The following is a 288358-nucleotide window of genomic DNA, read 5'->3' as shown; positions in this document are numbered from 1 at the left end:
CCCCGGCTCAACCCCAACTCGTTCTGCTACAGCAAGCACACTTCCTCCCCTGAGACAAGCGGGAAATACCCCTGGTAGTCACAGCACAGTGTGTGTCTGCATGAACAGGCATCTGTCTGTACTGACACAATTATGAAAACATTTGGTGCCGTCTCTTGTGAAATCTTACTTGAAAAATTCGTTCAAATTATCTAGACAAAAAGGCATTGTCATGTGGACTGAAAACTGCCTACAAGGCAGTAAACAAAGGGCAGAGCTAACAGGCGAACAATTGAGCTGAGATGTCCTGTGGGGTACGGTAGATCTAATCTTCTCTACATTAATGATCAAGAAAAGAAAACGCACAGATAATGCTGAATTGAGAGGAGTTGTGAAGAGGGCAGAGCGGTAACACAAAAGAAACTGGGGAAATTAAATACCTAGGCAGGAAATAATGAAATGAGATTCGATGGGAGAAAAAGAATCTGAAACAGGGGAGGGGGAAACCTGAGAGGAGGAAACACTTTCAGTGTTGCTGAAAGTGACCTACGGCCAAGAATAAGCAGAGAAGCCGGCATCATTGTCAGTGGGCACCAAATTGTGGAACGCAACTACATACTAATAACAATGGGTTCCCATGCTACATACTGACTACAACTAACATTAGATAGGATAAAGAAAACAGAAGGGATATAAACATTCACACTTTGGGACATACGCCAAGCTGTGACTGATTGTGGACAGGAAGAAACTTCCCCTATGTGTTGGTTACCTCATAGCTGTCTATTTCAGGGTCTCTTGCCTTTTCCTCTGAGGCAGGTGATATTGTTTAGGGTGGGAGATAGGATATTGGACTAAACGAACCATTGGTCTGATCCAGTCTAATGATTTTTGTGATCCTGTATAACTCCAGAGCCACTGAATCTGGCAGATGGTGTTGAGTTTGAGCACTGTGTTATGAGAAACTGACTTCCCCAAACCTGAGTAAGTGCAGAAGGGATGGTGGAAGGGTATGGGGAGGAGGAAAAATCTGAACTCTTTGTGGAGAAGGCGGGTGGGTAGAATTTGGGGAAGACAGTACTGGAAGGATGCCATCCCTGCTAGGGCAGAGTTAAGGTTGTGGTGTGTTCTCTGTGCTGTATGGGGGTTATTCTACTGGTGAAGAGGGTGTCTCTGGGTGTGGGGGTAGAGGGTATGTACTCATGCTAGACTTACTTTTTTATTTCCTTGGGGTTTAGGGTTTTGTGTAGTACTGGGTAGGAAACACATTTGAGAATTCTTGAGACTTCAAAAAATATTCTTCTCCCAAATTGAGATAAAAAGTGAAAACCTTGAATTTTTCATGAACTGATAACCTCAAAAAGATTTCAGGTCAATCAAAACATTTTGGTTCAATCATGTTCGACAAAGCCCTGGCTGGGATGATTTAATTGGGGATTGGTCCTGCTTTGAGCAGGGGGTTGGACTAGATGACCTCCTGCAGTCCCTTCCAACCCTGATATTCTATGATTCTATGTCAAAATGTTTCATTTCAATCTTGACCTTTTTTGTTTTTTAACCTTTTTTAATATAAATTAACTCAAATGTTAGGCAAAAAGTCATTTCGAACTAAAAACCAAATCTTTTAATTTAAAAAATGTAGAAATGGGACATCTGACAACTTTGAAACTTTTTAAAAAATTTTTTCAAATCGGGAGATTTTCCTGTGATCAATTTTTATTTAGATGAATAGGCATTTGCTGACAAAAAAAATTTCATTGGAAAATTCCTGATCAGCTCTAGTTTTGTGTTAGATGTGTTCTATGCAGAGCAACATTAACTGACACACAATGCTGTGGTTTTTGTATTAATTAACAAAGTGGTGGCAGTTTGGAAACAAGGAGCAAAAATGATCTGGTAGCTGGATGGATTGCAGTATAAGAAAAGGTTAAAAACACTAAATATATGTAACCCTTCTGCCAGTCAGAGTTGGCAGAAACAAGGGCCGGGTTCAGTATCTAGGGGTTTCTTTTCAACAATACAACAGAAAACCGGCTCAAGCCCCCACCCGGAGACCTGGAACAATTACACACCACCCCCTGGGTGCCTCTAGGGGTCAATACTTCCCCTCTAGCAAGCACAGAGTCTGAGGGCATGTCTACACTTACCGAGGATCGACGCTGCGGAAATCGATGCACCGGGGGTCAATTTAATGGGTCTAGTGAAGACCCACTAAATCAACTGCAGAGCACTCTCCCGTCAACTCCGGTACTCCACCAGAAGAAGAAGCGTAAGGTAAGTTGACGGAAGAGCGTCTCCCATCGACCCAGCGCGGGGTAGACACCGCAGTAAGTCAACCTAAGCTACTTAACTTAGGTTGACTTACCCCCGTAGTGTAGTAGACAAGGCCTGAGTGTAGCAAAACCTTTAATATAAGGAGGAAAGTAACTCAGCATTAATTTGTGAAAACACCACAAATAGGGTTCATAAACATAAACCATGAGCAAAAGACCCACCCCCAAGTAAGTTGGGCAGTGTCCTTTTCCCCCCTCAGGGTCTTAAGTCCAGCAACCAAAAGTCCCTTTAATGTGCCTGACCCTTCTCAGCACCCCACTCACTGTTGTTGTCCTTATTCAGTGCAGACCCAGAGTTCAGAGATGCATCTGCAAAGTTCACCTCCCGCCTCCACCCAGAGTGGGGGTAAGAAGGCACCTTACTCATTCCACTGCCTGGGCACTCACTTACCACGCCTCTCTGCCAGCTGCCCTGCTGGCCAATCACCACGCCTCTCCACCAGCCACCTTGCTGCCTGATTGCTTCACCTCTTCACTGGCCACCCTACCATCTGATCACCGAGGTGTCTTCAGGTCCCACCACTTAACACAGCCCTCAGTGATTTCAGCTGTCAGTGGGGGAGCCTCACTACTGGCACACACTGGGCAGTCTCTTGCATCAGAAACACTATCCCAAAGCAGCTCTAATACTTAGACCTTGGCAACAGTGATTTCAGCTCTGCAGCATGTAATAAGAGTCTCTACTGAGTCTAAATTAGCTCTTTTATTACACAATGGAGAGAGAAGGGCTCAAATGGTACCTAAGCCCCTTAAACAGGGCCCACACACCAGACACAACTACCAACCCCCACCCTCCCTCCACTCACTGGGTTTTGGAACCGATGTCCCCTGCCTAGTGAGTGCCATTTAGTTGAAGGTGAGTTGCTCCATTGGGCTATGCCAAGTACAGTTCTGCTGCCCTTGATTCACACAAGGATAACAATCCTTTATATACTCCTGACCCAATAACAAGGAGACTGGGGATCCAACACCAGCCAAAGTGATCGTGTGAGCATGCAATCCCATCATGCTGAGCACCTAGGCAGGGTGGGTGTGCTTATGCAAACAAAATCAGTTCCTGAAGTCCTCTTCTACACCGCTCATCACTAGATGTCAGGAGAGAGCTCATTCATCCTCTGCTTACATATATATAACTTGGCTCAGCTGGGACAAAGTGTGTATGGAGGGGGAGCGGAGGCTGGAGATGCATTAGGCTGTGGATACTGCAGAGCGTGGGGATTTTCAAACTAAACTGGACTAGGAAATGTAGCATAGGGAACAATCCTGCACTGGCAAGGAGATGCATTGGTGATCAATGGATTAGGTCATTTTCATCTCTCGCTTCTATGTGACTGTCACCTATATTTACACCTGCATTAATCATCACAGCAATACATATTCTCTGATCACAGATGGTCCTGATTAACTGTAGTGTACAATTTAATGTATTTTACTCCAGGCCAACAGTCACATTTGTTTCATACTTGAGTTCCTGTTCAAGCCAGTAATTTTTAATATACAGATTTTTAACAAATGAATGCACTGCTCATTACGGATGCAAAGTATGTCGTATGAAATATACTGCAATGTGTGTATGTGCATGCATTCTCATTTTAGCTATAAACACAAATATAGAATGAATATATATATATATAGAGAGAGAGAGGCAGTTGTCCAACAGATAAGGCACAGGCCTGGGATCCCTGGCTTCTATTCCTGACTCTGCCACTGATCTGCTCCGTGATCTTGCAACGGTCATCTTACCTCTCTGTGCTTTTTTCCCCCCCATCTTGTCTATAGACTGGAAGCTTTGCAGGGAAGGGAGGACTGTCCCCCATTACGCGTGTGTACATAACATAGCACAAGGGGACCCCAAACTTGGCTGCGGGATCTAGGCACTGCTTTAGTATAATTAAATAATAATACCCTACATTCTGTATAGCTGTATCTACACAGGCACACACACTTAATCCAAAAGTATGTTAAGAGGAAGGTAAAGTTGTACAACGCAGCACTCCAAAGTCAGGAAATACCAAAGTTAAGCGTAACCCACACCCACTCAGTGTATTGCATTGTTCCCCATAGTGGCAGCAGGGCTAAATAGAAAGGTTAATGAGGCTGCTGAGAGGTAGGTCCTTTAGGTCAGGCAGTAGTAACCTGCTCTCTAACATCCCGAGGTTGCAGGTTCAATCCACATCTTGGGGTGTTGTGATACATAGGTTTGCATATGCAAGATTTAAAACAGTCCAAACTATGTAAAACTCTTAAGCTTTGTTGTGAAATCTCCACACATCTCTTGTAGGTTACAGTGATTAACTAATTAATTCTTATCACTTCCTTGTGAGGTAGGTGCATTAGCTCCATTGTACAGGTGGGATGACTGTGGCACAGTGGGGGTAAGTTTCAAATAGCACCGTCAGGATCAGAACACTGAGTTCTAAGATCACAGCTGGGACTTTCAACGAGGGAGGATTTGGAGATCCCCCAAACTGCTATAATTTTTCCAACAGTGAGGAGACGGAAGTGGGCACATGCCTGTGCTGGTCTCATGCTCAGTGCAGCTCATCGCCTGCAGCAGGCATCCTGTTGGAACAGCAGTTCGGAGGGCATGGTTCGGTGGCTAGTTTTATGCCAAGCACAGCGGCCAGTGCCACCACCACTTGAAACACATGCTGTGCCACGCTGAAGAGACCACCACACGTGGATGCCTGATTCCACCACCCCACTGAGGCCACAGCTGCTCATGTTCCAAGTGGTGGTGATGTTGGCTACTGTGCCTAGCATAAAACTGGCCACCGACTGAGTACCCCTCTCCCCCCCGCCAAGAGCTGCTCCAACAGGATACCTGCAATGTGATATGAGCTGTGCCAAGCAGATGCCCACCTGCCCACCATGACTATGCAAGATGCCCACCATGGACTATGCAGATGCCCACCATGACTATGCAAGCAGATGCCCACCTCTGCCTCCCTGCTGTGGGACAAATCTCAGTATTGGGCTAATTTCATGATTTTTGCACAGTCCGTGAACTCACACTTTTCCACAGGGCCCTACTGTTCCAAAAAAAGCTAACGTCATCCTGGGATGTATTAGCAGGAGTGTTGTACACAAGACACAAGAAGTAATTCTTACATTCTACACAATGCTGATAAGCCCTCAAGTGTAATATTGTGTCCAGTTCTGGGCACCATACTTCGGGAAAGATGTGAACAAATTGGAGAAAGTCCAGAGGAGAGCAACAAAAAAGATTAAAGGTCTAGAAAACATGACCTATGAGGGAAGATTGGAAAAAAAATGGGTTTGTTTAGTCTGGAGAAGAGAAGACTGAGTGGGGACATGATAACAGTTTTCAAGTATGTAAAAGATTGTTATAAAGAGGAGGAGGATAAATTGTTCTCCTTAACCACTGAGCAAAGGCAAGAAGTAATGGGCTTAAAGTGCAGCAAGGGAGATTTAGGTTAGACATTAAGAAAAACTTCCTACCTGTCAGGGTAGTTAAGCACTGGAACAAATTACCGAGGGAGGTTGTGGAATCTCCATCACTGGACGTTTTTAAGATCAGGTTAGTCAAACATCTGTCAGGTATGGTCTAGAGAATACTTAGTCCTGCTTCGGTGCAGGGGGCTGGACTAGACGTCCTACCTAGGTTCCCTCCAGTCCTACATTTCTATAATTCTGTTCATGAGGGGATCCAGATTCAGTCACAAAGGGTTTGAGTGATCTGCAAAAAGCCAAGGGATTTGGAATTCAGGATGAGCAGCAGGAATGACCTAAAGAAAGCAACAGAATGGTGTCACTGACATTTTTAAACCTTATCACGGATTTCCTGACTTCTGGGGGTTTAGTTCAAATCCTAATGCTACTTCCAAACATGCATTTCCTGTGGCTGAACTTCCTGTCAGTGTTGACATTAAAAACAAGAACTTTTTTTTTTTTTTAAAGACGGTTATAAATGCCATAAATCTTTCAGCAAGACGGCTGACTCCAGCAACAACTGAAGCGATACCCATTGGAACGGATAATTTTGCTACACGGGTCTCACCTTGATAACCATCAGACTGTTGTGCGGAGCGGTCGTGGCCGCAGACTGCTTTTGAACGGCTTTTCCTTGTTGTTCTAGTTGCATTTGGACAGTCGTTGCTGCACTAATTACACTGCAGGCACAAGTGATCTGACCCTGAGCTATAATAAACTTACATTTGTACAGTACCGTTATTTCTGAAGGATCCTGCAGGATTTGAAAGGCAATGGCTCGGATCCAATGACCATTGCAGCCAGTGGAAAGATTCCCTCAGCAGACTTTGGATCAGGCCTTGCAAACATGCTGTAGGAAGCCAAGTTTATTCCTTGCTGAATTCAGTGGCATTACACCGGGGATGAATTTGGTCCAAAAATAGCTAGCTTACCCAGAGCCGAAACAGAGCCACTTCTGGAGTGGAGGGTGGTAGTCCTTCTCTATACAGCATCCTACACAACAGTTTTAAAGAGGGAAATGGAAATTACATAAGGAAAATACGGTAGCTGGAACGTAATAGGGAAATGGAAACGGTAGGTAGAAAACAGCTGGCAAGGAATGTTAGAGACAACAGGAAGGGGTTCTTCAAACATGTCAGACAAAAAAGGAAAATCAAGGACGGGGTGGGTCCGTGGCTCAATGAACAAGGTGAGCTGGTAACAGAAGATGATAGGAGGGCACAACTGATCAATGCTTATTTTGCTTTAGTTTTCGCACAAAAAACAACATGTGACCGGACGAGTAGTGAAGTTACCATAGACAATAAAGGGGAAAGGTTGAGATAAGTATAGAACACATCAGAGACCTTATGACCGATCTGAATTAATTCAAATCGGCAGGGTCTGATGCTATTCCCCCAAGGGTACTGAAGGAATTAGCTAAAGGAATCTCGGAGCCACTGGCAATAATATTTGCAAACTCATGGATAACGGGAGAGGTCCTGGACGACTGGAAAAGGCCTAACGTAGTGCCCATCTTTAAAAAGGGGGGAAGGAGGAGCCAAAGAACTATAGACTAGTCAGGCTGACTTTGATATCTGGGAAGCTACTGGAGTAATGTATAAAACACTCAATTTGTGAATACCTGGAGGATGAAGGGGTAATCACTAGCAGCCAGAATGGATTTACCAAGAACAAATCATGACCGCATGCTTGATTTCCTTCTTTGACAGGGTAACTTCTTTGGTGGATGGGGGAATGCAGTGGACTTAATATCCCTGGACTTCAGCAAGGCTTTTGACACAGTCCCACATGACAAAGTGTACTCAGATTTTCAGAAAGCATTTGACAAGGTCCCTCACCAAAGACTCTTAAGCAAAGTAAGCAGTCATGGGATAAGAGGGAAGGTCCTCTCATGGATCAGTAACTGGTTAAAAGAAAGGAAACAAAGGGTAGGACTAAATGGCCAATTTTCAGAATGGAGAGAGGTAAATAGTGGTGTCCCCCAGAGGTCTGTACTGGGACCAGTACTGTTCAACATATTCATAAATTATCTGAAAAAAGGGGTAAACAGTATGGTGGCAAAATTTGCAAATGATACAAAATTACTCAAGATAGTTAAGACCAAAGCAGACTGCGAAGAGTTACAAAGGAATCTCACTAAACTGGGTGACTGGACAACAAAATGGCAGATGAAATTCAATGTTGATAAATGTAAAGTAATGCACATAGGAAAACATAATCCCAAGTATACATATAAAATGATGGGGTCTAAATTAGCTGTTATCAATCGAGAAAGAGATCTTGGAGTCATTGTGGATAGTTCTCTGAAAACATCTACTCAATGTTCAGCAGCAGTCAAAAAAAAACTAACAATGTTGGTAATCACTAAGAAAGGGATAGAAAACAAGACAGAAAATATCATATTGGCTCTATATAAATCCATGGTGCACCCACATCTTGAATACTGCATGTAGATGTGGTTGCCCCATCTCAAAAAAGATATATTGGAATTGGAAAAGGTTCAGAAAAGGGGAACAAAAATGGTTAGAGATATGGAACAGCTTCCATTTGAGGAGAGATTAGTAAGACTGGGACTTTTCATCTTGGAAAAGAGATGACTCATGGGGGATTTGATAGATGTCTATAAAACCATGACAGGTGTGGAGAATGGAAATAAGGAAGTGTTATTTATTCCTTCTCATAACACAAGAACTAGAGGTCACCAAATAAATGTAATATGCAGCGGGTTTAAAACAAACAAAAGGAAGTATTTCTTCACACAATGCATAGTCAACCTGTGGAACTCTTTGACAGAGGATGCTGTGAAGGCCAAGACTATAACAGGATTCAAAAAGAACTAGATAAATTCATGGAGAATAGTCCATCAATGGCTATTAGCCAAGATGGGCAGGGACAGTGTCCCTAGCCTCTGTTTGCCAGAAGCTGGGAATGGGCAACAGGGGATGGATCACTTGATGATTACCTGTTCTGTTCATTGCCGCTGGAGCACCTGGCATTGGCCACTGTCAGAAGACAGGATACTGGGCTTGCTGGACCTTTGGTCTGACTCAGTATGGCCGTTCTTATGCTCTTATTCTGATAAGTAAGCTGGAGAAATGCAAGCTTGGTGGAACTACCATTCAGTGGATACATAATTGGATAAACAACTGCGAACAAAGGGTAACTATTAATGGAATGATGTCAGATTGGAGGGAGGTCTCAAGTAAGGTTCCTTAGGGATCTGTTCTGGGTCCGGTGTTGTTTTACTACTTTATTAATGATCTGGATGTACGAACAGAGAGCATACTCATCAAATTTGCATATGACACAAAGGTGGGGGGTTTGCCAACACTTTGGAGGATAGACCTAAAATTCAAAGGGACCTTGATAAATTGGAGACCAGGGCTCTAGACAATCAAATGAAATTCAACTAAGACAAATGTAAGGTGCTACATTTAGGGAAGAAAAAGCAAATGAACAAATACAGAACAGGGGATAACTGGCTTGGCAGCAGTACTGCTGTGAAGGATCTGGGAGTTGTGGTGGATCACAACCTCAACATGAGTCAGCAATGCAAAGCTGTTGGGAAAAAAGCAAATGCAATTTTAGGTTGCATTAACAGACCCACAGCATGCAAATCATGGGAAGTGATAGTACCACTCTACTCAGCCCTGGTTAGGCCTCAGCTGGAGTACTGTGTCCAATTTTTGTCTCCAATGTATAGAAAGGATGTAGAGAAATGGGAACGGATCCAGAGGCAAGCAACAAAGATGACCAAAGGGATAGAATGCAAGCCATATAACAAAGGCTGAAGGAACTGGGTATGTTTAGTTTGGAAAATATGAGATTGAGGGGGGACAAGTAGGGCAAAAGCTGCCATAAAAAAGATGGAGAAAAGTTCTCTCTTGTCATAGAGGGCAGGAAAAGAGGCAATGGGTTCAAACTACAGCAGAGCAGATTTAGATTAAATCTCAGAAAAAACTTCCTAACAGTAAGAACAATAAGACAATGGAACAGACTGCCTAAGGAGGTTGTGGGAGCTTCTTCACTGGAGGTTTTCAAAAGGAGGCTGAATAACCATCTGTCTTGGATGGTTTAGACACAACAAATCCTGCATCTTGGCATGGGGCTAGGCTAGATGACCCTAGTGGTCCCTTCTAATTCTATTATTCTAATTAATTAGCATATTGAAATTAGGCCAGGCTCAGGTTATGGAGATCGCCCCACATACATATCCTATCGCAAAGTGTCCTGGGATCTTGCAATGACCACCAGCTGTAAGGTCCTTGGTTTTACATCTCATCAAAGCAGGGCACCTTTGCATCCCTTTGTACCATGCTGGCGCAATGGGTTCACTACCAGTTTAGCAGGGGACCCCTAATGAATTATCAACACTGCTTTCTGTATCACCCTGTGTTTTTCTTGGAGGTCCCTTTTCCAAGACCTGATCCAGCAAACCTGCTGATGGGAGTTGAGAAGCTCAGAACCAGATGTTGGTAAATTGGAGACAGTTCAGAGAAGAGTCACAGGAAAAATAAATTTTTTAGTCTCTAAGGTGCCACAAGTACTCCTTTTCTTTTTGCAAATACAGACTTACACGGCTGCTACTCTGAAAGAAAAATTGAAGGGTTTGAAAACATGCCATATAGTGGTAGACTCAAGGAGCAAAATTTATTCTGCTTAACAAAGAGAAGGTTAAGGGGTGACGTGATCACAGTCTACAGGTACCTACTTGGGAACAAATAATTGATAATGGGCTCTTCAGTCTAGCAGACAAAGATATAACACCATCCAATGGCTAGAAGTTTTAAAAAAGGGAAGGAGGAGGATCCTGGGAACTACAGGCCAGTCAGCCTCACCTCAGTCCCTTGAAAAATCATGGAGCAGGTCCTCAAGGAATCAATCCTGAAGCACTCAGAGGAGAGGAAAGTGATCAGGAACAGTCAGCATGGATTCACCAAGGGCAAGTCATGCCTGACTAATCTAATTGCCTTCTATGATGAGATAACTGGCTCTGTGGACGAGGGAAAAGCACTGGATGTGTTGTTCCTTGACTTTAGCAAAGCTTTTGACACAGTCTCTCACAGTATTCTTGCCAGCAAGTTAAAGAAGTATGGGCTGGATGAATGGACTATAAGGTGGATAGCTGGCTAGATCGTCACACTCAACGGGTAGTGATCAATGGCTCCATGTCTAGTTGGCAGCTGGTATCAAGCGGAGTGCCCCAAGGGTTGGTCCTGGGGCCGGTTTTGTTCAATATCTTCATTAATGATCCGGAGGATGGTGTGGATTGCACCCTCAGCAAGTTTGCAGATGACACTAAACTGGGAGGAGAGGTAGATACGCTGGAGGGTCGGGATAGGATACAGAGGGACCTAGACAAATTAGAGGATTGGGCCAAAAGAAATCTGATGAGGTTCAACAAGGACAAGTGCAGAGTCCTGCACTTAGGACGGAAGAATCCCATGCACTGCTACAGACTAGGGACTGAATGGCTAGGCAGCAGTTCTGCAGAAAAGGACCTAGGGGTTACAGTAGACAAGAAGCTGGATATGAGTTAACAGTGTGCCCTTGTTGCCAAGAAGGCCAATGGCATTTTGGGATGTATAAGTAGGGACATTGCCAGCAGATCGAGAGATGTGATCATTCCTCTCTATTCAGCATTGGTGAGGCCCCATCTGGGGTACTGTGTCCAGTTTTGGGCCCCACACTACAAGAAGGATGTGAAAAAATTGGAAAGTGTCCAGCGGAGGGCAACAAAAATCATTAGGGGACTGGAACACATGACTTATGAGGAGAGGCTGAGGGAACTGGGAATGTTTAGTCTGCGGAAGAGAAGAATGAGGGAGGATTTGACTGCTGCTTTCAACTACCTGGAAGGGGGTTCCAAAGAAGATGGATCTAGACTGTTCTCAGTGGTAGCAGATGACAGAACAAGGAGTAATGGTCTCAAGTTGCAGTGGGGGTGGTTTAGGTTGGATATTAGGAAAAACTTTTTCACTAGGAGGGTGATGAAACACTGGAATGCATTTCCTAGGGAGGTGGTGGACTCTCCTTCCTTCGAAGTTTTTATGGTCAGGCTTGACAAAGCCCTGGCTGGGATAATTTAGTTGGGGATTGGGGGTTGGACTAGATGACCTCCTGAGGTCCCTTCCAACCCTGATATTCTATGATTCTATGAAGCTGAAGCTAAACAAATTCAGATGGAAATGAGGCATATATTTTTGACAGTGAAGCTAATTAATCATCCGCGCAATTTACCCAGGGTCATGGTGGATTCTTCATCACCGGCAATATTTAAATCAAGAGTGGATGTTTTTCTAAAAGATTTGCTCTCTGAATTCTTTCGGAGAAATTCTCTGGCCGGTGTTCTACAGGAGGTCAGCCTAGATGATCACAAGGTCCCTTCTGGCCTTGGAATCTATGAATTCCTTACACTGCCATGGACTTCCTGTGTAATCTTGGGCAAGTCACTTAGTCTCTCTGTGCCTCAGTTCCCCACCAGTACATTGTGAGAATAAATACATTAAAGATTGTGAGGCACTGTGGTGACGGGGACCAAAAGTACCTTAGATAAATGGTTCTTATGGTGGGCTAGATCTTTAGCTGGTGCAAATTGGCATAGCTGCATTGTCTTCAGTTTACTTTTGGCCCATTATATTTATTTAGCTGAGTGATCGACTGATTTTCATTTTTAATGTTTGTTTTCCTTTCACAGGGAAATTGGCTGTTTGGAGAAAGAACGATTGATGCATCTAATATGTACAATCTGCAGACACTTCCGGGCAGTCTGTTATCTAATAACACACTGATTTGTTAGTAGATGTTCCTTTTCTATGTCCAACAAATTTAATTATAGTATATATATATATATATATATATATATATATATACACACACACACACACACACACACCGGTAATTAGTATTAACCAGCGTTGATAAATCAATGCACCTGTTTAGAATTTTAATAAACCGGAGCCTTAGTTATGAGACCATGCAGTAGAAATGATCAATCTATAATTTTTATGTCATTCGCACACATTCCTGAGAAATGGTTCCTAGCAGTGTCTGGCTCTTTTGAGTAAGAGAATTGATCACTCTCTTTTATGATTATCTATTATCAGTTCTCGGGGGTAACCATGTTAGTCTGTATCCACAAAAACAACAAGGAGTCTGGTGGCATCTCAAAGACTAAACAGTTTTATTTATAAACACCATTAATTTGGGCTTGAATAGGGACTGGGAGTGGCTGGCTCATTACAAAAGCAGTTTTGCCTCTTCTGGAATTGACACCTCCTCATCAATTATTGGGGGTGGACTACATCCACCCTGATTGAACTGGCCCTGTCAACACTGGTTCTCCACTCGTGAGGTAACTCCCTTCTCTTCATGTGTCACTATATAATGCCTGCATCTGTAATTTTCACTCCATGCATCTGAAGAAGTGGTTTTTTACCCATGAAAGCTTATGCCCAAATAAATCTGTTAGTCTTTAAGGTGCCACTGGACTCCTTGTTATTATCAGTTCTGTATCCCTCTGTCTCTTACTGTTGTCTTGACTTATCATTTGATCGGATTCATTTTGTCTTCTTTGAACCCTTTCCTCAAATCTAGCCTTAACTGCAAGGGGACCACGTGAAAAAAAAACCAAATCCCTTTTTTATATGCACTGAAATCTTGAGGAATTAAAAAAAGATGCCTTCCTCTTTATCGCATTGCTGCTCTGCCCCAGGGAGATGGGCCTGATTCCTTTCTCTGTAGTAGGTTGTGCTGTACTTTAAGACCAGCACCCTAGGTCCAGCACTACCTTGTTTCTAATTATGGCAGCACCAAGGGATGCTGGGACTTGTCGTCCAGAGGGTCAAGTGGGAAACAGAGTCTGTAGCTGCTAGGCATATTGGAAAAGGGACAGGATATACATAAAAGTTCTCTTTCTATGGGAGAGTGAGTGAGAGTTGGGGAAGGATGAAGAAACTACTATTCTGATGCCCAATGTTCTAGATGATTGAACATACAGCTGGGAGCCAGGAACTTGGGAGTTCTAAACAGGGTTCTGTCTTTGATTTATCGAGTGACCTTGGGATTATTCCTTCACTTCTCTGTGTCTTACTTTCCCTAGCTATGAAATGAGGATAAGATTATCTATAGGGTATGGGCTCTTATGAGGCACATGTGTCAATGTTTGTCCAGCCCTGTGAAAACGTGAATACTGTAAGAGTGCTAAGTACTGCACGTATCTTAGGAGAACAAAGGATGGGTTCCACTTCTCTGAAACCCCCTGCAACATTCAAGGGCTACTTGAAATTCCCAGCCAAGACACCATCTCACCTCAATGTGTCAGCAGTGCCTTTGTTCCTGGTGTGCTTTCTTAATCACAGCGCTGCAGAGAGTGTTGGCATATTTCATGACAGGTGATCATGTTACAATAAAGGATTAGGATAAAAACAAAATTCTAGTTTGAAGCGACATCCCCTTTCCCCAGGCATTTCAACTTTGTGTTCATTATCACCTCTTTAATTGGGTAATTATAATAGAGCTGACAATCATTACATGTCATGCAAAGGTGTGTTTGATCTCCTCCCTTTTTAAAAATAAGCAGCAACATAATTAAATTTCTCATCTGTCACACCCATTCCCTGTAACCCAGGGAGCACGGATTGGTGAGGGATATTTGTATACTCAGGGAACTGTGGTGTATTGAAAGCTCTGTTAAAATTGTGATCGAACACTTTACATTCTCGGACATTTTCCTGCTCCAGCTTGAGGGCGAGGGGGCTCTGTAGGGAAGCATGTGATCAGAGTCAGTCTATACAGACACAGCCTAGAAGAGTATGGTGGGGTGACTTGTGCCTCTTTGTTTCAGGAAGCAGCCTGCTTTGTCTCACTCTGTTTTAGATTCTTGTGCGTTAGAGTTCTAAATTCTAAGAATTAAAGTAGTGACATGTCACAACCTTCCAGCAAGAGTATTTTATGCTTTTATCTAACTTCTCTATGTGCATGTTGTGACCATAACAGGACCAGCCTAGTGCTGTGTACTAGCTGGCTACCATAGCACCTCAAACACAGATCTTAGAAGCTAAAAAGGTGCAGGCCGATAGACTGGGAGATCGGAGAGGAGTGGTCATTCTCCAAGCAAGACAAGCCCTTAAACCAACATGTTTAACACAGCTGTTGCTCAGGAAGTGGTTGTACTGCCTGCAGCATATCACTGCCTCCTAGGCAGAACCCTTCAAAGGGAAGGGAACTCATTCCACTAGTGTCCCTAGGCTTCAGGGTGGAGTGAGGAGGAAGATTAACAGCAAGGGGAAGGCACTGGAAAGATCATCTCTGCGTGCATGCTTCAGTATCCTGAGATGCACTCTATTAAAGGGCATGTAGGAAATCGGTTAGGAGAGGAAATGAAATCACGTCTTCAAGTGAAAGGAATGGAGGTTCTCTTAATAACATGCAAAGAAAAATACCATCTGCCCTTTTGAAACCTAATGAAAACAAACAAAGGAAGAGTGAATCCCCACAGCTAGGGATGGGAGCGGAATTAGACGATTGAAACGGCAAAACAGGCACTACAAAGAAATACCATTTCCTGCTGCACAGAACTGTACTAAAATCTCATCCCATTTCCTGTCAAGACAGTTTTAATTGTGTACCATCACTACTAGAGCCCCCCAGTAATCATATTTACAGAGCTCCTCTGCTGGGCCTTCATCCTGCTCCCCTGCACAAAATTCTTTTCGGTGTATGATCAGGCCCTGGGTTCTCCAGGACAAGACGGTCTCTTGCCCAGTGCAGAGAAAGAGGAGAGCGGGAGATGCCCCTTCTCTCCCCTGCACAGGTTGCTCCCATCACAGGGCACAGCACGTCCTCCACACTGCTGCTACTCACCCTCCTGTGTATGTGGGAGGGATGGGTAGAACCTCAACTCTCACCCTCCCTGTAATCACCAGCCAGCAGAGAAAACAGGCCCAAAAGAAGTAGTAATTTGCTCCAGGTGAAGAGGGGGGAACCATGGGCTGAATCAGATCTGGTCTACATGGGACATTAGGGTACAAGACGTTACGACATGGCAAGCTAGTGCTCTGTAGATTCACACCCTGGCTTGCCACACAGTGACGTCCCGTGTAGACACACACTCAGAGAGTCTCACTTCAGTTTCCAGTGTGCTCCCAGGCCAATGCAGCTATGTGCTGCCCCTTAATCAGGGCAGATTGTCTTGTTACAGTCTAGCCCTAAATCTATAACTTCCCCTGTCCACAACTGTCTAAGCTTCTGCAATGCCAATAAAAGTTAATCAGGGCTTTGGAATATGTTACCGTGCATGATCCACAGCCTCTCTCCTTATGGCTTTTTTATGTGTGATAATGCATCAGTGGAGACATCGGCTAGATTTGGCCATACGGCTAAATCCGCCTGAGCGTTTAATCACATACATCCCATGACTTTATACACAGTAATAAACTCCTTTAATGTAATATATTTTGCCAGAGTAGGGGGGAAAATGAAATTGAATTTTTTTCAGGTTATTAATTGAGCACAGTGACGGGCTTAAAAGGCAGAATGTATTGAACAAAGAGACTGCGATAGGTAGCCGATAAATCAGGTTGATCCCCCAGGGCCTCCCTAGCCATATCACTGTATACTAACAAGTGATACTAAAGGGGAAATGGCTTATATTGTTATGTAATATCAGATCATGTGTTAAATGCTGTAAGTGCCTTTTTGTGACACCATAGGTCTATGGGGAGTACAGAAGGGGGAGCAGAGAAGGAATACATTTTAATGCAACTTCCTCTTTGCTCAAGTTTTTTGAGCAAAGAGCAGATCAAGGCCCAGAGCTGGAAACTCTTACTCACATGAGTAGTGATTCAGAGGGACTATCCATGAGAGTAATGTGATGGTCACCCTCTTGGCTAACACAGCAGGGATTGAACCAGGCACCTCCAGAGCTAAAGGCACAAGCTGCCAACACATCAAGCTGCTCTAGGAGCACCCATAAGGATCAGCACACAGGGGGACCTGTAACACACCGGCACCAGTGGGTTACACAAACACAGAGTAAGAGGGACTCTTAGATTGGATCAGACCAGTGATCCATCTAAACCAGTGTGCTGTCTCTGACCGTGGCCAGTCCCAGCTGCTTCAGAGGAAGGAACAAGAAACTCTGCATGAGGCAGTGATGGGATAACCTGTTCTCAGGAAACATACCTCCTAGCCTCCCAATAGTTGTTCCTGGGAGCAGGAAGGTGTATGTCCCTCAGAGCTCTGGGTTTAGTTTTTAGATATTTCCTGTCAGAACTCTGGACGTTACCCATATAAACCTCTATCCCTTTTTAAAAAAATCCTCCTATATTCTTGGTGTCATTCTTATCTTGTGGCAGTGAGTTCCACAGGCCAACTGTGTGGGAAAGTATTTTGTTATATCAGTATCACCAGTAAGGGTTTGCAGAGTTTGGCTCTAGCTACAGATCCTGCTGTAAGAACTGGCCTATGATTGATTCATAGTCTAACATCTATTACAGCCCTTCTGTGGGAGAGTCACTTATTTCTTTAGCTGCCATGAGAATGACGACTCAAAGTAGCAAGAGGGATTTTCTGTGTACAGGGGGTTTAATGCCAAGATGTACTTTAAAGGTAGAGGGATAGCTGGCTAGTATGGGGTAGCAAGTTGATGAAACCAAGCCAGAAGTTTTGTCTAGACAGTCCCTCGGTGCAGATCACAGGGGTGCGAGTTGCCATGCACACTGAAGTGTTGCACCATGTAGAGCCTGCTCGTGCAAACTAAAAGGTTCCTAATTCACATGAAAGAAGTCCCATTTCGAACAAGACTATGTTGACACAAACTAGGTATCTTTTAAAAAAAGAAAAGGAGTACTTGTGGCACCTTAGGAATTAACCAATTTATTTGAGCATAAGCTTTCGTGAGCTACAGCTCACTTCATTGGTTGCATACTGTGGAAAGTGTAGAAGTTCTTATTATATACACACAAAGCATGAAAAAATACCTCCTCCCACCCCACTCTCCTGCTGGTAATAGCTTATCTAAAGTGATCACTCTCCTTACAATGTGTATGATAATCAAGGTGGACCATTTCCAGCACAAATCCAGGTTTTCTCACCCTTCCCTCCCCCCCACAAACTCACTCTCCTGCTGGTAATAGCTTATCCAAAGTGACCACTCTCCTTACATTGTGTATGATAATCAAGGTGGACCATTTCCAGCACAAATCCAGGGTTTAACAAGAATACAGACTAACACGGCTGTTACTCTGAAATAGGTATCTTTTAGTCCACACTAGCAGAGTCTCCATGGGGCAGCTACAGTGCAACATTTTAGGACATGTTGCAATTCACCTCCCGCATAGTCCCCATTGCGGGGGCCATGTAGACAAGCCCAGAGTAGACAGCAGAGGATCTAGAATATACCGAAATACATACAGGGAGGGGAATCCTGGCAATGGCAACGCTCGCTTTGAGTGCAGTGGAGCCAGAATTCCACCCAGGCCCTGTAGCCTCCTTCCTCCCCAAGGTCTGGGGAAGTACATATTATTTTAATTTGGTTCAGCAATGTCGTCTCTGATGGCCAGGTTGCGATACCCTTTACCCATATTGAGTCCCACGAATAGACGTAGGCATGGTTTACAGCGTGAGCAGTCCCCAGTGAGATGCTACCTAACAGGAGTAAATGTATCATTGTCTAGCCCTAAATGATTCCTGTCATAAATATTCACAGAGACTTGTGATCGGAAGAATGATATTTGGCTCTTTAATAGCACCCTTAACTCCAGGATCTCAATCCCCTTTACAGACATTAGCCTCTCACCAACTCCGAGTTAGGAAAGGGTTTTATTCCTACTTTATCATCAACTGGGTGCCTGTGTCAGAGTGAACAAAAAGTGGAGAGAGGGACTATTTTGCATGGTCCAAAGAGACATAATAGGATGGAATTAGGACAAGGAACTTCCTGACAGTGAGATGTCAAACTATGGAATAATCTCCCAGGGAAAATGGTAGAAGCTCCATAGCTTGAAACTTTTAGGACTGGGCTGGATAAAGTGAGAAATAACAGTAAGCCTTGCACAGGCCTTCCAGATGAATAGATTAAATGATTGCAAGCTGGTGAGCTTTTTATTATAGAAAACTACACACACACACCCAGCTTGAGTCCTGGCTTTGTCTGTCTTGTTTACCAGGGACCATACCTGCTGGAAAACTATACAGCACACAGACATCTAGTGACTGAACCGTAGAACTGAAAATAAAACATTATAGGCCCTTTCCCAAACTGCTCTAAACAAAGTCTACACACTGCATAGAGTCAAATACAACCTTTTCCTGGGGTATGGCTTTATTGAGAAGCAAATGAAAAACACTGCAAAATGTTCAGCTCAGGTCTTTTCCCTAGGGCTGGCTACTTCTAGGGTTCCTCACTCATGACTGCTCTGCCCAATCATTAGATCTTCTCTCCCCCTAGGGTCACTCCCACCTCCCTTATATCTGGGTGGGGTCATGAGTCATCTGACTCCCTGAGGCAGCAGAACCCAGTTAACCTTTCCCAGCAGGATCAAAACCTGCTAACTGGACAAGTGCTTTAGGGAAACAATGCCAGTCTGATAAAATGGTGCAATAGGTCTTTTGCATCACTATTTACTGTACTTTGATTCTACAGTACAAAAACGCTGTTGACTGTAGGCTTCTTGTAGCCCTACATCACACAAATGATAAATATATAGAGGTCTGATACTTGTGATGAATGAATGACCAGACAGATAAAGGGCAATAAGGGTATGAACTGAAGTGTTTCACACACAGATAATGTCTCTATTAGAAACAAAATGACGCTATTTGCAGCATTGTCATTAATTTAGGACAACAGCGAGTGATTGAACTATGCAATATGGTAAGTTAATGACTTGTAAGTGAAAGGAAATTGCTTAGAGTACTATCAGTTGACCCAAAGCTTGAATTGGCTCATTATGACACATTATAATGTAAAATAGGGAAGATGACCTGTCAAGACAGAAATGACTCAAGCTACATTTACTCTTCTAACAAACACTAGCGACTGGAGAGTGCATGACAAGGAATAAGAAAGACATGGAAAATACTGGGAAAAAAATAAAATACTACAATGAAATGGCTAATATGTATGGGTACCATTGCCATCTACTGGCTAGAAGCAGAACTATTAGACTGTGTGTCATAGGCTCTGTTAATAGCTAAAGGGGATTTTCCTTTAACTCAACATGTAAGTGCCTATGGTTTTGGAGCCAGAGGACCAGAGTTCTAGCCCTGAGCAGCCACGGTGACTGAGCAGACCGAGATGTAGACTCTAAGGTGCCACAAGTCCTCCTTTTCTTTTTTCAAGATGTAAAGGGCTTTTATTTTAGGTTATCCAATAGCACAGAGTGAACTTCCTAATTAAACCATTAAAACCAGAGCTGAGTGAAATTTGGAATTTCCATCCCATGGGAAATTCTGACGTTTCAACATGTGCTTTTGTCCCAAATCAGGGCAAAAAGTTGAAATTGTCTGTGGAACTGAAAGTCTGAAAGAGATGGATTCAGAAATGCCAGTAAGATGGACCTTTGCCACATTCAGTCGACATCCCCAACACTGAAATGGTTCAGTTTGGTTTGGTGAAAATGATCCAAAATGCTTTTCTCATCGAAAATGTTGATTTTGCAGAAAATGTATTTTTCATCAGAAAATCATTCCCAGCTAGCTCTAGTTAAAACCAACGAGCACCTCCTAGGAATTGCTGATAGGGTGACCAGACAGCAAGTGTGAAAAATCTTGGGACAGGGGCGAGGGGTAATAGGACCCTATACAAGAAAAAGCCCCAAATATTGGGACTGCCCTTATAAAATTGGGATGTCTGGTCACCCTAATTTCTGAGCACCCTAAACGCACATCAACTTGCAGACCAGTACCCTACATGTAGTGAGAAAACTGTACAGTGGGGAGAAAACTCCCACCCAACAACATGAGACAGCTGAATGCAGCCTGTGCAATAACAATAACTTACATTTACGGGTGTCTTTCACCCTGAAGAATTCCTAGGCACTTCATAGGCCGTACATGCAGAGATCACTCCACAGTTAGTGGGGTGGAATGCAACAGACAGACAATCTGCATCAGTGACAAAAAGAAAAGGAGTACTTGTGGCACCTTAGAGACCAACCAATTTATTTGAGCATGAGCTTTCGTGAGCTACAGCTCACTTCATCGGATGCATACCGTGGAAACTGCAGCAGACTTTATATACACACAGAGAACATAAAACAATACCTCCTCCCACCCCACTGTCCTGCTGGTAATAGCTTATCTAAAGTGATCATCAAGCTGGGCCATTTCCAGCACAAATCCAGGTTCTCTCACCCCCCCACCCCCATACACACACAAACTCACTCTCCTGCTGGTAATAGCTCATCCAAAGTGACCACTCTCCCTACAATGTGCATGGTAATCAAGGTGGGCCACATCCAGCACAAATCCAGGCTTCCCCCCCCCCCCCAAGGGACACACACACACAAACTCACTCTCCTGCTGGCAATAGCTCATCCAAACTGACCACTCTCCAAGTTTAAATCCAAGTTTAACCAGAACTTTTGGGGTGGGTGGGTAGGAAAAAACAAGGGGAAATAGGCTACCTTGCATAATGACTTAGCCACTCCCAGTCTCTATTTAAACCTAAATTAATAGTATCCAATTTGCAAATGAATTCCAATTCAGCAGTTTCTCGCTGGAGTCTGGATTTGAAGTTTTTTTGTTTTAAGATAGCGACCTTCATGTCTGTGATTGCATGACCAGAGAGATTGAAGTGTTCTCCGACTGGTTTATGAATGTTATAATTCTTGACATCTGATTTGTGTCCATTTATTCTTTTACGTAGAGACTGTCCAGTTTGACCAATGTAAATGGCAGAGGGGCATTGCTGGCACATGATGGCATATATCACATTGGTGGATGTGCAGGTGAACGAGCCTCTGATACTGTGGCTGATGTTATTAGGCCCTGTGATGGTGTCCCCTGAATAGATATGTGGGCACAGTTGGCAACGGGCTTTGTTGCAAGGATAAGTTCCTGGGTTAGTGGTTCTGTTGTGTGGTATGTGGTTGTTGGTGAGTATTTGCTTCAGGTTGCGGGGCTGTCTGTAGGCAAGGACTGGCCTGTCTCCCAAGATTTGTGAGAGTGTTGGGTCATCCTTTAGGATAGGTTGTACATCCTTAATAATGCGTTGGAGGGGTTTTAGTTGGGGGCTGAAGGTGACGGCTAGTGGTGTTCTGTTATTTTCTTTGTTAGGCCTGTCCTGTAGTAGGTAACTTCTGGGAACTCTTCTGGCTCTATCAATCTGTTTCTTCATTTCTGCAGGTGGGTATTGTAGTTGTAAGAAAGCTTGACAGAGATCTTGTAGGTGTTTGTCTCTGTCTGAGGGGTTGGAGCAAATGCGGTTGTATCGCAGAGCTTGGCTGTAGACGATGGATCGTGTGGTGTGGTCAGGGTGAAAGCTGGAGGCATGTAGGTAGGAATAGCGGTCAGTAGGTTCCGGTATAGGGTGGTGTTTATGTGACCATTGTTTATTAGCACTGTAGTGTCCAGGAAGTGGATCTCTTGTGTGGACTGGACCAGGCTGAGGTTGATGGTGGGATGGAAGTTGTTGAAATCATGGTGGAATTCCTCAAGGGCTTCTTTTCCATGGGTCCAGATGATGAAGATGTCATCAATATAGCGCAAGTAGTGTAGGGGCTTTAGGGGATGAGAGCTGAGGAAGCGTTGTTCTGGAAATGGCCCAACTTGATGATCACTTTAGATAAGCTATTACCAGCAGGACAGTGGGGTGGGAGGAGGTATTGTTTCATGGTCTCTGTGTGTATATAAAGTCTGCTGCAGTTTCCACGGTATGCATCCGATGAAGTGAGCTGTAGCTCACGAAAGCTCATGCTCAAATAAATTGGTTAGTCTCTAAGGTGCCACAAGTACTCCTTTTCTTTTTGCGAATACAGACTAACACGACTGTTACTCTGAAATCAGTGACAAAGCTCACCAGGTTTGTTTGGGGATAGATTCTCTTAAAAAAAAAAAAAAAAAAAAAAAAAAAGGAAAAAAAACCCCAGAGGATTTTTATTTGGAAATCCAGCTACAGTAGAGGTTACAAATCAGAAGCAGTATGGTACTGTGGAGAGAGCACTGGTGTAAGCATCAGGAGACCCCATTCAACTCCCAGATATGTTGTGTGGCTTCATGCAAAGTCACTTAACTTTTATCTTTTTGTCTGTTTAGATAATAAAAAATTCAAAGAAGGGACTGTCTCTTACTATGTGTTTGTACTGTGCCTAGTACAATGGACCAGCAACTCAATAGGTGCTGTGTGATATCATTAAAGTAGGGCTAAAAATAAGTCAAGTATAGTGAGGAAACAATGTGGGGGGAGGGGGAAGAGAGAGAGATTTGGGGAGTGACATTTATTACAGAGAGGCCCAGGGCTAGGTAGACAGGATAAACTTAGAGATGGAAGACAAGGTGATTAGTGAATAGGATTTAAATGATCTGGGTTCTAATTCCACCACTGCCCCCTAGGTAGCTATAGGCAAATCAAATAGCCTCTTTGCGCCTCAGTTTCCCCCGATAAATATGGAGATAAAATCCATGGCCCCATATGTTCATTAATCTGCCATAGCAGGAACAGACCTAGAGTGTCTTCAGCATGTGCCCCTACCACTTCAGCTGCAGGAGAATCACTATGAGCAATATGGGGCACATGACCTACAGATGAGCAGTACTGGTTCTGTCCAGCAGGTGGCAGTGGACCATATACCCACCCACCCAGCTCATGATAACATTTGCCTACCTCAGAGGTCAGCAACCTTCGGCACACGGCCCATCAGGGTAATCCGCTGGCGAGCCATGAGACATTTTGTTTACATTGACCATCAGCAGGCAAGGACCCCCGCAGCTTCCAATGGTGGCAGTTCCCCATTCCCAGCCAATGGGAGCTGCGGGAAACAGTGCGGGCCTGGAGTCTATCACTATAGGACATGTTTTCCAGTTTTTAAATCATTCTCATGGTTCTCTGAACTCTCTGCAATTTATCAGTTATATATTTTTAAAAAGTTAAGAAGTCAAGTAGTCAGTTAAGCAGACAGGCAGGGCTTCTACTCCAGAAGGAGAAGGCAATATGGGAGAAAGTTTATATCAAGCAGAGGGATTGTCATAGGGTAAAGCTAGCCCTTTGGGGAGCTCAAATCCCAGCGCCGACCTGTGTCTGGGTTATGCACCTGATCATGGGACTAAAAGCAGCTGACTGAAAACTAGGCATGCTGGGAAATATAAGAGGCAGGCTTTTCTCGGGAGAGAAGAGAGCCAGGAGCAGGAATACTGTGTGTGGGCCCTGGGAGTAGCAGTTCCTAGCTGAGGAAGGAGCCTGGGGAGGGCTGCATGGAAGTACTCAGGAAAGGGCCATCAGGGCAGCCTAGATATATGCTAGAAGGACCCTGGGGAAGGGTTTGGGTGTTGGAGAGCCAGAGGAGCAAGCCTGGCTAACAACAAGCACTGGAGGAACAGTGGGGCAGATCAGTTGAACTGCGAAAGACTAGGTTTTTAGTTCACTGGCAGTTCTGAGAAATAAACAAAATCATTTTGGGTACAGCCGAAATCATTTTTTTCCTATCTTTTTGCTGAACCAAAAATTTTAAAAAAAAGTATTCATTTTGGGGGGAAATGAAAAATTTTGATTTTGAGTGGGATTTTTTTTTTTAATAAAACTGCAAGAAATGTCAAAAGGAAGAGTCATTTGGAATCAAAGTTGTCACAACAAAATGCTTTCACCTTTTTGAAAAGTGGTTTTGCTTTTTTTCCTGCTGTGACTCATTCAGCCCAAGCGACACCAATTCACAAAACATTTTGGCATCACTTGATCTGCATTTTTCACGCCCCCCCCCCCCAAAAAAAAGTTTTGGCTGAAAATATTCTTCCAGCTTTACATGGCCATGTAGGGCTGAATGCTTCCCACAGGCTAGGGTCCCAGGGCAGGTCACTGTAGTAGAAGGCAGACACGGGGACCTCTACACTGCCATCTGGAGCAGTGGCTTGGAAACTCCTGCACTATGGAGGAAAGCCTCTGGGGGGCTGCTGAAAGACTACATCGATTTGTGCAGACGCTTCTGCTTTGCTCTGAAAGGCGAGGACTCTTGTTTGGCCAGAGGGCCAAATAATCCCCAGACTCCAGATTACCCTACCTGCCTGGGAAAGACTCTCTCCAGTGGGGAAACCGAGGCACAGGGGCACATCCAACCATCGAACAGGTAAGGCAAACCCTCACAGAGAATATAGTCAAGGACTCAACATGCGTAATTATTCAGAGCAACTAAGGACTGCATCGTCTCCAGGAGTGCCTGCATGGATGATTCAGTGTGGAGAGCAAAACATGAGGGAAATATAGCAGGCCTTATCTTTCACTGCTTGGTCATTTATGCTTCTGTGGAGTGGGCTGTAATTTTAAGACCCCTTTCCACAAGTATGAATGACTATATGACAAGCCAAGCAGTGGGAAATCAGCTCAAAGAGTTCCGTAGGAACAGCATGACTACAGCAACTGAAATGAAGAACGGTACTGGACTGGCAGGGATTTTCTTTAAGGGGATTGAGTCATTTATGTAGCACAGGGGAATAAACCACCATGAACAAAACAGTAACGTGTGGAATCAGTAAAAAGGGAAAGAGTATTGTGTTTCTGGGTGCGCGTACCTACAGACTCGCACATACGCTGAGGTTCAACTATTAAGTCATAAAGAGAACTTCCTGGCTGTCTTGTATCCTGTGATTGGCGGCGATCCAATCAATTACCCTTCTTAGCAAGAAAGAGGTTTGGCGAGAAACAGACAGATGACAGTGTCTGAAATGATAAATACAAATATGTGCCCTTTACTGCCCATGGAAGTGGCTTTTAGTTCACGCTGATGGGGCCTTTGATCATCTGCTGTTAAATGGGGGGCGGGGAGGGGAGAATGAGATGCTAGAAAATTGTGCTCCAATTACGAGGCTATTACAATGCTATCGCCAATGACTGAACAATGCGGCCAGTTTTATCGCTGGTTCCACGTACTTGTTTTGCAGAAGTAACCAGAAGACTGCTGAGACACCCAAGTCAGCTAGTGCTGAGAATCACTACTAAATAAGAGCCTGATTTGGGGAGATGCAGAGCCCATGTCAAAGTACGGCGTGTCCTCAAATACTATGGATGTCAAAAACCGTTGAGAGGGTTTAACGCAGTGCAGTATTGGGTCCCCCACTCCCTCTCTCTAGTCAGTGGAGCTTATCCAGCATGGAGAATAGTATACCTTAGTCTCTGCCATAACTTTTTTGCAGGTTACAATTAGGCCTGGGCATCCCTAAAACTCCCAGAGACTTGCACACTGGACCTGATTCTCTCCTGCCTTGCACCCTGTACCTATACTTGTGCACAGTAAAGGAATGTCTACACTGCATTTTAACTTGGGTCTTTGGGCCCTGGGCTTTATGGATTCAGTGTTTTCAAGCCCACACTTGCATGTCCACACTGCAATGGAAAGCTGGGTTAACAGCAGCTGGATCCGGGTCTCCCAGCCATGCTAACATGAACCATATTGCACTGCACACACCACCTGACTTGGGTCTGCGGCTTGACTTGCATCCACACTGCAAAATGACAGGGCTGGGACTGGAGTTCCAGCGAGACTTGGGCTCTCACCCACCCCACCTAGAAGGGTCCTAGAACCCAGGTCCTAAAGTCTTGCTGACCCAAGTCAGACTGATTCATGTGTGGACAGAAGTGGGGCTTGGGCTTAAACCTGAGTCAAAGCTCAGGCTTAGTGTGCAGAGTAGACATACCCAAAGTGTAAAATGCTACGCATTCAGAACTGGTAGAATTCTTACACCCACAGGTATATTGCTATACGAAGTACAAAGCAGTGAAGAATTAGTCCCAATGATTATTAACAAATAAAAAAACGAAATAATAATAAATAGCCTCTCCTCACCCCCTGTTGCCCCTACAATGCTAACCATGGCTTAAAGCCACACTTTTGCCTGCCATGGCTAGTTTTTATAAACCTATGATAACGGTGTCTCTGCAGTTGTGCTAAATTAAGCTTAGAACATTATAGACAAGTATTCTCAATGTAAAAACTATCAACCCTTGCTAAAGACACACACTACTTTCACGTCCCTGCACTTCTGAGAGTCAGTATTGCTATGAATATGAGCTGGAAAAAAATTCTCCAAATTTTAATCTGTTGACAACAGTTTCTCTTAATGTCAAATTTTGACACCCCCCCCTGCATAAAACACGACATGTTTGCAGAATTTTGTCACCATTTTTATTAGCTCTATTAACAAAGAATTAATTAAACACTTAGAAATTCTAGCAATGCCCTTCTTTGAGCTTCTTAGTGCATCATGTCTGTTGCATTCACTTCACTAGGCTTTGAATCAAGGCCGTGTCTCTTGGTTACGTTGCAAACTCTGCCTTGCACAGAACTGGGTACATTGTCTGCACTGACTAGAGAACAAATGATGGCTGCATACCAGAGGGATGGATCAATTAGAAACGATAGAGACACAGAGAACAACATGTTCACTGCTAACACGGTGGATCCTCACTGAGGGAGGGTGGGAATTCCATTGGAATGAACGGATCGGAACAAAACCCTCTGAAGGTATTCCAAAAATGGAATTGTCGAAATGTCCATTTTCAGAGCGACACCAGAGTGTACGTGCATGTAGGCTGATGGGTAGAGCGCTGTCCTGGTATGTGAGAGACTCAGCTCCGAGTCCCTGCTCTGCCTGATTTGGAGCAGGGTTTCCCATCCCAAATCACTCTGGGTTTGCTTAAATTACAGCAGCACTGCGACAGCTGTGCCATTGTAGTGTAGCCACATCCGACATCAGCGGAAGGGTTTTTTCCATTCGTGTAGGTAATTCACCTCTCCAAGGAGCAGTAGCTAGGTCTATGGAAGAATATTTCCATTGCTATTGCTAGACCAGGGATCAGTAACCTTTGGCACGTCAGGAAAATCCACTGGCGGGCCAGGACGGTTTGTTTACTGGCCACGTCTGCAGGTTCGGGCGATCACAACTCCCACTGGCCGCAGTTCACAGTCCCAGGCCAATGGGGGCTGCGGGAAGGGCAGCCAGCACAGCCCGCAGCTCCCATTGGCCTGGGACGGCGAACCGTGGCCAGTGGGAGCTGCGATCGGCCGAACTGGTGGACGCAGCAGGTAAACAAACCGTCCCAGCCCGCCAGCGGATTTTCCTGACGTGCCACAGGTTGCTGATCCCTGTGCTCGACCTACAGCAGGGGTTAGGCTGATCTAGTTACGTTGCACAGGGCATGAAATTTTTCACAGCCCTGAGCAATGTAGTGAGGTTGACCTAGTTTTCAGGTGTAGACCGGGCCTCTGAATCAGGTGGAGCAGGGAAGCTGTGAGTCTGTCTGAAGAAAACTTGATTGAAACCGAATGTCTCCATGAAACATTTCAGTTTAGATGAAACAGCGTACTAGAATGACATTTTATTTAGCTGAAAAACACTTCGCCCAGCTCTACTCATTTATTTAGCGCTAAACCATCTCCTAAGTGCCAGTTATATTATCTTTCATCAAAAAGACAAGGAGTGAAAAAAAATAATTGCATGGAGCTGTGACGCACAACAACTGACAGCCTCTCCCTGCTACAGGCCAACACAAATGTGTCAGCAGGCTGGAGGCAGTATCAGATGGCAGATGCTTGTGGTTAGCAGCCCTGATTGTAGGAACTGTGCCATTCCCAAGTGTCTTTGTGAACTAGGTGAACTTCATCCAGATCAAAACCAACCAATAATTACAGTATCTGAAGGTGTTTTCTAAGTGACGTGCTCAAGCAATAGCTCAGAAAAGGCTCAGAGTTCAATGGAGCTATGTTGATTTACACCAGCTGATGATCTGGCCTGGAAAGTTTGAATGCACTAGTTATCCCTTGTGCAGTTTACATTGGATGGATCGATCAAGAAGCACTTTTCTGAGCTCTTTGTATTAGGTGCATTTTAGCATGGCTTCAGACACCTCTCTTCACCCAGTTGTGATAAATGCCAGCACTTATTTTGTTTTAACTTGGAACAAAAGAAGTTGAATACCAACATTTAATATAGCCAAATAACCCTTTTTCTCCCTGTCGCGGGGCGACGACTCACCGGTGCGGCGCCTCCTGTCGGTCGTCCTGGGAATTAGCTCTTCTGGCCAGGAGCACCCTCTGCAGGCCGCTGTCTTGCCTGCCGCTGGCCCCCATGTCCCTCCCAGACCCCGGTGCCCTCCTCATCAGGGTTCCACCGCAGCGGTAACCCACAATCCGAGTCTCCCCACCCAGGGGATCCCCCACCCTGCCTCAGTGGCCACTGCCACTCACCACCTAGGGGCAGACTGCAGTCTATGAACTGCTCATCATTGGCAAGGGCGGGGGGGTTGGACCTGCTGCCTCTGCCTATCTCTGGGCTGCCCCTCTGCAGCCTCACTACCCTTCATAGGCCTTTCACTAGGCCTGCAGCCTGGGGCTTTGCTAGGCTGGAGCTCCCCAGCTCCCTCTGCCCTTCCCCAGCACTGCTGCACCCTAGGTACCCTTCTTAGCTTCCCAGGCAACCAGGTCCTTCTCTCTCTAAGAAGCTGGAGAAAGTGTCTGTCTTCACTTCTGGACCACAGCCCTCTTATAAGGGCCAGCTGGACCCTGATTAAGCTGGCCACAGCTGTGGCTACTTTCCTAATCAGCCTGCTTTTCCCATTCACAGCCCTCTCCCCTCCACAGCTTTAACCCGTTCAGGGCAGGAGCAGGGTAGTCACCCCGCTAAACTCCCTTTAATTCTCTCTGTGCAGTGCCTTTTACGGAAGCACCTCAAAAAGTAACAAATTAACAACAGCAACAACAAGAATTAAGCTAGTACGAAACCCAACTAGTGGTGGGAACTATATGAATCAACGTTGCCAGTCCTACTTGTACCAAGTTAGTAGTGACCTAAAGTTACCATTTAGGCCCAGTTTGGCCTTCGAATCACTAAAATTACAGATGGAAAAGACCTATTCGTTCATCCAGTTTTTCCTCTCTCCCAAGGCAGGATTGGTTCCCTGTAGCATATTTTCTAATATCTTGTTTAATTTTTAATATTCCAGTAATAGACTACCGTCCAACTGATCTACCTATTATACTAGTAGCTACTAATATCTCTCTAGATGCTGTCTATCTATATTGCCCCATCATCATAGTGCCTAGTAGATCTTGCTGTCAGGAAGTTTTCCCTGATATTTGCCCCCATTCTTAGTGTTTACATCTTTCAGATATTTGTAGACTGTTCTAATTACGGCTGCTATCCTCAGTTTTTAGGTGTCCGATGTAAGTGTCTCAAGATGGGCATCAGAAAATTGAGGCATCCGAAATCATTGGCCATTTTTCAAAGCTTGGGCCTTAACCTGTTAAGCTTCATTTGTGACATTAAGACTATTTATCTAAGGCTTTAATAAAGGTGCCTATCCATTTGGGGTGTGTGGTGAAGCAAGACTCGCTGGTGCAGCGCCTCCTGATAGTCATCTTGGGAATTAGCTCTTGTCCAACCCAGCACACCCTTTCACCTGCCTTAGGGCCCCCATGTCCTTCTCGGACCCCAGTGCCCCTTTACCTTGGGGTTCTGCCCCCAGCAGAACCCCCTTACTCTGGGTTTCCCCTCCCAGGGGAACCCTCAACCCTCTAAACCCACCTTGCCTCAGTGGCTACTGCCAGTCATCATCCAGCCCCCGTTCTCTGGGGAGACTGCAGTCTGTAATGGCCACTCATCACTGGCAAGGAGGTTGGACCAGCTGCCTCTGCCTATCCTCAGGCTGCACCTCAGCAGCCCCAGTATCTGTTTAGGCCTTGACCAAGGCCTCAGCCTGGGGAGTTGCCAGGCTGGAGCTTCCCAGCACTGCCTGCTTCAGGTACCATACATTTCCCAGCAGTTAGGCCCACTCCCTCCAGGGCTAAAAAGAGAGACTGCCCTGCTTTCTGGCCCTGCAGCTCTTTTATAGGGCCCAGCCTGGCCCTGATTGGCTGCCTCCCAGCCTTTTCCTATTGGCTCCCTGGGGCAGCCCTTTCCCAGGGCTGTTTATAACTCCTTCAGGGCCAGAGCTGGGTGACCACCTCGCTACAGGGTGAAATTCTGGTTCCATTGAAGTCAATGACAAAACTCCCAGTCATGTCAATGGTACCCAGATTTTACCCTTTGTATCTAAGAACTGAGGGATTGATTCCAGTGAAACCAATAGGAACGTTTCCATTTAGTTCAGTGGGCTTTGGATCAAGCTCTGATACTGGATTCATTGATATTAGAAGTTCTTTGGCACAGGGTCTTTGCGTCCATACGGAGTCTGGCATGCTGTTGTCGCTCTACAAATAATAGAGAATAATTAGAGCCGGTCAAAAAATTAAACTATTGTGAAAAATGTCAAAGTTGTCCTTGTCACATGCTCCTTCCAGTTAGTGCTTTGGCAAGATCAGTGCCATCAATGTGGTGACCAAACGCCAGTTGATGGCCCGACACGCCAAAAAGCAACTCAGGCGATGACCTCAAGTGAAGACATAGAGTGGGTGACAAACTTGGACGTCAACCTTTAATGTTGCTTTTCAAGTTGCATTATGAACGAAGTTTCAAAAGTTTGAAATTGAGCCATGAATGTCCTTTATTTTTGTATTTTCATAATGAAAAGATTATCTAAGATTATTGAAAAAAATCTGTGGTTTTAATTGGAAAAGAGGGGGATTTTTTTCCACAAAAAATGAAAACATTCAGCAATTCTTGGATGGAAAATGTTTGTTTTGCGGCAGGAGTGCAATTTTTTTTTTTATTGAGATTGACTTGACCTGCTCTAAGGAATAATTATTTGAAGCGCTCACACAAATACACCTTTGGCCAGAGAATGTCCAGCATGTACTCTAGATCTTCAATGGAGAAGATGCTCTTTAGACAATGCAGATCTTGCTGAACCCAAATACAGAAGCCTAAAAAGGGTTCCCTTAACACGAGATGTCTCTGCAGGCAAATAACCGTGTGTTTTAAAGGGTAATTGTGACCCAAAGACACTTTGGTGACAACTGACAGCAGGCACAGGGGGTTCACCAGATTTTACATGGATCCTCTGGGTCCAATATATACATATACATTCGCTAAAGGGTAGCAAGTAAGGTCTCTACCAAGAGCCAGTAGCCCACTGGTCATTATAATTATTGCAAAATGTCTGAGCAGATAATAGTTAAGAAGTTATGTATCTATACCGAAAAATTATGGTTTTAAGGATTAGGGATTAAGGCAGACCACCAGGGGGTGACATACCTCAAGAACGTTCCTTTCAGGCAGGTGGTAACAGACATTTATCACCTGGTCTGGTCATATGTGTATTGTCTGCCTCACAATGCATTTCTATTTGCACATCGGGCCTGTTGTTAATTAAGAGATTGCAAAATCGAGAAGAAAGGTTAGCCAAAGGAAGAAACAATCAGCAGGGGGTGTCCTGCTTATGAATCAAAATGAGAAATTATTCTGGATCCTTCACTGAGGAAGCAAGCTGATGGTGTGGTTTGTCTTATGAAAAGAGGGTCAGAGCCAGCCTAGCTGTAAAGCACTGGTGAGCAGAACCTTATTAGACTTGAGAGTATCTTGTAACTTAAGTCCAGCCTCTAGAATGTATGTTATTATTTTATTTTCTAGGTAACCCTTTGTTTCCAGTACTTCTACTTGCTATTACTTGAATTTCTGTGCTCGTTAAATAAACCTATTCTGGATTTCACTGTAAACATATCTCAGTCCTGCGTGTTAAGCGGTGCAGTGATCTGAGGTGGAAATGGTAAGCTGGATGTATTGTGTCTTTGAAAGCTGGTGGATCTGTGAATACTGCGAGTGTCCAGTGGAACAGAGGCTGGACACTGCTGGGGGATGCTCAGAGGGCTCAAGGGTGGAGTGCGCCTTTCATTAGCCTGTAGAGAGACAGCAGGCCCAGTGTAAGCCTAGAGAGGAGGGCTTGTGTTGCCTATGGCTGGTGGAGTTGGGGACCTGACCCCTGGCAGGCACAGAAATGACTTCCACATGCTACGGGCAGGTGCTAGCAAGGTGCCTCACAGCCCTGATTAGCCGGGGAAGCATCACAGTAGGCTATTTATAACCATGAGCAGACTGGAGGTAAAATACCTTTACCTCAAAGCCTTTAATTTATCCCAAGACATTTCAAGTGGCTCATTTCCGCTCTGAAACAGGAAGTCAGTTGCCTTGGGCTGTCATTTAGGATGTTGCGGTCCCATGGTCAACACCTTTCTTCTGTTAATTATTAAAGGCCTTTAACATACAGGTACTGTGCAATTTGCTGCAAAGAAATTCATCGCCCTGCTCCATTTGTTGTTTGTTTTGTTTCCCACGGGCGTTCGGAAGGAACCACTCGGAGGAAAAATAATCTCTTGATGAATCATTTTTTCTCTCCATCGTTCTGAAAAGGCCGACCCAAATGAACCGTTTCAACACACCTGTGATTAGTCCAGGGGGCAGAGGAGAGAGGGGCAAGCAGAACAGTCACTGGGTCATTCGAATACCAGTGATACCTACTGCTCTCCGGGAGGTGGTGGTGCTGTTGGTTAGTGCAAGAGTCAGGATTCAAGGATATGTTCTTGGCTCCTGTTGCTCAAATGAGAGTCGTGTTAATGCCGACAGCTGGAACAGGTTCCCGCCCTGCATTGGATCTAGGCCTCACCACTGGTTGGAACAGAGGCTGCAGACAGATGTCGAGAGCGTGGCAAGCTGGAAGTGGTTTACTAGAGAGCCGGCTAAGAGCACTTCTGCACAGGGGCCGGGGAAGGACACACATGTTCTCCCATAACAACACTACAAGAGTAGCACAACTCATGATAGCACTAAGAACTACAGGATGTGCCCTCAGATGTCGTATTGCCTCACCTGCGTGAGTGGACACGGCAATTCTGGCATGACATGGGTGGCTTTGCAGTGCGGACACTCACATCAGAGCTAGGCTAGCCCAGGTATCCAGACGCAGATGAATTCCGCAGTGAAGACCTACCCTTTGTGTGGACCCAGGAGGGTAATAAAACTTAACTCTCTAAGAGCAGGGGTTGTGTGAGTCTTAATCAATGTTATGAAGTGCTGCGAGATATGCAGATGAAAGGGGCGGGAGAAATGTGAACCATTAGCCGAAGCAGGGACACACCTTCAGCAGCAAACATTCTGGTGCCATTATTATCTTCTATAATGAAATGTTGTAACTAAAGCTGATGATAATAAGGTGCACATAACCCTAAGCAAGAATTATGTGACTAAATTATCCTGGTTACCGAAAATCCTGTTCTCCAGAGAAATTATTTTTAGAAATATGCACAACGTTTTAAAAAAATCAAGCTTATGAAATTATATGTTTAAAAGATCATTTATCCTGCAGAAAATACTCCATTAAGGTGAAATGTCAGGAAAAGCTCTTAACACATACCTAGTGCTTTTCATCTTCCCTGTGCTCTGAATTGTTCAGTGATCATTCCGTGCTTAAGTAGCTTGCAAGAGCTCTGATTTATTCTGTGTCCAGTTCCAGCTGGGTGTACTTCACAGTGCCCAGTCCAGACTCTCTGTCTGGGACGCTCAGCCCTTAAAGGCACAGGCCTCAGTACCACATGTTCTGTGAATCTAACACTTTGTCTTCACTGTCAAATAAAGGTGTTTTTACTGCAGGGTAATTAATGTGTGTTCGTTATCCTGCTGTAAAATCCTAGTAAAGACAAACTAAGTAAAACCAGGTGAGGTCAATCACAGGTGGGAATATAGTGTTGACATCACCTAGCTCCTCCATTAGGATTTGATAGATGGATAGCTCACACACTTTAGTTATCCTGCTGTAAAAACAGCCAAGTAGACGTAGCTTAATTCCTACAGACCCCCTGTGATGAAGTTAAGAGCTATGTCTATTTTACAGCTGGGGAAAATTGAGGGAGAGGATTAATTCACCAAGCTGAGCTTCCCTTCTGGAAAACCAAGCCAACCACATTTCCTTCTTCCATTCCACAACTCTGCCATATGTTAAGATCTACCCAGCTGCTTTTATACATCTTCCTTCTATCCCTAGCTAGTCCTTCTAGGGCTGGGGTATAGTTCCACAATATGCTACTTCTCGCCTTTCTTAGAGGTTTGAACCGCGAATGTTGCCACTTAAAGCCTCATCACTGGTATCTGAGTTTGCACCTGTAGCAATGAATGAGGCAGTTCCTTAGAGATCTTGTTTCAGGCTCTCTGCAAACTCAGGCAGATATTGCTGTATCATTTATACTCGGGTTATATTTTGGAGGTTTTCTTTGCAACCATAACATCTAGAAACTAACTTTTTTAAATGAAAGCTGAGACTCTAGAAAACAACTGAAGTTTATGTCTGCACCTCATCTCCAGGCTCCATCCTCATGCCATGCCAATGGAGGTGCCCCCAATGCTTTGGGAAATATTGGGTTAAATGACTCACCCAAGGCCAGAGGGAGTCGGTGTCAGAGTCTGGATTAGGAATGCCAGTGTATCCTGCCCTTAGTCCTATATTCAGATGATTACACCACGCCTCTTATTTCAACCAGCTCTCCTCCTTCTCACACAGCCACCTTTGTGATTATAGACAAAGAATTGTTTGGAGGTTTTAATAAAAATGTGCTTTGATGGAAAGCAGTGAAATGACTACAGGGGAAAAAACATCATCACAGGCCAGAGGAAGGCTGGTCCAGTGGCCAGGGAAACAGCCTAAGATTTGGGAACCCTAGGATCAAGTCCCTTCCTTGTGTGACCTTGGGCAAGTTACTTAGTCTTTCTAAGCCTCTGTTTCCCCATCTGTAAAATGGGGATAATAGCTCTTCCTTACCTCATAGGGGTGTTGTGAGGATCAATATGTTATAGACTGTGAGGTGTTTAGCTACTACAGTGATGGGAACCCTATAAGTATCTAAGATGGATTGATGGTAGCCAGGGCTAGTGTTTATAATAAGAAAATAAAATCACAAAGATCCTTATGCAAAGCCCCTTGGAGTCAATGGGCAAAACACTCAGTCTTCAATGGGCTTTGGATCCAGTACAAAGTACACAGAAAATCTGCCCTAGCTTGGGGTTCAACTCAGTTTTAGGCCCAAGGGAGGAACCTGACCTGCTCAAAGCCCCTCTCTCTCCTCCCACCCCCTCCCCATGTCACCTACCCTTGTTATCCCTTCCCCTGAGCACCTGCACAAGGCAAGGGGCAAGCTGGCATTAACCCTTTGTTCATCAGGGATGAGGTAGTGCCCCCCAACTTATCAGAACAAAATATTCCGCAGAACAAACTTGTATTGTGTCCTGTTTGTATCCTTCAAGGCCCTTCACCCATTCTTCTGTTCTCAGCAGTGCACTTAATAGGAATGCCTGGACCATGGCTGGCGCTGATAATGGCAGCCGTATCTTTTTGTCAGAAGAGGAGTCACTTGTGGAAGCAATACCGGAAGCCCCAGGATATTAGAGAGCAGACGCTGAAGGAATTATTTGGAAAGTGTTCACATTACCGGCGGTTTATTATGCTCATGACAACTCTGCTTCCCATGGGATACTGAGACCTCTGTACAGCACTCACGACAAGAAGGGGCACTACAGTGTGACACAGGGCTCACAAGATTAGTGCTAACTCCAGAGGTGGGTTGCTTTTCCCGTGCTGCCACCGCCAGCTGTGGGCACTGTGCTCCGAACAGCCATTCGAGGAGAAATATTTATTGTAAGACAACGTAACCATGTCATCTTCTAATGGCCAGAACACGAGGCGTGCTCGGGAGGGAGGTGGACGTGTTAAAACACTAAATGCTACAGAAATCAATCACCACTAATTGCTTCATATTTCTTCTCCAGGGCGACGTTCCATTTCCTAAGCAGCAAGGAATCCACAGTGCAGCTGATTTTTGCTTCTGCTATTCCAGATGAGTTAACGACCACGTCTCCGGCAGGAGCTATGCTAAAAGTCCCTAGTGTCGCCACACACCCCTCCCACTGTTTTGTTCACAGGGATCTTTTCCATCAATTTACAATCTGACAGAGGAGGTTGGGAGGGGGCATCCCGCAGCACAAAGGAGAACAGGACAATGTCACGGTTTTTATAGCCGATGGTGTATTTCAGCAGTTGGTGCTAGCTCTTCTGACATGTCACATCACAGGAGTGGACCCCATTTTTCTTCATTGGTTTGGTGCATGTTACCCTCCCCCACAGAGAATGTTACTTCTTCTGGTGTCACTGGTTCTGATGAACATGAATGGGGATGCAATGGGAGAATATTGCTACAAGTTCCTGAAGCTGTTCCAAGTTAGAAACACTTTGTGCTAATATGCGTGCCTTGAGATCCTTCAAGCACTGTGTAACCGTTATTTTAGACTGCCACCACCTCTGCCAGGTAGATAAGGGTTACTATAACTGTAGAGGGAGACTTTCAAAACCACCTTCAGGATGTAGGCCTGGTCTCCATGAGAAAGTTGCCATGGTGTGAATTTAGTTAATTTGGTGTCAAAGGCTGTGTGGCGCCATATATTAGTTCAAACCAGGCTTATTTCAGTTTATCTTAAATTGATTAATAGAATCATAGAATATCAGGGTTGGAAGGGACCTCAGGAGGTCATCTAGTCCAACCTGCTGCTCAAAGCAGGACCGATCCCTGACTAAATCATCCCAGCCAGGGCTTTGTCAAGCCTGACCTTAAAAACTTCTAGGGAAGGAGATTCACCCACCTCCCTAGGTAACACATTCCAGTGTTTCACCACCCTCCTAGTGAAAAAGTTTTTCCTAATATCCAACCTAAATCTCCCCCACTGCAACTTGAGACCATTACTCCTTGTTCTGTCATCTGCTACCACTGAGAACAGTCTAGATCCATCCTCTTTAGAACCCCCTTTCAGGTAGTTGAAAGCAGCTATCAAATCCCCCCTCATTCTTCTCTTCTGAAGACTAAACAATCCCAGTTCCCTCAGCCTCTCCTCGTAAGTCATGTGTTCCAGTCCCCTAATCATTTTTGTTGCCTTCCGCTGGACTCTTTCCAATTTTTCCACATCCTTCTTGTAGAGTGTAGGAATTGGTTTATAACAATCTGGAATAAATCACTCTTAAACTGAAATGAGAGTGTGCACACAGGAGTTCGCACCAGTTTAAAACCAGATTTAAGTCAAATCCGTGCAACTTTCTCATGTATCCCAAAGTTCATTTTCCATACTCAGTATCCCCTCACTCTTCGTCTTCTGTAGATGATTTTATCAGTTCCTCTAACTCTTCGTTAGTCAATGTTTCTCTATGGCTCTCAACTCATTCTTCAATTTCTTCCTCAAGGATGTCGATGAAGTCAGCACCACCCACTTGCCTGGCCACCTGAACAATGCATTTCACTTCTTTGTCAACGTTCGGGAAACCCTTAAGATCATTCACACATGCTTTCCATAGGTTTCGCCAACATGGATTGACTGTTTCAGGCTTGATTGCATCCATTGCCTGTTTAATATAAGTGATGCAATCGGCAATGTTGAAGGACTTCCAACACTCCATCACATTAAGATTGGGATCAGCATCCATAGCGCTACGTATCCATGAGAACGTAAGCCTCGTGTACGTGGCCTTGAAACAGCGGATCACACCTTGGTCGAGAGGTTGGAGGATGGAGGTGGTATTGGGGGGGAGAAAGGCGACTTCAGCTTCATTATGCACAAACCAGAGTGCCACAGGGTGGCCAAGAGCAGTGTCTACGTTGAGCGACACTTTAAAGTCAAGTCCTTTCTCTTCGAGGTACCGCTTGACCTCCGGAATGAAACACTTGTGGAACCAATCCAGAAATAATGCTGTCATCACCCAAGCCTTTTTATTTGGTTGCCAGAACACAGGCAGGAGATTTTTATTCTTGCCTTTTAGGGCATGGGGATTTGCAGCCCTGTAGAGCAAGCCCGGCTTTATTAAATGCCCAGCCGCATTGCCACCAAACAACACAGTCACATGGTCTTTAGCTGCTTTGAAGCCAGGGGCTTGTCTTTCTGATTTCAAAGTGTAAGTGAGGTTGGGCATTTTTTTCCAGAAGAGCCCAGGTTGTCAGCATTAAAAACTTGTTCCAGAAGATAGCCCTTTTCTTCTATGATTTTCTTTAATTGTTCGGGGTAGACTTTTCCTGCCTCTTCATTGGCAGATGCAGCTTCACCAGTAGTCTGCACGTTTTTGAGGTTGAAGCGGTTCCTAAAACTGTTAAGCCAACCGTGGCTGGCTTTGAATTCCTTCTCAGCAGGAGGCTGTCCCTCTTCGGCGGGAGGTTTGAACAGTGCATAGAGGCTAAGAGCCTTTTCTCGCAATGTGTTGCCATCAATAGGCACACGTTTACGGTTCATGTCTTCTAGCCATAAGTTTAATGCCTTTTCAGTCTTCACTAAAGTCTTATCACGCACCTGGCTCATCACCTTAGCAGTTATTGGAGCACTTGATGCCATGGCTTGACGAATTTCTCTCTCTCAAATCTTGATGGCACGGATGCTAGATTCGTTGTGACCATATTTACGTGCCACGTTGGAGACCAACATACATCTCTTGATAAGTCCAACACAGCCAGTTTTTCCTCCAGAGTTGGAAGAGAACGCTGTTCCTTTGGTTGAGCACCAGATGAAGTAGTTGGCTTGCGTTTAGGGGCCATGTTGTACGGAAAATACGTACAATATCTTTAAACACTAAACTCACACTCAGCGCAGCGAGATGCTCTCACTATGAGAGGCACGCGGGAACTGAGACTGACTGAGGGAACAGCAGATTCACATCTCCCATCTCACGCTCACGCCGGGTCATATGCTCATTGAGTGGAATGGTGGGCGGAATCGCCTGCACTATTTACAGGTAGCCCTGTACCTTGTTATTTTTCTTTTTTTTTTTTGCCGAGCGCGTATAGTTGAATTCACGTAAGTTAAATGCGCGTATGATGTGACTCATCGGTCACAGTCTTGCCAACCCCAAGTGCTTAAAAATCATATGTCAAACCATGAAAAAAATCAGGAAAGAGGCTTAGAAATCACAAGGTTTTAAAAAACAAGAAACCTTGGATTCTTCTTATTTGTTTGCTGGCGCCTTTAGAGTTCATTTTTTCAAGCTTTTCTCCATAGCCACAATGATTAGAAACTTTTCTTTTTAAAAAAATGAAAGCTAAGAGTCTCAGAAGAGAACTTGATTCCAGCAGCTGGGGATTTAAGAAAAAACACCAAATAGCACAATACTCGTGATAAAAATCATGAACGCTGGCACCACTGCCTCAGCACCTCACAGGATTGGTTCCTGGAAATGCTACAGTGTCCTCGGGTGACGAATGAGCTTTCGCCCCAAGGTGAAATTCACCCGTCTGCAGAGGGCCAACACACAGCTGTATGCAACACTTAAGGGCAATAAATGAGCCTGCTGTGGGACACAGCCCTTGAGCTGGTTATGCACAGGGTGAATTTCAACCCCTCGAGTGTTACCCAACAGGGGGTGAAATGGTGTGGAAGCAGACTGCCAAGCACTCTGCTCCCATTTACTGTACGCGCTGTTTCATCATTGTTTTGCCACCGAACGAAGAGACAACCCCTTTCCCCAAAGAGCTTACCATCTAAGTATGCATGCTTGCCTGAAGAAAACCACGCTGCCTTTGAGAAATTCCTTATATGGAACTCTCCTAATTTGGCAACCTTTCCACCCACAAGTCCAATAATTTATAAATTGTTTATCCCACAAGATGGGGAAGGTGTGGGGGCAGGGGGAGACATCCATGATTGTTTATTTGTTTGTTTTAAAGTTCTACAGCATTTATAATGCAATTTTCCTTGGGAAAAAAGATACTGTTTTTTTAAAAAAGGTGTTTATAACCTTTGAGGTTTATACAGCCGAGCTAGGTGCTTTAGAAAGGATGCTGGATAGGATAAATAGATGGACAGATTATTTTAGTCCTTGGCTTTTGACCATTTGACTAATCTCTGTCCTGCCATGGCTTTCTCTCCCCTTCAGACAATTCCTTCCTGTTTTGGTCCCCACTTCGGCAAAGCTCTTAAACACAGACTTTAAAAAGTTAAATGGGACTTAAGTGAGTGCCTTAATTTAAGTGCTTTGTGGAGCAGAGATGGCCTGCTGAATCAGGGCTCAAATGGGTGAATGCATGAAGTTTATTATTTGCAGTAATTATTTTTTTCTAGTCTACCCCAGTGGTTTTATCAAAAAAAGCTAGATGCTTATACAGATGAGGTACTGCTAATGATCCATGTGTGCAAGGATTTATTTTCTTGATGCTCCCTGTCAAAAGGTGAGTTGGCCCTTTAAGGGAGGCAGGGCTCAACTTTGCTGGTGCCAGGTTTAGCCCATCTCCCCAGGTAAAGGGAATGAGTCCATGGGTCATGTGAAATGAGCGTGAGACTAGAAAGCAGCCCTGCTGGGGAATACAAGGGCAGGCAAAGCTCAGCCTGAGAGAGTAATCACAGATTATGGGTGTCAAGCCTTTGTCCGGAGTCTGGATGGGAGTTTAAAAAGTTCAACTCAAGCTCACGAATCGCATGTGGTGCATTTCTTACGACATCGCTGGGGGTAACACCGAGAGCGACAGCAGAACTCCCTGTCAATTTAAGAATGAAAATGTCAGAGCTGACAATTTTAGGTCAGTCAAGGGAGACAGCGCAGATAAGAATACTGGGCAAATCTATAAGGAATGCTGGGAATTAAGCAGACGAAATGTAGCCTGACGCAATAAACCCTTGCATACTCTTAGGGCTAAAATGTAGGGGAAAGAGTCAAGTGAAAAGGGCAGGATTAAAAGACATTAAAATCTATAATTATGGGGCAATAAATTATACCTGGAAAATTGTCTCCCTGGATATGGATTTAGAGTTAGATAATGAAATAAAGGGAAAGAAAGAAAGAGTCATCCCATATGACAGATAAAGCTTATGAGTTTCTACATGGCAAATGGAGTCACCATTGCCAGATATACACTCATAGATCTAAAGATAAAGAAAACAGGTAGAGTGGGAAAAGCCCTGCACTTGGAGTTAAAAAATCTGAAAGAATATCTAATTTTGTAGCCATTATGACAGCTGAAATTGGTGGGAATCATGTTAGCATTAAACTGGATAAGGGACGTACGGCCTACCACAGCTGTTATCTTTTTGGTATACTGGCAATTAAAAGGGGTACCTCAGACAGCAGGGGTGAGCTAATAAGTGAAATATTGGTTTTGGCAACAGAGTTAGAATGCTTGGGTATGAATGTAAGTACTAGCCTGGATTCCAGCACATGGCAATGAAATGGTGGCTAACGAAGTGAAAAATGCTTTACAAAATGGAGACAATGACAAAGATTCCTTTGAGTAAGCAGGAATTTAAAAAATTACTTAAAAAAGAAATGGCAAGAACTGTGGACAAGGAGAAAGAGGAAGAAGGGGCTACAAAGTGTGCCCCAAAATAAAGAATAATGCTCGGGTTCAAAGTTTGGAAAGGATCGGTGAAGTACTCCTATTTACACTGTGAACTGGTCACTGTGGTCTGAATAATAATTTAGATTGAATGGATAGATACGAAGATGGTTTATGTAACACCTGGAAGGTTAAAGACCCAGTGGATCACTTGATATGGGCATACAGGGAGTGTACCTTCCAGTCCTATGATTCTAGGATTCGAAGAAGAAGAAGTCTGAGAGTCTGGGGAGGGAGCATGCTGGGAAGTGGGCAGGTACTAGTAACTGTGGGCTCCCAAGCTGAAAGCCTGGGAGAGAGACCTGAGGAGGGATACGCCTTCTTAGAGGGACCTGTATGGAGCAGACGCCTGCTGAGTGAGAAGCCCAAGACGGGAGGGCTGGCTATAAGGAAGGAGGAGCCCTGATCAAGTACTGGAAAAGGCTTCCATGCCCAGAGGGAAGACTATGTGGAAGCTGAATCCTATGATGAACTGAACGGGCTAACAGCCTGGGAAGGGGGGGCTGGAAGACTGAATGTTGTCTTGTCGTAAACAATGTGCAGAAGGAGAGCAGCACTGTGACAGTAGCCCAGGTGGTGGTTTTGTCTGATCCAAGATGGAAAATCAAGTGAGGGAGCAGATGGGTCCAAGAGCCAGGCTGGCTAAGGCCCTGCTATGCTCTCAGAGCATGTGTTTGTATTGGAATGTTCTCATTGCTTAGGAAAATCAGGGACTGAAACCAACCGAGGTCTGGAGACCCAAGCCACATTTTCCACTGCTGGACTTCAGCATAGCTACAGTGGAGACATACTGATTGACACCAGCTAAGGATGTGGCTGCAGGAGTTCCAGGGATGGGTCCCTCACAAAACAGTGCCAAGAAAGCACTGCTAGACCAGTGACCAGAAACAGGTTGAAGGTCTGAGACCTCACAGCTCACCAGAGCTAGAAAACAGACTTACGTAGCAGGTGAAAAAGTGGGCTTATCAATGCAAATCTTTAATAGGCAATCCTTGTAAAAATGTACCCATGTCTGATGGCTTATTTGCAACAAGTAAAGTGAACCAAGGGCACAAGCCAATATTCACTGACGTCACTAGAAAGATTATCATTGATTCCAAGTGTCCTTTTCATTGTGTTTGAAATAAAAACAATTGCAATGAGTCCGTAACTTGGTTTAGGGTCTCTCTGTTACAGCAGAGCAGATAAAGGATTCATGCTGCTTTTTCATACTTTAAAACATATTAAATATGCCCATTCTATAGTCCTTTTTGCTCTTCAGTTTGAAACAAAAGCAGAAAAGAAAGATTCCTGGCACAGAGGAACTAGCCAGCAGCATATTGAAAGGAGCTGGATTCTTGAAATTCAGTACTGAAATATTTTAGTCATGCTGGATTGTTAAGAGTCACTTAGTCTGCGAAATGTCAGCTGCTCAAAGATGGCAATATCCACACTCAGAGGTGATTTTAAAAGAAACTACCAAGATCGAGGGAAGGAGAATTACTCCATTTTGATAACAGAAGAAAACTTTTAGAAGTTATGTTTATATTTGGGCAAAATTCAGATATCTCTTTAAAATCATTTCCACCATATCAGCTACCAAGCTAATTTAATGTGGATGTATTGTATCTTGACTTTAGCAAAGCTTTTGACACGGTCTCCCACAGTATTCTTGTCAGCAAGTTAAAGAAGTATGGGCTGGATGAATGCACTATAAGGTGGGTAGAAAGTTGGCTAGATTGTCGGGCTCAACGGGTAGTGATCAATGGCTCCATGTCTAGTTGGCAGCCGGTGTCAAGTGGAGTGCCCCAGGGGTCGGTCCTGGGGCCGGTTTTGTTCAATATCTTCATAAATGATCTGGAGGATGGTGTGGATTGCACTCTCAGCAAATTTGCGGATGATACTAAACTGGGAGGAGTGGTAGATACGCTGGAGGGCAGGGATAGGATACAGAGGGACCTAGACAAATTGGAGGATTGGCCCAAAAGAAATCTGATGAGGTTCAATAAGGATAAGTGCAGGGTCCTGCACTTAGGACGGAAGAACCCAATGCACCGCTACAGACTAGGGACCGAATGGCTAGGCAGCAGTTCTGCGGAAAAGGACCTAGGGGTGACAGTGGACGAGAAGCTGGATATGAGCCAGCAGTGTGCCCTTGTTGCCAAGAAGGCCAATGGCATTTTGGGATGTATAAGTAGGGGCATAGCGAGCAGATCGAGGGACGTGATCGTCCCCCTCTATTCGACATTGGTGAGGCCTCATCTGGAGTACTGTGTCCAGTTTTGGGCCCCACACTACAAGAAGGATGTGGATAAATTGGAGAGAGTCCAGCGAAGGGCAACAAAATGATTAGGGGTCTGGAACATATGAGTTATGAGGAGAGGCTGAGGGAACTGGGATTGTTTAGTCTGCAGAAGAGAAGAATGAGGGGGGATTTGACAGCTGCTTTCAACTACCTGAGAGGTAGTTCCAGAGAGGATGGTTCTAGACTATTCTCAGTGGTGGAAGAGGACAGGACAAGGAGTAATGGTCTCAAGTTGCAGTGGGGGAGGTTTAGGTTGGATATTAGGAAAAACTTTTTCACTAGGAGGGTGGTGAAACACTGGAATGCGTTGCCTAGGGAGGTGGTGGAATCTCCTTCCTTAGAAGTTTTTAAGGTCAGGCTTGACAAAGCCCTGGCTGGGATGATTTAATTGGGTATGGGTCCTGCTTTTGAGCAGGGGGTTTGACTAGATGACCTCCTGAGGTCCCTTCCAACCCTGATATTCTATGATTCTATGATTCTAATATTCATCTTGTGTATTCGTGTCTGTGACTTCCTGAAGTCCATTAAGGACTTCACTATTGCTATTGCCTTTACCTGGAAGATCCTCAGATACGATAGTTACGGACTGCCATATAAAACCCTAAGATAGAAGGGCATGGGTATACATTTGTGCAGATAGTGTGAGTAGTACATTTTATACAGGATGTGCACAATGCTAAACGGAATAACTGCATGACCTTATTTTCACTGTTCCTCACACCTGTTTGTGAAGTTCTCCCCACCCGCATTGTTTCAAATCTAAAGTTTGTTTGTGAACTGTATTGGGTGGGCACATTGCCCTGTAAAGCTCCTAGGATACTGTGAAAAACAGCTTCAAGCACTAATAAGGGCAAAGAAATAATATAAAGCGTTCTGGAGAGGTTAGATATTTGGGCAGCAAGAACAAAACTGATATGATGTGGTTTCTTGGTGTCCGCATTTATCTGTTCTGCCTGGTTCCAAGGGTGACGTGCAGTTGAACTGGTCTAATTTTAGTGAGACTGCATGGAATCAGATCCTCAGCTGCTGCAAAATGGTGGCACTCCAATGGATTTCACCAGCTGAGCATCTGATCCCCTGCAGCCAGGGGCTCCTAGTGACAGAGGATGTGGAAAAAGCTGCATTTTTTGTGCATTTCAGTGCATTTTTTGCCTCTGTCTTCATGAACAAGGTGAGCTCCCAGACTACTGCACTGGGCAGCACTGCATGGGGAGGAGGTGATCAGCCCTCTGTGGAGGAAGAAGTGGTTCGGGACTATTTAGAAAAGCTGGATGAGCACAAGTCCATGGGGCCGGATGCGCTGCATCTGAGAGTGCTAAAGGAGTTGGCAGATGTGATTGCGGAGCCATTGGCCATTATCTTTGAAAACTCATCGCAATCGGGGGAGGTCCTGGACGACTTGGCTTACGGTGAAATCCTAGCGGATCTTAAACATAAAAAAGAAGCTTACAAGAAGTGGAAGTTTGGACGTATGACCAGGGAAGAGTATAAAAATATTGCTCGGGCATGTAGGAATGAAATCAGGAGGGCCAAATCACACCTGGAGCTGCAGCTAGCGAGAGATGTAACAAGAAGGGTTTCTTCAGGTATGTTGGCAACAAGAAGAAAGCCAAGGAAAGTGTGGGCCCCTTACTGAATGAGGGAGGCAACCTAGCGACAGAGAATGTGGAAAAAGCTAATGTACTCAATGCTTTTTTTGCCCCTATCTTCACTAACAAGGTCAGCTCCCAGACTGCTGCACTTGGCATCACAGCATGGGGAGTAGATGGCCAGCCCTCTGTGGAGAAAGAGGTGGTTAGGGACTATTTAGAAAAGCTGGACGTGCACAAGTCCATGGGGCCGGACGCGTTGCATCCGAGAGTGCTGAAGGAATTGGCGGCTGTGATTGCAGAGCCATTGGCCATTATCTTTGAAAACTCGTGGCGAATGGGGGAAGTCCCGGATGACTGGAAAAAGGCTAATGTAGTGCCAATCTTTAAAAAAGGGAAGAAGGAGGATCCTGGGAACTACAGGCCAGTCAGCCTCACCTCAGTCCCCGGAAAAATCATGGAGCAGGTCCTCAAGGAATCAATCCTGAAGCACTTACATGAGAGGAAAGTGATCAGGAACAGTCAGCATGGATTCACCAAGGGAAGGTCATGCCTGACTAATCTAATCACCTTCTATGATGAGATTACTGGTTCTGTGGATGAAGGGAAAGCAGTGGATGTATTGTTTCTTGACTTTAGCAAAGCTTTTGACACGGTCTCCCACAGTATTCTTGTCAGCAAGTTAAAGAAGTATGGGCTGGATGAATGCACTATAAGGTGGGTAGAAAGTTGGCTAGATTGTCGGGCTCAACGGGTAGTGATCAATGGCTCCATGTCTAGTTGGCAGCCAGTGTCAAGTGGAGTGTCCCAGGGGTCGGTCCTAGGGCCGGTTTTGTTCAATATCTTCATAAATGATCTTGAGGATGGTGTGGATTGCACCCTCAGCAAATTTGCGGATGATACTAAACTAGGAGGAGTGGTAGATACGCTGGAGGGCAGGGATAGGATACAGAGATACCTAGACAAATTGGAGGATTGGGCCAAAAGAAATCTGATGAGGTTCAATAAGGATAAGTGCAGGGTCCTGCACTTAGGACGGAAGAACCCAATGCACCGCTACAGACTAGGGACCGAATGGCTAGGCAGCAGTTCTGCGGAAAAGGACCTAGGGGTGACAGTGGACGAGAAGCTGGATATGAGTCAGCAGTGTGCCCTTGTTGCCAAGAAGGCCAATGGCATTTTGGGATGTATAAGTAGGGGCATAGCGAGCAGATCGAGGGACGTGATCGTCCCCCTCTATTCGACATTGGTGAGGCCTCATCTGGAGTACTGTGTCCAGTTTTGGGCCCCACACTACAAGAAGGATGTGGAGAAATTGGAGAGAGTCCAGCGAAGGGCAACAAAAATGATTAGGGGTGTGGAACACATGATTTATGAGGAGAGGCTGAGGGAACTGGGATTGTTTAGTCTGCAGAAGAGAAGAATGAGAGGGGATTTGATAGCTGCTTTCAGCTACCTGAGAGGTGGTTCCAGAGAGGATGGTTCTAGACTATTCTCAGAGGTAGAAGAGGACAGGACAAGGAGTAATGGTCTCAAGTTGCAGTGGGGGAGGTTTAGGTTGGATATTAGGAAAAACTTTTTCACTAGGAGGGTGGTGAAACACTGGAATGTGTTACCTAGGGAGGTGGTAGAATCTCCTTCCTTAGAAGTTTTTAAGGTCAGGCTTGACAAAGCCCTGGCTGGGATGATTTAATTGGGGATTGGTCCTGCTTTGAGCAGGGGGTTGGACTAGATGACCTCCTGAGGTCCTTTCCAACCCTGATATTCTATGATTCTATGATTCTATGACTGGAAAAAGGCTAATGTAGTGCCCATCTTTAAAAAAGGGAAGAAGGAGGATCCGGGGAACTACAGGCCAGTCAGCCTCAGCTCAGTCCTTGGAAAAATCATGGAGCAGGTCCTCAAGGAATCAATTCTGAAGCACTTAGAGGAGAGGAAAGTGATCAGGAACAGTCAGCATGGGCAAGTCATGCCTTACTAATCTAATTGCCTTCTATGACGAGATAACTGGCTCTGCGGATGAGGGGAAAGCAGTGGACATATTATTCGTTCACTTTAGCAAAGCTTTTGACACGGTCTCCCACAGTATTCTTGCCAGCAAGTTAAAGAAGTATCGGCTGGATGAATGGACTATAAGGTGGATAGAAAGCTGGCTAGATCGTTGGGCTCAATGGGTAGTGATCAATGGCTCCATGTCTAGTTGGCAGCTGGTATCAAGCGGAGTGCCCCAAGGGTCGGTCTTGGTTTTCTTGGTTTTCTTGGTTTTCACTCTTGGTTTTCTTCAATATCTGCATTAATGATCTGGAGGATAGCGTGGATTGCACCCTCAGCAAGTTTGCAGATGACACTAAACTGGGAGGAGAGGTAGATACGCTGGAGGGTCAGGATAGAATACAGAGGGACCTAGACAAATTAGAGGATTGGGCCAAAAGAAATCTGATGAGGTTCAACAAGGACAAATGCAGAGTCCTGCACTTAGGACGGAAGAATCCCATGCACCGCTACAGACTAGGGACTGAATGGATAGGCAGCAGTTCTGCAGAAAAGGACATAGGGGTTACAGTGGACGAGAAGCTGGATATGAGTTAACAGTATGCCCTTGTTGCCAAGAAGGCCAATGGCATTTTGGGATGTATAAGTAGGGGCATTGCCAGCAGATCGAGGGATGTGATCATTCCCCTCTATTCAGCATTGGTGAGGCCCCATCTGGAGTACTGTGTCCAGTTTTGGGCCCCACACTACAAGACGGGTGTGAAAAAATTGGAAAGCATCCAGCGGAGGGCAACAAAAATGATTAGGGGATTGGAACACATGACTTATGAGGAGAGGCTGAGGGAACTGGGATTGTTTAGTCTGCGGAAGAGAAGAATGAGGGGGGATTTGATTGCTGCTTTCAACTACCTGAAAGGGGGTTCCAAAGAGGATGGATCTAGACTGTTCTCAGTGGTAGCAGATGACAGAACAAGGAGTAATGGTCTCAAGTTGCAGTGGGGAGGTTTAGGTTGGATATTAGGAAAAAGTTTTTCACAAGGAGGGTGGTGAAGCACTGGAATGCGTTACCTAGGTGGAATCGCCTTCCTTTGAGGTTTTTAAGATCAGGCTTGACAAAGCCCTGGCTGGGATGATTTAGTTGGGGATTTGTCCTGCTTTGAGCAGGGGATTGGACTAGATGACCTCCTGAGGTCCCTTCCAACCCTGATATTCTATGATTCTATGATTCCCATGATGCACTGTGGTGGCTCAATAAGAGAGAAGACTGTGGTGCATCGTGGGAGATGTGGTCTGGCCAGGATGCCTGGCTCCTAGTGGAGAATGGGAGCATGAGGCACCCAAACTATACACCTCGTGAGATATGCTGCTGCAGCATTTCTGAATTGACACGTTTGATTTTCAGCCACCCAAAATGTTCAACTTACAGGGGGACATTGAGGAGGGGTAAGAAAAAAAAAGCTGCTCATTTGAAATTTTCTGTGGGAGAGGGAATCCCCATTTCCTGACCAGCTCTAATACAGAGGCATTTCCTGGAAAATCCTGGATATGGTTTGTGCTCTATGCTGAAGACCCAAAGAAGGCTGAATTGAGCATTTCTTTTCTTTTTTGCGTCTTCCAGTCAATATATATTTTCAATTGCTTCTGAGATGCCTCAGTCTAGTCAGCCATTGTGGCCCTTTCACAGAAATAAATACACTTTGCAGTGGCAGAAAGGCTTTCCTCTCAGACATGAATTGGCCACATTGTGCAGGATTTTCAATAAGCAATAAACGCTTGAGTTGTAAGTTTATATCCCAGCCAACTTTAGCCTTTTCCCCCTACACGGAGATGTAGATTAAGCGATGACTCCTGCCCAAAGCTTGTTGCATCACATCTGGCTTTGTAACATTAGTTATAATATCACCACGGCTTCGAAACCAAAGGCCCAGAGAGGTCATTATAACAATCATGCTACACTAAATTTCACAGGGTTTGCTCTTTAGCTGCACGCTACACAATTTGGACCTGGCCCACTACAGATGTGCCTCCACACCTGGGTTAAACGTCCTGCAGCAAGATCATAAAGCACATGTGATAACGTCTTGCTACCACAACCCTTTTTATGAAACAGCCCACATTTGCGTAGCTCCTTTCACCCTACAGGATCCCAAAGCACTTCACCAAAGTGTGTTGTAAATCAGATTTGTTTGCTGCAAGTGCTGGAAAGTAACTAAGAAACTTTACGAAGTCTGCAGCCACTACTTTCTACAAGTCCTTACTCACAAAGAGGTGTGCATCGCAGATGTACAGCAGCAACATTAGCTCCTGCCTTCTAGTTCATACGACACTGAGCGGTGGTGGCAATGGTGGGTCAGGCATGTGGGATGGGAGGAGGGGTTAGAGGTTTTGATTTACAAACTCTCACCATATTGCTTTTGATTTAATAGTTTAATAATTAATCAGAGAGGGAACAGAGACCGAGTTTATAAGAAGCCGATAGAAAATCAATGGCTGAGAGTACATTGCTGCTAGGGGGAAAATAAAGGCTGCAGCAGTCTGAGCCAAGAAAACTAATCTCATGGACGCTTTGCGAGGATGAATGGATTCAGGTTCATTTATAAAAGAACATCATCCTTTCACCTTTACCTAGCATGGAGCAGCCGAAAACATGGCAGGCATCACAGGGTGACAATACATTGATTAGCCGGGGGCTGATTCTTCATTGCCCCTTGACCCCTTTGCATGCACTATGCTCGCCTGAAGAAGTTGCAAAGCAGCTGGTATACCACCCCAGCCAGCCCCCATCCAGTGCTGGGCCCTATAGGTGTAGAATCAGTTCTCCCGGCTCTAAGCCCTGGCCTTACACGAGCCTCGGGTGCAGAGGGTCTCTTGGAGGAGTGAACTGGGGGAGGAAGGAGATGTGGCCAAGGCTACTCCCCAGCCACCTCACTGCCCAGAGGTGCTGGGGTACAAGCAATTGCAGTCCTCAACCAATGGGAATCTTCCCACTGCCTGCAATAGCTTTTGCTCAGGCCCTAAAGCTATTGTAGGTAAAAGCAGGGTGAGAGGGGAATCGGGCCCAACATTTGCGTCGGGAACAAGTCTAAAGCCCCAATCCACTAAGGTACTAAGGAGCCTAACCTTAGCCTAAGTCTTCGGTTTAGATGCATAAGTCCCAGTTTTAGGCTCCACTGCGAGCCGCGAAACTCCCACCAAATCCTGGAGGCTCCAAAACTCACTCAGTGCCATGGGCGATGCGGCGCATAGGCTGGGGAAGGCTGCGCCTCCCCAAACAGCCCCGCACACACTCCTCCCTGAAGCCACCTCCTGCTTGCCCTTCCCCCTTGGCCCCAGCCCAGGCAGGCTGCTCCTCTTCAGGATGGCTGAGGCTAGGGCCGCTGGGACTTGGGGTGATTGGGACCACCCAGCACTAAGGGGGTGGGGGCCTGGAGGTGCTGGGGCGGGCTGCCTGCCCTGCACTCGGGAGCTGCGGGGGGGCACACATTGCCTGCCCACTCAGCATTCCAGGGCTAGGGCGGGGAGGCTGGTGGCCGCTGGGGGGAGGCTCCAGGCGCTGGCAGGGGAAGGGGGGAGAGCCGGCCAGGGGCTAGCCTCCCCCAGCGGGCGGTTCACCCACTGCCCATGGTCAGTGCCTAAGATTTCAGGGCAAAAGCTCCCTCCATGCCTATGTTTCTGCCTCCGGGCATGCGTACTGCTATCTCCCTTTAGGGGTCAGGCACCCACCTCCCACCTAAGCCCTGGAGGTGGGGCAATGCCTAACTCGCTGGTGGGGCCCTATCTGCTCGGACCCAATCTGCTCGGCGTGCCTACCAGATTGGGTCCCCTTCAAAATCTGGCAGGAGGATGAGCTACTGCCCAGCTTATAACTTTCAGCCCAGTGGTTAGAGCTAGGATGGGGGAGACCCAGCTTCAATTTCCCCCTTTGCTTAGCGGGAGAGTGCTCTAACCACGGAGCTCTGGGATAGTGTGATGGCAGATGGCTCCTGCAAGCTCCCCTGCAGAAGCTGTCCCGCTGTGGATAAGTAACAAAAGATGAACTAGAGGAAGGAGACTGGACCCTGGGTCTCCCATAGCCCCGCTGGGTGCCCTGACCACTAGGCTACAGAGTCATTCTCTCTCTTTTCTCTGGCCCAGTGACTGTCCCACTGTGGATAAATACTTAAATAGCCATTGGGCCAGAGAGTGAGTGAGAAGGACTCTAGTCTGGTGGTTTGAGCACCCTGCGCAAATCCTCTCGCTCCTCGAGCAGAGAGAGAGGAATTGAACCTGGGTCTCCCACTTCCCAGGCGCGCATGCTAACCACTGTGCTAGAAGTTGGGTAGGAGACAGCAGCTGCAGCAGCAGCATCACTATCCCTTCTGTCTGTCATATGTGGCGGCCTGACTCATTCCCACAAGAAACTACTTAAGTGCCATAGCCACCTGACTCCTGGCAGCAAAGGCGTCCATTCAGGCAGCGCTAAACAGAGACAGGCACCTCTCTGCAGCCTGGCCTTAGCGCCTAGGGCTTAGCAAACCTCCCTAGCATCGGTGCATCCCACTGGCTAGCTTAGGTGGCTCCCCACCTACCATGCTGGCTTTTGTAGATCACATTCGGTGGCACCTCTCTCTCCCCAGTCTTTGATCCTGGGCACCTAATTCAGGCGTGTGGGTCACAGTGGGGTTCTTGCGATTTTCTAGGCTCCTAAAAGTGTATCAACGCCTAAGTCCCTTTATGGATCCAGGCCTAATGCCTTTTGTTTGTGCATAAGGCTTCACAACCCGACATACTGAGTGTCTCCCAGGACCCACCCCAATTCAGGGGGCAAGGCTATTGTTAACCACAATGAAAAGACCATCGAAAGTACCAAGAAATACAAAGGAAATTGTCTGCGATGTGCTCTGGCTTCCTCTCCAGTCTAAAAAAAAATCTCTGACTCGTCTCCACCTCTTCACCAGCCTCTCGGGGTGATAAACAACTGAGCAGAAGCAGCAGCTTGACTTTTTTAAAGTTATTTTGGATTGTTTGCTTTGGGTAAAACAGTGGCTAACTCACGAGAAGCGACTTCTAGAATCTGTTCTCATCTGAACAAGGCACTGTGGACCAAAATGCACCAAACTGTTAATTGATTTTTAAAGGAGAATTATGATGCTTTTAACAAGCCACTTAGGGTAGTAGCATGCATTCCACTGAAATGTGCTGTTTCCCGATGAGAGTCCCTAATTGCTTACAAACCACACTGTTTATTGAGCATTAGCGGTGGCATAGTTGTTTATTATGGGAGCATATTGCTTAATGCTTGTAAAAAGCCATATAACTTAAATACTCTCTGCCTTGTCTCTCCCCTCTGACGCTGTTCGCTCCATCACTAAGTTTATCGGTTGGGAGAAAGCAGTATTTGCAATGTTATGCAGAGATCCAGCTAAGGTTGCCTGGTAACCTCAAAGAAGGGGCTCTGTTGACTCAACTCCATATTTTCGTCTATTCATTAGCTATAATTACTAGGTCAGTGACCCAATGAAGCATTAGATTAAGTCAAACTATAAAAACATTCGTCCAGTTAAAAGTACTCTTGTACACGGGTTCCATATGATTACTACACATTATGTTCTGGCAAGGCAAGCATGAATCATTAATACACTCAGCTGAGCCTGCTGCTCTCTGCAATGAAACACCATAAGTCAGGCCTGAGTAATGCACTCTCTTATGTTTATAAGACATGAAGCCCTCAGTTGGCGTGATCTACAGGGCTGTTAGTTCGGAGCAGGGATGCATTCCCTTTTCTTTCTCGTGACGTTCATCATTCCTGTTCGGGCAATAGATAATATTTTTACTGTTGTGCACCGAGCTACGTGGACAGATATGCTGATACCTGTTTATACCATGGACTCTGGACTCGCATCTTCTCAAGATGACAGATGTTATCTCTCTGCTGTTGAACCCATGGGGGTGTTCCAATAGCCCCCCTGCTCCAACCACTCTTTCATTATGTAGCCACAATGGAATCATAGAATATTACGGTCGGAAGAGACCTCAGGAGGTCATCTAGTCCAATCTCCTGCTCAAAGCAGGACCAACCCCAACTAAATCAGCCTCAGGAGGAGACAGCCTCAACAGGAGAGGTAGCCCCACCTCAGAATATCCCAAAGCTCAGTGGTTAGAGCTGAGATAAAATAACATGAGTTGGGAACACAGCACATCAACATGACCATGCTTACCACTTTCAGTTGTAACATAAGAACATCTATGAGTCTATAACGAGGGCCGTCCTTACCCATACACAAAGTACGCATCTGCGTAGGGCACCAGGAAATTTGGGGCACCAAATTTCCTGGTGCCCTGCGCAGCTGCATGGTGCTCCAGCCCCTGCTCCTGCTCTTCTCCAGGGCCCCCGCCCCTGCTCCACCCCTGCCCAGCCTCTTCCTGCCCCGCCCCAACCCCACCTGCACTCCCCTGAGCTCCGCGAAAGGGCTGGCCCTGCACTCACCAGGGGCGGGAAGTGCAGCGACCCGGCCCCAGCCACGCCACCGATGAGTGCTGGGGGGTGGTTCCTCCGGACCCCCAAGCCAGCCTCCCCCCTCCCAGGAAGGCCTGCCACCCCCCGCAGAGGCCTGGCCCAGGGGCTGTGTAGGTCCCCAGAATAGCTAGGGATGGCCCTGTCTATAACATACACAGCATTCTCCTGTTCAGATCCTTTCTTCCTCTCTGCCCGAGAGGGCAGGGAATTGAACCTGGGTTTCCCACATCCCAGGCAAGTGCTCTAAGCACTGGGCTAGAAGTTAAGGGCAGTGGTACCTTCTATTCCAGCCATTTTGTGTGGAGCGAGGCAGGTGCCTAACTCATTCCTCCAAGAAGCACATTAAGCACCGACTCCTGTTCTTGAATCATAGGTGCCTCCCTGCAGCCCAGACTTAGGCACCTATCAATGAGAGGGGTGGGGCTTAGCACACACCTCTGTTATTGGCCTCTCCCATTGGCTAGCTTAGGCAGCGCCCCACCTGGCAGGCTGGCTTTTATGGATCTCCCTTTTAGGTGCCCCTCTCTCCCCATTATTGTAGCGGGAGCCTGGGCACCACACTCAGCTTTGCGGACCACACTGCCACTTGCGTGGGGGGTTTTAAGCACCGTGATGCTCAACATCGGAACACCTAGGTCCCTTCATGGAGCCCACCCTCCTGCCTTGCCCAAACTTTCATGGGAGATCTGGAGCCGAGTCAGGAGTTGAACCCAGCTCTGCTGAGGATCAGCCTAGTTCCTTAACTACAAGGACATTCTTCTGCTCTTAAAACTCGGCAGTTCATTGAGATGGGAGCTCCACAGCTCATACCAGAAGAGACTTGTGCCCCTTTACAATGGCATCGGGCAGAGACCACCACCCAGTTCTTCAGAGGAAGGTGCAATCCATCTGCAATTATCTCACGTTTACATAACACCCATCATCTCAGAGCACTCTGTAACTGGAAATACATTCAATTAAACAGGGATCCAACCTTACTTTGCCCTCAGCAGAAATACAGCTACCTCTGGGTAAAATGTGCCAACCGTTTATCAGCGTATAGCCACTTTTACAACAGGAAATGGAAGAATAAGAGATTCATGTCCCCAATCATCATAGTATATGATCAGCGCACACACACCCTGCAATATAGGAAAGTATTATCCTTAGTTTTAGGCACATAACTGAGACACAGATCACATCACTTGTCCAAGATCACATAGGAAGCCCCTGGACTAGCTGGGGCTTGAACTCATGTCTTCTCCCTATGCAGCCAGTGCCTTAATCACAAAACCGTATTTTCCACAGTGATTGCAAGAGAAGCTGCCACTGGGAACAAAAATCCAATAGTTCTGCCATCCAGTGACATCCCTATCTTTAATTGAATAAGGGGTCTATAATATGAGAGCTCGTTGGTGTATATGGACCTACTTCTGAAATATGGGAAGCAGGGTGCTGCAGCTGTTTCATATACACTCATAATAGCTGATAAGGTTGGGAAGTTCCTACTGGATGATCTAGTGCATCTGCCTTAGTGCGGGATTCTCCGCTACACTAAACCCCTTTTGTGTTTTATCTAGACGGAGAGAGAAATTAATGAATATCTGGGCCTTTCCCAGTAGCCTCTAGGGCTCTGTAAATCCTCTAAAAAACCTTGTAAAAATAGAAACTGCCAACAAATTTTGTACCTTCAAAGATCTATGTAGCAAATTTCCCAACAGCCTGAAATTAAACTCCACTGGCCCATTTAAAACTGTGAGCCGGACAAGATGGTTTCTAAGGGAGGTGCAAAGCTGCAGCAACTAATGTCCTAAGGGAAATTCGATCTAAGCTACGGAATTTGAGTTACTTGAATAGTGTAATGTAAATCGATGTAGCTTAGATCCACTTACCGCGGAGTCCACACTACACAATGTCACCGCAGGGTCCACACTACACAATGTCGATGGGAGACGCTCTCCCATTGACTTCCCCTACTCTTGTTGATCCAGTGGAGTACAGGAGTCAACGGGAGAGCGATCTGCAGTCAGTTTAGCGGGTCTTCACTAAACCCACTAAATCGACCTCCGATGCATCGATCGCCGCTCGTCAATCCCCCGATAAGTATAGACAAGCCCTTAGCTGATGTAGTCTTGATGGATACTGCTTCTGATTTCAAATTGCCTTACATAGAAAAATCCAAATCCTCAGGAAAATTGAACATGAACATCTCTGCAGCTAGTACGTTTCAATTAGTTTTATTAAATAAGTTTATTAGAAAAGCACCAACAAATAGAGCACTGAAAATCCACAGCGTATTTCTGACTGTCAAAATTCTAGACTCCAATGCACAGTATGAACACAAGAATGGCCATACTGGGTCAAGACCAGTGGTCCATCTAGTCTAGTATCCTGTCTTGTGACAGTGGACAGTGCCAGATGTTTCAGAGGGAATGAACAGAACAGCACAATTATTGAGTGATCCATTTCTGTTGTCCAGTTCTAGCATCTGGCGGTCAGAGGCTTAGAGACAATCAGAGCATGGGGCTGTGTCCCTGATCATCTTGCCTAATAGCCATTGATGGACCTATCATCCATGAACTTATCTAGTTCTTCTTTGAATTCAGTTCTACTTTTGGCCTGCATAACATCCCCTGGCAATGAGTTCCACAGGTTGATTGTGCATTATGTAATTAAGTACTTCCTTTTGTTTGTTTTAAATCAGCTGCCTCATAATTTCATTGGCTGACTCCAGTTCCTGTATTATGTGAAGGGGTAAATCGCACTTACCTGTTCACTTTCTCCATCCCAGTCATGATTTTGACCTCTATCATATCCCCCCGATAGTCATCTCTTTTCCAAACTGAACAGTCCCAGTCTTTTTAGTCTCTCCTCATATGGAAACTGGTCCATATCCCTAAACATTTTTGTTGTCCTTCACTGTACTGATTTCAGTTCTAATATATTTTTTTTACATGGGACAATTAGAACTATATGCAGTATTCAAGATGTAGGTGTACCATGGATTTATATAGTGGCATTAGGAGATTTACGGTCTTGTTATCTATCCCTTTCCTCATGGTTAGAATCATAGAATCATAGAATATCACGGTTGGAAGGGACCCCTGAAGGTCATCTAGTCCAACCCCCTGCTCGAAGCAGGACCAATTCCCAGTTAAATGATCCCAGCCAGGGCTTTGTCAAGCCTGACCTTAAAAACCTCTAAGGAAGGAGATTCTACCACCTCCCTAGGTAACGCATTCCAGTGTTTCACCACCCTCTTAGTGAAAAAGTTTTTCCTAATATCCAATCTAAACCTCCCCCACTGCAACTTGAGACCATTACTCCTCGTTCTGTCATCTGCTACCATTGAGAACAGTCTAGAGCCATCCTCTTTGGAACCCCCTTTCAGGTAGTTGAAAGCAGCTATCAAATCCCCCCTCATTCTTCTCTTCTGCAGGCTAAACAATCCCAGCTCCCTCAGCCTCTCCTCATAAGTCATGTGTTCTAGACCCCTAATCATTTTTGTTGCCCTTCGCTGGACTCTCTCCAATTTATCCACATCCTTCTTGTAGTGTGGGGCCCAAAACTGGACACAGTACTCCAGATGAGGCCTCACCAATGTCGAATAGAGGGAAACGATCACGTCCCTCGATCTGCTCGCTATGCCCCTACTTATACATCCCAAAATGCCATTGGCCTTCTTGGCAACAAGGGCACACTGCTGACTCATATCCAGCTTCTTGTCCACTGTCACCCCTAGGTCCTTTTCCGCAGAACTGCTGCCTAGCCATTCAGTCCCTAGTCTGTAGCGGTGCATTGGATTCTTCCGTCCTAAGTGCAGGACCCTGCACTTATCCTTATTGAACCTCATCAGATTTCTTTTGGCCCAATCCTCCAATTTGTCTAGGTCCTTCTGTATCCTATCCCTCCCCTCCAGCGTATCTACCACTCCTCCCAGTTTAGTATCATCCGCAAATTTGCTGAGAGTGCAATCCACACCATCCTCCAGATCATTTATGAAGATATTGAACAAAACTGGCCCCAGGACCGACCCTTGGGGCACTCCACTTGATACCGGCTGCCAACTAGACATGGAGCCATTGATCACTACCCGTTGAGCCCGACAACCTAGCCAGCTTTCTACCCACCTTATAGTGCATTCGTCCAGCCCATACTTCCTTAACTTGCTGACAAGAATACTGTGGGAGACCGTGTCAAAAGCTTTGCTAAAGTCAAGAAACATTCCTAACATTCTGATAGCTTTTTTGACTGCCACTGCACAGTGAGTGGATGTTTTCAGAGAACTATCCACAATGGCTCCAAGATCTCTTTCTTGAGTGGTAACGGCTAATTTGGACCCCATCATTTTTATGTATAGTTGGGATAATGTTTTCCAATGTGCGTTACTTTGCATTTATCAACATTGAATTTAATCTGCCATTTTGTCACCCAGTCTTGACAGATCCCTTTGTAACTCTTCACAGCCTGCTTTGGCAGTCACACTCCTGCATATTTAACAACTCCAGGTTAAGTACCAAGTTCCACACCATTCACTTGCCTGCTGTGAGAGAGTAACAAACTCCACTGTAGGAATCACTGGTTGAAAGTCTAGGGCATGTGTAGCCAAACCTTCTAAGATCACAAGGGACCATTTGATCATCTCTTCTGACCTCCCATATAACACAGGCCATACAGTTTCACCCAGTGACTTCTGTATTCATCCATATAACTTGTGTTTGACTAAAGCATATCTTCCAGAAAGGCAGCCGATCTGAAGACTTCAAGAGTTATGTATGTATATACACTGTAGAGCTTTTCAGGCTAATAAAATGATCAGTCATTGACCTGAGGAGGTTTACAATCTAAGGCCCTGATTCTGTAGTGAAATCTAAGGAAGTAGACTAAACTTCACTGAAATCCATGGAGCTCTGCATGGACAAAGGGGTCTCTGTGCCGATGCAATTGCAGAATCATGGCTCTGGGACCCAGTGTGGCAAGCTGCAGAGCACACTCAACTATTAGGAGTTGTGTGGTGTTTAGATGTTGCTTGTAATTATTAGGATTGGGAGCACTGGCTGTTGGGAGTCTGAAAGGACAGGAAACAGGAAGGAGGGGGAGGAGTTGAAGTAGCTGAGGGAGAGCTCCTGAGGGTGCGGCCGCAGCTTGGAAAAGAGGTTTCCACTTTAAAAAATAAAGTCCTGTTGAAGTTTGTTAGTACCTTGCCTGGCTACTACAACAAGTTGGAACTGGACCTGTTGGCACAATCTGCTTCCTACTGGACTAATGCCTTGGCCACAATGGCCCCCTCTTTGTTGGCAACATCACCAGAGAGGCCAAGGGCTGAATGGCCTTCAGAGACTGAACTACCGTATCATTGTTCAGAAATCCCACTGAGTCAAGGCTCAGGTTCAACTGTACGGAGAATCCTTGCAAAATCTGCATCTCTCCTGTGGATGGAGGACCCCAGAGCAGTCCCTCTAGCCCCTAATGTATAATAAAGGGGGAAAATATGGTTTGTGAAACAAGAGTAAGATGCTTATTGTGATGCTACCGCAGAAAACAAACAACTTCCATCTTGGCTGGCCCCAGGGCCTTCTGGAGTTAAATGCAGGAGTCTCCCCAGCTTGAGTTAAATAGCCAGGCTGTAGAGCTGGGGCCTATAACAGACTCACAGCCTCTATAGTGGTGGTGGTGGGACATGTGACATATGTGCCCAGTATGCTACTGAAACACCCATGATGTATTAAGCATTTTTCAGGCACACAAGAAGGGGTCGTTGTGGGCTTAGGGACCTCACAAGCTAAGGAGGGACAGACAGAGGTCAGGGAAGAGGACAAAAAAAAAAGGATTTTCTAAACCAGTCAATAGGACTCTAGGGGCAGAAGTGGGTTTTTTAGAGGGAAATGCAGGGAGCACAGGCCTTGCGGATGAGCTCAGTGGTCACACCACGCACAGGAAGCTCTGTTGAAGCAACTGCAATGGTGATGGTTTGAAAGACTGACAAAAGGGGCAGCCAAGTAAGGGGGTGGAGGAATCGTGAAGCTCAGCAAGGGAAGATGTGTGTACATGGGGATGGGGGCAGATTTCTAAACAGCCAGAGTCTGCTCTCCTGCTAGCGTTACACTATGGTGACTCCGCTGGCTTTGCTGGAGAAGTTTCCTGATTCTCACCAGCATAAGGTGAGAGCTGAGTCGGGTCGTTTCTCCATCGGATACTCTGGGTAACAGAGGTCACCCTCCAACGTCTGCCAGCAGGACCACTGCAAAAGGCTGTGGTGTCACCTGGGAAAAACTCCCTTTTGGGATGAAATCAGCACTTCCGTGCTTCGGTTGCAAATAGTTTCAAGGTGGGGACAGATGGTGACAGCATAGAGCTGTTGCTCTGTTCATTTGTTATTAGTAAGGATTTTCTGTAGTGAGATCCATTCCCTGGCCGGACAGATAGAAATAGTTAAAAAATACATGACTTTGCAAACGATTAGTTACATTTCCTGACAATATCGCAGCCCCTCATCTGCAGCCAGGCGTCTATTACCCAGGCAGTGCACACAGCTAAAAACCCAATACCACCAGTAAGAGTTACATGTGTGCATCAAGAGGCGTGTTCAGTGTGGTGTCTTTTCCCGCATGCTCTGAGCTGTAATGCTTAGCACACTAGCCAGTTCCCTGGCTTGTAACAGGTGCATTGGTTAGTTCCCAGGATTGGTGCAAGGCCAGCAGGGGGAGGAACACTGAAGAGGAGAGGACATTTCAGGATTGCTGCAGAGAGTCCTGCTTTACCCCCCTTCCCTTGCATGAGAACCATCTGCTTGAACCTGTGGCCATGGAAGTCAGTGGCAAAGGGAATGTCTACATTGCACTCAGAGGCGTGACTGCAGCGTGACACCACGCTGGGAGGGTTTGCTGGACAGGATTAGAATTCAAAAGGACCTTGACAAATTAGAGAATGAGTCTGAAATGGACAACATGAAATTCAGTAAAGACAAGTGCAAAGTACAGCACTTAGGGGAAAAAAAATCAAGTCCACACTACACAATGGGGAAAAGTTGAGCACGGCTACAGTTAAACGAGAGAGATTACAGCGGGGGAGCTGCAGCGATGCAGTTGTGTCACTGTACGTTCTCTGATGTAAGCTCTCTAAGCCAGTGGGAGAGTTCTCCCGTTGGCTTAACTACTCCAGCACTGCGAGCTGCGGTAGCTACGTCAGCAGGACAAGCTCTCCCACCGACCTAGCGCTGTCCACACCGGCACTTAGATCAGCGTCATTTACGGTGCTCAGTGGGGTGGCTTTTTCACAACCCTGATCAACGTAAGTTATCCTGCTGTAAGTGCTAGCATAGACAAAGCCTAGGTGATAGTGGTTCACAACTTGAATCTGAGTCACCAATGTGAAGCAACTGCAGAAAAGGCTAATGTCATTCTGGGGTGTATTATCAGGAGCGTTGTATGTGAGACATGAGAGGTGATTGTCCCGCTCTACTCAGCACTGGTGTAGGCTCAGCTGGGGAATGATGTCCAATTCTGGGCATCATACTTTAGAAAAGATGTGAACAAATTGGAGACAGTCCAGAGGAGAGCAACACAAGTGATTAAAGGTTTAGAAAACCTGAGCTATGAGCAAAGATTAAAAAAACGGGGCATGATTAGTCTTGAGAAAAGACCACCAAGGGTGGGGGTGAGGGGGATTTGATAACAGTCATCAAGTCTGTTAAGGGTGGTTATAAAGAGGACCGTGAGCAATTGTTCTCCCTGTGCACTGAAGGCAGGACAAGAAGTTCTGGGCTTTATCTGCAGCAAGGGAGATTTAGGTTCCATATTAGGAAAAATTTGCTAACTCTAAGGCTAGTTAAACTCTGGAATAGGCTTCCAAGGGAGGTTGTGGAATCCCCATCATTAGAGGCTTTTAACAACAACAGGTTAGACAAATGCTTGCCAAGGATGGTCTAGGTTTATTTGCTCCTGCCTCAGCACAAGGCACTGAACTTGATGATCTCTCAGGGTCCCTTCTAGCGCTACATTTGTATGATTCCATTAACCTATCTCAGGCTAAAGGAGGTTAGGAGGAAACTTTTCTCCATAACTACTTAACCCAGGGTTTGACACCTTCCTCCGAAACAGCCAGCAATTATCAGAGACAGGGAACTGGACTAGACAGACCGTGGTCTGCTCCAGTATGGCAATTCCCAGGTTCTTGGGCTAGAAACATAAAGAGAATAGTCTTTTCATGCCATCTCAGCACCTTCACTGCTGTGCCTGGCTGAAGCCAGAAAATTCAAGGGCCCATAAAAGCTAAAATAAGTGTTCAATCATTCCACAAACCCCTTTCAACCTTACAAAGTTTAGTTTGATTTCAGTGTGGGGCCTGGGTGAAAGTTCACTCCAATTTGAGCCGTCTCCAAACAAATATAACCCGTTCTGCTTCATCTTCTTGAGAGGTAATAGCAGTGCTGTTTTTATGCATGCCACATAGTTAAATTCAATGTGTTACACATTGTAAGGAGAGTGATCACTTTAGATAAACTATTACCAGCAGGAGAGTGGGGTGGGGGGAGAGAAAACCTTTTGTAGTGGTAAACACCCATTTTTTCATGGTTTGTGTGTATAAAAAGATCTTCTGTACTTTCCACAGTATGCATCCAATGAAGTGAGCTGTAGCTCACGAAAGCTTATGCTCAAATAAATTGGTTAGTCTCTAAGGTGCCACAAGTCCTCCTTTTCTTTTTGCGAATACAGACTAACATGGCTGTTACTCTGAAATCTTGCACTGGTGTAACTCCACTGAAGACGTATCTCAACCACTGGGTCTTGGTTTGCCCTTCTATGAAACGGGGATGATGGGCCTAATCTTGCTGCCACTGAAGTTCAATGGGAGCAGGACTGGGCTCTGTAATCCTTACCCCACTCCCAGGCGTGTTAGGAAGATTGATCAGTAAATGCTTTGAATTGCTGATGAGTGCTAAGCACGCTTATCTACATAGGCCACTTGTTCAGAATGAGAAGCAGGCGATAAGAGGAGAGGAGAGGCCAAAGGTGGTTTTGGAGCTATACTGTAATCACTGATGCAGCCATGGCACCTGGAAGCAGATCTCGCCTACAGGTATGCACATTTCTCTTTTAACTCTTAGCATTCTATTTGACATAGGTTCTTATCCTGGGGCTCTTAGATGCTAGCACAATACAATGATAATTCCTTTAGAAAAGGCATTTGTGCACATTCCAACACAGTGCTGTCTCCCTCTTCAAATGAGCCCCACCCCCAAACACCTTACTAGGGCCAGGTCTACACACAACTGTTGCCAGTATAGGGATTATTTATTAGGTTGTATTATTGTAGTGCCTACACACCCCAGTCACTGACTGTAATACTTACTATTGAGTTAGGCACCGTCCAACTGCTCCAAGGAGCCTACAATCTAAGTAACGTTGGTTAGGGGTGATTTTTTTATTATGTTTTCCTACTGACTAAAGCCCTAATGTAGACGCAGTTATAACTGGGGGACGGGGGAGCTTTTGCTGGTATAGTTTATTTCTGTTGGGGAACATGTATAAGCTATACCTTCAAAAGCACTCTTGTTGATGTGAGCTGCATCTGCACTAGGAGGGTCTGCCAGGCTAGCTATGCTAGCAAACGTTTTCTAGTGTAGACAAGGCCTTAGATGCCCCTCTTACCATCTGAAAAGCAGCTGTGGCCCTATAGCGGCCACCAGTCTCTCTCTCCTATCCCAGGGCTTCTCAGCAGCTGGCCTGCCCCTCAGAAGGATTCAAATGTCAACACCTAAGTGATTTCAAAATGTGAAATTTTTCCAAGAAAAAAAAAGTCCCCAAATTTCCCCCCACAATAATTACTTTACCCCACCGCCCCCCCCCCATCTTCCCCCTCCAATGTTTTCAACCAGTTACAGAGCAGGACAGAAATTTTAAAACATTTTGATAACAGTTTGGATATGGGCCAGGAAAAAATGAAAACAATGTGAATCCCACGCCCCACTTGTTAATCAGCTCTAAGTACAAGCCTCTCTCTGCCAGGAAGCCCCAGCAACACATCTCCAGGTTAATAGACGCACAGGAGTCAAGCTGGCTGGAGAGAAGGCACATTCCTTTAGAAAATCCATGAGCACACTGCTCAGTCTGAGTCTGCTCAGGCTCCTGGGAACACCTAGTTCACTCTGGGCATGCTCAGAAGCTCAGCATGGCCATCGGCAAAGTCACTCCCATGCCAGCATGACTTCCTAGCATTGCAGGGATCATCCAGCTACTTGGAATAGCCTCAAGTGCATGTCTGTGCTTCCCCCTGAGCTGAGAGGGGCCTTGACAAGGAGCAGGAAGTGGCAACTCTCCCTGCTGCGTAAGACTTAGGCCCAGCCTACGGAGACATATCCAAGCTTGCTTTGGTCTGACTAGCTCAAACAACAGTACCACAGCAGACTGAGCTGTCTACTCGGATACATATCCATGGTCCAGGCACACTTGTACAGCTGTTTCTGCTTCACTGCTGTTGTTACTTGGGTGAGCTAAATCAAAGCTAGCTCAGGTACCTCTATCCCTAGAACCGTACAAAGGCAGGGCTGGAAGGGATCTCGAGAAGTCATCAAGTCCAGCCCCCCGCACTGAGGCAGGACCCAGTAAACCTAGACCATCCCTGACTGGTGTTTGTCCAGCCTGTTCTTAGCCTCTTATGACGGGGATTCCACAACTTCCCTTGGAAGCCTAGTCCACAGCTTAACTACCCTTATAGTTGGGAAGTTTTTCCTATTGTCTAAACTAAATCTCCCTTGGTGCATATTAAGCCCATTATTTCTTGTCCTACCTTCAGTGGACATGGAGGACAATTGATCATAGTCCCTGTTATAGCAGCCCTGAACATATCTGAAGACTGATATCAGGTCCACCCTTGGCCTTCTTTTCTCAAAACTAAACATACCCAGTTTTTTAAACCTGTCCTCGTAAGTCAGGTTTTTTAAACCTGTTATCATTTGTGTTGCTCTCCTCTGGACTCTCTCCAACCTGTCCACTTCTTTCCAAAAGTGTGGCACCAAAAACTGGTCACGGTGCTCCAGCTGAGGCCTCACCAGTGCTGAGTAGAGAGGAACACTCACTTCCCACGTCTTACATAGGGCGCACCTGTTAATACACCTCAGAATGATATTCGTTTTTTTCTCCACAGAGTCACATTGGTGTCTCCTATTTAGGGCCCTACCAAATTCACGGCCATGAAAAATGTGTCACGGACCATGAAATCTGGTCTCCCCCACCCTTGAAATGTGGTCTTGTGTGTGCTTTTACCCTATACCATACAGATTTCACAGGGGAGGCCAATGTTTCTCAAATTGGGGGCTCTGACCCAAAAGGGAATGGGGGGGGTTGCAAGGTTATTTTGTGGGGGGGGGGGGTCACAGTGTTGCCACCCTTACTTCTGCACTGCCTTCAGATCTGGGCAGCTGGAGAGCGGCAGCTGTTGGCCGGGCGCCTGGCTCTGAAGGCAGCGCCCTGCCAGCAGCAGCGCAGAAGGAAGGGTGGCAATGCCGTACCCTGCCACCCTTACCTCTGCGCTGCTGCCTGCAGAGCTGGGCCCTCCGCCAGCTGTCGCCACTCTCCGGCCAACCAGCTCTGCAGCCAGTAGCTCAGAAGTAAGGGTGGCAATACCATCCCTGGCCATCCTTCCTTCTGCGCTGCTTCTGGCAGGGCTCTGCCTTCAGAGCTGGGCGCCCGGCCAGCAGCTGCTGCTCTCCAGCCGCCCAGCTCTGAAGGCAGCACTGTTGCCAGCAGCAGCGCAGAAGCAAGGGTAGCCGTACTGCAACCCCCTCCTACAAGAACTGTGCAACCGCCCCCCCCCCGCAACTCCTTTTTGGGTCAGGACCCCTACAATTACAACCCTGTAAAATTTCAGATTTTAACAGCTCAAATCATGAGACTGATGATTTTTTACAATCTTATGACTGTGAAATTGACCAAAATGGATTGTGAATTTGGTAGGGCCCTACTCATATTCCATCTGTGATCCACTATAACCCCCAGATCCTTTTCACCCGTGCTACTGCCTGGCCATTTATTCTCCATTTTGTAGCTGTACCTTTGATTTTTCCTTCCTCTGTGAAGTACCTCACGTTTGTCCTTATTGAATTTCATCTGGTTCATTTCAGACCAGTTCTCCATTTTGTCAGGGTTCTTTAGAATTCTAACCCGGTCCTCCAAAGTGCTTGCAACCCCTCCCAGCTTGGTATCATGCTGCAGTCACACCTCTGATTGCAATGTAGACATACCCTTTGCCACTGACTTCCAGGGCTACAGGATCAAGCAACTGGTTCTCTGTCATGAAGTATGAAATCATTCATGTTAATCTTGCAATTATATTGCTTTAACTCATTCTTTGCCCAAAAGGGGTAGCAGACCACATGTATTTGCACTTCTTACTAGAAGTCAGAACACTTCGCAAACATTTATTAAACCTCACAACAGGCCTGTGAGGTGGGTATTATCATCCCCATTTTACAGAGGGGGACACTGAGGCAAAGAGCGCTTAAAGGTGCTTTCAAACTTGCGTGCCTAAAAGGTAGGAAATATTAATTCATCTAATTAAGAGGCCTGATTTTCAGGGGCACTGAGTACCTGCAGCTCCTGGTGCTGCCAATGGGACAGGAGGGAACTGAACACCACCCAAAAGTCACTGCAGATTGGGCCTAGTGTTAGATACATTTGGAAACAAAATGGTGTTTAAGTGGAGTTCAGGAGTATGAATGCAGGCACTGGAATAGGAGCAGACAGCTAGTGGTTGGAAGGTACAAGCGAGAGAGTGAGGCTGCTTGGTGCTTTGGCAGAAGCATGGAATGAGGGGGAGGAGAGAAATGTTTGCGAAGGCCGAGGGGATGTGAAGGGGAGTAGTACAGTGAACAGCGTGAATTATGTGTCCACACTGCAGCTGGATGTGTAATTTGCTCAGCAAACTGGCTTTGATTCATCTAGCGTGCTAAAAATAGCAGCAAAGCCACAGAACTGCAAGCTAGCCTCTGAGCATGTACTTTAGGTACATCTACTGGGGGGTGGGGGGGAAGAGAACACCCCCTCCCCAAACCACACCACCTGCACCTGAGAGTCCCAGAGCCCAGCTCTACAGACTCGGACTCATGCTACAGCACTCAAAATAGCTGTGTAGACATTCTCGCTCAGACTCCAAGACCCACCCTTCTTGCTGGGTTTTGGAGTCTGAGCATGAATGCCTACATGGCTCTGTTTAGCACCGCCGCCCGAGCCCGGGCTCGGAGACTTGCTGAGGTGGCTTTGTTTTGGCGCTGTGTAAACGCACCCGCAGTCTCTCAGGAAGTGGGGTACACAGGCAGAGAGCCACCACAGCTACGCTCATTTTTAGTGCGCTGGCTCGCTCAGTGGAAGCCCGTGTACAGCTATTCAAGCTGGCAAGGGGCACCTCCCATTGCCGCGTGGATGTGCCTCAAACAGCAGACTGGCACAGGGCTCACATGCGAGAGAGGGGATGGGGATAGAGAGAGGTACTGCACTGCTCTAGGGCCAGGATTTCAGCCCACGAGATAGGAGAGAAGGTTAATAGGGGCCTCTGAGCCAGATCTTCAGCTGGTATAAATCGGCTGAAGCAGATTTACACCCATTGACGCTCTGGCCCTGTTTGTTCATTAGATGTAAAGCCCGGAGAAAAGTTCCCATGTAGGAGTAATAGTTTTTGTAAGCACACTTTCCTAGTGGCGGCTAGTTCATTGTCTGACTGCAGGGAACACAATGGTAAGTTTCCTGGAGGCTACAGTTTTATTTCACAGCCCAGATGTCACAGTAAAATTGTATAAGCAGAAAGGATACAAATAAGAGAAATAATCAACTCAGAGAAGGAAGGCAGGGAATGGGGGGGGGGGGAGAAATCCACATTCCACTCTAAGAAACAATAGTAAAGACTCATTCGTTTCCATTACAAAAATAGACACCATTCTTAACTGAACGCCCCCTCTGATGTACACCACAGTATTCTATTTTCCTGTAAATTCATTCTGTAAGGGAACTCCGTTATAAACATGAGCTTGCTAATACCATCTTCACTATACCCCAATAAATGCCTGGATCCTATTTGCAATGCGGTACATCTTTAATCATACTTTGTGCTATAAAGCAGAGCGCTTTCACTAGTTCATTCTCCACCACATCCTGCTGGGGCAGGTAGTTAACACTCATTGTGCCCATTTTACAGGAAGAAGGGGAACTGAGGCAGAAATAATTAATGTTTTACCAAAGACCCCAGAGGTCGTCGGTTCCAGAACCCAAGTCAGGCAAGGCCATGTTCCTGGTTCTCTGCCCAGTGCACAGACCACTGCTTCCTTATTGTGGGAACATTGTACCCTAGCATTAATACCTAGCTCTTCCACTAAGTAGATCCCAAAGTGTTTTGCAAAGGAGGTCAGTATCATTATGCCCATATTACAGATGGGGAAACGGAGACACAAAGCAGTGAAGTGACTTGTCCCTGATCACCCAGTAGGCGAGCCAGAAATGGAACTGAGATCTCCTGCAGCCCAGTCCAGTGCTCACTGCGCTAGGCCACAATAGCATCTGCTGCCCAGTTCGAGAGGTAATGGTCCCCATTGTGTGGGGCCTGGGTTCTACTTCTGGTTACGTTTTTCGGGGCTTTGGCTTTTTAGATGGTTTACAGCTCAGGTGTAAACTTTTGCTCAGGTTTAAACCTTCTAGGCCTGTTTTTCTGACTGAAATAGTGCCTCTGTTGTGGTTCTTCCTCGTTTCAGGCTTTGTGGCCCAGGTCATATGACTTCCTTTCTGCCGGTTCAGTTCCTCAGTTAGTGAGCATTTACAAACTGGACAGGAAAGGATGGGGGCATTGCCAAAACGGAGTCAAGACTAGCTGCGACTCACTGTAGGCAGAAACTCTCCTTGCCCCTACTACAGTGCCTCCCTTCCATTAACATCCTTCCCCTATTTCTCCCCTGCCCCCCAAAATTGGAGTGGGTTTGGCCCAAGGTTTAGGCAGAGTGCAAAGCCTTAATTTGCTATGCTCTGTGGGTGAAGAGCTGAGCACGTAGGGTGCTGAGCGTTAAGAGTTCCAGATGAAGCGTGGGGATCAAATCCTAATCTGACATGGTAAGAGCGGCTAATCATAACTTTATTGAACCTTTTCATTTAGGGACAAATGTACATACTCCTATGTGCCAGTAGATGGTGTGCTTTGTATTAAGTAACTATCCATCTATACCCCTTGACAGCTCTTGCATTTTCTAGCTAAATTACTCCAGGGCTCTGTGTTAGGTTTTCTTTGTTTTGGCTTGTGAAATTTGCTGCGCGGGAGGGAATGTCTATTCCTGTTTTTGTGTCTTCTTGTAACTTAAGGTTTTGCCTAGAGGGATTCTCTATGTTTTGAATCTGATTGCCTGTAAGATTATCTTCCATTCTGATCTTACAGAGTTGTTCTCTTATATTTTTGTTCTAATACAGTTCTGTTTAAGAATCTGATTGGGTTTTTTGGGTCTTAAAAATCCGAGGCTGGCCGGTGCTCATCTTGTTTATTCTGAAGCCTCCCCAAGAAAGGGGGTGTAAGGGCTTGGGGGGGATATTTTGGGGAAATAGAACTCCAAGTGGTCCTTTCCCTGATTGTTTGTTAAATCACTTGGTGGTGGTTTTACCTAATCCAAGGGCAAAGGCTTTGTGCCTTGGGGAAGTTTTAACCTAAGCTGGTGGAAATAAGCTTAGGGGGTCTTTTATGTGGATCCCCCCATCTGTACCCTAAAGTTCAGAGTGCAGAAGGAACCCTAACACCCCTAGACACCTCTTACAGAGCCCTGGCATAACACTGAGCTCTTTTGAAAATTTTGCCTAAGTGTCACAGTGCGAGTTTCTGGGTGCTTAAAAATCTGGCCCCTAAGGAACAACCATCATCTTGGTCATCGCTGGCACCTGAACTGGGGATCTTCACAACCACAATCAAGAGCGTGAGGGTCTACAGCTAAAAGGCTAAGACCCCAGAACCTCCAATGTATTTAGGTGCCTAACTCATATTGACCGATGGGAGTTAGGCACCTAATACCTTTGAGGATCTGGGCATAACTGCCCTAGCTGACACTTGTACCAGGCTCCTATCCTCTATAGCAGCAGTTTGGAAACTGTACATCAGGACCCCAAAGTGGGTTGTGACACAATTTTAATGGGGGTGCCAGGGCTGGCATTAGACTTGCAGGGCCAAAGCCCCATTGCCTGGGGCCAAATCCCAAGCCCCACTGCCCAGGGCTGAAGCTGAAGCCTAAGGGCTTCAGCCCTGTGTGGTAGGGCTCAGGTTACAGTCCCTGCCCCTACATACACCTGGGACTGAAGCCCTGGGGCTTTGGTATCCCCCCCATCCCCCAGGGTGATGGGGCTTGGGTTTTGGCAGGGATCAGGGAGTTATGCATACAAACCTATAGCAAAGGAGAGTGAGTGCATTCCACTCAGTAAAACCGTGACGTTTCAGGTAGGGAATAAATATTGAAATTAATTTTCCGCCCAGGAAATCTTTTTGAAGTATTTAATCTAGAGGGAAAAGAGGAGACAAAGAGGACCCGTTTCTCAGCCCCCGCACAAACCTGCCACCGATCTCAGCTCGTCTCGTTGGTCTGATGTCAGTATGATGAGAAGAGATTTTGACAGCAAGAGCGCTGCCCTGATGGCTCACATTCTAAATCAAGTCAAATCAAAATGTGGATCAGAAGAGTGTCGTGCAAACAAGGCATTATGGCCCCTTGGAGGTGTTTTAGCAAAAGAAACAAGCAGCCAACATGAGGTTTCCCCCTCATCGCTACAAGTAATTGCATCAGATATTACAGAACAAGGGGTTGCTCTGGCATTCAGTCAATGAATTAAAAATCTCTAATGGCACAGGCAAAGCTGGTAGATTGCTGGTGGTTTTGTAACTTAAAGACCTTTTGAGGTTAGACTGAGGGCTGTACCATACAAAGGAGAAGAGGCAGCAAAATAGCAGCAACCGCAACATACATAGAGGCTGCGGCATTGTAGTCTGGCAGTTAGAGTGAGAGAATAAGAGGCTTGCTGTCCAGGGAGGCAATGTTGCCTAGTGGTTAGAACACAGCACTAGGACTTAGGAGACCTGGCTTCTGTTCCTGGCTAAGAGCTTGGAGGTCTACTGACAAAATGTTATCTAAGAGCTAGTTATGATGATTTCTACCTTTGGCCTCGGTGTCACTGTACCTGAGGTGCAGGGTTGATCCCTAACTCTGCAAGCAAGCAAAAGGCTGAATCTAGTTACATGGAGCAGGAAGTTAGGCCCTCCTCCCAGCCATCCCCAGAGAGGTACATGACGCTGTACTGCATGCAGCAGGCCACATAACTGGTTCTTCAGGTTCAAATAGCATTTGCTAGTCAATATCAAGATCAGGCCATGCGTGACTATATCTCCTATCTGCCCCTCAGTCTTCTCCTCTCGCTCCTGACTTCTCACCTTTTTTTCATGCCACTATTCTACAAGTAGGACAGTCTCCCTTCCTCGGGGACATCACACCCTTCCTTAAAACCTGCTTGTTCCAGCTGCCCCAAATGGCATGCATTGAGTTTCCATAGACAGAGCAGAGCATGGTCCTTCCAGTCTAAAAGGACTTTATTTAAGCAGAGTCAGGATGAGCTCTACCCTGACATCTGGTGGTGAGTCATGGTGGGTTGTGGAAAAGAACTTCAGGGGCTGATCTCATTTGCATAGGCACACCCACCCCGCCTCGATGGTCACTTTGGCTGCTGCAGGAGCCCCAGTTTCTCTGTTATTGGGGCAGGAATAAACTGTTATTATCCTGATTGTGTGAATCAAGGACAGTGGAACTGTACTTGGTCTTTTGTTATGATGGAGGGACTCACCATCAACTAAGCAACACTCGCTAGGCAAGGATCATGGGTTCCAAAACCCAGTGAATGGAGAGAGGCTGGGGACAGGTATTAATACTTGGTGGCTTGGGCCCCCTGGTGAGGCCATTATGTGCTAATTGCACTTTCTCCTCCTCTCTCCACTGTAGAATATCAGAGCTAATTTTGATTCTCTTTGGAGTCTAGTTACAGGCTGCTGAGCTGACTTCACTTTGGGCCAATGGTGCACCAGCACTGAGGCTCCCCTACTACAAGCTGAAATCACAAAAGAGCTAAACTTACTAAGAGCTGAAATCACTGAGTGTTGTGTTAAGTAGTGGGGGAGCGTGAAGATATATGGGGGAGCAGGTTGCAGGATGGCGAGCAGAGCGGCTTGTCGGCTGCCTGGAGCAGCTCATGGGAGTGGCTGGCAGAGCGGAGCCCCATGGAGAGGTGGGGAAATCAGCTTTGGATCAATTAAGGTGCCCCTTAAGCCCTCCCCCCAATCTCCACCCAGCTTGGGAGTAAAACTCTGCAGATAAACTTTTGAACTCTGGGGACAGAGATTTTTGGGTCATGGGACTTTGGGTGATTTTGGGTTGCTGGACTCAAGAACCAAAGGGAAAGGACACGCCCCAATTTGCTTGGGGTGGGTTTTTGCTCATGGGTTGTGTTATGAATCCTGTTGGTGGTGTTTCCCCAACATAATGCCGCATTGTTTCTCTCTGTTATTAAAAGGCTTTTTGCTACACTCAGACTATGTGCTTGCGAGAGGGGAAGTATTGCCTCTTGGAGGCACCCCGGGGGGGGGGGGTGGTATATATTTGTCCCAGGTCACTGGGTGGGGGCTCAAGCCAGTTTTGCATTGTGTATTGGAATGGAACCCCTAGATACTGAACCCAGCCCTTGTTGCTGCCAACTCTGACGGGCAGAAGGGTTACATTTATAGAATCAGGAAGACAGCAACAAGAAGGTACAAGGTAAAGTCTCCAGGAGAGAAAGAGCACGCGAGCGTGTGTGAGATCCTGCACTAACATGCTGCAGCAGCTTGGAGGATAAGATGGCAGCTGTCTCTACAGACTTCTTAGAACCTTACCAAGTGCAATACACAAAAAAGTCATCACTGTTTCAAATGATAGCCGGTGTGTTTGTCCTCTCCACTTCTAGTGCCTGATCTGTTTAGTGTATCAATGTCTTGGTCTTTAAGGTCCTCAGGGTAAGGAACCTTGAGGCAGATTTTTTTAAAGGTATTTAGGCACACAATTCCCATAGAAATTAGGTGCCTACATCTCTTAGACTCTGGTCCCTTGTCTCTTTAGCATGCCTGAAAAGAACCTTGCATGCTTATGGCAGTATATTAATGATATATTTTAATAAATAACCATTAAGATGCCATGTTGGAGCGGTTACAGCCCAGAAAATGAATTGCCCATCTTACTTTACAGCTCCGTCATTGGCACCTTGAAGAAGTAGCTCATTAAGGAGGACGGGAGGAGCGAGCGGGAAAAAATCCAATTTCCAGCTTCCAGTGTTTTGCCAGAACTGTTGATAGCAATTTCTGCCATTAGTCTCCTTCAGAAATGCTAGAGTCATTACTGAAATGGCATGGCCGGAGGGCAGCCTGCGTCTGAGAACAATGAGGATTCTGAAAACTGTTGAATAACTATTATTAAAACATGACAAGACTGTCTGCATTCGAGAATTAGGGAATAATTAAAGCACGTGCTGGGGGGCACCATGGAGCTGAAATGCGAGCAACTCGCTCAGTCACAACTAAAGTAGTACATTCCTATTTCAGTTAGAGTGGTGTAAACCTGGAGTAACTTGGAAACCCCTGGAGCCCGAAACTCTGGAGTTCACTGCAGCTTTGCCACAGCCTTCCTGCCCAAGTCACTTAGGGACGGATCATCAAAAGGTATGGAGGTACCTAACTGCCCTTGATTTAGGTGCCTAATACTTTTGAAGATTTTGGATGCCCTTTTTTAGGCACCTATACCAATATTTTCAAGTGATTTGGGGTACATCCATTTTTGGGTGACTGCAACTGGAGCTGAGCGCTCTGAAAACAAACAAACAGGTTCTTGGGCCCAGAATCTTGAAGATACTTATGGACCTAATGCCCATTGAAAACAGGCACCTAAATACCTTTGAGGCCCTGAGCCAGCTGCCTAACAGTTAGTCAAAAATGGAGACACCTCACATTGAAACTAGAAAGTTTACGGCATAGTCTTTTTGTGCCTCAGTTTCCCCATTTGTATCAATGAGATAATTACACCCTTCATTGGTATGTTGCAGTTTACTTACGTTAAGTGCTATACACATGCTAAGTTGTACTGTTGTTCAACTAAGTCTTATATTTTAATGGAAAAGGCACAGAGACATGCTGTGCCTGTTGATAGTTGGGGGGCAGAGTGGGGGCAGCCAGCCTCAGTGGTGTTACAGAGCATGCTTGGTCCATGTGAGCATGCCCAGTCCAAGCCAAGCAGCAAATCTCAGGGTCATGTGACCCCAGGTTCCCCTTGCACACTTGCCTCTGCTAATAGTTACTCCAAGTGTATTTCCAAAGCGGGCAGGCTAGCCAGCATTGTATGATGTGCTCAGAAAACTGAAAGGATTCTTCTGAGGCAAACTAATCAGCCTCTTTGCAGGTGGATGAATCTGAGGGTGGGAAGCTCTCCCTTAAGCACTTACATGAATTGGTTACATAAATTAGCATGCAACTAACACTGGGCAGACATATTCCCTCTCTCCCCCATATTGCTCATAGGAAAGCGGTTTGGTAAACATTGTTATTAGGAACCCAGGGCTATTGTAAAGGACAAATGAATTGGGCATGTCCTGAGGTGTGGTACCACTGACAGCTATTCAAAGGAGTGTTTTCTAGTTACTAGAGTATTGTAGTTCCACACCAGAACTGTTTTTGGTCTGCTTAATAACTCTGCCACATACTTAATAGGAGGAAATTAAGCTCCCTCCAAAAAGGGCTGTTTAAATAGATAAGCCCAGGTCATACAAAAGGATGGCTTTCTAGTTAAGGTAGAATATCAATGAGCAGGGTTTTATTTTGGGATCTTGCAGCTAGAATTATTTGGACAACAGGGGAAGAAAATCTGAATTTTTCAGTGACAGAATCTTACATTTCAGGGGGAAATGTGTTTCTGGTGAAAAATTTCTGCCCAGGTCTAGCAAGACCTAGAGTCAGGTCTGCTGACTCTCATAACTCACTGGGGGAGCTTTGTAAATTGGATAAGCCTTTAATTAAAAAGGGCCAGCTTCTCAACTGTTGAAAATCCGCCTGGCTCCAGTGAGCCAGGGTGTTCTTTGCTATGCCGATTCACAACAGTGGAGGATCTGGCCCCATGTGTCTCTGGGCTTCCCTTCCCTGCAGGAGTAACCTGAGCATCGTCCCCATCTTGAGTCCTAGCCGCACACAAAAAGCCAGAACGGGAGGCTGCTGGTGCTTTTGACTCTGGCTTGGCAGGGGGGGTCTAGGTGACAGCATGAGTTAACACAACTGCTCTGTGTGGCTTGAGTGTTATTTTGTCGCTTGGCTGCTCCCACTTGAGAGGAGATCACAGCAGAGTTAACTCAAGTTCAGACCATTGTATTCAATTAACATCCTGAAAAGAGGTGTCTTACTTCCCATTAACCCTGCAGGACCGTTGGTAGGCTGAGGCTGCTGAGGCTCCCTAGCATAGAAGGAACGTACACCGACAGGAGTTCTTCGGCTGGTGTAGGAACACCATCTCCCTGAACAAGGTTGGCTGCCCCAGCAGAAACAATCATCTGTTGACATAATTGTCTCCTCCAAGGCCTTTGTCAACATATCAGTCAGTCAGGGGTATGTTTTTTTTAATCATTGCCTGACCGACACAGCTATGCTGGTACAAGTTGAGTATAGACCAAGCCTCAGGGTTTGGCCACACGTGGAGCACTGCAGCAATGGCGGTTCCTGAATAACTCCACATGTGGACTCTTGTTGCAGAACAAGCACCTTGTTCTGGTTTAGCTTAAGCAGTTTCCAGGCACCCATTCCAAATAAGAGCATCCACACTACATTCTTCAGGAATAACGGCTGGTCAGGACTAACCATGGGTGGATGAGCCCGTAGGCCAGATAGATCCTAAAAAAAAAAGTTCAGTTGGCCCAGCTAATTCACTGCTTAGGGGTGTGAAAAATCTACACCCCCAAATGACATAGTTAAGCCAACTTAACCTCTTATGTAGATTGCACTACATTAAAGGAAGATTTCCCCCCCATCGACCTAGCTACCACCTGTTGGGGAGATGGATTAATTTTGACAGGAGAACCCCTCCCATTGCTGTAGGGTGTGTCCATGCTGAAGTGCCAGAGGTACAGCCTTGCAGTATGCTCTATAGTGGTTTAAGTGTAGACATACCTTTGGTCTTGCTCCAGATTAGGGATGAGTAGTCCATTTCTGTGAGATTGCTTCTCATAGGCTGCAACTCCTGGGAATGTAGGTTGGAAGCCAGGATTCCAATTCAACAATGCATTTATGCACATGTGTAAATCCATCCCTAGTCAAGGCAGCACTTAAGTGTGTGCTTAAGTCCCTTTGGATCTTGAGCACATGCTTGAAGTTAACTCATACTTAAGTGCTGTCCTGAATCATGGCCCAAGCAAGTGTTGGCTGTGTTTTCCTTCAATCTTTTTGTAATCATCCAGATCTATAACTCAAAGTGAAGCTCATGAATTCAGCCACTCCCCCACCAGACTCCCCTCCCCAAAAGCCACCAAGGTTCTCACAAGCACATGCTATCAGAAACCATGAGTAACAGGCAGGCCTGATTGTTTCAGATTGTTGAGAAGTTAATACTGAAGCATCCAATTACTTTCAGGGTTTGATGCTACTGTTCATCTGACAGTGGCTTGCCCGCTGCATCAGCCTTGCGACCAAACTGGCATTTTTTGTAGTGAAACTGCTGTACAAATTGTACAACAAGCATCAAGACTTGTGCATTGTGGTTCCTGGACCATTAACAGCATCTGTAACTTAGTGCAGGTTTAGGGGCCCAATCGAGCTCCAACTGAAATCAGTTGGCAGCAGTGATGAGCTGCCAGAAGCTCAAGAGCCAGTTCCTTCACTCGCTGTGGGCCTTTGGCAGCACTTCAGTGCCGCTGAAGACCTGGAGGGACTGAAAGACCCGCCGCTAAAGGACCCAGCAGCATTTTGGTGGCGAAGACCTGGAGTGAGTGAAGGGCCCACTGCCGGGTCAGTAAAAATTCACATGGGAGCCTCCCCAGCCAAGAGCTCAGGCAGGACGGACAGGGCGGTCCTCTGGGCCACATCCTGTCAGTCCTGCCTGAGCTTCCCCATCCCTTTAATAACCGGTTCTAAACCAGCTTCAAAATTTAACAACTGGTTTGCGTGAACTAGTGTGAACCAGCTCCAGCTCACCACTGGTTGGCAGACTCCTACTTAAGGTGACCAGATGTCCCAATTTTATAGGGATAGTCCCAATTTGGGGGTCTTTTTCTTATATAGGCTCCTATTTACGCCCCCCCTCCGTCCCTATTTGTCACATTTGCTGTCTGGTGTAAGTAGGAGCGAGATTGGGCCCTTGATGGGAGAGAGAGTCAGCAGTTATGCTTCAGGAGATCAGCTGATGGACTTGGTTTAGGACATAACTTCTCACCTACCCCACATTCACAGCATTGCACAATTGGGCACATGAACAATGTGGGAGATAGAGGATTAATCTGTGGCTTCTGCTAGATGCCAAACAGGATTTGCTGGACCAATGATCAGAGCCATTTTTGCAAACCCGGGGGAGCTCCATGCACATTTACACTGGCTGTGGATCAAGTTGATCCTAGGAACAAACAAATGCAGCTGCTGTTAAACGGGTGCAGCTCCCATCCACTTTATGCCAGTGCTGAATTTAACCCTGTGTGTCCAGGTAAGAATTCAGAAAGACCAGAAGATTTCCAGAGCAGCCCTAAAGTTTGGGATTTGATAGAGCAGCTTGATGCAGAAATTGAACTTTGTGGAGGAATTTTTGTAATTCCTTGTAAACTTAATTTTGTGCATTCATTATGCAGCAAGAAATAAGCAACTATGATAAAATATCTTGCTAACTGTGGCTACTGAGGGATTATGCAGTTTTTGCACATTTCATTTACTCAGGGGGGAATATTACAGTTTTTCATTTCCATATTGCTGGATTATCATAGACTCTCCAATGATTTCTGTTTGTTTAGAATCTGTCAATTTCTGCACAATGTAATAGAATTTGACTACGCAAATTCCAGAAGAATCTCTTAGGGATGTTATTTGTGATCAACGATTGGTGAGGCTATTTTGCCCTGAATAGAAGCCAATCATTACCAATTGTTTGACCCCCCCTCTTCCCCTTCTGCACATAAACATGCTAATAGATTTCAGCTTGTTAAAAATAAAATTTAACAGTTAATCCCTGGAAGTCTTTCGTAAATATCACAACACCAGAATGTAATTTTAATACAGGAGTGTAGTATCTATTATACATCTATAGCATGCATAATGACTTTGTTCTTCAGTCACATAGCTCAAAGCACAATCACAGGTCAGTATTATTACCTCCTTTTTATAGGTGGGGAAATTGAGGCATGGAAAGGTGAAGTGACTGACCCAAGGTCACAGAGTCAGTCAGTAACACAGCCTGAAACAGAACCTAAATCTTCTGGTTCTCAGTCCTATCCATTGAAGAATGCTGCCTCCCAGTTTTGGATGGATTAATTAGGCTTGTTAAGGCATAAAACTGGGGCTCAGGAGACTATGGTTAGAGTCACAAAAGGCCTTAGATGACTGAGATCCTCAAAACCACCATTAGCTGCCATCGGTCCCAGTCAGTGTGGACATTTCCGCTGTTAAAATCCTTTAGGCACCCTAGTTTTTGCCAGTGGGCAGGTGCACAGCTGCCTCAGTCTAGGAGCTCAGGCACCAAACTCATCCCTAGGGCTTCCCCTGCCTATCTTGTCTCTGCATCCCAATCCAGTAGGCATTCTCAGAGCACACCTAAAAGCTGGAGGAGAGGAGAGGAGAGGGTGGTGAATGGGGACTGGAACCTGGGTCTCCCCGTTGAGTGCCTTAACACTGAGCGACAGAGTCCGTCTCACTCTTCGTAGCGGTGCATATTTAGTAATTTATACACAGTGGAACAGCTTCAACAGGAGGGCTTGAGAAGCCTGCCCTAGGATATCCCAGTAGTGAGGGTGCTCTCCTGAGAGAGGGGAAGAGTTTAAACCTCTTCTCCACATCAGGCAGAGGGAGGAATTGGACCCAAGTCCTCACCTACTAGGTGAGGGCTCTAATGGAGCTAAAGGTTTACAAGGGGGCACCAGAACCACCCCCTCCTTCTCCTCTGGAGTTTGAGGAAAAAATGGCTTGGCTTCGGGAGCAGGTTCAATGCCGAAGTCCCTTTGGATCTAGCCTAGGGGGTCTAAGGCTATTTCCATTGACATCAATAGCAAAACTCCTATTTATGCCAATGGTAGCAGGCTCCTGGTTCGTCATGACAGGCAATGCAACAGACTTCCCCTGTGACCTCAGACATGTTGCTAAGTCTCCATGTGCTTCAGCTAGGAAATGGGGTTAGGACTCACTTATTTCAGAAGGGGGGCTGAATGGGTTAAATTAACTGATGCTTGTTAAGTGCCTGGAAGCCCCAACTGAGCAGAAGCACTTCAGTGTGTGCTTAAGTGTGTTGCTGAACGGGGATGTGTGCTGAACGGGGACGTGTTTCAGCATGTATAATCCTGCAAGGAGTTGAGAACCCTCAATTTCCAAGGGAGGATCATCAGGCCCATCAGCTCTTTCCCATGGAAGGTGCTATAGAAATCGCCATAATTGTACTACATGAAGAAAGACAGTCCCTGCATCAAGTAGCTTTGTCTGTTTAGACTGTAAGCAAGTTTTGCTGTCCCTATTTTTCAGATGGATAATAGAGGTGCAGAGAAATGAAGCGACTAGGAAGAGGGCAGAGTCAGGAATTAAACCCAGGTCCCCTGAGTGCTGGTCTAGTGCCTTAAGCACCAAGCCAACCTTCCTCTCAAGAGAGATTACAAACATGATGAAAACCAGAAAAGTGCTCTATATTCGTCTCATTATTTCAACAGCAAAACCTCACCACCTTTTTGGAGCCGTCAGGAATTCCCAAGTAGTATCATTTAGCTCAGCTGCAATTATATATTCCTATGACATGCTAGGAAACAGCACAGCCAGGCTTGGGAGCAACAATCCTCCCCCTGACACAAAAAATCAGGAAGAAAACAAGTGGTGCAGGGACAGTATTTCCCTTTAGAAACTCCCAAAACTTTTGTGGAGTCCTAGTAACAGGCTTGCAGAGGGGGCAGCATGAAGAGCCATTAGCAATTATTTCTATTCCCTGCTGCAAAAAGGAGGCAGGCAATTTAAGTGCCTTGTCCTGTTGCTTTTTACACTGACTTGAGTACTCCATTAGTACAGGAAAATTGCATTTAGCAACATGCATGCAGTAAATACTTGGACCCAGAGCCACAAAAGGTATTTCGGCTCCTGATCTACACTGATTTCAGTGGACGTTAGGAACTGAAATGCCTTTGTGGCTCTGGGCCCTGCTATCTTAGGGCCAGATTTTAAAGGCATTAGGCTCCTAAAGATGCAGAGAGATGCCTGGGGGATTTTCAGAGTTGCTGAAGCAGGTTAGGCTCCTGTAGGAGCACTTCCTCTAGCATGCCCCCCTTGCGCCTAGCCACACCATTACAGGGACTTCCTCTCAGGCTTTCCATGGTGGCCACTTCCTTAGCTATTCTGGGTAATCACAACCAGCATCTTCTGCCAACTCCATACCTGGGTTCACTGTAGCTTGGACCTCCAGCCATGTCACAGAACAATTCATTCCCTTTCCAGGATCCTCAAGTCCCAGCGGATGTTCACAAAAGGTCCTTTGCCCATCCTGGGCTTCTTTCAGTTTTCCTCCCTCATCAGGCTTTTTCTACCGCTGCAGGGTAAGTGCTGGGTGGACTCACTCTCCAGCCTTCCCCCAGGCTTCCTGTCCTCAATGGGCTGGGATCAGGGTTGCAGTGCTGGGGCAGAGGGTGCTGCTGCGAGTGGTCAGTGCCCCCTCGGCACCCATTGAATCAGGAGGGTACAAATCCCCCCTGTATGCAGTAGCATCTAGGAGCTCCAGTCAATGACCAGGACCCTATGTGCTAGGTGCTGTACAAACACAGAACAAAATGGTGATGTCTGCACAAAAAGCTTACAATCTAGCTACCACATTGATGGGCCTTAGGGTTGACAGACATCCAGTTTTAAACTGGAACACTCAGTCAAAAAGGGAACTTGGCAGCTCCGATCAGCACTGCTGGCCGGGCCATTAAAAGTCCGGTCGACAGCGCAGCAGGGCTAAGGCAGGTGCCCTGCTTGCCCTGGCTCCCTGCGGGTCCCGGAAGCAGCCAGCATGTCCAGCTCCTAGATCCTGGGGCAATCAGGGAAGCTTCACATGCTGCTCCTTCCCCCAGCACCTGCGGGCACAGGCTGCACACACCACACAGAGCCGCCTGGCCGCGCCTCTGCCTAGGGGCCAGACATGGCGGCCACTTCCAGGAGCAGCGCGAAGCCAGGGCAGGCAGGGAGCCTCCCTTAGCCTCGCTGCACCACTGACCAGGAGCCGCCTGAGGTAAGCGCCGCCCAGCCGGAGCCGATTCCCCAAGCCCCCTGTCCCAGGTCTGAACCCTGTCCTGCACCCTAACTCCCTCCCAGACCCTGCACCCCAAACCTCCTGCCCCAGGTCAGAACCCCCTCCTGCACCCAAACCCCCCACCCCAGCCCTGAGCCTGCTCCTGCCCCCCAACCCTCTGCCCCAGCCTGGAGCACCCTCTTACACATTTAACCCCTCATTTCTTGCTCCGCCCCAAAGCCTGCACCCCCCAGCTGGAGCCCTCACCTCCTTCCACACCCCAACCCCCTACTTCAGCCCAGTGAAAGCAAGTGAGTGACAGAGGGAAGGGGGCTGGAGTGAATGCGGGGGAGGGAAGGACAACAGTACTTGGTTTTATGCAGTTAGAAAGTTGGCAACCCTAACGAGCCTAGCATGGTAACCTTATGCTAAAGCTTTGTCTGGTTTGCTTGTAAATACACATCACTTGAAGCATCTGAAGTCAATTTGAAGTAAAATCATGAAAACAGAAGAGTGCCATTATTCTAATTATTGAAACAAGAAGTAATAAACCAGCAAAACTCACCCCACATCTGAAGCCATCGGAAACAGCCAAAGCAGCTTCCCTCAGCTCAGCTGCAATTACTTCAAAATTACAATTGATTTAAATAGAGTCAGTGAGACATCTCAAGTGCTCGTGCTTTGAGTTAAGCACGTGTTTAAGTGCGTTCCTGGATCTGGGCTTTGCTGGTCAAAGAGTGGTGAAAAAAATTTTGGTGGGCCTTGAAATGTTTGATGATGAATTTGTTTGCCTAAAAATTGAAAACTTTCAGATTCATCAAGATTTCATCAGTTAGAAAAAAATTAGAGCAGCTGTAATAAAAACCAAGCTACAATAGGTAAGATAAATCAGGTCTGATGTCACATTATGACAATCTATTTTGAGGATTTCCAACCACAAGTACAGGGGCAGATTCTGATCTCCAGTCCAGCAATGTAAATCTAGAAAGGAACTGCTCTGGATTTACTATGGTATCACTTATTCTAGAAAATACACCATTTATGCCCATTTTGGGATTCGTGGGGCTCAGTTTTCAATCACATACTGCATGTTTCATTAATATCAGTCTGTGGCTGTAAAATGCTATAATTTATCTTTTAGAACCAGTCAACTAATACTACAAAGACTATAATTTACACATCTTCCGCCACCTTTATAATCCAGAACATGAGTTAAAGATAGAGGATGCAGAAATGTGGAAAGAAAACTGTATACACATATGCAGATGAGCACAGCATCAAGCAAACAAACGCTGATCAGTTTTCTCATTACCTGGCTATATTGAAATCTTCATCACCCAAATATATCCCCATGGAAATGCATAATGTCTGGGGCCACTGCTCCACGAGTATGATCCCATGCCCGTCAAAGCCAATGGAAAGGCTCTCCTTGACTTCAAAGGGGTTTGGATCAGGCCCTACATTTGGGCATCTCCTTCTGGTGGGGTTAGAAAACTTGCTCTTGTCAGGATGTGAATGGCTTTAATGCAGCCTCATCAGCCAGGTATTTTTAGTCTCAAGAAAGTGGGTTGTTTTCCTTTAAGGAGAGAGATGAGTGGACACAGGATTAATAAATTATCTGCCACCTTCACTTCCAGTTATATAAAGTAGGAGCTGTTGTGAAAATAGCAAGTAGATAAGCAAGGGATAAGTGTGTTACAGGAGCGGTTATCCTTGTTAGTCTCTATAGGGGTCCAATCTTGGAAACTCATACTCCCTCCTCATATGTACAAGTATTTGTAGGATGAGGCTCTTTGGAATAGGGATCAAGTCTCCTTCCTTGTTTGGGAAGTGCCAGCTACACCTAGAATTCTGCACAAATAAGAATATCCTCTAGTGAGTGAGCAGAAGGAAGAGTGGAATAATCAGTCCAGACCTCATACCCATGTGAATAGCTCCCCTGAGTGCAATGGGACTTGGCCATTAAAGGTACAAGGTAACTGGGTGAAACGTAGTAGCTTGTGATACTACAGGAAGTCCAGCTAGAACATCTAGTGGTCCCTTCTGGCCTTACATGCCATGAACCTACCTACATCACTATAAATCCGCACTGGGACAGGAACAAAACAACATGTTGCTCAAGTGACTTCACTAAGGACTTGGCTACACACAGCTTTAGGATGGCTTTAACCGTAGTGGTGTAGAAACTTCTATAGTTAAAACAACACAGCCACACTAAAGGGTTTGTATGCCATGCCAGTATACTAGACACAAGGCGGGGGAGGGAATATCTTTTATTGGACCAACTTCTGTTGGTGAGAAAGACGAGCTTTTGAGATTATACAGAGCTCTCCTTCAGGTGTGGGAAAGGTACTCAGAGCATCAGTGTAGTGGGGTCACACATCTCTTGCAAACACCCCTTGGCCAAATGCATGTGCCTGCACGCTCGTTTTGTTTGTGGTGGGTCCTTGGTGGCCCCCTGGCCGAGAAACACAGTCTGTATGTGAAATAAAAACCACTTCCAGGGAAACAGTTCGACAGGGGGTCCGAACCCAGTATCCCTCAGTTTGCCTCTCTCTCAGCCCCTTCTGGGCTCTTCTCAAATTGTCCCTGCTCTTCAAGCAGTCCCAGCCCTGGGGTGTGGGGCCACATCACCCAGGACTCCCTCCCTAGAGACTCTTCCCTTTCTGGCCCCAACTCTTTAGCTGGGCCACTAAAAGAGTTAAACTCCCCTTCTGGGGTGTATCAAAGCCCAGGCCACTTTCCCAGTGGCTGGTGGGGGGGAAACCAGGCCCACCCTCTACTCCAGGTCCCAGCCCAGGGACACTTAAGATAGCAGCCATCCATTGTGTCCCTTTATCTAAGCTGCATCACTGCCACAATTTCCTGGGCCACTTCACCATTGCCCTAGCACATTCTTCACCCTTACCTCAGGGCCTCATCCTGGTTGAGACCCAGCAGCCAGCCTGGAGCTCCTTCATGTTCCCCGTGGTCTCTGCTAGCACTGCTCTGTCCAGGGTACTGTAACTCCCTCAGTTAGCCAGGCACACTATCCACACTCCTCCAACTCCAGTAAGAAACTGCTCTAAGTCTGGCCCTGCAGCTCTTCTTATAATAGGTTGCTGGGTCCCTATTGGCTGCTCCCTGCAGGCTCTGATTGGCTGCTTCCCACACAGCTACTCTGGGCAGCTTGGAGGACCTCTCTATTGCCCTTTTCTGGGGTTCGACGTGTCAGGGCCGTGAGGCTTCCATCAAGGGGCCTCAGGGCCTGGTCCACCCCATCACACACAGCTAAATACAAGATGGATTAGATTGTTAAGCATAAGAAGTTACAAGACACCATTCAAGATGAAGTGGGCAGTTAACATCTCTGGAGTCATAGAATAAAGGACAGTTAGTGGGTTACTGATTGTTGTAATGAGACATAAAACCAATTCTTTATTGAGTCCATGATTTTTGGTGTCTAGCAAAGTTATGAATTTAAGCTCCCACTCATGGGCAGCGGGTGACTCCTCCATTCGGGGAGGCTGGGCATGTCTGAACTGTGGCCCTGTCCCGAGGCCCGCCCCCACTCAGCCTCCTCCCCACGAAGCCCCACCTACACTCCATCCCAAGCCCCGCTCGGCCCCCTGCCCACCTCTTTCCCCTCTTCGCCCCCCTCCGCTGAGGTCCCCACCCCACCTGCCCGGCCGCTCACCGCTTGCACAAGCCTCTTCGCCGCCTTCCCCGAGGCTGCCCACCCACCACACATGCCTCTTTGTCCCCTCCCCCAACACCCACCAGCCGGCCGGTTGGTCACTCACCACTCGCTTGTGCTTCTTCACCCCCTCTCCTGAGGCCCCCATGCGGGTGGAGGGTGGACGGGAAGAGGTGTAGCGAGGACGGCGCTCGGAGGAAAGAGGATGAGTGGGAGCGGGGCCTCGGGAGCAGAGTGCGGGCGGGGCCATGGCCATGGGCCAGCTGTTTGGGGAGGCTTAGACTCCCTGGCCTCTTTTACCTGCCACCCATGCTCCAGGGCTTGTCTTTTGAAGGTGAAGTGCAGATGTCGTTTGAGGATGAGGACTGAGAGGTCAGATATGGAATGATCATTTTCTGAAAAGCGTTTGCCCACAAATGATATGGTGGTTTTGTCTTTTATCATTTTTCTGTGTGAGTTCATTCGAGAGTGTCGTGATTGTCTCATTTCATTCAGATGGTTGTTGCTGGGCATGTGATGCACTAGATGAGGTACACCACATGTTGAATACACTACAGCATGTGTAGGATCTGTAGATCTTGAAAGGTATGTTGGGGGGTGGCAGGTATTGATCATCTGAGCCATGGAGATACGTCCGCAGTTTTGCATCTGTTGTTATGGCAGGGTGTGATGCTGCTTTGAGTTGGTGTATCCTGGTGTGTGGGCAGTTTGCTTCTTATGATGAGCTTGGCAAAGTTTGGGAGGTTGTTTGAAAGCCAGAAAAGGTGTTCAGGAAAGATTTCCTTCAGGATGTGGTCCCCATTATGTATGGATGGTAATTGTTTGATGATAACCAATATGGGTTTCAGTTGGAATTGTAGGTGACAACTTGGGGTATTCGTTTGGTGATTGTTTTTTCTGTATAGAAACAGGTTCCCTCAGGGTATCTGGGTGTCCCATTCCATGATGTGATCTATTTCTTTGGTGGAGTCACCTTCTTTGATGAAAGGGGTTTTAAGTGTGTTAAGGTGTTCTCTTCAGAGTGTATTCTGTGATATATGAGTGTCTGGCTATAGATAGCAGATTTCTCAGCGTATCTGGGATGGTCACCAGATCTATGTAGGTAGGTGTGGTGATTTGTGGGTTTCATGGTTGTAGTTGTCTGTAGGGTTCCATTGCTGAAGCTGATTGTGGTGTCCAGGAAGTTGATGCTGCTGTTGGAGTGTTCTAGAAAGAGTCTGATGGATGGGGGGTGCTTATTGAAGCATCTTTATACTGGTATAACTGCATCTACACTACAGCCAAGTCTACATTAAAAAGTTAAGTTAAGACCGCTCTGACAATTTGCAGGAATCTCTTTCTAAAGGGCTGAAATGTTTGATTGCGTCCTGTTCTCCCTCCACAGGATCTGAGTAACTTCCAATGAAGTCAGGGACATTTCTTGGATCCTATAGACACAAGGGAGTCAATCCACAGATTTCTAGCTATGACCAGAACTGGAATGTCATAGGAGTGGCTAGTCTAACTTCTATTTGTGACTGGAATCAGAATCACTGAAATTCCTCAAGAAAACCTATTTTCTTGAACGCCAAATCCTGAAGCCATAATCTATTCTTACGTAGCCTGAAGTTGGGCCATATTCTGTTCCCAGTTAGGATGCGATAAATCTAGAGTAATTCTAGGGAAGTCAATGGGCGTTTGGCCTGTATAACAACCAAGTAAGGCCTTCCAAGATTTCCACTGAGGTTTCCATTATCAGTTTTGCAGCCCTAAAATGTGCTAAATGGGTTGTCCAGAAAAACAGAACATTTTTGTGAAACTTCCTGGGAATACTTCACTTCCATTTTGTTTTCACTGAAATTTCGACATGAAAACACCACACCAAAAATCAAAATTTTGAATTTTCCATTGGTTCTAGTTCTCGTGATTCAGCTAAGTATCCCAGGGTTTGGATGCATATCTGAACCAAAGCCAAAGTCCAAACCTGATGAGGTTTGCCTATCAATAATATTAATTAAAGAAAAATGCAGAGACACCGCCTTTGTCTCACATCCTTTAACCATAGGGTTACGCAGTAAAAATTAAAGATATGTTTGTCTGGAATAAGTTACAATTTAGAAACTCTTTTCGCATTCTAAATTAAAGGCCTTGTCTTCAAAGCAATCGGCACAAATCCCATTAACAGAATCTGTGCAAGCAAGTCACCAAGTACTGCTTTGAACTTTAAGCCCTTTACTTAATTCAGTATCAGGTAAAAAACGATCTAAGAAAATGCAGACTTGATATTCAGGTCTGTGTTTCACAGTGAACTAAAGACAGACAGACACAATTAACAAATGTAAACGGTAAGTGTAAGCCGGGCCCACCTGTCCCCCCAGAACCCCTCTGCACCCAGAACTGTACACAAGGGAGCTGGAAGGACTGCAAAAGTGTGTGTGCGTGTGTGTGAGGAGGGGGGGGTCAAGAAACCAACACAGACCAAATTTGAGAGTGTGGTATTACAACCTTGTGCACCAGGTCCCAACACCACTCTCTCAAATTTGGCCCAGCCACCCCACCATCATGCCTATGGGAAGGGGAAGGTGATATGGGGAGGCTAGCCGGTAGGACAGAGTCATTTGGGAATGCTGGCATAGAAATCTTTATGAACTTAAGTCTCCAACATATAATTTTAGGTGCATAAAGATGATGCACTGAAGTCTGAATAGCAGCCTCAACCTGGAGCTTCAAATTTCTGTGCTTTTCCCTTCATGAGTACTATGGGGAGCAGAGGTAAAGGTAGGTGTGGCCAACACCTCTTCTAATACTAAGGGCTTGTCCACACATGGAATTGTTCCTCATGAACCACACCTGATTATATCACTGTCTGGAATGCCTGTCCTCCAGTTGTTTCAAGCACAGGGAAAACAGTAGAACCTCTTGAGGCTGTTTCCAAATGGACCCATGGATTCCGAATGGATTAAAAAAAAAACTGGTGATGAACTTCTAAGTGTTCAGGGGCTTTGGTGCCCCTGCCTTTTCCATCCCTGGCCACAATACAAGCTCTGCTGGAGTTGGTTGTTGGGGAAGTTCTAGTTTGGATCTGAATCCGGACACAGGCTGGGTGAAATGTACAAAAGTGCCTAGGTGACTTAGGAGCCTACATCCCATTTTCAAACATGACTTTGACACTTAAGGAAAGATTTTCAAAAGTATTTAGGCACCTCAAGATGCAGCTCGAGGGCTAGTGGGGTTTTCAAAAGCCTAACGCCCAGGTGCCTAACCTGGGTGCTTTTGAAAATCACACTATTGTTATTAATAATTTGTACTACTGTAGCACCTAGGAGCCCTGGTCATGAACCAGGACCCCATTGTGCTAGGCACTGTACTAACACAGTGGAACAGTTGCTGACCCAGAGAGAGACACTCTGTAGTCTAGTGGTCGGGTACCCACCTGGGACCTAGGAGACCTTTGGGCCAGTCCTCTTGCTCTGATCACTCCGTCACTATTTAGCCACAGTGAAACAGCTTCAGTGGGAGACGGAGGGAGCCCCACATAAGATTATCCCACAGCTCAGTGAGAGGTGGGCAATCCCTGTTCAAATGGGCTTAGCACATACCCTTCTCCCTGGCATCTCCCACTGGCTAACTTAAGTGACTCCCTGCCTTGTGTGCAGGTTTTGTGGATTGCACTCGAATGCACCTCTCTCTCCCCGGGCATTGTATAGGAGCCTGGGTACCAGCTCAGCTTTGTGGACAACCGTGTCCTTCTTGGGATTTTCTAAGCACCTAAAAGTTTGGTGTTCTGTCACAATGTCTAATTAAGAACATAAAAGCGGCCATACTGGGTCAGACCAAAGGTCCATCCAGCCCAGTATCCCGTCTTCCGACAGTGGCCAGGTGCCCCAGAGGGAATGAACAGAACAGGTTATCATCAAATGATCCGTCCCCTGTCACCCATTCCCAGCTTCTGGCAAACAGAGACTAGGGACACCATCCCTGCCCATCCTGGCTAATAGCCATTAATGGACCTATCCTCCATGAATTTATCTAGTTATTTTTTGAACCCTGTTATAGTCTTGGCCTTCACAACATCCTCTGGCAAGGAGTTCCACAAGTTGACTGTGTGTTGTGTGAAAAAAAATACTTCCTTTTGTTTGTTTTAAACCTGCTGCCTGTTAATTTCATTTGTTGACCCCTAGTTCTTGTATTATGAGGAGTAAATAACACTTCCTTATCTACTTTCTTCATACCAGTCATGATTTATAGACCTCTATCATATCCCCCCTTACTCATCTCTTTTCCAAGCTGAAAAGTCCCAGTCTTATTAATCTCTCCTCATATGGCAGCCGTTCCATACCCCTAATAATTTTTGTTGCCCTTTTCTGAACCTTTTCCAAGTCCAATATATCTTTTTTGAGATGGGGCAACCACATCTGGATGCAGTATTCAAGATATGGGCGTACCATGGATTTCTATAGAGGCATTATGATATCTTCTGTCTTATTATCTATCCCTTTCCTAATGATTCCCAGTATTCTGACTGCCGCTGCACACTGAGCAGATGTTTTCAGAGAACTATCCACAATGACTCCAAGACCTCTTTCTTGAGTGGCAACAGCTAATTCAGACCCCATCATTTTATATGTATAGTTCCTTTTGTGCATTTGGGCCTAGGCGCCTAGCTGCCTCTTTAAGCTCCTAAATCCTTTGGACAATCTAGTTCTTCAGCGCCTCAATCCCACTGACTTTCAGGCATCTAAGGCACTTTGGAAAATGTTCCCCTAGTGGGAAGAGGAGTGATGTATGTTTCAGGTGATCTTTGTACCACGTACTGCTGTAATCTCAGCCACCAGCTCTGAGTTTGTTCCCTCTCCTGCTCTTTCCAGCCCTGCTCTGCCAGTATTGGCGGTCTCAGCACCCTCTCTACTTCCTTCTCCCACTCCTTGCCCTTGTTCTATGCTGTCCTCATGTATCACATGCTCTCCCAGAGACTTTTTGCCAAGCCACTACGCAACCCTCTTTCGGTCCCCTAAAAGCTCATTTCACTGCTCATGAGAAGTGAGGAATTTTAGACACATCACAAAACAAAATTATGGAACCAATAAGATGCATACACATAAAACTGAGTAAGGGCACAACCCTATTGTCACAACCAACATCCTTTTTGACCCTATCTCCTCTTATTACTCTTATTCATTGCTTCATGTACAAAACCAGGCCATGCTCCTGCAAACAGCTGTGAGTGGGTGGACCCTCGAGCCTCGCCAGAGCCCTGTTGAAGTCAATGATGATCTGCATGAGTGCAGAAGTCCCATTACAGGATCGGCGCCTTAGACTGCACAGTCTTTAGGCTGGAGGACCTTGTCTCTTTGAAGAGCACAGCAGCCTCTGGGGAATGGCATAAATAATGGACCGTGTAAACTGGAATGGAGCTAAGCCGATTTACAGCAGCAGAGGGTATGATCGAATATATTTTAGTATTACCTCCCCCAGAAAGAATGAACTACATGAAGGTATCATCCCTCACGCAAAGACCAAAGAACACCCAGCCAAACAAGACATAATTTATTATTACTTTATTAACAATGCGGCTTACAATTCTTCAAGTAAAAAGGGGATTTCTTTCATTTTGAATAAAAATTAAAATATAACTCTGAATATAGATTTTCATTTATTTACATGAAAACATATATACAGAATACAATCTTACAGCAAACTAACAACATGCCCTTTGCCCTGTTGAATTTTAAAAAGTAAAAACACCAGCAAGTTTGGGGATTATTTTTTGTTACACACCACAGGGGCTATATACATAAGATCTGAATCAAATCTGCAATACAAACTGGAATGCAAAACGGTCAAAGGACTTCCCACGGACACCACTACGAAGGGGTTATGCTGCTGTTCGCCATCATTATTTTCTCTAAAGAAATGACCGGGTGTAACTGATCATCTTTTGCTGATCTTGTTTTCATTCTGAATTTACTAACCTAAGGGTTGGTTCTATCCATACCATACTGAAATTACTCGCCTCTGTTGAACTGTTTTACTAGTGACAGTCCAATGTCCGGAAGGACGACTAACCCTGCTTGTAGTCTCAATGGTGGCAGTTCTTAAATATCCACACAAGCATTTTTCCAGCAATCAGATCTATACAAAGGGGAGAATTTGGTTTATGTCCGTTAATATTTCCCATTGAGAGCCAAGGGCCTGATCCAGCAAAACACCGAAGCACGTGCATGGGAGCTGTCGCTTTGGTTTCCATGGAACTGCTCATATGTTTAAAGTTTATGAACATGCTTGAAGACTTGATCCAGTTTCTATTTAAGTCACTCTGAGTCTTTCTATTGACTTCAATGGAAATTAGACCAGGTCCTAAAGGTGGGATACACAAAGGTATTTAGGCACCTAACTCCCTTTGAAATCACTTTTGCTGTCATGGGTCCAAACTCAGACATTCTCACCTGTGACCAGATCCCCCCATCCCAAAGTTGGAGACTTGAAAATGCCATAAGCTTCCTCCCTGCGGGTTTCTTGGGAAGCTTCCCCTCAGATGGAATGAGTTTGATGGGGAGAGGTGGCCACCTGAACCCACAAATCCACAGGAAATGGAACCCCAGGTCCCCAGAGGAGAAAACAATCTGAGCCACTGCTCTCCCCTGCCCCATGAGTGCCCAAAGCTGCGCTGCCATTGGCCAACTCCCTCAGCAGCCATGGAGGAAACTAAATTCCTACCTGCTAACATCTGAACGCTATAGACAGAGGACCTAGCATTGACTGTATTTCTATTTACTGGCACGTTTTTCTTTTTTGGCACTTGAGTTTTTAGTCACAAGGACCAATCTGAGCCACGTCTATGTCAGAACACAGTGCACCAGAAAAAGAAAAACCGGTGCGAAGGGGCTTGGCATTTCTGAACTCCAAGAATCTGTAATGGTAAGTGGCTTGATTCTCAGAGGTGCCGAGCGTTTGCAGCTCCTCCTGAAGTCAACGAAAAGGCTCCAGAAACCACGGGGCCTCCTTTTTCAAGTGGGTAAAGGCTGATTTCATGGCCTGGCCTTGGCCAGCTGGGTTTGAAAGAGCTGGTGACTGGGTTTGCTGAGGGATGCACCGGCTTTCCAATCCAGACGGGTTTCAGATTAAATTCAGGTGGTGACAGGGCAGATTTACGGGGATTTGAGCACCTCACCCCGGCTCCCTTTCAATGGGAGTAAGGTGCCTGGCCTACTGAAGTTTTGTAAACTCCACTCGGCGCCTCTCTGAATCTCTAGGAACCTACAGCTCTGTGTACATGGGCATGCAGGTAGTAATGTAGACATTACTGCAGTGTACCACTCACCTTCTCAATAAGGGCCCCATCCCGCACGGCGCATCATTGGAAGTGCTGAATGCCATCAATTTCCATTGGGTGTTGAGCGCACGCAGGGCATGTCTACACTTACCGGGCGGACCGACGCTGCGGTGATCGATCCACCAGATCTAGGGAAGACCCGCTAAATCGACCACAGAGCGCTCTCCTCTAAGTCGACAGAAGAGTTTCTCCGGTCGACCCATCAGGGTGTAGACAACGCAATAAGTCAACCCAAGCTACATTGACTCCAGCTTCATTATTCACGTAGCTGGAGTTGTGTAACTTAGGTTGAGTTAACCCCGTAGTGTAGACCTGCCCTCAGTGTCCCCAGGATTGGGTTCTAGGGCTCCAGCCTGCGTCCACCGAGGCAGAGCTGGGAAGGGGTGGAACGTCAGCACCTGGAGGCCAAGTGTCAGAGGAAGTCTTTCTTTAAAACCAAACACCAGTGCCCGGAGGTTGTCATGGCTCTGTCAAATGGCTCGCAGAGGCGACAGGGGCCAGGGGCAATGGCTTCTTGGCACAGAACTTGGGAGCAGCCTAGCAGTGTCAGGTGGGGGGAGGGAGCTCTCTACCTGCTGGGAGCATCGGGGGAATCTTCTAACACTTCTTGTAGAGAGGTGGGAGGAACCATGTTCTGGACCTGGAGTAGGAGTCAAGGAGCAGGGATATTGGCAGGGAGAGAAACAGGAGTTGAGACTCTCCTCCCCCACTCCCCTTGGGTTCTAAGGATGACTATATTTCTCCTTCAGGCTCTAAGGGGTGATCCAAGACATCAGTGAGGAGAGGGGCTTATTAGCATGGGACCAAGGATATTACTTTTGCATCACATTTTACATGGCTTAATAAGACGCCAGCGAGTAGAGCTTTGCGGCCTATAGGCCAGGACCTGGTCTATGCCAAGGGGACACTGGAATACAGTGCAAAGCTGCTGCCATCTTCCCTGCTATAGGGGGCTCAGAATGGGCCAAGCACGGATTCCAAAGTGGAACGTGCTGGCTTGGATGCACCGATTCAGCACTTTCTCCCTCTGCCAGTGGGGCTTCTGCAGAGCCTTGACTGTCATTTAGAGTTGACTATCCTTGGTGGTAAGACCCAAGGGAGGTCAGTGGCAGGACCACTGCACGCTTCCTTCTTGGAGCATAGCTGCTCTCAGGCCCAGTGGGCTGGGCTAGCACAGTGAGGTTTAACGTACGTCCTTCTCAGTGAACTTGGCAATGGAACCACAGTACTGCTGCTTGGCCTTAAGGAATGACCTGCCAGTGGACAATAATGTTCCCAGCCTTTGACCAGGGTAACCATGTTCAGGCCCTTTAGCCCTTCAATCTACAGAGATAAAATATGCCATTGTAAACCTCAATCCCCAGTCTAAGAGCCAAATTCAGAACTGGGATAACAAGATGCAGCTTCATCAAGAAAGTCTGCACCCGATTACACCCATTCTGAATTTGTCCCAATACATATTAGGTGAAAATGTGTCTGTTTATTAGTATTTGACCTAGCAACTTTATCCACATTTCACTCTAGAGCAATCTTCTTTCCAAATATGACCTTAGCAACACACTATTCTAAAACCTTGTTCATTTTCTGGAACTTGAATTACGTGCTGGAAAGAGTCATCCCTCAATTCTGATGTCTCCTCGAATCTTTGTGACAATCCAAGCACCTTGTACAATTAAACTGTGTTCAGAATGGGTTTTCTTTTACATAAAAAATTAGCTAGGAAATTCAGCTCCCCATCTCTGCAAAGGCAATTATAACAACAGACTAAGTACATCTGTTTGATACCTTCCCACTCACTATTCTAGGTGTCAGTATAATAACACACTTGCCACATAGGCCAAGTCAAGGTAATTTCGGAATAACTAAGGACTGGTGGCCACAACTATCAGCTGTCTCCAAAAGGAAGCGAGAAAATAAATGCAGACGGTTAAGAAAAAAAAACGCTGAAGGTGGGGAGTAGAAATATACAGCTTATGTGGGCTAAAATTAAACTCTGCTTTTTTGATAGATGTGATTTAAATCTCACTGATTATTACCATAAAGAAACAACCACCAGTAAAAGCTCCCCTTGTAACTTTCATGAGACTGTATGTCAGTAGCCAAAGTACCGCCTCCCACACGTGCTGACTGTTATTTTTGCCGGTGGGTGCTCCTCTCGGCCCCTCCCCACATGCAGGCCTCGGGGGTGGGGTGGGGGGGGAAGAGGCCGAGCAGGGCCGGGGCCTTGAGGGGGAAGAGGCTGAGCAGGGGAGAGGCCGTGGGGCAGAGCAGTGGGCAGGGCCTTGGGGAGAAGATGCTGAGTGGGGGTGGGGCCTCGGGGCAGAGCATGGATGGAGCAGGGGTCAGGGCTATGGTCCCGGTGCTGGGGCCCACAAAAGATTAGTCCAGTCCTATGGGTGCTGAGCACCTGCTATTTTTTTTTCGGTGGGTGCTTGAGCCCTGGAGCATCCATGGAGTCGGTACCTATGCTGCCACCCCATGTCTGGACACAGCGAAGGATTTCAAGACTGGACGTTATCCTGTGTGCAAAGTATGCAGCCATCCACACCCTGATTCATTCTTACAGGAGAATTTCACTGCCCCAGAAATAGCTACAGTTAGATGACTTTCACTCTATCAGCACTGTGAACGATCCTAAGTTCTTGCAGTAGGTAACAAGGAGCTCAGATGCATTAAACTCCTCTGGTGAGCTTCAGAATGAGGCAAAGGGGCAGAAAATTCACCAGTATCAGGCAGCAATTAGCTAGGGCAGCTCAGGGATGCTGAGCTCCTGTGCTACATACCCCACACTCTGGCTTTCCTTCGCTAGGATACAGTCTCTTGGGATTACTGCTGGCTGACAGGTTAGAGCAGCCCTGAGGGTGCTCTAACCTATGCCAGGGTAGGGAATGGTCTCAGCTGAACCGGAAGCTGTAATAGGCTTCCTGGTGCCCCTTTTGGTTGTCCCCTATGCAAACTAGCACAGAATATAATCCGGGCCCTTTCTTTATATGAGTTTAATCATAGGAAATTTTAAAAGAGATGGTGGATATTAAAAAAAAAAAAAAGAGAGTGTTATAAAGGGATCAAAAGCAATTATCAAAATGATTAGAGTGACATGGGGCACTGCTCTATGTCCAGTAGAATTTCCATTATAAAACCTGTCTCTAATGGCTTGTAGGACAAATTAAGGGTTAATTCATTTATTGATCAAACAAAAAGCCTCAGAACAGGAACAGCCACTTTCTCCTCTTCCTTTAAATAAAGATAATTTAAACTTTAATACTAGGAGCTGCAGGACAAAGCAGCTGAGCCTGATTCTGCCAGTCCCCCGTGTATGAAACGTCTATCAAAATCAATAGGAGTCTGGCAGGATCCAGCCCCATGTGCAGCCATTTCTTTGTATCCAAATTCCAGAAAAATGAAATTAATTGAGAGCAGAAACAATGGCACCAAAAGGCAAACTAGGAAGACTCCTTGAGAATCTATAGGGCCATCTATATAGAATCTATATTGAGTCAATAGTTCTTGCATAAAACATGCTCCTAAGCAGATTTTGATATAATGTGTAATGGATGTTTCAGAGTCATTACACTGCACCAAAAATCCATAGAATTTAAGGAGTCCTCAAGAAGGAATTTGTGTGGTAGAACCCAGTGGCAGTTAATGATAAGTGGGCTTCTCTGAGCGGACCTAGTCTTCAGGATAATCAGATCCATGTCAGCTGCAATGAGACAGTGTAAACCAGAGTTTTAAAGTAAAATCCAAAAAGAATTGACACCAAAAATCTATGTTGAAGTGATAACGTTCAAGATCTGGGTCAAGAGGACAAAAACTCTGGCATTCAGAATGAAGACAAAGATTACATTTCTGTCTCTACCGGAATGTGATTTGACATCACAATATCCCAACAGCGCTGTGCAAAATTTTCATAACAAACCCAAGATTCGGGCAGAGCTCCCTGAGCCTTGAGGACAATGGCTTGTTTGTGGCTTCAGAGGAAACCATGTAAAAGTCTGTAGTTTCCCTGGAAGCCAGGATAAACGTGATGGTTTGGGCTGAATTTTACCTTTTGGGGGAGATTCATTCGAACCTTAAACTCAAAGAAAACTCCCCCCCCCCAACCTGGGTCCTGATTCTGATCCTGCTTTTGGCAGTTTTATAAAGGTATCAACCTCAGTGGAGTTATCCTGATTCACAACAGGCCCAACGGGAGACAGGAGTACATGAGAAATGGAAAAAAGGTCACACGAACCCCGATGACACAAACCCTAGGTGCTTCACACAACTCTTTATCCTCGCCACAAAGATGCGCTGGGTCAGGTTCTCTGGTAGACTCCAGCTATTTTGCACAGCTCCAGTGACACACAGGAGTCCCGCATCCAGTTGAACTGGCCAGAGTGGCAAAGAACAGCTGGTGCACACTGGTGAGTCTGGACCTTGATGGACATAAGCACAAAAGGATGGGTTGGGCCAGATCCTCAGCTGGTGTAAATCAACATCCCTCCTTGCTGAGGTTTTGGGCCACAATTCTGATCTCACTTACCCCAGCATAAATCCAGGTGACTCAGCTGACTTCAATAGATTTACGCAGGTGAAGATGAAATCAGCATTTGCTCCAAAACCTCATCCTTAAATTGGAATGTTCTTGTTTTCTGGGGGTTCAAAGTCAGACCTTGAATATTAAGTGACTATAACTTCATGGGCTTTAATATAAAATACTTCATGCATGCTCCATGGCAAGAATGAAGGAACTACTGTACAGATCCAACCACGGAGACAGAGACAATCAGCTTACTGTACATAGCTATATTGGGCTTGGGAAGAGTTCCTGGGTACTATGCTTTGATGCACACCTTTTAGATCATTGTATTTGTGACTGATACAACAGAGAGCATGGTTTGGATTTCCCGTTTAAAAATCACTTGATAATGTGTTCCTTTTTGCATCACTGTTATATCTCTTTCTTTGTAAGACTGAAAAGAAAAAAAAACACATCGATCATCAAGATCAAAGTTGCAGGAAGCCATGGGTCACTTGAACAACGATCACTCACATTTCAATATGAAAGAAGTGTGCTGGAATCACCGAAGGGATCGTTTATGTCCAGCAACTGACCTCAAGACACCACAATCAGCTACAAATGCGTGAACATTTTCCCTATGGAATGTGTTTGCCGTTTGTAGGAAAGTTTGTTCTTTTTTTTAAAAAAAGATAAAACCTTCTGCTATATTATGGCCTTGCTCCCCCACAATATAACACCCTTGGAGAGATTCACAAAAAGAGACGGCCGCAACACTTCAATGTGCTTTACAAATACGGAAATATTCATTCCACTTGGATTTTTTGTTTGTTTTTGTTTTTTTACAGCAGGTGGCTCAGAGCTTCCAATTCCACGTGTTTTGAGGAAAAACCCAAGTGAGTTGTAACATTAAAAATAAAAAGAGAGAGAGGAGAAGGAAATGCAAGGAGCTAAGTAGAGTCAGTTGGCGTATTGTGCATAGAAAGCAACTTTTACTCGCTCGATCTGGTGACACAACTTGATGGCTGGGCCAAGTTTCAGCTCCATGCATTCTTGCACAGTTGGGAGTGTCAGTAGCAGAAGTGCTTGGCCATCAATGTCCTAGGGAAAGAAGAGACAACGAGAAGTTGCTGTTTGTAGACTACTCCACAGCACCTGAAAACGTGGAACAGTAGGTTTTGCTTTAGGGCTGGTCAAAGCGGGACTGACATCCTAGGGGAGGAAGGCATCTAGCCACACAGCAGCAGTATATTAGTGTGTATGATTTGTCTTACACCTAGAGGTTCCAACTGAGAACAGAGCCCCACTGAGCTAGGTGCTGTAGAGACAGTTCCTGCCCCATACAGCTTACACTCGAAATAGACATGGATGAGAAAGAGGAAGTACTCTCTGCATTGTACAGGTGGGGAAGTAGGCCACAGAGAGAGGCCTTATGTCAGACAGGACACGTGAGGCAGAGCAGGGAACTGACTGCAGCATTTTTGAGTCCTATTCCTTAACCACAAAGCCATACTTCCTCTCTGTGCTGCGTTGGCCCCTGACCTGGAAGGAAAATCTCTGTGGAGTAGAGAGCAGTTCAAAGCATGCCCCGTTCAGTCTTTGGCTTCCCCTGGTACTAACAAAAGTGCTCATTCTGATCTGGCCACTGGGAACCAATTTAGGCCACTGGTGCACTGATACTACTGTTTATCATTGCTGATCACTACGGTCTCATTCCCCCATTGGTCTGTCTTATCCACCTGTTGTGTTTAGTCTTATACTTAGATTGTAAACTCCTTGGGGCAGGGACTGTTTTTTTGTTCTGTGTTTGTAAAGCTCCGAGCATATCCGCTTCTGGTTCATGAGTAGGGCTCCAAGGCTCTATGATATTATATAATAATAACTAATAATAAAATAACTCATTTGACATAGGCCACTGAACAGCCATCAGATGGCAATCATTTTCAGACACAACCAATGGGGTTTGGCTTTGAATGGCAAGTGGAAGATTCCTATAGTTCTTCACTGGTTCCCTTAGTTGCTCAGTGCCCCAGATGAAAGAGATTTTATAACCATTCTCTCCTGGTTTGCTCCTTGGTTCCGCTGGTTAATTAAGAGTTCAAGTCTTTAAGAAAATCAAAAACCCACCAGATTTAAAAGCCAACAAGCAGAATCTGAATATATGATCAGAGGGGAAAAACAGAGGAGTCAAACTGCAGTCAAAGAAATTCACAATGTAGACAACACAGTGAGGGTCAGAAAGAGCATAAACTAATTCTGTCCACAATTAGATTATTTATCATCCTCTAGACGCCTAAACACAGATGATACATGTACGTGGTAAGTACTCTTCTCATCACAAACACCTTCTCTGGTTTTTTTTATATTTCAACTTAATGAACAGGCATATTGCTAGGGGCCCCCAGGTGCTGTCTTGCAGATAGGTAGAGCCAAAGCCTTGCTCACGTGCCGTTAGATGAAGATTGATCCCATAGCACTTTAGGCAAGAGGAGGGGGGTTAGCTTTGGTGTCTTGGCAACATTCCATTCTGGTTAATATCTGATTTCATAGATTCATAGAGCAGAAGGGACCATTGTGATCACCTAGTCTGACCTAGATTCATAGATTCATAGAAGGTTAGGGTTGGAAGGGACCTCAGGAGGTCATCTAGTCCAACCCCCTGCTTGAAGCAGGACCAATCCCCAATTTTTGCCCCAGATCCCTAAATGGCCCCCTCAAGGATTGAACTCACAACCCTGGGTTTAGCAGGCCAATGCTCAAACCACTGAGCTATCCCTCCCCCCCAAAGACCTGCAGAGAACTTCCCCAAAATAATTCCTAGAGCATGTCTTGAGGTATTATTTACTAGAGATCCCCCCTTTAGCATGAATTTGATAGCGGTGGATGTTATTCATTAGCGGAGGAGTGACTAGTTCTATCTATCTAGGGCCCATCGAAAGACACTATTAGCCTGATGACAGAAGTACTGACCTCCCGCAGATTTAATTGCCTTTAATTGGAAGCGTTCAGAACATCCTAAAATCAGGATACGTTTTTAGGAGCCTGCCTGTGGATTTTGGTGCCGAATTTCAGTCAGACAATTTCGACCTAGCCTGAAGCCATCCACTGATTCAGAATCTGGGTCTTCTGCGTCCTGGTCCAGTGCTTCATCTAATTAGATAGGGTGACAGTCACACTTGTGGCATCAGATCTCCTGCGTACCATTTAAGTGCCACCTAAGCTCGATTTTAAGGGTGCAGGTGATGCATGGGCCTCATACTGGCTCTGACACGGGTGAATTTCACCCTTAATGAACAAGAAAGATCTATTCTTCACCCTTTTCGTAAAGGCTCAGTTACACTTTCCTGTGCTGTGAATAAACACCATTGCTACAGTGTCTGCACCCAGAGAGAGGTAAGATGAGGCAGCATACCTGTTCCTGAAATATTTTGGCTAGGGGAGCGCAGTCTGTCAATTTAATAAACCTCACAACGTCAGTCACTGTCCACTCCAATGGATTGCTGTCGAGGATGAGCTTCTCTTCCTCTTCTTGCTTTATTTCCTGCAAGCACCAGAACACTTGTAAAGAAAATGTCAGTGCCCAGAATGACTCATCTGTAGAGCATGTGGTGGTCTCTGCAGATGGGTAACACCTTATACAGAAGGTTACATCAAAGGAAAAAATATTGCCATGAACTGGAAGCTAAGTAGTCCACCAATATACTCACTTCCTTGACTTGAGTGCACTTCTCTCCTTCAGCACATGAGAGAGACGGCGTTTTGCGGCCCCTTCTAGCTCTCTCGATGGGAGGGGGCCTGTCTGACTCCGTGCTGCTTCGTAATGTCACTGCTCTTCTTGGTCGGGCTGAAGGTACCTCAGCAGAGGAGGTGTCAGTCTGGTCATCACGTAGCTCTGAGCTGGTTTCTTCGCTCCCTGTCTCATCTTCCATAGCGTCTGGCTCCTCCTCTTCGCTTTCCTAGAGGGAGATTGTCACGGAAACATTATGACATAGGGTTTAACATGAGGTCACATCCTACTCTCATTGAAACTAGTGTCAATCCAGAGTCACACCACTGACTTCAGCTGAATTATACCCCTATATATGCCACAGTGTCATACCATTTAGGCCCCCAAATTTAGATTTGATTTCAAAACCTAGTATTAAAATGAATTTGTAGTCCTATTTTTTTGTGTAAATGTCAATGAAAACAGGTTTTCGTTTCAGTGTGAATGTTCCTCTGCAGTGCTTGCAACTCTAACATTGCAATCTTGTGCTAAGGCATGAGACCTGGGAAGTGAAACTGACTAGGAAAAAAATGAAACTGACCAGTCTTTTCTTCATTGTCCAAGAAAAGCAAATGAGATTTCAAAGAATTCTTCTTTTGAAGACCTCACATTGATGGAAAAATGTACTACATCCCTTGATAATCTACTCCAATGGTTAATTACCCTGACTGTTAAAAAGAAGCATTAAAAACTAGTCAAAAATGTTTCGTTTCAAGTTTTTTACTGGAAAATACCATTTTCACTGAAATGGAAACATTTAGAAAAATGTGTCAATTTTGATGATATTTTGTTTAGGCAACAAAAATCGAAACAAAGCATTCTGATGACGTTAAAATGTCCCCCTTTCATATTTTCAGAATGGAATATTTAGATTTTCCAAATAGGGTATTAATTGTTTTTATGTAAACAAAATGTTTAAAAGTTTAAAAAAGTGAAAAAATTGGAAATGTTTTGATTTTATCTAAAGGAAACATTTGGATCGACCTGACAGAGTTTTTTCAGAATTTCATTTAGTGGGAAATTGAAATTTTCTGATTTTCATTCCGTTTTGGATGGAAAAAAATTAACAGTTGCTGAATTTCCTGCAAAGCTGAAAATCCAGGTCCTCATCAGCTCTAATAAGCACAGTATTTCCAAATTTGTAACTCTACAATGCCCCTCATAAACAGAAAATGCTGGACACTGAACATATATATGTAAATGCACACAACAGATGAAACGCTGCTCAGAATTTGAGCTTCAGTAAGCGTCAGTGCATCGTTTTGCCCACGTTTGGGTTTTCTTAATGAGAAATCAGAATTTGGCCAAGGATGACTATACTGTAATCCTGTCATCATTTTCAAACATTCAAGCCCATTAATTTGGAAGGGCTTGAGTGGATATTAAGGCAGCCCGGTTTGTCTTGTCTTACAATTTATGGTTTTGTCTGTTACAAGAAATCATATTGCATAAGTGAAGTGAGTTAATAATGACTATTAACTGCACCATTCAGGGGCACACAAATCTTACCACTCCAAGGGTAGATTTACACAGCAAAACCTGTGCATGGCATAGCCTACCTGACCTAGACTGAATCCAGCAGTCACGGGAACAATATCGGCGAAGACAGAGCAGCGTGGGTTTCAGAGCATGTCGTATAACCCTGGCATGGAGCCTGAGTATATACTTGGCTCACTAGCGCGCTCTGAAGCCCACACTTTGCTGTCTTCATTACTGTTGTTACCCATGCTAGCTGGATTTAAACTAGCTCGGGCAGGTTAGTCTGTGTGCAGCTTTCGCTGTGTAGACAAACCCTAAACATCACCAAGCCGCGCCACTTCCATTTATCTCATTTGCTTAGAGTCTGATCCAAAGGTCATTGGAGATAGTGTAAAGGCTCCCATTGACTTTAGTCCACACCTGATTTTGATGTATGTATGATTTGGGCCCAAGTCCCACAAACACTTGCTCCTTGTCTACATTCAAAGGGTTTTCAGCTATAACTATACTGGCAAACCCTCCTAGTGGAGAGGCAGCTTAGATGGCAAAAGAGTGCTTTTGTAGATATCCAGTAGAACCTCAGATTTATGAACCTCAGAGTTACAAACTGACTGGTCAACCACACACCTCATTTGGAACTGGAAGTGTGCAATCAGGCAGCAGAGAGAAAAAAAATAAAAAGCAAATACAGTACAGTACTACTAAAAAAAATAAAGGGAAAATATAAACAAAGATTTGACAAGGTAAGGAAACTGTATCTGTGCTTGTTTCATTTAAATTCAGATGGTTGAAAGCAGCATTTTTCTTCTGCATAGTAAAGTTTCAAAGCTGTTTTAAGTCAATGTTCAGTTGTAAACTTTTGAAAGAACAACCCTAACGTTTTGTTCAGAGTTACGAACATTTCAGAGTTACGAACAACCTCCATTCCTGAAGTGTTCGTAACTCACGGGTTCTACTGTAACCTGTAACAGTTACCTGAATGAAATAAGCAAAATGCCTCTTTTTGCCAGTATAACTATGTCTACACTAGGGGTTTTGCCAGCAAAGCTATGCCGGTTAGAAGCGGGATTTTTTTCACACTCCTAACCAACATAGCTATGTCAGCAAAGCTTTTAAGTTTAGACCAGGCCTTAACAGGTGCTTAACTTTACCCATGAGTAATACCATTGGATTCACATGGTCTACTCATGTGTGAAAAGTTAAGTGTGTGGATAAGGGCTTGCCGACACGTGTTGTTGCACTGGTTTAACTTCAGGTGTTATTTCAAACAAGCTTAGTTAAATCGGTTGCAAAGCCTGGGTGGACACTTATTTCTGTTCAAGAGTAGTTTATCTGGGTTTAGGTGAAGTTGATTACACATGGGTTTAAGCTAAACCAAAATAAGTCACTTTTAAACAGAAATAAGTGTCCACATGGGACCAGTTTAACTGCACCAGTTCACGCGAGTGTGTAGACAAGGCCTATATCTTTGTAGGATTGAGGCCATAGCATGTAGAGTCATTGGGATGGTCTTGCCTTTCACTTCTCTGTAAAGCACCTAGAACAATTTTACATGCTGTGAACTTAAAATATTAAGCAATAAGTAATTAATAGAGTATTGATACCCATGCAGACTCAAGTGTGACATATAAAATGTCCTTTCCGCATCTAGCATTTGTATTGCAGTACTGTCTCAGAGCGCTAGTCACTGACCAGGACCCCACTGTAGGTGCTAGGTGCTGTACAAATGCAAACAAAAAGACAGCCATTGCTCCCAAAAGCTTACTATCTAAGTAGAAGACAAGAGACAATGGATGGATACAAACAGACAGACAGATCATCGAGCTCAAGAGCACAAGAACAATGAGACAATGAGCATGTCAGCTGCTTAACTACGGTAAAACTTTTGTAGGCATCACAGCAAAGCAGAGATTCAAGGAGAGATTTGAAGGAGCACAGTGAGGTGGCTTTCAGGATATGTACGGGGAGCTCCTCCCAAAGGCGAAGGGCAGCCCTAGGGTGCTTGTTGAAAATTTATATTTCTAAAAAGCAGTGTCATGTGTGGAGACCCGTTCTACAGCAAGGCGAATGAGCACAATCCAACGTGTACCTCTGCAGATCCCACAGCGTTAAAATCGACAGCAGACGACCTCCTTTTCTTCTGTACAAAAATGGATTTCCGCCTCTTTCTGCGTCTTGCTGGCTTGATGTGTCCACTTTTCATGTTGTTATTTTCCCCAATTGGAGGCTTAATGATTTTTTTCCTCTTCCCATAATAATAGGCTGGAGCAAAACATACAGTAAAAACATAACCATACAGAAAATCTAGCTTTTGCTTGCTTTATGCTATCGATCCAATGTAATACACCACTACTTCAAAGCAGCTTTCATAGGGAACTCTAAAGAAATCTTGTCAGACAATGTCCCAAGGAAGAATGAAATACCTGATGCTGTCTTGGCCTATTGTCACAAAATGGGTAAAACTATTAGAATTTAGACATCCATTCATACATATTTATTCACTATAGGTTAAATCCTGAAGTCCTTACTTAATACTTAGGCAAAACTTTTGCTGTACATGCTGAGAATTTTGCCCGAGTAAGAACTGAATAAGAATTCTGATCTGTTGCACCACTATAAATCTGGAATGTATCTGCCAAAATCTATGGTGTTGCCCTGGATTTACATCTGGGTAGCTGAGGCTCCAGTTGGGTCAGATCCTGAAGTTCACAGCATGAAAATTACAAGCCTAACTTTCAACGGTGCAGAGAGTCTGCAGCTGCCATCTGCTTCAATGGGAGCTTCCAGCATTCAGCTCTTCTGAATATCATGGCCAAAGTATTTCTTGAGTCAATGCAGCAAATATCTGACTTCTGTTGATTTCAGTGGGCTTTGGCTCAGGTCCTAAAATAATAAATATTTCTCTATGTAACGGTGACTAGTCCCAAACTGCATATTAGCTGTTTTTAGACACATAGGGCCCGATTCTCCTTTCACTGTGCTGTTAGTCAGGAGTGACTCATTTGAAATCAGTAAAATTATACTGGTGTAAAATTCGCGTGAGAGGAGACTGTAACCCAGTTCTACCTTCAGGACCTGATTCAGCAGTCCACTGCTATTCAGCAAAGTTGACTTCAGGGAGGCATGAGCATGTGCTTAACTTTAAGCGAGAGCCTTCCTGAATAAGGATGCACTTGAGTGCTCAATTGGAGCCTCTGCTCCCCAGATGTAAATCCAGGGCCACGCCATAGATTTTGGCAGACACGCTCCAGCTTTATAGTGGTGCAACAGATCAGAATTTGACTTATTAGCAGTAAATCATGTGGTCCAAAGAAGTTAGCTCCTTTAAAAGTTAGGCAAAATACAGCCTACACAAGATCACCACCAACTGGATGTTGGTGCATAGTCGCGAAAGTAAACACCTGATACTGCAGAGGTTAAAAGAACAAAGAACGGCAAATAGTGCAGTAACCAACCAAACTCATCTTCCAAGGATGCGTACCGCAGGGTTTTTCTGACCGTGCGGGGTGCACATCCATGGACAGCACAGGAATAAATAGCAGTGCAGATGAGGAGGCAGTAAAGACACAGCTGCAGGGTGTGGGTATGTGCCTGGACCTGCACCAGGTGTGTGAGATCATGCCAGCAGCACGCTCTTCAAAATGGCACCCCCAGGTGGTATGACCTAACGTGAGGTCATGCTGGTGGGGACAGGGCCACACAGGCGGGGAGAGCAGGGGGCAGGCCCACGCCTTTCCTGGAACGCCTGGTATTCTGGGAATGGCGCGAGTGGCCACCCTACTGCTGAGGCTGAAGCCCTTCTCCGGCTCAGGAAAAGATTCCAGCAACAGGGAAAAGCTAGCAGCTGCCGGCTGCTGGAGCCCTGCTCTTCCACAGGGAAAGGCAGCTTCTCCAGCAGAGCCTTTCACTGACACGGGTAGCTACACACTGCAGGGTGGATGCAGCCTGCTTTTCACTGCAGCCTGTAGCTGCACACTGCTGAAAGTGGTGTGTTGTTTAGACGTAGCCTTAATGTAACAGGCGGGCCGAGTTGGAAAATATTAGATACTCCATCTGGCAACCTTTTGTAGACAGAGAGGACACAAAGAGTCCATGGGAAAAAGCAAACACAACGGCAGGCCAAGCAAAGATCCTTGGGGCGTGAAGTTGGAGGGAGACTATGGAGGACTGGGTTTGTGACCTTCCATGCACATATCCCACTGTGGGTCTGTCTGGCTTGGTTGCAGGGTGACCTGGTGAGTGCTCAGTTCCTTGTGCTAGAGAGTGCAGGCCTAGGGTGCTGAGAACCAATCGGTGAGCTCAGCCCAAAGGACATGCTGCATTTTGCTGCATTGGTGTTACTATTTGCAATATCTTATGCTACAGGTAAGAAAGAAAGAAAGGTAGGTATCAAATGACATTTATTTTTATGACTATATCATGAACATCCTCCCACGGCTCTGATTCCTTTCTAGCAACAGAGCAATAGTTTGGCTGATACTCACTGTACTTCGTTTTGGTATGAATGGAGCAGTTCTCAGGGCAGACTTCGGCGACCAGCACAGGGCTAAACAAATTTGGACAGCACTCCAGTTTTGCACAGACTCTTCTGCAGAAATCTGCCACTTGATCAGACGTTCGCACAATCTTGACTGTTGCCCTGTACGTTTTCCCTCTGTATCTAGGAAAGAATATTGCAAGATCACACATAACTAATGAAGTAAGAACAGTGGATGCTATAAACCCAGTTCTGCCCTCTATAACGTAGATGATCCTCTCACTGACTTTGGGGCGGGGGGACGACCAATGTACTGAAGAGCAGAATTAAGACATCCTGGTTGTAACAATTGTATTTCAGATACACTAAAATGAGGAAAGGCAGGATGCAGTAAAGCTGGCGGGGAAGGTTACAGTACTCAAGGTCAGAGAGACCACAGGGTGGACAAAGTTTGGAGCTGTGGGTTTAGGGCATCGGAAGACTGGCTGTTTGGGGAGAAGGTGAGAGAAGAGAGTACAAGATGACAGCAAGGTCACAACTGTGGGAGCTGTCAATGGGGATGCTATATTGCATTGCGTTTTATTCTATGGTTCTGCACACTCACAGTCTGCAGACCCATGGGCCCAGGATTACCATCTCTGCCTGGCATGCTGACAGGCGGTAAAGAGCCGTGAGCAGTACGGACTTATGGTGGTACAGTTGCAAGCACTGGGCGGCTTTCTGAAGAAATGTCAATTCATGGGCCTAGCTGAGACCTGCTTCACAAGCCTCCTCTGCGTGGGTAGGTGCTCTCTGGGGTCACCTGTCTTTTAGGGGGGCCAGCACTGAACAAGATTCTACAGTGGTAGCCGCAGGGTGCAGAGATTGCTCCTGCTGGACCTCTGTCTGAGACCATCCATTTCTGCTTTCATCCTGAAGCTCCATCTTCCAAGAGGTTTTCACTCTGAATCACTGTTTGTCTGGGTGGTAGGTCCCCCGTTTAGTAATACCACATCATGTGGCTTTTTACTGTGATGGGTTTGACTTTGTTTATTTTCTGGTGTTCTTCATTGTGCCATAATTTAAACGGCTCGTTCAGTACCTGAGGGGCCTGTCCCAAAACCCACTGAAGTCAACAGGAACCTTTCCAATGACTTCACGAGCGTTAGGATCAGGCCCCCAAAGATCCAGATCCTCGAAGATATTTAGGCACCTTGCTCCCATTGGAATCATGGGAGCTGGGTGCCTAAATACCTTTGAGAATCTGGGCCTAAGTATTTTGCCATGAGTGGAGAAGAGTAAATGTTAGAAGAAAAATTCAGCTCTCAGATCTTTGCAGTGGACTCTGCCTCCAGTATTCTGCCTTTCTTCTCTGTGCTTCTTCCAAAGCCCACTGAAGTGCATGGGAGCCTTTCCATTCATTTCTTTGGGCTTTGGAGAGGCCTAAGTGCCTGGAATTCCTAGGGAAATATTCGGAGCTCAGATTCATAAGGTAGAGGTTAGCCCTAAATCATGTGCTCTTAAATCTTTTGTTATGGTGTTTTATATAGAGCATTTTTGTGCAATAAATGGCTGAAGGAAGGTAGACTTCCATACCTTGTGTAATATACTGGAGCGGTGAACTTTGAAAAACCACTTGTCCACATAATTTATTAAATAGCAGCGTAAAAGCTAGTGTAAACCGTGAGATACCGGTTTTTAAAGCACGTCTTACACAGTGTGCCTAATGGCAGCAGGAAAGACACTTGAGCGAATGCATGGTAGAGCAGTGGTTTGGTCCTATAAATATGTGCAGAGGAGAGAAAAGTAAAAAGAGCTCACTGGACTGGAACTGATGAAGAGCAAAGATACTGTAGCCAAGATGGATGGGAGAAGGGACGCAGGCAGCATGTGTGACAGCAGCACTGGGGCCAGGAGCTCTTGAACAGGAGGGCAGATGCTACCAGGCAGACTTGGAGCAGAGTGAAGAAAGGACAGTGGGATGTGGAATAAAGGAGAGATGACCAGACAGATGTGAGGAGAAGCATCCTTAAATGACCCATCACTCTAAGACTGAAAGTTATGCCATAACTCAGAGGGTACCTGTTAAAGCATAACTTTCTTCTTTAGTCCAACCACCACAATCCTGTTCTGGAAATGTGGAGGTACTTTAAGATCTGAGCCTCAGAACCATTGCAAGTTATCAGTGTCCGTGATGATCAGAGGCCTTTATTCAATGGCAATTTAGGGGGAAAACTAAATATTATCTGAACTTTGTTTTTAAATAACAATAAGTGATCAAGGGTCAGCAAGGTGCAAATGATACTGCCCATTACTATGCTGACTGTAAATGGTGCTAGGGTATAATTAGCAATGATACAATGCTTTACAGTCACTGTACTTTAGGTACCTAATTCCCTCTGAATTCAATGGGAGTTAGTGCCTAAATACCTTTAAAAATCTGGTCCTAACTCATGAGTACTCCCATGTGTTTTCAAATGATCTGATTGTTTATGCATCTCGAGAGACTCCAACAGGCATGCTGTACAAAATGGAAAAAACGCTCCCTTTCCCCTCCCAAGAGGTAAGAGGACATTACTGTCCCATTGCACAGATGGCATGACTGCTGGGGGAGCAGAGGAAATCATGGTTCAAACAGGTTCTACAAAACCTAATGTGAACAGAAATGATTCTATGGGAAATAACACCAACAGAAACCAGTCCTTCCTAAGGGACAAATTCTTCCAACTTTAATTCATAGATGCATAGACTTTAAGGCCAGAAGGGACTATCAGATCATCTAGTCTGATCTTCTGTGTAACTTGGGCCAGAGAATTTCATCCAGTTACATCTGTGTTGGGCTGCAATAACTTGTGCTTAGCTAAAGAATCTTTTCTGGAAAGGAGTCCAGTCGTGATTTGAAGACATCAAGTGATGGAGAATCTACCACTTCCCTTGGCACTTTGTTCCAATGGTTAATAACCCTGTTAAAAAGTTGTACCTTATTTCTAATTGGAATATATCTGGATTTAACTTCCAGCCATTGATTCTTGTTGTACCTTTCCCCACTGGGTTAAATAGCCCTTTAGCATCTGATATTTTCTCCTTGTGAAGGTACTTCTATTCCTTAAATGAAGTTACCTCTTAATCAGTAATGTAGTCAAGGGTAAACATCAGATAAACTGAGTTAATCCACTTCTCACTGGGTAAATAGGGAGTTTAGGTTATTTTAACCACTTCTTTTTCTGTTGCTACACCACTGCTCCACATCTTCTTTTTCACAAACTAAACACTTTGAGCTCAAAGTCCCACATGCACCACTTAACAGGAGTAAGAACAGCAGAATCTCATCCTTAAATGGGTATCATGCCCTGTGGTGCTATGATCCCAAAGAGGACAGCATTGTACTACAGGGCCTGCAAAAGCAAAAAGGTGGAACTAACGAGAAGGAAAAAAAAACAAAACAGACCAGTCATTTCATTGTCCAGGTGAGATACAAAGAATGAAGACCCAGGATGGATGGGGAAATACAAATGTGAGTTTTATAATTAAATCTGTCTCAATGACTCAAGTTGTTCTTAGTGGCTACAGAAATGGAATATAATTTTAAACATGATTCTGGTCTTGGCAGTATCTCTGTAAAACAAGATTTATTAATATTTTCCATACATACCACTCTTTAAACCTTTTAACACTAAAGTCATTAATGTAATCTGAACTACCCTCTGACAGCCTCAGGAAAAGACCTACACTGGCTGCAGTTAGAAAACCATTTTTCCATTAGTGCCATTAAAAATATTACAGTTATTGATATTATATTTTCCATCATGATAAGAATCTCATTTTGCCAGCTACTTTTAAGTAATAAGCATCCTGCACTAATAACCTGGGATCACTGTAAGGCTTTAAAGTTCAGCAGTATCAACTGTAGCGTTAAGCTCAGTTGAACAATCTTGCTTTTCTAATTACTTGTTTTACATCTAAAGCCAAAGGAAAAAGAATTTTCAAAGATCCCTACAGTAATGACCCATATAGGAGAATTTACTAGAAAAAACAAGCTAAGGCATCCTTCAAGACATGAAAAGCTTTGTGCTAAATAGATATTTCAAACAGCAGGAGCGCTCAGCAATACTCAAAGCACTTAACCGTTTCAGAATTCAGCCAATAGTCCCACTGAACATTGGGGCTATTTTGAATAGTCAACTGCCTAGCAAACTTGAATTTCCTTCAACAGTTCTTGGACCCAGCCCCCTTCCTCAGCAAGGAACTCACTGCTTACCTCACTGAAAAAAAATCAACTGAATACGAGGGAGTGTCTTGCAGACACAAAGTACCCACCACAAACACCCCAGGCTAACCCCCACCATCCCTAAGACAAACCGCAGCTCTCACAAATACAGCATGAGCGGATCTGAAGAACATCTGAGCCACTCAATACAAACTGGACCCTGCCCTTCATGGCTGGTGAAATCCAACGCAGACTGGGACTGCTACCGATATAAACCTTCAATGTTTCTATACGAGATCCTGACTCCTTGAAGCATGTGGGTTTTTTTCTAGCAAATTCTCCCAAAAATAAATAATCCTGGATGCCAATGAGCTCACAAATTACTGCCTCCCTTTGTAGGCAAAATCAATGAAAATGTGGCCATGACCTTACTCTAGCAGCATCTAATCTTCCACCAACATCTTAGACTCCTCGTAATCAGGATTCTCTCTGGGCCTTGGCATTCACTCTGGGAGCACTCCTGACATGGCCTCATCATGGTTATGGAGAGAGGTTACACTTCTGTGCCAGTCCTATTTGATCTATCTGCAGCCTCAGGCGACCAAACAATGCTACTGACCCACACATGGGACCTCACAGAGGTGGATGGTGTAGCTTGAAACTGGTTCTAATCATTTGAAAGTTATCTAACAACCTAGGCCGTTTCCCAATATGCACTTTACACACCCTGGATCATTTTAAAAATGGCCAAATGAAATGTTATCAAAAACTTCCCCGAAAAATATTCACTGTCGGGCTAAGAATCAGCATGAGACATTTTAGCCAAAAGCAGCTGTAATTACATGGGTGAAATGAGACAATCGCGATGCTCCTGAATGAATTCACGCAGAAAAATGGTAACAGACAATGACATCCTATCGCTCGGAAGTGAACATTTTTCACAAATCACTCTATGTCTGACCTCTCAGTCCTCATCCTCAAAGGAAACCTGCACAACACTTTCAAGAGCCGAGCCTGGGAGCTTAAATTCATAACTTTGCTAGACACTAAAAATCATGGACTGAACAGAGACACTAGATTTATGGCTCATTACAACAATCTATAACCGACTAACCCTCCTTTGTCCTACAAGTACAGAGATATTTACTGTCCACCTTGAATGGCATCTTACCGTGTGTTTTAACTCCTTATGCTAAACAATCTGTTCCACTTTGTATTTAGCTGTGATGCTTGGAGTACATTTCCCAGACCAGAAGAACTCTGTTTAATCTCAAAAGCTTGTCTCCTTCACCAGCAGAAGTTGACCCAATAAAAGCTATTAACTCACCTACTTTATCTCTCTAATGTCCTGGAACCAACATGGCTACAACAACACTGCATGCATCTTTAATCATAACATTATTATTGCTGACCTAATCCCATGAAATATTAAAGCCCTGATTGCAGAACCCGTACATACATTGGTGAACACTTATTTGAGTTGGTAACTCCATGAGCACCAATGGGATTTTTCCTATAAGTAAGTGTTCACTGTTGTCAGTAGCTACCGGTGTGGTGCTCTGCTCTTGTTCGATGATGATAACAGTCGGCTGCGTGCGTGTTCCCTCTGTGTGCTACCCCAACTCTGCGCAGATAGCTGACACAGCAGACCCCGAGAGAACCCCCAAAGACCACTGACTTTAGTAAGGTACGAAGGCACCCAGCCAGGTTTATTGTCAAACGAAGCACAGTAATAGTTCCCTATAGACTCTACCAGACATACTACGAACATGTGCCCCCGGCAACGGACACAGCTCAAGTCAGTGGCGGGACACTCCACTGCCCCCTAGACTGGACGATGATGTGCCCTTCCAGGCCTATTCTTATACAGGTGCAGAACAGATTACTCATCCCTCCTGATGTATTGAGGTGCAGCCTTGTTACTCATTAGGGTGCTGCTTCTCTCCTGTTACATGTTGGTTCAAACAAATCTATCCATCATGTTGTCCTTTTGACCCTGTCTTTAAGATGCACCTGCCCGTTCCTTGTTATCTCTGGGGAGTGTTCTGATGCCATCTTGGCACAAGTTCCTCTCATTAGCACTTACGTGTGGATGCACCTGCTTCTAGCAGCTCTCTTCTTGCCAACTTCTGTGAGTGGGGCCTGCCTCTGGCTCACAGCCCAGCCTTTGCTTAGCAATGCCTGGAAGTACTTTGGTTCAGGCTTCAGTCCTCAGACTGGGCCTCTAATACAAGAGTTTATGTTTCAGGGACTCATCTTACTACATTCACCAGGGTTAGTGTTCCACAATTGGGCCCAAAATTAGTATATGATGATAAAATGATATTATTATTTAAACAAAAGCAAATTATTTTAAGAATTGCTCTTCTAAAAACCCATTTTGATGGAATGTTAGAATGAAATATTTTATTGATTCCGACATGCATGGAACCTAGAGACAGATATGATCTACTTGATCTGTCTAGTGTACCCCCCTGCCAAGGCAGGGTTGTTGCCCACTGTAAATTTATTCATGTTTTGTCCACTTTGGCTTTAAATCTACCATGCTATGGGGCTTCTACTACATTCCTCAGAGGACAATTCCACAGATTCTGTCAGATGAAATGTTTATTATTACTATGTTTTACCATCATATCTAGATGCCCCAATGGAGATCAGGACCCACCCACTATGCACATAGTGAAACACAGTCCCTGACCTGAAGAGTTGGCAATGTAAGTAGATGGGATGGAGCAATGAAGGATTGTTACCGCTATTTTACAGATGGGGAACTGACATACAGAGAGACTAAATGACTTGACCAATGTAACCCAAGGAAGTCTGTAGCACAGGTAGGAATTGACGTCAGCCCATCTGCATTTCTGCCAAGTGGCACAGCCCCAAGACCATCCTTCCTCTCTGCTCAGGCTACTCAAAAGTTCTTCCTGACATTCACCCAGCTACTACAATGCTCCAAAGCCACCAGGCTGACCCAGGCCCAGGCTCAAGGATGTTTGTAAGAGGAACTTGAAAACTTTCAACAGTGACACAAGCTTGGAAGATGGGGCTAGCAACAGGCTGCCCTAAAGGGCTGTGCTGCACCTGGGAATCAAAGCGGCTGAAGAGAAGTGACTGAGAGAGAGGAAGCAAAGGGCAGCAGACCTCAAATGCCAATCGTGCCCCGGCTTCATCTCCTGGCCCTGCTGTTTACGCCTGCATTATTTGTGGCAAGGACAGTCGCAAGAGAATTGGACTTTTGAGCCACTTCTGATGCTGCAGCACCCTATACAGGAACTAAATCGCTTTGGGGTTTAGAGCATTGTCTTCTAACTTCAGTGCTGTGCAGGAGATAAGAACCTGTCGAGAGCAGAAAATATTTCCCCTGACGATCAGGGCGACTGAGCACCGGCAGCTCCCGTTGACCCCCGTAGGGATTCTGAGCATGGAGGGCTTAGGCGATTTGGGGGAGGGATAGCTCAGTGGTTTGAGCATTGGCCTGCTAAACCCAGGGTTGTGAGTTCAATCCTTGAGGGGGCCATTTGGGGCAAAAATTGGGGATTGGTCCTGCTTTGAGCAGGGGGTTGGACTAGATGACCTCCTGAGGTCCCTTCCAACCCTGATATTCTATGATTCTATGATCGGGCATGACATTTCTAGCTTGTCACACCATGGTCAGGGAATACTGATGGGGGGTGGGGCGTGACTGATCTCACTGTGTGCATGCATCCTCTTGGACCCTCCAGATTCTCTGTCTTCTTTGCAAGGCTCTTGTAATTCATTCCGTGACGATGGTCGCTGCTGACAGCAGAGTAAACTGAATACAGGTTGCCCGGCTGCGGAGCTAATTTATTCCTGGCGGCCAGCTTTCAGGCTGGTGGGAAGGCAGCCTTCGTTTCCCTCTCCCCCAAGACAAATAGCAACACCATCAAGATCTAAGGAGTTGTCACTTAACATCAGAAGGAAGGTGGTGACGGGACATGTCACACTACAGCATGAACATTCCAGCTGGCTGCAGAGCTGTCATCATTAGCAGTCTGCTCGAAGATGCCATTGTGGTCCAGCGTTCTTGAAACTTGGTTTAAACACACATACTCTCGCTCAGAGCAGCTCTTTAGGATTCAGAAGTGGCATGGGCTGTCATATCTGATGCAACATGTCGTGCGTCGCCTTCAGAAATCTGCGGCCTTTGATTTCACAAGTCTGGTTTTGATTCTGTTCAGCCAGATGCAATAGAAATATAGGCAGAAGCCCAAGCAAACTCAAAATGAACAAAACCAAAATCAAACCAGTCTTGGGGCTTGTCTACACTACCGCATTGTAACATACATCGCTCAGGGGTGTGGAAAAGCCACTCCCCTGAGCGACGCAGGTTACGTCGACTTAAAGCATCTCCTGCTGACATAGCTTCCAGCTCTCGTTGAGGTGGAGTAATTATGCCGACGGGAGAGTGCTCTCCTGTCACCGTAGCGTGTCTTCAGCAGATGCGCCGAGGTTGGGCGGTAGTGTAGACTAACCCCTAGTTTGCAGGTTCTTGGGGCTTTAATCTGACAGTGTTTTTATGAGATCTGGATCATGGCATTCCGTACCCTTAGTGTATGGATGGGTGTAGAAGACACAACTGCTACCTTGTGGAAGGAATGTCAGTCCAGCTCAAATGTTTCATTGTGTCACCCTCTACAGGCTGAATTTCAAAGGGCCTATAAGTCCTACTACTCCTGTTTTAAGGATCTGATTATGCACATACTTCTACACGGGAGCAATTTTGCTCAAGTGAGTCATCCCACTGGATTCCAAATGGGACCATTCAGCAGCAAAGTCTCTCACAGGCTTAAATGTTTACAGGATCAGGCCCTAAAACTGGACAATCATACCCTGGTTTTCAGATGTGCTGAGCACTCGCATCGCCCACTGATGTCAGGAGGAACTGCAGGAGCAACGGACCAATGAAAATCAAACCGCTTATATCTTTCTTTTTACCGAATTTTGAAAAAAAAAAGTATTTTTTCTGACATTTTGCATCTGCCAAATTCCAGCTGATGCAAAATTTCAGGGAGATGGGAATGTTTTCCAGTTGTAAATATACAAAAAATATTGTGCATTTTCAATGTAACACAAGCTTCATTTGAAACAGGTTTCATTTTTGCTCCATAAAAGATTAAAATTGTGTGAGAAAACCACTTCTTTCTTGAATTCACAATGAAATACAAAAAGCTAAGACTTTTGAGTAGTTTTGCCTTTCTGACCATGATTCTTCCTTGGGCCAAATGATACAAGCTCAGCGACTTTAGAGTAAAAGGTCCTAAATTCTACACCTCACATCTGAGTAGAAAATAGCTAACAACCGTGGAATCTGTATGGCCAAACATTCAATACAATAGCAAACCATAGCACTGTATTTCAGCACCAACTATTTAAATACATATAACAATAGTGTTCAATACTAATGGGGGAGAAACAGATGAATACAAACAACTGTCTACTATTATATAAAACAGGCAGAAATGCATAGACTTTAAGGTCAAGAGAGGCCATTACATCATCTAGTCTGACCTCTTGTACAACACAGGCCTTAGAATTTTACCCAGTTATTACTGAGCGCAGTAACATATGTTTGGCTAATCATCATCTTCCAGAAAGGCATCTAGTCCTGATTTGAAAACTTCAAGACATGGAGAATGCACTACTTCCCTTTGTAGTTTGCTCCAATAGCTTATCACACATACTGTTAAAAATATATGCTGCCTAATTTCTTATCAGAATTTGTCTGGTTTAGCTTCCAACCACTGGTTCTTGTTATGGCTTTCTTTGCTAAAGGGCCCTTAAATTAGAGATTAAAAATAATAAATTTATTTTATTTTATGAGACCACAAATTGGATTAGTACCATTTAATAATAGATGAAGTTTACATCAAAACAGCATTTCATAAAACTCAGCACTTGCTGAATCAACACTTCGTTCTGGTTTTCCCATTGCAAGGTATTTCTCAAAAGAGCTGGTTGAAAAGGATTAAAATTGGAAATTTTGATTAATTTTTTTTTTTATCAAAATCTTCCCTGCTCCCCAAAATCCCCCAAACCAATGTGAAACGAAATATTCAAGAACATTTTGTTTCAATGTTTAAACTGCTATAGAACTGGTACAAAAAATTAAAAAAAAAAAAAATCAAAACATTTTTTTGGGGAAAAAACCCCTAAATGAAAAATGTCATGAAAATGTCCTTTGGTTTTTCCAACCAGCTCTGTTTATTCAAAATGGACAGTAAATGAATGAGTAGGTAACACTTGGAAATACTGACTTTGCCTTGAGTGTTTCCTCCTGAAAATTCCACTGTGGGTCTTCTACTAGCTGCAGTTCTCGGAGAACGCTCCCTGGTTTGTAAGCGGCGTTGATTACCATGCTAAGAACCTAATGAAAGACAAAAGTAAACACTGAAAGCTTTAATAGAGCGACCACATAGTCACAATCCTCATCTGTGCACTCGCGTAGCACCTGGAGGCACCAACTGACTCAAGGCCCCTTTGTGCTAGTCACTGTACATACCACCGTATATATTCACAACGACAGGGGTCCCTGCCCCCATAGAGATTACAATCTAAGAAGTGCTTTAAAGATAATCCAGGTGCTGTCAATGTGCATGTTAACATTCTATGGTACTTACATGATTCTGTAGCGGGGGCGGGGGGGAGTTGGTTTTAACACGCTATACTTAACACCCACACTTGATCCTTCACAGATTTGCAACTGACTGTAAGCATATCTACTCCCCACCCCCACCCTACAGTGGTCGCCTTCAGACGTTATTACAGGAAAGAAGCTGATAATATCATAATAGCATACGGTAGAGATTATCTCTTGCATCCTTTCCAGTCATGGGTAGGGCCCTACCAAATTCACGGCCGTGAAAAACGTGTCATGAACCATAAAATCTGGTCTTTTGTGTAATTTTGCCCTATACTATACAGATTTATGGGGGAGACCAGTGTTTCTCAAACTGCGGGTCTTGACCCAAAACGAGGTTACAGGGGGGGTTGCAAGGTTATTTTAGGGGGATCACGGTATTGTCACCCTTACTTCTGCGCTGCTGCCTTCAGAGCTCGGTGGCCGGAGCGTGACGGCCGCTAACCGAGGGCCGAGCCCTGAAGGCAGCAGCGCAGAAGTTAGGGTGGCAACACCATCCCATGCCATCCTTACTTCTGCACTGCTGCTGGCAGCGACTCTGCCTTCAGAGCTGGGCTCCTGGCCAGAAGCCGCTGCTCTCCAGCTGCCCAGGTCTGAAGGCAGCGCTGTTGCCAGCAGAAGTAAGGGTGGCAATACCATGACCTCTCCGCAGTAACCTTGAGACCCTCCCCCAAAAACATTTTGGATCAGAACCCCTACAGTTACAACACCGTGGCATTTCAGGCTTAAATATCTGTAATCATGAAATTTATGATTTTTAAAATCCTATGACCATGAAATTGACCAAAATGGACCGTGGATTTGGTAGGGCCCTCGTCTTGGGAGCTTGCCGACATTTTTGGAAACCAAGCTGGATACTTTTCAGTCATGAATTTCACTGAATGCTGCAGATTACAGTGTAAAGCAGGCATAATTTGAATAGCCTGGCTGGTTTGCTTATTAATGGAAGCAAGATATTAATTCGTTATTTGACCTTTGTAGATTTCACAAGATTGCTCGTTAAAAGAAATGAACTTAGAAATACCCAAAAGAGGGTCTAATAATAATACCACCAGGTTCTTATACCATGCTTTTCACCTATAGATCTCAAAGGGAGAAAGGGATCATTATCCCCATTTTACAGATGGGGAAACTGAGACACAAATTTGCCCACAGTCACTTAGCAGGCTAGTGGCAGAGCAAAGAACAGAGCTCCAGTCTCCTGAGTCCTAATCTAGTGTCCTACCCAGTGGCTCACACTGCCTTCCAACAAAAAAAAAAAAAAAAAAAGGACAAATCCATATGTTCTCAGCCAATCAGTGGCACTGGCCTGTGTGACTCACAGCTATAGGAGTCGAATGGCCTTTTAAGGGCTCCCAACTTGGCTGGCCTGCATAGCTGCATCTACAACACTCACCTCTTTTGTGAAAGCTCCCTCATTTCACTTCCAGCAGGTACAGAAAACACAGCAATGTGAACACCAGTGCTCGGTTCACACTGACACTCCCATCATTGCGACCACCACCACAACCGCACTGGTGGTTCTGAAACAATGACAGGCTTTCCTCAAAGACCTAATGTAGGCAAGGCCAATGGCAGAGAAAAGCCACTTGGGATGGCTGCGAGCAGTCCCCAGTATGGTTCAAGGATGCTCCCTTCAGATATGCTAGGCTTGGCATCTAGGCTTCAATTCAGCAAAGCACTTAAGACTTAGATGTTTTGTTGAACTAAGGCCCTACCCAGCCTGTGTCTGAGATGCCTCATATCTCCTTCTCATGAATATGTCTTTTATATCCAGCACCAGCCCGGAATAAACAATTGCCTGTTAGAGAGAGAGCTTGATCAACCTGAGTGTGGCCTCCCTTACTTCCTAATGCCGAGGGCTACTGAATTGCAGAACAGGGTCCCCAGGGCAGTGGTGGCAGCCAAACTATTTGACATATTAAAAACTAGACTGGACACAGCACTAGAAAATGTAACCCGGAGAAGTGAACAATTCTGCACTGACAGGGAGATGGCCTTTCCCCCCTCTAATTCTTATGACAGCCTATAGGGAATGAGGCATGTCAATGTGGTAACAATTGCTTCTCTTGTATTTCTATCTGCAGGTCACCCACACATAACAGCATGGTTGCTGTGCTGCAGCATTGTCTTCTCCTTTGCATGGACTTTGCTCTCATTTGCTTCATGAGGAGCTGCCCGCTCCTCATGCTTCATCAACTGTCTGATTGTGCCCCTGGGAGTCTCTTGATGTTGCTGATTCCCATTTGGACCTGGAGCCTGCTTCTCTTGGCACAGCTAGACACTACTCCATCCACGAATTTCACGAATCAAACCATTTTTTTCATAGATATTTAGGTCAGAAGGGACCATTATGATCATCTAGTCCGACCTCCTGCACAACGCAGGCCACCGAATCTCACCCACCCACTCCTGCAAAAAACCTCTCACCTATATCTGTGCTATTGAAGTCCTCAAATCGTAGTTTAAAGACTTCAAGGAGCAGAGACTCCTCCAGCAAGTGACCCGTGTCCCATGCTACAGAGGAAGGCGAAAAACCTCCATGGCCTCTTTCAATCTGCCCTGGAGGAAAATGCCTTCCCGACCCCAAATATGGCGATCAGCTAAACCCTGAGCATATGGGCAAGATTCATCAGCCAGATACTACAGAAAATTCTTTCCTGGGTAACTTGGATCCCACCCCATCTAATATCCCATCACAGGCCATTGGGCCTATTTGCCATGAATATTTAATTACCAAAACCATGTTATCCCATCATATCATCTCCTCCATAAACTTATTGAGTTTAATCTTAAAGCCAGATAGGTCTTTTGCCCCCACTGCTTCCCTTGGAAGGCTATTCCAAAACTTCACTCCTCTAATGGTTAGAGATCAAGAACAGTTCAGTCACACAGGTACCATTCCTGCACCCTTTCCCCTCCATGCGTTCACAAGGACCATGGAGCAGGTGAATAACACATCTCGGTTGTTCAGCAGTTGTAAGGGGACGGAGAGCTCATTAGTTAATCCATAGACAATAACACTTAGCGCTCAAACATTAACTGATCATCACACCACCCCTGCTTATTTTCCCCATTTTGCAAACTGAGACAAAGCCATTATGGGCCAAATCTTCAAAAGAGCTAAGTTCATGAAAATCTGGCCACTCATTTTGATATCTAAATGGAAACTGAGCTGTTTTGAAAATGTGTCCCTAAGTGACTTGCCCAGACCACACAACCTGTCAATGGCAGAGGGAAATGGAAATGAAGTATTTGATCACCAGAAACAACATGTCCTGGAAGTGAAAAGACATTCACTCTGTAGTACAGAAACCTGGTTAAATAGAGAGCTCTGATGATTACATTGCGGCATAATGTTTCTGTAAACAAAAGCGCACTGTTGTGATGATTATTGTTTTATCTCCGGTATGCACATGGCAATGATCTGTAAACCTGTTCAAAGCTTCCTACCTAAATAAAAAAGTAAGAAAGAAAGACAGAAATCAGGCATTTGTGGCATGACTGACTCACTTAAACACCATTGCCTTGATCACCTATTAAAGTGATATTTGCTCTAAGTTTGCAGTGGGAGGGACTAGGTTATGGGCACAATTTCTCCCCCCAAACAGAACACAGTTCCACTGCTCAGAACTCTCTGGCTTTTACCTTAGACACCCAATTTATTTAGACACCCAATTTATTTCAGTCCTGTACAGATGCTAACAATACCAGCGTTTTTGCTCTGAACTGCCTTGTCTCCACCATGACTCTTAGTAATCTAAGCTCACATTGGAAAATAATGTTTTGACAGGATAATCATTTCCCTTTGGGGGGGGGAATGCTTTAGCTTTGTCTCTGTGTTTATTTCCTATTTTAAGTCCCTTGGCTTGTCATTAACCTTCCAGCAGGAGTCCATTACTATGTTAACAATGTTCTCTTCCAATGACATTATCTCTTAATCTCACACACAGTTCAACACTATGCAAAATCATATACTTTACTTCTTGGGGGAAAGGGAACTGGGTTTTAAAAAGTTATGTGAATGTCATCTGAGGTGGAAAGTCATTCATGTAAAAGAGACAAGACCCTAAAAGGTATTTAGGAATCTAATTCCCATTATTTCCATAGGATCTGCGCCCAAATCCTGATCTCTGTCAATTAAACTTCCACTGGTTTCAGCATAGCTAGATATGATCCAAGTAACTAATTTTGGGAAACTTTCTGGAATCCACATGTATTTCTCTTTCACTATGCTTTCCAACGCCAGTCAGGAAGGATTCAGTTTTTGGCCCATGATGTCATAAATACATAGTCTATGACAATATAAAGCAACTGTGTAAACTGGAATAGCTCAGTTGAAGTCAGAGCTACAAAGATTTACTGAGGATGTAGCCCACACTTGCTCCTATTGAAGTCAATGGTAAAAACTGGCTTCACTTGGAGTGCCATCAGATCCATAAAGCTTATACAAGGTACAGATAGTACAAACGCCATATCAGATAGCTCATGATAACTCCATCCGCCTTGCTCAATCATATGCTTAAAATTCAGTCTAAACGGCTTAATTCTCTGAGCACCAAGACTGAGACATCTGTTTTAATTATGCAGCTTCGCCATGCTCCTAAATTTTAAATTAAAAAATGAGTGCAACAGTTTTACATTTTTTCCTCCTGTTTTTCAAATACTGGCTTAGTCCCCTTTTGTATGTCAGGAGAGGAGAGTCACCTTATGCCAAAGTCCAAAACCAACTAAACAACATTATTTTTTTTTAAACAGTGAGGGTAATTAATCTCGGAAACAGATTATCAATGAACATGGTCAATTATCCATTACTTGGAGTCTGTAAAAGGAAATTGGCTGTCTCTTGGAAAGAGAGCCATAGTGCAAGCACAAGTTGATGGACTAGGTGTAAGAATCAGTGGATGGAATTTTATGGTCTGTGTTATGCAGAAGCTCAGACTAGGTGATCATAATGATCCTTTCAGGCCTTACAATCTACTAAATCTACGAATTGTTAAGCAGAGTTGCTGTTAAAACAGCTGTCATGTCCCTTATGTACCCTTGCAGTGTGTTTGCCCAGATTAGACCCTGACACTGCAGTATTCAACACACTGGCAGTGATCTGTTCAATAAGGTTATCTTTAAGACACCCCCTACAGGAATGCCTGGACCTGCTACCGTTACTGGTATATCCTAACAGCACACAGTCATTAAGGGCTCTGCACATAGTTCGTTCTATGAAGGCAGTGGTTCTCAACCAGGGGTACATGTAACTCTCGGGGTATGCAGAGGTCTTCCAGGGGGTACATCAACTCATTTAGATAGTTGTCTAGTTTTACAACAGGCTACATAAAAAGTACTAGTGAAGTCAGTACAAAATAAAACTTTATACAATGACTTGTTTATGCTGCTCTATATACTATACACTGAAATGTAAGTGTATATTCCAATTGATTTGTTTTACAATTATATGGTAAAAATGAGGAAGTCAGCAATTGTTCAGTAATAGTGTGCTGTGACACTTCTGATTTTGAAAGGAAGTAGTTTTTAAGTGAGGTTTAACTGGGGGAGCGCAAGACAAATCAGACTCCTGAAAGGGGTACAGCAGTCTGGAAAGGTTGAGAGCCACTGTGTTAAGGGATATCAATACAAGTGTAGGTGTGATGTCTTCAACATTGCCACTCCCGTGTGTAATCGTCCTGGTCCAGACCAATTGAGTGAGGCTGGGAAGCTAGTTGCTACAGTCTCGAGTCGGTGAAGTGGAGAGGATGACCTATCTGCCACTATTCCAAATTTTGTTGTATCCTACAAAAATGCACTGATTGGACAAACTGTTATAACCCACAGTCCAGTTTTTAATGAGGTGTATACAATTGACAGTGAGTCTGACCGTCAGGATGAAATTGAGGCAATGATACCCATTTTTGATGTCTGCATTACCTCACTAACCTTGACTATGAAGATTTGGTTAAATCAGAAAGACACCCATGTTATGCAAACTAGCAACAGCATGGGAAAAGCAAAGCAATCTCAATCAGTTATTTCATGATGGGGATCTCAACATTCTATTGTCGCATACTTAAATAGAAGTAACCTTCAAGGGTTTGATTGTGTTACAAATAATTATAATTGTCATTATGTTAATTTTATTTCACCACTTACAATGTCTGGTTAAAGAGCAAAAAATTTAAACAAATGCTTTACTTGCTATTTCTTTTGTAACTCTGAGGAGACAAGTTGCTGTTACTGAATATCTTACTTACAGCTTTTTGCTTAAATAAATGGCACCATTTACAGTGACAAGGCAGGGCCTGTTGACCTACGAACCAGACTTTAGCTCACTCATGAACCAGACTCCCATAATCCTCTTTGGTTACACTAAGAAAGGAAAATACAAGCTTGCTGGACTTGTTAAGAAAGAAATAGTGACCTTTTCCTGTTCTTTTGACTGTGCAAGCAATGTCTTCAACTGCGACGGACAGGAATATATATACAAATATAACGTACCTATGCTAAAATAATGAGTAAGTAAGCAGATGCCCAATTATGTGCTTAAAAATTTATTAAAAGTACCAGACTCATGTATCTTTATCTACGTTATGGAAAGAGGAAATAATGGACCTTACTATAAGTATTAGCAAAGGATAAGCAATTATCAGAACCAATACAAGACTGTGATCAGCTTGTCACCACTGTAGGGTCAGTTCTACGGATTGTGGTAACTATGATTGATACCTATTTCTGCTGTGCGCTGTCTTGATATCTAATCTTTTAATAAATTCAATCACTCTGACTTAGCCGAGGTCTTTTAAAATTCCTTTATAAAATTCAAACTATATTAATGATCAGCTATTGATTAATTATTGACTATTGGTTATTGACTATTGGTTATTGATTATTGGAAGCCCTGATCTTCAATATATATATATACTGTGTGTGTGTGTGTACGTATATATGAATTTCCAGATCTGCAGCTGGAGTAACTCCACTAGTGCACCGTTGACTTCACAAGAGCTACCGTGATTCAGACCAGCTGAGTAGCTGGCCACATCTTTCATTTCATTCAAAATGTTGTGGGTTATGTGACTCTGACAAGCTGTGGAGTTATCTTTGATAACAATTGGGCTCCTGCATGGGAATGAACTAGGACTCGAAGGCTGCAAAAGGCTTTTCTCCCCCCTCGTCTCTCTGCTGCATGGATTTGGGCTCTAAGGACCGCAACATGTCACATCATGTCAACTGGTATCTCCACTCCTGCTCATTTCACTGCCAAATCCACAAAAGACCATTTTTATTGATGGGAAGAAAGCTTTTTGGACAGCTGGGAATGGATGTTTCACACCCAAGTGCAACTCACATTTCTCTTCCACTTACAAAACTGAAGGGAATGCTCTTTCTTTTGTCCCGTGCTCTCTTTTAGAAGATCAGCAGAAAGCCAGATCCACCATCAGCAAAATGCTTGGGCCTTGCTTTCAAATTTAGCAATGGTCATCTTTTGCTTTGCAAACACTTTATCCTGCTTTTTGTTCAGACTGTTTTGGATTCCTGAATTTCAAATCACGCTATCGCACCTGGAAAAGCAGCTTGATCTTGGCACTTTTTGTAGCGCTGCCTCCCATACTGTGAGACAATAGACTGTAGCCTTTCAAACAACTACAGATATTTTTTTAAAATGAGTAAGAGTCCCTTGTTGGGACTAAGGCCAACAATTTAAACAGTGATCTGTCTTCTGGGTGTCTCAGATTTTAGTGCCCAATCTGAGACACCTTGAAACTGATTTTTCTGATCATCCAATGAAGCTGCAGTCAGTTAGAGAGACTGCTGAAAGTGCAAGACCACTGCTTATCCTACAGTATTGTCTTAGGCCTTGTCTACACTACGGGGGTAAATCGATCTAAGCTACGCAATTTGAGTTATGTTAGTAGCGTAACTCAAGTCGATGTAGCTAAGATCTACCACTCTCCCGTCAACTCCCCTTGCGCTTCTCGTTCCGGTGGAGTACTGGAGTCGATGGGAGAGCGCTCTGCGGTCAATTTAGCAGTTCTTTACTAGACCCACTAAATCAACCCCCGGTGCATCCATTGCCACAGCGTCAATCCTCCAGTAAGTGTAGACAAGCCCTTATTGTTTCCTTGTGCTCCACTGTGTGTCTAACCTACCTGTTGTCTTTTGTTATAAACATATATTGTGAGCCCTTTGGAAGAGGGATCATTTTTGTTCTGTGTTTGTACTGAGCCTAGCACAATGGGTTCTGGTCCATGCTGGTTCTCTGTCCTGGACACAGCTACTTGTGTCTGTCCCATGCTTGAATCATAGAAGATTAGGGTTGGAAGAGACCTCAGGAGGTCATCTAGTCCAACCCCCTGCTCAAAGCAGGGCCAATACCAACTAAATCATCCCAGCCAGGGCTTTGTCAAGGGAGCCTTAAAAACCTCTAAGGAAGGAGATTCCACCACCTCCCTAGGTAACCCATTCCAGTGCTTCACCACCCTCCTAGTGAAAAAGTTTTTCCTAATATCCAACCTAAACCTCCCCCACTGCAACTTGAGAACATTGCTCCTTGTTCTGTCATCTGGTACCACTGAGAACAGCCAAGCTCCATCCTCTTTGGAACCCCCCTTCAGGTAATGGAAAGCTGCTATCAAATCCCCCCTCACTCTTCTCTTCTGCAGACTAATGCAAGTGAGGTGCCTGTTTTGAAATTCTGGTCCATATTCCCCACAATCCCTGTTTTCACATTGTTACACAGACATCCAGTCCCACACTGCAGACAGATGAACCATACCTCTTTGAGCACAAGCACACACTTGCCAGGCCCAACAGACTGAGGTAGCTCTGCTATTCTCCCTTTGTTTAAATATGGACCTGAGAAGCAGCGATGATTGATGAAGAGCTGGGGGCAGCAGTATCGCCCATTGACGGTACCTGCAAGAAGAAAGCCACGTTACCAAGACTGCAATTGTTTTCCTGCAGCAAACCTAAGGGTCTCTCTTCTTTCTGCTAGACGCTTGCAAAACCACTGGCGGTAGGATTGGGTCCCTGGTAAGCACAGCTCAGTGTCCAGAAAAATCTCATTCATGACACCATCAATAGTACTTATAGGGCCCACAATAACAGAGTATCTGAGTGTCTCATAATTGTTAACCCTCCCCTGAGGTGTTATGACAGATGGGAAACTGAGGAATAGAAAGGATACGTGATTATACCAGGTCAAACAGGCTGAGCAGGGAATTGAACTCAGATCCCGAGCATCCCAAGCCATCATGCTAACCACTGGGCATGCCTTCCTTTAAGCACAAGAGTTTAGGCCTCCATACCAGCTACTATGAACGGTACAAACAAAGGGTTAATTTCCTGGTACAGGCTCCTGCGCCTGGATTGAAAGGCCTGGATGGTGCTGGCATGTAACCATGTGGGTGAATTGTGGGCCTCAATAACAACAGAGTGCTGGAGAGTTTAAGTGCTCTACAGCTTTGGCTGGGAGAGATTGCTCCTCAGCTCTGTGGGGAATGAGGCAGCCCTCGTCATGTTAATTTGAGTCATAGCCCATCTCTTCTGTAAATCATATCCAGATTTCCATATAGCTCTCCTGGCCCTTTTACCATTCTTGATGTCTTCCCCTAGCCCTCTGTTGAGGAATGGGACCTATTGTGATCTGACTACAAGGCTAGGAATCGAGATTTAGAGCGCTAACTGAGGCTCTGACACTACCTTCTTTTGTGGCCTATGGAATTTGCCTCATTTTCCCCACCTGTAAAAGAGGAACAATAATATTTCACTCCCCACTGTACCACTGTCACAGGAATGGCGTAAGGGCTAGTTAGTTCATGATTCTAAGTATTATTATCTCCTCAAGCACCAGTCACAGAAAGAAAAGCTGGTGACCTCCCTGTAATCTACGCTTTGAAGAAACCAGGACAAAAGCAAATTTAAAAACGTGGCTTTCAAACAAAGGAGTAATCCCAATTTAGATTCTGTGTAATGAACTGTCTAAATATTATGCACTAAAATATGCGACCTTCATTAAGGGGGAAAACAAAAATCACTTTTGGTTGTAATAATGGTTGATGTGCTGTACAGATAGGCACGCAGAAAGATAATGAGGCAAATTTAGTTCTGGTGTAAACAAGTGCAACGCCATTGATGCCAATAGGAAACAGCTGTATCTATTTACACCAGGGCTTTATTTGGCCTGACATCAGGACACTGTCTGGAATGGAGCTCTTCAAGGGTCACACTCTCAACACTTTTGACACCCAGAGGCAAATCCAGGTAACTTGAGACAGAGAGAGAGAGCGAAAGGGACAGACAGACCCACACATGTGCACACAGATCCTCAGCTGATGTAAATCAATCAAATTTTATTGACTTCAGTGGAGCTATGCTGACTTACACCATCTGAGGGTCTGGCCCTGGGAGTATGTGTAGGTCTGTGTATACCACATCCACTTCTCACCTCTGGCTTTTCCACACCGCTTTTGACTGATGAAGTCTGAAATGATAAAGGAGCTTTCGAGTCGCTGAACAGACTCACCTGTTGTGTCTGGCTGAGGAAGTGGGCAAAGGTCATGAGGTATTTTCTCAACAGGCACTGCGGATGGCAACCTGCTTAACGACAATACGATGCACTTAATACCAGGAGCCTGGGTGATGGATCAGAACCTGAGCAACTCAAGGTTTTGCATCAGTCTCATGAAAGTATGGTTATCACTTAGTACCCTGATATCTGCATGGAGATTATAATACTGCCATTTTGGCTTATATCCTCAAAAGGATTTAGGTGCCTAGCTCCTACTGAAATCAATGGGAGTTAGATATCTAAACACCTTTGCAGCGGTTCTCAAACTCTTATACTGGTGACCCCTTTCACATAGCAAGCCTCTGAGTGCGCCCCCCCCTTATAAATTAAAAACACTTTTTTTATATTTAACACTATCATAAATGCTGGAGGCAAAATGGAGTTTGAGGTGGAGGCTGACAGCTGGTGACCCCCAAGTAAAAACCTTACGCCCCTGAGGGCCCCCAGTTTGAGAACCTCTGCCTTTGAGCAGCTGGGTCTTTAAACACAACACTATTTCAACTTGAATGACTCTGCTATGTCTTATGGTCAGGGATCCGTGCATTTGGGGGCTTTCACTGAAATTCACCCCTGGCTGCAAAATTGTGCTCCAGAATCTGAACTTTAATTTCTTTAAAAAAATTAAGTTTCTGGCTTAAGGATGCAAAGATAACGTTAAAAACATGAACCACGTGTAAACTGATGCAGCATTGTCTGCCTGAGTCTGCAGGAAGCCAGAAACAGCTTGTAAAGGTATGAGCTACCCCATCAATCCCAGACAGGGCTCAGTGGGCAGCTTGATTTTGTGGATTCTGGAATTTTTTCCAACTTGCTGGAATTCAGCCTTTCTGTCCCGGAATTCACAGAGTCAAATTACAGGGCAGACCCTACTGAGATAACACTCTGAAACATCCTGTTCAGACTAGTGGCTATTTTATTTTTGAAAGGGACCCCTGCAAAATATTCAGCCGCAGGATTGACACTGTAGTTACTAATATGATGGACAGTAGAACCTCGGAGTTACAAACATCACAGTTACGAACTGAACAGTCAACCACACACCTCGTTTGGAACCAGAAGTACGCAAACAGGCAGCAGCAGAGACCAAAAAAAAAAAAGAAAAGCAAACACAATACAGTACTTTGTTAAATGTAAATGACTAAAAAACTAAAGGGAAAGCAGCATTTTTCTTCTGCATGGTAAAGTTTCAAAGCTGTATTAAGTCGATGTTCAGTTGTAAACTTTTGAAAAGACCACCCGAACGTTTTGTTCAGAGTTACGAACATTGCAGGGACGAAGACCCTCCATTGCCGAGGCGTTCGTAAGTCTGAGGTTCTACTGTAACTGTTGTACACCATTCCCCAGAGGAGAATCGAATTCATCTACATATTGAAACTGCTTTTAAACAGAAACCTACTGCTTTTCTGGTTGCACAACTGCAATCTTCCTCTTCTTTCGTACTGCAAAATGAGAGAGGAAGAGAGAAATATATGGTCTGTTGTATAAATGGCTGGAATATAAAATCACATGTAACACAACGAAGGGCTCTTCCACGCTCAGCCCCGCTTTTTATATTATTATTTTTGTTACATGAGCCGCCACACCATTAAAAAACGAGTGTTTCAAAGGGTCTGCTGGTACTTTTAATCTTGCTACTGCAAAGTCGATACTGATTTTCCTGGGATCTGTACTTAGCAAATATTCAAATAAAAGGCGCACATGTGCAAGATTGCATTTTGCAAGCGTGATTACCCCAGCACGGTCGCGCCCCATCTCTAGATTGTGACAAGGCCACTCAATGTTGCCGTGGCAGTAGCCTTCCAAATTAGGTCTGTCTGTCTGATTTTTGACTCCGATATATTTAACTCTTCAAAAGGGTTTGTCGCTTTGTTTTAAAAGAACATTTGCCTTTCAGATGTTAATGAATATAAACAGACTGATGATAATTATTTCAGCTGGGGATGGGAGATTTGTGTTCATTTGATGACACCAGTTCTCGGGATCTCAATCCGGGGACATGACCAGGCCACAGGGGAGGGCAGGATCGTGCTGACCACCTTCCCTTTTTGTATTCATAGAAGGTTAGGGTTGGAAGGGACCTCAGGAGGTCATCTAGTCCAACCCCCTGCTCAAAGCAGGACCAATCCCCAATTTTTGCCCCAGATCCCTAAATGGCCCCCTCAAGGATTGAACTCACAACCCTGGGTTTAGCAGGCCAAATGCTCAAACCACTGAGCTATCCCTATTATTAACTGTTCTCTTCCCCTGGGGATGCTGGTTTTCATCCTCCCTTTTTTCTCCTCCACACCCAGGACTGCCACATTCCCCCACTGATCAGATATCTTCACCACGTCATCAGGCGGAGTTGGGAAGGGTGAACCTTCCGAAGAGCTGCCCAGCGCCTCCTCTGCTTGCAGGGCAGCAGTGGGAGTGTTTCTGCAAGAAGCGGTGAAAGCTAACACATCCTCCTACTGTAGCTGCTCCTCTGCCCTGGTCTTGCACGACACCCACCTTCTCCCCAACCCCTTCCTCTCTTCAGGCCAACCACACGCCACAAGGGAGAGACACAGCTTGGAGTCTCTTTTGGGCTCCACTTCTCTGGCTCTGGCTGGGTCTCCATGCATCAGAAGGGCTGCAGCGGCAGCATATACAGCCCTGGATGGAACCCACCTTGACTCTGGGAAAGCATAGATCCAGATCTCAGCTTTTTGCCCAGCATCTCTCTTTTTAAAGGGCTGGGCCCAAACCCCAGAGCCAAACTTTTGGAAGGTTCCCAGCACATGGGTCCATCCTTGGGGTTTAGGTCCATCTCTTAATGGGACTAAGGAATTTGGGACCTGCTCCTGCATAAGAATCTCAGTGGGGATTGTGGAAGCAGAAAGCTCGCAGGATCTGGGCCCGTGGACATAAACGGCATCTCTCCTCTCTGGTGTAAGAAAATAGAGCAGCTAGTCCTATAAAATCTCCAGGACAATCAAGTTTTTTAAATACATGGATACTTTAAATCAGCAATACAGAGGGATGGCTTGGGGCCTGATCCTGCTCCCATTTAAGAGCCAGATTTGGATACCCTTTACTCATATGAACTAGTACCTTCCTATGCTTTGATAAGAATGGAACTCTCCATGGAGTAAGGCACTACCCAGTGTGAGTAAGGGTATCAGAGTCTGGCCTAAAATCAGTTCTAATTTTAATGGTGTAAACTGAGAGTAATTCTGATGATGTCAATGGAATTAGACCAGTGTCGAAGGGCAATCTTTGGGTAGGTCTACACTGCAGCAGGGGTGTGAATGGCCACTCGTGTAGACACACCCACTGGACTGTAGCTAGCTTGCTAAAAACAGAAGTGAGGCAGCCCCGGTGTTGGCTTCAGCGTGGGCTGATCCCTCGGGTACGTACTTGGCTTGCGCAGCCAGAGCTGAAGCCTCTGGGCCGTAGCATCCTCACTTCTATTTTCAATGAGCTAGCTAGAGCCCAGCTAGCACTGGATACATCTGCATGAACTGCCGTCCACACCCGCGGCTGCCACGTAGACATATCCTTAGCGTTGGGAAACGGTGCTAGGCTGACCGCTCTGGAGAGGGAAGCCCTCGGTTTTATTTACCATCTGGGTACAGCACGGACAGTCGCAGAACCGGCTTCCCCACACGTGTTCCACAATCCTGACCTGGAGGGTAAGAGCTCTGTGGTGGCATGTCCCTAAGTGTCTAATTCAGTTAGGAGCAAAAGCTCCATTGAAAGTCAACAGATCTTGTGCTCCTAACTCCCTTAGACATTTAGGTACATCCCACCACAGAGCTTTTACCCTAAGTGTCTAAGTGAATTAGGAGCATAAGTGCCATTGAAAGTCAGCAGGTCTTGTGCTCCTAATTCACTTAGGTCCTTTGGAAAAATCCTCACTGTATCCCATTATCAGTTCCTTGTGCTGTCCAATTCCTGTCCTCTCTGTTATTATGTCTCTCACTTACGATATGTCTACACTGCAATCATGGGGTACGACTACTGCATGTGTAGACATACTTGGGCCAGCTTTGATCTACCTAACTTGGGTACAAGAGCAGGGAAGCCATGGTACCACATGGTTCAACGCAGGCTATACAGACCTGACCAGAATTCTGAGTAATTCCTCACACACGCAACCATAGCTTCACGGCTCTGGCAGCTGAGTTAGCTAGATCAAAGCTAGCTCGGGTATGTCTACACAAGCTGCAGTTGTGGCCAGTGATTGCAATGCACCCTTAAAGTCTCTGTCAAGTATTTCTAAGGGACTGTGTTCTCCTTAAGGTCTTGGTAGGCTGAGGAATTAATTTCAGCGTGATAAAACCCAGATACCATTGTTACCACCATGTTAGAAATACCCAGGGGCACATTCCGCGACCCTTAGTCACAAGAGCAGCAAATAGTCCCATGCATAAAGGGATTCCTTGGGTGAACAGGTACTAACTACTCAGTCCAAGGACTGCAGAGTCTGATGGCCATTTAGGTAGGCAGGTTGGTAGGTAGGAGGAGCAGATTAGGTACATGTGGCATGTTGACTAAGAAACCCATGTGTATGGTGTCTATTCGCTTGTGGTTTCGTGTACTTACACACTGCTTTGTGTGGCGGTGTGAGGTTGTAACCATTTGCTTCACACCAGCCGACTGGGAAAATGTCCATCGACTCTACATCAACTACATACTCCGGAGCAGGCATCTGTAAACCTAGAAACACAAATTTATAATGCAATTTACACACGGGATGACTGAGCTCGGAGCGGTTCCGGCTTTCGTCACAAACCAAGGCAAGGAAACGATGGCACACATAAAAATAAATTGGCTTCCCTGCATCGAAATCAGGCATCATTTCGTCTTCAATTTCCTACAGGTAGCAATGACAACGCTGTTGCATTTAAAGCGCATTGTGATTCTACAGCAAAACGGCATTAAGAGACTATGAAAGCTGTACATTGAGCAACTGAAAGTCAGCAAAATGGCAAGGTTTAAGGCCATGTGAGCCCTTTCCCATCCTGATACCACAGGGCATGATGAAGTAAGCCCTTCGCTCACAGATTCACAGATTTTAAGGACACAAGGGCTCGTTATGATCATCAAGAGACCCCATGAAATCCACTAGGGACTTCGCTATTCCTATCAATTTTATGTGGAAAGTGCTCAGATAGGACAGTGACAGATAGGCAGCAGCATAAAACCCAGAGACAGACAGATTTTGTTCGACTTCCTGCAGAGCACAAGCTATAGAATCTCCATCCCACAATTTCTGCCTCAAGCCCATAACTTCTCTCCCTCTCTTAGAAAGGCATCCAGTCTTGATTTAAAGCTCCCCACTGTGGCTCTGAGCCAAAGCCCCTGAAAAGATCCCCATTGAATTAAAGGGCCTCCGGAGCAAATCTTCTGTCGTCAGCCAGGACCCTCTTTAATTTATCCCGACCTGTTCCATCTGTACTGGTGTAGGAAGTTCACCTGCCATCTGCTGGTTCCAGGTGAGGGCCTATAGGTCCAGCATGAGAAATCTCTCCTGATGAAGATGCGGGAAGTGACTGGCGGGGTTATCAAATGCTCACATGAATGATCAGGAGACAAGGAGCTTGCTCTCCTGTATCCTTGCCTTTGCATCTGTTACAGCATCCCCGCCTCCTGCTTAATGCAGAGCTATTTGGGAGTGCCCAGCCAGCTGACCGCAGGGAACTTTCCACTAATGAATGTTCACCAAGAGCCAGCAGTTGAACTGAAACAGTAATTGAACTTTGTGAGGGCAACACAGCCCTCCGGTGAGGAGGTGCCTGCAACAATGGACTCTCCAGCCCAGCGTGAGAGCAGAACGTCTAGCGAATACACAGCTGCAAAGGCATGAAAATACAGCTGGGAGCTCATCACACTGGAAGAAATTACAAAGAAAATGATGCTGCGTGTCTCCATGGCCCTCATTAGAGTAATGGCTGAGCACCTTGAAATCATTCATGCATCGGATCCTCAGCACCCTCTTTGAGGTACCATCCCCGTTTTACACGTGGGGAACTGAGCCATAAGGCAGATCGCAAGACCTGCCCACAGACACACACGAGGTCTGTGGCTGAGCCAGGAATCGAATCCAAGTCTCTTGAGTCCAAGACTACCCTTCCTCCCTTGTAGGATCCTCACTAAAAATGCTGCCAATGAGGAACGGCCTGTTTTAAAGCATGGAGAATTGTAACTCCTTACACTGCAAAACATCTCATCCCAATTTCTGTGTTCGACTTCAGCTAAGGACCTGGTTCAAAGCCCAGTGATGTCAATGGAAAGATTGCTATAGAAGTCAATGGGTCTTGGATGAGGCCCTAAATGCACAGCAAGATGCAGGAAATCAACTCAACTCCAGCACCAGTGTTATGACCAGGACGTGGACAGTCATACCTAGTGGTCAGAGCAGGAGTCGGGAGCCAGGTACCAGGAGGTCAGAGTCTGAGACAGGCTCATGGGCAGACTGAGAATCAGGCACCAGGAGGCAGGCAGGGTCAGGTTACCAGAAGTTCAGGGTCAGGCGCCAGGTTACAGACAGCAATCAAATAGCAAAGTCGAGGCCAAACCAGGGTGGGGAGTCAAAGTCTAGGGTCGATCACAAGCAGGGTCTGGAGCAGAGACAGACAAGCAGTCTCTGCCGCCGAGATAGCTTCCCTTCATAGTGTCCTGATTTAAGTACTGGTACTGACCGATCAGTGGGCTACAAGGGGCCGCCACTCAAGTTCTGCTGGGTGGTACGTCCTGCTGAGCCCAGCCTCACAGGGTCCACCCATGGGAACTGTGGTGGTGCAGAGGTGCCAGCAGGCCACAACCTGCATGGTCCCACGTTCCAGCACGGCAGGTTCTAATACTGAGATGACCTAGGACATCCTTTGCTTTCATTACTGCAACTGCTCTGTGTTACTGTTCTGATCCAATGTTCTTTTCTTTTTTCTGCTTACGACAGGTGCAACATTAAAGTTTGATCCTAAAAATTTACAACTGCTGCCACTCCGAATAGCAAGGACGCACCATCATGTTTATTTTCTCATCCTGCCACGCTGACGCAACAAAGATATGTACATCCAACCACGCCGGACTGGCACCGTTTTTTACGTGAGCTTCTGATAACCCCACCAGTCACTTCCCGCATCTTATTGCTGCACTTAGCTTGAGTCATATAACAAACTGGAAACAGCTGGTTTGCAATTTCTGTTTGCTTGATTTATGCATTTTACAATCACTGTCTTCACGGCCTAAGAAATGGCCACAAGAATCGAGACATTAGGAATAAAAATAGAATGCATGAAGAATGAACATTTCCATCTCCCATTAAATATATTACATTATTGCAACTTCAGCAGCAATTCTTGAAAATATAAACCCAATTCGTCCCTGAAAAATTACTAGCATAGGGTTTTTATTTCACCAAATTCCTACTGTAGCCGTACATATTATGCAGAGGGTATACATTATTACTAAATGCAAACCAGAAAGCTTCAGCGTTAAAACCTAAAATGAACTAGTAAAAATTTACAATGCAGATCCTGAGTAATAAAGTAACAGAAAGTGATGGGTTACACACACACATAGTCTCATATCAGCCCTATGCATCTTTCCCGCTTTGGGTGAGCTATACGGCCACTCATTAAATGCTCCGCATGAAGTTTACAGAATTTTGCTACTGCCAAAAACATGATTTATTCAGCAATGGTCGCTCATGTATAACTCAACCTGGCTTAACTACTGCAGCCTGTTTTACAGACACAGTTTTTGCTGTCGAACTGCAAAACTGGAACGGCACAACTGGGTACAATCTGCCTGCTGCCTGGACCCCTCACCCAGCGCTACAGATTCTGACCTGCCTAATGCCTGGTATCCTGACCTTGGCCTGACTTCTGGTGACCCGAATGGTGCGTGACCCCCTCTGGATTAGTTCGACTGGCTCATGCCTGATTCCTGGTCACCTGAACCAGGTCACAAACCACTAGACTTGGTCGCCTATCTCCCAGCCCTGACAGCTGCCAGCAAAATCTCATCTGAATCCCTAACGCTTACAGATTTAGCTGAAACATGACGTTTTATGTCCCTTCCAAAGCCTCCTTTAGCATCAGCTATTCTAAGGACATAGCATTCACTAGAACAGTAACTGTCACAGGGCCAAACTGTGATGCCATTGCTTACAACGAGTAGTACTGGAAGCTTCAATGGGACAATCCAGGGTGAAAGGTGCTTTTTGAGGGGATATCACACGCTTGCTCATAATTAGAGCAGGTCAGGAATTTTTTATGAAACTTTTTTTTTTAAACCAAAAAACAATGTGTTATAGAACCCAAAACTGTTTGCAAAACAGCGTCAGGGTTGACAAAATGCCCGACTCAAAAACTTTTGGGTAAAAAAAAGCTCTGAGATTGTTGAACTGAAAAATTTCAGTTCTTTGAATCGCGGTGACTTTTTGGTTCAAAATTTTAATAAATGTACACTAAAAAGGTAAAAGGCACCGCGTTACTTTCGTTTACACCTCTGGGAGACTTACACTATGTTGGAGCTCAATGAGTTTCCTCACAAGGTACGTCTACACTTGAGCTGGAGATATAATTCCCACATACCTGTACAAGCTCTGATTGAGTAAGCGTGCTAGAAATAGAATGCAGCCATGTTGACGGGAAGGGCTAGCTGCCCCAAGTACATACCTATCGGAGATGCTAGGCACGCTCTGAGTACATACCTATCAGAGACGCTAGGTATTCAGGAGGCTTGCCCCTCCCAACACTTGTACTGCTGAGGCTATGATGCTATTTTTAGTGCACTCGCTCAGTTAGAGCTAGAATGGGTATGTCTCCTCGAGCTGGCATTTACACCTCCATTTCTAGTGTAGACGCACCCACCGTGTGCTGGGTTGGTGGAGATTATTTTTATGAACACAACTGGAACATTTGATCTGTTTGGTGTTGTGAAATTCCTTGATTGTATGCTTTGGTTGTTTTATATACTTAGGGTTTAAGCCAAGCCCTGAGTATTAGAAGTCAGGATGAGACCTGGTGTGGGATAGATTATCTGATATCTGCCTTCTGCAGGGTTCTCGTACCTTCCTCTAGTATCTAGTACTGACCACTGTTGGAGAAAGGATAGTGGACTGGAACTAGTGGATCAGTTTTAGATCAGGGCTCTAGTGTGCAGATGAATTTCAGATAACAAAGCAGGATTCAAGGAAAACTGATTTCTGATTTGGATAAGTAGTTACAAATTCAGTCCAAAATGTTGCACCTTGAGGTGTATAACTTGAAACAATGCGTATGTTAGAATCCCTCACCGAACTTTGACTAACACGAATCTATGCATCTTTTTATTTATATTAATGCAGCTCTTAAAGGGCCCAACTGAGACCAGGTCCCCCACCGGGCTCAGTGTTGTACATAAACAACTGGATGTGGCTATGCCAAGGTTTTAACCACACTTTGGAACAAAGGTTTGTGGAGTGTCCAGATTAGCATGTACAGTCATGTTAGCTAACTTGAGTTAAAGGCATATCAATTAATTTGAGTTAAAAAATTCTAGTGTGACAAAGCCATAGTGAGACAATCCCTGCACTAGAGCTTCCAGTGGAAAATGAAGGAAGCAGAGGTGAAGTGAGTTGCTCAAGGTCACACAGCCGGTTAGTGGCACCACTGGGAATGGCACCTACATCTCCTGAGTCCTGCTCTAGTGCCCTATCCATTGCACCCCATTGTTTCTCATCTGCGTCATGCAGCTTTTGACTGGGCCACCGTGAGCTACGACTTCATCGGCTCTCACATGCTAAGCAGCATTTGGCATGAAGCAGGGATGTAGTAAGGACAGGGTACATGCTGCCTATTTTACATCCAGCTAAAATCTCCCAGCCAAGGTTCTGGTCAAATGGAATTTCTAGTTAGATACCAAGTGAGTTACAAAACACTGACAGTGGGATTGATCAGAGAGACCCTGACGTCGCCTTGACGACAGCATGATGCTGCTTGCTCAAGCTAAACTCCACGCGACGTCTGCCTTCACTGTCTCTTCTACAGTGAGCCGTCCGCGCAATGACGGAGGCGCCTGGGGTTCCGTGTCTGTGTTTTCGTCAGGCCTGCCTGAGTCCATTAGGGCACTTCTCACCACACATCACAGGATGCCCTGACACTTCTCAGCTTCGTACGAGCGATGCCACATGAAACGAAGTGGCAGGTAACCCACAGTGACGGGGTCAAAGAGCCAGGAAAGGGTTATGGGCCACCCGCGGGTCACGTGACCCAGATGGGGATTTAAAGGAAGGGTGTATTCTCTTTCTGGAGGCTGCAGACCCCAGAGGCTTTTCCCATGCCTCCAGAAAGAGGACACATCCTTCCTTTAAATCCCCCACTGAGTCATGTGACTAGCCCTGAACCCTTTCCTGGCTGTTTTATCCTGTCACACCCACAACAGGCCAAAAGAGTTTGCATGAATTCATGAGATCCAGAAGTGCCCAGATTCATACAGCTTTAGCACAAACACAAACTCACCTTTACTGTACTGGTACCTGTGTGATACTGTAACCCAGCTTTGAGAAATAAACCAGCCGGGCACTAACCAGGATACTGATCCACCAGTGCACATGAGGCTTTGGGGGTGAGGGGCAGACCCTTTCATTCTTCTCTCCTCCTCCTTCTCCGCCAGCTGAGCTCCTAGGCTCTGCTGCACAGAAGCAGATGCAGGTGTTCCTGAGCTCTGCAGGAGGAAGCTTCCTCCATTGCTCCTCTGATTGCTCCTACCTTCTGCTAGGAGGGGAGAAGCTCAGGACCCCACGACACTGAGCTCCTGTGATGTCCCACTCACCATCCTTGGTTTTTAACTTGCAAAGTCTGAGTAGGCCGGTGGAGTTCTTGAGGGTCACCGGAATAAACCTGTGGTTGCCTGTATCTAGTATCCGTGATTTTAAGTATCAGTTCGGGGATGCTGTACAATAGTGACATCATTGAGTCCTTCTGGGATTTACTTAATGCCTTGACACGCTGAATGGCACCTGACCACAGCCTTAGAAAGGCACAGCTACACCATGACCGGGTGGTATCAACACAATCACAGCACCAAGGAGTGTATCCTGAAAGCGCTCGGAAGAAAGAGCTCCCAGTGCTATCGAACAGAGCACCTACCGGATCGGAGCCTGCGGCCAGAGTGCTCATGCTGTTGCTATTTCACAATATATTTACTGTTACATTGCACGGTGCCTTTCAAATGCTACTTTTTTTCCACCCTGACTGAACTGGCCTTGTCAACACTGGTTCTCCACTTGTGAGGTAACTCCCTTCTCTTCATGTGCCAGGATATTTATGCCTGTAGCTGTAATTTTCACTCCATGCATCTGAAGAAGTGGGTTTTTTACCCACGAAAGCTTATGCCCAAATAAATCTGTTAGTCCTTAAGGTGCCACCGGACTCCTCGTTGTTTTTGTGGCTACAGACTAACACGGCTACCCCGTGATACTTTATAAGACATTTGCCCTGTATTGTACAGCACCTTTCAAATTGCGAACGGGACCTTCAGAATCAGACGCCCTGAGAAATCAGTTCTATGGAATCATGACACCTGGGACTCAGTTTGTATGTGTGGTTAGGTGCTGCCCTTTTGATTGTTTCAGTTCGGGCACCGTAACAAACTGGCCACACCTCAGCCTCCTGGAATGTGCCAGAAACATAAATCTGACAGGAGCTGGTGAAGGCAGGCCAATGGACCATCAAAAGTGCCTTAAATGTTTTCAGGATTCTCAGAAAGCAAACAAAGGGACAGATTCCACCCTTAAATACACACATCCAATTCTCATTGCCTTCAGTCAGGGGATGCAGATGCCTCTGAGGGCAAAACCTGGCCATGAAATTAGTTCTTAAAGAGCCTTTTCCCTTCCCTTTGCCATGGAACACCACTAGGCACAGCTGATCTTACATGGGTTCTGCCACGACAATGAAGCCAGTAGCTGTAAGTACAGCAGCTTCTGACTTCTCTTACATTAGCTTGGGCTTAGGTGGTATCTGGGTGAGATACCTCCAAGGAGGGGAGTGTTTTATTCCGGAAGCGGCAATCTGTCTGTACTGAACGAACACCCCAGCCCAGTGTACGGGGGCTCAAGACTGTACAAGATGGCACCTTTCAGCTATGACATAAAACCAGGATCCTGGTCTTTTGTGGTCAGTAACTATCCTAGAACACTCTTTTGAGCTCCATTGTCGTGGTCAAATTCCAAACTAGGGGCTTGATCCATGGCAAGATTCAAGGAGGGATGGGACACTTATATGGATAAGAAGATGACCCAGAGTTATGATGATAAGTAGTTTGGAAGGGATATTAAACCTCATGCTTCAGAGCTTAAACCAATCTCTATTAGAGATCAAGAGGAGACCCATGTAGAGGGGAGATTATCCCTCATCCGCCTACTGAGGTGTTCTTCCACCTTCCTCTGAAGCCTCTGGTGCTGGCCATGGTCAGAGACGGAATCCTGGACTAGATGCTCCAGTCTGGCAGTTCCGTTGTTGCTGTGTGCAGAGGAGGGGGGGGTATGCATAACAGTGCAGTGGGGAAATGCAGCAAACACAGATGGTGATGAAAAGTGCAAGATACTCAGCACAGCTCACTTTGCCTGCTCCGCTCCTATGGGTGCACAGCCCAGAAAGGAGGGGGTTGGCGCATGGAGACAGAGGGTGCTGGGCCCTAATCCAAAACATGTAAATGAATTGCTCAACAGCCATTGATTAGAGTGCTGAGTTGCTTCTCTACCCATCTACCTGGATGGAGAAGCAACAGACTAAAGTGAGTGGCTCATACACACCTGTCCTGGTTTTCCTAGCACCTTTCCCTCTGCTTCCATGCAGGATCAAGACCCAAGTGATTACATGGTGTCAACCTCCCTTCCTCATGCACATGTCACTGGACATTGTATCTTTCTTTACTTCCTTTTCTACACCACTGCATAGGGTTGCTGTGCACTTGCCTTGTTGTCGTTTTCCACCCCATCCTGACCCCCACTGTAGCATATTTTCAAGCCCTCTGAAATATCTAAGGAGAAAGGTGCTACGGAAGTACAAAGCGCTATTCATTGTCCAGAGCGAAAGCGCAGCAGAATTAGACCCTATGTACAGTAATTAGTTAAACATTTCTCTTTCTTTCTCACATGGCTTTAACAAACATCCTTGCTTGGTGCCCAAACTACGACTAACAGCCCACTCTGCAAAAATAGAGTTAATGGCTTTATTTTGGACTCCAGGCCTGCAGCTTCTATTTATAGCCTGCATCTTTCTATTTATTGGTGATCACTGAACCAACACCATGCACGAATGATACAAAATGTTACAAGCACCTAATGGAAACACCAGATTATCTCAGCACCAATCAAGACACATTTAATATGTCTGCTTCCTTGTTTCAGTGACTCAGTGACAATAATTTTAACAGCACAAGGAAGGGGATCACTGTGTTCTGATCATCAAGTTCTGCAAAGCTGTACTCATTCCAGGAGTCCTTATTCACCCGAGCGCTGCCCTGGAGAAAGAACTACTCAGGTAAGTGTTTGTGTAACACCAACAGACGCTGGTTGGCAGTGGCCGGGATCAAATCTGGGACCTCTAGAGCTTAATGCATGAGCCTCTACTGCCTGAGCTAAAAGACGCACACCTGTAGCAGGCTCATCAATCTTTAGCTGCCACTAGAGGGGGACGAAGTGCCCCACCAAGCAGGCATGGGTTACATAGGCATGATCCTGTCCATAATTATCTCGTCAACATCTCGTTTGGGGAGAGGATTAGTGGAAAAGAAACTCTTGAGATGAACGTGAGCCCAATTAGTTATCCCCACTGCAGAGCCATTACTACTTGTAGGGTGGTGGTGCTTGCAACAGGCTGAGTGCTTTCCAAAGGCCATATACAGTCCCCGCACAGAAGAGCGTGCAGCCGAAAATGAGAAGGAGCAGACAAAGAGCAGGGGAAAAGGCTGCAAAATATGCATGCAGCTGGCCGGGGGAAGGCTGGCACAAGCCTGCTTCATTCCCTGGCGTTAGGCGGGTGGGTACAGGTAGGAAACTGAGTAAAAGGGAAGGGCGATGAAGAAATGAGGTTGATTGGGTCAAGCAAAGGGGTCAGGGAGGTAGAAAGCTGGGGGCTATGAGAGTGCATGGCGGGACAGGAGCAGAGTTCCAAGGCCAGTAGAAATGTAATTATGTCGTTGGCAGGCCAAAGCTCTGAAGACAGCTTCTGCGGTTGTGAGGAGACCTTTCAGAGGCCACCTTGGAAGCTTCCCCCCATCGCGTTTGTTGGTATTGGCCATGTGGGTGGAGAGGACCCTGTGACCTAGTGTCCTGCAGCCCTGTGGTCTGGTCAATGGGGGAGCAGGGAGAAGGACAACATTGGATAATTTAGTCCTTATTGACGGTATTAAAAAAGCAGGTGTGTCCGGGGGGAGCTGTGAGGCATGCAGGGTTGGGGACAGCAATTGAGAGGGCTTGAATAAACTTACGAAACAACATAAAAGCAATAGGCCTCTATGGAACTGCAGTCATTTCAACGTACCTTCCAGGTGAAGCCACATTAACCTTCCTTTAACTGAGGTGATCGAAGCAACACATATTTCGGCAGGGTTCCTGGGGTTCACAGCCTCCAGCTTCATGTTCTTAGTAAAGCCCCGGGTGAAGGACGTCTGAAAGAGGTCAAGTGTCAACACTGAAACACCGCACCACAGCACAGAATGGCTTTAAATAGACTCGCCCTTGGTTTCCATGGAGAACACAGGAGACATCTAGGACCACCTAGGCCAAGAATTCACCAACATTCGAAAAGGGATTTAGATGGGTATGAAGAATATCCAGAGTTATCATAAAGACAACTTCTGGAAGAGATATTCAAGCTTGTGCTTCAGGGCTTAAGCCAAATCTTGACTATCGGAGACCAGAATGAGACATAGGTGGGGGAGGCAAATTATTTCACATCTGCCTATTGCGGGTTTCTGCACCTTCTTCTGAAGCATCTAGTGCTGGCCACTCAGAGACAGGATACTGGACTAGAGGGACTATGGGTCTGATCCAGTCTGGTAACTCCTTTGTTCTCAGAACCAAATTTCCAGAGCAAACCCTCAATCTGCATGTACAAATTAGATAACTGTGCATCCATTTACTCACAGAGTTCCCCAATTTGACTGTGAGCTTGTCTGCAAGAACAATTAGTTCACGGCAAACTGGGGTGTGAATCTACAGTTTGTTAGTACACTTTGATCTAGTCCTCTTTGAAATAGGACTAGATCAAAGCCCATTAACAGTCTGTTAATTTGCGTCAGCTGACAGTTAGTCCACAGAGGGCTACTGTGGAGTAGATTCACATCCCACTTGCCACAAACTAAAACATTCATGTAGATAAGCCCTTAGTTCAGTACAGAGGGCCACATCTTCAGCTGATGGAAATGGACATAGCTCCATTCACTTGAACACAGGTTGACTTCATGTCAAAGTGTTGAGTTCTGCTGATGTACACCAGATAAGGATCTGGCCAAGAGTTGTAATGGCTAATCTATAGCACACAGCTCTGAGAATATGGCCCTTGCCAATTTTTCAGCCTTTTTAGAATAAGCATGTATCTGTCAATGTTAATTACTACCAAGATCTATCCTAGTGTATTACTAAGGTTTGGTTTTTCCGGAGTGATATAATAAGTTTGAAGATTTTTTATTTTATGTGTACTTTATTATAGGTGGGGCTGGCAGTACTGCCGATTATTAAGGTTGCCTGACACTTCCATTAGAAGACCCTGTTTTCCGTTGTTTATAACTTTGCCAGACTTTAACCACTTGGGCTGAAATTTTCCATGCTGGGTGTTTGCATCATGCTGAATATTTTGGAAAATTTTAGCCACAAGGATTTGGTGTTTCCGAGAACAAGACTAGGGAAATGTCCATGTTAAAAATTTCTGCTGGTCTTATCTTTGACGAGCTCTAGCTTCTCAATGATTTGGTGCAGGGAGTTGAAATTTAGCAGGGGGTGGGCCTTTGTGGCAGGGATGTGCCTTTTGCTATCCCTGTAAAACTCTGCCCAAATTTAGCCGACTAATAAGTCTTTGAAAAGTCACAATGAGCACGTGCTCAGTAGACTTGTTAGAGAGTGGCAGATTAATTCCCCAAAGATTCCACCTGCACTGGGCGTGCTCCAGCTGGAGTTGCAGGGGGCCTAGCAGGACACTCCCTGCAATTGCAGCTCCCAGCTGCTCTGGGCCAGGCCAGGTCTGTGTCTCTGCCTGGGAACCGGAATTGAAGCAGGGAAAATGTCTCTCCTGTTCTGTCAATGACATTCCTTCTCCCCACTCCTTGCCCCACTTGCCCCAGGCAACAGGGAAGAGGAAGCCAGAGTGAATGCAGAGAGGACAAGAGCCAGACTTGGGATGGGATGGAGGAGATTGGGACTGAAAGCTGGAGTGGGAGAAGAGGGAAACTGGGGCTGGGAGCTGAGTGGAGGAGACTGGGGCTGGCTAGGCAAGGAGACTGGGAGCCAGGAAGGAAACTGGAGGGACTGGAAGCCAATGAGTGGGGGAGATACTGAGATCAGACAAAGGGCAGGGAATAGGGTTGGCTAGGCAAGGAGACTGGAATTGGGAACCAGTAGGGAGGGAGAAAGCAGGTGAGGAAATCAGGAGAGAGATCTGGTGAGGAGCTGGGGGGGAGAACTGGAACTGGCGGGGTAAACAGACTGGGACAAGGGGCTGGGGTGCTGAGATTGGGCTAGAAGCCCAGAGAGGGAGACTGGCACTGGGAGTCAGTGGGGATGGGGAACGTGGGTGACTGCGGGGGGGGGGGGGGGGAAGAGATGAGGAAGAGAAATAGAATGAGGAGTGGAGACGAGAGAACTGGGACTGGCTGGGCAAGGAGACTGGGAGTAGGAGTGATGTTGGGGAGACTTGGACAGGGAATCCAGAGAGGTGTGCTCATGACTGGCTGGGCAAGGAAATTAAGACGGGGATGAGAGGTCTGTGGAGTGGAGACTGAGATTGGCTAGGTGAGGAAAATGGGACTGGGACAAGGAGCCAAGGGTAGGGAAGAGACAGGGCAGGGACTGGTTGGAAGACAGAGGGCAGATGGGATCTAGCTGGGAGAGAAACAGGAAGAAGAGTCTGTGCCCACTAGGGCACTCTCACCTCCACAGGATAACAACCTACTACTGCTATCAGTTTCTCTGTTAGCTCAAGTGGCAGAGGTCTGTGGCACAGATCTAAAGATTCCAACCCTGCTGATGACTCACGTGGGTGTCAATATGGTGCCACATGATAGAATTCCTGGGGGGGGGAGGGAGGGGGTTCCAGTTTGCTTTTTTAAAAAGCTAGGAAATTACCCACAAAAAACTATGTTAAAAGAACATTATCATGGCTGCAAAATCAAGCCCTCAAAATTTAGGAAATGCCAGAATTAAGGCTGCCTGCGCAACCTAAATTTGGCCCCCTCGTGCGTTTGCATTATGATACAATCTTTAATTACACAACCACACGCTAGTTTTTCAGAAGGACCGCTGACTCAGTCAGTGAGCAGGATGGACCTACTCTGGGATGAATCAGGTTTGTGTAGAGAAGGCTTCTTGTCTGTGGGACCCCTGCTTCATCTGTTGCTGAAGTTAAAAGGTGCAGTGAAGAAGCAGGGGATTGCAGGAAGAGAAAGGATGATCTCATAATTCAGGCAACTGATTGCTGCCCTGGAGAATTGGATTCTATCCTTGTCTCTGCCACAGACTTCCTATGTGATACTAGGCAGACTCTGAGGTCTGATTTGCAGAAGTGTCAAGCAGCTGCAGCTGAAGTCAACAGGAGTGAACAGATAAAATGCTAGTGTAACCCACACACCTCCTGGGTGTGGGGTTCTGTCCCCTCTAGTGGCACCGAGACCACTTAGAGATTAATGAGTCTTCTACGGCCTTAACTAAGAAGCATGTGGTTTTTAGCTCATGCAGTACAGAGGCTCATGCATTTAGCTCCCAAGGTCCCAGGTTTGATACCAACCACCGGGGTGTCTCGGTATTTCACTAGCCACTGCTGAGTACTCTGAAAAATCAAATGGTAGGTGTCTCAAATTGGGTACCCAAAATTAGTGGAATTTTGACCGTTGTTTTTTGGTGTCCATGTTTCCCCATCTGTAAAATAGGGATAATATCTACTCATTTCACAGGATTATTAAGAAAATAAATCCACTAATGAAGCATTCAGATACAATAGTGATGCGCACCACAGAAAGACCATGAGGCAGTTAATCATTCTGTCTTCAGATCCGGCATGAACTGTGTTCAGTAAATAGGGTAAGAGGGCCACACATTGAACAACAAGTAAAATAGCTGCTCATTAAGTGAGCACCATCCATCCTGTGCACCAAACCAGGCAGTGATCCCATTGATGCGATCATGTTATTAAAGAATGTATCATAATCCATATGCACAAGTGTGTGTGGGGGGGTGAATTAAGGTTGCCTGGGCAACCTTTATTCTGGCATTTCCTAACTTTTGGGTGCTTAACATTGAAACCTGACTTATTTTTATAACATAGGGTTGTGTGTGTAATTTTGATTTCAACACATAAAAGACACTGAATCAAAGAGTTCACACACCTATTTCTAAGTGTGCCCTTTGGGCCAGATCCTCAGCTGGTGTGAATGAATTCAGCTCTCTTCATAACAATGGCTACAGCTGTGTTCGCTTCAGCGGAGATTTACAACAGCTGAGGATCTGGTCGTTCATGATTTTGTGAGGCACTCATATACCATAGCAACAGGGATCCATATAAGACCTTAGCTAGATAGACAGGCATGTGGGCAGAAAATTAAAATCACAATTTGCAACAATGCACACAACAGCAGCAGACCATTCACCCATCCCCCGCACAACCCTAACAACAAAACAGCCACACACCTAACAGAACAAAGAAGGATTCCCACTTTCAGTTCCCACAGAAGCCCCGGGACCCTATAAAACCTCCTCCGATTCCCAAACCCACACGCATCAGCCTTTCCCAAATGCCCATCCCAAGAGTCTTCTGCTCATGCAGGTACATTCCCCCCTGCCCCATCCCCATTGCTCCCTTTCCCTTCACCTCTTTTCCCATTTTGCTGACCCCCTTCCTAACTAACCCCCCCTCCAAACTAATTATGGAATTGACCTGACGTTTTCCTCCATCACACTGTTCACTCTACTTATGTATTATACTCCTCTCCTCTACGATGTGTCTGTCTTGTCTATGTAGACTGTAAACTCTTTGGGGCAGGGACTGCCTGCTACTCCGTGTTTGTACAGCACCTAGTACATTGGACCTCGATCTGGGTTGGTCCCTATACATCACCATAATAAACATGATTATTAATAACTGTGATTAATCCAAGATAATATTGGGTTCCATCCTGCATCCCTTACACATGAGCCATGGGACAATGGCTTTCATCTTGACTAGGATAAGTAGACACCTTTCGGTCAAGCTTAACCAATACATGCTAGTTGAGTCCAACCTAAACTCAACCTCTTTTCCTCATCAAGACATGAGTGTTGTCATTAACGTCCCTGGAACTACTCAAGTGACTAAAGGCTGCAGGATGAGGCCTTTATTTCATTAAGATTTTTTGCAAAAATGAAAAAATTTGTTGCACACGGGAGCTATTTCCATGCTTTCCTTATCACCTGGAATATTCAAAACCACACCAGCACCCAGATAGGCTTCCCGCTTCTAAAAGCAGCGAATGGGCCAAGTTTACAAGACATCAGAGTGAGTTTGTTGAAATGCTTTTTATGCCAGCTAACAAGGAAACACCATCTATCATCACTCAGGTTCCTTTTGTTGTGATGCAGCGCCGGAGGCTAATTTATAAAGAATCAATGGCAAACCAGTTAGCTGGCAGTTTATTTTCCTAAGCATTTGGCTACATCAATCCATTTCATAACTGCCTCTGCTTGCTAAATAGCCCCAAGGGAAATGGTTACAATGTATCCACTTCGCTGCCAGGTCTCCTTGTGCTAGGTGGAAGACGTGACTAAAAAAAACCCAAGTTTGTAATAAACATTCCATCAAAGAGGCGCACTTAGCTTGGTAACAAATGGACCAGCTGGGGTCGGAAGGGATAGCTCAGTGGTTTGAGCATTGGCCTGCTAAACCCAGGGTTGTGAGTTCAATCCTTGAGTGGGCCATTTAGGGATCTGGGACAAAAATGGGAGATTGGTCCTGCTTTGAGCAGGGGGTTGGACTAGATGACCTCCTGAGGTCCCTTCCAACCCTGACAGTCTATGATTCTATGGTAGGGATGTCAGGCAGATGACAATGGAGAGACAGCAGCTCTCTGTAGAGAACTGTTTTATCAGGAGTCAAATAATAACAGACACGCGTTTGTTCAATGAATGTTAAAAAAAAAGTTATTAGAACTGATTTAATCTTTGGAGGCCAATCTCGGGGTGGCTGGCATTGTGAGCACAGCTCTAGTGCCTAATGAAAAGAAAAAAAAAACGAAGGCAGATAAAAAGAAGGAAAGAAAGAAAGAAACGGAAAGGAAATGTGACAATCACCACCAGGATCATTTATTTGCATGTTATCATATCCCTGACTCCCACTCTCCATCAGTTCCTGTGTTTTAGATTATAAATTCTGCCAGGCAGGGTGTTCCTTTCATACAGGATAGTACAATGCAGGACAATATGGGGACTCCCAACCTGAGGTGAGACCTGATCCAAAGCCCACTGATGTCAATGGGTGTCTTTCCAGTGCCTTTAATAGGGTTTGGATCTGGCTTTGGGGCCTCTGAGCTCTACCATAATAAGAAAGAAAGAAGGACCACCTATAACGATTCTAATATACACATCAGATGACCTTTAAATACAGTCATATATATGTCATGCAGACATATAAGAAAAGCCACGCTGTAGAAAGGGTGATGTAAGGTTCCCGACCCTGATCACTCCATCGGCAGCACAATGCTGCTGTGCAACCCCAGTTTAACAAGATGGAAGATGCACGGCAAACTCGGGAAAAGCGCGTAATGTACGTGAGACAGCAGCCACACCATGCTGCTCCTAGGCTTGCTGTGATACATCATGCCGGTAGCGGGGACAAAGCAAGACAGAGAACACAAGAAAGTAGGTGTGGCCAAAGGGACACTGACCGCAATGTATGCTCCTCATTAAAACGCTTGTGCTGTGACCCAGTTCTGCACATCACAGCAGTTCCATGCTGGGGGGGACTGCAAGAGAGGCTGCCCAGGGAAATCCAGGTGCCCTTTGTGCCCTTTGATCTACAGCGATTCTCTCCCAGAGTAGCATAGCAGGGGAATGACAGGTGGGGGAATAGCTTGTGCGTCTTCTGCCACACAAATCGACAGCCCTAAGCACCACACATAGATGCAAGGGTTTCGAATGCTATTAAGAGTCCCTGCGCTTTAGTGAAGCTGCTGCCCAAAGAAGATTCTACCCCTTCATTTCCTCTCAGATCCCAGGCCCAAAGCCCACTGACTCAGCCCGAGCATGAGAGCAGGCAGCAATTGACTCTATGGCTAGAAAATGAGGAGTGAGCCTGGCAAAACTGCACCGACATCAAGCATTTCAGGCCGATGAATGACTGCTCATAAAGTGACCACAAGGAATCAGCTGCCCACCTGGTTCAAACACTGTATTACTTTGTACCGTTTCAAAGGAATTTGGGGCCCGAATTGCTAATGGGTGCCATGCTCCGATCAAGAAGGCAATCATTCTCTCACACGGACACCAGGCAAGAAGCGCGCTGAACGCTGAAAAGACAGAAGGTTAATGCTTTGCTTAATGAGCGGTGGACTCCTATACATTAAGATTCATAGACGCACAGCTCCATTCCTAAGAACAGCCCAGCTAGGCCCGGTTTCCAAAGCTTTTATGAGCCTGCAGTGTCATGATGTACAGCACACTCGCACACAACTCCTGCTGTATTAGGGAAACTCAAACACTCCCAAATGATGGAGCTTCCTCCTGGCTCAATGAATGTCCTACTTACCTATACCTCAATGACTTCACTTAGCATCATCAAGGATCTACAACCTATCCTGAAGAACAATCCCTCACTCTCACAGGTCTTGGGAGACAGGCCAGTCCTCACTTACAGACAGCCCCCAAACCTGAAGCAAATACTCACCAGCAACCACACACCACACAACAAAAACACTAACCCAGGAACCTATCCTTGAAACAAAGCCCGCTGCCAACTCTGTCCACGTATCTATTCAAGGGACACCATTATAGGACCTATTCACATCAGCCACACTATCAGAGGCTTGTTCACCTGCACATCTACCAATGAGATATATGCCATCATGTGCCAGCAATGCCCCTCTGCCATGTACATTGGCCAAACTGGACAGTCTCTACGCAAAAGAATAAATGGACACAAATCAGATGTCAAGAATTATAACATTAAAAAACCAGTCGGAGAACACTTCAACCTCCCTGGACACTCAATTACAGACCTAAATGTCGCAATTATTCAACAAAAAAACTTTAAAAACAGACTCCAACGAGAAACTGCAGACCTGGAATTAATTTGCAAACTGGACAGCATTAAATTAGGCTTGAATAAAGACTGGGAGTGAATGAGTCATTACATAAACTGAAAACTATTTCCTCATGCTAATTTTCTGCCTACTGTTACTTACACCTTCTAGTCAACTGTTTGAAATGGGCCATCCTGATTATCACTACAAAAGTTTTTTTTCTCCTGCTGATAATAGCCCATCTTAATTAATTAGTCTTGTTAGAGTTGGTAGGCAACACCCATTTTTTCATGTTCTCTGTATATATATACTATATCTTCCTACTGTATTTTCCACCGCATGCATCCGATGAAGTGGGCTTTAGCCCATGAAAGCTTATGCTCAAATAAATGTGTTAGTCTCTAAGGTGCCACAAGTACGCCTCATTCTTTCTGTTAAAAACAAAACCCAGAAACAAGAGAAACACTCCAATGAGCAAATCAGCCCCTCAAAGTCAATGGGAGTCTTTCCATAGACCTCAATGGACTTGTACAGTATTATTAATTTTTTAAATCATGGTAGCACCTACAGTTCTCAACAAAGATCAGGGCCCATCGTGCTGGGTGCTGTACAAACATAGTAAGAGACCTGAAGAGCATGCAATCTAAATAAGCAAGACAAAGAAAGTATTATTACTCCCATTTTACAGAGGGGGAAACTGAGGCACGGAGAGATTAAGTGAGTTGCTTAGGCTCACACAGGAAGCCTGTGGCAGAGCTCCCGTCTCCCAGCCCAATGGTTTAACTACAAGAACACACTTTCTCCCAGGATCAGGCCCTTAGTTCAGAGCAATAAGTGGGTTTGTTCAAGCTTCGATCAACACCATCACAAAGGGAGAATAGATCTTACATTTCTAAAGCAAAAGTGAGGAGCTGCCTCTGCTCCACATTGCTTCTGATAATCTGCCCAGTCAAAGTCCTGGCCAGAGTAACCTGTAGGAGAAGAAAACAGGGAAATATGGTAAGTCATTATTCCATACGGAGGAGAGAAAGAAACAAATATTTCAATGCAGCAATAATTTGCACTTCCATACCGCCTCCTCCCATCTAAGGCTCTCGATGCACTTTACAGACACTAATGAGTTAACCGCCACATGTTGTTGGGAGGCAGGTAATGATTATCATCCCAATTTAAATATGGGGAAACTGAGGCCTACCCAGTTTAAGATTACACAGTGAGTGAATGGCAGTGCTAGGAACAGAGACCAGACCTCCTAGCTCTGAGACATACACTTAACCCACAAGACCATCCTTCCTGCTTCCCTGTAAATACTTAGGGACTGAAATATTGTATGTATGGCATGGGTCCAGCACTCAAAGGAGAGTAAATGTTGTCACGCTGCTCTGTTTAATGCTAGTTTTATTTGCTATATTCTATGTGTCGTCCAAAATTACTTATTATTATTCTTTGTAGTGGGAGTACTCAGAGGCCCTCATCAGGGATTGTGGCCCCACTGAGCTAAGTGCTGTGTACTCACATATAACAAAAAGATGGCACCTGGATCAATGAATTTACAATGTGTTTAGTTACAACTCTCTATACACACCTGGTGTTGCTGGAACACAGCTTCCTCTAGGGTGTAGGGCAGCTGCTCAGTGGCACACGGCAGTCTACTGTGGGAGAGGAAATTCTTGCCACGAACAGCAGGGCAAACCCTCTGATCTTAATGAAAAGCACCATGGGATCTTTAATTCTACTCTATTCCAGTTCTAAATATCTTAGGTATTTATATGGCCTCCATCGCCATAATATCTGAGCACCGCACACTCGTTAATGTACTGATCCTCACAACGCCCCTGTGACGTGTTAGCCCTGTTGTACAGATGGGAAACGGAGGCACACAGAAGTTATGTGACTTGCCCAAGGGCATTCAGGAAGTATAGGTGGAGCAGAGAAATGAACCCAGGGCTCTCAAGGCCTAGGTAGTGCCCCAACTTCCAGACCCATCCTTCCTCTCTAAAGGGCCTATTCAGAATGGAGGTCACCTTCATTTAGAGGGCCTTGTCTGAAATAGCTCCAGCCCTGAGACTGTATGGAGCTTCATGTATCTCTCTTGCATGGATGTCTTGCACAACTTGGCTCTTTAGACTGTAAGCTCACAGTATGCATCCGATGAAGTGAGCTGTAGCTCACAAAAGTTTATGCTCAAATAAATTGGTTAGTCTCTAAGGTGCCACAAGTACTCCTTTTCTTTGTACCAATGAAAGTTTTTTCTGTATTTTTTTTCTCCTGCAAATGAACTGCAGGTGCAAAAATTGTGGGTGCAAATTACGTCTGTAAAAAAGGAAGGGCAAGGTTTTGAACACGTATCGCTAAGAATCCTCTCGAGAGGCCAGAATTTAGATGAGATGAGATGATCCAGAAGAGGTCCCTTCTAATGACGGTGTACACAACAAATAAAATAGTACAGCACAGACAGTCACAACAGGGTTGGCCTCTATGCGCTACAAAAATCAAAATGTTAAAGTCATATTAATAATTATATAACAATTATGTAATACCAATAACTGGCCAAAAAGCAAGAAATGGAAATTCATGAGGAAACAATCAGAGTTTAGTCAAAAAATGGATAGTGTTTTTCATGGAAAATTTTAATTTTCTCTGAAATTTTATGTGAAACAGTTTTGGCTTTTTAACACAACACTGATGCCAAAAAATGCTCAGATTTCAGAGACAAAAATATTTTTGTCCCCCCCACCCCCTCTTTCAATCTCCTTTTCCCCAGTTTTTCATGCTTTCTTGGTTTTTCATGGAAAATGAAAAAATACAGTGAAACAAAACATTTTCTGCAAACACGTCATTGAGGACGAAAGGCTGTTTTTCATCAAAACACATTTTCGGCTGAAAAATCTCAACCAGCTCCAAGAAAAAAAAAAATCTTTCTAGCCAAGTAAGTCTTCTGCGTGACACAATGGAATGGAAAACAAAACAAAGGGCATACGTAACTTTTTGTCTTAATGAGTGCATCCTACAAACCTACCACTCTCTAGCATTGCTACTAAGGCTCTGCTAAAATGTGCCACAACTGTTGAACTTTAGCCCTGAAGCAACAATTCTACCAAGGCTGAGGAACAGTAATAAACGATATGTGAAGACAGTTCTTTTGGACACCAGCTGTCCGACTACATTGCTGTCAGAAGAAATAAAAAGCTGGATACATTCTAAAGGTTCCCCCATCTCCAATTAAAACCCAGCAGACAGTTTTTGGATCTTTTGTTGTGAGCTACATGAAAGCTTTGCAGTGAAGATGGGAAAGGCATGTGGCAGTGGATTCACCGGTAGGCTATCCAATTGTCATTCCACAATCATTTTACGGCCTGATCCTGCACCGTTGAAATCAGTGGAAATTTTACTACTGACTTCAACAGTGACAGGATTAAGAGAAAGAGCTACAAATGAGTATGCCTCAACTCACGAATATTAAGATTCAGAGGCAGAAGGGTGATGACTCCAAGAGCTGGCACTCACTAATTCTGCCTGCAAAACATGTTTGGACCTAGCATCTTCTGATCCACGTTGCAGACCTCACTTGCGTGAGCTAAATGAGTAGCTCCATGAGCAGGTTGCATTAGTTAACCGTTATCCTCTTGTGGCTCAATGTACATTGACTCACTTTGCTAATGCGTTTGACATGCTGCCCACAAAACTGGGGGACAAAGAATGTGCTATTATCTTGTCTGCACAACACTGGAAGAGCCTAGTGGCTTACTCAGAAGTGAATATAACAATACAAATGTACTGAGCGTTCCTTTAGTAAACCTTACAAATAGTAGCTCTACTGAAATGTTTCCCCCTCTCTTAATAGCTCATAAAAAGAAACAATGGCTGTTACTCTAAAGGGAAGTGGTCTATAAATCCAGTCCTAATAAATATAAACTGCCTGTTCAATGTTTATACAGAGGTAGGAACTGGCTATTCATTTTTGGCACGATATATAAAAATACTGCTCTATTTCTAGCAACATATATTTACAACTCCAGCACATGACTCATCGACTGTACATTTTCTCGGTCAACCTCTGCTTTACAAAAGATGCGGTGGTGTGCATGTAAAAGAGGGATGGATATTCTACATATAAAAAGCGCGGTGATCCTGAATAATCAGACAGGCCACACTATGCCTGGTGGAACAAACTATTATTGTCTCCTTTAAAACGCTGGTCCTAAGCAATGAAAGTAAGATAACATTATAATCATGGAACCTTATCGTCACTGAAAGTTATCCAGAGAATAGAGCCTAAATATACAAGAACAAAGACTCCTTGTACAAAGAAGAAATTCTCAGCAGTGGCTTTGCTTTCTCATCTCCTCCTGTATATCAGTTTGTGGACTTTTCCTACAGATGGGCATTTTGCTAGCAAGTCTCTTCAGTGTCTTTTCTACATGGAAAAGCTCCTGGCCAGAAACTTCTTGACACAGAATCATATGAAAGCAGCTCAGGCTCTCTGCTAAAATGGATACTTGCACTTTACATGGCAGGTAGGAATCTAGTGAGGAATGATATTATTCCCTCCCCTTTATTGATGTGGTATATTTAAGGCTGAGAGTTTGTCACGGAAGTCACGGGTTCTGTGACTTTCCATGACCTCTGTGACTTCTGCAGCAGCCAGTGCAGCTGGCTCAGGCAGCCCCTGGGCCCAGTCTCAGGCCATCCCCCACCCCTGCAGCAGCAGGAAGAGTTTGGGTGTGGGTGGGGGGCTCAGGCCTGGGGTGCAGGAGGGGTTGAAGGCTCTGGGTGGCGCTTACCTTGGGGGGGCTCCCCCGGAAGCAGCAACATGACCCTCCCTCAGCTCCTAGCTCCGCATGCTGCCTCCACCTGCAGGCACCGCCTCTGCAGCTCCCATTGGCCACGGTTCCCGGCCAATGGTTGCTGCGGAGCTGGCAGCACGTGGAGCTAGGAGCTTAGGGAGGGACATGTTGCTGCTTCCGAGAAGCCAGGTAGGGAGCCTGCCAGCCCTGCCAATTCCATTACCCCAGCACCAGCGGGGGTCCCTGGTTGCTCCCACCCAAGCATCCTCAGCGCCCCTCAGACCACCCCCCCCAGCACTTGTGGTGCCCCCTCTGTGCACCCACCCTGTGAACCCGGGGCCGCCTCCCCCCCTAGCACTCAGCCCCCCCCCCCCGGGCCTCCCCCCAAGAACCCATGGGCCCCCCCTGGGCCGCCCCCCCCCCCAGCACCCATAGGTCCCCCCCAAGCACCGCGGCACTCCCAAGATTTAGTCAGGGATATAGTACAAGTCACGGACAGGTCACAGGCTGTGAATTTTTGTTTACTGCCCGTGACCTGTCCATGACTTTTACTAAAAATACCTGTGACTAAAACTTCGTCTTCGATATATTTCATCAGGTGCCTGTTCACACCATTGTTGTGTTTTGGAAACAACTAATTTCTGTAGCTCTCCACCCCTTTATATTTGTCCTGTTTGTTTCTCAAATGTTCAAGGCCGATCCTGTCCTGTTCAGAAAGGGCTAGAGACATGGACTCACGTAAGTTCCCCCAGTACTCTTTGCCAGTTTGGTTACACTGTTATTTCCCATATACTTTTTAAACCAGGGATTTAGAATTCCTCAGACCTCCGATTGCATTAGAGTGACAGACACAGCGTTTGTCAGATGAAAAGGCTTTCAACACCCAGAGTGTTAAGATGTATTTTGGGCACAGAGCCATCAAACACACCAGAAGTAATATGTTAATATACTCTGTATGGATATCTCCCATCTTCCTCATGTCATTTCTTACACATCCCCTTCAGGATTCTTGATTCAACAGCCGCACCTAGCAGACGGGAGATTTTCGGTGTGCTAATTTAGCATGGTTTCCATGCATGTCTATTACTGGGCTTTGATCAAGAGGATTTGTAATGATTCCTCAAGAACCTTCAGGAACCCAGATCACTGGAGGTGGTACTATACGTCTATTTTCTCTTTAAACATTTCTGGCCCAGGTACAGAAACAAGTGCAGTAGTCACCAGAAGTGCAGCTATGCTGCTGGCATGCCAAAACAATCTGGCATCAAATGCAGAAGTCAAGGCAACCTGAATCATAAAATTCTGTATCACAAGGTCTTTGTATCACCTTGAATTGAAAGCACGTGGTATGGAACTTATGAAGCAATGGCCACTATAGAGAGAAACGTATCGTCTATCGTCTTAGTTAATTAACAGGCCTGTATGAGATGGATTCTGAATAGATAGGTTACTTGGTCAAGAATGGGGTGGCTATGGGCAAATGCCAAGATTTATGAGCAGTGAAGCTGATAACTGTGGTGCAGTGGAATCAGGGGACCTGGGTTCTGGCACTGCCAGTGACCTAATATGAGTCCTTGGGCAAGTTACTTCACTGTTCTGTGCCTCAGTTTGCCTTATCTAATTAGACCATAGGCTCCTTGGGGGACAGCTTGGCAATGTGTCTGTTCAGTGCTTATGATGCTAGGGTCCTGTAATACAAATGGAAAACTAGAGATAATGGTTTTGGCTCAGGCCCTATATGAAACTAAACCATTCTTTGAGGAAATAGTTTTCCTAACAAACATTTGCGAACACTTAAGCACGCACCTTGGTGTCAAGCAGTATTGAAATCAGTGCCAAGAGGCCGCACTCGTTCCCCCTAGAGCTAGCAGAACAGAAGAGGATACATTCTGTCTGCAGATGTGAGTATACAGCTGCCACTGACTTCAGCGTGGGCTTCAGATTAAGCATATGCTGAAGGGTTTTTGTTGGATCTGTGCCCAGTACCTTGTATGGGTAAACCCACTAGAAGCAGAGTTTTAACCCCCTAACCCTGTTAGTGTGACAATGGAACAGCAGCTTACAGGCTAGCATGCAGCAGCCTTTTATTTCAAATTTAAATAAACCTCACACCCACCAGATGTTATGGTGAAAAAAAATTACAATTTTGTCTCAAGTGGTTTTTTGCGGCCACCAGAATATCAATTTTAGCAAAAAAAAAAAAAAAAATTGCAGCATTATGGCTGATCTTGTACTGAAGTAGATGGACTTTGGAGTTTCAAAAATTACCCCCTTTCCAAGGTTTTCTAAAACTGGAACCATTTATCAGAGTTGAAGCAAAATGAAAAAGCTCCAATTGAAAGTTCTCAGATTTTGTTGCAAGTGTTTCTTTTGTCTTCCAATCCTCATTCTCCCACCAATGTATTGTGTGTTCTTGGGCAGATAACTTCTTTGTGCCGCAGTACCCCCACCCCCCGGACCTGCAGAATGGCCCCTTTTATATCCATGGACCACTCATTATCAATTTCCCTTAGCTACTTGCCATATTATCTGAGCACCTCACAATGTTAAATGTATCTTCACTACACCCGTGTTTGGCAGGGCAATGCTATTAGCCCCATTTTACAGATGGGGAATTAACGCACAGAGATGCTAAATGACCTGCCCAAGTCCAAACAGGAAATATGTGAGAGGGGAAAGATTTGAACCCCCAATTCACCCTAACCACTGGACTATCCTTCCTCTCTGGATACAGTAATGAGGGGAGCATAATATGGCCTTCAATTTTCATACAGCACCGTGAAGGTGTTGAGTATTATAAAGATCCATGTTACAAGAATTCATTATATTCTGTGTTGTTTTAGCTGTGTCGGTCCCAGGACATTACGCTTTTTAATCAACTTCAGTACAGCACATAATGCACGTCAATAAATAAAACCATTTATAGGACCAGCTCATCAGCTCCTCCAATTTACTCCAGCTGTGGATTTGGCCCATTTCATTTATTGTAATTTTTTCCAGACAATTAGCACTTCTATCTTCCAATATAAATTGGAATGCGATTTTTAAAGGCATCAAGAGAGCCAGTTTGTCTTTTGTTAGGGGTAAAACAATATCAAAATACCGACCATCAAAATGCATAATACAGACCCTTAGGAGGTGTGAGATTGACTCCGTTTTTAAGGCACCATTGTACTGGTAAGATCCCTAAGGAATCAGCATGGCAGAGCATTGAGATTTTGCTGGGTTCGGGTCTCAGGTCATCAATGGTCACTTGTAAATAATGATTGTTAAAAACCTGAAGGGAAGAAAACAGGCCACTGTTAATTTACGGTAAAGCACACCACATTGGGGTAAAACAACATATTTGGTTGTCAGCATAATTCTCCATAGCTTGATGTGCAGGTATCAGCCAGGAGGGTTCATTTATCAGCATAGACAGTCGAAATAGGCTCCTGAAACTCCATTGCAAGGGATGGAACTAGGAGTTGTATTGATCATGTCCGCAGTGTGGGTGAAACTCATCTGTAGGCAGAGAGCCAGCAAAGGCTATGCACCACTTTCTCTCCCACTCAAAAGAGGGTGAAAGCAGGATTCAAAGGGCTCGGGACTTCGTGCTGTCCTTTGGAACCTGTTGTGTCACATCATAGTTACCAAGGGACACACTCAGCTTGAGCTGACATGCCTGGGACCTCACATGTGGGCAGAACCTGGGCTGAAGTGTGTTATCTGAAGCCTTGTGGCAATGACTTTTACCAGACCAGTTAAGAGGGATGATAACATATTTGCTAATGTTTCTGCACCATCTAAGAGTCTGGGGCTGCTCACCAACTGAATTTGCTAGAAACAAATCCTGGCTCATCCTGGACTGGAGGTTGGAAGGGGCAAGGAGTCTCTTTCCCCTTCATGCGTGCCTGGGGCTTGATCCTGCATCCGCCAAAATCAATGGCACTGACTTAAAGGTGCAGGATTGGGCCCTGCCGCTCACTGCCACTCGCTCTGCCTACGCAAAAGGAGTGAACTGGCTAAGGCAGTAGGAAGGAGGTGTGTCCAGCATGGTTGTGGGCAGGGCTTTTATATTGGTAGGAGAGAGAGGGTAGAACACTCATAAAGAAAGTGTAGTGAGTTCCCAAGCCAGCTCCTCTCAGCTGCTTACGCTGCACAGCTCACGTGCAGACAGGCAAGGTTTAGCTCTTCTTTAATTACCAGGCGGTGGTGGCCTTGTTGCCTGCTAGAAGGGCCATCAGCTAGATAGTGCAGACAGATGCTCAGCGGGCATGCCAGCTGTTTCTGGCATTGCATGGGTAGTGCAAATATTCTTAGCTACCAGCGTGGGCCTTGGAGAACCTCAATGGTGACACAACCTAACCAGAAAAGGCAATGCGGGTGTGAGGTGCCATTTTAACAGATCAGTCCCTGGTCAGTAATTTGGCCTGAAAAGCACCTGTTCGCTGCTGACATACAAGGGACTGCAGAACGAATGGGCGTGTCTGTTGTTCTGGGACTCTACGCAAGCATGAGGATGTGCTCCTTTTTCCGGGGTCAGAGGCGAGTGGATAAGGAAAGAGGTTTTAGCATGATTTAGGGGTGCAAGCCCCTACACCTCCCACTCCCTTTCCCTACGGAATGTGTATGTGACCACCAATGCTGTACCAGCTTTATTGGGCAGGAGGGAGAAAACATCCATACTCCCTGTCCCCGCCCTATCCTGCCCCCTCATCTGATGTGGTTGCCTTGATAGGCAGAATAGCTTCTGTATGGCCAGGGAAGGGCAAAGTGAGATGATGTTGCATGGGCAGCCCAGTCCCCTCTTCCTTGTGTGGGGGGAGAGATCTGCACACAGGGTCCCCCCAACGTGTAGGTCTAAGGGAGATATCACCCCATGCCAACTAACACAATAAAAATACATAGATGATCCATTAGGCGAAAGTAAGGTGAAGTGCAAGGATTTTTTTTAATGCACTTTTATTAGTCTGACCTCCAGCTAATGAAATTCCACTGGACAGTCATTTAAACAGGATTATTAACCATGGGTGGTTATTAACCTATAAGTTTGGGGCCAGCATGGTATTTTCAGTCCCACTTGCAAGAGCTCACCTTAGTCACTGATGCAGGACAGATATTAGAGGGTTCCCTCATGTCCACCGCCTCCAGCTTCATCCCCACTGTGAAGAAGTGACTCCTCAAATCAGCATGATCCTATGCATATATATGGGAAACAAGCAAACCTGCATATCAGCGATACCGGCCACAGACTCAGCATTTATGAGAACCAAGTGCCCCAGCATTTTATTTTACAAGAGGTACATTTGCCTGAAGTAATGAATCTGCCTGTATTGCCTAATTCATATGTTGCTCTGTGGCTTTGATTGCTTTCTCCGGGTGGACAGTTTTCCTAACAAAAGAAAGAAACCAAGTACAAACTTTTAAGGCAGACCAGAATAGGCAAGAGAATGAAAGGATCCCATACTAATGCTTGGATCCCATAAGATGGATATTCGAGGCCAAATCTTTCATTCCTTAAACAGCCACAGCTTCCACTGACGTCACCTGAAATTTCTCAGTGGATGTTGGCGGCTCATGACGGTGAGCAGCTAGATTCTCATTTTCACAAAGGTGCTTCTGTGCTGGCCTGGCAGCATAACAGGATCTTAAATGGGACAGAGATGGATAGAATGTCGCCTGTGCAGGGGTCCCCGCATCTGGTGTAAGGGATCTACGCCAGCCCTGTTCCTAGCCCCTCAGCCTGGGGGGCAGACTGGGCATTGTAACAGGGGAATGTGTCAGGGGTGTGGCCAGAGTGCACTGCCCTAGAGCTATTCTCCATTTCCCAAGGCCCATGGGGGAGACGTGAAGGAGAGCAGCCCGCAGGCTGCTCTAAATTTATACAACCGGCTAGGCAAGTTCCTATGTGACAAGAGAACACAGGAAGCACGAACACAACTTTAAAGAGACCTTAACCCATCCCCCACTCTGACCCTGACCAAACACAGGTAACTCAAAATTAGGCCCAGTGACCTTATTCAGGCTCTCTACAGTTGAGACAAGGGACAGTACTAGATGACAGCCATTTATTTTAAAAGCCAGGCAACGAGACCACATATTACTGCCTTAGGGCTATGTTAAGCCACACAAGGTGGGCACGAAGGGATCACACAGCAGTTGGGACACTCTGGCTGACTCAGCAAAACTGCCTGTGGTCATTAGTGCCCATCCAACTCTGCTGGATGGTACAGAAGAGGGTAGGGGCCATGCCCCTGCCCCTTTGGCGAGCCTAGCTCTGGTGAAGGCATTCAGGAAATGCAGACCCCGGGATTGTGGCTGACCTCCGTGCAGCATCACAAGAGCTGGAGGGATGGATGGATCCTTCGTCCGGCCCACAGCTTGCAGACCAGCACAGGAGTGGCAACAACCTGGCCCTACAGCCACACATGATTTCAACAAGGTTTCCCAAAAGTCACCACTCCAGCTGGCCCCCCTCAGCCAGACAGAATAGGCCATGGAGACAGAACAAGTCCTCAGATCCCGAAAGGTGGGCAGCAAGGTAGCACGTTTACAGGACAGCGCGGGGAAGCCAGCCAGCACTATACCTGGTCTGTGCTTAAGTAAAGGACTTCTGTCCCCAGGGCAGCGCCCTTCACAAACACTAAATCCACTAAGGGCCAGAGTCTACCAGTCTAACAGGAAGGATGGCGCCAGTGGTTACAGCTTTAGGCTGGGATTTGGAAGATCCACATTCAATTCCTTGCTCTGCCAAAGGCTTGCTACGTGATCTTTGGCGGGGTCACCTAGTGTCTCTGTACCTCTGTCCTCCATGAATAAAATGGAGATATTAGTCCGTCCCTACTTCACAGGAGTGGTACAAGGTTTGTAAAGTCTGAGAAGTGATCAAATAACATTATCTTACTCAGGCTGAGCAGTACCTTACTCTGCAAGGAGAAGATTTCAGTGGAAAAAGAGACTATGTGAATATGGGTGGCTGAATCTGGACCTAAACAGACACCCTGATTTGCTGGCCTGTGCATGAACGATTGATGGAGAGGTTTGCCCAGCGACCTAGGGAATTAATTTGGGTGTTCAAATGCCTTAATTGGCTTTTAAACTCTCAACCTCAGACCCCAAACTGGGACGGTGCTAAACACTAATGTATCCTTTGCAAGGAGCAGGCAAGCCTTGTTCCCATGATTTAGACACCTATATCCTAAACAAAGGACATCACAAGTAGAAGCCCTAGGACCACATTGGATTAAGGATCACGTTTCAGTTTTATTAGCTCAAGAGTGATCTCCTTTCTGTGGTAAAATAGTATTTCCGAACCATCAGTCCATTAGCCAGTACATCTCCTGTGATAAGACGTATTGTTTCACTTTAAAAAAAATGTGCTGGACTCCAAATTGCATGGAGAAAACCTACTTCTATCTAATAGTACTTGGCAATGCCATTCCCTTCTACATTCACCGCTACAGGTTATATTCTTGTCTTAAAGTGGTTTTATATTGATTCAAAGTAGTATGTCATTTTTTCCCCCTAGAACTGTCTTTACTTACGGATTTAACAGTTTCTATTTTGGGGAACTTATGTTTCTAGTGACATTGAAAGAAGGGTTTTACAAGCTTCAGGAGAGACGGAGGAATCAGTGTTTTAATCTTGCTTTGCACTTCTATAGTACCTTTCATCAGAGGATCTCAAAGCACTCTAAAAAACATTAATGGATTTAGTCTCACTGCAGGGTAGATATTATTTTCTCCATTTTGCAGATAAGGAAACTGCCGAAGGCTAAATTAATTGCTTAAAGCTACACAGTAAATTAATGGCAGGGAAAGGAACAGAACTCAGGAGTTCTAGCCTCTGGCTGTATATTTTAACCATTAACAATAAAGCCTAGTGCTTATCTAGCGCTTTTCACCCATAGATCTCAAAGTGCTTTACAAAGGAGGACAGTATCTTTATCTCCATTTTACAGATGGGGAAACTGTGGCACAGAGAGGCAGTGACTTGAGATGCTTACTCATGTATGGTAGTTATCATCCCCTCTGGCAAGGGGCCAGTCCTGCTCAGTTCTAATAGCACAATCTAGCCCACAAAGAGGGTGACGTCCCAATTCTACCAGCCTTACAGTGAGCAATATTTTATTCTGGGATCAGCCCCATTGCTTCAATGGGATTGCTCATGGAGTAAGGCAACTACTTTACAAGAGTAAGGGTAGCAGAATCTGGCCCTGTGTAAATAGTGCCTAGAGCGTATGATGGATGCTTCAGAAATGCATATCGTCATCACCACCAAAATCATCAGCTTTGCCACTGAATGTTTCAATTAGAGATGGGCGCGGTTGCAAAATTCAGACCCGAGTCCAGATCTAAATTTCAAAACCCCCAAAGTTTAGAAGCATTTGGACTGAGGATTTTGGTTTGGCCTGTTACAGACACAGGGTCCAGCCACGAAGTTCGTTTCTATGTTTTGAATGCCCCAACCATTTGCTTCAGAGTATATAGACAGGGATCATTTGCAAAATGTGCACTTGGGAACTAGGTTTGGACTGCAACACCTTCCCCCAGATCTGGGATATACAGCGTCGAAATATTTTGAAAGTCCAGATCCAGCAAAGCACTTAAGCATGTGCTTTACTTTGAATAAGTGAGTAGTCCCACTGATCTCAAAGGGGGTTGCTCATATGCTTAAAGTTAAATCCATGTTTAAGTATTTTGCTGATTGGGGCCTAAATACCTATATCCTATTGAGAATCATTTTTATCTGCATCTATTTCTGGAGTTGAGTTTTCTATAGCTAGTTTTTGTTGTTGCTTTCTTAAAGACAAAATTAATTCAACAGAAAGAACAACTCTGTAAAAGTCTAATGATACATAGCATAGTTTTGTTTCAACAGCACTTCGGATCTTATTTTGCAGCCCAGCACCTTAATGTCTGAGCACCTTAATGTCTCAGCATCTTCCATGTAAAATCAATACCAATAGTGAAGTCCCTAGTGGACTTCATGGAGTCTCTGGTATTTCTTTCTTTTTGGGGTCAAAACTCTACATACGGTAGAGGGTTTTTGGGGAGGAAGCGGGGGCTGGGAGGGGGCTGATTTGTTTTGTTCAACAGTTGCATAGGGATTTGGGAGTAAAAAGGGGTGTCACTGTGGAATGTCATTCTGATGACATTTGCATCACCCCTAAAGCCAGTTAGACTCTGGATTCACCTGATCTCCCCTGGAAGTTTGTTACACAATAACAATATTTATGAAAAATGTCTTAAACCACACACTTTCACCACAACAATAGCAGGGTGGGGGGAAAGGAAGGATCCAAAACACAGTCCTCCAGTCCCAGTGCTCTGACTGCTTTGGGCCACCGGGAATTGGCTAGGCTATGGCATATGCTGCTCTTCAAAACTCCAATTAACTGACATAATTTCCAAGAACAGGTTTCACTGAAGTGAAAGGAAAGCTTTTAATTAGTATTAGTCTCAAACTGATACACTGCATAATGAACTGCTCTCTCATTCCTGTTTTCACACTGCTACACAATGTGCCACGTTAAACAGAAAAAACAGGACTCTCCTAGTCATTCCACACTGTGTTCTCTCTCTTGGTTTATTTCCTTCTATAAGGAAGACCGAGTGTTTTAGGTACCTTTCTTATATTTAAATCCTCATTAGGAGCTCCTCGTTCTCCCAAAACGGATGCCCTCTGCAGTGGGAGTTTGGGATGTATGAAGAAAGGGCTCACTTCCTGGAAAGCAGTGGGGGCTAGCAGATCCGGCACTATGCTACAGCTCGGGAGACTGGGTTTTAATTCCTGGCTCTGCTGCGTGACCTTGGGCAAGTGACTTCATGTCTCTGTTTCCTCTCCCGCCCTTTGTCTGGCTTCACCTTTGGAGTCTGCCCTGAGTGAGAGATGGCCCGTCATTATGCTGTCCCAGGAGCACAACGGACACTACTGTGATGAAGGGTGGCAGAATCCGGCCCTTTATTATTATTTTACAAGGTTCAACAGCTGAGAATCCAAAGCACATGCTTGAGCTGAAGCGTGAGGGAAGCTGCCAGCAATCCGGGGGAGCAGATTCCCATCTATTCCAGGTGACTACGGCTATCAGAACCTGGCCCAAGAAGGGGTGGGGGCGGAGATGTCTTTGGCCGTTTCCGACATTTTATTCCCCCCATTTATGTATGAGCCAGACTATGAACCTTTACTCCCACGGCAGAGCAATTGCTCACCCCACGGACTGTAATGGAGCTAGACAGATGAGGATTTGGCCCACCAAGTTATATGGCCTGTATATAGGGCTCAGAATGGAAACGTCCCCTCAGCGTTTACCACAGAAGAGGGGTGCAGCGGCGAGGTGGGGGTTGATGGGTGTGAAACTGCCAACCCACTAAGATGCTGCAAAATTCCTTCCCTCCGAGTGCAATTTCTCCTCAGCAGCCCGAGCCCAGAGAATTAACATGGTACAAGCAGGGCAGTAGCTCATTCAAAGGGGAATGATTTCTAACGTGAGCGATTACGGCCTACAACAGAGTTCCTGAGTTATGAATGGTAAATTACAGAACCTCTGCTGAATGAAAGAAAGCCCGTCACCTACAGTCTGAACCACCTCAGGAGTAGCCAGAGCTGTAATGAATCTCACAGCGAATCTCAAGAAGCAATTAAACTGAACCGCGTTCTCGCTGGCGTCTAGGGCGAGCACAGCAGATGCATTTGCAAATCTTCCAACGTGCTAAGACCCTGATCCTTTGCGTTGTTGGAAAGATGGCAGTCCAAAGCTACATTTGAGTAATCATCGTAACAGTGGGCTGCCCCTTACTATGAAACACGCTGTTGCAGCGCCTCTCAGTGGAGGATCTCAGATTGCTTTGCAATCATTAGTTAACCAAGCCTCTCCTCGTTCATGTGCAGTATAATCCCTGGTTTACATGCCCATAGAGCTGCAGGATTCGACGCTGTGAGAGGTGAAGTGACCAGTCACCAGTCCCACACCAAGTCCCTGACTGAATTGGGAACAGAATCCAGGAGTCCAAATGCCCCATCCCCTTCTTTAGGAATAAAGAAATTTGCTCCTGGGTGTCCCCACCTGTTCATTGTGGAGATAATCCTGGATCCAATCACTCACTCACTTTGAAAGTAGGGTTTATTACCCACACCCAGTTCGAATGCTGCAAGTACCTTTATAACAGGAGCCTAAATGATTTAGTGCCTAAGTGAGTTAGACTCCTAATGCCCATTGGAAGTCACTGTCCAATGGGAATTAGGCACTTAACCTGCTAAAGCTCTTTTGTAAATACTAAGTGCCTGACTCCCATTGGAAGCCAGTGACTTTCAATGGGTGTTAGAAGCCTAACTCACTTAGGCACTTTTGTAGATGCCTAAATACCTTTGGACATCTAGCCATTAGGCACTTGGGTGTCTAATTCTTGTTGAAAGATGTAAGCTCCTAAATCACATTTGGAAATGAGACTTAAGCACCTAAGCTACTTAGACATTTTTAAAATGTTACCCAAAGCCATATTTTGAGCTGGCTACTCTAGCTGCTCTCACAAATTTTGAGGAGTGCACCCATTTTGCAAATACACAACCACATTCAGAGTCCTTTCTGCTGCTGCCTGGATACAATGATAAACCACAGTTTGGCCCGGCGTTTGGAATAATGGATGCAGATGTTTATACAGCAAGCTAGAGAGGAGCTCAAAATACAAAATTCAGATTCTGATTTCAAACACTCCCAAGCTCTGGGCTATCAGATCCAGGACTTTGATTCAGGGTCCAGCATGAAGATAGGGGCCAATTGCGGAATTCAGAACTGGGTTTTGATACTGAACATTTCCAAAGTGACTGGATCCAGGGTGACCTCCACACTGAACAAAAATGAGTAAACGAATGATGAGCCTGATTCTTCTCTCCCTTCCGCCAGTTGCACTGGTGTAAAACACTAAAGACTTTGCCTGTGTCCACACTTTATTGCTACAGGGGCACAGCGACAGCTGGACCAAAGTAACACTTTAGTGTAGCCACTCACTACAGCAATGGAAGGGGTTGCCGTTAATCCCCCTCCATGAGAGGCGGTACCTAGATCGACGGAAAAATTCTTCCATCAACCTAGCGCTGTCTACACCAGGGGTAAATTTGGCTTCACTACATCACTCAGGGGTGTGGCTTTTTCACACACCAGTGAAAGTTAGGTTAACCTAACTCTTTAGGCCTTCAGTAAAACCTCACCCTGGTTTAGGCTGCTTGAAGAGAGGGGCAGAATTAGATCCCCATATTTTTTTATCACAGATTGTATTTTTGTTCTTACTTTTCAATAATATGTTCCTCCCAACGTTTTTCTCGGTGCCCCTGGGAACTGGGTGTTTCCAATAATCTAATTTTAAACTAGGGTGACCAGATGTCTCAATTTTATAGGGACAGTCCCGATTTTGGGGTCTTTTTCTTATATAGGATCCTATTACCCCCCACATCCCCTGTCCCAATTTTTCACACTTGCTGTCTGGTCACCCTATTTTAAGCAGACAGTTCATAGAATCATAGAATATCAGGGTTGGAAGGGACCTCAGGAGGTCATCTAGTCCAACCCCCTGCTCAAAGCAGGACCAATCCCCAATTAAATCATCCCAGCCAGGGCTTTGTCAAGCCTGACCTTCAAAACTTCTAAGGAAGGAGATTCTACCACCTCCCTAGGTAACGCATTCCAGTGTTTCACCACCCTCATAGTGAAAAAGTTTTTCCTAATATCCAACCTAACCCTCCCCCACTGCAACTTGAGACCATTACTCCTTGTCCTGTCCTCTTCTACCACTGAGAATAGTCTAGAACCATCCTCTCTGGAACCACCTCTCAGGTAGTTGAAAGCAGCTATCAAATCCCCCCTCATTCTTCTCTTCTGCAGACTAAACAATCCCAGTTCCCTCAGCCTCTCCTCATAAGTCATGTGTTCCACACCCCTAATCATTTTTGTTGCCCTTCGCTGGACTCTCTCCAATTTATCCACATCCTTCTTGTAGTGTGGGGCCCAAAACTGGACACAGTACTCCAGATGAGGCCTCACCAATGTCGAATAGAGGGGAACGATCACGTCCCTCAATCTGCTCGCTATGCCCCTACTTATACATCCCAAAATGCCATTAGCCTTCTTGGCAACAAGGGCACACTGCTGACTCATATCCAGCTTCTCGTCCACTGTCACCCCTAGGTCCTTTTCCGCAGAACTGCTGCCGAGCCATTCGGTCCCTAGTCTGTAGCTGTGCATTGGGTTCTTCCGTCCTAAGTGCAGGACCCTGCACTTATCCTTATTGAACCTCATCAGATTTCTTTTGACCCAATCCTCCAATTTGTCTAGGTCCCTCTGTATCCTATCCCTGCCCTCCAGCGTATCTACCACTCCTCCTAGTTTAGTATCATCCGCAAATTTGCTGAGAGTGCAATCCACACCATCCTCCAGATCATTTATGAAGATATTGAACAAAACCGGCCCCAGGACCAACCCCTGGGGCACTCCACTTGACACCGGCTGCCAACTAGACATGGAGCCATTGATCACTACCCGTTGAGCCCGACAATCTAGCCAACTTTCTATCCACCTTATAGTGCATTCATCCAGCCCATACTTCTTTAACTTGCTGACAAGAATACTATGGGAGACCATGTCAAAAGCTTTGCTAAAGTCAAGAAACAATACATCCACTGCTTTCCCTTCATTCACAGAACCAGTAATCTCATCATAGAAGGTGATTAGATTAGTCAGGCATGACCTTCCCTTGGTGAATCCATGCTGACTGTTCCTGATCACTTTCCTCTCATGTAAGTGCTTCAGGATTGATTCCTTAAGTTCATGTGTGATGTTCAGTTAAGGACAGAAGGAGTCATGATAAGAAGGATCTCTAAGCTGTCTCCACAGGAATCATGCCTTTCTTTTTAATTGACAAAAAAGAGCCCTCCCAAATGCAGACCTCTGCTTTATTTCCACATGAATTGGGCTTGTTTGCAATTCAACGTCCTTTTCTAAATGTGGAGAGATTTCCGTGTGGACACACAACAGGGGAAAAGAGACAGCAGAAGCTGGGGCTTGCTGGTTTGACAGGCAGTGCTGGGAAGAAACTAAAATTTAGTGTGGGAGGGGGAAATTATTTGAGATATTATGACCCCCCTCCCCAGCAGAAGTAACTGTTAAGCTGTCTGAACCCAATTCTGCCCTCTGATGTGTGACTCAAAATCCGTGGAACCTTATGGCTACATCTGAGGGCCAAATTTAGTCTTCGGTATTTTAGGCCTCCCCTGTTCAATAAAAAAATAGTTACCATAGAAACAGCCACATTGCAGAGTAGCCATTCTAACTCTTAAATACAGAACACCTTTGCTTTATCCCTCTGCCTGATGCAGATGGCATAAAATGCATCCAGGCAAATATTCCCTCACTCCCAGGTTCTAAGATTCTTCTGGATGGTGGAAACGTAGAAAGCAGAGCAAGAGTTAAAAAGACACTCACCTACGTACCTGTTACTGCCTTCAAGCAAAAGTAGAGGGTTAGGAACCTCCAGCCAACCCAATCTCTTTGCAGCCATTCACTAATGAATCCTCGCTATGTAATATGTATTATCCCCACTTTACAGATGGGAAAGTTGAGATGCACAGAAATTCCTGCCAAATTTTTCTAACTAGAGTGTCTACAACGAGGCCCCCAAATCCATATTTAGGTATCTGGACTTTTAAGTAGCTGGACTTTTAAAATGTACTGAGCACTCACAGCAATTCATTTGAGCCAATTCTCCCCTCACCTCTAAAGGTGTAAATCAGGAGTAACTCTGCTGAAGTTAATGGGATACAGCAGAGTAAGTAAGGTCAGAAGAGGCCCACTAATGTCAATGGGAGCTGTGGGTGTTCAGCATCATTAGCAATCTATTTAGATGACTACATCTATAGTTAAGGGCCAGATTCTGCTCTCATTTATCTCATAAATCAGAGTAATTCCACTAAAGTCAATAGCTTTACTCCAAATTTACACCACTGTAACTGAGAGAAGAATCTGGTTCTAGGTGCACACTGTTAAACATCCCAGTCAGAAAACATGTGCACTAGTGACATGGCCAAAGACATACAGCAAGTCAGTGTCAGAGACTGAACGCTGGCATTTCCCCGGGCCCAGTTCTATCAGCAGTACATTAGGCCACTCCACCTCATTAACCTCTGGCTGGCTGAGCCACCACTGATGTTCATTAGTAAAAGAAAAGGGTGTGTGTTAAAAAGCAAAGCCGGGGGAGGGTGGGATGGACTATATGTGCAGTCGTCATGCAGAATCTCACTCCAAGTCAGGAAGTTATGTTCTGCCGTACACGAATTCCCTCCAGAATTTCACTTGTATTTTTCTTCATTGCTTACCCTGGACTGTTGTGTGGCGCTGCTGTACAAAGCCACAGGTCACCCCAGAGGTGGCTGCATTTTATCTGTCTAGGTACTTACATGGCTCTCATCCCCACGGCATCTGGGTGCCTCACAAATATTAATGCACTTAGGTAGGGACGTGTTATTATCCCTATCTGTAAGAACTGAGCCATAGAGAGGTTAAGAGACTTGTCCAAGGTTCCACAAGAAGCCTACAGCAGATGCAGGAACTGAAATCCAAATCTCTTGAGTCACAGTCCAGTGCCTTAGCTACAAAGCCAACCTTGCTCCTGGAAGGGGTGAAGGGTTGTAAGTTGATAAGGCACTTTAAGATAGTGTGATTAGCCATATTTAGGGCCCTACAAAATTCATGGCCATCTGGTCTTGTGCGTGCTTTTACCCTATACTATACAGATTTCACGGAGGAGACCAGTGTTTCTCAAATTGGGAGTCCTGACCCAAAAGGGAGTTGCAGAGGGGTCGTAAGGTTATTTTAGGGGGGTCACGGTATTGCCACCTTACTTCTGCACTGCTGCTTTCAGAGCTGGGCAGCCAGAGAGCGGCAGCTGTTGGCCGGGCGCCCGGCTCTGAAGGCAGCGCCCTGCCAGCATTTGCACAGAAGTAAGGGTGGCAATGCCGTACCCTGCCACCCTTACCTCTGCGCTGCGGCCTTCAGAGCTGGGCAGCTGGAGAGCAGCAGCCGCTGACTGAGAGCCCAGCTCTGCAGGCAGCAGCGCAGAAGTCAGGGTGGCAACACCAAACCCGGCCATCCTTACTTCTGCGCTGCTGGCGGTGGCTCTGCCTTCAGAGCTGGGCTCCCGGCCAGCAGTCGCCGCTCTCCAGCCGCCCAGCTCTGAAGGCAGAGCCACCGCCAGCAGCCGCGCAGAAGTAAGGGTCGCCGTACCGCAACCCCCCCCGACAATAATCTTGCGACTCCCCCCCCACAAGTCCTTTTGGTAATTTTACAATTACAACACCGTGAAATTTCAGATTTAAATCGCTGAAATCATGAAATCTACCTTTTTAAAAATCCCATGGCCGTGAAATTGACCAAAATGGACCGTGAATTTGGTAAGGCCCTAGCCATATTACATACAAAGGTAACGAGATTTAAGGAGCTGAGACAGAAGCGGATCAAATGTAAGGGATTAGCAGGGTGAGTCTATGCACAGCGTCTAGCAGCCATGCAAATAGCAGTCAGAAAGTTAAGGATCCCACCAGAAGGCTGATGAGAGTTATGGATGCGAAGGAACAGATGGAGTATAAAAACCCTGGCAGGCTGCAGCAAAATGGCGACGAGCAGGTTATTAAAGCACAGCATGCATCGCAAACGCCAGCCACGCAATCAGCGCTCGGGGAGCAGGGAAATGCTTACATGCAAGTTCGGCTTCCAAGTTAAACCAAAGCACGTCCGCTTTAACCAGCGGCAGCAACACATGCCGTGCTATTATGGGAGTCTGAGAAGGAAAAACCTATTAAGGTCTTCTAGTCCATCCCCTGCTTCCATCCAGGATTGTCCCCCTCCAGACCCTAAGCTGGGTCTCGCTTACTTTTCAACTTCTCAAGAAGAGCTGGTCAAAAAACCAAATTGAAATTATCATGAAAAATATTGGGATAATTTTGCACCTTTTTTGGAAGAAAAACGCCATAAAACTGGGGGAGGGGGAAGGGGGGGGGTTAAAAATAATATTCCCCCACTTTAAAAACATTTAAATTCTAACTAAAGGTGTCACTGAAATCCCAGATTTTGAATTTTTTCACCCAGCTCTCATCATAAGGGGTGGTGCTTCCACTCCTGGCCTTAGGAGAATCCTATATGATCCTTTCTTAAAAGTTCATCCCATTACCCAAGGTATTGATTATTACCATTGCTGGGACAGTGGTAGCGTCCGAAGACCACAGTCAGAATCAGGGACCCACTGTGCTAGATGCCGCACAAACACATAGAAGCGGTGGTACCTGCCCCAGAGAACTGCCAGTCTAACATGGAGCAAGTGAGTATAACCAACCATTGGAAGGTATGGGGATAGAAGCCCAAAGGGAGCAGGAATAAGATCATCCAGTTACTGTGGTCCAGCTATGGGTATAATTTGATGAATCCAAATCATTTAAAAGTTTTAAATAAACTAATTCCAGCAGCCTGCTCCAACCTAAATAATCTCTCTCTCCTCCATGTTTAAATGCTTCTAGTACTTTGCATCTGATGCTCATCCATCGTTTTATCCAAACTATACAGATTGGATGTGATTTTTAAAAGGGGCTTCATTTTTAGCACTCAAAAATTCATAGATTTTAAGGCCAGAAGGGACCGTACCTTTATGATCAACTAGCCTGACTTCCTGCATAACACAGATGGTAGAATTTCACCCAGTAATTCCTGCATTAAAGCCAGTAACTTCCAGTTGAGCTAATGCATCTCCTTTTAAAATATATCCGGTCTTGATAAAAAGGGGGCAGATCCTACATTGGTATAAACTGTACACCAGCAGGGAGGGATCTGCCCCAAAGACTTCAAGTGATGGAGAACCCAACATATCCCTCGGCAAAACATTTCAGTGGCTAATTCGCATCACTGTTAGTAACGTGTGACTTGTTTCTTGTCTGAATTTGTCTAGCTTCAGCTTCCAGCTGTTGGATCTTGTTGTGTCTTTGTCTGCTAGATTAAAGAGTCAGCTACCAACCGGAATTTCCTCTTCAGACAGGTACTCAGACAATTTGCAGGCTGAGCGGTCAGCAAGCACAAATGAGGAAAGAACAATACTGGTGCTCTTGCCCCAAGTTACACGTGGAGACTCTGAGGTACAAAGGGGTCAGATTATTTATTATTATTTGTATTAGCGCAGTGTCTAGGAGCTCTAGTCATGGACCAAGCCTCCACTGTGCTACGGGGTGTACACCCAGAGAATAAAAAGACAGTGCCTGCCCCAAGGAGCTTACAATCAAAGTATAACACAAGAGACCACAGATGGATACAGACAGGCAGATGGGGAGTACGAGAAAACAATGAGACGATACTGCTCAGCATGACAGTCACCGGTCTCTGCAGTCTAACTGTAGATGACATACCAAAGACAACAATCCAAGTTAAAGGCAAAGTGGCCAAGTCCCTGTCTATGCTTGATCTCACTAAACACACTGCCTGTAAAAACTGTAGGGTGGCTTTTCAAAGATGCCCAAGAGATTTAGGAGCACGAGCCTTGCACTCAAGCCAGTTTTGGGTAATTCACACAGGCAACTTTGAAAATCCCATCCTTCTTTGACATTTTCATCTATTTCGGGGGTGTTGGTTTTCTAAAGGATCAGTATATTTTCCTACAGTAAAAAAAGGAACGTACTGTAGTGAAAACGTTATTAAAGCTTTTTTTGCAAAATATTTCTTCATACAGCCTGTTCTAGGCTTGGCTTGCCAAGCACTACGTTTAGTAGTAAAATACTCAGAATATTCCCTGGCAGTTATATCCGTTTCCTCCCAAAGGATCCCATAGCATTTTACAAACCATACGCAACATCTGTGCCAAATGACAGTACAAGACGCATGTAAAACATCACCAGATAGGAAAGGGTAATATTTTGCACCCTATTTGTAGTAGAGAAGCAGTGTTTCCTAGTGGATAAAACACTGCATAAGGGCGCTGGGACCAAGCTGCCCGCCCAGTGCTCCAGGGCTGGGAGACCTCTGGCGCCCTGGGGCTGGGGGGCCAGCAGCCACCGTGGGGGTGCTCTGGGCTCCAGCAGGCGAGGTGGGAGTGGAAGGGGAGGGGCAGAGGGGGAGGAGCCGAGGCTAGCCTCCCCCAACGAGTCGTTTACCCACCGCCCACATGTGCACAACGGAAACTGAAAAAGTAATTTAGACCCCAACCCTGCAAAGCACTTAAGCATATCCTTAACTTTATGCATTGACTTCAACTGGATTACCCGTGTGCTTAAAGTTAAAGACATGCTTAAGTGCTTTGCTGGATCAGAGTTGATGGAATATAATTACCCAAACCGCAATTTACCAAGTACACCAGAGCAGTCACTTCCACTTTTGCAGAAATGCCCCCGGATCTTTAACAATTGCAAGATCTCTATTTTACAGCTCATTTAACAGCTGACAGCTATAGCACCACGGAGCCCTGTTGCACCGTGGGGAGGAATTAGTTCTCCTCCGACTTTCAGTGAAGAACGACACCTTCTGGATCACCACCACCACATTTTTGAGTATCTAAGGTTTTCCTTGGAGGTCTCTTATCTAAGGAGCAGCCAAGTCAGACACTGCTTAGCTCACAGGAGCAGATGCACACATCACCAGCTGGGGCAGCTGCAGGCTTTTTTTAGTTCATGCCCAAGTCCTCACCAGCGGCAGGACATTCTCAAACCACGCAAACTCTGCGGTCTTATTGCTTAATTAAAAGATTCTTGTACCAGACATTTAGACAATGGGCCTGATCCTCCTCATCCTTACGCTGGTGTAAATCAGGAGTAACATCAATGGAGTTACGCCAGCGTAAAAGCAATGTAGGAGAGGAGGATCAGGCTTGGTGTGTTTTGAATGAAGGAGTTCTGGACCTATTGGCTGAGTAAATGAAACACAAGCTTTTGTCAGCCAGATTCATCTTGTCCTCATGCCCAGGTGTTATGAAATCCCAGCTCCACTGACCTGAATGGAAAAACTCCCCATTGATTTCAGAGGGGCCAGGATTTCAGACATTATTTTAAAATAATAGTAATAAAATAAAACCAAAGGAAAATAATAGAAAAGAAAGAATGAAGATAGGCTTCAAAATACTGCTCCTGCTGAAATCAATGGGAGTTCTGCAATTGACTCTCACAGAAGCAGAAATGGACCCACATCAGAACCTTAGGCCAGATCATCAGCTAGTCATCAGTGGAGTAACTTCACTGACGTAAGTGACTTCAACAGAGCTACTCTGACCTGGCCCCTTACAATCAAATGTTGCCTCTTCTCACCCCCAGTTTTGGAGACTGACATAAAATGAGACCCAGACATGAGTCTCTCTGGTTTTGCAAAGCAGATGCCTGACTGACGGTGGCATTTTCAAAGAAAAACAAAAACCACCCTGTGCTTCACTTATTTGCAACTGAAACAAGAAATGGGCCTGGAGCAGAAATATTTATCCAACCCCCGCACCACTGATGCCCAGAATCAGGGGCTTAGAGAAGACAGGGCTGACCTACACCTTACCCTGGGTTTGGTTTGACGAAACAAAATGCACCTGTGGTTTTTGCCCTTCTTTGTGTTCAGTCCCAAAGCAATGCTCATCTTAGTCAATTCACTGTGCTTTGCATTGCTCTGCATCCCAGCAATCTCCCACCACAAGGCACCTCAAAAGTGGGACTTACTGAATCTAAAAACACAGTCCTGATGCCATAATGAAAGTAAGCAGACATAAGTTTGTATGCTGAGAAGAGAGGATCCAACAGCCAGACGGAGTAAATTCAATAAAGTTTTTTTTGTGCCTTGCCAGGAATATTCTGCACTCTTTCATACATGGAATATGATCAGGAATAGAAATTAAGTATCAGCATCACATCTTTGTGGTCTAACCCTAGCACCACCATGTTTTGACCTTCAGACAGTTAAATTAAACAAAAAGTGTATAGTCAGAACCGTTAGTAATATTGGCACAGTGACTGGACATCACCTTTGTGCAGACAGGCAACGTGAGGCCTATGCACCCCTGAAGTCCTGGTTATAGTCTCAAAATAGGGCATAAATGGGACTTCAATGAGCACTGGTGTTGTATGAGCCATCGGCCAGATGTGGATTTCACCCAAAGAGTTTTGAATAAAATTGTTCTAATTATAGTGCTTCTTAGTTGGACCACAGAGCCCTGAACCCTTCCTGGGGAGTTGGCTGCAGCTGTCTCTGGAAAGTGAAAATAAAGGATGGGAGATTGAGCAGGCGGTGTGGTCTAGTGGGTAGAGCCTTGGACTCACAAGAGCTGGCTTCTATTCCTGGCTCTGTCACTGGCCTGCTGTGACATCTTTGGCAAGTCACATCCCCTCTCACTGCCTCAGTCTCTGATCTGTAAAATGGGGATAATTATACTGTGCTCCTTTGTAAAGTACCTGGAGATCTACCAATGAAAAGTGCTATATAAGAACTAGGTGTTATTGTCAGCAGAAAAGCACAAAGTGGCTGTCTTTCCTAGCAAATAAATAAAATGTAAACCATTTCCTTAAAGGGCACAGAATTATAGAAATGAAGACTGGAAGGGACCTTAACAGGTCATCTAGTCCAGCCCTCTGCGCTGAGGCAGGACAAAGTAAACCTAGATCATCCCTGACAGGTGTTTGTCCAACTTGTTTTTAAAAACCTCCAGTGATGGGGATTCCACAACCTCTCTGGGAAGCTTATTCCAGTCCTTAACTACCCTTATATGTAGAAAGTTCTTCCTAACATCACCAACAGAGTAAAAGTCATCCCAGTGCAAGGGGCAGGCGCCACCCATCTTTAATTGCTTAGCACCCATGTAACCCCTATTTTGGGGACGCAGTAGGATGTGAGTGGTGCACTGGTCTTGTACTGACTCGCTGCACAGTGGTGAATTTCACCCCCACAGAGAGTAATGACGAAACCTATATTTAAAATGTTGGCGAATAGGAGAGGGGGAAGCAGGGGAATATGCAATGATGAAGGAAGGGATGCAGCAGATTTGCTAGGAGATGCAGTGCACAGCTGCTAACAGGCTCCATGAGACAGTCTGACAAAATTCACTCAAACCAGTATGTTATCAGCCGAAGGAAGGCAAAATGAGGAGAGAGGGACTGGGTGGTCATGGCACAGATATGGCAGTACGACCATCTGGACTCTCTAGCCTATAACTTTCAGGCCTTCTGATTGCACCTATCACCAGCATACCTCTTCCACAGACTTAGAACAGCATTTTATCTCTACGTTCCAATCCTTCTAGCTGAGCAATGGAACTAACAATGCTTCCCTCAGTGTTTGTGACGTACCTTTTGGTCTTCAGATGGAAGATACTCTTGAAATCCAGAGTATTACAATAATGGCACTAGTGGCACCAGTTTAGATCACCAAAAAAATTAATGCTGACTCAAGAGAGGGTGAGCACAAAATATTCTTTGCACGACATGTATGGCCGGCTATTAATCGCCCCTGCATGGTCTGATCTCGCTCTCATTAAAATCAATGGGATTTCTCCATTGACTTCTCTGGGAGCCGGATTGAACCTGGAATGTGCAATTTAGAATCATAGAATATCAGGGTTGGAAGGGATCTCAGGAGGTCATCTAGTCCAATCCCCTGCTCAAAGCAGGACCAATCCCCAACTAATCATCCCAGCCAGGGCTTTGTCAAGCCGGGCATTAACCTCTAAGGATGGAGATTCCACTACCTCCCTAAGGAACCCATCCCGCCTATTGAAATAGTGTTTCCTTATATCCAACCTAGACCTCCCCCACTGCACCTTGAGACCATTGCTGCTTGGGATAAACACAATAGAAGAACAAAGTTTCTGAAAGGATTTTACCAACAGTAGGGTGAAACCTACCCCAGTGCAGAGGGCCAATACAAGGACTTTGAACCCCTGGTCGTACCGTGAGCCCTACTGGTCAACCCAACTAAAACATGATATTGCAGAACTGGAAGGAGTTCAGAGACAAGTGACAAGAATGATCCTAGGTTCCTGTGAAGAGAGGCTGACAGACTGGGACAGTTCGCCCAGACAATGGATAAGCGGGGACATGTTAAAATTATACACAGTTATGAATGGTCTAGAGAAGGTAGACGGGGCGCTTCTGTTCTCCCTGTCTCATTACACAACAAGAATGGGATCTTCTATTAAAGTAAAAGGTGGGAAATTCAAAACTGATAAAAACTGGAACACACTGCCACAGGAAGTACCTGAGGCCAGGGATTTAAGAGACTGGATATTTATATGGCAAAATCAAGACTATCCAGAGTCATCATAATCACTGACAACAAAATTTTTGTAAGGGATTTTAAATCTTGTGCTTTGGGGCTGAAACCAATCTCTGACTATTGTAGACCAAGATGAGATAAGTGGGGGTGGGGGACAGACTTCAGGGTTCCTCCACCTTCCTTTCGTGCTGGAGACCGGATACTGGACTAGATGGATCTTGGGTCTGATCCAGTCTGGCAATTCCTATGTTCTTAAATCCCACTTAAACCCTACTTTGAAGACAGAAGTGGAACATAAGTGTTGTCTTTTGCACAGGCCTTACATAGCAACGTGCTTTAAAAAATGATGTGGGAGAAAACAATGCCAAGCACGCCCTACTCCTATAATAATTTTTGACTGGAAGGAGTCAATTTTCCAAATGGAAAATCTGCAGAACAACAAAACCCTTTTATTTCAGCTTATGCAACAATCTCACGTGTGACTTTTTTGCAGCATGACCTACTAGAGCATCGCTCTCCTAGCAGAGTTAAACACAAGATGCTATTCACTCCTTGATGTATTTATTCATTGGTGGCTCTGTAATTAAAGAATAAATGGATCTCTTTTACCTTGAATACTTCCATTGGAAGAGGAAATTTTGCTGCATCATTAAGGGATTTTTCCAGAGCGCATTTCCACTCAGATATATTCTTCAGAGAATAGATTTCTAAAACAACAACAAAAAAATCACATAATCGTTTAAGGATCAAACACTCCTGTAGCATGTTAATCTCATACACCATGTAATGGTACAATCCCAGTAAAACCAACAATGCAGTGTGTACCCCGTACTATGTAGTTCTGATAAAACCAGCAAAGAAGAATGACTCCATTAACACACAGAGCCAGGGAGTAACATACTTTATTTCCTGAAGAAAAACAAACCAAAGCAAGAAAATGAACATTTTTCAGGTTTTTGTCAAAAAGCCAAAACTTGAATTTTGTTTTTGAAAACCAAAACTGAACTTGTTTTATGTTTGGCTGCCAAAAACTGATATCTTTGCTGTTTGGGGGTTTACAACCAAAAGCTGAAACATTTGGACAAAAAAATGGGAAATGTTCTCATAAACACTGCCATCATTGTTAGTTGAAAAAGCACTTTTTGTTTAAAACAAAACAAAACAATAAAAATTTGCAACCAGCTCTGTACATAGACATACTTGTCAATATAACAATCAGAGTACAAGAGCAACCCAACAAATAGTATTCACAACTGAAGTACAGTCATTCTACAGCGGCTTCTTTAAATAGATTTAATATCATTAGTTATATTACCAAATCCTTTAGTGATTCATTCCAGTAAAATGCCTATGAATCATCTACTGTAGGGACAATACAGTGATGGAGAATTTTATATTGGCTGTACTTCTGTTCTAGGAAACATATTTGATCCAGCACACAAGTTATTGCAGAACATTCATCTCAAGCTCTTAAAGCTACGAGATAGACAGATAGAGTGCAACAATTATTAAAATGGAAATGACCAGAATAGGCCTGAATCCAGATAGGGAATAAACAGAGTGCAATTCCAGTGGTGTCAGTCTAGTTTTTACACCAGTGTCGTATTTGGCTCAATTTTCATTTGAAATTCTGTGCTTATAACAGCCGCAAAGATTTACGGCAGCATCTTACAATTCTGAAGCAGAGAAGAAAAAAATAAAGAAGGAATTGGCAAGCACAGTTTTCACCTAGCATTGAAGCTACAAGGGAATGTTATGCTCTGATCTCAGCAGATTTAAGACCTTATCAAAACAGGATTTGCAGAAATCACTCACTGGAAGTGGATGTATTTATACATCCACTATATCAAACTATCCAACTTCAGACAGACATCAAGGGTATGCATATGAATTTAAGTGCACTTAGAGGGACATAACCCTTTAGGGCTATATTTTTAATTCCTTGCCTGTCTGGATTTCCGTGAGAAACCACATTTTGATCCTCTGTTTAGAGTACAGATTGCGGCCGGAGTCCTCTGTACCAAGAGCACTTTTTAAGTGATTGTTACTCGGTGCGCCTGTTATGGCAGGTGTTCCTGTCCTTTTGGAAGCACAGCTCACTCTCGGGTGCGTTAATAAAATGACCCAGTCCTACCACCTAGCATGAACAGCCCCGTTGCCAAGGGGAATGCTCACATAGGCAAGATATATTCACACACACAGGATTCAGTCAAGCAAGGGGCAATGTGCTGTCTCAGACAGTCACAATCTGCCTCCAGGTCTCACCCTGCTCCAAGCCTATCCCTGGTGCAGCGTACTTCCCTGGAAGAGCTGGTACACTGAGGGGGGTGAAGCCATGGCTCTGCCCACTCCCTGCCCCATTCCACCCACTCATGAGTAGGTAGGGCTGGAGGAATACACAGCAGCCCCACACAGGCTGCTTCCTGGTCTGCTGGTAGCATCCTGCCTGGGCTGTGATTCTGGCCTGCCCCTAGGTCATGCTGTGCAAAGAATAGAGAGTCTCCTTTAGTCTCTCCCCTGCACTCGATTCCCAGCACATGAGAGGCAGCTGACACCTTTCAGGAACAGCCCCTTGAAGATTCGGGGCTGGATCATGGTCAGCCCCAGGAAGATACGCCATGTGTAGGAGAGAGACTTAGAGCCTCTTGCCTCTTGTGGTGCAGCATCACTGAACCTCGGGGCCTTCAGCCCTTCCCCACCCACCCACTGACGCAGAGCCAGCGGGGAACGAATGCTTCTCTGAAGCGGAGTTGCTGGGAGAGTGCAAGGACACCAAGGGGTCTGGGCTCTGGTCTGGGGGGTGTTTGTGAAAAGGAAGGCTCTCTGGGCTTCTCCCTGCTTGGTCACTGTCCGGCCACCCCCCTCCGTTATTCTTTCCCAGCCATCTCATTTTATTTTCTGTTTGTTAAGCTCAGGCTAAGATGATTCTCCCTGCCCCTCCTCCAACTGATCTGCGAAAGACAGCTGCCAACTCACTACCCAATTCAGCAGCCTCTGGCCCAGGGAAGTGGGAGATTTCCCACTTGGCATAGGGATCAGCCTTCCCTACGGCCAGCAGCCACTGAGCGCTGAATTTCTGGATCCCTAAATCAGGGCTCTTAATCTTGAGGGATACACAGTTTGCAATCAGAGACCAGCACACAGTACACAACACTGTTACCGTCTCAATCTTATTTTGAAGCTTATGATATTTCCTTCCTTACAGACCCCCATCCTGGAGGCATCTGATTACGTGGGAATTTAAGGGGGCGGGGGAGAGAAAAGGAATTTCTGGCTCCCATAGCTGCTGAGAAAAGCTTGAAAATGGGAACCCTAAAGGCTCAAAAATCAGAAAACAAATACAAAAGAACCCAACAGTTACGATTGTTTTTTTTAAATCTCAAGGGTGTTAAGCAAATCTTTTGATTTTGGGGAGGCGGATGCTAATTTTTAAACACTTGGGGTTGGCAACACTGCAGACACAGATTTATTGGGCCAGAACCTCGCTGGTGTAGGAGCTACAATATTACATCAGCTGAGGATCTGACCCCTGGTGTTTCCTTAGCTTCTTATTGTGTTTTATAAATTTACTAATGGCCTGCAATGTTTTATGTTCCCTACAGTGTCTGCAATGGAGCTAGGGGCAAGAGTAGGCGAGTGGCATTTATTATTCTTGCACCTGAGTAGGTGAAAATCAGTTGCAATTTTTGGGGCATAATCAACGAGCCTCAAAAGATAAAGGCGCATCTACCAGTCGCAATAACCAGCAAGCGATATTATGAACGCATTTCATTAGATATAGGCAGTTAGGTTACGTTGGCAAGTTTATGGACACTAAATTGCAGCGTTAAAAGAGCATAAAGCATTTTCTTTAAGTGATAGTGTTGCAGACAATTGAACAAAGTGTGCCGTGTCAATTTGTGTTTCGGACAACAAGAAACAAGACATTAAAATGTCTGCCGGTTCATCTTTAACTAGAAGGTCGCATGAAATGAGGCAAATCTGTCAAATCAAAATTTGGGGCCAGATTTCGAGCTGGTATCATTTCAATGGCGCTGTGCCAATTGACATCAGCTGAGCATCTGGTCCCAGGAATCCAAACTCATCCGGGGTCAGAGCCTCGTCCCATTCCAGCTCCTTTGTGCCAGATAAAGGGGCTTAAGGGGACCCTCAAACTCCTGATTCTAGCTGGGGAAGGATACTATCCTAGTGCAGGCTCTCTGACAGACAGCCATAAGGGCTGCCTTCTGAGGACACCCTTGCAAGCTTTGGCACAGAGGTCATGCCAGGGAAGGGGGTACGAGGAGTGTTTGGGGGTAGGCCTACCTGGATTCTGAGAAACGCTGTGCTGGCAGCCATCACTTAAACAGGTCCCCAAGGCTATCCAAAGTTACGCTGGGGCCTTCTCCAGATCCAGGGCAGCCCAGGCTTGGGAGGGCACAAAGGTGGCGTAAAGTCACCTTTGCCCACCTCCCCCTGGGATGCGAGTTGTGCATCGCGCCTCTAAGAAGCACAGTACAGACTCTCGCTCCTGAAACGCAATGTAATAAACAGCCAGCCCACCTCTGAAATAGCCACCCAAGCTGGAGTGATATTCAACTGATATTCAACTTAGAAAAAACATGGCATATTCACATAGGGAAATGAAGTTGATAGCCTGGAGGGACTGATCACAATGGCGAGACGTTGATTTACACCAGCTGAGGATCTGGTCTTGAGGACCTGATCCTGTGAGGTGACAGGCACCCTCACTTCTCATGGGGAGATAAGGGTGGCAGGCACCTCACAGGATCAGAAAGGATACACATAGGTTGGCTAAGATAGTTGGGGGTGCCTACATCCAACACACCCAGAGGGTGTAAAGAGCAAGGACAGATGGAAGCCCGTGGGAAGGAACCAGGGAATAAAACTAGGAGTCCCATAATGACAGTAAAGGGACCGCCAGGAGGAACATGAGGGGAAACGCCCTGGCACTGATTTGGCTCTGGCACAATCTCCCAAGAAGATCCTCGCTTCAGCCCATCTGCACCTTCACTACATTCTTCACATTAGTTAACTGCCTTCCTGGGCTTGCCATGGGCTTTGCTGAACCGCCTAAGGGATGCAGTAGAGGAGATGGTCTCTTCAGGACCACAGGCCGATGAGGAGAGAAATCTCTTAGAAGATCCTGAGGAAAGGAGCTCTGGACGTACACCATAGGTACACTAACTCCTAGAAACCTGGCACCTTGGAAAAATTCACATGCCCTGCACACAGTGGGTGACATTCATCACTGCATAGAGAGCTCTAATTGGGACTTAAGTGGCCCATACCTGATGGCTGCCATCTTGACCATTGCAAAGAGAACTGAATTGGGAGCCGCCAAAGCTAAAAGCATCAGTTACTACAGTTTCAGCAAAAGCAGGAGCTGTAGAAGACTCCTATATTCTGTGGCTCATAAGAGATAGAAACCAGTAACACACACTCACTAGTGAGTGACACACAGACTTTCTGCTGGCCGTCTCTGCCCCTGGTGGAATTTCAGCCTGAATGTTTCAAGTTTTGTCTGTGGCCCAAAGTCTCCACTCACTGAGTGGCGGATGGCTGCCCGCATGGCCATTGCTTGGCAGGGATCCTTAGGAAATACTCGCCCGCATACAACTGACTTTCTTCTCAGCTGAACGCTGATGCTCAGCAAGTACGAAATCAAATGTTGTGTGCACAATCTGCAGGCATTTATCTCCAATCTAGGAAATAATTTAACACGCGTAAAAGGAAATTATGCTGCCACATAAGGAATTACTTACTGGAAATTATATTCAATTTGTTGCAGCCTCCATTTTTCTCTCCCAGATTAATGGTGTCTATTTAGTAACAATACAATATCTCTAATGAGTCTTGTAATCCTTTGTTTCTAAGCTGGACATCGAGTGGCCAAAAAACTGTACTGAGTATGAAGTGGGACTACCAGCACCTTTGTCTCTGCTCTGCTCCAGAAGCAGAGCAAACAACATAAGATCAGGGACCTCTAAGGGGCTGGTCCACAGTTATAAGACTAGAAGCCTAATCGATTTCACATTGCCATTTGACTTGTCCATAGAGTGGAGAGCATGACAGCTGGCAAAACAACTGGGGAATAGTAGGGATTAGGAAGGAACTAATCAGGAAAGAGCTGGACAGAGAGATAGGGACAGAAGCAAGGGCTTTGATTCTCCTCTCACACCAGTGTTACCCTGGTGTAACTCCACTGGAACAGAAGCTTAGCGGGTGTGACACAACGTACCTCCATTGAAGCCACTGGATGCTATAATGAAGAGCTGGCTTGCTGGCTTCAATGGTCATTTCAGATTTACACTAGTGTGTCAGTCGCCCACGTAACAGTGGGGGAACGATGGGGAGAAAGCAAAGAGCAAGGCGAGAAGGAAAGAGAGCAGGAAAATGAGAGAGAGAGAGAGAGAGAGAGAGAGAATAAGAACAGTGAAAGAAAGCCAAATAACTAAGTTAGAGAAAAGAAAAAGAAAAAAACAGACACTAAAAGGAGCCCAGAACAAAGGAAAGACAAGCAACGAGACAAACAAATATGAGAATGGAAGAAAAAAGCAGAAAGGACAGAGGTAACCACAACAGTCCCTACGTTGTGTTTACGGAGAATTAAGTTGGCCAGCAAGTCGTCAGAGACGAGCAATGAAAAGGTGGGGTTTTGTGACCCACAGACTACTACACAACACAAGGCTAGTCTACACGACACCAGCTCTGCTGACACAGCTATACAAGCAGAACCCCTCGTAGAGGTGCAGCATATGCTGACAGAAGGAGTTTTTCTGTTGGCATAGCAATATTCCCCTGCCTACCCCCCATGGTAGCACTCTTCTGTCAGTACAGCTACATTTACATGGTGGGGACGCTGGTAGTTTCTGGCATAGCTATGTCAGCTGGGGGGGAGGAGGGGGTTTCATATCTCTGACCAACAAAGCTATGCTGACAAAAATTTGTAACACTGACCTGCATCAATGTGTTCACCCTGGTAACTGCTCTAATGATTTGCAACACAGAAGGAAAGCAGCATTAAAAATACCTTCACAGGGATAATCCCCACTCTCCCACACTCAACATTTATTGAAATCAACAGAAAGACTCCTTCTATTACACATGGGACAACTGAAGCCCAGAGAGGTTAAGTGACCTGCCCCCAGGGACAAAGGAAGAGTTAGGGATAGAAAACACATCTCCTGTGCCTTAACTCAGAAATCATCCTTACTCCTCAAGGGGAATTTTGCCTGGTCTGGGGTTTCACTACAAGCCATAACTTGAGTTGAGGTAAACGTTTTGATGATGCTGAGTCAAGTTGCAAGTAAACCTGCAGGCTGCTTTGTGACTTGGGGTAGAAAGCATAACGCTGCAAACGTGCTGACTTTGCGATGCCATGCAAAATGTGCCATTGGCTGAGTTTCGTTTTGAGTTGTCGTCTTCGACTGAATCCGTAACTCGGGGCAGCTCTCAGGGGTGCAGATGAAAGTAACTCTCACCCAAGAGGAAAAGCATCGAAAAAAGATTTCCTTCAAAACGAAACTGACAAGATTTGCCCAGTCCAGCCCAACTTTACGGGGAAAATTCATCCCTCAGGCTGTCCCCTGAAGTCAAATTTGGTCCTACTCTAACATAGCAACAACGGACACAATTGGTATAAAAACTGCACATGCTTTAGGGGAACTGGAAAGTATAATCGTGGACTTGCAACTCTAAAAAGTCAGGCTTCTACCATCTGCACTAAAAGAAAGCTCCCTTAGCCAGCAGCAGTAGTAGGTCCCTTACCCTTTCTGGGAGTCTAGCCATTAGAGGGCACCACTCAGTTACTTACTTATACAAAGCCACTACACTATGGGTCTGGTTTTCCGCCTTTTCACTCCAATTTTACATTGCAGCAGTGCCATTAACTTCACTGGAATTATTTCTGGTTTACACCAGAATGAGACATTATGTCCCAAAACACATTTCTCAGGAGACTTTCATTATATTATTGTTATTATTACAATAGTGCTTAGAAGCTCCAGTCAGAGATCAGGTCCCTACTGTAGTAGGGACTGTACAAACATAGTAACAGACAGTCACTGCCCTGAAAAACAACGAGTTGTCCGGTGGCACCTTAAAGACTAACAGATTTATTTGGGCATAAGCTTTCGTGGGTAAAAAACCCCACTTCTTCAGATGCCCTGAAGAACTTACAACCTATCATAGCCAACTTAGACAAAGAGCTGGTCTACACTACAAGTTCTTGCACTGCAAACAAGAGCTGACTCTACCGTGCCCCAGCTTGCCATAAAGCCCACAGGAAGCCACTTTATCCCCATTTCATAGATGAGGGGCAGAGCAGTAAAGGGTTTTGCCCTTAGATTATATAGAAAATCTATGGTAGAGCGGGGAATTGAACCTAGGTCACCTAAGTCAGAGTCTGAGCCACAAAACCATCCACATGCCCTTCGCCCTTAACCAAATCCACCAGCCTAATAGGTTTAAACTGAGTAACTAGTGGTCAAAAAACCCTGACTGATAAACTAGAAGAAATGGACAGCAGACCCCACAGCATTCTCAGTGAACAAACAAACAGGTTTCAAATGTAAACGATGAGAGCATATTTTTAACAAGCCATTTTACCTGCAGGTGGGTCCATTCTGTATTTATTCTCTTGACACCAACCGACTGGTCGAAGTCTGCAATCCAAGTAAAACAACCACTGGTCATAGGATTCAGTCTCCTCCAATCCCACATAGCGAAGGCGTAATCTTCCTCCAACATTTTCAACCACACTAACTATCCAGTACTGAAAAGGGTTCTGGGAATCCTGCAGCTCTATTAAGGAATCAACTGTAATGAGGTCTACAGGGTTTTTTCCTCGCAGAGGCTGTTTGAATAGAAGCAAAACTCCTTATTTTAAATTTTATTTGAAGACGTCTCAAGGAAACAGACGACAGCAGAAGATTATTTTTGTTTTTCACACCATCATCCAAGCTATCAGCAAACAGTCTGTTCTCCTTCTCTTTTACCCAACGGCTTCCAAGTGCAAATTCAGAAGAAAACAGAAAACAACAGTTGTGCTAATTTCTCAACCAACAAAAAAATAAAATTGCAGTTGGACCTTTTAGGATTCTTAGGAATCCACCTAGTAGGATTCTTCCTAAGGACTCAAGGCCCAGTCCTGCTAGGGGATTTCACCCCCTCTGACTTTAAGTGGTGTTTAGGGTCTATATCCCATCACAGGACTGGGCCCTGAAATTAACCTAGAAGGCATGCTACTCAGAGCACGATCCTGAAAGCCCCCTGTGCACAGAGCTCTCATTCACCACGGACTTGATCCTGCTCCCACTGATGCCAGTGGCAATCCTCCCACTGATCTCAATGGGGGCAAGATTGGGGGAATTTGAAGGCCACTAAGTCCATGGAAGACACCCATTGACTTCAAAATGCATGAGATCAGGAGCTAAAAGACAGCGGATTTCTGGATCAGGCCCTCATAGCTGATTCTGTAAAGTGAAACAAGAGGTCCCAATGACAAGGTGTATTTCCTTACACACCGAGTACCTTCTAAGGCCCCAATCCTGCAAACACTTATGCACAGGCTCAGCTTTACCACTGCAGCACCGCCAACCTCAAGCACTCAAAACCATGAGTCAGGCTCTAAAAAAAAAAAAATCATGCAACTGGGATAAAAATCACGAGTGGGGTCCCCCCTCCCCAAAATAATAAATTGTGGATTCTTTTTATTTCCCTTCGGGTTTCTGAGCCTTTAGAGTGCACTTGACTCACATTTTCAAGCTTTTCTCTGAAATTCATGAGGGCTAGAAACATACTTTTTTTTTTTTTTAAATGAAAGCTAATATTCTCATGCACAAATCTCTTGATTCCAGGAGTTGGGGCTTTAAGAAACACACTAAAAAAATCGTTAGATTCACGATAAAATTCCGAGAGTTGGCAACCCTGTTTCTGCAAGCAGTCCCACAGCAATGAAATTAAGCATGTGCGTAAGTGTTTGAAAGATCAGGGCCTAAACTGTTAGCTGTTTGTGTACCAAGCCTGTTGAAGGAAACAGACAGTAAAAACCAATAGCTTTTATAGGGATTTCTAAAAGACTTTGCAAATGGTTCATACTAGGGCTGGTTGGAATAAAAAAAAAAGGGGGGGAAGCCAGGATTTGAAAAAAAAAATGTCCCTTTTTTCCCCATTCCAAAAATTTGCAAAAATTTGAAATTCAAACTTCAGCCAGCATTAGAGTTGATCAACAAAATGGAGAGGAGGGTTGGAATCACAATATTTCTTTTGGAATTTGTTCCCATTTATTTTTAATATTGTAAAAAATAAGTTTGAAATTGTGTAACATGAACATTTTCAACCAGCTCTGTGAATAGTTGACACATCTCAGTGCAATACATTTGCTTATAGTATTAGCAACTTTCTTATTGAATTTATTAAATGCATCCATACAATCTCAAAGGATCATGTCATGGCAAAATGCTGTTTCTAAATATAACAACATCATGGAATTCTGATTTAATGTGATTTTTCTTCCATACAGTTGCTTCAGTGCAATAAAACATTCTTTAACATCAAAGGATATAGTAACACTGTAATGACTTAATTTATTATAATAGATGTCTGGCCATTATAAAGCTAATATTGCTTCTCTGATCTGCACGCTAGAAGCTAAGCCAAACAATCAGTTGTCACTTATCCATGAGAGCAGAATGCTAACATTAATATTTGGATTGTATTGAGTATTAATTTTGAAAGTACAGCAAGAACCCTTTTATGAACAGCTCCATACAGAAAATTACCTTGTTAAATCAATATGCAATGATAACATGATCTGCAGTGCTGATTAACAGTAATTCTATTTACCAGTGGGTTACAAACTCAGCATGATGTCCTGTATTACCCACATACCTCGCACATAACAGAGCAGAACACCATTAAATACAAGATTGCAAATTGTTTCTATCCAAGCTGCTGTTTCCTCCCTCCACACTTCTGCCCTTGTTGCCTGCCTGTTTCTTCTACCAACATCAAAGGAGGTAGGGTAGAGCCCACAATAGGGGCTTATTCTGATCCCATTCACACTGGTTTGGAATTGCACCAGGGTGAGATGGGCATCAAGCCCTTAGGCTCTCTGCATAGTCTAGCTGGGAGCATGAAAGTGACTGTGGATCCACCTGCCGTGATGCTATGTCTACACTACACCTTATGTCGACATAACTTAGGTTGTGTAGGGGTGTGACTAACTGACCCCCTGAGTGGCATAAATTACACCAACATAAGTGCCAGTGTGGACAGCGCTGAGCTTCTACCGCCCGCAGGGGCTGGAGTAGACAAGCCGCTGGGAGAGCTCTCTCCAGCTAAGAGCAGCTACATTAGAGAGCTTACAGTTGCACCACTGTAGCCATGCCCTGTTTCTTTGAATGTTTAGGATTTTTGGCCTTGTGGACTGAAAAACCCTGGTGATATTCTACTAAGCCTACCCTGTGGCTAACTAGTGAAGTACCCACAGTCGTTAAAAACGAGTGTGTGTGTGTGTGTGTGACTTGCATGAGTGGGCAGAAGCAAAGCGATCAAAGCGAGGAGTGTCTTGAAATGCATCTGCATTTGAAAGGTAAATAAGTGTTTACACAGCTGTAAACCACACGTTTACTATGAATCCATCCAAGGCAGGGCAGAAGACCAATCTCCTCAGGGAATATCCCAGCACTGCAGATCCTGCAAGCTTGTTCTGTATATGTCTGAACCACTAGGCGGTGCTACCATACGTATTGCAGGCATCTCTTATCGCACCAGTTGTTACTGTAAGCGATTGCGCCTGCAGGAAAATCTTTCTGCCAAACCCCCAAGGAAGCATTCAGACGAGAGCACTGAGAGTCCTGACAGGGAAGCTGCCAATTTCACACAGTTTCAGGATGAAACCATAAATGGGGCCAAGATTTACTCGACGGGGACTGTGTGCCTTAGCACATCTTGCCACGACCCTGGTTTGGGATTGGCACTTTTAAGTAAGCCTGACATGGGGTGAGTTTGGCATGGATGTCGTTCACCTTGCAAACATGCTCGGTGCCTCGAGCTTCAACCAGCTGGCTGTGTTTTTACACGTCCCCTCATCTCACCTGAGCAAAACAGAGAGACTCCCTATTGCCAGCAGAGCTTTTGTGCACTAATCGCCAAATCCTGTCCCCAGAGTGACTGGACTTTGCGCTGGGGAGATCCAGGGGGTCAGAGGGAAAATGAATTCTCCCTACATGGGCAGAGCCACCCCACAGCTTTGTCTAGCATCGGCCTATGGACTGACCAGTGGATCCAGCGAATCTCCACCCCCACTTGTCTGCTGGCTCGACACCCTAACACCCGGCTGGCTGGAGAGACCTGTAGCGCTGTACTCCATGGGGCAGACCCCCTCAGGCCCCTCCCTCAAACTCCACAGTGAAGAGACGTAGATTCTTCTGCCTTTGGGGCTTCCTGTATCTCTTACTTGCGCCGACAGGTGATATGAACTCCCTCCTATAGGGTTCCAGTAGGAAGACACCTTTGACCTCAATGGGCACTGGATCAGCCCCATTAGGTTATGTCTACACTGTAGCTGGGAGGTGTGATCCTAGCATGGGTAGACAGACTCACGCTAGCTCTCCTTAAGTTAGTGAGCTAAAACTAGCAGCGTGGATGTTACGGCAGGAGCGGCGGCTCAAGCTAGCAGCCCAAGACCATGCCCACCTGGCCCCCGGGTCCAAACTGAGGTGGTTACCCCAATCATAGAATATCAGGGTTGGAAGGGACCTGAGGAGGTCATCTAGTCCAACCCCCTGCTCAAAGCAGGACCAATCCCCAACTAAATCATCCCAGCCAGGGCTTTGTCAAGCCTGACCTTAAAAATATTTAAGGAAGGAGATTCCACCACCTCCCTAGGTAACGCATTCCAGTGTTTCACCACCCTCCTAGTGAAAAAGTTTTTCCTAATATCCAACCTAAATCTCCCCCACTGCAACTTGAGACCATTACTCCTCGTTCTGTCATCTGCTACCACTGAGAACAGTCTAGAGCCATCCTCTTTGGAACCCCCTTTCAGGTAGTTGAAAGCAGCTATCAAATCCCCCCTCATTCTTCTCTTCCGTAGACTAAACCATCCCAGTTCCCTCAGCCTCTCCTCATAAGTCATGTGTTCCAGTCCCCTAATCATTTTTGTTGCCCAAGCCGCGGCCCCCGCTGCTATGTCCACACAGCTATTTTTAGCGGGCTAACTTAAATGGAGCTAGTGAGAGTCTATCTACCTATGCCAGGATCACACCTCCCAAGTGCAGTGCAGACACACCCAAAGGGGATACACAGACACTGCAAGCACAGAGCCCTATATTTTAATGTTGAACATTGCTATAATACAAACATTGTGCCATGTTATTAAATATAAACTGCAATCTAATACATACGCCTTCCAGTAAATTTGCAGGTGCCGTTCGGGAACCTGTCAGATCGTGTATAAGAAATGCCGTCCAGTCGGTGTACTTCTCTTTGATTGCTGGGGGAAAAAATAAAAGAAACATTTAGCACTGCAGAGGACGCCACGTACATTATAGAGCCACTTTCCATGGTCACGACAAGTATGGCCATGGGCTTATCAGCTCTGGGCGTTTGCTGTATCCAACAGAAAACAGAGCCAAGAGTTTAAAGTTTTAGATGCAAATACAGTTTGCACTATGAAAGAATAGGCCCCAAAGAGTCCACACGCACACACACAGAGTCATATCCTTAGCCGGTGGAAGTAGGTGTCGCTCCATGGAAGTCAAGGACATTGATTTACACCAGATGAGGAGGCGGATGACCAGTGGCATCTTCCCAATCACAAGCTTCATGTTCACCACTTAGGCTCACACTTGTTATTAAAAGGTATCTCTGAATGTTTTATAAATCACCCCAGAGGACAAAAGCCATGATCACATCCAACCCACTGACAAGGCAGTAACATGGAAACTCCACACCGCATTCTTCCCAGGTAACAGACAAAGCAGCCCTTAGGACATCACTAACTAGCTACTGAATAAATATGTTTGTGAAAAGCTAAGGAAGGATTGAATCAAATTCCTAGGTACTTCTATTCTGCTTCACAATATCTGATCCACTATCTTCTAGCCAAACAACACACACCTGTATCTTCTTAGGATTTAGCATTAACTAATTTGTTAGATTTAAGCTGGAATTTACAAAGCCATCTGTGGGATTTAGATACGCAATTCCTTTTAAAAGGAGTGGAAACTGGGCACTCAAGCCCCTTCGGGAACTCAGAAAGCCTCCGTCTTAGTACAAAAAACCTCCTGTAGTTAATCTTGTGTTTTTGCAACTGATGAGCTCTGAGGATACATTCTAATTTCACCTGCCTATAATTGGGAGTTAGAGATCAGATTTTTTTTTCAGACCCAATTTACACAAGGGTTAGATAATATACTGATAAACAGAGATACTGTTATATTTCTAAACATAGCAATGTTAGCTGCAAAAGAAAATAAATTATAGTCAAAGGAAAATTGGAAGCTTCATTCAGAACAAGCAACTGGATAGAGGATTTAGAGACCATCATCCCCTAGCAGCATGCAGTAACTATAGTGCTAAAAACACAGGGTCAGATCCTCAGCGACTGTTGGCTGGCATAGCTCCACTGACGTCAATGAAGCTATGCCAGCTTACACCAGTGGAAGATCTGGCCCAACTGATGTGGAATCCTTTTGTTTGCGGTCTGAGAAACTTTCAGATTAGCCAAGAAAGCTTAAAATCCTGATTGTAAATCTTGGAAATCATATCATATTCTTTTGCATTTTTGTACAGCACCTTCCACACTGGATTTTCTAAGCACTTTGTAAATATTAATTAGATGGCACAACCTGAGAGGTTGGTATAATCCTGGAGAAACTGAGGCAGGTAGCAGTTGCATGCCAAGTTTCCTGACAGGGTGCCTACCCTTTTGAAGGTGCAATATATACCTGCAAAACTTCTATCTGCTTTTTTTTGCACCTGCAACACATGTGGTGGATGCAAATCTGAATGCTTGCATCTCTAACAAGGCTGTTTGCACTTGCAGTCGGGTAGCTAGAGCGACAAGTATTCAGATTTCTACAGTATGTCAAGTGCAGACACAACAGTGCAAGCGCAAATGTTGCAGGCTCAATTTTCACTTCGAGATGAGGAGTCCAGGCCGAAGCCCTTTTAAACAAGTACAATAACAGGGTTCAAAAAAGAACTAGATAAATGCATGGAGGACAGGTCCATCAATGGCTATTAGCCAGGATGGGCAGGAATGGTGTCCCTAGCCTCTCTTTGCCAGAAGCTGGGAATAAGCTACAGGGGATGGCTCACTTGATGATTATCTGTTCTGTTCATTCCCTCTGGAGCACCTGGCATTGGCCACTGTTGGAAGACAGGACACTGGGCTAGACGGACCTTTGGTCCGACCCTGTAGGGACATTCTTACCCTTTAGTGACTTGCCCGGGGGTGCCCAGTACGTCTACGCCACTATGAGAAAGCCACTATGAGAAATAACTCAGAACTTAAAGCATCATCTTGGGAACTGATTTTCTCATACACTCCGGCCACCTTATGCTGCTCTGGTGGCAGAGAAGGACCTTAAAGGGTATGTCTCTGCTGCAATCCCAGGGTACAAGTGCACCTCGCAGAGATATACCCAGCCAGCTATCTAGCCAGCTTAGGTACCGGAAGAGCAAAGCTGCAGCAACCCGGTCTTCAGCGGCAGCTGTACAAGCCCGCCTGGAACCCTGGGAAATCACTTGTGGGGCTAGCCTGTGCTGAAGGCCTCACCGCTCTAGTACCTGAGCTTAGACAGGTCTCTGCAAGCGGCAATCGCATCCTGGGATTGCAGTGTAGACATAGCCTAAGAGGGTAGAAGTGCCCTCCGGGAAATGCCCCCAGCATACAAAGGCTCCAGTGCCCCAACACCCAGTCCCAACACAGGGAGCACGTCACGAGCAGGAAAAGGGTGTGGCCAGAGGTCATTGCGATCTGCCTCTTTTTTTGATTCTCACGGCCCACAAGGCAGAATGGGAGTCAGAGGAGCTCAGAATCCTCTCTCACTGAGAAGGCCCGCAGGCTTGTCTACACATAGTGCTATTCCGGAATTGATCATAGAATCATAGAATCATAGAATATCAGGGTTGGAAGGGACCCCTGAAGGTCATCTAGTCCAACCCCCTGCTCGAAGCAGGACCAATTCCCAGTTAAATCATCCCAGCCAGGGCTTTGTCAAGCCTGACCTTAAAAACTTCCAAGGAAGGAGATTCCACCACCTCCCTAGGCAACGCATTCCAGTGTTTCACCACCCTCTTAGTGAAAAAGTTTTTCCTAATATCCAATCTAAACCTCCCCCACTGCAACTTGAGGCCATTACTCCTCGTTCTGTCATCTGCTACCATTGAGAACAGTCTAGAGCCATCCTCTTTGGAACCCCCTTTCAGGTAGTTGAAAGCAGCGATCAAATCCCCCCTCATTCTTCTCTTCTGCAGGCTAAACAATCCCAGCTCCCTCAGCCTCTCCTCATAAGTCATGTGTTCTAGACCCCTAATCATTTTTGTTGCCCTTCGCTGGACTCTCTCCAATTTATCCACATCCTTCTTGTAGTGTGGGGCCCAAAACTGGACACAGTACTCCAGATGAGGCCTCACCAATGTCGAATAGAGGGGGACGATCACGTCCCTCGATCTGCTCGCTATGCCCCTACGTATACATCCCAAAATGCCATTGGCCTTCTTGGCAACAAGGGCACACTGCTGACTCATATCCAGCTTCTCGTCCACTGTCACCCCTAGGTCCTTTTCCGCAGAACTGCTGCCTAGCCATTCGGTCCCTAGTCTGTAGCGGTGCATTGGATTCTTCCGTCCTAAGTGCAGGACCCTGCACTTATCCTTATTGAACCTCATCAGATTTCTTTTGGCCCAATCCTCCAATTTGTCTAGGCCCTTCTGTATCCTATCCCTCCCCTCCAGCGTATCTACCACTCCTCCCAGTTTAGTATCGTCCGCAAATTTGCTGAGAGTGCAATCCACACCATCCTCCAGATCATTTATGAAGATATTGAACAAAACCGGCCCCAGGACCGACCCCTGGGGCACTCCACTTGACACCGGCTGCCAACTAGACATGGAGCCATTGATCACTACCCGTTGAGCCCGACAATCTAGCCAGCTTTCTACCCACCCTATAGTGCATTCATCCAGCCCATACTTCCTTAACTTGCTGACAAGAATACTGTGGGAGACCGTGTCAAGAATACTGTGGGAGACCGTGATGCATGGGTGGACACACTTATTCTAGAATAGGAATGTCCATACATGAAGTTACTTAGGGATAGTTATTGTACTTGAAGTTCACACCCTACATTGATTCAAATTAGCTTGCAAGTGTAGACAAGCCCCCAAAAGTCAGCTGAAAGCAATTCTGGCTGTTGGTGCCAGGTTCCACAGGAGAGTCAAAAGCAACGCATAATGACGGGTATTGAAGGTGCTGATAGATTTAATTTTATCTGCATGAATGTGCAACTTCTTTCCACTACCCAAAGGCAAAGGCAGCTTCCATATCATATCCAGCTCGGAAGCCCGACAGGCTAGGCTCCAAACAAATGGAAAGAATACAGCTGCTGCAGAAGTTGGCCTGACACTACTTTCTTCCTGACCTTCCCCACAAAGTGAAGGCTGGACCTTGGGAGATAATTTATGCCATTTGTCTTGAACAAGGGCTGGGCCACCCCCAATTTGAAGATTACTGGGCCCAGACTTTGCTCACAGGCTTTCACCAACAAAGGCAGCACAATTCCTCAAGGCCACCAAGAAGTAAATTTTTACACAGGTTTGCCACTTCCTGCTCCTTCCCAGAGGAAACCACATTGAGTCAGCTGCATTCTGGGCCTTCCTTAACTAAAAGGATTTGCTTCTTTGTGATTAGGCTGCAGCGTTCCTGAACCAAAAGCTTCAGGCAGCCCCATAAGATACCAGCCCATCATTTTACCCTGCTCTGTACACAAGGGAAAGTCACCTGTTAATTCACTGATAGGAGTGATAATGCTGTTAGCTGGCCTACAGCCAGACTGACGGGAATCCAAAACCTTCTGAGCGCTTGCAAATCAGAGCCATTAATTTGCTGTCGCGCTCATTTCTCCAGAAGTTATGGGGCTTGAGAAAGTAGCGAAATAGCTCCATAATCTGAAATTTTATGCCAGACTTAAATGTAGGAGTAAATTCTGATATTTGGTGGGAACTGAAACTGTCTAGTCTGTTTATCTGAGTATTTCTGAGACACCTAATGATGCTGCTGTGCTAGGTAAGGACCAACTACCAAGGACCTGATCTAGCTCCCACTGAAGTGAGTCGAATGCTGCAGCTGACTTTAGTGGGAACAGGACTGGACCTAAAAGGTGTCAAAAGATGAAATAATTCCACCAGAGACCCAAAAGCCATGGGAGAGATTGTGCCCTTATGCACAACTCTGTGTAGGCCGCAGCACCCGCAGACTAACCTCTTCTTCCTTCTTGCTCTGAAGGTGAAGTGATTTACTGCAGCCCTTCAAAGATGCAACCTATTCCCCTTCCCCAGCCACCAGAGCATTGGGGGAGGAGGAGCCATGTCTCCACTGAATCGCTGTCCCCTTGCTCGCTAAAGGGAGTGAGTGGAATTCAGCCACTGCACTCCACACAGCACATGAAGATCTGGGTAAGTCTAGCAAGGTAGTCTAGGAAGGGAGCTTACTGCACAGTCGTGCGAGGGCTATTCACAAGCTGGCCCTAGATCAGTACCTGTTTTCAAGTGCATGGGGGTCAGTAGCATTTCTACCATTAGCGATACACCGATCAGTATTTGGTAGCTGAGGTAATACCCCTGGATGCTGTATTGTTCTAACCATGGATCGCATTCATTCTGTGCAGCATTTCACATGTCCCAGACACAGGCTGAACATTTACCTGAGGACTCCTCTCCCCGCCCCCGTGAGGCAGAAAACGTTTATTCTCCCCATATGACCCACCCGGAAACCGAGGCGCAGACAGATCAAGCACCAAAATGCCGAATGTGGGCATTCACTTCGAGTGCCCAAAGTGAGCCTAATATCCAGAGGCGCTCAGCACCCACAACTCCAAGTGAAGTCAATGAAAGCCACGGGTGCTCAGCGTCTCTGGAAAAAAATCAAGCCCAGAGGGTCTCCAGGAGGAGAGCCAAAACCAGAGGCTGCTTTTGTCCAAGGGGCCTGATCCAAAGCCCTTTGAAGCCAACAGGAGCTATTAACTAATGAGTTTTGGGTTAGCTGTGCAGAAGTTCTGGTAGGGGAGTCAGCGCTGTTTCTAGGTCTGAGCCCCATTTCTCAATGCTTTGGGCATTTGTCGTGGGGTAGCACTTTGACCACTGACTCTTAAGCCCCTAGGCGCTGATGGGCAGGAAAGCAGGCATATGGGGGTGATGGCAGCTGATCAGCAGCTCGAAAAATGCCAGTGAAGCCTCCATGGCAGACTTAGGAGTCTAAAGAGGCAGATAGGTGCTGAAGGACATTTAGAAATCTGGCCCCTGACATGCCAAAGTGAGTGACAGAGACAGGATCAGAACTCAGGACTCCCAACACTGGCTCTTTCCTCTCCTATGCGCCTTCTTTAAAAGCCCATTCTCTAATGGCATTTGAACTATGTAGTCAGTTTTACAGAGCCAAAGATCTTCCAAATGTATTTAAATTAGCGAAATTAAAAGTACTGTATCTTAGCTTGTGTAAAATAATGATTAAACTAGTCTCTAACTTCCCCATATCTTATGTAGCACCATTTTTGCATCAATTTCTCTGGCGGAACCAGGAGATTTATGGCCTTTAATATATTTAAAGCACAGCAATAGCTGGAAGAGAAACTATGTATAAATGCCTTCTTTTTTCACCATTCCTGGTCTCTGTTCTATTCCTGTCTGCTTGCTTTAGAATCAGAAACTCCAGTCTAATCTGAAACACCAGTGGGAACACAGGAATTGCCATATAGAATCAAATCAGAACAACGGTCCAGGTAGTCTAGTATCCTGTCTCTAATAATGGCGAGTGGCAGATTCACCAAAGGAAGCTAGCCGAGCTATGGGACAACAAGCTGCATTGTATTTTGGCTCACACATCAATTAAGTTGTCAGCCCAGTTCTGACGCTGACGCTTTGTGCTTAGTGATGATGTGGGACGCAGACAGAACCCAGTTTGGAATTTTCAGGGCTGGCAGGCAGAAAAAAAACCACCCAGGATTTTCCAAATGCCTAGTGATTTTGGATGCATCAATTTTCAGCTGCCCAGTTTTCAGAAAGTGCTATACACCCGGCCCCTTGTAAATCAAGCCCCTTTTAAGCTGTCTCTACCTGAGTACCCAAAATCACAATGCACTTTTTATAATCTTGGCCTTTGTTTTTTTACACTGATTTCAACCAACTCAACAGCAGTTGCCTGACTTCCTCACGGTCATCTCTTTTGGGTCTTTGTCCTAACTGCTCTCATTTTCTTTTTTCTAATAGTGATCCATGGGGCTGAGGTAACTTTGTGTCTCTTCCTTCGACAGGGACATGTTTATTGCAGACTCTTCTTAGGTTCTCCCACACAGGACCCGTCATGCTGAATCTATCTGTAGGATCTAAGCCAACCTCTGCCATTTCACGGAAGTCAGATCGAACAAAGAAAGCCAGCTCAACAAATTCTTTCAAACAGCTTTCTTTCATCCAGCACGGTAGTTTTCTCCTCATAATTCACTACAGAAGCAATGCTTTACCAAGTGATCACTGAAACCTTTAGACAGACTCCCACAGATTTTTGGGGGGGAAGGGGAAGTAGAGTGTAGCCAACTGATTCAAAGCCACGCAGACAGCATTGCATGTTCACTTTGGTGGGGTTTTTAAATTAACTGCTCTCATCCAAATTCTGATCACAATGCATTTATATTCTCATCATCTCTTTGAAAGCCATTCAGCATTACTTCTGCCTGTACTGTGTGCCACTTACACAGACGAGGTGGGTGAGGTAATATCTTTTATTGGACCAACAACACTGTATGAGACTTTATACTGACAGGAAACATCCTTTGCTTTGTAAATCCAATAGATTTCCGGTTCGGAGACTTTAAGATGGTTTTGCTGGGGTGGAGACTCTGATCTGGTGTTCAATGTGTGAATTCACTCTGGGTAGGGATAAGCGCCCAAGGTCGTCTGCATCATTTAACCCTCTGCAGTGGAGCTGTGCAGAGGATCCCTCCCAAAGAGACCTATGCACAAAAAAGAGGGGTGGCTCTAAATAGGCCAGCAGACAAGGCAGCATTCAAGGTGGGCTGGGGTGTTGCCATGGGACTACAATGGAACTATTCATGGTACTGTGTGTTCTTCGAATGCTTGCTCGTGTCCATTTCAATAGACGTGTGTAGGAAGGTTTTACCCGAGCGGTCCCCGTCGGGTCGGCTGTGGAGCCCCCTGGAGTGGTGCCTTCATGGCGGTGCATATAGGTCCCTGACGACCTGCTGCCTGCTCAGTTCCTTCTTGCCGGAATACTCCGACAGAGGGGGAGGCGGGCGGGATTTGGAATGGACATGAGCAACACATCTCAGAGAACAACAGTTACAAGATGGTAAGTAACTGTTTTTTCTTCTTTGAATGCTTGCTTGTGTCCATGCCAATAAGTGACTCCCAAGCAGTTTCCCCGGAGGAGGGGTCAGAGTTTACAGAGTTGCTGAATGCAGGACTGCCCTGCTGAAGGCCGCATCGTTTCTCGCCTGTTGACCGATGGTGTGGATGGAAGACAACTTTGCTGCCTTGCATATGTCCTGAATAGGGACTTGCATGCAGAATGCGGTGAAGAAGCCTGCACTGTTGTGGAGTGCGCCCTCAGTGCTGGGGCAGGGATCTTAGCCAGGTCATAGCACATTCTGATGCAGGACGTGATCCACAACCACATAGAATCAGAGTTACGAGATGGTAAGTAACCGCGTCATAGTCTCAGTGCAGGATCAGGCCTTGAGACAGAGGGTGTGTGCACCATTGCCCTCAACTGGATGGAATGTTAGATCTGTTCCAGCATATGTGATTTCGTTTCCCATGAAACACACGTCTACAGAGGATACAAACAGCTACACTAACAGATCTCCTGTAGCTCAAGTTGTGCAACCCTGTGTTATTTGGAGAGGTTTAGCAGGTGACCTTGGAGCCACAGATTGGTTGCACATAGGTAGGCTTGGAAGAATTAATTTTTTCTTGGTAAATGTTGATCAATGTCAATTTCACCATAAGCACACATACACTGTCGACTGTCATTAAATAACTATAATCTAACCCTCCTATTGTCTGGCATCCTCCCAGCTCCCCACCACTGTGAACATTTAAATTGATAAAAACAAAAACAAAATACTTAAAACCCACAATTTTGCACAACTGAAAGTGTAAGTCAATAAAAATTGGAAAAAATGCATAAAATAAACCAATATTATCCACTTAAATTATAAAATAAAAGATCTAATTCTGCCAAGTCTACACATAAGTGTATGTGCAAGTGCTTCTTTGGGGCCTTCTTCACTGAATTCAGGAATCAGTGCAAATGTTCTTCCTTTCTCTTCTGGGGCTAGAAGGCCAGCCATATTTTCACCTACACTGAATCCTATTAAAGACTTTTTTTTCCAATAAAAATGCAACTGAAGCAACTGAAGAAAAGTAAACTGGTTAGAAACATAGGGACAGGTTCTGCTCTTCCTTGCATCCACAATACATCCACACTAGCTGGACTAATGCCACTGGAACCACTCCAGATTTACGCTGGTGTACAGAGAGCAAAGTTCAATGCAAAAGCTCCATCTGCAGAAAGCCCTTCTTTACTGCATCACTCTTCTGCACGCATCTTCCATGTGTAAAATACAAAGCTCCACTACCCCCTTAAACCGGAGAACATTCATTTCAAACAGTAGCTCCCAATTTGGAAATAAAAAGAAAAGTGAGCAAATGCAATTTTTAAAGCACAGTAAAAAACAATCAACTACTTTAACACAAAGGCTGCATTTATTCCTTGGACCTTACTGAGAGTCTTAGGAGGGATTTAAGGCTTAAATGGGGTTCAGAGCCACCAAAAATGTGTACCATGCACAAAAACAATTTCAGAGCTTCTTTCAAATCTGCCCCCTATACAACCTCACCTCGCCGTCACCTCTAGTCTTAGGACTGTCCTAATTCCCCACTTGCTCCCTGTGCTCCTCTCACCTCACTTATCCATTCATCTCCTTTTCCTGGGCAAAGGATTCTGGGACACACTGGGGAATTAAAGGCTGCAGACAATCGCACACAAATAGGGCAGGTGAGCTGCTGAGGGCGGGTTGCTGGGTTAAATGGTGCAGGAAGCTGTACATGGTATCCCTAGAGCCAGTTACCCCAGTAGCCTTTCTCCAGTCTTCACCGTCAGCTCTTCAGAAAAAGGACTTTGTTAGTGCTAGTAAGACCTCAGTTGGAGTGTTATGTCCAGTTCTGGGCGCCACATTTCAGGAAAGATGTGGACAAATTGGAGAAAGTCCAGGGGAGAGCAACAAAAATAATTAAAGGTCTAGAAAATGTGACCTATTAGGAAAGATTGAGAAAATTGGGTTTGTTTAGTCTGGGGGGAAAAGAAGACTGAGGGGGTACATGATAACAGTTTTCAAGTACACCTCTACCCCGATATAACGCGGTCCTCAGGAACCAAAACATCTTACCGTCTTATAGGTGAGACCGCGTTATATCGGGGTAGGGAGAGGAACCGCTCCCCGCCCCAGCTCACCTCCGCTCCGCCTCCACCTCCTCCCCTGAGTGCTCCGCTGCCACTCCGCTTCTTCCTCCCTCCCTTCCAGACTTCCCTCGCCAAACAGCTGATTGGCGCGGCAAGCCTGGAAGGGAGGAGAAGCGGAGCTGCGGCGCGCTTGTGGGAGGAGGCGGAGTGGAGGTGAGCTGGGGGCGGGGGGGTGCAGCAAGTAAGGGCGGGGGTGCAGAGGAACCGCTTACGGTAACACGAATTCAGATATAAGGAGGTAAAGCAGCCCCGCTCCTCGGAGAGCTGCTTTACCGCGTTATATACAAATTTGTGTTATATCGGACCGCATTATATCGCGGAAGGGTGTACATAAAAAGCTGTTTCAAGGAGGAGGGTTGAAAAATTGTTCTTCTTAACCTCTGAGGACAGGACAAGAAGCAAGGGGCTTAAATGGCAGCAAGGGAGGTTTAGGTTGGACATTAGGAAAAACTTCCTAACTGTCAGGGTAGTTAAGCACTGGAATAAATTGCCTAGGGAGGTTGTAGAATCTAAGTCACTGAAGGTTTTTAAGAACAGATTAGACAAACAACTAACAGGAGTCCTGCCGTGAGTGCAGGGGACTGGACTAGATGACCTACTGAGGTCCCTTCCAGTCCTACACTTCTATGATTCTATATAAACACACTAGAGAGCTGGTAGCTAATTGGAAACTGTTGTTTCAGCAGTGCTGATAACACGATAACAATAGAGGGGAAAAGGCACAAGTGCTCCCATTAAAATAACAGACTGTAATGTTGGGGCTGAAGAGCAATACATGCTGTGGTCGAGTGGATAGACCATGGGCCTACGAGCCAAGAACCTACTGTTCTATTCGTGCCAGTGACTCACTCTGTGATACAGCGGCAACCTATTAACCTCGCTGAGCCTTAGTTTGCCCATTTGTATGATGGGGATAATATTTATCTAGCTCACAAGGGAGTTAAGAGACTATGTTTGCAATCCCATGAAACCCTTGTGTCTGAAGAGCTATATTCAGTAAGACCAGGTATTACTACAATATTGCCAACTCTTGGGAGTTTCATGATAGTTGGTCCTTTTTTTAAAGCCACAGCTCCTGGAGTACATGAGGATCCTGGTTTTTTCTTTTTCTTAAAAATAATTGGCTAGCTGTAGAGAAAAGCCCATAGCCTACTGGCTCAAAAACCAATAAAAAGAACCCACGTTTGTTTAAAATCTCATGATTTTTAAGCCAATTTTATGATTGAGGAGAGGTGGGGCGGGCTGACTCATTCTTTCTGAATGCTTGGGATTGGCAATCTACGTGATACATTTTCTCCTCCACCAGTCACAGGATTCATACTCTGCTTTTGGTTTCCAGTATCAGCAAGTGGGTCAACAATAGCTTCTTTTGCCACCAGCAGCACTGTACAGTAGGCAAATCGACAATTTCTTCCATTAGACTCTCTTATCTTCCTAGGTTCCATTCCGGCACTTTGTCCTTGAAAGAACAAAAACAACCAGCCCAGAGGCAATGATGATCAAAGCTCAGGTTAGGCGGATGGGTCATGTGATCAGAACGGGTGGTGATAGACTCCTGGAAAAAGTCCTCTATGGTGAGCTGAAACTCGGCAAGCCCAAGAAGAACAGTCAAAGTAAACACTTCAAAGACGCGCTTAAGCAAAATCTCAGCTCATGTGGTACACTGATAACTTGGAAGACACAGCCAAAGACAGATCTGAATGGAGAACCACTACCGATGAAGGTTGTGCAACACTTTGACAAAGACAGATGTGAAAGACTGATTGAAAAAAGAATCAAGTGTCATGCCAAATCTTCAGTGGGATCCTAAACATTCTTATATGATGTCTGTTTGCAAGTCTTGCTCTGCACAGATCGGACAGTACAGCCACAAGAGAACACACAAGATACCGTGACAACATTGCTGCATAGGATGGACAGCCATATGGGTATCACTGTCCATTGCTTCCCTCCTTGAGTCTCAGAAATACTTTCCTTGCCATAATAAACAGGGGAAACATTTCCATGAATATCACGTAGGGTCACTGTATTAAACGGATGTGCAATTTCCCAGCACGGCCATCGTTCATTTGGAGGTTATTGTAAATCCCACTCTCTTTATTACACACACCGTTCATCTGCATCCCTGCACGAGGACGCTCTTTCACAATAAAGAGGTTACTCTACTGAGGATGTGTAGTAGAGCTCCCAAAGCTGCAAACTTCATTCACAAAGAAAGAGCCGACTGATATTTACATGGACAGACATTGCTGCAGGAGCAGGGAAATTTTTTTTTTTTTTTGCTTCAGCTGATAATCCACTTTAGTGTAACTATGGCAGGAGCAAGTGAGGGGCAGTGTGATGAGACAAGCTGGGTAGAAATGGGAAGGGAACTATGGAGAGGAAGAAAGTCGTAGCTACATTACCTGCAGAGAGCATATATTGTTCCCTGAGCCTGCACAAGGCCCTTAGTGTGAACTTCATGGGAACAGAGCGAATTGGAAGGAAGGCATCTCTATACAGCATGCCAGGCTCACCTACCAAGAGATTTCCTGGCAGGAGGCAGTTGAATCCGCATTAGCTCCCCTCCTAGCCTTTGTCATCCCTCAAGGTGGGGGTTTTAGGGTTCAGGCTCGGGAAGGGCAGCTGGGGAGCATGGCCTAAAGACAGGCTTCCTACGTGAGCAACCCAATATCCACAAGGAGAGTATGGTTTCCCTGTGCGACTCCAATGGCCCCGTTTGAGAAATCCAAGTTCCACATTCAATAGAGTTCACACCAACAGCAGAGCACTTAGCCACGATCTTTAAATATCTTAATAAAACAGCATCTTAAGCTCTACCTGTTCCAAGGAAGAAATGCTGTGGTCTAGTGAGCAGTGCACAGGTTGCAGACCGAGACTACCTGGGATCTAATCCTAGCTCGGGGCAAGTCACTCCACCTGATCCAAACGCCAGTGAAGACAGTGGCCCTAAGCCTCCTTGTGTCTCAGTCTCCCACTCTGCAAAATGGTGATAGCAATATGCAAACACCTTTATAAAGTGCTTTGAGACCTGTGGATGAAGTGTTTGAGTTACGATGCACTCAGTTCTCCAGTTACCTGTTCCTGTTTGAAACTGTCAACTGCCCCTGGGATTCGAATAACCCAAAGGGACAATAAAATAATTCAAGCTGGTTGGGAACTGGAAAATTCTGTTCTGCAGGAAAACTGTGACGTTTTGGAGGGAAAAAAATATTCCCAATCAAAATGAAAAGATGGTATTCTGAAGGTTCCTGCAAAACAAAATATTCCGATAAAAATTTGATTTGGGATTCTTGAAATATTTCATTTTGATAGGGAAACATATTGTTTCAATAAGGTAAAAATCTTTTCATTTTATCTTTGTCATTTTGATTCATTTTTTCCACACTTTAAAATTATATTTATTCAGACATAAATACTATAATAAAATTAATCTTTTAATGTAAAATCAAAAAGATAAAGTCAAACTGAAATGTTTGAACGTTCTCCAACTGAATGGATTTGTCCCTACTTTTCTTCCCCCATCAAATGGTTCATTTCCACTTTTCCCTGTTGAAAATGTCAAATGCAACACCACCCCACAAAACAACTGAAATTTGATGAAACTGCATTTTTCAACGGAAAAACTGTTGTGTCAAAAAAACTGCAACTGGCTTTACAAATAATGCCCTTGTGAATTAAATCCCAGCTGGGGCATAATGTTTTTTTATTTTCATTTATTTATAAATCGTCCCCTTTGGTTGTGGTCTCAGCTGATGGCTGGATTGTGGTTAAGAGATGGGGACTGGGACTTGTATGATGCAAACTAAATTCGCAACTCTGCCACCGACTTCCCTTAGTCTCAATTGTGCCTCAGTTCTCCAGGTGAAAAACAGGGATAATTTGTCCAGCTTGTCTCTTTATTGTAAACTCTTCAGGGCAGGGAATGTGTCTTAGGATATTTATGTTCAACGCCTAGCCCAATGAGGCCTTGATCTTGGCTGGTGCCTTTAGGTGCTACTGCAACACAAATAATAAAAATAAAAAAAATTACGTTTAAAAGATGGTCACTTTCGAACAAGAAAAGACTAAATTTATACATAAGAGGTTTCGTAACATTTGGCAAATGAAAATGATTGTTCGCTGTGGGAATGCTGAAAAAAAGCCAAATGTGCATTACTAAAATAAACATCCTGAAAATAGAAAAGGAGGACTTGTGGCACCTTAGAGACAGTCTCTAAGGTGCCACAAGTCCTCCTTTTCTTTTTGCGAATACAGACTAACAAGGCTGCTACTCTGAATCCTGAAAATGGATCTGTTAGTCCACAGATGAAGTTTTGAACGAGTGTTTTTGTATTTTCAAAATTCCAAAAGCGTGCTGTAAAAAAACAGCATGATTGCTTGTTTAACGAACTTCTTCATGATCTGGGCCACAAACAAAGAGGTGTGTGAATCAGCTTCAGATCACACAATCAGCTTTTGCTATAGAACGCTCCTGAAGAATTCAAAACACCTGACGAAAACATTAAATGCTGTATTTTCACTGAAACCAAAGGTTTTAAATAAACTTACATCAAAGACTTCATAAGCATTCAAAAATATATATCTGAGTTGGCCATTCTTTATATTATGGTTCCATTATATATAATTTATAAAGGATTAATAATAGATGTTAGAAGCATGTTATAAATGAGAGTAATATGTGTTATAGTTATAAACACATCAGTAGAAGGTGTTATAGGTGATTAGAGAACATGGTTCTACTGAAGTATTGGACTCTATAATAATCTATAACAATTGATTATCCATTTATTAAAACACCTATTAATTATTAACCCTTTCTAAATGGAACCTTAATATGCAATATAAACCTCAAATTAATCTTCTTTTATTTAGACCATCAAAATAAAACAGATGTCATATAATAAGTATGTTGTATGATTTTTATCAAGTCTTCAAAATTGACAGCTGCATCTCTTCCTTTTAGGCTACCACAAATACACTGATTAGGGGTTTGGGAAAGAAGTATTCACACTGTCATTTTAAGTAATTAAATGGTTGGCAATTTTCTGCTAGAACGTTTTTCCACTTCAAATTGCCTCAAAATTGACACATTTGGTGAAAGCTGCCCAGTTTCCTACCAGACCACGCAGGCAGTTGCATGGACCATGGGGGTGTGTCTACTCTGCATTGTAAATACAGGTTTGTGGGACCCAAGCTTATGGACTCAGTGTTTCTAAGCCCGTGCACGAGCATCCACACTGCATGGTAAACCTGGGTTTACAATTGCTGGACCTGCGTCTCACAACCGCGCTCACGCGTCCATTTTGCACTACACAAACCTTCTGACTCAGATCTGAGGCACGAGCTGTGTCCACACTGCAGAATGACAGGGATTGGACCAGTGTAACAGTGGGACTTGGGCTTGGACCCCACCCCTTCCCAGGTCGGTCATAGGACCCAGGTGCTAAGTGATTGCTGACCTGAGTCAGAAAGATTTGTGTCTGGACAGTAGTGGGGATTGGGCTCAAACCCAAGACTGACCCTGGGTTTACAATGCAGTGTAGACATACTCATACGGGAGCCCTGGCTTGAGCAGGGGTCTCTGGGTAGGTCTAAATTGCAAATAAAATAAGCTCCACGGCAGCAAGTCTCAGAGCCTGGATCAACTGACTCGGGCTCATGATATGGGGCTAAAACTAGCCATGCAGACATCCCACTTGGGATCTGAAACCTGGCGAGGGAGGTGGGTCTCAGAGCCTGAGCAGAAATGTCTACAATGCCATTTTTGCCCTGGAGTGTGAGCCTGGGCCAGCTAACCTGGGCTCTGAGACTTTCTGCTGTGCGTTTGTTTTGGTTTTTTTTTTTGTTTGGTTTTTTTTTTGCAGTGTAGAGGTACCCTTAGGCTCACAGCTTCTCGGTAACCTTCCAGGCAGATAGTCGAGCCCCGGAAGCTCAGGGAATCTTGTCCACTTTGTTTAGAAAAATACTCAAAATAAAAGGTCATTTCAATTTTTTTAAACAAAACTTTCAGATTCCTCCCATTCCATGGGAAATTTCAAAATTGCGAGTTTTTGTTCCGGTACGCAACAAATTCTTGGTTTTAATTTCAGAATTTCCCATAGAACATGAATTCTGGCTTTCAAGAGCCCTAATGAAGCCCCAGTTTAGAAAAACCCTGAGGCACCTACTTAAGTCCATTCCTATACAGAAGAACACTTAAGCATGACTGACTTCCAGCACTTGTGTAAGTGCTGTCTCAACTGAGATGCTGTCTGAATCGGGGCCTATAATTCTTATACTGACCAAGCCAGGCCTAACGCCTTGTTTGCAAAGCTTCATATGTAAATCTCCATGCATCTATTGCACTATAGATCTACAACACATTTATGACACTATATACATTAATAATCGAGATACCCTTTGGGCAGCTAGATGAGATTCTGTCCTCTTTGTAATTGTGACAATATGCAATTACATTAACAGGTACACCTTGTTCTAATCCTAACAATTCTCAAAGTCTTACAGTCTTACCATAAATGTTGCCATTAGAGCTGGTAAATAACTGTCTGGCCAAATTTTCTCCTGTGCCAAAAATGACTCTCAAAGGAGATGGATCACATAAGAGAATCTGGCCCATTGTCCACAAGAAACCCTATTTCTTAACACCCTTTAATTCACCCAATTTACTTGCTGACAATTCTCCTCAGCCTTCTCTTCCTCTTTCTCCTGTCCTCAGTAACCTTGTGATTTTTGCAATAAGATTGTTAGTGATTCTGAGGGTCCAACCACTTTTATTTCTTAATTGAGTCTCTTCACAGTGTAAATGCATCTCTCTATGGCACATGTGAGAGCCATTAACTCCATGCTATACCCCTGTGTCGTATAGCTGGAGAGTGTCTCACTTCATCTAAGGAACATCTTGTTCAAAGGTCAGATATCACTGCTGTGTTTGCTCTTCCTAGGCTCAACTCTTAGCTGAAAAGATATCTTAGAAGCAAACTCTTATTGAGCGGCCACTGCTATGGCTTTCTATTTACGTCCAGGTTTGGAATAGAAATTCTGCTCATAAATCCATGGTCTGGCTGTAATCCACGTGCCACTAACCCACAGCAGTCTGTCTTGATTGGCTGAATGGGGACCGTCCCAGCCATCCCACCAATTCCTGAAGCACAAAGCAGCAATAAATGGTCCGCCTTCCAATGGCGGTGCTCAATTACTTCCCCTCCATTAAAGTCCATATCCTACTTCATTGTTTAAAAAAAATAAATTAAATAAAATACAGAGGAGAGGAATTCAACAATGGGAAACAGCTTTGTTTTATCTAAGCTGCATTACATATACATCGCAATCAGATCGGGCAGATAAAATACAGACGCACATTTATCTGCTCTGTTTACACTTGTCCCAGTCCCGTCCCCGAGCCTGTAAAAATTCACACAATAGCGAGTGGCACTGGACAGCTGGAGAATTACTGCAGTGCAACACCTGAAGCGGGAAAATCAGGAGACTTGAACGGCTATGAGCTACTGCTCTATTTCATAAGCGAACTGGAGATAAATGCAGTGGCTAGATTGGACTGTCACTAGGGAGACTATAGAGAGGCCCACAGAGGACAAGTTTAGGCAGAGTGCCTCTGGGGCCACTGTGACTGTGTCCAACTGCAGAGGGCACAGGGGTGTGTAAGCAGAGTCAGGATGAGCTCCACCCTGACATCTGGTGGTGAGGTGTGGCAAGTTGTGGAAAAGAACTTCAGGGGCTGATCTCATTTGCATAGGCACACCCACCCTGCCTAGAATGAGGCCATAGCTGCCCAAATGGTCACTTTGGCTGCCGTGGGATCCCCAGTGTCTCTGTTATTGGGGCAGGAAGAATAAAATTGTTATTACCCTGATTATGGGAATCAAGGACAGTGGAACTGTACTTGGCCTTTTGTATGATGGAGGGACTCACCATCAACTAAGTAGCACTCGCTAGGCAAGGGAACTGGGTTCCAAAACTCTGTGAATTGGGAGAGGCTTGGGATAGGTATTAGTATCTGGTGGTGTGGGTCCCTTTGTGAGGGCCTGAAACACCAATTGCACCTCTGTCTCTTGCTACTGTAGAATGTCAGAGATAATTTTGAGTCTATTAAGAGTCTTGCTACAGGTGCTGTGCTGAATTCACTTTGGCCTTATGGTGCCACTGGCACTAAGGCTCCCACTACTACAAGCTAAAATCACTGAGCACTGTGTCAAGTAGTGGGGAGCCTGAAGATCTAGAGTGCAGTAGTGCTGTTTGTGGATAAGCTAGCGGAGCCCTGTGGGGTAGTCAGCTTCAGGTCATGTAAGGTGCCCCTTACCTCTCTTCCCCTCCCCCCACAGGCACACTTTTACCCAGACTGGGGAGTAACACTCTGCAGAAGAACTTTTGAACTCTGGGGCTGGACTTTTTGGACTTTGGGTGATTTTTGGATTGCTGGACTCAAGAGATGTTTGGGTTGTGGGACTCAAGAACCTGAGGGAAGGGGGTGGGTCTTTGCTCATGGTTTGGTTAATGAACACTAGTTGTGGTGTTTTCCCAATTTAATGCTGATGTCGTTTACCTCATGTTATTAAAGATTCTCTGCTACACCGAGACTCTGTGCTTGTGAGAGGGGAAGTACTGCCTCTTTGAGGTGTGTAAGATTTTCCCAGGTCATTGGGTGGGGGCTCGAGCCAGTTTTGCATTTGCTTTGATGAGAGGGAACCCCTGTGTACTGAACTCGGCCCTTGCTGCTATCAACTTGGCCTGGCAGAAGGGTTACATTTTCATAAGGTTACAAGGATCCCCTGGGTCTGGCATCCACATACTAGTTTGCCAAGGCCTGTCATGCAAGGTCTCTACTGAAAGCCTGTGTCACTGGTCCCCATAATCATCATGAACGCATGGACGCAGAATGTGCGAGGAGGTCTGTGTACATACTGAAAAATTGTTCTTATGGTTTATGGTTGGTCACCAAAAGGTGTGAAGCAGGTTTCTTTCAGGCAAGAGACAACTATCGGTCTATCTGTATACAGTAAAAGCTGTTTTATCTGGCATGTCAGGGGAATGGTGGGTGCCGTTAAGTGAAAAATGCCGGTTAACTAAGCAGGAGGGAGTTTGGGCGCAGGAGGGGTGAAGGGCTGGGAGTTAGGGTGCTGGATCTGGGGGGCGCGCACCTCGGGCGGCTCCCCACAGCGGTGACCTGTTCCGGCTGCTCCTAGGCAGAGGTGCAGCGGGCGGCTCTGCACACTGCCCCAGCCCACAGGCGCTGTCACTGCGGTTCCGAACCAATGGGAGCTGCGTTGCTAGTGCTCGAGGCAGGGGTTGTGCGCAGAGCCGCCTAGGAGCAACTGGGACAGGTCACCACTTACAGGGAGATGCCTGAGGTGAGTAGCCCCCGGATCCAGCACCCTGAGCCCCCTCCTGCACTCAAACTCCCTCCCAAAGCCCGTGCTCCACACCCCCTCCTGCGCCCCATCCCCCTTCAAGCCCTGCGCCAACCAGACTATAAACCAGAATTTCAATGAAGATCAGAAATACCGGTTTCTAGAGCTTTCTGGTTGGTGAAGTGTCGGATAAAACAGCTGTTACTGTACTGAGTATTGTATACTTCACAATGAATGCCTACTTACAGTCTGAGCAAAATGCTAATCAAGTGATTGCAAAATCTCCAGGAGAGACTGTAGACAGGACAATACAAGCAGTGGGGGTTCTCCTGTTTGCAAGTGAAGACAATGGGTTTGGGGGACTATAACTCTAGGTACAAAGCTCCAGTAGGCATCTTTCGCCTAGGAGTAAGCCGACAGCTTGCTTCATGAACAGAAGATCACAGCCAGGCCTGGCTGTAATACCCTGGAAGGGTTTGGGGCAAGCTTTTGCTCTGTAGGACACGATAATGGCTTGTTAATTAAGTTTAGACTGTAGTGTGCGTGTTGTGATTTTATTTTACATGTCACTCTTGGTTTCCAATATTTCCGCATGCTATTACTTAAATCTCCACCCTTTGTTAAATAAACTGGCACGTGCTTTCTCTGCAAACAAATCTAAGTGCTGTGTTCTCCGGTGTAATGGGAGAGCCTAGGTCCTGGGAATTCTGTCAGCATCCAGTGGAGCAGGGGCTGGGCACGCCAGGGAGACGCACGGTGGACTCGGGGGCGGGTGCCTATCGCTAACCTGTAAAGAGGGGCCTAGAGGGCAATGCTTGTGTTGCCAGAGGCTGGTGGTGTTGAGGAACTGACCCACAGCAGGCACAGACACGGCTTTCTCATGCCAAGGGCAGGGGGTAGCAAGACGCCTCACAACCCTGGGCACCCGCGGTCACTGCCTAAAGGAGATGCCTTTAAAGACTTGCCAGATGGTGCCTAAGGGGAAGCTGGCTATGGCCAAACCTCTGCCACATCAATGATGCCTTCAGTTCTAGGGAACACAATATGCTGGCTTTTCTGGAGGAGAAGGATAGCTACGTGGCTAAGGCCCTAAACTAGGCCTCGCGAGATGTAGGTTTAGTTCCAGGCTCTAGTTCCTGAGCAAGTGATGTGTTCTCTCTGTGCCTCATCCCAAGGATAATAATCCTTTGTTTTCCCCACCCCTTGTCTATGGGAATTGTGAGCTACTCCGGGCAGGAGCAGTCTCTTATTATGTGTATGTCCAGTGCCTTGTACAACAGAGCCAGGATTGCCTTTAAGTGCTACTGCCATAGTACTCCTCATCGTAAAGGTACATTTTTGACACCATTGAGCCACCGAGCCATTTCCTACTTTCGACACGTGCATGCAATTTTAAGTATGTCTATTACGATCAATAAAAAGTGCTCATTTTTAAGTCTCCGATGCACGATAAGCAGGCGCAGTAATACTTAGTTAGCACGTGTTCTGCAGCATTGTTTGTCCTTAGCTCACAACGCGCATCACCAAGGTGGGGATTGTCATGCTTGGGTTACAAGAGGGCAAACTGAGCGTGGGAACAGATCTGATGACACCTGGCCTATCCATCAGTCCTCCCTCTCCAAGGTTAAGGAGCAAAGGAATAAACAGGGAAGCTAAAGTTAGAGGAGGCTCTCCAGACCCCTCTCCCTGGCTTGCATGAGAACAATCCCCCACAGATCCCCCTCCTCCCTGGCTGTTGCTGTGAGAGCGCCCGCTTCGGTTTCAATTGCCTGCCTACCATCATACTTAAACTTGGGAGAGGGATAGCTCAGTGGTTTGAGCATTGGCCTGCTAAACCCAGGGTTGTGAGCTCAATCCTTGAGGGGGCCATTTAGGATCTGGGGCAAAAAATAGGGATTGGTCCTGCTTTGAGCAGGGGGTTGATGACCTCCTGAGGTCCCTTCCACCCTGATATTCTATGAACCGGTCTCCACCAGGTGAAATAGCAGAAGCCACAATAAGTGGGACTTAAAATCAGACGGGGTGAAACCCAAGTAAAATATACCATAGGGAACAAAGAGAATTCTTTCCTAGATGTCTGGCTCGTGAGTCTTGCCCACATGCGTAGGGTTTAGCTGATCACCATATTTGGGGTAGGGAAGCAATTTTCCTCCAGGGCAGATTGGCAGAGGCCCTGGGGGTTTTTCACCTTCCTCTGCAGCGTGGGGCAAGGGTCACTTGCTGGAGGATTCTCTGCACCTTGAAGTCTCTGAACCACGATTTGAGGACTTCAATAGCTCAGACATAGGTTAGGGGTTTATTACAGGAGTGGGTGGGTGAGATTCTGTGGCCTGCATTCTGCAGAAGGTCAGACTAGATGATCATAATGGTCCCTTCTGACCTTAAAGTCTATGAGTCTACGAATGCTGCAATTGCAGGGAGATGGGCAGGATCCTCTAATGGGCCTTTACCAATTCTAATTTCTACAAACTCATCCAATCAACTTAAAATGGGAGGAAGGAGAAAAGCCCCTGCTGCAAATGACCAGCCTGTCCCTACCTGTAAACTGAGAGCGATCAGCGCCTCCCAGTGGCTGCAAGAGGAGACACCTAATGCACTGGCAGTGTGAAACTTTTACAGCAGTTACTGTCCCTGTCCCCTGATGCATCAACGTTAATTTCATCATTGGGCAGACAATTTTTAATCATCATCATACAGATTAGGTAACATTAAATAACAGCAACAGCTCCATTATACTGACCTTGCGTACTCAGCCATGAACACAGGAGAGCAGCCTCTAGGCAATTTACTCGCTGACACAAAAGATCTTCCACGGGCATGAACATGCTGTCATATTCTGGTTGATCACCTATGCTCTTGTATTTGCAGACATACGCCTGCTCTGTGACAAATGCAGGTTGATTTTTCTGTTTGGGGTGTACGTGACAATATTGTGGTGTGCATACACAATAAAAGAGAAAGAAAACCTGTAACACTAAAACAAAATCTCAAGTACCAGATTATATTCCTGGTTACAACCTGTGTGCATGTAGAGTAGATCCAGTGAAGTAAAATGAGTTACACCGGTGTAAAACCTAGATTTCTAGGGTGACATCGTGGCTTCAATGAAGCGAAAGAGTTTTGCCACTGATTTCATAGCGTATAGTTTCAAACTTATAGAGCCAGAAGGGACCACTGTGATCAATTAATCTGACCTCCAGGACACAGGCCAGAGGACTTCCCTGAATTAATTCCTGTTTGATCTACAGCAGATCTTTCAGAAAGACACCCAATACTTAAAAATTGCCAGTGATGGAGAACCCTTGATGTCAGTGGGGCCAGGATTTCACCCAGAGATTTTAAGGCCAGAAGGGACCATTATGATCAGCTACTCTGACCTTCTGCATAACACAAGGCCAGAGAATTTCACCCACTGATTGCTGCTTTGAGCCCAGTGACTTGTGGTCACACAGGAGATGATTTAGAAAAGCATCCAATCTTCACTGAAACACTCCATGTGATAGAGAATTTACCACTTCCCTTGGAAGCTTTCCCATTGGTTAATTACCCTAGTAACCAATGTGAGTGAGATCAGACTCAGAGTACAAATACCATCAAAGGCAAGGAAAATAGTCCCACTGAATTGCACTTATTTAAAAAAAACACAAGAACAGATGGTCAACTCGTGGACAAGATACGATGTCTGGGGTCCTGTAGCAGAGCTCCTGTTTTGGGGCCAGATCCTGAGTTGTGTAAATCCAGAGCACCTCCACTGATGCACAATGGAGTTAATCCAGATTTACACCAGTGTAACAGATCAGAATTTGGCACTTGATTTGTTCAGGACCCTTTTTTATAATGTATAACTTGGATTTTTACCCAGCTTCGCTTTCAGAGATGGAAAGTTAATTCAGCATGTTAGAAAATAAACTCAGGCTCTCAAGGCATTCAGGGAACAAACTCACAGCTGGCATCACTCCAGTGAAGTTTGCTGGCTCATTGCGATCCAAGTCCCACTGAAGACTTTCCACTGCCTTCAACACAAGTTGGATCAGGCCCTAAATTCCATTCCCAAGTCAAAAGTACTTGCATTAGGTGAACTGAAAATACTATTTCTTTTGTTTTTTGCAGGGCAAATATTTGTAGTAAAAAATAAATACAAAGTGAGCACTGTACTCTTTGTATTCTGTGTTATAACTGAATATATTTGAAAATGTAGAAAACATCAAAAAATATTTAAATAAATGGTATTCTATTGTTGTTTAACAGTGCAATTAGTCACCATTAATTTTTTTAATTGCTTGATAGCCCTAGTTCTTTCAGACAAAGAAAATTGCCTCAAAGAAACACTCGGCTCCGTCATCAATTTCTCCTAATGTAAACAAACCAGCAAGACCCTGAATTTTAGCTAACCATTAGTCAAAAAGAAGTAACAGTAGTTTGAAGGTGTAGCCTCTTGTAGAATGTGCTGCAGTCCTACAGCCTGGGGCAGTCCTACAGGGTGTAACATCCTTCCTGTGTGCAAACGGTAAGAAGCATTTTTGGTGACCTTTTCTGCCTGAGAGGTGGAGGGATCCAAAGAGACAGTCCCAATCAACATCTGTAAAATTCTCAAACATCCCCAAATTGTTTCTCTGTAAGACATGTGGCATATGCAAAATACACAGTGGTGTAGGATGATATCAAGGTTTTATGAACACTCATTTGGGGCAGATTCTGAAAATCTACCTTGATTATTACGTATGGAGTTAGAATAAGCTCAACTTGAGGAAAAGGGTAGCAGAAGCTAACTCTTGGGGATGCCTTGCATAAGCCATTTGTGGCTGTCCCAGTCATGAGTAACGTGACCATTCAATTGCAATAAAAGCTTATATCACATCAAATATTCCACATACATTTTATCCAGGAGGCTAGTGTCGGAGAATGAGTCACTGTAGAAAGAGTTTGGCTGTGCTGGGTGATTTGAAGGGAAAACTTAGCCAGAACCTAACCCAAATCCAGACATGAACTCTGCCTGATCCTCATCCAAATGCAAAAGCCTGGACTTATCTCTGCTTGTGAAGAAGAGCAGCACATTTATGTCCTACCCATTCTATCAGGCCAGCCCCTTGTTGATTCTGCCCCAGAACAACATCTGAAAATTAGAGAACATTTGGTAAAGGAATGCCATTAAAGTACAAATACCATGCCCCAGGCACTGACCTCACCTCAGCAAACTCTATCCAATTATCTCTAACACCAAGTGCCTTTTCTGACTGCTAAATCCACAGCCATATTCTGAAAGCCACTCTTTGGCAACAGCTCCATAAAATGTATCAAATGTTCAGCAGTGCAATGATCTTATGCAAAAAATCAAACTACCTTGCTGCACAATCACCTTTATTCCTGGCCATATCCAGTGCCTACAATGGAGAGCCACAAATAACATATATAATTTTAGAGAGTCAAGGTGGGTGAGGGAATATCTTTTATTGGGCCGACTTCTGTTGGTGAGAGAGGCAAGCTTTGGAGCTACACAGAGCTCTGCTTCAGGTGTGGGAAAGTGTCACAGATAAATACAAAGTTGAACAGATAATTTAGCATAAGTAGTTAGGACATATTTATCTTGAAAAAAGAACAGGAGTACTTGTGGCACCTTAGAGACTAACCAATTTATTTGAGCATAAGCTTTCGTGAGCTACAGCTCACGCATCCGATGAAGTGAGCTGTAGCTCATGAAAGCTTATGCTCAAATAAATTAGTTAGTCTCTAAGGTGCCACTAGTACTCCTGTTCTTTTTGCAGATACAGACTAACATGGTTGCTGCTCTGAAACCTGTCATTTATCTTGAAGGCTCCCTTAAAATATGTGCTAATTATTTATGCTAAACTATCTGTTGACTTTTAATTTAGCTGCGATCCTCTGAATACCCTTCCCAGACCTGAAGAAAAGCTCTGTGTAGCTTGAAAGCTTGTCTCTCTCTCCAACAGAAGTTGGTCCAATCAAAGATATTACCTCAGCCACCTTGTCTCCCTAATAGCCTGAGACCAACATGGCTATAACAACACTGCATACAGATATATAATTCTGACATTTCAAAGCTGTTCTATTCACTTTCATACTCCAGTTGCTACAGAAAAAAAAGAAACAAAAACCACAAGAATGACTGATGAGAGGAAGCATATAGCACATTATATGCGAATGGATCATTTAAAAGAACACAGAAGAACAAATATGAAAACCAGAAGAGGGATCAAAAGAAATCCTTCCGAACAGAGAACAGTCTCCAAGACTCTGTGTAGAATCCCACAGGGCAAAAGACAGCCTTGTCTAGTTGCTGAAACACTATTCTGAGGCAGAATGCACAGGTTCCTGGCTGTGCTCCCGACCTGTTATGTGACCTGTAGCGCAAGTCACTTCAGCCTAAAGCACACCTGATTTTTAGGTACCTAGTCTGAGACACGTAGAGCCTAACTTTCAGAGGTGAGAGTGTAGCGACTGACCTCCTGGCTGACACACCCGCGACTGAAGCAGGGATCTCCCGAGCTAAACCAGCGAGTTGCTTCAGCTCAAGACTCTGTAGGTGGGGCTGTAACAACTCACATCCTCTGTGTATTGGCAGAACCTGTAACACACACTCACAAGTGGGTTACACAAGCACCTGTAGCTCCTATTGGAGTCATGGGGGGTCCAGCATCTCTGAAAATTTGGCCCTACTTGTCTCAGACTGGACATCCAAAACGAGGAATCCATAAGTAGAGGAAACCCTTTGAAAAAATTTAAGCTTCAACTGCTCCATGACTCAGTTTCCCCATCTTTAAAAGAGAGATGATAAAAGCTAGCTACCTCACTGGGTTCACGCAGTAAGTCACTAGCAGAGCCGGGAGCTGAATGTTTACGTCCTGTTTTATGATTTAATCCTAATCCATGGCTCCGCCACATCTTCATTAAGCAAATAACTAATAAGCCTGGTTTCATTTGTCACCTTCTCTCGACCCCTTGTAAAATCAGAAATACGTGGAAAAAGCTCACTTTGCAGCATATTCTGTGATTAATCTGAATTCTACTGCCTAGCGTCTAATGATCAAATCCCATTTAAATTGTTTTAGTGTCCCATGGACGTGTGATGTAAGCAACACAAATCAGAATGTAGAGGGCCTTATGAACATTCAATACACGTCCTTTCTGAAATTAATGGCACAGCCAGGCCCCAGGAGATGCCCTACATCTTATGTGCAGGATGCAAATTCACAATCATCATCATCATATCACCAAAGAAATATTCTATTATGTCACCTTTTGCACTTGCTAAAGTCCATTTTCCTCTCTTGAGCCTAGAAATGGGCTTGAACTATCAATCCCAGGATCAAAAATCGCTCCCAAACTTCGGAAGAGATCAGGTCTGCCTCTGGGCCCCGAATGTACAGCTCAGCTCCATCCCTACAGAATAGACTTTCTGCACATAACCTGAGACCCGGCTTCTATTGCTAGCTCTGCCACTAAATTGCTGGGTGACCCTGAGCAAGTCCCCTCTTTGTGCCTCAGTTTCCCCATCTGTAAAAGGAGGCTAATGATACTGACCTCCCTTGTAAAGCACTTTGAGATCTCCAGATGAAAAGTGCTATATAAGAGCTAGGTATGACTGTCATTATTAACTATTATTTATTATTTGTCTTGCAGAAATACTTAGACACACCAACCCAGATCAAGGCTGCATTGTGCTAGGTGCTGCACAGAGAAGCCGTATCAAGATAGCCTCTCGCCCAAAAAGCTCACTATGTAGGTGATGACAAGTTACAAGAGGTGGATGAAGCAAACAAATGTGGAAGGGTGGGGAGAGAGAAGAAGCAGATAACAGTAAGACTAATAAAGCCAGCAAATCACCGTACAATAGTCATACAACAAGCACAAGGTCTCAGAGCACTTTGGGCCAGATTTTCCAGAGGAGCACAGGAGTGACCAGATTTTCAAAAGAGGGTGTTGGGAGCTGAACTTTGACCCTTACTGAGGTGCCTAAACAGGAGCTGACCTCTTATGAAAATCAGATGCCAAGTTTGGATGCTAAAAGTTTGCCCTAAGTGTCCAGCCATTGTCAACCGGAAATGCGGTTCCTGCTAGTTGCACCATACCAATCCAGGCCTGCAGGCATTTTATTGATCCTTGCCAGCAGAAAACAGAAGCCAAAGGGGTGTTGTTCTAAATGTAAGGAAAGATGGGACTTTAGTGATGAGATTAGTATGCAGAACTCTGGTTTCTCTCTCAGCTCAGCTACATGGACACTATGAGAATTAATACGGCCTAGTCTACCAAAAACAATCCCTACCAGAAATGGGGAGAGGTGAGAAAAAAAGACGGTATAAAGCTGGCCAGCCTTCCAGGAGAAGGGAGAGTCTCATTGGCCCTTCCTTGTTTCTATTCAGTCCTGATTTCATCATAAAAAGAAAAGGAGTACTTGTGGCACCTTAGAGACTAACCAATTTATTTGAGCATAAGCTTTCATGAGCTACAGCTCACTTCATCGGATGCATACTGTGGAAAGCGTAGAAGATCTTATTATATACACACAAAGCATGAAAAAATACCTCCTCCCACCCCACTCTCCTGCTGGTAATAGCTTATCTAAAGTGATCACTCTCCTTACAATGTGTAAAGTCTCTACGTAAAAGAGTAAATGGACACAAATCAGATGTCAAGAATTATAACATTCATAAACCAGTCGGAGAACACTTCAATCTCTCTGGTCACGCGATTACAGACATGAAAGTCGCTATTTTACAACAAAAAACTTCAAATCCAGACTCCAGCGAGAAACTGCTGAATTGGAATTCATTTGCAAATTGGATACAATTAACTTAGGCTTGAATAGAGACTGGGAGTGGCTTAGTCATTATGCAAGGTAGCCTATTTCCCCTTGTTTTTTCCTACCCCCACCCCCAGACGTTCTTGTTAAACCCTGGATTCGTGCTGGAAATGGTCCACCTTGATTATCATACACAATGTAAGGAGAGTGGTCACTTTGGATAAGCTATTACCAGCAGGAGAGTGAGTTTGTGGGGGGGACGGAAGGGTGAGAAAACCTGGATTTGTGTTGGAAATGGCCCACCTTAATTATCATACACATTGTAAGGAGAGTGATCACTTTAGATAAGCTATTACCAGCAGGAGAGTGGGGTGGGAGGAGGTATTTTTTCATGCTTTGTGTGTATATAATAAGATCTTCTACACTTTCCACAGTATGCATCCGATGAAGTGAGCTATAGCTCACGAAAGCTTATGCTCAAATAAATTGGTTAGTCTCTAAGGTGCCACAAGTACTCCTTTTCTTTTTGCGAATACAGACTAACACAGCTGTTACTCTGAAAGATTTCATCATCGTTTCTTTTTAAGTCAGGACAGTTAGGGCTTGCCTACATTACACCAGCTTTGCCAATATAGCTATACAAGTATAGCTATGCCGGCAGAGCCCCCTAGTGGAGAGGCTGCATATGCCAACAGAAGGAGTTCACCATCATAGTAACACCCTCTCCACACTGACTTGTAGAGATGTACTGATTTACACCAGCTGAGGATCTAGCCCAGTCTTTTATCTCTCAGCAGGTAATATATTTAAGGGTCAGTCGCCATCTTATTAATATATCATTGTATTAACTACTGAAGTCTATACTTAAGGCTGAGATGGCATCTCCAATCTAAAACTCCTACTTTGTGTCACTTGGTCATTTCCCCCTAAATTACCATTTGGAATTTCTTTTTTTTTGTTTTTGTTTTTTTTCCAAAGAGGGTTTTGTAAAAGTCCCTCCAGCTCTGTGTTGGGTAAACTGCCCATGTAAAGGAAAAGCTTTTTGCACCAGTTAAAATATTATCCAATACAATTTTTCTATTTATCTAGCTTAGGGTTTTATTTGGCCGCCCCATCGCCATTATGTCTGAGCATACTCCACGTCAGATGTAGGTCATTAGTATAAGAACTCAAAACAGGCTTTGCTTTAGAACGTCATACCTGGCATATCCAAAGTCCTGAGTGTGGAAAGTCTGTTTTACCCTCTTTGCGATAAGATGTTGTTACTCCTCTATCCATCTGTACCCATTTGTTCCCCTTGTCTTATACTTAAATTGCAAGCTTCTTGGAACAGAGACCATCTTTTTGGTCAGTGTTTATACAGCACCTAACACAATGGGGTCCTGGTCCATGACAAGAGCAACTGCAATACAAATAATAACATCTCTTAAAAAACTACTCCCTAAACATCCTTAAGCACACACATAATGGGCTGCTCTAACATTTCACATGTGGTTTTGCTCTGAATATATGAAGGATGTCGAAGGGCAACTTAAACGTACAGACCTAGGGCCAAGGGTTGAAAAAAAAAAATAGCTGCCTAAAGCTCGGCCCCCAAGTCCATATCTAGGCACCTAAACAATATTTCTGGGGGAATTCTGTGCCATTGCACAGGCGCAGAATTCATGTTGTCTGCAGATTTCTTTGCTTCCCCACAGAAAAATGTCTTCTGAGGGGAAGCAAGGGGAAGCTGCAAGAGTGGACATTCACCCCTCGCTGACAGCTCAGAGCAGCTGGTGGAGAAATAAATCAGCGCTGGGGGGCTGGGCGTGCTAACAAGAGAGACTGTCCCTCTTGCTTGCTATTGCAGCATGCCTGGTGTGGAGGGACAGAGCTTCTGGGTGTTTGGAGGTAGGCTTTCCTATAATACAACTTGAATCTTTTATTTATGGAACAAGCTGTCAAGTCATACTAACTCCGGTGCCATTGCCCCCTTTCCTGTGACTAGCATTGCTGGAAGCAGACATTGAAACTGCAGGGTCTCGACCGCTAATTTTACACCCCATTACTCAGTCCTGGAAAACAGTTAAGAGTCTTGTCCAGGGCTCTCCAATGAGTAATGTTCTTTAGTTGATGGGACTTTGGAATTTCAGCAAAGTCCACTTCTAGCCACACTTAGTAACTGTGCTATTCTCATTTATTAACATATTCAATACTGTTGCAGGGGACTTTCCTCTTGTCAAATAACTGCTAACAAAAAATACATACAGATTAGTTTTTAAAGAGAAACTTTAATGTTGATGAACTAGAGAGAAATAGATCAAAATGATCTATAGTTCCCTAACAGCTCTTTGGAGGCAACGTATCAAAAATATCAGCCTAACAGATGAACAGAGGAAAGATGGTCCTGTGGTTAAGAGGTTGACCTGGCCCAACTTGTGGTCAACTCCATGAGTTTTATGGCAAGGGCAAACCTGGCCCACGTTATCTGTCTTGACAACAGTGACTCAGATTATACTAACAGGATTAAATGAATAATTGTACTGAAATCTTCCAAACACAAAAAAGAGTATCTGAAAGAAATAACCAGGTGCTGTGTACAGAAATGAACCAATATCAAGCTTGACTGAAAAAGTTGATTAAATTAGTTTAATTTAAGAGCCTAAACAAACCCTGAAGGTGGTTCTTTGTTTATTGCTTTTTACCTAAACCATGCTCTGCTGAAAAAGCACCATGTGGGCATGAAATATTTATTCATTAAATCTTTCATAAAGGTGCACACTATTGTTTTCTACCATTATATATTTATAACTTGTCATATAACAGGAAATTTTTTTTTTTTTTTTTTTTTTTTTTTGGTCCTCCTCCAGGCTGTTTATATGAGGCTTGGTTCTTGTCAGGTTATCATGCTGGGTCTGATTCTCATTTACACTGTGGCCTTCTCTACATACAGAAGTCATACTGTTTTAACTACACAAGTATAGCTGTGTCCATACTAGGGATCGTATCGATCAGTTAAAAAAAGTTACAGTTCTACCCTCAATAAGTTATACCAGTACAAAATTCATGTTCGACCAGGCCCCCTTTTCCAACACTGGCAATATCAAGATGCCACAAAACGGATGTAAACTTGGTGTCTCCCAGTGTAAAATGTCCCTCTGGTGTGCCCCCTGCACATGTTGGGAGTCGGGGTGGGGCAAGCAGGGGGAGTAGCTGGAGTGTGATGTGCTCCAGCAATCCCCAGCTGTTGTGTGGTCCATTGCGGCTATAGACACAGTTCACACTACAGTGAATTTCAGCCCTACCATACTGTTCTTCAGCAAAGTGGGTTTTTTTCCCCCTTCACTTGAAATACACCATTTTAAAAGCTCGTTAAGAGTAATCTGCTCATCATTCTGTGCCAATGCATAAGGCTGCCGACTATTCTAATAGAATATTTAATTGATGTTTATTTGCTGACTAGTTATTTATGTTAACATCATTCCTGCATAATTAATACTCAGCTGAAGTCAACTCTAAGACCACATATAAATACATTTTACTAAGAAAGCCATTTACAGTATTTAAAAAAAGAAATCCTGGAATCTATTAACATTAAGGGAATCTAAAATCAGCTTTAATAGGATAAGCCAACAAGGATTTGGCAGGAAAGATAAAAGGATGTGTAATTCTTTAGCACTATCCCCAATACTGGGTGCTGTGATTTGCCAAAGTAGGTGTCTGAGTTTCATTTTACAATTCAATGGCCCAGTTATCAGCTGGTGTAAGTTGGCATAGATCCCTGCATCTCTGCTGATTTATACCAGCAAAGGATCTGGCCCCACATCCTCAGCAAGTAATTTCAGCTTTGCACAAGAGTTAAAGTTTTACAAAACTGGGGCTAAATCCTGCTCTCAATTATGCCAGCATAAATCAGTTAAATTATTCCATTCCAGCGTAACCAAGAGCAGAATTCCACTCTAAGCATCTGATCTCTGTGGAACATTATCAACATCAACTTGCAAACGTAGTTAAAGTTTAATTTCCTTCGGGGATGGGGAGCTTGCTTTTGGTTTAAAACATCCAGGATTACATGTTCTGAGAGATGGGCTTGGAGGATGGTGGTGGCTCAGAACCACCGCAATCTATTATGGAAATGATTTGTTTCAGAGGGTCACATGGTTCCTCCTAGTGTGTGGAACAGAGGAGTGCTAAAGCTTGCTAATCTCACTGACACGTGCAAGGAGGCAGCGACATGGCAGGGCTTCCCCCAGCCCATTGCCTCACTGTTGGCTATGCATCTGCCTCTCAATGATGGCTGACCAGAATGTTGTGGTGCTAAGGAGAAATGACTCTATGCAACATATGCCTCTGTCAACGACCCTTCCCGTACTCATCAAGATACAATATATATTAATGCTGCCCACTGAGGCATTATCTCGTCTCATATACTTACGTGGGGCCTTAATTACCACTCCCTGCACAGCCAAACCACCCACTGAAACCAATAGAGTACTGTTGGATTACCAGTTTGGCTATTAATGTGCACCCTGATTGATGACAGGCCTAATTCTGACCTCAGACATGAAGACACAAGCATCGCCAGCGGGTTCTGAATTGGTTATGATGAGGTTACCATGAAGCTAATGGGCCAAACGGTGTCACCAGTTACACCAGCTGACACCAACGACGGCAATGGTTGTAACTGAAGCCAAAAAATGGGCCCCTGCATTTTCACAAAATACAGAAATAGCTGTGTGTCAGTCTCACTGAAAAGCCCTGATGATCATCTCTCCGGCCATGAATAACTTCTTAGCCCTGGTCTACACTAAGGGAGGGATCAATCTAAAGCTACGCAACTTCAGCTACGTGAATAACGGGGGAGGGATAGCTCAGTCGGGGGGAAGGGATAGCTCAGTGGTTTGAGCATTGGCCTGCTAAACCCAGGGTTGAGAGTTCAATCCCTGAGGGGGCCATTTAGGGATCGGGGGCAAAAATTGGGGATTGGTCCTTCTTTGAGCAGGGGGTTGGACTAGATGACCTCCTGAGGTCCCTTCCAACCCTGGTATTCTATGATTCTATGACTTACCGTGGTGAGTCGACTGCTGCCGCTCCCCCATCTACTCCGCCTGCGCTTCTCGCGGCGCTGGAGTACAGGCGTCAACGGGAGAGCGCTCGGGGGTCGATTCATTGCGTCTAGACTAGACAGGATAAATCGATCCCTGCTGGATCGATCGCTGCCTGCCGATCCGGCGGGTAGAGAAGACATACCCTTAGAATGGACCAAATTCTCCCTTGACTTGTACCTCCAATAATCTCAAAGGGCAAAATGGGGTCCTAGGAATATATTCTCAGAGACAAATACTGACGGTCTTATTCAGTCAAAGAGTTCTCATGAAAATCAAAGCAATTTTTTTTCCCCTGAGCAAGGATGAAGTATTTGTACCTTAGCATCCTTAGCAAGGATTTGTACCTTAGCATCTTAAATAAGACTTTAGCACTAGTCCAGTAGTAGGTAAGAGGTAGGATGTATGAATGAACTTCAACTGAACTAGCAATGTAGTTTAGAATTACAAGGCAATCTATTTTGCTGCTGCACGAGTCCGATCCTGTTCTGCATGGATAAAGCGCTCGGGATCACGCCATAAGTGAATTATGCCTTCACCATTGGGGGTGGGGGGGGAGAAAATCTGGATTTGTGCTGGAAATGGCCCACCTTGATTATCATACACATTGTAAGGAGAGTGATCACTTTAGATAAACTATTACCAGCAGGAGAGTAGGTGGGGGGAGAGAAAACCTTTTGTAGTGGTAAACACCCATTTTTTTCATGGTTTGTGTGTATAAAAAGATCTTCCATACTTTCCACAGTATGCATCTGATGAAGTGAGCTGTAGCTCACGAAAGCTTATGCTCAAATAAATTGGTTAGTCTCTAAGGTGCCACTAGTACTCCTTTTCTTCATGGAGGGAAAGTCACAAATTAATCTAATGCAAGTTAAGCAGGAAAACACCCACAAACAACGCTATTTCCATTATAGCCTAGTGGCATGTTTGCCTGAGAGGCCCAATCCTGCAGGATGCGAAGCATCCACAGTGCCCACTGATGTATTTGGGGTTTGGTGGGGCTCAGCACCACCCAGGATCAGGCCTTTGAGTTTTAACTCTACCCAAGCAAGCGAATCTTGCTAGAAAAGGAGGCTTGCTGAACCTAATCAGAAGTGCAGGCTTATGAGTTAACAGGAGCATATTGATCCTTCTAGAATTCTATGGGGGAGAGGGATTGTTCCTCAAGTTTTACATCCCAATATCAACGTATCCCAATATCAGAAAACAGGCCTGGTTCTCTTCTTCACTGACTCCTTTATAAGTCCCCTGATTTTACTGGTGCTACTTCCAATTTACACTGTTGTAACCAAGAACAGAATCAAGCTCATCATCGCATGGATTTACAATAGGGAAGGAGAATCCGGCCCTCCTTGAATTGCTGTCCGTCAATAATGGTAAGGCAAAACTATCCCAGCAATTACAAGTTGTGGAAGAGCACCAACCTTGTCCCTGTGGGTTCCGCACTTCCAGACAGTTTATGCTAGCTTCAGAGGCTCACTGCAACCCTCCATGTAGCCCTTCTCTCTCTAGGGTCAGGGATACAGTCTACTGAGCCCTTTTCATCATGAGCCAGCAATGGAGGTTGGTGAGAGAATTCCCACAGTCTCTGTTGCTCCCTACAGCCTCATGTCAAAACAGTTTAGCCTCCTGTCCTGACAGGGGCCTGTCTTCCCCTCCCAGGAGGTGTTTCTGTAGTGGTGGGTTGGGGGGAACCCAGGCCCGCCCTCTACTCCGGGTTCCGGCCCAGGGACCCTAATGGTAGCAGCTGTTGGCAGTCAACCTTTCACTGCCAGAGTTGCTACATTTCCCTGGGCCACTTCCCCACAGCTCTCCTGCTTCTCCCTTACCTTAGGGCTCCCTTACTAATGACTTGAGGGTGTTTTCATTAACCAGCCCTTCAGTCACACTTCTTCTCCTCTAGCTCCTTGGCTCCTCTCTGCCTGACTGGAGTGAGCCCTTTTATATTATCAGAGGGGCCTTAATTAGAGTCAGGTGGTCACATTAGCTTAATTGCCTCACCTGACCCTTTGCAGGTTAATTGGAGTCAGGTGTTCTCATTAGGCTGGAGCAGCCCCTGCTCTGGTCAGTCAGGGAACAGAAAACTGTTAACCCAGTAGCCATTATATCCACCTTCTGCTATTCTGCTGTACCCAACTGGCCTGGGTCCATCACAAAGTGTACACAATAATCTTGTCCTCCAGTGTCTTCAGTGCATCCCAGAAGGCATTAAGATAATGCCAGAGGAAACGCTGCTCTGTTGGCCTAGCTGTAAATCTGCAATCTGTACAAAAACCAGATGTCAATCAAAAGACGTTGCTGCTCTCTGCGCGTTTCACAATGCATAATTTAGCCACTACGCTTGTCAAGTTCTGTGTGGGGCTCTTCTACCTGACTGTAAATGTGTTCGGGAACCCAACTGTCATCAAGAGAGGGAAACAGCACATGGAGACAAATGGCTAGGGGAGGGGGGAGGCCGATTTTCTTTCACAATTAAAGACGTTATTAGTAATGGAAGTTCAGCAAGCCACAAATTATTTTTTAACTCTTCAGAAAACAGTCCAGGATACGCTTGCAGCTATTACATTGTAGGGCATAAAATTCACCTAGGGAGTCCAAGGCCATTGGAAAACCCAAGTCAGTTCTGCAGCAGAAAGGAAGGTGGTCCATGAGGAGACCACGAGGAGCAGCTGAGTTCTCCACCAGTTCCACATAGGCCAAAGTGAAGGGGAGGTTTGGGGTATGTCTACACTGCAATGTAAGCCCAAGCTCTGACTCAGGCTTGATCCGAAGCCCCCCTTCAGTCTACACATAAATCTCTCAGACTCAGGCTCAGACCCAGTGACTAACCAGGGTCATGGTCAAGGAGCTATGATCTCTCAGATCCATAAACCCACTCTTAATGACTGAGCACGGGTTGTGGCCCCATTCCAATCTGGAGACTGGAACAGCAACTGCTGAACGGCCCTACAGTGTGCCCTGCCCATGATTTGAGGATTAGGTTCTGTGCCACCCACTTACGGTCTAAACCCACTGAAGTCAAAATCCCATTGTTTTCAATGGGCATTCAGTTGTTCCCCAGGCAAATCATATTTGCTCAGGCTTTATGCAGAGGGGTAAAAACACAAGAGGCAAAATTTACCTGCATTAGGCAGCATTGGTTTATGCCAATGGTTAAATTGCAATACAAAAAACAATCTGTCCCAGGATGGGACTTTAGAGCCGCTCAGCAATGTAGCTATAGACCATAAGGATGTCTTCACACTTTCTTCTGCAAGTTCATGAATAAACATCGGTTCATTCAAATGAGTTTTATATTAATTCATTTAAATAATTTTCATTTTGATTTGAATGGTAAACAGAGCTATTCTGCCAGGAAAGTTGAGTTTGCAATTCAAATTACACACCAATTTGTAATGAGAAAAATATAATTAATGGCAAGACTTGAAGTAACTAATTTTACTCCTTTGATTTTCTACAGTAAGGAGTGGGGAGGATGGGGGACAGGGAGACACACAGGTTATGTCTACACTGCAGCTGGAAGGGTGTGTGCCTCCCAGCCCAGGCAGACAAACTCCTGCTCAGGCTCATTGTAGATGTGGAAGTACAGGCAAGCGAGCAGCCTTCTAGAGCTCCTGGGTCCATACTTGGATGGCTAGCCAAGGTCACCCCATGTGCTGCAATGTCCACACTGAGAAAACCAGCAGAGTCAGCACATGTCTGGCTGCCACACATTCTGTTCCAGTGCATCACATCATAATGTCACTACAAGGCATAACGTGACTTCATATTATGCTCACGGGCACGATGATGCAAAGTTAACGCCTCCCCATACATAATAATGTAACAGGCAGTAAATTAAACTACTTCCTTATATTGGGATCATAAACAATAATTATTTGGCAGCTGCCCCTTGGAAGCACTGTATGCGCCAAAGATTAAATCAAGCCCTATTGATTTGCTAAGCTGAACAAACCCATTCACTCCCCTCTAATGAAATTCATAATCTCCTTTTTCATTTTGTGGTGCTGTAATGTGGTATTACTTTTACATGTAAGACTAGCACTGATCAGTTCTTTCTGGTAAGCAGAACACAATACAGTCCCAGTGCAGCCGTTCTGCCAGTTTAACAAGTGTGTCTTTGCAGATTTGCTTATTAAACAGAGCCCATCAACTACTGAATGAAATCAAATCTTAATGGCTGGCCCACAGCCATGCTGCTTGCACTTCTCTTTGCAGTGACGGCCCGATCCTGCATTTCATAAGCAGCAGGAATTCCAGCTCAGATCAAGGAGTGCATGAGAGGGCCCTTAAAATGCTGGCTGCTCTCATTAAATATGGAGATTAAATTAATTTTTTAGAAGGCATGATAGTGAAATAGGGTGTGATGCTAAGAACACAAAAAACTTTTGGGAACGTCGTATAAAATAGCAATTTCTCTTGTACCAAATACAGGGGGCTTATCTTGCAGCCCTTTCCCAACCAAAGCTCCGTCTGATTTCAATAGGAGTTTGACAAAGTAAGGACGGATGCACTCACCGAGCCAGCAAAGCATTGAAGCAGAAGCAGGACTTTAAGCCCAGGGGTACATGCGTGAAGTTACGCACACACTACTGGCCAGATCTTCAAGAGTGCTCCGCACCCAGCAGCTCCCGGTGTTCTCGATGGGAGGCGTCAGGGGCTGCATATTTTTTAAATCCTGGCCACTTCAGTAAAGTGCCTAAGTGGGAACAGAGCACTTCTGAAAACCTGGCTTTTTATGTTCTTTCCAGGATCAGGGCTGGAGTAAAAAACATGAGTAATGACCCCAGGACTGAATCCAACAGGCAACGGGTAATATTTCAAAAGCACCTAAGTGATTTTGGAACCTGAGCCCCAAGTGACTTGGTCACCTAGGAGCCTAAAGTCCATTAACTTTTAAGTCTGCTAGGTGCCTAAGTCTAACAGTCCCATAGATCTTCAGCTTCTGCCTTACCTTGCAGGCACCTAAATTCCCTAGAAGCCTAAATTTCCACCAATAAAGTCCCTACGGTGCCTACATTTCTGCTGCTGTTGAGCTGCTCAGCTGCGTAGCTCACTCCTCAGCTCTGGCAGGATTCACAAACTGGGCCTTCTCCACCCGTCTCACCTGCAGGGCCTGATCTGATAGCGTGCCCTGAGCATGCCTAACCTGCACAAGACTACTGGGGAGGCACAGAGATGGCGTGAGTGTGATTATATCCAACAGCCCAGCGGTGGGGAGAATCACATGGGAGATCCAGGATTGCGGCCCCACGCTGCCTGATTTGAAGCAGGGACTTGGCCCCAGGTCTCGCACCTCCCAGCAGAGTGCCCTGAACACCAGTTTACTGGGTATTCTGGGACAGTCTCTCCATCTCTTCTGTTGAAGCTGTTCCACTTTGTATAATTAATAGTCATGTGGCCAGAGAGAGTGTGTGTGTATAAGTTTGCAGCCCAGTGATTAAAGCACTCAACTGTGAGACCTGCATTCAAATCCCTGCCTCTAAGCAGGCAAAGCAGGGATTTGAACCCACCGCTCCCACAGAAGGGCAATTGGCTGTCTCGATTTTCATGAGAAAGGGAGGACCTGGCTGAGCCACATAACTCCAGGAGAAGGTTCACAGCTATGAATCCTAAGCAGAAGCAGGTGCCTTCCTTGGGCCTAACTGGGCACCTAAGTACCTTTGAGGATATGGGCCCTAAGCCCACCCCTCTCCTTAGCATTATCTACTGGCTACCTTAGGCAGCTCCCTGCTCAGCATGCTGGCTTCTCAGAATCCTGTTCTTAGGCACCTAACTCTCCCCTATGCATTGTATAGGGAGCCTGGGAGCCTAGCTCAGAGCTGTAAATTCCACTGGGCAGCAGGGCACCTAAGAGTTAGGTGTTGCACCACTTAGCACTGCAAAATGCCTAAGTCCCTTTGTGGGCCTAACCCTAAGTTACTGATGCCCAGATCCTCTCAAGTATTTCAGCTCCTAAGTTCCAAGGAAATGAGACTTAGGAACTTTGGAAAGTTGTTACCCATCATCTGTGCATTAAAGTTTGTTCATTCAATGAAAAAAAAAAAAAAAAAACAGTTTCCACCACACTTTTTCGAGCGAGCAGCCTGAATTCAGCACCTACCCTGACCTATACCCTGCTCCAGTGGTCCCCAACCTTTCTGTGGGAATAACACATTCCTATTCCCAGAAGACTGTGGCGGGTGCCAGACACCCCGCCGCCAAAATGTAGCCGAGAAACGGTAACGCTTCTCGGCAGCATTTCGGCGGGCGGTTCTCCAGCGGCCACGCTAGGTGGCAGCATGTCGGCGGGGCGGTGTCCTGCAGGCACACACAACTGCCCTGACGGGTACCATTGCACCCCCGGGCACTGCGTTGGGGACCCTTGCCCTACGCAACCCCAATAGTTGCCTGGCACTGCACTGCACAGGGTACAAAGGGGGCACACGGTACAAAGGGGGCACAGGAGTACAAATGCTGAACACTGAACTGTACATCAGCACAGAATTTGGCCACCCAAGCTAAACCGTGCACATGGAAGTAGACAGCACCAGGAAAAGATGCCAACCCTTCCCTGAAGAGCAAATGCCTCTAGTTATATAACAATCATTATTTTCTATTATAGCAGTCGATAAATCCTCTTACCCCTTGACCCTGGCATTTCATGATTTAGTTTACAGCACTATATATTTTCTTACCGCATTGATTATAAGCCACATAATAAAAGGAGTTTAAAAAAAAAAAAAGAAGCCACATAAAAAATTAGGAGACCAATAAAAATCTAACCCCTCTGAAATCAGCCTGATTTATTACGGCTTGGCTAAGAAACCTTTCAATCATATTTGCGTTCGGGTATCAAGCTCTACTTTTGTGTTTTTTATAAATCCATCCTTTTTTATTCAAGGGACACAGTCAGGCCAAATCGGGTCCAAAGACATCTACAAACCAGATCGGTTTTCTGCATACGCCAGGAATGGGCCAAATTCATCCTTAGCTCAAGTGAGCATAGCTCCAATTGAAGAGACACCACGGGCCAGTATGATGCAGTATCTCTGCCATAATCATGTACAACATGCAAATGGAATGTCAACCTTCGGAATAGTCATTAGAAACAGGCAGTAATCCCCCACCCCCCAAAAAAACCCTCAGACCTCAGAAGCATCATTTTAAACGTTCCTTCATTTGATTCCCAAAGAACTCGAGTGGTGGGGCTAAATCTTCATCCCACAAAGATTGAATGAACTGGAACAGTGCAGCGAACATAAATGGAAGGGTGGGGAGAAGAGCATCCTCTGCCCAGCTGGAGTAGATTGGTAGCTATTCCATGGAAGCAACTACAGCCTCTGGGCTACAGCAGCCCACTATACGCCCTCTATGCAAGAGCATGGCCAACCCATGTCATGGAGCCATTGGCCCTACTTGCTTCTTTCCCTACCGCACTGTTGCCCAGGACCACCATGATACACTGTTCCTCCACACGCAGGAAATATGGAGCTCCCCTGAGCTGACTTTCTCGCCTGCTCAGCGAAACCACAGCCATCACCCATCAGAATCTTGCGCATCTCCACAACTGAGGAGCCATAGTTGCCTCTTGTGAACAAGGCCCAGATTCTGCTGTCCTTACTCAGGCAATGTGCCCATTGTCTTTAAAGGCTGAGTAAGGACTGCAGGATTTGGCCCTGAATGGTTTCTGACCTTTCCAAAGCAAAGCCGGTCAGGATTCCAGCATAGGGACAAAGGGCCTGAAAGGTTTTTTGTAGGATTGTGAGGCTGGACTGGAGTAAGTGAAATCAGAATTTGGTCTTTTCTTGCTAGAAGTATAAGGCCATTTTTCCCCGATGGAAAACTTTGGTTTTGCAATATAGGGACAAATTCCCTTCCCAACACTTTCATGTACAAAACTTTTACTTTATTATTATTACGGTTTGTTGAACAATTCCCCTCCTAGGATTTGATCCCACAAGTTCTTGGCAAGCAGAATCCATCAGTGAAGTCTAAGGGCCAATTTCCCAGTTGGTGTAAAGTGACCTCAATGGAGCTACATAGGTTTACACCAGCAGTGGACCTGATGCAGGTTGATTGTAGGCTTGGAGTCGAACCAGATCTTATACTAGACCATGATCCCACCAGAAAGCACAGAACTCACCATCTGGAGGCATCAGTACTTTGTTGTTCTGCGTACACCAGCCCACTGGATGAAGATCAGCTGTCATCACATCGCACCAGAAATCTGCCCTGCGATCATCTCCATAGCCACAGTAACGTAGCAACAAGAGCTGCCCACATGTTGTAATGATCGTAGCCACCCAGTAGGTGTCTGGATTGTTCTTGTTGGCCACTTCTAACTTCATCCCTGGTTGGAAACTGCTCTGAAGGCTGATTTCAACCTTGCAAAATTAGAAATAGGTATTATTTTTCCATATAACAGAAGGAAAATAAGGCATGATCTCTATCTGAGCAACGCTAGTAGGCGACATTCTTAGGTGCATAGTGGCATGGTCTCGCAGACAGGGCACTAAATAACTGTTCGGGGGACCACAGTTCTATCCCTAGCTCCGCCACTGACTGGTTGAGTGAGCTTGGGCAAGTCACTCTATCTCTGACCCTCATCTATTCAGACCATAAGCTCTTTGAGGTAGAAACTATCTATTATGATGTGCCTGGACATAGTGGCACTCTGATCTCAGTTGGGCCTCTAGGTGAGACTGTCATGCCAGTAATAATTTTAAGCATGGCCTCTGGGAATGGGTGAAGCTCCACCCCATGCTGAGGGCCAGCACAAGCCCTATGTGCCACTACTAAAGACTCACTTGAGCTGGAGAGAAAGCCAACGTATGATCCAAAGAACTTGTTGCTATGCAGCTCCACCAGAAAATAACAGGCCCGATTCTGGTTGTGTGTGAGGTGCTTTATAATTGAGGCCTGGTCCTCAGAGGTGCTCCATACCTGTAATTCTGTCTCTCAGGTGTAGAGCATCTCTGAGGACCAGGACCATCTCAGAGCCCTTTATAAGCACCCTGAGCCTAATCCTGCCCCCACGGACGACAGTGATAATGCGTCCACTGACCGCACTGGATGCGGGTCCATGCTCTCGCTGATTAAGGCTCTTAACGCCCTGGTGAAGAAGGCACAGGCAGCATCACCAGCCACCATTACAGACAGCTGAAGAGAAGAAGTTCACAGCAAAACTCCCATTGATGGCAACAGAAGCAGGACTGGGTCCCGAGCAACTTGCCTGTTGAACGCTAGAGAATACAATACATATTCTGTAGGACAGTGGTTCTCAACCAGGGTTACGTGTACCCCTGGGGGTACTCAGACGTCTTCCAGGGGGTACATCAACTCCTCTAGATATTTGCCTAGTTTTACAGCAGGCTACATAAAAAACACTAGCGAAGTCAGTACAAACTAAAACTTCATACAGACAATGACTTATTTATACTGCTGTATATACTGTACACTGAAATGTTAGCATAATATTTATATTCCAATTTATTTATTTTATAATGATAATGCAAAAATGAGAAAATAAGCCATTTTTCAGTAATAGTGTGCTGTCACACTTTTATATTTTTATGTCTGATTTTGTAACCAAGGAGATTTTAAGTGACATGAAACTTGAGAGCACAGAAGACAAATCAGACTCCTGAAAGGGGTACAGTTAGGGTTACAGGGGTACAGTTGGCAAAGGTTGAGACCCACTGCTGTAGGACATTCCAAACCAATGGAGTTAAATCTGAGCATATGCCTTATGCACTAACTTTCTGTAACACTTAAGAGTTCTTCTGATGTCTCCAGTTTTCCCTCCCAAGCTTGGAAGAAAGTTAGTCCCCTGGTTAGGGTACCGGCCTAGACTTGAGAAGACCCGAGTTCAATTCCCTGCGCCACTTCAGACTTCCTCTGTGACCTTGGGCAAGGTAGTCTCTTTGTGACTTAGTTCCCATCTCTAAAATGGGGATAACAACACATCCCTACCTCACAGGGAAGTTTTGAGGAAACACGTGTTAAAAACTGCTGTTAAAGGGTGACATTTAAGTACCTAGTATGGATACAGAAGACTGCATAAATCCATTTCTTATGTCTCGTCTTATACTTCGACTGTAAGCCCCTTGGGGCAGGGACGCTTTTCTGGTCTGTGTTTGTACAGTGCCTAGCACAGTGGGGTCCTGGCCCATAACTAGCACTCCTAGGTGCTATAGTAATGCACATAACAAAAGATTGCCTGGGGGTCAACTGTAACAGTGTTTTGCTAGTCTAGAGGAATGCAGCTCCTCTGGAGTTGGGAAGACTCCTCCTTTACCTGCCTCACACATGATTACTGCTGTCTAAGCACTGACAAGTTGCATCATTTAATTATTTTCATACCACAGGTCCATTTCTCCAGTATCTGTGCATTCACCTTCCGTCAACAGGAACTGCGTACGTGGCTTGGGGCTGGTCTATGGCCCTTCCAGCTAGTCACTTATCTAGTGACCATCTCCACAGAACCTGAGCACCTCGTAAAATGATCAACTACACACATTAAGCTGTAATGATCTCTCTCCGCAATGACCAGCCTGTGACATTTTGGGGAGTGGGGATTTTTTTGTGTGTGGTATAGCTATACAAAAGGTGGGTTGTAGACATGGATTTTCTCTCTCTCTCTCTCTCTAGAGGCTCCAGGGTCTCACCCCTAAGGCTGATAGTTCCATTATCCCAGTGGAACGTGGCCATTGCGGAAGATCACAATCACAAAGGATGAGGTGGGGCCCCTAGGTAACCCAAGCCAATGCCACAGCGGTGGGGTTCTCAACCTTTTCTTTTTTTTTTCTCTTTCTGAGGCCCCTCAACGCACTATAGAAATTCCATGGTCCTCCTGTGCCACAACAACCGCATCCGGGCATATCCATTTGATTAAATGCCAGGGCTGGCGTTAGGGAGTAGCAAGCAGGGCAATCGGCCAGGGCCCAACACCACTGGTGGCCCGCGAAGTTAAGTTGCTTGGCCTTCAGCTTTCTGCCCTGGGCCCCAGCGAGTCTAACGCTTGCCCTGCTCTCTGGTTTATTTTGACAGACCCCCTGAAACCTGCTTGCAACTCCCCAGGGGGGCCCAGACCCCTGGTTGAGAACCACTACCATAGAGAGCTTTGAGCATGGGGTATGAAAACTTGAGCTGGAGTCAGTATTCAGCAAGGAGTCAGTGCACAGAGCAGAGGGTTGGAAGGAGCGAGTTGCTCTCACCGGACAGCTGTTGTGCTCTGAACCAACTGTCGATTGAAGGTCAGCAGTTTCACATCAAGGACAGAGAAGTACACTAATCCAGCCAGGCGGGCAGTGGCGTGTGAATCACTGTGGCTATGTCAGAATTTGATGGGAGGGACTGCAATCTCCTTGACTCACGTAGGTGGAATTGGGAGCGTTTTACAACCGCAGTTCTCTGAGTATCCAGAGGAAAAGACCAGGTGGACACTCATGCTGAGGATTCTCCAAAAAGCATGCCTCTCCCCTCCAACATCGAGTCATCATTTCCAGAGTCATCCCGCAGCCAGTCTCAGCCAGGCCTCTGTACAGGCAGCTGGGAGATGGTGCTGTTTGCATCTGAGGAGAAGATGTAGTAATGCTGGTTACATCTGTATCGAATGGGATGGGGAGAGACAGGAATGTTGTGGGGCTCCACAGGTGAGTGCTGGGGAGACAGAGGAGAAGGTGCCCATCACGGCTCTGGGAGTGGCCTGAGGGGGCAGTTGAACTCATCTCCGAGCAAACCCACTAATCCCACCATGACTCTGAGGTGGGATGGCACCATTTTAGAGCTGACTATATCAAATGCTATGGAAAGGTCTAGCAATAAAAGCATGAGCATATGACCCTGTCCATAGCCAAGAAGAAATCATCCCTCAGGGCCATCTCTGTTCCATGTCCTAACCTGAAGCCTGCTTGGGAGGAGTCCAGGGTATTGGCAGTATCTAGGAGTTGAGCTTCCCAGTTAGTTTGCTTAGGAACTGGAGGTTAGAGAATGGATAGCAGCTGGAGAGATCGGTCGCATCAAGCAATGGTTTCTTAAGTACTGGCTGCACTGTGATGTGCTCTGGGACAGCAATAGATTTCCCTTCTCAAAGAAAGTGCCAACAATCCCAGTCCGTAGGGATTCCAGGTGCTCTCAATGCTCTTCCACAAACCAAGAAGGGCCTGGGGCCAGAGCTGCAGACGGTGGTTGTTTTACCATGGTGCTTCCAGAATTCCATTGTGCGAATGAACCAACTTCACATGAGGGAAGGTGTCATATTCTCAGGCCTATGACGGTTGTATGGCTTCAGGTGCCCACAGAGGCCATTTCTGCTACCAGAGAGTTTCTCTGCGATGTAGGCTGATAGCTTGTCACTGCAAGAGACACCGTTTTCTGGAGCTGAGAGGAGGCATTCCATGGTAACCAGGCTATTTAACATTGACAGGCTTCTCGGAAGAGCCTGTTTTAAGGAGGGCTTTGAAGGAACAACATGCATGCAATTTCTGTGTGGTGGGGTGGCCTGGAAGAAATTAAAGGGCTCAAGGAGGCGGGAGAAACAAAGGATGCAGGATGGAGAGTGGGAGGGAATGAGTGCTGAATGTAGGCAAGAGGAACGCAGTACAGGGCCTTGAGAAGGCGTAAGGATGAGAAGCTTGAATCCGAAGTAGAGTGAGAAGCCAGTGGAGCCAAAGAAAGGCATGAGAACAGGTGTTCAACAGGAGAAGGAAGAGGATTTTAGGAGGAGAGGGAAAGGATTCCAGCATTTTGGATTGGGAGGAAGAAATCTGAGAAGCAGAGAGAAAAGTTTGGTGATGTTTCCTCAAGAGCCATCAGCCATGCCTTTAAATTTCCCAGGATGACCCTCTCCAATCAGAATGAAAAGGGGAAGGGCACAGAAATTTCTCAAGGCCCAAGTGAAGTACGTACGTGTCTGAACGAGGTGTGAGGGGCAGCGCTTGCTCCCGTTTCTTCCAAGTATTCATCCCAGTTGAAGTCGGTCTCCTCGATGCTAGAACCTTCATCTGTTGGGGGAGGGAGGGGAAAGCAACATAAAATTAGAACATGGTTAATGCAGGCAATAAACTACACAACGGTACCAGCCGAAAGTGGGAAATTGGCAGGCAGTAAAACCTCCACACAAGATAAAAAACCCCTGTTGTAGCAATTATGCTTATTTGGATTCCATGGGTTTTACTGCATTTCCAGGAAATTATTTGGTTTGCTGGTTTTAATCTCCAGAGATTAAAGAACTCGGCCTTTGTGGTCCAGTTGGGTGCGTGAACAGAAACCATTGTACATGGCAGTGCAAGAGAGCCCACACTATTTCACAACTCATTTTATAATGTTCACATTAAACTTTCACTTCTCCTCCATTAGTCATCATGAGCGTATGTTGTGCAGTACAGTGGGTAAACATGCCAAACAAATAATAAAGTCTGTGACCCAAAGAATTTATGAGCTAAGGGCCCTGAGCCAGATCCTCAGCTGCCGTAAGTTACAGCACTGCCACTGAAGCCAACAGAGGGATAGAGATTTACACCACCTTAGGATCTGCCCCCCTACTGGGTGCACCGTTGCAAATATGTTAGTATCTATGCGTCAACACTGCCTTTTGCTGGATGGAGTCAGAACTACTCAACTGCATATCATAGGCCCTATAATGTGAACAGCTAGGGGAAATTCCCCTTTTATTTAATTAGTCAGAAGCTGAGCTTTGAAAGCAGGAACCCTGCTGTGGCTGTGAAGAGACTGATGATGGAACTCAGATGCCATCTCCCAGTTTCCCATTACAGCTACTTATAATTTTTTGCTTTTCTATAACACCTTTCATGTGAAGACCTCAAAACACTGTACAAACAATTAACTGATCCTCACAACATCCCGTGAGATATATAATGCTACCCCCATGTTACGGATGGGGAAACTGAGGCAAAGACCATTTTCATATCTATCCTGAGATCACACAGGAAATCAGCTGCAGATCTAAGAACAGAATCTAGATCTTCAGACTCTCGAGCCTCTGTATTAACCCCTATATACTCCATCCCACACCTAAAGATCCATAATTATTCACAGGTTTTGCTACATATCTGTACAGCACCTAGAACAACGGGACTAAGGTCTCAAAGTGCTGCTGAAATACAAATAATACAAATTACAAACAAATGTTCTTTCACTTACAGAAAATCAGCCACATCTGATTGCTTTTATTTTACTTTAAAATAATGTTTCCAGGCAATCTTGGAAGAACGACTTCAACCCAGAGCAAATATTTACAGTCTAATACTGAGGCTCTGCAATAAGCATTTATCAGGCAAACTCCGAGAGACCCTTTCCTTCCAAAGCATTCATCAGCGTGGGCATGATGTAATTAAAGTGGCCCGTGACGAACTGATTGAAGAAACCTCCCCAGACAGTTTTATGAAGAAAACGGCAGGGTTAATTTATTGCCATTATTGCTACAGGTCTCCCATTTTCAAGATCCAAAAGTTATATCATGTAACAGGAATGTCTCATTATTAAAAGGAAAAGGAAGAGGTTATATTTGCTGCCGATTTAGCCAGACACACATCTGAGGAAAAAAAAACCAGATGACAGCAGAACTGCGTTTTCTAAACATATCCAGCATGGGAAAGGAGTTCAGAGAAGAAATCACAGCCCTATTTACTGTAAAATACACTAGAACTTCTTTTGAATACTGGGTTATAAAAACAATGAGTCCTGGGGCCAGTTTTGTTCAACATCTTCATTAATGATCTGGATGATGGGATGGATTGCACCCTCAGCAAGTCTGCGGATGACACTAAGCTGGGGGGAGAGGTAGATATGCTGGAGGGTAGGGATAAGGTCCAGGGTGACCTAGACAAATTGGAGGATTGGGACAAAAGAAATCTGATGAGGTTCAACAAAGACAAGTGCAGAGTCTTGCACTTAGGAAGGAAGAATCCCATGCACTGCTACAGGCTGGGGACTGACTGGCTAAGCAGCAGTTCTGCAGAAAAGGACCTGGGGATTACAGTGGAGGAGAAGCTGGATATGAGTTAGCAGTGTAGCCTTGTTGCCTAGAAGGCTAACGGCATATTGGGCTGCATTAGTAGGAGTGTTGCCAGCAGACTGAGGGAAGTGATTACTCCCCTCTATTTGGCACTGGTGAGGCCACATCTGGAGTATTGCTTCCAGTTTTGGGGCCCCCCACTACAGAAGGGATGTGGACAAATTGGAGAGAGCCCAGCAGAGGGCAACAAAAATGTTAAGGGTCTAGGGCACATGACTTATGAGGAGAGGCTAAGGGAACTGGGCTTATTTAGTCTGCAGAAGACAAGTGCGGGGGGCGGGAGGGGCAGGATTTGATAGCAGCCTTCAACTACCTGAAGGGGGGTTCCAAAGAAGATGGAGCTTGGCTGTTCTCAGTGGTGGAAGATGACAGAACAAGAAGTAATAGTCTCAAGCTGCAGTGGGGGCAGGTGTAAGTTGAATAACAGGAAAAACTATTTCACGGGGAGGGTGGTGAAGCACTGGAATGGGTTACCTAGGGAGGTGGTGGAATCTCCATCCTTAGAGGTTTTTAAGGCCTGGCTTGACAAAGCCCTGGCTGGGATGATTTAGTTAGGGTTGGTCCTGCTTTGAGCAGGGGGGATTGGACTAGATGACTCTTCCAACTCTAATCTTCTATGATTCTGCCTCACCTGCACTGCTTCAACCTGGTGTAACTACACAGGTGTAAATCAGGAATAACTCAATTGAAGAGATTTCTGATAATAGGTGGCTCTTCAGTCTAGCAGGAAAAGGCATGACAGGATCCAATGGCCGAAAGCTGAAGCTAGACAAATTCAGATGAGAAAGTAAGGAGCAAACTTTTTTCCCACCAACAGTGGAGGGTAATGAACCATTGGACCAACTTATCTAAGAGCATGAGGAATCTTCAGCACTCAAGACTGGATATCTTCCTAAAAGAGATGCTACAGCCCAAACAAAAGTGATGGGCTAGAGGCAGAGATTACTGGGTGAGGTTCCATTACCTGTGTTATGCAGGAGGTCAGGGTGGATGACGATAGAGGTCTCTTCTAGCCTTGAAATCTATGACTCTATGGTCACGTCTACACAAACACTTACTGTGCGGCAAGCTGGGATATAAATCTACATTGCTCAAAGTCACATGTCAGTGACAGAGCTAGGAATTTAACGCAGATCTCCTTTACCAAAGGGGTCACTAGACTGAGCTAAGAAATCAGGCTCTGTTTGCATTCAGAAGTAAGATGGGTGCAGTAAAGTGACAAACATAAAAAGCACCTGTTTTAAAAATCCAAATGAAAAGGGCAAGACTGAGCCAGATAGAGTGTTGGAGGGCCGGGAACCCAAGCAGTTATCGCACCAGACCTCCGGCTGTCATCAGGGCAGTAGAGGTGCCTTGTTCCTGACCCTAAGCTAGGAATCTTCTGGTCTCCACCTGCATCTGGGTGACAGCCCTTAAGGGGTTGTGGTAGGGAGACCCAGGCACTCTTTCTCCACCATGTCCCAGCCCAGGGCCCTGTGGGAAGTAACACTGCCAAGGTCCTCCCTGCAGAGAGTCTAAGTCTGCTGTTCTGGGCCACTTCCTACCTATAGATCCCTTCAGTTTGGGGCAAGGTCCCTATAGTCCAAACAGTCAGTTACTTTAAAAAAAAAAAAAAAGCCCAAAGGAGCAGGGTGTAGCTGGAGCTGCTGGTTCTCAAGGGGGTGGTGGCTGGAGAAGTCTCTTCCTGTGGGCCTTTGTGGTCCCTGTCTCAGGCTCAACCTTCTGACTGGCTTCCCAGAGAAGGATTCCTCTTTTCTGCAGCCTGTCCAGCACCTTTACCTGGGCTCCTGGAGCAGGCTCAGCAGGCCAAGAGGGTGGGAGCTAACTGGGCTCAGTATTGCCTTTTAACACCTTTGGGTCCAGGCTGGGTTTGTATACCCCATCACATTGAGATGGAGAGCCTCCAGGGGCTGAGCACCCCTCCTGCTGCAGAGACCTCAGGCTTTTGCTCTCAGTCGTACCATTTCATTCTGACACAGCAGAAGGCTGATTTCTCTACAGACTTTATCAGGAAATTACTTTTACTGTGACTGTAAAAATAACATCAGGGAACCCGTTTATCATGGGCTCAGTGTCTTGTTTTGCTCAGTTTTATTACAGAGAAATGGAAGGGACTAAAAATTCCCCAAAACCTCTTGTATTTTTTCTGTTTCTTTTCTGGAGTTCTGCAATAGCATTGGCTGTGACCACAGTCGGCTTGCCTAGGGGTTAGGCCAGGAACAGAGAGTCAGGACGTTCTATTCCCAACTCAATCAGTGATTTACTGTGTGCCCATGGGCAAGTCACGTAACCTTTTCCTGTGCCTGGGTTTCCAAATCAATTTTTGCTGATCTCTATCAAATGGTTCAAATCCCTCGGATTGAAAGAAGCTATATAAATGAAAAGTATTTAATAATATTGGAATTATTATTATTCTAAAGAGTGGTTTTCACAAAGCCATACCATCTACCAGTACTCAAGTCCTGTATTCCAACGGTAAAAACCTCGCTCCTAAAGTCACTGGCAAAACTCCCATTCATTTCAAGGGGCAGGGGCGGGGTGGTGTCAAGATTTCACCCCAGGGTGTTCGCTGGGTGATGGCTAATTTTATGATATGCTTACACTGGTGGGTTCCAGTTATTGATCCTTTTGCTCTATGCTCTTTTTCGGTGAAACCGTCACACTTGTCTACACATTTCATGTATCTGTGGGCCTGGATATGCAAACAAAATAAATAGTAATCAGCTACTACCATCGTAATGGTTTTAAAGTGCTCTGGGATCATCAGTTGATAAGTGCCATAGAAATTAAAAGTACTTCAATAAAACTGCAGTCATCCAGGACTTCACTGTCAATATTATAGACCGTGTGACTACGGGAAAAACCTCAGAGTGATAAAAGAACCCGGATCCTTTGTTCTGAAAGCCCAAATTCCCTACCAACCAATCTGTCGGAGAATTCCCTTTAAGAGTCTATGGCACACAGCTAAGCAGTTCTGATACTATCCTGTATCTATTCCTATGTTCTAGCTAGTTATGTTTTTTATCAATGAAAGAACATAAGAACAGCCATACTGGGTCAGACTAAAGGTCCATCTAGCCCAGTATCCTGTCTTCCGACAGCAGCCAATGCCAGATGCCCCAAAGGGAACGAACAGGACAGGCAATCACCAAGTGATCCATCCCCTGCGGCCCACTCCCAGCCTCTGGCAAACAAACAGAGGTTACAGATACCATCCGTGCCCATCTTGGCTAACAGCCATTGATGGACCTGTCCTCCATGAATTTATCTAGTTCTCTTTTGAATCCTGTCATCGTCTTGGCCTTCCACAACATCCTCTGGCAAAGCATTCCACAGGCTGACTGTGTGTCCTGTGAAGAAATACTTCCTTTTGTTTGTTTTAAAACTGGTGCCTATTACTTTTATTTGGTGACCTCTAGTTCTTGTGTTATGAGAAGGAGTAAATAACACTTCCTTGTTTACTTTCTCCATACCAGTCATGATTTTATAGACCTCTATCATATCCCCCCTTATTCGTCTCTTTTTCAAGCTGAAAAGTCCCAGTCTTATTAATCTCTCCTCACATGGAAGCCTTTCCATACCCCTAATCATTTTTGTTGCCCTTTTCTGAACCTTTTCCAATTCCAATATGTCTTTTATGAGATGGGGCGACCACATCTGCACACAGTATTCAAGATGTGGGCATACCATGGATTTATATAGAGGCAATATGATATTTTCTGTCTTATTATCTACCCCTTTCTTAATGATTCCCAACATTCTGTTAGTTTTTTTGACTGCCACTGCACATTGAGTGGATGTTTTCAGAGAACTATCCATAATGACTCTAAGATCTCTTTCTTGAGTGGTAACAGCTAATTTAGACCCCATCATTTTATATGTATAGTTGGGATTATGTTTTCCAATGTGCATTACTTTGCATTTATCACCATTGAATTTCATCTGCCATTTTGTTGCCCAGTCACCCAGTTTTGTGAGATCACTCTGTAACTCTTCGCAGTCTGCTTTGGACTTAAAAGATCTGATTTGGATTCCAGTCTGGAAATAGAAAACCGAGGGAAGGCTGTGCCAGCATTTAGGGCACTAGTCTAGGACTTGAGAGACCTTGCTTCAAGCCCCTGCTCTGTCACAGGCTCCTTGAGTGATCTTGGGTAAGTCACTAAGCCTCAGTTCCACATCTGTAAAATGGGGATAAGAGTACATCACAAGTGTGTCATGAGGATAGATACATTAAAGGTAGTGAGGCATTCAGATCCTATGGTGATCGGAGCCACATAAGTACCTTACTTAGACAGATAACCCAGTTCCTCATCTGTAAAATTATCTGAATTTAAACTTATGTGATGATTTTGCATGTAATAGCCAGCAAGCACTCAGAAGCCAGATTGAATGGTGAGAGGAGAGAGCACTTTGATTATCTTCATAAGCACTCACATGAAACTGACTGTTCAGGTTTCTGGAAACGACTAGTCCATGCTCAGAGAATTTAATACACACATTAGCATAGTACCTCCCCTTCTTGTAATCTGCTACCTGTCCTTAGAAGAGCGGGGAAGGGAAGGTGATGTTTCTATTCATTGCATGGGTTGCCTGTGTGCATACTTAAGGACAGTGGTTCTATACCAGGACTCCTTGCTACATCCCTCCCCTCTATTCTGGTCCCATCTAGCCAGGATCTTCTCCACCCCACTATCACCACCTCTCCGTTAACAATATGGGAAGGGAAGCATCTCATGTCACCAAGCTTGAAAAGAGATGCTTAGGAATTCAATAAAATTCACTGATTAGCCAGGACCACAGATGTGGACAACAACAACATGGCCCATGGTTGCTCAGGACTTCCAAGTTATCATCCCTACCCAGCCCAGCAGGTTGCTTGGAACTTCACGACAGCAACAAGCTGAGAAATAATACTTCTGTGGAGTCCAAGAGCTGCTCCAGAATGCAGTAAGTATTAGGTATATTCCCCTATGCAGTGCTCACCCCCTTGACTCTTCTCTACATCCCTCTCCTCTCTCCCCCGGTCCCATCTAGCCAGGATCTTTCTGGCCCCTCCTCCCCACTGCCACCACCAACACCTGTGCTATCCTCAAATACATTTCTGCCTCCTGTTACCCTTCCCAGTAATGTGCACTTAACAAGTGGTGCTGCCTTCCCCCTTGCTTGTGGTTCTGGTAAAGACTTTTAGCTTAAACGGGGGAACAACTGAATTCCTGTCCCCGGAGCCCTCCACCCTATGAGCATGCAGGATTTCTCACAGGCTAAGGAACGGAATATAGTGGGAGCCGCTTGTTAAACTCTTGGCAGCTCATCACTGAAAACTGGTTTCTCAGACATCTGCACCAGTGTTTCCTCAAACTGTGAGGCCTGTTTCTCCCCAAGGGAAACTGAGGCAAGGGCCGGGAAAGTGAGCAAAACAACAAGACTGTTTTTCCTCTCCTGACTGAAGTGTTGTCACAACGGACTCAACTAAAACCAGGGCCAGCGACTGCATGAGGAATGGAAATACCTACTGTAAGGCCTGCTTACTACACAGGAAAGGATCCGGCTGGGAAGAATCATAGAAATATAGGGCCAGAAAGGATCTCGAGTGGTCATCTACTCCATCCTCCCTCACTGAGGCTGCACAAATGAACCTACACCATCCTTGATAGGTGTTTGTCCAACCTGTTCTTCAAACCTCCAATGATAGGGGATTCTACAGCCACTCTTGGTGACCTGCAGATTAAACCCATTGCTTCTTGCCCTACCGTCAGCAAACATGGAGAATAATTGAGCACCCCACTCTTTATAACAGCCCTTAGCCTATCTGAAGACTTATCAGGTCCCCCCTCATTCTTCTTTTCTCAAAACTAGAATGCCCAGTTTTGTAAACCTTTCCTTACAGATCAGGTTTTCTAAATCTTTTATCATTTTTATTGCTCTTCTCTGGACTCTCTCTAATTGGGCCACAACTTTCTTAAAGTGGGACGCCCTTAACTGGACACAATAATCTATCTGAGACTTCAACCGTGCCAAGGAGAGTAGAATAATTACTTCTGGTGCCTTACATACAGACACTCCTGTTTCTACACCCCAGAATAGCAGCTTTTTTTCACAACTGCATCATATTCTTGGCTCATATTCAATTTGGTATCCACTGTAACCCCAAGATCCTTTTCTGCAGTACTACTCACTAGCCAGTCATTCCCCATTTTGTAGCTGTGTATTTGATCTTTCCTTCCTAAGTGCAGTACATTGCACTTGTCTTTACTGAATTTCATCTTGTTGATTTCAAACCAATTCTCCAATTTGTGAAGTATGAACTGAATTTTAATCCTGTCCACCAAAATGCCTGCGACCAGCATGGTATCATCCACAGATTTTATAAATTCTTTTATCCATTATCCAAATTATTAATGAAAAATATTGAATAGTATCAGACCCAGGACTGACCCCTGTGGGACTCTACTTGGTGGGTTGTCCCAGTTTGACAGCAAACCGTTGATAACTACTCATTGGCCTTTCAACCAGTTGTGCATCCATCTTATAGTAATTTCATCTAAACCACATTTCCCTAGTTTGCTTATGAAAATGTCATGGGAGACGGTGTCAAAAGCCTTACTGAAATCAATATATATCCGATCTACTGCTTCTGCCCCATACAGTAGGCCAGTAACCCTGTCAAAGAAGAAAATTAGGTTAGCTTGGCATGATTTGTTCTTGACAAGTCCATACTGGCTATTTCTTATCACTCTATTATGCTCTACATGCTTACAAATTGATTGTTTGATCGTTTGCTCCATTATCTTTTCAGGAATTGAGGTTAGGCTGACTAGTCTATAATTCCCTGGGTCCTCCTTTCCTCCCCCAACCCTGTTGAAGATGGGTATTAAGTTTGCCCTTGACGAGCCCTCTGGAACCTCACCCATCCTCCATGAGTTCTCAGAGATAATCCCTAAAGTTCAGAGATTGCTTCTGCTAGTTCCCTAAATCCCTAGGGTAAATTTCGTCAGGCTCTGCCAACCTGAATACATCTAATTTATCGAAATATTCTTCAACCTGTTCTTTCCCTATTCTGGCTTACACTCCTTCCACCTTGATAATATTAATTGTGTTACACATCTGGTCACAATCAACCTTTTTAGTGAACACAGCAGCAAAATAGGCATTGAACACCTCAGCTTTCTTGGAGTCTTCCATTAGCTCATCTTCCCTGCTAAGTAGTGAACCTACACTTTCATTCATCTTTCTCTTGCTCAAAATGTATTTGTAGAACCTCTTCTTACTGCCTTATGCCCCTTGCTAGCTGTATCTCATTTTGTGCCTTAGCTTTTCCGATTTTGTCCCTATGTGCATGCGCTATTCTTTTATACTCATCTTTAACAATCTGTCCATGTTTCTACTTTTTGTAGGGCTCCTTTTTGATTTTCAGGTCCTTAAAGAGCTCCTGAGGGAGCCATATTGGTATCCATCGCTTTGGTAAAGAAAGCCAAAGCCCTCCTGTTAACATCATCTGTACAGCCATGCATTCTTCTCCAAGATGTATCTGTCCCTGCCTGGACTCTTACCTTCAGCAGGCACAATGGACGAGAACACATCCTGCGCCCCCAACTCTTTAACCCTCGCTCCCAGAACTCACTGCTCATCCGCCTGGGTCATACCTGGCAGTATCATTGGATGAGCAGCATGGAGTAGTGGTCAGAGGGACAGATGAACCTCAGCAACCTTTCCATGATGTCTCGGATGCAGGCTCCAGGAAAGCAGCATGCCTCCTAGGAGGTCAGGTCAGGTGGGCAGATGGATGCCTCCATCCCCCTCAGAAGTGAGTCCACCACCCTACATCTTCTCCCCTTGGGTGCATTGGCAGTGAGTTTCCCAGTCATGGGAGAAGGTGGCTCCTCTTCCCCAACCATTGGGATTTGCTCTTTTCTCCTGTTGCCAATAGCGCATACTGGTTCTTCACCTTGTTGGACAGGGGACCTGGGAACATCCTGCTCACATAGGCTTCCTAAAGCCAGCATTTCCCTGCACTTCTCATTCCGGGAATCCTTCCACCTGGGGATGCTGCATTTCCCTAACTCCCTACCCTGGGCACTGGGGGAGATCAAAGCTGAATGTGGATCCCTGGAAGATACAGGCACTGTCCCCAGGCACCCCCCCACTCCCTGTGCCTACCCCACCCACAAGGGACTGATCTTTTCCTTCCTGCTTTCCCTGCATCTTGCCCTCCAACAGCGACATGGCTTTTCATTGACTCATGGTTCCACTAAGCCAGGACCCTTAAAGGCTTTAATCTGCCCATCTCTGTTTCTTAGAGGAGGAACACAAGAGCAATGTTCGGGGAAAACTTGGTCTACCACTATCATCTAGAGAGTTAATTGGCTTGTCCTATATCGCAGGAGTGCTTCACATGAGGAGCAGCATCACTGTTCACTCTACCTTCCTGTCCCACTGTTTTAAATAACGGTCGCTATCACATGGAGACAGGCCCAATTCTCCTCTCACTCTGCTTTGGTAAATCACAACTAACATTCTGAAGCCCCTGCAATAACACCAGTGTCTCCTCACGCGCATCACTTCTAGTCAGGACCCCCGTCTACTCTCGGGCCCTGATTTCCCACTGCTTCACCCCTTATGCAGTCGTTTACACCTGTGCAAAGCTGTGGTAACCTACTACCCCTGCTGTGAATGACTGGAGAATTCCGGCTTCAAGGCACTGCACTACCCAGTGGAAAAGGTTTTCTCCTAAGATTTCTCACCATGGCTATCGTGAGTATAGTGGTACTCTAGTGGTACCAATGGTTGCAGGGCATGTGTATTATTATTTGTATTGTGTTCATGCCCAGAAACCCCAGTTATGGATCGTTGCTTCATTGTGCTATGTGCTGTACAAAGAGGATTCCTGCCCCAAAGAGTTTATAAACCCTGCTCCAAGCAGGCCTAGGCAACATAACGTTCAAAACATATGGGGCCGCTGGCACCTTGCCTAGGCTGGCACTGCTGTTACCATCACCAATGGTCGCAGAAACTTTAGAAACAAAACACCAAAAGGGCCTAATGTTCATTAACATTTCTCTGGCAGTGCAAAGGGGCCGCCAAGCAGGTGTTAAACAAGCAGCTGCCAGAAGGGTGTAAAGGGACCTTGGAACCTGATTCTCATTTACACTATGTGCTGACAAGGCCAAAGAGCTCAAGTTCCTAGAGTCCACTGGGGACACCTGAAAAGACATTGGCTCCCAAAGGTACAAGCGGACAGACGGCGTCAGGAAAGTCAGCGTGTCTGCAGAAGACCTCCTGGTTGTGATTTTCACTCCAACAGGTGACCAAAAGGAGGAGAAATCTAGGTAAAGCTCCATGCGCGGCATCCAGCCCTTCACACACAAGTGCCTGTGACTGACTGCAGTGAGATGGTGTCTGCGTGTTGCTGGAACTCTCTGGTAGAACTGGGAAGAGCCTCGTGAGGAAGGAGAATGGGGAGGGCTGAGCACAAGCGATGTAGAGCAGTTGGAAGCAGGGCGTTAGTGGGCGCAGCAAATAACAGTAGGAATGTGACACTGTAGGCTACCCTTCAAGGGTAGTGGGATAGAATGGTAAGCCCACTCCATCATGTGGCAATAGCCCTTTAAGAGTATGAAAGGTCCAACTATATATATATATATATATACACACACACACAGACAAAGACCTAGGAGATACTGGGAGAGACGAAACAGTCTCTGAAGTAAGAGGTGTTCACAAGAAAATCCTGTTACTGTTTCTTTAAGGGCCCAGAGCCAGGATCCTGCAGAGGGGGTGGGGCAAGGTTTCCCTTCCCCACCCCAAACAATGGGGAACGAGCTGGGAGAAGAGGACCAGTATAAATGCTGCCTCCTCCCACATAGCATGGCAGACACCAGGAGACATCAGAAGGGAAAGGCTGGCCTGGTGAGGACCCTGAAGCCTGATGGCTAATTAGGAAAAGGGGCCAGCTAAGGGAGAAGCTGGCAAAAGCCTCGCAACTGGTTAACCCATAACCCAGCTCCAAACAGGAGAGCAGGGGACTCCTATTTAAGGAGACCATTTTGAAGGACAAGATCCAGCTCCAGGAAGGTTGCTGGGGGAGTCTCCTGGAACAGGACAAGAAGCTCAGAGGCCCAGAGAAGGGCAGGAAATTCTTCAAGTGCTTGATTTTGTTGGTAGTTCTGAGCTCTACTGAAGGGCCTGGAGGAAACCCTGAGACCTGCTACTCTGGAGAGAAGAGTGTGATTTTTTTTTTTTCGTTCACTCCCATGGTGAGTTGGAAGGACTTTGCTGTTGGCCCAAGAGAAGCCGATGGAAGGGACTTCAAAGTGGCCAGCTTGAGGTCTGGCCATTTACAGCTAGACTTGGACACCCCAGAATTGGACTGAACTTTTAAGTGACTTGGCAGGAGAGCTAGGCCTCAGAAGGCCCAGACAGAGATGGACAACAAGAAGAGATGACCAAGGGGAAGGCATGACTACCCCACACCTACCCACAAGGGGACATGCCGGAGTGACCACTGCCATCACAAGGAGCCGTTGCCACTCTCAGTCTCCATCCCAGATCTGGCACAATTCACAGTGATAAAAAAAAAAATCGTTCTCAACTGACTGCTGTTTGGGGTTTGGGTGTCCAAGAAGCTTCTTTCATAACTGGCAATCCCTGAGAAAGTGCTCTGTGGAGGCTGAACTCCCTTCTCCCCCTGCAGAATGAGGATGGGGCACAAGGACCCAAGGCCGAACCAGGGACCTCCAGAGCTGAAAGGCTAAATCTCTACAGCTTGAGCTAAGACCCATATCCTCTGTGGACTGGGCATAGGAAATGGGGAGACACATAACACATACTGAATAGTGGCTTACCTACCTCTTCTGAACAGAAGCACATCCCAAACATTTGCGGCCCAAAGCAGTTCACATCCCAAACAAGCTGCCACATACAACAACTGCCATCTTAGCCAAAGCTGGAGACCACCAGAGCTATAAACATGAATTTGCGCTAAAGAGCCAGGCTGTGTACATGGGGACTAGATTCATATTCTCTACTGCCCAGTGGGTTATGCGTGTGTGGCTGCAACCTGTGTTCTGTGAATACACAGAGAACTTCCATCTCCGGGGCTGATGACCTACTGCCTTTCATGATGAACCTTTAATTCACCTCCTTTTACAAGGTATCAAATGAGATCTTCTGGGTCATGGACGAAGTAGTGGGAAGCAGAATGCCTCCAAAGTGACAAATCTATTCAGTTCAGAAGTCACTGCCCATTTACAGTGGCCTTTGATTCCTGCCATGAAAACTGAGGTGAAACACCAAAAAAACGCCAAACAAACAAGGGCCTAATATCAGCTTTCTAAAGAGCAAAATGAAATCCCTGTTGCCCATGGCAGTAGAAAAATGACCGGATGTTGTGGATGTGAATGTTGATGGTCAGGAGACAGAAACCTTGAGTGACTGAATTCCTAGAATGCTGTGTATGGACAAGGGACAGCCTGAAAAGAGGCAAAGAGGGGATCAAATAAACCACTTGAGGAAGAGCAACGGGTCAAATTTGAAACACAAAGAAAAGCAGTTTGAAACTATTCAGTAGCCTCCAAAGAGCTCAGGAGCCCAATCCTGCCAGTTCCCCAGGGCTTCCTGCAAGGTGCTGTGCCATGTTAGAAGCTCCCAGCATCATGCCCTTAGAACAGGGGCGGGCAAACTTTTTGGCCTGAGGGCCACATCAGGTTTCCGAAATTGTACGGAGGGCCGGTTAGGGGAGGCTGTGCCTCCCCAAACAGCCAGGTATGGCCTGGCCCCTGCCCCCTATCCAACCCCCTTCCCCTGCTTCTCTCCACCTGACAGCCCCCCTGGGATTCCTGCCCCATCCAACCCTCTCCCCCCGGGGACCATCCACCCCACCCAGCTCTCAATCCCCTAACCCTAACTGCTCCCCGCCGCCCCATCCAACCCCATCAACGTCCTGACTGCCCGCACCAGGACCCCTGCCCCATCCAACCACCCCTTCTCCTTGACCGTCCCCGGACACCCCGTCCCTAACTTCCCCCCGCCGCCCCATCCAACCCCACTCTCCTTCCTGACTGCCCCCCCCCCAGCACACCTGCTCCCACTCAACCCCCGTTCCCCACACTCTGACCGCTCCAACCCCTATCCACACCCCTGGCCCCTGACCACCCCCCAAACAAACCCCCAAACTCACCTGCCCTCTATCCAGTCCCCCCCTCGCCCTCTTACCGCGCTGCCTGGAGCACCGGTGGCTGGTGGCGTGGCTGCACCAGGACAGGCAGCCGCGCCGCACAGAGCAGCAGGTCAGGCCGGGCTCTACACCTGCGCTGGCCCAGGAGCTCGCAGCTCCGCTACCCTCAGCATTACGCCGGCGGTGCAGTGAGCGGACGCTGCGGGGGAGGGGGAAAAGCAGGGAAGAGGCCGGGGGGCGAGCCTCACAGGCCAGGAGCTCAGGGGCCGGACAGGATGGTCCCATGGGCCGGATGTGACCCGCAGGCCGTAGTTTGCCCTCCTCAGCCTTAGGATCTTATTCTCCAGAGTGCTGTACACCCACAACTAGGGGGAGTGGAGGGGCATGGTCCCAGGCAGATTGAAGCCCTCGGAGAGCTTATCTTTGATGCAAGCATTGTAGCAGAAGCCAGATGCTTTGGAGATGATATGCAAAGAAGATGCATGAGCGAGATGAGTTCAAAACCTAGCAAAATAACCCATCCACTGCAGCCTCAAAGCTTAGAGAACAGTGAGGCTTTCACTTTTAAACAGAGGTTGGATGCATAAAGAAAAGGCTTCCGAGGTTTTTCAGATGTGATTAAAAAAAATAAAGTTACGACTGGCAAATCTGTTTGAGTTCCTTTCAAATATAACGCAGAGCTATCGATTCTTTTCTTCAAGAGGTTTATCGGGAAGGTAAACAACTGAACAGTAACAGCATGGTCTGAAAGAAGAGATCGAATAAGTCCTGAAAAAAGTATCGAAGGGGATTTTAAAAGCATTTACCATTGGTTTAACTCTGCTTTTCTTGAAGCCAATGGAATTTTAATCATTGACTTCAAAGGGAGCGATGGTTAAATGTCCATTGGCTTCATGGGAGAAGAGTTAGGCCAACACTGAGCACACCTGAAATTCCTCCCCTAATTCTTACAATGTACGGGGGGGCGGGCAAACTTTTTGGCCTGAAAGCCACATCAGGTTTCTGAAATTGTATGGAGGGCCAGTTAGGGGAGGCTGTGCCTTTTCTGTCTGGCCGCCACTCCCTATCTGACCCCGCTCCCCTGCTTCTCGTCCCCTGACAGCCCCCCCTGGACTCCTGCCCCATCCACCACCACCACCCCCATTCCCTGATGGCCCACCGGGGATCCCTGCCCCATCCACCCCCCTGCTCTCAGTCCCCTGACTGCCCCCAGACCCCCCACCCCTAACTGCTCGCGGCCGCCCCATCCAACCCCCCTCTCCTTCCTGACTGCCCCCACCAGGACCCCTGCCCCATCCAACCACCCCTTCTCCTTGACTGCTCCCGGACACCCCGCCCCTAACTTCCCCCCGCCACCCCATCCAACCCCACTCGCCTTCCTGACTGCCCCCCCCGAGACCCCTGCTCCCATTCAACCCCCCATTCCCCACCCTCTGACCACCTCGACCCCCATCCTCACCCCTGGCCCCTGACCATTCCCCGACCGCCCCCACCCCCAAACTCCCCTGCCCTCTATCCAACCCCCCCCTCCCCCGCCCCCTTATCGCACTGCCTGGAGCACCAGTGGCTGGCGGCGCAGCTGCACCAGGACAGGCAGCCGCGCCGTGCAGCACAGAGCACTGGGTCAGGCCTGGCTCTGCAACTGCACTGCCCTGGAGCTCGCAGCTCCGCCACCCACAGCATTATGCCGGCGGCGCAGTAAGCGGAGGCTGCAGGGGAGGGCGAACAGCAGGGGAGGGTCCGGGGCGAGCCTCACGGGCCAGGAGCTCAGGGGCCGGACAGGACGGTCCCGCAGGCCGTAGTTTGCCCATCTCTGAGGTACAGCCTCGGGGGAATGGTCATTTCATTCAGCAGGAGCGCAAGGAGAGTGCGGAACCTTTGGGGCCAGATTTGCAGAATTCTCGGCACGCAACAGCCCGCACTGAGACCACTCAAGGTTCTCAGTGCAAGCTCGCGGGGCAAGGAGCTCAGCTGAAAATCTGACCCTCCATCTGACATTTATAACTCAGTATCATTTTATCATCCGTCAGCCTCATGGAAACATCCGATTGTTGGGAAAAGGATTTAGTGTTATCAGCCACAGGACGAATACGACAATGTAAGACACACATATCAATCTGTTTGCAAAAGGCGAGCTGTACAACGCTGGTAATTATTTATTGTGTGGATTACAGAAGCCCCAGGATTACCATCAGCTGAGCCCCAGTGTGTTAGGCACTACGTAAACCAGTGGTGTGCAAACTTTTCTAGTCGCACCCCCCCACCCCCTGTAATGGATTCTGTCCATGCCTCCCCCTGCCTATTATCATGCAGCCAAGCCTTCCTCAGCAGCGGAGCTTGGGCTGAAGGCAGAGCTGGGGATGGGGGAGGAGCTAGGGCCAGAGGCAGAGCTGGTCTGGGGGGCAGAGAGGGAATGAGGGCAAAGCTGGGCTGGCAGAGTGGGGGGCGGAGTGGGGCGGATCTTGCCTGGAAATGGAGCTGGGCTTGGAGGCAGAGTAGGACTGGGAGCTGAACAGGGCTGGACGCACGGCACTCCCTTCCTGCCTTTCCGTGTGCTTTCTCCTCCCCCCCCAGCCCCAACGTTCCTCCGTGCCCCCTACAGTTTGGGGACCACTGATATAAACACATAGTTTTACTATGGGTATGTTTACATTACAACCAAAGGTGTGACTTCAGCATGTGTAGACACACCTAAACTAGCTTGTATCTAGCTAACCCAAGTAACAACAGCAGCTAAGCCTCGGCAGCATGAGGCCGGGACCCAGAGTATTTACTTGACTGGCTAACCCCTGCTGCTGCTGCCACACCACTGCTTTTTTTATTTGAGCTATCAAAATCAAAGCTAGCTCTGAGTACGTCTACACATGCTGCAGTCACACCTCTGACTACAGTGTGGACATATCCACAACCCCTGCCCTGCAGAGCTTTCAGCCTGAACAGGGCGGGAGAAAAGGATACAACATGCAAGCAAAACACAGGGAATTGAGACACTAACTGGTAGCGACTGACCAAGGTCATAGAGAAGAACCAGTGGCAGAGCTGGCAACTGAACCCAGGAGTCCTGAGTCCCTTAATAGCAAGACCATCATCACTCCTAAGAAACAGCCTTCATCGTCCCAAGTTTGGAAAAAGAGAGCGATATAAACAGTTGTACTAATAGTTCTGTGACCGTGTACTAAACCGTTCAGGATGATTCACCACTGTGCAGAGAGCCAGAACGAAGTCTATGTGCCACTTAAACCTTATTTTGAGTAGTCAAGTGGAACTGAAATGCTGCACAGACCACATGCTGGTGCTCTGCACACACTGGAGTTTCACCCCAAATGAGGCTGTATTCACAGATTCTGAGCTCACTTTGCAAAGCTTAATGAAAGATACTTATAGAGAATTGAATCGAATCTGTAAGGCTAAGATTATGTCACCGAGGTCGGGGAAGACACGAACTCTGTGTCTTCCAGAGACTGCCATGACATTTTCCGCTTCAGCCCCAGCGCAGCGGGGCTGGAGCTGTAAGCTCCCGCAGTCAGGGGCCTCCACAGATCTCAGCCATCACCAGGGGACCTGGAGCTCTGAGCCACCACGGGTGTCAGGGGGACCCCTGCAGCCACAGGAGGACCCCAGAACTCCAAGCCACTGCAGACAGCTGGGGGGACCCCGGAACTGTCAGCCACGGTGGCGACAGGTCCTGGATGCCACCTCTCCCATCCTATAGCAGGTCTTGGGCTCTCATCCCCCGGTCAGACCCATTTTATCACAGATATTTTTAATAAAAGTCATGGACAGGTCACGGGCTCCAACAAATTTTTGTTTATTGCCTATGACATGACTTTTACTACAAGTAACTATGACAAAATATTAACCTTATCTATAAGTCCTTGTGCCTCACTCATCATCATAGTCTACGAGCAACCTTCCAGTAATGCATTAGACAACACGACTATTGGTCACATGACCACTGGTCACACGACCACTGGTCACACGTTTGTTCTCTCATCTTCTCCCCAGGAAGAGAAGCGCATGCAGTAGAGATACACCCCTTAGCACCATATGAGGAATGTGTTGCAAGCTCTGGTAGCTGGGATGTTTTTTGTGGGGGAAAAAAAATCTCAATTAAAACACACAAGACAAAAAAAATGTCTAAAAAACGTTGATCAATCTAGCTGAACCAAATACAGGAAAAACTTCCAAACATATTTTTAAAATTTTGCTTTTCTTCCCCCAACATTTACAAAGGGTTGAAAAAACAAAGGAAACATTTGGTCAAAAGTTTTGCTGGTTTTTCCCCAAATCTTCAAATGTTGAATTTTGAAAAATTTCAACTTGCACGAGAAAATCTGTTTTATTGACTTAACCTTTAAAGTGAAACTGACGTGGAAAACAAGAGCTCACCTGAATCAAATTGTTCTCTGTTCCCATTGGCTGGACTCTGACCCTTCTCCTGGGATAGATGTTGAGTCTCTTGCATGGCGGAAATCAAAGACGTCCTAGTTTCCATTGCTCACAATGAAATGTCTTCCTTTCCTAATTCATCATGTAACAAAAATTTCCTGCAGGACAGTAAAAGAGAATAAATGAGCGGCCTATTTTGACCAAGTAAACACATTTCCCTAGCTCTTTTTAAAGATCCTCTTTTGAGTCACCTTGCATTTTGATTGTTGTAATTAATCTATGTACTTCTATGGCTTTTATCATTACAATATCAGAGCAACAGTGAATTTATCCTTTGAGATGGGGATGATTATACTTCTCTATTTACAGATGAGTAACGGAGATTAAGGTCCAATCCAAAATCCACTGAAATCAATGGGATTCTTTCATTGATTTCAAAGGGCTTTTCATCAGTCTATTGGTGACTTGTTCAAGGTTATATAGGGAGTCTATGGCTGAACTAGGAATTGGACTCAGTACAGTGCCTTAACCACAAAACCCATCGTTCCACTGCTACATCTCTAATCTGCTCCCAAAGTTCTTCTGTATACTTGACCTTAACAGGGCCAAGTGCGGAAAAGCCGCATGGTCTAGTGCTGAGAGTAACGGGCTGTAAATCCGGACGCCTGGGTTCTTTTAAACCAAACTGCCACTGTGATGCTGAGCCGTGGCTCTGTCCCCTCACAATGCACCATGGAGTGCAGCTCAGCCAACCAGCTGATCTAAGCCAGGGGTAAATTACTACAGCCCTGGAGCAAGTAGAATGAAGGGAAGAATTTTGTGACACAGAGGGGTTTCTCTGAGTCACCAGGCCTACCAGGGATGATGCATCTTGCACATCACCCTCTGCTCAGGGCTGTGCCTTAGAGGTACAATCTAGCACTTGGACTGTAAACTCTTTGGGACAGAGGCTGTCTGATTATAGGTTTGTACAGAGCCCAGCAGAGTTGGACTTTGACCCTGATGGGAACTTTTGGGCATCACTGGAAGACAAATAGTAAATAATAATAGATTGTTGTTGGGGAAATGTCCTTATTGGCTTCTTTATCTATAAAGCGCCTAGTACACTTTGGGCACTAATATATATGTATATATGATCATTTCTCCACTTCATCTTTATTTCTCCTGACATGCAACTTGTTAATGAATGAGCTGCATTATACACCATGGCTATTTCAAACTCAGCTAACCTCAGAACATGTATATCTGTCATCCCCAGTGTACATTCTCTTTAAATTAACTATGAAACTAGAAGCGATCAGTTCATTGGAAGTCAAAAAACACTAATCCTTCAATAGAGAAGCGCTAGAATATTTCTGTAAATATAATTAATAAGAAATAGGATAAGTATCAGCTTTTTCCACGAAACTTATTTGGAGGGGAAGGAGAAAATGGTAGTTAAAGCTTTTATTTTTCCCTTGGTAGGTTCAGATATTTTTACATTCACCCTAACCAGACAGTAAGGAAAGGTAATCTGGGATTGGAAAAGCGATCAATTTTAAAGGTACCAAATCAGTCATTTTAAATAGAACTCCAGGGTAACAATATAAATACGAAGCAGAGATAAATTATTCAGTAGTATCGTTAAATCTTGAGAAGTTCCCCATTATTTTGACAAGATAAAGATATGAGTTAATGTGAAGTTTAAGGCGTCTGCTCAGACAGTGGTAGTGTTTATACTGGCACATAGCAAATAACAGTTTCTGTTAAAAGAAATGTTGTTAAGGAACGTTAGGCTCTGATCCGTTAGAAGGACTCATCTGCATCCCAATCAAGTCAGCAGAGTTCTGCATCACTGGATAAGACTGCAGAATTGGCTTAAGCTTTTATAAATAAGAGATGTTGAACAAAGCAACAGAGGAAGAAAAATGTTTTCACTAATATGGGGGGGGTTTTTTTGTTTTTTGTTTTTTTAAAACATGTCAGTCAAAACAGTCTTGATCTGGATTTAAACAGGCATTGTGGCAGCTGTGGGAGGAAGAAATCTGGTCCAAAACCCACTGAAATCAATGGGAGACTTTCCACTGAATATGCTTCGGAGCAGGTCCAAGAAACAGAAAGTGAAAAGTCCATGACACTGCTGAGTGTATTTTCATTGTCCAAGAGGAACAAAATGAACAGAGGCAAAGTAAATGGTCACCAGCGGCAAAGTTTGGATATGAACTTCCCTACATTCTGGAGAGGTGGACACAGGATTTTTGTTTTGGGCTCATCAGGTCAACACATATAAATGGTCAAGAGAAATTCAAAGGGATTTTGTTTAAACGTAGTCTTTACGTATTTTTACGTTACTAAGGAACACAGTTTTAAAAAAATAAAAGATGATACTGTGCCATGTACCTCGAAGAAGATGCTTGTAAAGTGTGACCCGGTAATTGTCTATGGCCAATCTTTTCTTGTTGGGAATGGTTACAAGATTATAACTTATTACAAAAGAACATTTAAAACATCTTCCCAGTATGATCTGAAAATAAGCCCAAACTCTAAAATTTTCTCTTCAGTGAACCAAAGATCCTCAGGTATTGCTCTGAGCATTCGCGTTTACATAACTGGCTTTCAGTGAAAGCTGACTGTAGCAGGGTGGGCCTGAAAGGGCTTGAAACCAGCCCTGGAAGAGGGCTGAGGCTGCGAGAGGACTGCTGCTGAGGAAAGCAGCAAGCCTCCGCTGATTGAGGAAGCAGCCACAGCTGGGCCACGCCCCAATCAGGGTGCAGCTGGGCCCTATAAAAGGCTGTGAGCCAGGCCCTCAGGCAGCTTCTCTCTGACTGTAGAGAGGGAAGGACCTGGCTGCCTGGGGACTGAGCAAGCTACCCGAGTAGCGTAGAGCTGGGGGAAGGTAAAAGGAGCTGGGGAGCTCCTGTCTGGAAACCCCCACAGGCTGCAGGGCCTAAACAGGTTCTGGAGCTGCGAAGGTGCAGTAGGTCCTAACCCCCACCCCCTTGCCTATGATGACTAGCTCTTATACTGCAGTCTGTCCCAGGGAGCAGGGGCTAAATGATGACTGGCAGTAGCTGCTGAGGCAAGGTGGGATTAGGGGGTTGGGGGTTCCTTGGGGAAGGGAGACCCTGGAAGTGGGGGGATACTGCTGGGGTAGAACCCCCCCCTCTCAGATAAAGGGGCACTGGGGGTTGGGGAGGGACCCAAGCGCCAGTAACGGTAGGACACTGGCAGAGGGCGTTCTGGAGCTGGTAAAAAAGAGCTAATTCCCGGACAGCCAGCAGGAGGCGCCGCTGGGTGAGTCTTGCGCATTACACTGACTTAGGCTGTTTGTTAATAAACAGAGAAATTATTTGGATCACAACAGCACCTAGAGGCTCCAACCAAGATCAGGGACACATTGCACTAGGCACAATGGGATTAAAAAAAACCGAAACACAGTACCTTCCCTAACGAGCTGACAATCTAGACCGACAAGACAAAGAGGGTATGTCTACGCCCAGGCCAGCCGACCCGAGATGTGGGGGGAAGCAGCACAGAAACTTGCCCAATGTCACACCGCAGGTCAGTGGTAGAACCCAGGTCGCCCTAGTCCAGTGCCCTATATACTGACCACACGGCTTCATGGTGATTGCTGTTATTGTTATTATTTAGATTTATTAATACTTGTTCCTGGATAGAAGAGAAACACACAACCCCTGCCCTGAAGGCAATCTAAAGCCCAAATTCTTCAAAGTGACGTGCAACGTCAAGACCCCCGAACCCTTGCAAAGCTGAAGTCAAAGAAATTTTGCACAGCTCCAGGGGTCCAGCAGTGCAGAGCTGAGTCCATGATCAGGGTTAAATTGTAGATATGATGCTCCAAGTAGCAAACAGCAGGGAATGCACAGGTTTGGAAAGACAATGATAAGATCACTCACTGATTCTATCTAGGTACTTGTATGACACACACCCCCAATAATATCTATGCACATCTCAGTGATTCAGTTAAAGAGGAGATTCATAGGTAATAAAGCTGCTAACAAACTAGCCTGTTCCATCTTCCCCGTTGGAAGGGCCCTCTGTGGGACCTGGGTTTTAGGAAGTAGGGAATACTGCTGTAGAGGTCTAGCTGTCCCGCACCCCATGGGGAGGCAGAGACCCACATGTGAAGGGCATGATTTAATTAGTCTGACAAAAACACATGCCCTTATTCTTCAGTGTTCCTAAAGCTTGCAATCTTTGGCATTATGATTGATGCCCCAGCTCCTGGAGTGATGTGAATAAGTGAAAATCTCATCTTTCATTTAATTAACAAACAAACAAACAAACAAACAAAAAACCCTTAGCGTTGCAGAGAAAATGTGACTCAAGCACCCCATAAAAATAAAAAAAACAAGAAAAAAAAATCAAGGTTTTTAAACCTGATGATTTTGGCGGGGGGGCCTCTCTCCTAATTTTTGGCCGGTGCAGTTGGCAATACGGATTCTTCAACAGCTCAAAGTCAATGAGACACTTCCCCTCCTAGCTAACTCCTGCTCATGCTTAATTTGGCATCTAATCCCATTCACAGGCAGCAAAAGAAATCAAATAAAAAATAATCTATTCCCCTTGGTTGTTTCTTCCCACTGCCAGCAGACCTGCAACTGCACTTTTGCCTCTAATCTCTTGCGTTGTAGTCTCTATAAATATTGGCTCTTTGCATAAAACAAGACAGCACCTAGAATTTCACCATTTTAAATTCCTCCTTTTGTCAACTCCAGCTCATTTGTCCTTTTTTATCATCCACATAAGGCAGGGTTCTCCTCTCAGATCCCCAAACGTGACTCCCTTCACTCCTCACGCAGGTTCCTCATTCCCCCACGTTCCTTTGGTGACAGCCTCTCCTTGATCCTTTAAAATTATTTACATCAAAATGCAGAACCACGGAACAGAGGTCACAGAAAGAGTCCTTCACAGTGGAGAAAAGAATTCTACAGCATGGTAAGCTTCCTGCAGGAGTCATTTCTGGAGGTCACTGTCACATCAGCGTACCCCTCAACTGGGCCTTGGGCGGCTCGAGAAGTAACACTCCCACTGACTTCACAAGAACCTGGTTACTCTGGCAATCGACAGGGACCTTACAGGGGATGGAACCAGCCCCCACCCCCAATAATATCCCTGTTCAGGGGGGTCTCCCCAGCTAATGTAAAGACTTTATGCCAGCCTTGCTCCCAGGTCCTGGTGTAGGGGGCTGATCAAGGGCATGCCAGGAGAGGTAGAGAGTGAGTCAGGGATGGATCGGGGGCATGGTCAGATGGCTGCTCTCTCTGCAGAGGGCTATGGGAAACGGAGCACACATTACAGGGAGCACAAAGACAACTTACTGCCCCCTTTTCCTTTCTCCCTGCCACACCCTGTTTTGCCTCAAGTGCGTGAACAGAGGAACTGAGTTTCAAACCCTTGGATTTCTAATCCCATGATGTTTTTCGGTGTGGGGGAGGGGTGGAATTGAACCTTGGAAAATGGTACCACCTATCATATGGAAAACAAAATTGCATCCACCAGAGTTCGCTGGGGGCACAGAGCTGTAGTTTTGGTTCATGCCCATATCGAAAGCTGTGATTTATAATCTGTAAATTTTACATGTAACCTTGACAGCCTTTAAACCTTTCGAACTCCAAGTGCTACAGCTCCATTTCAAAGCGAGAGAGGAAACTGCTTTGGACTAGTTGGCCAAACAATTAGGTAACTGAAATGACAAGTGACAGCCCTCCAGGGACAAAGAGGCAGAAAAGGCCATCCAGCACAGGACTACGCAGGCATACCTTTTTAAATGCCACTGCAGAGCTGCACAGTCACGCCAGCTGACTCCTGCTCTCCTGCCATTCCAGAATACATCCTCCTATGACTTCACAGCTACCATGGACCTCACTGCTCTATGGAACTAGTCTAGAAGGCCTCCAAACTACACGTGGCAGGGCTTTTGAGCCTTAGGCACAATGAGAGCAGCTGTGGTTGAGTGGCCTAAGCACACGGCTGGAAGTGGGTTTGAGTCCTGACTCTACCGCGGACTTGCCATGGGACTTGGTGCAATTCATTAAACCACTATGTGCCTCAGTTTCCCCATCTGTAACATGGGGATAATGATGCTCTCCTATCTTTATAAAGCCATTTAGAACAAGTGGAAAGGGATGCAAGTGCAAAGTCATTACCTTGAAAGATTTCATATTCCAAAAGTCATTACGATGTATGAAAACCACTCTGGTGGCCGTGATGAGATGGAGAATTCTGTGGTTTGACAGCAGGACAGGAACGGCTCTGAATTTTCCTGGATGGTGTCACAGGCTGAGCTTTAACACTGGGCTGGGTCTCAGCCCCAGTGGTACCAGCTTTAGAGCCCAAGGGTCACATGGCAGGGACAGCATGTGACGAAGACAGACCTGCTGGGAGCCACCAGGCCGGGAGGGAATTTTTAGGAGAGGCAGGAGTTAGGCTGTGTGGCCCACAAGGGAACAATACCACACCACAGACCGCTTCTGACACTTGCCTCAGAATAACTTGATTAAACCAAAAGCCTTGGCAAGATACCATAATACCACCTCGCTCTTAAGCGCTTTGCACTAGTTGAGTGCAAAGTGCTTTACAGCAGAGTACCCCAATCCTCATTTTACACAGGGGGAAACTGTGGCACATAGAGGTGAAGAGATTTACCCAAGGGCCTCCAGGAGACTCGCCGCAGAGCAAGGAGCATACCCCTGGTCTCCTGAGCCCCAGTTCAGTGTGCTCACCATGAGGCCATACAGCCTCCTACAAAAAATAAAGTTTTTGCTCTGCCCTGCATGGGCTACAATTCTCACAGGCTTTTTCCTCTCACTTCTCTCAGCCCTTGTGGGACCCTGTCCTGACCCAGGAGTCTCTACTCCCTGTAGTGCTCCTGCTGGTCTTTATAAGGACCAGGTATTCCTCAGGCAATCAGCCAGCCTCACAGCCTTCACTGGGAGGCAGCTGTTTAGCCATAGGTGGGGCTGGGCCCCATCTCTCCTTAAAGGAGCCAGTCACCCCGTGACAGACTAGTGCTATTAATTATGTGGCTTTATGGAGCTCTTGGACATGGCAGTTTCGACGGCTAAGTGCAGGTACAAATGGGCTTGTGGATCATGCACAGAAGTACCATGTTCTGCTAGACATGCTAAAATACTATCTGGACTAGACATGCTAAAACAACGAAGTGCAGTCCGCATGGCTGCTGGCCTCAGTGAGGAGGCGGTGTTGTGTTGGGCGGGATGGGAGCTCCAAATGTGCAACAGGAGACAAAAAGAAAAGGAGTCCTTGTGGCACCTTAGAGACTAACCAATTTATTTGAGCATGAGCTTTCGTGAGCTACAGTCTCTAAGGTGCCACAAGGACTCCTTTTCTTTTTGCGAATACAGACTAACACGGCTGTTACTCTGAAACCAACAGGAGACAGCAGATCCCAGAATGTAATGCTCCTTCAGTTAAGTTCCGTTGTGATCAAAACAGCCTAGCCCGTGGCAATGGCAGGGTGCAATGCTTCATCCATAGGTCAGCACGCTCAGATACAGGAGAGGGCAGCTCCCACAGTGCAGTGCTCTGCTGTGACCCAAACAGCCTAGCTGGGAGAGAGGGCAGCTCCCAGTACGCAATGCTCCTTACTGATCCAAGCCGTGTGTCCCACAGAGAGAGCAGGTTCCAGCAGAGGATACTTGATCATGACACAAGCCTCCTAGTCCACGCAGATGACGGCTCTCAGGAGGCATCGTTGCCCTGTGAACTGAGTGACAGGGCAGGATGCAGCATGCAGTGGTCTGTCAGGGTCTAAGCAACCTGCTCCACAGATCTGGCAGATCGTACACAGCGCCACAGCCAGCCCCTTGGAGACCCCAAGTCCTCACATGTAACGTGACAGCTTGAGCAGAGCAGCCTGGTTCAGAGACAACAGGCTAGTTCTAGCACAAAATCCACAGGACCCTTTCCAAGCGCCCTGGAAAGCTTTCAGCGCTACACGGCACTGAAACTGGTTGCTTGTGAGCAGCAAGCTGCTCAGCTCGAGATGGCACCTTGCATGCTTGAATTTGTCTTCTCTGCTAGTGGCACATCACAGCAAGTGCAATCAGCTGCATTTTGTGAAGATCAGGTGTTTCCCCCCCTCCATTGGCTGGGGTCAAGGGACCCATGTTCCCTTTGCAGTCTCAAAGGGCATGTCCGCACTGCACACTAAGCCCAGGCTCTGACTCAGCTTTGAGCCCAAGCCCCACTTCTGTGCACACACAAATCAGTCTGACTCAGGTCAGCAAGCACCCAAGGCCCTGGTCCTAGGACTTCCTAGCGGGGTAGGTCAGAGCCTGAGTCCCGCTGCGGATGCAGTTCAAGCCACAGACCTCAGTCAGAAGGTCTGCGTAGTGCAATATGGACGCGTTAGCATAGCTGAGACACCCAGGTCCAGCAATTGTAAATGCTGGTTTACAATGCAGTAAAGATGCTCGAGCACCAAGTCCACAAGCCCAGGTCCCACACACCTGGGCTTTATGAATCCGATGAAGTGAGCTGTAGCTCATGAAAGCTGATGCTCAAATAAATTAGTTAGTCTCTAAGGTGCCACAAGTCCTCCTTTTCTTTTTGAGAATACAGACTAACACGGCTGCTACTCTGAAACCTGTGGACATACCCTAAGTCTGGGCATGGTCCTTCTCTTAACTCTTCAGATTACCCGAGTGCAGTGAACAAGTCTATCAGGGAAATCCCATCAAATGGGTTACATTCTCCCCACCTTTGGCAAGTCATCCCACTGAGTGTTTATGGGATGACGTGCATGAATAAGGCAAGTAGCTTGCAGCTCAGAGTGAAATCTGACAATCTAGGTCGAGGCAGCTTCTCAATAACCCCTCACTTTTAAAGGATCAGCATGGTACAGTACTTACCCCTCTCTAAACCTCTGCACTATGCAAATGGAGCATCATTCAGAAGCACTACTGAACACATTAAAAACCAGCCTCCCACCTTCAAGAGAAGGAGCCTGGCTCTCTTTTTAGACAAAGTACCAGTTGGAAACCTCTTAAGGATCATTTCTTCAACATTTCCATCCTTTTAAAAATTAAAGGCTCTAAGCAGAGCCCTTCAACAACTGTTCTCGTTTATGTCCCGTGATTGTTTCCTTGTGACACTGAACACTCTGCAAGATTTGATTAAGGGCAAATAACTACTTGGAAAGTGCTGTGGTGGCTCAAAAATATTCCCAGAAGAGATCCATATTAATCCGGAGAACTAGAAGTGCTCCCCAAATTATAGGGCTGATCCTGCCCACGTTGACGGAAATGGCATTGAGCATACAATGTATAAATAAATCTATATGGGGTTTGATGACACCCAGAGCCTTGATTTCAATGGGAACAGATCTATCCCACTAGAAACTTACACTATGCTTAACACCATAATACAGTACTGAATACAATATAAATATAGAGAGTAGATCAGTGATACTAAGACTGAGGCTTGCGAGCTGCAAGTGGCTCTTTAATGTGTCACTCTTTGCAGCACATGGTATTAAAACCCAGTGTGATTTAATTATTAACCAATCAGGAGGCTTTTACTATGTTATTAACCAATTGTAGTTAATAAAATAATAATACTTGGTCAGTCATTCTGCTGTGAGAATAATGTATATATAGTAATGAAACAATGACTTCCCACGACTGTGGTTCTTTTGGGTAAGGCTGATCACCAATTTGGCTCCTGAATCACTGAGGTCTGAGTATCACTGGATAAGATAATATTTAGACAGATACAATTAGATACAGTAATATCTCTAATTAGTTCAACTAACTTGTTTACAAAGAGCAAGCTACACACTACTAGAAAAAGTTAGATAGCTTGGATAATCTAATTGGATCTGGTCTATGTATTTATGCTGTACTGTTCCACTCATGGTGAGCCTGACACAGCACCTAGAATGATAGGTCCTGCCCTCCCACCCCCCGAAGCCAGGGGCAAAGCCATACAGATTCAATTGCAAATTATGAACTTAATGCCAAAAAGCTGCCATTCACTGAGGGTAGGATCAGGTCTGGCATGTGCAGTATCTTATAGTTCCCCAGACTGAACTGGATGTTTGGGATTAGTGAGATTCAGGACTATTGCGATTGCTCCCTGGCCATTTCCAAGTATTTTCTAAGGCAGTGGTTCTCAGCCGGGGTCCAGGGCCTGCGAGCAGGTTTTACGGGGTCCTCCAAGTATGACCGATGTTACACTCCCAGGGCAGAAAGCCAAAGCCCCGCCACGCAGGGCTGAAGCCTGAGCAACTTAGCTTCGCAAGGCCCCCCTGTGGCATAGGGTCCTGGGCAACTGCCCTGCTTGCTACCCCCGGCTTTTATATGCAGAAGAACAGTTGTGGCACAGCTGGGCCGTGGAGTTTGTATAGCATGTTGGGGGGGGGCTCAGAAAGAAAAAGCGGGAGGGATAGCTCAGTGGTTTGAGCATTGGCCTGCTAAACCCAGGGTTGTGAGTTCAATCCTTGAGGGGGCTATTTAGGGATCTGGGGCAAAAATTGGAGATTGGTCCTGCTTTGAGCAGGGGGTTGGACTAGAGGACCTCCTGAGGTCCCTTCCAACCCTGATATTCTGTGATTCTAAGGTTGAGACCCACCCTGTTCTAAAGGACCAATCCTGCATTTCTTACTAATCACAAAGGCCTGGATCCACAAGATACCAGACTTTGACACCTAGGTCCCATTTTTAGGCACCACAAAACTGCCATCTGGCTGCCCACTCTCCTTGTAGGTGCCAAAAGTCACTCACCTTTGAAGTTTTTGCAGTAAACATCCTCACAGTGCCTTTGTTTCTGCCTCTCAGCATGCACTCTGCTGCTTCCCTCTATCTGCCCGGATGCCTATGGCCCACCTAAGCCCCAAAGTGATCCATAAACCGGAGGGAAGACCAGCGTCTGCAAGCCTAGGTCACCCGTGGGGCCCAATCCTGCAGGTGTGCCTAATGCCACACAAAACAGCTGGGAGGGAGAATTCCCTTACAACTTTTAGCCTAGCGGTTCGGATATTCGCTCTGGCTGTGGGAGACCCTGGTCCAAGTCCCCCTGATGAAAAAGGATTTGAACACCCATGTGCCATCTCTCAGGCGAGTGCCCTAATCACTGGGCGATGGGGCATTCCAATGTTGGCCTTCCTCAATCTCTCCCACTGAATTTATTCCACTTTAAGTAATTGAATATTTAAATAATTATTGAGCCAGAGAGAGAGTGAGAAGGGCTCTCCAGCCCCGTATGCGAGTTAGGCAGAGGAGTGCCTATCTTCCCTGTTTTCTGGATTGCTAGCAGAGCTGGGTGCCTCTCTGCAACTCAGAATTCAGCATCGGTCTCGGAGAGGGGAGGGGCTCAGCACCCCCCCTCTTATTGGCATCTCCCATTGGCTTGCTTAGGTGGCTCCCTGCCTAACGTGTTGGCTTAGTGAATCACATTCCAAGGTGCCTATCTCTCCCCGTTCATTGTAGAGGCACCTATACGCCCTAACTCAGACTTTGAGGATCACAGTGCTGTTCCAGTAATCTATGAGGCACCTAAGTCCCTTCTGTGGACCTGGGCCAAACTGACTTTTGGGGGTCTTCCTGGCGTGCAAGGAGAGCTTGATTGTGCCCTCCGTGCCCACTGATGGCGCCAAAGGATCACTGCCTTTCAGAATGCAAGACTGGGCCCTAAAATGACAAAGGATGATTCTCTTATTATTAACTGACAGCAGGGTGGATTTGTATAGTGTGTACCTTCTAAAAATGAAACCTACATCTATCTCTGAGTTGTGAAGAATATGTATTAAGGTTATAACAACCAACAAGACTGCACTTTTATGTAGAAAACTATGATTTAAATCACTAGTCAGGAAGACTCGATTTAATCATAGTTTTCTACATATTCTTCACAACTCAGAGATAGATGTAGGTTTCATTTTTAGAAGTTACACACTATACATTTTTAAAGTGATTTATTTTGAAAACTTTTCAGATGAGTTTTACAGCTATATCAGAAAATGAATGATTGGTTATTTCATTTACCAAAGGTAATTGAAGCAGATATTTATGAAGTCATTGGGAGGTGAACTATCTCCAATTCAACAGGTTAATCATTAATATTTGGAGGATTTTCTTGCCATGCTGTATTAGGAGAAGAAGTGCCTTGCATAATGACAGGTTTCAGAGTAACAGCCGTGTTAGTCTGTATTCGCAAAAAGAAAAGGAGTACTTGTGGCACCTTAGAGACTAACCAATTTATTTGAGCATAAGCTTTCGTGAGCTACAGCTTACTTCCGAAGTGAGCTGTAGCTCACGAAAGCTTATGCTCAAATAAATTGGTTAGTCTCTAAGGTGCCACAAGTACTCCTTTTCTTTTTAGGAGGAGGAGAACATTTAAATTGTTTTATTTAACTAAAACAACAATGTTATGTATTCTGGATTTTTTTTCTTCAATAGCAAACATGTAATAATATTTTAACAAAACAAGCATGTACATTTTTTAATTTAATTCAACATTCAAGTTTTTTTTAAAATCAGGCTTGTTTTTGTTAAAATTGTTTTTAACTAAAATAGTTAAATGAATTTTTTTTAAAAACAAAACAAAAATCAAATCGACTATGTCAGCCAGGTCAACATGAGAAACTTAAAGTATTGGCTTCTGCAGCTAACTCTGTTGTCTCCACCTTCATTTTCCTGTTTGTTCATAATCTGGAAAAGAAAAACAAGCTTTCCTGCTTTTTCGGGTCCCAAACGACTTCTCAATTTGGAATGAATTAGTCCAAAGGCAGAAAATATTCTTTCTACACCGGCAGAAGAAGCTACGGCTGTTAAAAGTGAGATTATCACTTCACCAGTCTCTGAATCCAAGTGCTTAAGTGATTTCCACCAGTTCACTGGTGTGACTTTCTTTAAAACATCATCAGCAAACATATATTTCTTGAATGGTTCTTATTCCCAAACTGGCTCTTTTATGGCCTGCTGCCATTATAGGTTTTCCCTTCTAGTGAGAGAATGGTCTGGTAGCTCTCAAATCAATGAACGCTACACTCAGAAAGACCTCAAGACTTCTGGAATATGCTGCTCAAACAGTTTCACTTTTGTTTCTACTGCCTGTCCCTCCCTTCTCACATTTATCTCCAGACATCTTCTTCTTGTCCAGATCTATTCCGTCCCAAACAACCTTCTATTCATTAAAAGAAAAGGAGTACTTGTGGCACAAGTACTCCTTTTCTTTTTGCGAAAACAGACTAACACGGCTGCTACTCTGAAACCTTCTATTCTTTGAACTTTTTGAAGCTCCGCACTTTTAGAGAGGGGTAAGGGATTGACTCTGTGTACACAAAATTTGCAGAGGGACAATAGGGTTGAGATCTGTTATTTCTCACCTCTATATATTTATTTATTTAAAAACATTTTTGCTGTTAACAAGCATGTTATCTCTGGAGACACAAATCCACAGTCTGAGAACTGCAAAACTAAGCATCTCTGATGGTATCTTCTAGACTGAGCACTGAGTCCCTTTGGGTAGATAGAAAGATTAGCCTAAATAATCTATACAGACGCCCCTGGAATCCCATAAAATTGGGTCCCTAATCCATGAATTATTGGAACTCATTTACAAAACTTTTCTTAAACATTACATGAATATATTGTCTAATGCTATAGAATTACAATTTATAATCCCTATTCCATGATGAGATATCTTTGAGCTATAATGTATCATAATTAAAACTATCTTTAGATGGGTTTTTTTCCTCAAAAAGCATTTTATCAAAATAATCCGATTTAAATAAAAAAATCAATGATTTAAAAAAATAATCTGATTTTTATCCACCCTGACTGACAGTTAAACAGACTGATTCTCCACTGCCTTCCTCCTGAATTAACGAGACAGGGTTGGTCATATCTTTTATTGGACCAATATCTCTTGGTGAGAGGCACAAGCTTTCGAGCCACACAGAGCTCTTCTTCAGGTTTGGGAAAGATACTCCCAGCATCGTGGCAAAATGCAAGGTGGAACAGTTTGTTTAGCATAACTAGTTACAATATATTGTAAGAGACCATTCAAGACAGAGTGGCCTGTTAACACTTCTGCAGTCAGAGGACAAAAAGAGAGGGCTAGTGGGTTATGGATTGTTGTAATAAACTATAAATCCAGTGAGTCTGTGAAGTCCATGAGTTTTAGTGTCTAGCAGAGTTATGAATTTACACTCCCAGCCTTGTCTTTTGAACGTGTCGTGCAGGTTTTGCTCTCTGCAGACCAGGACACACCCACTCGAAGCAGCACCAAACTCTGCCAGAACAACAGATGCAAAATCTGCAGACACAGCTACAGTGCTACAATGATCAAAACCCTCCCAAAACACACCTGTCAAGGTCCATGGATACTACACATGCTTATCACAATATGTGGTGTACTTTGTCCAGTGCAATAAATGCCCCACTAACAACTATGTGGGTGAAACCAGACAATCATTATGCTCTTGAATGAACGCACACAGAAAAATGATAAGACAAAAACACCGCATCACCTTTGGGCAAATGCTTTTCACAAAGCGATCACTCTGTATCTGACCTCTCAGTCCTCGTCCTCAAAGGAAACCTGCACAGGTACAAAGCTTGGGAGCTTACATTCATAACTTTGCTATATACTAAGGCTTTGTCTACACTATCACTTTTGTTGGCAAAACTTTTGTCGGTCAGGGGTGTGAAAAAACCACCCCCGACGGACATAAGTTTCACCGACAAAAGTACTGCTGTGGACAGCACTATGTCAGCAGACGATGCTCTCCCACCCACATAGCTACCGCCGCTCATTGGGGGTGGTTTCATTATGCCGGCGGGAGGGCCCTCTCATCAGCATAGAGCAGCTCCACAGGAGAGCTTACAGTTCTGCCACTGAAGGATCCATTGAACAGACAGAGCCGAAGACTCATGGGCTGCAGGGTCACTGGATTTATGGCTTAGTAAGACCATCTATAACCGATAACCCCCCTTTTTGTCCTATGACTGCTGAGGTGTTAACAGGCCACTCTATCTTTGATGGGCCCATACACTGTGTGCTAACAACATACGCGAAATAATCAGTTCCGCTATTGCATTTTGCAATGAAGCTGGGACTACCGTTCCCAGACCTCAAGAAGAGTTCTATAGAATCACAGAACGGGAAGGGACCTCGAGAGGTCATCTAGTCCAGTCCCCTGCACTCAAGGCAGGACTAAGTATTAGCTTGAGAAGCACTGGTCTAGATATCTGATGTGGGGGACCAGCAATTTTTATTACCAATGTGCGCGCAGACCGGCAGCCGATGGCTCGTGGACCGGCACTGGTCCGCAGACCACCACTTTGAGTAGCACTGATCTAGACCATCCCTGTCAGGTGTTTGTCCAACCTGCTCTTAAAAATCCTCAATGATGGAGATTCCACAACCTCCCTATGCAATTTATTCCACTGCTTAACCACCCTGACATTTAGGAAGTTTTTCCTAATGTCCAACCTAAACCACCCTTGCTGCACTTTAAGCCCCTTGCTTCTTGCCCTGCCCTCAGAGGTTAAGAACTATTTTTCTCCTTCCTCCTTGTAAGAACCTTTTATGTACTTGAAAACTGTTATCATATCCCCTCTCAGTCTTCTCTTCTCCAGACCAAACAAACCCAATTTTTTCAGTCTTCCCTCATAGGTCAGGTTTTCGAGACCTTTAATTGTTTTTGTTGCTCTTCTTTGGACTTTCTCTAATTTGTCCACATCTTTCCTGAAATGTGGTGCCCAGAACTGGACACAATTGAGGCCTTATCAGTGCAGAGTAGAGCGGAAGAATTACTTTTTGTGTCTTGCTTACAATACTCCTACTAATACATCCAGAATGATGTTTGTTTTTTGTTTTTTTGCAACAGTGTTACACTGACTCATATTCAGCTTGTGATCCACTATGACCCCTAGATCCCTTTCCACAGTTCTCCTTCCTAGGCAGTCATTTCCCATTTTGTATGTTTGCAACTGATTGTTCCTTCCTAAGTGTACTTTGCATTTGTCCTGTGACATAGTATCTGACTTTCTCTCTACCCAGGGGGTGCTCGATCCACCCTCACTCCACCCCTTCTTCCAAACCCCACCCCCACCTCTTCCTACCCCGCCCATTTCCCCAAGGCCCCGCCCCACCTCTTCCCATCCCTCCCCCACCTCTTCCCACCCCCTTCCCACTTCTCCCCTCCCCTGCCCTCCCAGAGCCTCCTGCGTGCTGCAGAACAGCTGTGCAGAGGCACTGGGAGGGAGGAGAGAGCTTGGCTGCTGGTGGGTACTAAGCACCCACTAATTTTCTTCCAGCGGGTGCTCCAGAGCTGGATCACCCATGGAGGCGGTGCCTATGCTGTGTGGCTTGAAAGCATGTCTCTCTCACCAACAGAAGTCGGTCCAATAAAAGCTATTACCTCCCTGTAGTGGTCCCTCGCTCTTTAGTGCAGAGGCAGGCCACCCTGCCTCACTGTATTGGGCGGTAACCCTCGGCTTTGGGTCACACTGGCAGGGCCGAGCCATAAGTAGTCTATAGTTCTGTGCCCGTCTAACAGGCAAACCAACCATAATCGTCTGGTGCTCTCGTCCCTACCCTCGGGCGTGGCAGAGCGCTGAGTAGTCTTTAGCTCCCAGCCCCTCAGCTGGGGCTGGCAGCACTAAACAGGCTGGAGTTCTAGCCCTTTGAGCAGGGCCAAGCAGGGAGCAGGCTTTAGCCTCAGCCTGCCAGCTAAGGCAGCCGGCAAACACACACAGTCTAGGAGTTCAGGTAGGGGGGAGCATCCACACCGTCTCTGGGGGGAGCACCACCACAACCAAGGGGCTCCAGCCGGGGTGAGCACCAACCAAGTCTAGCATCCAAAGACGGACGAAAGATTCACACAGGCCTCTTCACCTAGGGTGGAGAGTTTGCCGCCCCACGGGTAGTGTGGCAGGAGGTAGAGGGACACGGGCTAGCCCGACTCCACCACATCCCAGCCCAGGGTCCTAACAGTGGCAGAGTGGTCCACCAGTGGGTCAGTGGGGAGCCAGCCGCAGCATACTGACCTAGAGTCAGTCAGCAAGGTAGCCGGACAGTAAGCGCACAGTAGATGGCAGTCCTGGCAACACCTCTTCAGGCCTAGTCTCCTCTGGGGGCAGGGTGCTGCAGGGCGCAGGTTCAGCTCCGGGTTGCCGCAGCAGACTGGAGACATCCGTCTCCTTCCCTGGCTCCTGCTCTACTGAGCTACTGAGCCCTCCCTTTATATGTCCTGTCCCACCGGTCTGTAGACACAGGCTCTGAGACTTGCTGCCGTGGGATCCCGCTTGCTGCGCAGACGACCCTACGCCCTGGTGTGAATCTAGCCCTAAGGGTTTTGCTGAACAGGGATGAGATTACGTTGTGCTTAAAGTTAAATATGGACTGTAGTGTTGGTCTTCTTCAGGGGACTGATTCAGCAAATCAGGACCCCAAAGACCTTGCAATTTAAACAAAACAGAAAGCAAGCAGATACAGGAAAAAATACAGCACATGCTTTGTGAAGGAAAGGAGCACAAAAGTTATAGCCACAGGATCATGTGGCTGCTTCAAATCCACCCCACTGTTTTAAATAGAGCTGAAAATTATCTATGTAAAAGTGTTGTTAATTTAACACATACACACAACTGTTTATCAGCCCAAACCATCTTATTTGGCACCAGCCACATTGACTGAAGTCAACCATGTCCTGTGAACGGGGCTGATTAGTTAAATGCGAGGAGTCACCAAAGGGAACACAAAACACTGTTTTAGTGACTCTAATACAGGGACCAGTCCAGAACTGCTTAATCAGCCAAGGCACCAATTGCTCAGGATAACTAATTCTGGCTTTTATGTTGCTGAATTTCTTGGTAATCAGAGAGGCTTTCCAAAAAAGAGAAGCAAGTTAGAATCGAGGAAACATCTGCCATTAGATTGTAATACTTTTTAGGAAGATCACATTCTAGATCTTGGCAGTGCCCAATGTATTTTACTCTTTCCACCTGATCAGCATTTAGGCTCTGATCCCACAACACAGACACTTCTCATAACTTTACATCCATGAATAGTCCCATTGTCTGCAAGGAATTACACATGAGTATAAGTGTGCATAGGATCAAGACCTTGTCCTGTGTCAATCACAATTATTTGCTGCCATGCCTTAAAACATTATGAAGGCAAGTAAAAAAGCACTTCTTCTATTCTTTAATGACAAGCAAGTATAGCCTGTGGTGTATTTGCTGGCTCAGTTTATTCAGAATCAATTTTTACCGTACATTTTAGTTCAGAGCGTCCTAAAATTCCACCCCTTTTCTCCCAAGGAAAACAAATTGGATTCCATTTCATTCGGCAAATGGCCTCTAAAGATGAAGTGGTGAACATCCAAACTACTCTAGATCATGCAATATTAATGTGTCATCAAACCCAACATACTCACATATTGCGGATTCAACGCTAACATCTGCCTGACCTATATTCAGGAAGCAGCATTCCCAAATGCCTTACCCTTGATTTAAGAATTAAATTGTTAACTCATCAAAACTCTTTCCTAGATGAAAAAATTAAATAGTTCGTTTGTCTACACTTTTTTTTTGTATGGGATATTTTAATGTTCCTGGGGAAATTATTGCTAGTCTTCTTCCACTGAAATGAACTGAAGCTGGATTCACAGACTAGAAGGGTCATGATTATCTTGTCTAACCTCCTGCATTACACAGGCCACAGAATTTTAACCAGTGACTTTCACTGGAGGGAATTATTCTTCCCTACTGAGTAAATATACATTATCCAGACCAATAACCTGTGATTGAACTAGATCCTGTACTTTTACTCAAGTGAGTAGTCCTTGCCTATGCCACTGATACTAATGGGACTAATCATGTGACCAAGGATTACTTGTCTGACTAAGGACTGCAAAGTTCGAGCACTTGGCTCATTTCTTAGTGGCTTCACATTCAGTCTAAGCTGTCATTTTAATGCCTTTTTTTTTTTTTTGCTACTGGTTAATTTTGTAAGTTTCATTTTTTTAAATAAAAATATGGGATAAGTATACATACACTCTTCAAAATTGTCCTTAAAGGGATATTTTGTTTACATCCCAAATTTGGGTTTTGTAAAAACCCAATATTAGTAGAAATATTTCTGTGATTTTTTAGAGGTCAGTGAAACAGTCTTTTTTTTTTGCATTTCTGTATTCCCCTGCAGGATAGGCCAGTGCTAGCCCATTTGGGGTCCTAAACAGGAATATTTTGTCATCCCCGCCACCCCCTCTCCCCCCCACACACACCCCAATAATAATAAAGCAACAACAAGTAAATAGGGAGCCCCCTTGAGCCGCAATTGCTTAGTCTGTTTATGCCTAGCGCCAGCTCTGGGGTCTGCCCCCCAAACACCTGTACCGTTGAGCCAGTAATACATGAGACCATAAAATGAAGTTGACTAGAAACCTTCTGTAGAGAGAAGTGAAACTGACTAGCCATTTGCATTGCCCAAGTTTGGGTAAAGTGCAAAGAGTAAACATGCAGTCTTAAGTGCAGAAACCTGAGGGAGATTTTTAAATTATTTAAATAATAATGTACAGAATGTTACCCTAAGAAATGCGACAATATGTCATAGCAATGGACAATTACACTACAGCAATGTAATTACCACAAGATTTGCAAATCGTATTACTATTGTAAGCTGCAGCATTTAGGCTCTTGCTGCATCAGAGTAGGTTTGTTTGTTTTAAAGGGTAACATGAGTAATGAACATTTTATTTTTTTAAAACAGCCTCTCTGCCACATGCATCACCATCTCTTCCCTTCATGTAGAACACGGCTGGTAAGATCACCTTCCATGCCTGTCATTTTTGACACTCCTCACTCTTTGAATCTGTCCCTGGCTTCTCCTCCTCCACTACATCAAGTTTCAACTTCTTATCCTCCTCTTCAAACCCTGTGCTTGTCATGTCTCACGTCCTCCCCAATGCTCTGCCCCACCAGCAATGCCAGCCTCAATATCTCATTCATCCGCTTCTCTCCCTAAAATATCTTCAAACACCAGCCTGCATACCCCTCCTCAGCTGGTCTATGAAGCCCTCTTTTAATTCGCTTCCTGATTAAGACTCACTTCTGCTGCGACACCTACATGAAATTAATCAACTAAGAGAATCATTGAAAAAATACTGTCTCTAATGTATCATGCCATTGACTCATCCCCACTGACTAACCACATAATCCTACTTATTTTACCTATCTTCCATCCTCATCCCCTTCCTGCTGCAGTTTCCTTCTCATTACATTGTGTCTAATGTTAGTTTGTAAGCTCTTTGGGGCAAAGGTCGTGATTGCTTTCGGAGGCACCCGACAGTTTTGGGCTTGCTAACTGATTGAAATAGTACTAAGGAGAGTTTTGGCTACCTAAATACTTGTGTGGCCCGTGAGCATTGTATCCGAGTGCCAAAAGGCATTCACTTTTCTAGCAGCAAGGCAGGGATCGTGATGTTTAAAAGGTTACTTTGAGTACCAACAGTGTGCTTAGCACTATACAAGCCTTGGAATGAAAACTGCCCAGGGTCTGAAGAGCTTACAGTCTCACGGAAGGAGGAAAGAAGATGGGATGCTCAGAATAAGGAATAGCTTAGCTTTAGATTGATGTTATCCTTTCAGTGGTATTGGACCTAGTGCTTACTACTGGTGCAGCATCGGTAGAAGGAGATTACTGCGTCATCCTTAATGCCTCCTCTTGGTATCAAGCTTTAAAGAAGAAAAATATTATATGATGCCTTTGGAAATAGATATGTCAACCAAAGAATCCTCCTAGTTTGCATTTTCCCTTAGAGGAAGTGACTGAATGTTAAAGATACAGCTCAATCCCACACGCTCTTGAACTCTTGAAATCTCTATGTCCTTTCAGTAGCTAGCAACATTGATCGGCTAAGATGCAGAACTCTTCTGGGACTCAATTACATCTGATTAGATAACAATGGGTTGTCATTACTTCCCCCCCCCCCCTCGACCCCATCTCTGCAGGCTTTTTATTTTCATACAAAATACACAGCTGTCACCATTTTCTATCCTTTTGCAGGTGCTAACACGATATACAGCCAACAAAGACTTGTAAAGTGACATGAAATAATATTGTCCTATGATTATATTATTTATAGTACAACAGTCATACATACTATTGGTACTATTTTAAGCAAGGGAACTTTAAAGCTTTAATAAATGATATTGTAATAAAAAGCTGTTAGTCCAACAGATCAATAGTTGCTTACAACCATGGCCTGCCTGTACAACTATGTATAATGCCTTCTACAGATGTTCTTGCATCCATCTGTAACATATACTAGTAATGTGTGCAACATGCTTATAACATCTATCAGGTATAAATGTATGAAAGTATGATCAGTGGTTTAATTTACTCTAATATCAAATGTACCCTCTACAAAACGGCAAATGAATATTGTCTTGTTTACAACAAATTCATCTCTAGATATCATTTGTTCAAATCTATTTAAATGCATTTTCTAATTTCATTTTCTAAGTGTTCACACTGAGAATCCACCTTATCATAAAAGTTATTAGACCTACTCTCTAATTAGCATGAAAGTTATTAGCTTTGTTATAACATTCACTCCACCTCCTTCAGTTCGGGGTACATGATGAATAAAAAAGGTCTCTTCAGTCATGTCAAGTCTCACTCACTGGGTGTGAGATTCACTCATAAGCATGCAATCTCACTCTCACACATATTCCTAAACTTATCTCATGCATTTTGAGTAACTAGCTAAAGATTTAAAAGACTTTTACGCAGGTGCTGAAAGAGACAAACCGTGTTTGTAGATTTGGTCACAAAACAGGTTGTACAGAAGTTGGAAGCGCAAAGGGGATATCAGCCCTTTTGCAAAACAGAAGTTCTTTTGCACAGCCAGAGCATTCTACGCTAGCATAGCCAACTATGCATGTGAGACGCTCCCTTGGAATGATGAAATGTTAACGATGGCAGCATTTGTGAACACTGATATTAGGGAAAACCTGACTTTGTTGGCAGATACCAGCACATGTTCAATCTCTCTCCGCCTGAGACAGAGAAGCTGCAAGAGGAATTTGTTGATTACCAGTTGATGCAGAAAATCATGTACAATATGTCTGGGATGAGGCAGCATTACAGACTGAGACAGATAACACTACTGTGCAATACGGGATGGACTCTGTTTGGGCATATCTTAACAATGTCAAAAGCCCTAGTGGTCTTCTTACGTTCCCATTCCAGGGTTGCCAGGCTTGGCTTAGTTTTACTCCACTCAAATGCAGGAGATGAGGGCATGTTGAGTTTTGTTCAAAAGAATAAGACACCATTCAGACCACACCTCGGACTAGACAGGACACTGCCCTCTATTATCTAATTGAAGCTGGAAATCCTGAGCCATGTTTCAAGTTTGAGCCACCAAAGGAAGTTATAAAAACAGCAAAAGGGGCCACTTGGCAATATAACAAGGCAGGTGGCTAAAATGTGAAACCAAATTACATATTAAAAGAAATGTGGGATCTGAATCCTTTATCTATGGTTTGTTAGTTTCAAATTAATTAAATGTAATTACTTTATTTATTTTTACATTCACTAATGTACTGTTTTAATTATTTAATTTTAATTAATATATTTTGTGTTTATTTATTTTGGAATCTGTTTATTTTTGTTTGTTGTAAATATAATTTGAGCAATATACAAACCAAATATTTGTACTGTATTTTTCAAATGGATGATCATTGTGACAAGATGATATGCAAACCAAACATATTGTTATATTGATAAAACAGTTTTCTTTTTTGTTAGGTTTATATAAAAAGTTTACTTTTGAAATATTTCTCTTGTCCTGTCCACTGACTGTGTGCTTCAACCAGAGGTTATTATCTCTGGTCCTCAGGGATCTCCAACCATCCAGGTTTTTGTTCTAACTAGAAAATAATCATTTTTATTAAAATCCACTTATTTGCATTGCATATAGAATTCTCACATGCCCTAGACTTTAGTATGAATTAGAATATTTAAGAGTTTCATATGCAATATTAAGCAGTGTACATTTTAAAACAAACTATTAAATGCTGGTTGGATTAAAAACCTGGACTATTGGATCTCACCAAGGAACAAAGATGAGAATCTCGGTCTCAAGCAATGACCTAAAACACCACCTGGAAAGTCTCACTCTTTGGCCTTGAATCTCACTCTTTGAAGCTGTAAATCTCACTCTTAGGGACAGCCAACCCTTGGCATCGCTGATCTTATAATTAATTACATTCCTGTTCCTCTGAGCACCAACCCAATTCATTCACCTATAGAACGCAAACCACAGTGAAGCAATCAAACAACAGCAACAAAGACATCCCCTGAACCGAAAAAGGGAAGCCGTCTCTAGCCCTATTACATTCAAGCTCTCTTTGCCTAATGCAGAGGTAACAATTGCCAAGATAGGATAAAAATGCTACTTGATTCTGTTTGCTCACTATGTCTTAGCTTCTGCTCAATAAAGATGGGTCAGTTAATAACCATCACGTTATACCACAGCTACTTGAAAACAGTCACCCTATAATCCATTTCTCTTTCCTCTTTGCTGCTGAAGGGGAGTTGGCATCAGTGCTCTGCCTCCTTTTGGTGAGAAGAGATCAGCTTTATATTAACAAAAAGAACAGGAGGACTTGTGACACCTGAGAGACTAACAAATTTATTTGAGCATAAGCTTTTGTGAGCTACAGCTCACTTCATCGGATGCACGAAAGCTTATGCTCAAATAAATTTGTTAGTCTCTCAGGTGCCACAAGTCCTCCTTTTCCTTTTGCGAATACAGACTAACACGGCTGCTACTCTGAAACCTTTATATTAACGTTTGCGAGAGCCACCCGGGTCATTACACTGCCATTGCCTGGGCTCTGTATTTCAGTTTGTGCCCCTTTGCAGTAAACCTCCCAAGAAACCACCTGCAGCCTGACAACCTCCACACAGACATTTGTGGTGGTGTACTCCAAGACACTGACTTGGGTGGGAGAGGAACAGAAGGGCAATAGGGTGTGATGGACACAGACCAAATAAACTTCACATCTGAGGCTAGAAAACTGAAAGGCTATGTACAGAACACACACAAACCCACCATAGGGGTCAGCGTAAGTGTGTGTGTGTGTGTGTGTTCGTGTAGACAGGATCAAAGATCATATCACACCACAGCCAAACCCTCTATTCTGCCATCCTTACGCAGGCTAAACTCCCAAACAAGTTTTACCTTTGCAAGGGGTACCTGTGTCTCTATATCTATCCACTCAGCAAGATACTTGTCAGGAAGTAACTCATGAGGCTGTCAAACAACATTTTGACTAGATCAGGGGTTCTCAAACTGGGAGTCAGGAGGTTATTACATGGGGGTGGGGGGTCGCGAACTGTCAGCCTCCACCCCAAACCCTGCTTTGCCTCCAGCATTTATAATGGTGTTAAATAGATTTTTAAAAGTGTTTTTAATGTAGAAGGGGGGGGTCACACTCAGAGGCTTGCTGTGTGAAAGGGGTCACTAGTACAAAAGTCTGAGAACCCCTGGACTGGATGAAGAAAAGGATACACTGACAAGGTGTTTGACAGTTACCATCTGCTGCACCTGCATGAATTTTTCCCCGCCCCTACTTGGGGACCCTTTCGGACCTAAAGCTGCGAGCAGGCAAAATGCAACAGAGAGAGAATCGGCATCAGAGCCTTCATTCTAACCCAAGGGAATGAGAGGAGAGCTCAGATGAAGGGCAAGGGCATTGCAGGAGAAATTAAAATCTTCTCAAAGAAAAGTCTTACACTTTTTCTTCCAGTCCAATTACCACTGAAGGCAATTCCCTCCCTCCCTCTCCCTCTCCCCAGCATCCCAGTTCAGAGCTTATCCGTGCCAGGAAGAATGTCTGAGGCTCTTACAGTCCCAAGAAATACTTCCGAGATCTCCCCCCCTTCTCTCTTGGGAACCCATTAGCTGAGGGAACTGAAGGAGCAGCCAGGCAAAGCTCGTCCTCCATCCAACGCATAAAGCAACATGCAATGCTTTGGGGGAAAGCGGTCCCTTTAAACGAAGAACCTCTTGATGTGTTTCTTTATTGCCTCAGCAGAAAGAGATGGATTTTGCACAGAGGACTGCGCGTGCATGGCAGATCGGTCGGTGGAGGCAGGATCTGGAGCTAGCAATGCCGCCAGGCTCTGAGTCCTTTCCTCGTCTTGCACAAAACACACGCGCAGGGGGGCTGCGATCACTGAATCTCCTTACACGCTACACTTGCGCCCAGGGCACAAAATCGAGACACAACGCTCGAAATCCCCGCGACTGCGATCTTCCCTAGATCGGGGACTTAGAGTTAATTCTCAAACGTGTCATGAGCCACGTGAGTGCAAGGGAGGTGGTCCCCGCTGAATTCGCAGTTTGCAAGGAAAGAGCCATTTTAGGCCGGTGTTAGACTCTTTCATGGGATTCTCTGAAGCCCCCCATTGTCCTGCGATCCTCGGCAGTCCTCCCTGCTTGCTCTTAGCGCGTCTACCAGGAGACACCGTCGAGGGGAGAAGTCGCTTTTCCGCGGAGCGGCCAGCGCTCGCCGCTCACGGGCGCTTCCCGAGCGCCACACGGAGGCGAAGCGGATCGGGAAGGACAGATCTCCAAAGCCGCCGCATCGGGGCTGGGCTGGGGGCTTGTCCCGGCCTCCGATCCCTTTCCACGCCGCGCAAACCGGAGGGGATTCGTTCACGCGGCGCCTCCAGCGTGCCCCCTTGGTCCAGCAGCGGTTTCATCTGACAACAGCCCGCGACGCCAAGCCACTGGAGTTGGCCCCCGTCCCCACCTCCGGGAGCCGAAGCGCCCGGCAGCAAAAGTTGTGCGGCCTGGGGGGGTGGGGTGGGGGGGAGCAGTGGTTTGCAAAAGGCGACCTCTGTTGGCGTCGCAACACAGAAGACACCGTCTCCCATTAATCACGGGGGCTCTCCTGCTAGCAAGCATCGCGGTTTGTGAAGCGCCTCCCCCCCCCCCCTTTTCCCCTCGCTTAAAAAGATGATCCCCTCTCACTAGTGTCCAAGAGGCCAGGGGGAGGGGGTCACCTGGGTTCTGCTTTCCTTCCCCCCCCCCCAGTGGCCTCAACACGCCGCAGAGGGGTGGCCCGGGGAGGGGGGCAAAAGTTGAACATCGGAACAACAGCAACCCAGAAACGTTGCCTGAACTGAAACAAGGAAGTTTCTCTGGTGTTTCAACCAGCCTGCCTCCTCCTCTCCCCCTGCCCTCGTGGAAATGCACTTCAAATTCGGAACCAGGAAAGAGTACGCACAACTCCTTCCTCCAAACCACTGCTCTGCCCCCCTCCGAAGTCTCCGCTTTGCATGCTCTGCAGACGACAGGTTCGCGCTTTGATCCTTGCTTTTTAAAGGCTCCCTGGCAAAGAGAATTTTTATTGCAACGTGCCTCGGGTCCTCTGATGATAAAAGGATTAAACGGCCTGTTTTGCAGCACACATCTGCACGCAGCTAGTGGTATAGAGCTTTTGCACCCTCTATTTTTATTTTTTAAACAAAAACAACCGGGGAGGGGGGAACCCCACATCCCCGGTTCACTGCACCAGCCAAGGCTTGGCAGCGGAGATGCCAGGAGCTCCGAAAGAAGGTCTCCTCCTTGGGCTCGCCTCGTTTCAATGTAAAATAAATTATTGCTGTGTCTCTCCGCATTTATCTTTCATAGCCTGTCTGCCGGTTTGGGCATTTAAAGCAGCCTCGTTTGGTGCCAGAGTCCAGGTCCCCTTTTGATGGTTTCTCCCGAGCGCTCGCTCTCTCTCTCTCTCTCTCACACACACACTTTGGTTGCTCTGCCTTGTGTGATGTACTTTACCCACCAATAAGTCTGCCAGTCGAAAACCCTGGGGCATGATCCCCACTCTTCCATTCCCCAGGTAGTTCGCCGCCGCACCTCCCTGGGCAACAAAGCAGAGTTGAAGCCAACACGTAGCGCCCCAAGTTACACTCCCTCCCCCAGTCTCAAAATGTTTATTTTCAGTTTTTAAAGGCACCTTAACCCGCCATGTTGAAACTGACAAGCTTTATAAATATTCATTTACCGCAGTTCTCTCGCTCTATAGAAAAAAATGTGTACAGATCAGGGCTGGGAAATTGGGCATCTCATCCTCTTTCAAGATTTTTAAAACACACACATTTTATATGCTCTGCCGATTTAAACACACACACACACAATAACTCTCTCAAGAAATACAGCAGTCTAGTAAATTCGAAAGGAGGTCACATGAGCTTATGTCAGGAAAGCACCAAATGACAGGATATTACTTTAAAAAGAGAGAGAGGGTATGCATGCATCTAAAATGTGGCACGCTCCAAAAGAAAAAAAAATCCACCCGCAACCTCCCCCCCCCACACACACACAAAAAAAAACCCCGACATGCGATGAATGGCACATGCATTGCAAACCCTGCCCACGACAACTCTCAAATGCACTGCAAAAGAAAGGCAATCACACTATTAAAAAAAAAAAAAGCAAAAAAAAAAAAAAAGCCACCCAGAGTGCAGGTATCTAGAATCCAGGCTCTAGATCTGAGTCTGCCAGAGACACGCACAGCCAACCACTTTGCAACAACTTGCTCCCTGGCATTTTTAAGAAAAACTCGCCAGATTGCGGTTTTTTTTCTTCCCCACCCTCTGTCCAAGCTTTATTTTTTCCCCTCCCCTCCGCCTTTTAATAAACCTTGAAAGAAAAGAAAAAAAGCTCCCCTGTCCACCCCAGCGGCGAAAACACGGTCGCCCCGGGCAGATCAAGGCTTCGGCCACTTAAGGAAACACGCCTGGCGCGCTGTCTTACCTGGGTGAAGTTTTTTTCCCTCCAGTGTCTAAAATGGCAAAGACCCTTCAGCTCAGTTCAGAAGAGGCGATCAGTCTCTCTCTCACTTACTACAGACTCATTCCAATATGGCATCCTCGCACTGCGCATGCCTGCCACTCTTTTTAGATTATATTTTTGCAGCCAACTCCTTCAATGACCTTTTCCAGCCGTTGCAAGATTTTCTTTGCCAATTATAGTTGGTTGCAATCCCCCCTCCACCCCCCAATGATTGCAAATCGTGGTGTGCAAGAAGTTTAATTAGCAGGAGAGGGGGCTAGGCTCAGAGAAACTCTACAGGAGGGGCAATTGACAAGTGAAGAAATTAACTAGCTTCTGCTGCATCCTTCCCCCCCGAGGTGTCCCGTTTAGTTTAGATTATTACACACTCGTCTGCCACTGAAGTGGGCTGTGCCGCACAGGGTGGGTTTTATGCCGGGCACTGTCAAGACAGCAAATTAAGTAGATCTGTATTACCCTCCCGCTTCTTTCCGCTCCGCGCCCCTTTATTTTAGGATTGCTGGCTCCATTATTCCTTGCAATGAAACTTGCACCGAGATAGAGGATAGATGCGTGCCCAGCTGCATGGATAAAAGGGAATTTAATCAGATCGCCGCGCGTCCACGTGTCTCCCTGGCTTTGCCATGATCCTATGTATTATCCGTTGCAAAAACAGCACGCTATGCGTCCGGAGAGCTGCGTTAGAGAGGGCGACGGGCACGGGCCAGCCCCCTCTCCGCGCGCACGCAACTTTCAGTCCTTTGCCTTGGGGCACATTTTGTTGCAACCAGGAGTGACCCCGGTGGACTTTCCCCGTGGCCGGTCTACAGCTGCGTCCATCACAGCGAGCGGGAATTAAACCTTGCGTTAAAAGGGGAGCGGGGCTCCCAGGGCAGGATTTAGGGAGAGGGTTTTGGGGTGGGGGGGCTACTAGCAAATTCTGCTTCCCCCCAAAGTGGGGGTGGAATGACAAGCCGCGCACAGTGTCTGAACGGCACGGGCGCCTCTCGGCTCGGGTCGTTTGATTCGGATTCTTCTGGGTGTACCAGGAGGTGGGTAGGGAAAGAGTCGGCAATGCTTCTGGAGCGACAGCGGTGGGGCCGCTTTGGGGGGTGGCCGGATCATCCGGACTCTTCCAAGGAAGCCAAGCTGCGTGGTCGCTTGTCCCCCTGGCTGGGCTTTCCCAGCCCTGCACCATGCGGTCTAGTCTGGAGGAGGGCGGTGGGCAGTGGCGGGCGCAGTGTGAACCTGCGATTTAACTTGAGTGGGCTCCTGGAGGGGGTCACAACATGAACCGAAGCGGTGGTTTGCTTCGTGTGGGGAGAGGCGTGGTGGTCAAAGGAAAAGCGAGACCCCCCCTCACCCTATCCCATCAGCCAGGAGAGAGCTGGTCCCCTGGCTGCGGTCAGCCCCTCACTCCGGTGACCACGTTCCCGAGGAGGGGATTAGCAAGCCTGCCGGCTGCAGGGACATCGTTTAGCAGGCACCCAGCTCCCCGGCGAGAGTAGTCAGAGGGAGAGATAGATGGTTGTCCTTGGACATTCAACAAGTCACCAGCAGAAGCCTCCTGCTTCCCCCCCCCCCCCGCCCCAGAGAATCCGGCGCTGCACACGCCGAGGAAAAGGCAAAGGTTACGTCTGAGCCTTCCGCATCCGCACAAGAATTTAATACACAGATCCCAGGGGTGGGGGAAGCCGATACCTCGCTCAGCAAACTGTTTTCACTCCCAAATTACAACGGCTCTGTCAACAAAACAACGCCAGCTGCTTCCGGGCTGTAACGATCGGGTTTTTGACAGAAAGGATCCTATTTGTAAATGACTTAAACTCACTCGTGAACACACCCTGGGCTGGGTCCCCCTCCCTTCTAAATCTGGTGTTTTTCTGCTTCACGGACGCAACTCGTTAGCCCTGGACTTCACGCCCAACTTTCGGCTCTCTCCCACTTCAACTGCAGTTGGCTGCATTTGTCTTGAAAAGCAGAAGAATTTAGCCATCGTCTGGCTACAGCACATTTCACCTCTTCTTGATGAGAATGCCTAGCTGCTGACGACTCCTAAAGCTTTGTCACCAGCGTCTCAGGGAGTCATTAATACAGTGTGAGGTGTTTATGGAGAACAGAGCTTGCCCACCCAGATACTTCGTTACACGTTTGTATTATTCATAATGTTAAAAAAAAGTTTGCAGAGGATAATGAAGATTGTGACTTTCCCTGGGGTAGATTGTAGCCGGACTGATCTACACCGGATGATTTAGTGATATAAGGTGTTTATATTGCTATTCCATCACTCTGCTTATGCATCTCTTTATCATTAGTACATTAATATCATTAAATGTAGCTCCCTGTCCTGAGACAGGACACAGTATACCTCGACTATCCCTAGCAGGTGTTTGTCTAAACTATTTATAAAAACCTCCAAGTGACCGGGATTCCATAAGTGCTCCTAGTAACCTATTCCAAAGCTTAACTCTCCCTGGCCTTAGAAAGTTTTTCCTAATATCTAACCTAGATCTCCCTTGCTGCAGATTAAGCCCATCACATCTTGGCTTACCTTCAGTGAATATTGATCAACAATCATCAAATATGTTGAGTATGGTAACAGGTTCCCCACCCCCCACCCCCCCATCAGCCTTCTTTTCTCAAGAAAGAGGGGAGAATTTGTGAAAACAAGGAGTAGATGCCAGGAGTGAATAAAGTGGCTGAAATTTTTCAAATTTTTAACAGAACATTAAAATGATAAAGAAATAAGGACAGTATGAATTATTTTTTCATGATTTCCTCACCCCTGTTTTTCAAGAAGCTATAAAACTGGTCAAGATGGTCAG

The 288358-nt window shown here is 45.5% G+C and overlaps 1 protein-coding gene across 3 annotated transcripts; it reads right to left on the bottom strand.

The window, feature by feature from the left end:
- Window positions 1–91269: 91269 nt before the first annotated feature.
- Window positions 91270–286073, bottom strand: SFMBT2 (Scm like with four mbt domains 2). Of its 3 annotated transcripts, none has more exons than XM_077836919.1 (21): window positions 286011–286073; window positions 257705–257862; window positions 239016–239110; window positions 234250–234490; window positions 192557–192645; window positions 187755–188001; window positions 179754–179851; window positions 160985–161086; window positions 159038–159185; window positions 152010–152092; window positions 143186–143312; window positions 133251–133364; window positions 130081–130123; window positions 128640–128713; window positions 126891–127030; window positions 117741–117850; window positions 107287–107462; window positions 104892–105064; window positions 101265–101513; window positions 100970–101098; window positions 91270–98658 (listed from the first exon to the last, which is right to left on the bottom strand). In XM_077836919.1, the coding sequence occupies exons 2-21, from the start codon at window positions 257808–257810 to the stop codon at window positions 98518–98520; spliced, it is 2685 nt and encodes an 894-aa protein (XP_077693045.1). In that variant the 5' UTR covers window positions 257811–257862; window positions 286011–286073; the 3' UTR covers window positions 91270–98517. The 3 variants fall into 3 exon arrangements, with proteins under 3 accessions (XP_077693045.1, XP_077693036.1, XP_077693052.1); XM_077836910.1 differs by lacking the exon at window positions 286011–286073 and adding an exon at window positions 285516–285607; XM_077836926.1 differs by lacking the exon at window positions 286011–286073 and adding an exon at window positions 285516–285607 and having other exon boundaries at window positions 128640–128710.
- Between the last annotated feature and the right edge of the window lie 2285 nt (window positions 286074–288358).

The sequence above is a fragment of the Eretmochelys imbricata genome, chromosome 1 (assembly GCF_965152235.1).
Source record: "Eretmochelys imbricata isolate rEreImb1 chromosome 1, rEreImb1.hap1, whole genome shotgun sequence".
Taxonomy (NCBI): Eukaryota; Metazoa; Chordata; order Testudines; family Cheloniidae; genus Eretmochelys; species Eretmochelys imbricata.
Note: the sequence above shows the minus strand (reverse complement) of the source record. Positions and strands in the feature narration are given on the sequence as shown.

Excerpts from the sequence above, each read along its gene's own strand:
- SFMBT2 (XM_077836919.1), bottom strand. The coding sequence starts at position 257,810 with ATGGAAACTAGGACGTCTTTGATTTCCGCCATGCAAGAGACTCAACAT. Across the intron at positions 133,365-143,185 it reads AATGTGGCTTCACCTGGAAG|GTTTACAGATGCCTGCTCCG; the intron begins GTACGTTGAAAT and ends TTGTGTTTCTAG. Across the intron at positions 130,124-133,250 it reads ACCGCCACACAAAGCAGTGT|TACGAAAGAAGAGGAAGATT; the intron begins GTAAGTACACGA and ends CTCATTTTGCAG.